The sequence below is a fragment of the Pinus tabuliformis genome, chromosome 3_1, assembly GCF_031772625.1.
Source record: "Pinus tabuliformis cultivar Carrire ecotype Pingquan chromosome 3_1, CPIR1, whole genome shotgun sequence".
NCBI classification, from domain to species: Eukaryota; Viridiplantae; Streptophyta; class Pinopsida; order Pinales; family Pinaceae; genus Pinus; species Pinus tabuliformis.
This window is the reverse complement of record NC_142301.1, coordinates 653,089,519-653,377,876: the sequence shown is the minus strand read 5'-3', so window position 1 is coordinate 653,377,876 and position 288,358 is coordinate 653,089,519.

Here is a 288,358-nt window from a genome sequence, read left to right as displayed (position 1 = left end):
GATTGGTTGCAGAATTATGTATGATGAAGGTTTAAGTTAAAAGATCAAAACATTTTCTTTCATCATTACATTACTTTGGAAAAGCATGGATGAGAAAGACACATTTACAAGGTTACATGATTAATTTCCTCATTCATTTTACCCCTTATTGTAACTAATTTCCCACAAGTGAAAGTTCCAAAAACCTTAAGTTAAAGGGGATCAGAGCATTTCTTTGAATTCTGGAGGGACCGGACTCTCGGCCCAATAACTTATAAGGTCAAAGGTGCTAAAAACCCCTCATCAAAATTCGCCCCTTCATCATTTATTCACTTCCTCTAAAAACCCCTTTTCCCTAAGTAAATTCACTATTTGCTAAGGAAAAGTGATTACCCCACAAAATCCCTCTAGCCTAAGTTATAATGTTTTAATATGAAAAACAAATCAATGTTAAACGCATTATACTTAGCGCACTTTTATTTTCATCTCATATGAACATCTGATTTTACTTCTGTATTAAATTCGAAAAATCACCCATTTACCGTATATTTTATTGTTAAAAACCCCATATATTAATAATCCCGTCCTCGAGGTTTGAAATATAAACCTTAATAATGAAATGATTAAAATAAGGGATGAATTAATTATTTGAGATTAATTAATAACCTAAAACTCCCACCAAATAACAGAGATTAATTAACCAATCTGTGGTTAATTAATAATCTATCCTCGCCCAATCACATCACCCCCGATATTATTAATTTCCCTAAATCCGCAATTAGTTCCCATCAGGCCCCTCCATTAACTCCCGATCAAATCCGCGCCCCGATCACCATACGATCTGACCCTTTCAGATCTAATGGTCGACGCTCATATCGGGCAACCTCCGATACCGAACTTTAACCGCCTGATGTGAGCGGTTTTACTATTTTCCCGCCGCTACGTGTCGCCTGATGAATGGCATCAAGAAAAACTCTCCAAATACCACCTAGCGCTCAAAAGATGTGCGATGAAAACCATTACCGCTTCTGCTTACCACCATCACTAAACGACAAAGTGTCCCATCCATTAACTAGCGCCATCTGTCCCTTTCACCATACCCACCAAACATTTTGAATTTGTGAATAAAAAAAAAATACTCATTATTTTTATTTTACCGAAACAAAAGAACCTTCTATTCTCCATGCACACAGAAGCATGTTCATGCTGTCACCCTGCGTTCAAACCATCAACTCCAAGAAGCCGTTGAACTCCCAGTCGCCACTGTAGACCAGCACGCCCCATCCAGACTACACACCAGTGCCATTCCGTTTCCCGTACCACCATAACTAGGTATTTACCCACTTCTACTGGAAAACCCTATGTTTATATCAAACCAGGACTAAATTTCTTTAGAAACTCAGTGTTTTTATCAGAATTTAAGCGGTCCAATACTCTGAAAACTCCCTAGAAAAACCTAGTTCTCCATAAGATCCCTGAATTTCCCTTCCGACATCCTTGAATACACAAGAACCAAGGATGGAAGCTCCCATCGCCCTAAATGTCATGCCACTTACTACTCCCCACAGAGATTTGGACCACTTTCCCTTGGCCGATAGAGATTTTCAAATAAAGGACCTTACTTTTGATGAAACCCCCTTGAAATTACATTGTAAGTACCGGGACAATTATCTGAACCATGTTGATAAAATAGGTCTTTGAGAATCAAACCTACCTAAGTATCAAATCCCCACTGTCCATATTTTCCCAGATATTATCCACCAATGCCATGCAAACTATGACCCTAATATGAGAGCTGTAATGTCCCCAGACCACAAAATCCTATTCACCATTACAGCCGAATCCATAAATGAGATGTTGCAGTTGTAGCCTGGTCATAACCTCGCTCCCCTTTCCATTTCTGATTTGCTTGAAAGAGATTCAAAGTTGTCTAGTTCCGAAATTACCCAAGTCCGCCAGACTTTCATTAAAGAAAAATATAGGGTAAAAGACCCCCCTCCTTACATGTCATGCTTCTTTACTAATCTGGGCAGGGATATCATCACCATGATTGCTTGCATTTTGGGTTTTACCACTAATGAGTATGTAGATGAGATAACCTTAGCCTACATGTCTATTTTTACCCCTGGTCAACCTCCTGCAGCCAAATTTGACTATGCTACATTCATTGCAGATAAGATGCATGACCAATTCATGAGATTAGAGAACGAGAGAGTATTTAAATATTCTTCAGTCTTGTATCATCTTTTTCTCTACTACCAAACTGATAAATTCGCTTTCTCTATCCAAAAGCTTGATACTAAAAGGAATCTTAGGTCTGTTATCTTTTGGACCTCAATTTTCCATTATTCTAGCTCTTCTCCTCATCCTTACACATATTTCATTGACTTATTTGTACATCCAGTAAATACTATGCTATCAGAAAATCCTCCTCCCAGGATTAGTGCAGACATTAAAAGAGTTCTTCAGTTATCCAAGCAGTACAAGGTTGGGGATTGGTACTTGTACTAGAACCATACCGAGATCAGAATTTATGGGTGTGAGTTGCATCCCTATAAACTGCCCAAATATCTCCCTATGCGATTATTTGCTTTGGAGTACTATGGGAAAATGATCAATTCTGATGAAATCCACTTTGTAAAGACTAAGAAGAAAGCTCAGCTAAGGATAAAGGATCACCTAGGCCCATTTATTTGCAACAACAGAAGAGCAGGGCAAGAGGCAGAGGAAATCCTTGAGAGATTGAGATTGAAAAAGAGCTTCATCTGGCCTTATGACCCTCATAGCTTCATCTGTGACAGAAGGCAAAAGCATAAGCTATCCCCCTACATCCACCATAGGATCCCAGAGATTGAGCAATATGCAAATCAGACTGAATGGGTGGAAGGAACTCTCATAGATCAGGATAGCACACAGGTAGAAGTTGACAATGTATGGGTAGATTTGGAGAAAAGAATTGATGAAAATTTCTTTGCACAGGTGCTAGGAGAGACTTCATCACCAAAACAGTGAGAAGAACCCAGCACTCAACCATCAAAGCATTAAGATACATCAGACCAAGCAGTTCATTCAGGACAACAAGAAGAATCAGAGCATCCTGAAATTTCAGAGGAGTTGGCTCCACCTCAGCAAATCATGAGCAACCCTCCAGTTTTACAAACTCCTCTCAATGAGGAAAGAAATCCTAAAAGGGACTGGGAAGAGGCTACTCATTATAGCAAGCCTACTAATCAAACCTTTGCTAAAAGGAAAAGATTGAATCCTTATGCAGAAGAAGAATTCATTAAGGAGACCACAGGCAACACAGTGGCAGAAAGGACAGAGAGCATGCAAACTATCCCAACAGGTGGGACCCCATCTACTTCACACATGCAAGTATTGGAAAGACAACAGAGCACAGAGGTGTCTTCCTTCAGGGCTTCCTCTGAACAGAGCCTGGATATCAAGGGTAAGTATAAAGAAATAAAAGCGAGGAATGAGAAATTGAAAGCACAAACTTATGCCCATTACCTCAAAATGGCCCCAACCAACCAGACCAGACTTATGTCAGCTTTTGACATAAAGGAAGGAAAAATGCAGATGAGTTTCCTAAAGCCCACTATACAGCAGCCAAAATCCATGGCAGATTACTTTAAAACTGATTTTGAAGTATTGGAAAAGGATATTCATCCTATTGACCAAATAGAACTACATAAGCAGACTGGTGAAATGGTTTATTCTACTTTAACTAGCAAAGCCATTGCAGCCCATCAACTACAAAATTCATTGCATAACACCTCTGCACAACTGCAATTAGAAAAAGCTTCCTCTCAAGCTAAGGACACCAGAATAAAAGCTTTAGAAGATCTGATAATAGAATTGGGACATGATCCCAAAGATGTGAAGGCAGCTGAACAGTTAATTAAAAATAAGAATGATGACATTGCTGCCTTGAAAAAGCAGCTTAAGATCCCTCCACTCCATCATCCTCAAACTACAGAAGTTATAGAAAGAAAAAAGGAGGAAGAACTTATGGACCTGGTCCTAAGACTAAATGACCAGCTAAAGGAAATTGAGGACGAATTGGAAAAATCAATACAGTCTAAGCAAAGTGAGTCGACCACTTCTCAGACTGTTATTCCCATAGTTTCTACAGTTGTGCCTTCCACTTTGGCAACTGCCTTGGCGCCAACACTTCCACTAGTCACAACACTGCTAATAACAGGAACCACTTTGACTACAAGTACACCAGCCAACACAGAGTCAACAACAAAAAAGACCGATGATATGATCAAAGCCATGGAACAAATGAGCATCCACGCAACTGAGTTGAAGAAACTTAAAGAACAAATTTCAAGCTTAGAAACCAATTATGAGCTTGCACAGATTCAAAAGAAAGAAGAAGAAAGGAAAAACAGAAGGATGGAAGAAAGAATCAAGTCCTGGTAAATGACTTAACATTTGAAAAACCTTTGAAAGATATAAAAGACATTTTATGGACCAATATCATTGATTCCATCAATGATATTTGGCCTTCCATCCAGATCATTTTTGAGCAAACTGAGCTAGTGAAAATAGTTGTAGAAGCCATACAGAAAACCAAAGAAGAATTGGGGGATAAACCTGAAGAGGCAACCCAATTAATCAAATTTTTGAATAGAAGAAACAGGCACCAGCTAGAGCAATTAGAAATTGAGGATAGAACTGTCACCATCCTGGAAATTAAGACAGTTCTTACTAAAAATAACTTGATGCTTAATTTGGAAAAAATATGTCAAAGTATTCACGAGGACATAGATGATTTTATGTTAAAATATGGCATTCTAAGAGACAAAGGCCTTCCAAGCCCACTGGTCATAAATGACAAGTTAATGATTCATGACGATTACATTGAGAAACTACACAAACAAGCCAGAAGTCAAACTAGCTCTTCTACAACAAAAGAACTACCTACAGGAAAGGTGCTTTATGATGGTTTATAAAATCTTTTTTATATTAAACATGAAGTGAAACACCTGCTCACGCACTAGCCCAATTTTTCTAAGTACACTGAAGCTGACAAAGTGTACAGGAAATTGATCAGAATGAAAATACCAAATGATGAATGGTGGACTAATATGACAGATATACTATAAGTTACTATAGTAAATCTGTAAAATATAAAATATTTACTAAGGTAAGGTCTGGTAACACAGGTAAAGAGTATCAGAACACAAGTAAAGAGTGTCAGCAGGTGAAAGTAAGAAGAAGATCCAGCACACAATTACAAAAGAAACTGCAAGAGGCAAATCCGAGTTCCAACATCCAGCTCGTTCATAAATAAAGGGACAACAACAATTTGTTTTCCATCTGTCTCTATCTTTATGTAAAAGATATTTTGTATTTCCTATAATAAATCTCATATGGTTATGAGATATTTTTGTATAAATACTTCAGAAATTGAAGTCATTAGGGTGGATTCGAAGACATTTCTGGTATACATTTCATATCAAGCTAGTGAGTTGTTGTAATCAAGTCTGGATTGGTTGCTGGATCATGAAATAAAGTTAAAGACATTTCACAGGATTCTTGTGCACAATGGAAACCAAATAAATATTATCTCTTCATGTTATTATTGTTTTGTCATCATGCTATAAATATTCACATGTTTTCTTTATAAAATCTGAATAGTAAACAAAGAAAAAATATTTCAGAATTAGCTTTAATCTCTCTGTTTTGACACGTTTACATTTTCATTGTTTTCTACTGAATTACCTCGGTTTAGGTAATCTTAGTTGCTCCCCTACTTCCGTAGTTTTTCCCTTAGGTCAAAAGTGAAGAATTCTTAATTTCCCTTTACCACTGACCTCCCTCTATTCCTCATCTTGATCCCAGTTTAAGGATTCTTCATTGCCCTTTTACCTTGACTAGTTTTACCTCATCCATTTCAACCCACATATTTGCTTTATGTTGTACTAGCTTGCCTTGTGAATTCTCCCTCTAGCAATTGATCTACTCCGGTTGAGCTACTCTTTGTTTGACTCCATAGCCCAATGGACTGAAGGCTTGCTCCACCCATCTGTTCCTAGAATTCCACCACCCAAGCAAAATCAAAACACCATTAAACTTTCATAACTAGTCTAATATCCCAACAAACAACGCTAAATCATAAAGAGAGAGCCCTCTCTGGACTTTGGTTGGCTAGAACCCGAGTCTAAAAGATTGGTTTGTAGTTACCTTGGATCCTTTCTTTCTTTTGGATAACTTCTAAGGAAAATCTGAGTGATAACGCACCTAATATCTGAGATTGTCACAGATTACACTGAAAACCTACGACAATTGAAAAATAAAATGTGTGAGGAGTGTAGTAGTGCTATCATCACGCTTATCCATTGTTTAACCTGCGATGATTTCGGTTTAGTCACACCGACCAGACAACGTACAGGTTCCTTAGCCTTGACACTCCGATACCATGATAAAAATGGCAATGTTTGTATTAATAAACTAAAACCAAAGAGAGTCTGAACCAGTATAGTCTGGCTGTGTAGAACGCTCTACATTGTTCATGCACATTACACATTAAATACATCGTAAGAAATAGAAACTAATTCTTATCCTGAGGTTACGTGAACCAACTCTACCTATTCTAGGATATTCTCCATTATCTTCAACAATTTTTGCATTAAATCCAAATTGAACCGTATTACATGATTGAAGATATATCTGAAAATCACCTCATTTAAGAACTCTTTAACTCCTTGTTGGGAGGACTGTGAGAGCACTTTGACAGCTATGTATTTTCCTTGGGTCAATTTACCCAAAAACACCGATCCAAATCCCCCTCGCTCGATCTCTTGATTAAAGGTCTGTGTGCCCGCTATCATCTCATCTAGAGTGAAGGCTTGGGTTTTCGTTGAACTTGGCACTATGACCATCGAATAATCTATAATCAATGAAGGGAAAATAGAGTTACTGAGAATCACAACACCACCAATCAATCAATCAATCTAAGCTAATATAAGCTAATTTCATTTACAGGGATGACTACCATTATGTATCGTATTATAATATATTTAATATTATTAGTATTTATTAACCTTGGTACAAGAAAGATCTTGGTTCCATTTCCTGCTCACTTCTTTTGTCAGCAACACCTTGTTCTTTTCTCCATAATTTGTTGTAATACACAACAATTGACTCTATCATTGCTGAAGCGATTATTAGAATACCGCCTACTGTCATTCCGAACAAAACATTGCCTTTTTTCTTATTTGTAGTATGCAGAATGTATTTCCCCTTATGCATAGGTAAGTAGGAGTTTCCACAGTAATTGCAGTAGACCAAAGATTATCCATGAACGTCCTCCAATAAGATTAATGAGAATCTGAGTTGGATTGATTATTGTCTTAATTTGTTGATGGCATTTCTTTTATAGAAAGTAGGAAAGAAAATTTGAAATATCAAATGATTTATGTCAAAACATGAGGAATATAAAATATGATATGGTTACCAAAATTTCAATGAACCATTAAGAAGTTGGATAGGAATTACACCACTAAAACTATTATTATTTATTGTGAAAATAAACACTGCGATATTTACTTCTTTGATCGTGTTTAATTCTGAATAAAATTGTGGAATTTTTTTTTGAATAAAATGTGCCAAAAATTCAATAGAATTAGAAGGAAAAGGGAGACGTACAACTCTTTTAGGTTTTTCAGATCGCATAAGCAGTAAGGAAGAGTACCGCTCAAGTTGTTGTTTCTTAGATATCTACATAATTAACAAAGTAATTTTGGTTTTATGAAAATGTATATGCTCACTAAAAACAGAAAAATTGAAAGTTGAATGTTGAAAAAACAAACAAACTGAAAATTGAAATGTTGAGAAGAAACTTACAATCTCTCCAACTTGGTTAAACTGGGGAAATTTGGCATATTCTCGGTAAAAGAATTACTATCCAGACAAGCTGTGAGTAGCTGCAAGTGGCATGGCCACATCAATGGGGCTTAGTGGCTGGAATCCCAAGCCCACCTGAAAAGGGCTATGGCTAGTCGAGCTGTGAAGAGCTCGATTGTAGTTGTGCTGAACATAGGGGAGGCTCTCGTCCCATATGCATGGATTCTTTGAGTTGTACATGCGTAGAATGTGTACAATCATCCTATTGAAAACCTCTGTCTGGCCATCAGTTTGAGGATGGAAGGCTGTGGACTTAGTGAGTTTGGTGTGTAGCATTGACCAGATACTGGACCAAAATGTACTAAGGAACTGACAGTCCTGATATGAGATGATAGAATGTGGGATCCCAAAGTGCACCCACACTCTGTTGTGATATTCTTCTTGCAGGCCGCCATAAATGCCATCTTTGAGAACCTATCGACGACCACAAAAACACAGTCATTTCCATGCTTAGTGGAAGGAAGGCCTGACATGTAATCCATGGAGATGGATTCCCAAGGTCAACTAGTGGTAGGCAGTGGGGCATAGAGGCCTTGTTTCTTGATGGTTGGTTTGGTAATGGCACAGGCAGTTCATGATCTGATGTACTTCCCAACATCCTATCGAAGATTTGGCCAATAGAAATACTTTTGCAGTACTACCATCGTTTTCTCGACCCCGAAATGCCCAACAACCCGACTGTAGTGTGCTTCCCAAATCATCTTGGCACGCTCGCTTGAAGGAATGCAAAGGTGACCCAGGTGGCATAACAGGGCATCCTCGAGGTGAAAATATGGAACATGCTGACCCTCCAAGAGTGTCTGGTATGTGTGGCCAAATTCTAGGTCGCTTTTGTAGAGAAGTGGCCAATCAGAAGTCTCATGCCCACAAGAGTTGAGCACAGTGGTTAATGCCATGATCGGTGGTCGACTGAGGCAATCTGCAACATTATTGGTGCTGCCCTTCTTATACTTGATATTCAAATGGAACTATTGCAGGTATGTGTTAGACTCAGTCTTGTCAGTCCTTTGTCAGAGTCAAATTCACCAAGGTTCATTTCTCGTCATTTGCAGTCATCAAATTCCATTTTGGTCAAAAGAGTCATTTTAATTCTTGAGTCCAGGGTTTTGTCTCCAGAAATGCGAAATAACGCTTGAAGGCCAAAGGGAGGTTCAATAAGTTTCTTATTTCAAGAGTTGCATCATCATTAATGCTCACAAATATTTCTTCTTCAAAACTCTGTTTTGAAGAAGAAATCGTCAATTTGTAATGTTTGTAATGAGTTGGTAATTTTATCATGGAATATTTCGCGTGTAGCCTCTCCTGATCATCATCCCTGCACGAATCTACCAAGAGGCTATCCTTCAATTTCATAAAATCGAAAAGGAAAACTTGCATAACAGAGTTTGTATTAAAATTGAAAAGTGTCGAAGTTCAGTTGGTGTGCACAAATCGAAAGTCAAATCCCTATCATAAGAGACATTTCTGTGTTCTAACATCTCATTTTCATGCCAAATAACATCAGAGAACTGAAGGGAAAACATGGAGAAAGAAAATTCAATGTTGGAGGTCGAAATTACGTTGAAACGGAGCTATGCAGCGCATAGGAAGAAGGCGCGACACACATGGGCCGCTCCTCCGCAGTGTAAAATTAACACTGGCCCGGCGCACTGGGAGTGTGCGCGTTGCACAGAGCCCCCCATCAAATTTTCTCCACCGCTTCACCAAATTTCAAATCAATTCGGTTTTATAGCGATCCAAGGTGATTTAATGAGGGGGAGTTCTGTGGAGACGAGTTGTTGACATGATGCATTGTATTGTAAATGCTGCAGTGCCGCCAAACTCAAGGAAAAATTTCGTTAGACAAAGGGCGCTTTCCAGTAGAACAATTGAATGCATAACCAATGTCGAAGCATTCTCCCTAGAAAGCTGCAAATCTTGTACATGTCACCAATAACTTTAGTCGTTATATGAGGAAATCCGCGAGTTCAAGGAGCAATCAGGTATGAATCACTATACTGGAGATCAATGGTAGCAGGGCAAATACAGGACACTTGGAAATATAGGCAAAGAAAGCACATCAATTCTCTTGCATGGACAAGGGGATAACAGAATGTCAAAATGCAAATTTATCAAGCTTCAATTGAGCTATTCCTCATGCTCAACTCGCAAAATGAATACTTAAACTTCCTGGTATCAGATAGATCTTGCATTGTTTCAGCTGTCAGAAAAATGTTGGAAGAGGACTCCTATGACAGCTCCTACAGATATTGCAAACAGTGCAGCAAATTCGCAGACATCTCCACGCCCTGTTATGACCAGTCAAGATCCTCCTTGTACACTCCGTTTGGTTCGCTGCCGCGCAGTTAGATGAGATTTTTTTGAGGACTGCCACTTTAATGATATGACTGCGGATTTTCAAATAAAATAAGTATTATTGCAACTGGGACATGTGTTGTTTTAGCTTGTGATTGAGATAAACTAGGCGTTTGCCATGGGCTGGTGTATTATGTTTAGAAAATTCCATTACCTACCCAAAACCAACTTTTCATTATTAGTATGATGTGGCGTTCTTGGGTGGGAGTGAATTTTGGTTTAAAGGCATCTATGAAGGACTCCATTTCAATCGCTAAATGGCCAGTTCTTAAAGGATGGTATTTTTAACAAGATCTATCCATTTGTTTTTGTATGGTGGCATATATTATCTTCAGAGGAAATCGGGTGCTTTGAATATGATGTTTGTATGCATTTTGTTTGTGACACCAAAATAGTCACTCGATATTCTCATTTTCATTAAAAGTTATTCAAATGGAAAAACAGAAAGCAGAACAGTCAAAGACTGAATGCCTACACATAGGATTGGATGGTCCATTTTGTTTTTTCAGTTGCAGTCCAGAAATACCAGTGCTTTGATGGACTGTGTTGGATATGGAAAATGTTGGTTGTGGAGGAAACTTCGAATCCTTGGTCTTGGAACAGCTTTGAAAATACTTTTCTCAAAGGATAAAGGTAGTGGAAGACTTGAGATGAATGAATGGCCCCAATGCAGAAAGTATGACAGAGTTACCTTTTGATTGCATATTGTGTGATATACCTTGCAGTGGAAGTGGAACCATTCGTAAGGCACCTGGTATCTGGAAAAAATGGAATGCTGAAGTTGGCAATGAGGTACATCACCTTCAAGTTCAAATTGCCATGTGAGGTGTTTCATTGCTGAAAGGGGAGCCCTATATACCGCTCTTGTTGTTATGTATGCTCTTACATCTGGCATAGCAGGCTACATTGTAGCTGGAAATGGAGGTTTTCTTTATTCAAGGCGGAATTTTAGTTTAAAGGCTATTTTTATTAAAAAGAAAATTAGTTTTATTCAAAAGGCCCAGGTAAAGGGAAAGCGAACAGTCACAGATTGAACGCCTACATTTAAAACAAAGACACTTGTCATAGCAGAGAATATGAAACGAGGTCATCTTTCCTACTCTTGATAGACAGGTAAAGAATGTGTCTCCAACCTACTCACTTGAGCATAAAGGGGAAAATGACCTTTTTGACGAAGTTTTTGAATTACTAAATTCAACTGTGAAATGCAAGGATAAAGGACCACTGAAGTTAGGTCAAGATTTGGTTTGTTGTACAGAGGCGATTCATACCTCTCTATTTCAACATATGTCAAAGAAGAGAAACAGGTTTTCCCATTGCTTAGACAACATTTTTCCTTCAGAGAGCAAGCTTCACTAGTGTGGAAATTCATGTGCACGATACCCGTGAATTTGATGGAGAAATTTCTTCCATGGCTTGTGTCATCACTTTCAGTTAATGAAATAAATGACACCATCAAGTGTATGCATAAAATAATACCAAAGGAGAAGCTGCTTCGAGAGGTTTTATTTACCTGGCTGATAGGGAAGAAACCACAAAATGATGTTGAAGATATTATCATACCCCAAATTAAACAGGTAGTGTGCTATTTAGAAGAATCATGATGTACAGAAGCAGGGGCAGCATCAACAAAGCAAAGTATTGAAGGTTCAATTTTTTTTTTTTTTTAATGTTGCCCTATGAAAATGTGTACAAGACTCTCACCTATTGAGTATGATCTTCTGAATAATGATGATTGTACTTTGTTGAATCCTCCTATCAGTAGGATAAAATACTGGATAAAGCTATCAAAACGGAGTTGAAAGAAATTGCTAAAGAGGCACATAAAATGCATCATTGTGGAGTTGTTTCAAATATTTCCTCATTCATTAATCATTTGTGATTCCTTGCAGAAGTTGGTATCTTCTGCAGTGCTGTGGAGGATAAAGTATTATTTCCAGCCATTGATCAGAAAATTAGAAAACGTGTCTCCTTATTTAATGAGGATGGAGTGGAGAAAACACAAACTGAGAATTTTCGAAGCCTCATAGAAAGAATACACATTCCTAGAGGAAACTTAAATACATCTGAAGTTTATTGTAAGTTTTATACACAGGTTGACCTGATAATAAGGATAATTCAACAGAATTTTCTTGGTGAGGAGATTGAGGTGATTCCTCTAGCATGTGAGCATTACGGTGTTGAAGAGCAACGCACTCTTTTCTATCAAAGCCTACGTATGATGCCATTGAAATTACTGGAATGTGTTCTACCATTGCTTGTTGCAATGCTAAGTGAACAAGAATCAAAGGAAATGCTTCAAGACATGCGCCTAGCAGCTCCTGTCGCTGACATGGATCTAGCTACACTTTTCTTTGAATCGGCTTGCAAAGGATTTATTAAAAATTACTTCAGAGATTTACAAAGGGAAGGCGATTATAGACTTGTTTCCATAGATATAGATGAAAGGCCCCTAAAATGACCTCACTCTTGCAAAATAGAACATGAAAGTTTTGCTTCTGACCAAAAAGTGCTCCAGTGAGCCCAATGATATGATGGAGTGGGTCTGGCAGTGTGTTCTTAAACAATAGCTTAAAGAAAGTCTTGGCATTAGTTCTAGGGTCTATGTCGGCTAATATTTTATTGGTAAAGGCCACACTATTGCCAAGCAGGGTTGATCTTTCCCTACTCTCTATCCTCATTAGCTATTGGTGAACAAGAGATGCTAGTGCAGGTTACAACATTTGTTTCTCTAATGTACGTGCGCATCTGCACATATTTTCCTCTTTTCAAGCTTGGAATGTTCACTTTATATTCCTTGACACCTGGCCCTTCATTTCATAACATCTGGCGAGCAAAGTTGTTAAATTTCTTCCCTGTAGTAACAAAAAGGGCGAAGGAAGGTGAAAAGTCAAAAAACTAAAAGCCTAAATATAAAACAAAGATATCTACAACAGAGGAATAGGATCCGATCTCTTATTTTTGACTTCAGATATGATCTGCAGCTATAGTTGTTGCCTTTTTATTGGTCATCAAAGAGTTTCAAGTGGAATAATGAGACGTTGTTCTATCTATAGAACAGATGGATGGTTCATTCCATATCCTTAGGATTTTAGTTTTAACAACTCCCCATTTGGATCGATTTGTTTTCTCATAGTGGAGCTTATTTATTGCATAAAGAATCATTTGTAAAGGGTTCTGAGTTTTGAGAAAAAGTGTGGGAAGAAAGAATCTAGCACTATCACTGTATAGTTTTGACAGAGAAATAATTAAATGGTGCAACTCTGATTTATAAGATTTCTTGCGGTATGAGTTTTGGCATGTGTTTTTTCTCTCTGTTTCATATGTATCCTGTGATGTTTTGCAGTTCATTCATGATCATTTCCAGCTGAATACTTTTAAGTGAGAAAGGTAGAATTCAGTCATTGCTCTGCCTTGAGGAAGTGCTTAGTCTTTATGTGTTTTCTTCTGCCTGGAAAGGATTCATACATTAATGCCCTTTTCAGTTTTCTTAAACAGTCTTTTCACCCCATTTAAATTCAATTCGATTTCTAAAACCTCATGCTTATCTCGCCTTATGAAATATCTTGTGCCTTTGGTTAAATCTCTGCTCATGTTGTCCTTGTCCCATACAACCCAGCAACTTAGTCATTAAATAAAATATTCCTTATTCAAATTCATTTACTAGCCTAAAATCAGTTACCATTTAAGTCATCTCAAACTTTATTGATCATTTTATCGAGATAGACCTGGATAGAGCCCTCTCTTGTCCTCGTAGGGCTAGCTACGAGGCTGAGCTTGGTTTGATGTTGCCTCGAGTTTTTGCCTTCTTCAGCCTGAGGCAGATTCGAGCGCTAACAGTATGTAGACCACTTCTGATGGTGATCATTCTGCAATTTCCCTTGGGTCTTTATGAACTGCAGGGGTCAGTGGTCTGTGTGGATGAGCGTTTCCTTCCCCAAAATGTAATGCTTCCATTGTCAGCAGGCCTACACAATGGAATACATCTCTTTATCATAAGTGGGATACTTCCAGACTGTGTCTAAAAGTGTTTCACTGTGATATGCCACTAGATGTCTGTGTTGAGTAAGGACTACACCAATAGCATAGTCAGAGGCATCTATCTCGACCTCAAATGGTTGTTGTAAATCTGGTAACTGAGCACTGGTGCCGTGCAGAGGCGATCTTTCAACTCTATGAATGCCTTTTGTTGAGATTCAGACCAAAAGAAATTTTCTTTCGCTCCTCCCTTGGTGACTTGACTCAAGGGCCAACTGATATGAGAAAAACCCAACATGAACCTGTGGTAGAAGTTTGCAAGACCTAGAAAGCTGTGGAGCTCTGTTAGAGTGGTTGGAGATGGCCAATCTCGAATGACTTGGATCTTGGTTGGATCCACATGCACCCCCTGTTAATATATCCCAGATACTGAACCTGGGTCAGGCCAAAAGTTCATTTCTCCAAATTGGCACATAGCTTGTGCTGCCGTAGTGTTTGGAGAACCTGTCGGATGTGGTGGAGGTGCCCTTACCAACTCTGGGTAAAGATCAGAATGTCATCCAAGTATACAACTACAAATGAGTTGGTGAATGGCCACAAGATGTCATCCATTAGCCTCATGAAGGTTGCAGGAGCATTCGTCAATCCGAAAGTCATAACCAACCATTCCAAAAGGCCCTCCTTGGCTTTGAAGGTAGTCTTCCACACATCAGAGGGTTCGATTGGTACCTGGTGATATCTTGACTTCAGATCGATCTTGCTGAAATATTTCGCCCCCTTTAGTTGGTGCAGAAGGTCATCAATCCGCGGGATCAGGTACCTATTTACGGACAGTGATCCTTTTCAGTGCCCGATAGTCAATACAGAGTCTCCAAGTCCCATCCTTCTTTTGTACCAACACGATCGGGCTCCCACAAGTTGATTAACTTGGATGGATGTAACCTTTCTGCAGGAGCTCCTGATTCTACCTCTTGATTTCATCATTCTCTAGAATGGAGCACTGATAAATTGGTCTGTTGGGTAGTGGCGCACCTGGGGTCAGATCGATGGAGTGCTTGACCTGACAGTTTAGAGGAACCCCTGCGGGGGAGGTGAAGATGTCCTCGTACTCCTCCATGACCTTGTACATCTATAGTTGTCGTGCGGAGGGGCCTTGTTTGGAGGTCGTGGCCACCATCTTCTTCTTTCTTTGAGGGCATGTCATCAGGAAATCAAATTTCTAGATTTTGGAAATGAGCTTACTACATTTTTTTGCAATAAACAAAGAGATAGCAGTAGGCGATGCTACCTGTGGTATCATGTACAACTTATTTCCCAATGTAATAATAACAGCATGAGGCCTTGATTCATACACATCATGTCGCTTCCACAAGTATGGTTTTCCTCATAATACATCACAAACTTCAAGGGGAGCAATGTCACACAATACCTCATTCGTGAAGGGCTTGATGTTGTATGGAAGGCGGTGCTTCTGGCTCACGCGAAGATCCCGTCCTTGGTGAAGCCACCCAATGGTGTATGGTTGTGGATGTGTTGTGGTCGGTAAGTCCAACCGCTTCACGACCTATGCCAAAATGAGGTTATTTTGGCTCCTGCTATCAACAATGAACTATAGCGAGGAGCCCTTTACCCACATCTAGGAGAAGAGACGCTCCTCCTCCTTTTGATCTTCGGGTTCATTTTTCGGGATCTTAGCGGTAGCAACAGTGGTGTTGGGATCCGCATCAATGATATGCTTCCCTTTTTCATTCCCCTTGTCAGGTTCTGACTTAGAGTTAGATCATGCATCTAATTCCGAAACCTTTAGCTCAGCCACCAATGACTGCTTAGCCCGACACTCACTTGTGTTGTGAGTGGAGCTCTTATGGAACTCACACCATTTTCCCATGTCCTTTTGCGGCTTCGCGGCGCTGTTCTTTGCTTGCAACTTTGGTGGGTTGTCTTGGGCTACCCCGCCTTGGCTTTGTCCTTTGTTCTGTGATTTAGGGGCACCTTTCCCTTGCTTCGGATTCGTAGATCCAAAGTCTCGCTTCTTTTGTTTAAACTCTTGCTCGACCTTGATGGCATATCGGTATGCTGTGCTGAGCGAGGAGATGTTTAGGAATTCTATTTCTTCCTGGATGTACTTGTGCAAGTGGCCACGATATTTGAGTATTAAATGCTACTCCGAGTCCTTGATACCCAACTTTGTGTGAAGGGTATGGAAAATATTAGTGAACTCCGGCACGTCTTGGTCACTTCCCTGCCATAGTGTGGTCCACTTCATGTATTCATCCTCATAGCTTCCGACAGGGTAGTACTGCTCCTTGATGGCATCCCAGAATGAATTGTAGGTGGGTGCAGTTGAAAATAGTGAGCCGGTACTTTCATCCTTCTACTCGCAGTAGGTTTCCCACCAGTCCTTGACGTGGGGGGCTGCTTTGAGAAGAGCGAAAATAATCTTTTCCCGACTCAAAAATTCATGCACAAAAAAATAACCGTCTAGTAGATTTAACGATTTATCTATGGCATCTGCGTCTATCTGACCCTCGAATATGGGGATTTCAAAATTAAATTGTACCTTAAAGGGCGTGGTGTTTCCGTAGTAGCTGCTGGAAGCTGATGCGTCGCTTCTGGGTAGCCGTTGAAGGATCTGGGCAAAGCTGTCCATCATCGCATTCCGTTGTTGCTCGAGGGCTTCTTTGAGCAAGATTTTGATAGGATCTCCTGCCCCCTCATCTTTCTTCTCATCCGCCATGCGAGGCCGTCGGGATTTGCGAGGCCGGTCTTGCAAAGGTTTGACCAGTTGAAGCCCTAACTCCATATATCCCAACCTCATTGGGGACATGCAAAGAAAAACAGAGAGAAAATAGACCGGTCTAATACCACTGATCTAGACTTAAATAGGAATGCAACAAATTACAGAGATAACCATAAACACAGATATGCAGTTAAAATAATACTTCATTTCATTAATGTAAAATACTGAAATATGCTTACAAACAGTAATGATAATAAACCAGCTAGGGTGATGGTAGCTTATCTCTGAGAAGAGATGTGGTGGCTACATGCCTCTGAACTGTGTTACAATGAGGCTTAAAGGCCTATTTATTGTTGAGAAACAATGGAAAACCCTTAACATTCCAAAACCTAACCCTAGAAGATGAAACATCAAACTATGGGCCCCGTTTGGGTAAATTGGTACGTCAACTTCACGGGGTCGTAACTTTGGCATACAATCTATGTTTGATGCGTACAATAGCTCGTTAGAAAGATCTATCCAAGCACTACCAGTTTTGGAAGGGCCTCAAAATGGCTCTGAAAGTTCAGGACCCGAAAAACTGCTAAAAATAGTAAGTTGTGCTACAATTAAGGAAACTGAAAATGCTGAGAGAAATAATGGTGGGGGTCTAGGTGGACTTGACAAGTGGCCACCAATATCCACCTGGATCAGGAGAGGAAAATGCACGCGGTTCGAGGCAGGAGCTTGGAGGTGGGGCAAAAGTTCATTTTGTCAAAACTTGACAAATTTTATATGGCTTCATCCCTTCTCGATGCCATGAACGCAATGACGCTATCCATTTCTCCATCTAAGTTCTTCATTTTTCAGCTATTTTCCAGAACGGAGGTATAAGACTCCTTTTTTGTAACCGATGATTGTATTCTTTTTTTTCATGCCATTTAATGAATGAAGGCCTCCCCATTTATCGAGCAGGGATCAGAGACGTAGTCCAAGTTGGACGAACTCCATTATCAAGTCTTGTTGTCTTCTTTCGTGCTTTATGTGTTTCTTCTTCTTCTCTCATGTGCACATTATATTTCTATGGTTAAGCTGCAATTTATACATGTGATTCTTTAATACATCTATAAGCAAAAGATTCTTGGATCACTATGCACCTTATAATGCCTGTAATATCACCATTGGAACCTCCGACTCCTACTGTAGGAAGACATATTACACACAGTATGAAGAAATCCATTCGACCTCCTTCCATAAACTTGGATTTTCAAGCCATTGATTTGGATCCAGAGGAAGAATAAATGGCAAAAGAATAGACGGGTGCCATTGAGGAAGATAAACTCCAGAAATTTGTTGAATTCACTGAAAAATTTATGTCCCAAATCAAGAATCCGGTAACTGAACCAGTCACTAACCCAGTTGTAGGGACAAATCAAAATTTTGAAAAGGAAAAGCCTCAGTTTGAAAGCCCCATGGACCAAGGATTTGAGTCCCAATTTGATCCCCCTGAGGTTGGAACGATGGACATTCATTCCAACAATCAACCAAGATCAAAAGGGCTTACTAATGATTACATATTGCAAAAGAAAAATAGGGTGATTAGGAGATTGAAGAAAAAGGTGCGAGAGCTTGTTGCCCGTGAAGAAATTGTAAAAGGAGAGAACCAAAATTGGGAGGAACTATACACCAAGATATATAATAAAAACGTCAGACTAGGTGTTAAGATGGAGAAATTGCAGAAGTTGGTCAAGGAGTGGACCAGGCGAGCCAGGTCCTATGCTACCCATAACAGGATTTTGAAAAGAGAAATTGAAGTGGTCAAAAGCACAACAAGAAATAACTTGAACATTTCGATTAATACAGCAGGGCTCTAGGCCACAACTCTGCATCTTTTGCAATTTTTGAAGTTTTGAAGTCCATCTTCCAGTTTGGCTTGCACGAGGACGTGCAAGAAGCTGAGCATGGGGGGATGTTGAGCCTCTGTTTTGTCTCGATCTTTTATGCTTTTTGTTAAACAACTTGTGTTTGCACCAGGTGTTTATAGCCATTACCATCCTTTTTATGCTAATATATAGTCACCCAGAGGTAATAAGTTGTGAATTCTTGAATTCTTCTTTATGTAATAATCTGAAGGTATTTTCATGTCAAAGAACCACTCATATCAAGTTTCCATGATGGCAGATATATAGATCTAGTTCTAGTCCACTTCCTGTTTTAGCAGCCCAGTTCCTGCACCAACAGTGGAAATCCCGTTCTCATTTCCACGATTTTCAGACTTCAAACTATCATGGAGGAAAATGGACATATGGGTTTTGATGGGTAGGTGATCAATACGCTCATGAATTCCTACGATGAAGTCCAGGCCTTCCAAACAACACGTGGAATTAAGGTCAAACATTCAGTCACACGACATTTAAACAACACTCCAACAATATCTACAATACTGTTTCTTTTTGCCTTTCTAGGGGAACTACAGATCAGTTATCGTATCTTTTATTTTTAGATGTTGAACTCTAAATTATACATTATACCATCATAAAATACGAATTGTTGGTGTACTAGCATGGTTATAAAACGTGAGGCCATACTCTGTACATGGGGGCAGAGAGACGAATATACGCATGGAGGGGGCACATCTGGATCGATAGCACAGGATGTATTGCGTTTGATAGAGGCAGGGTATTTTTATAATGTAGAAGATTAAGTTTTACCAATGCTCAGTGGGATGACCGAGGGGACCACTGGAGTCCAGATATGTAATATCGATTTTAGAATTAATACAATCCAGCATTAGTTTTATATATTAATATTTCCACTCAATTCTTGTTCCATATTTCCTCGCATGGTTTAAATGTCGGTTAGTCTTTTTAGTTTCTTATTTCTTGGCTTAGATTGATATAGCTTGATTTTATATATTGTGTGTTGGCATAGATTACCATTTGATTATGTGACAGTTTGTTTTGCATAGTATGACAGCATGCTTCTGGTCTAGACTGCAATTCAAGCATATTATTTAAATCCTTTCCATTATTTTGAATGTTATTTAAACTTGACTAATGATGTTATATTAAAAAGAGTGAGGCTGAGTATATACTTTCATTTGTATCTCAACTGGTTTGCAGAATTAAAACATTATTATCTTGATCTCAACTGTTGCATAATGGAAATTACCCTAAGATTCTAAAAAGGAAATTAGAGCATTCATGGCGCTGATTTCTTATCATTGATTATTATCTCAACGAAATAATGCAAGGATCAATAATCATGATTAATATTCCTTTCATCATAACTAACTTTGCATATATCATAGTATTTCTATGAGCTTGGAAGAAATAGATGGATCTATTTTATTTCTATGATATACTTTGTGTTGAAGCAGAACATCACCATCTTGATTCCTTTAAAAACATTCAACTATTTTTGTAAGTTAGTTAGAATTAATTGCTTATGATTTTTATCTCAATTCATCTTTGTAGTATAGCAATAGATCTTATGATTTCTAGCTTAGTTCATGCTCTTTCATCTTTGTAGAGTAGTAATAGATTTTAAGATGCTTTTCATTGGTCATGTATTGCATTTTTCTGGAACATGTTGTGAGTGTGAGTAGAATCTACATTCCTTGTCCCATGGACAACTGAGGAAGACTTACTGCAGGAGCCAACCCAACCTAGGAGGAGCCAAAAGTAGACTCCCAGTGTGTTTACTTTTCCTTGAAGAGTGTTGTTCCTTTACTTGATTGATGCCTTTTTATTTCTCGTAGGTTCTAGTGTTTTGATTTCACAAGTCATTGAGGTCGTATTCTAGCATTACTTGTGCTACACCTATGAGTCTTACGACCCCTGGTTGAAAAATTAAATGTCGGTATAAATGTTGGTGTCATCTTAGTTGTAAGGCAGCTCGAGGTAGAAGTGACGGTAAGATGTGAGTGAAGAGCCACACATCCAAGTTAGCTTGGGCCATTCCAAAGTCGAGTTACTCATATAAAACCTAGCATTTATACCACCCAAAAATGTCAGCCAACAGTTGAGGACTACTCCAATTATGTCATCTGTGGCCAATTATAGCAGGTCGTGCCACTTTTACTAAGGATCCTTCCGCGCCTGTATTGAGACAAGGTGGAAGTTAGCCTTGAATTCCATGTACTCCTACAACTTATCAAAATTTGTAGGCGACAACCATGGCTTGTAGTTGATGGCCATATGGATGCCCATCTCCATCAAGATCTAGAAGATCTTGCTGTCCTTGATCCTTTGAGGATCCTTCGTAGCCTATAGTGAAGCAAACTTTGTTGCCTCCAGTAGGTTTGGAACGACCGGAGGGAATTGGCTATCCTTGGGTAATTCCCACGTAATCAACACTATGGAGAACAATAGCCATGCATAGTGGAATGTATTACTATGATCCTGCACTTCATGGCAGTTCATGAGGAACTCACCACAGAGGTAGTGTGCCTAGTTAAATTAAACTCCCTCTACGAACTGGGCCGCCAAGGCTATCACTAGTGCCGACACTTCATCTGCATGACACTTCCTCATGACCTTCCCTGCAAATTTTGTGTCACCACTTTGACCGCGATGTTAGAGATACTTGTGATAGCGTAGCTGCGTGGCTTCTTTACTAACTTGAATTTTTCCTTCATCACCCTGGTGAGGGCATGCTCGCTAGCCTTTTTGCCAAATGCCATGGCTGGATTTTCTCCTAAATGTGGCAACTGCGTTATCCTATGAATCACCATGTCAGTGATGGGTATCGGCTCCTCCAGTGACAAACACCCATCATGCACCAAGAATAGTAGCTGCTTGATCACTATCATTATGGTGGGTGCATGGTTGTAATGGTGCACCCATAGCAGGTTTAGCAGGCTTGCCTTGTCCATGCCTTTCAACCACTTCCTTGGCTCCAAAGTAGTCACTCCAATGCTTTTGTGGAAAACACAGTGCATAAGTTGGTCTGTCGCTAAATGAGGGAAACGCTCCGTGTCAACTAAATCCCAGTCTTCCAATTTCAAAATGGGTACACACGCCAAGCGCGTTCCCTCATAGACAATTTGGTCAATATATTTGGGCAGCTTCATCTTTCCCCTGTGTAGAGGAATGTACTAAGACAGCTTAGAGATGGGGTTAGACCCCTCAATTTCAGCATCCTCCATTTCCACTGCAATATCTTCATCATCCATTGGGATTTCGTTGACATCTTCTTCCAGCTCTAGGTCGACCACCTTTCCCTATTCCTACGCGATGGGATTATCCTTCTGTGGGTGCTTTTTAGGTGATGCGCGCACTAGCTGTGGTGTCGTGACATTCTTGCCTTTCTTGTTCTTTGGACTCTCCTTGGTCGGGGTAGGCCTTAGTCTAGGCAACCTCGGTGATTTAGGGACTTCAGTTGGTACTTCCACAGGTGCAACCTCTGAGGTAGCTCCCTCTATTTCCATGGCTACCTCTGGAACAACTCCTTTGGCTGTCATTGGCTCCCCAACATTTACAGTCTCTTCGGGCATCAACATGATGCTATTCAACAACAACTGTGTCTCCTTGGGCAACTTCTCAAACGCTGAACTCGCTAACAAAGCCTCAAAGTATTCATGGTTCATACGCACCTTAGAGCTCAACAAATCAATTCTCAAAAAGCCAAGTGTTTTTCGCTGGGTGGCCATTTTTAATTTCTAGGCATTTTCAAATTCAAATTTGACCATTCCCCAAAAAATCGGCTCAATAATGCTACATTGGCGACAAATTTTCAAATATCTTGCCCATAAATTCTGACTTAAATGCCGCCCTCCCGCTCCATTTGGCCATTTTTTAACCGTCAAATCATGAACAATGACTTTAACGGTCACTTTTCGGCTGCCCTGTGTGGTTTCTCCCTTGGTAGTGTAGCTTTGTGCGTGTTGTTGTGGACTCTGTGACATCCCTTTGTTCCGCACAGTTCTCCCATCACGCAGCTCCCCAAACCGGGGAGTGTAGTTTATAGTCTTGCACATCCATTCAGCTTCCTAGAGTGCTAAGGTGGTGCTTCCCTCATATAGTCACCTAGCCAGATCACTAGTGTATGGCTTCAATCGGATTCCATTCACCTTCCCTGGGAAGGGTTCTCCATTCAGTTTTACCAATTGAATTGATCCACCATCAGTAATCTCCTTAATGACATAGGGCCCCAGCTAGTTCATCCTAAATTTCCTTGGAAATTTATCAAACTTGTTTTCATACAACAAAACCAGATCATTTACCTTGAAGGTGCGCAACTTGATGTGCCAATCGTGCCAGGCCCTTTCATGCTCCTTTAGAACTTTTTTATGAAATCCAGCTAGAAACTTGTCCTCCTTTAGTTCTGCTAGCTGCGCGAGCCTCTATTCCAAGGCTCCGTGATCTGCCATTCTTGTGAATGCTACTATGCACAAACTAGGTACAATGTATTCCATTGACATCACATCTTCTACGCCATACACAAGCCTGAAAGGCATTTGTCCAGCCAGCTTATTGCAAGTCGTTCTATAAGCCCATTACACTGCGGGTACGCATATCCCAATCATTTCGCTGAGCATTGCAAACCTTTGTTAGCGCACTCTCGGGGTAGCTTATTGAATGCTTCCATGATTCCATTAGCCTACAAATGATAAGGTGTATTTTTCTAATAATACACCTGAAATTCCTCCGTTAATGCACTGATTGTTTCATTAAGAAAGTGCATACCATGATCACTCATAAAAATCTTTGGACAGCCAAATCTTGTTAGCACATACTCAAAAATAAAATTTGCTATTGTCATGCCTATGCAGTCCTTCACAGGCTATGCCTCCACCCATATGGTCAAGTACTTAGTGATGGTGATGATGTACCACACACTCGTCTCCTTTCCTTGAGGTTGAATCAGTCACACAAAGTCTATTGCCCATTTCTCGAAAGGTTGTAATGTCACTTGTGGGTTCAAAGGCAGATCATCCCTCCATGATGGCCTACTAGTCTTTTGACATACATCACATGCCCTGCAATATGCTTTCAAATCCTTATGAAGGGTTGGCCACCACAACCCAATGCATAGAATCCTCTGCGATGTCGCTTTTCCTGCGTATTGTCCTCCCACGTCTCCCCCATGAGCGTCAGCAAGGATACTACTTCTTTCAAACTTTGGCACATAATGCCACAATATTTTGTCTGATCCCATTTTATACAATTGTCTTGCAATGACAGAAAAGTCTCCCACACGCACCACCAATTCCTTCTTCTGCTAACTTGTATATCCCTCTCGGGTAGTTCCCGTCATTAGGAAGTGTATGATATCTTCAAAGCGATTGTCTGTGAGACACACTGCAAAGAGATGTGCATCAGGCAGTCCTTCCTCTAAATTAGTAGGCTCCTCTCCAGTTTTGATGCACAACAAATAATATGGTCCTGCATTCAACCATCCAGGTTTCACAGTGACTTCAAAATCATACTCCTGGAACAACAAAAACCATCTACAGATCTTCCCCCCCAACATAGGATTATTGACCAGGTACTTAAATGCGGAATGATCTGTATGCATCTTAAAATGTCTACCCAACAAATAGTGCTAAACTTTTGGAGTGAATACACCATGGCTAGTCCTTCGCACTCTATGGTGGAATAGTTCCTCTCAGCCTTAGATAGCTTCCCGCTCGCAAATGCTATAAGATGGTCCAATTCTCCCTCACCAGCCTGTGTCAGTACTTCTCCCACTGCAATACATGACACATCTACATGTACATGAAACTCTTACTTCGAATCTGGGAAGAATACGATCGGCGTGGTGACCATTTTCTCCTTCAACACATCCAAGATCTTCTGACATTCATCACTCCAGCTGGACTTGACATCCTTCTTCAACAATTTTGCCATAGGTGCGGTGATCTGAGCATAGCTCTTGATGAACATCCTATAGTACCTGGTACGTCCCACCAGTGTTGCGCGCATCTATTTCACACTCCTTGGTGTCTCCAAGTTAATTATCACTGCAATCTTCATGGGGTCTACCATAAATCCCTTTCTGCATACCACGTGACCAAACAAGATCCCAAAAGGGACACGAAACAAGCATTTTTTCATATTGAGTGCAATATGGTATCTCCAAATTGTATCTAGCATCAAGCATAGACTTGCCACATGGCGCTTTACCAATCCAAACACTGTCCACTCGTCAAAGTATACCTCCTGAATTTATGAATGACGTCTTTGAATGTTGCAATGACTATGTGCGAAAAAATTGCAGGTGCATTCTTTAACCAAAAAGGCATTACAATATACTAAAAGCATCCCCATTCAGTTGTGAAGGTCATCCTACTTCTATCTTCACGCACGATTTTGATCTGATGGTACCCAGAGACCCGTCAGTGAAAGAGTAAGCTTCTTGACCACCTACATTATCTAATACCTCATCAGTAAAAGAGTTGGGAAAGGATCATGCACACAACCGTCATTCAACTTTCTGAGATCTACGCATATCCTTATTTCATCCTTTTGCTTCTTTTCCTATACTACCATTGGGCTTACCCAATCAAATTCTTCTACTCGTTTAATAATGCCTGCCGTGAGAATCTTATCTAACTCTAAACAGACCTTCTCCTTATACTTCGGATTGAAATGTTAAGGCCTTTGCTTAACTAGCTTCGCGTCGGGTTTTAACGTGATCTTCATAACGCCTACTTCCCCTATTATCCCTTTTAAGTCTGAAAAATTGTAGGGAACAAATACTAGTATTCGCAGAGCAATTCACCGACCTTATCTACTGTCGCGTCATCCCAATAGTCTCCAATCTTCACAAATTTTGGCTCAACCTCTGTGCCAATGCTTACCTGTCTATTTTTGAGTAGTGCGGTTATGTCTAGATTCTCTATCTGCGGTCCTTCAACCTTGCGATGACCCTCAGTTTCCAGAATATTAATCTTTCTGGGATCCTCTTCTTCTTCTTCAATGGTCATGTTATAGCATTCCAATGTGTGGCTCATCTGAGTAGTCCAATCAAGTTGAATCATGTCCAAAGGATCCTACGGTATCCTAAAGATCGCTACTTTAACCTCTTGTATCACTTTGTCAATACATCAAACCCATCTTCCAAGATGAACGTAATTATGAACCCCTGGCACAAAATATCCCATTCTTCAGTGCCACGACAGAGCTCTATCTCTAAGTACCAATTCATCGGTATGACATCCAGGGTATGACAGAACAGGTGCACCCATTCAGGCTAAGGGTCCACTCCGTAAGCTTTAGTCCATTTGGCCAAGTGACCACGTGGATCATCCCTCCCATCATACTTGTTTGTCATCCGTACTTTCAGCTATCCAAAATGTATTCTCATCATCCTCCTATATTCGTGCCAATCATCAAAACTACCTTTGTGCATAACCCCGCATCTCGTGGGCATAGCACACAACACCCAATCCAAAGCCTGGAAGCGATGCTTCTCTAGAACTTCCCTTTCAAATGCATCCAAAAACATATCCACGTTAGTCAAACCATCATAAGAGGGTAGATTTCTTACCTCCGATGACACATGGCATATTGACTTAGTCATAATATTATAGCTCAGTGTAGATACTTCATGTAACCGATTCTGCCAGTGCTCCAATTCTTCATCCGAGTCTAATGTGCGAGAACTTTCGTGATCCCATGCAATGCATCCATCCATTGTTGGATTCACCCAATCTTGATCTCGCGTTGTTATCTTATATAGATGGTCCAAATCATCATCGCTTTCGTAATTTCGGACCTATTCAGTATAGTGCAGTTCTTTTGTAGGATCCAGAGGTACTACTACACGAAACGATTTCTTCTCAAACATCATATTTCTCTTCTTGAGGTTAATCACCCCATTCATGTCAGTAGCCCAATCAATCCCAAGGAGCACAGGGTAGGGGTTGTTGTCATCAAAAATTTCTATTACTTGAAAATTAGCCAACGTGCTCACGCCTTCAATATCTATAGTACCCCATGCAATCGTCCCATGCGGATGATCTTCTGCTGATTTTCCATCCTTAACTGAATCAGAGACCACTGTAGTGCAGGTCTCCCCATTCGCTACCATGTTTTCTTCGGAAAAACGTTTGCGTCCAACCTTAGATCCATAATAATTTGATCCATTTCATATTCTCCTATCTGTACGATGAGTCTCATCTCACGTCCCATCCTTGCCTTATGCTTACCAATCTTTCTGACTATGAATGGTTTGCTAGGAGAATATTCTTTCCCAGTGCACCTATTTATTAGTTCGTGTAACCCCTTTACAACCTTGCTATAGTGAAGAAGCTTCATGCAGGTCTCTAAGAAGGTAGTAAGCATAGAAGGATCCATCTCGTTAGTGGGTCTATCCCAGCTTCCTGTGGTAGAGGCCTCAATGAATCTTTTCTTTGATTCCATAAATGTTTTGCGCGAACGCTCCAGATCAAATTCAACCTCCTTCTCTGGAGCTTTGTGGATCCACGTACTTCTATAAGGATATTTCCCCTTATCTTCACCTGTTGCAACTCTGCTTCACAGTACTATATCCAGTCCTCTTCACGAGGCTCAACCCTCATCATCTACAATTTCTGAGTCAGTTGCTGAGGCTACGCCCCCTTCTCCTGTACCCTTGCCAGCAACACAAGACAATCTGCAGTCTCATGATCGAACTGAGTACAATACTGGCATGACAAATGCGTCAGGTTACTGCACTCCTATGCATAGTGTCCTAGTCCTCCACAATTGTAACAAATCACATGTCCCCGACCTCGGCTAGGTCCTCCTCCACCTCGGCCTCATCCTCACCCTTGAAAGCCCATTCGCGCTACCCCAGTGCTCTAATCAGGAGGCCATGTTTCTGTTTGAACTCTATAGGCGTGTGTTTTGTCCATCATTAATTCATAACTACGGCAATTGCGCTCATCATGACCCACTGATTGACAGAAGTTGCATAACAGTTGTTGTGGGGTCTGTACAAACTTCTGTAGTAAGTGGAAATTGTCAGTCACATGTTTGCCTGCTACCTAACATATAGCACACCATAGCATAGGCTCCGCACTTGGCCCTACTTGAGCTTCTGGTGTTAGAGGCATTGGTCCTCCTTCTACAACATAATTCACAAAGATGGGGCAGTGGTCCTTGTCATGCCCCTAACTTTTGCATTTCAGGCACCATATCTCTTCACGCACCTCTAGTCGAACTATCTTATCATTCTTCAGACTCTGCTATTCTAAGCAAAGGTTTTGCAGCTGTGCATGAATCTACTAAACCCCCAGATTCAAATCATGCGTCGGTCTCTCATGCAGTCTCATTGCAATGTCCAAGGCTTCTGATTGGGTCATAATCTTCTATTGTGATAGCGCAACCCTTAGGTGAGGCAGGAGTGAAGCCACAAACCATTCGTGGTGCTACCCATCTATCAAATTCATATTAGCCTTGCAGATCTTACACTTTAGTCGTTGATCCACCTCCTAGGGTTTCTCACCTGGTTTCATCGAGATTTCTTTGAACCCCACAATTGATTGTGCTTTAGACTTAGGTCTACTGAATTCTTTATTTAGCGCAGTTTGGATCTCTGCCAACGTAGCTGTTGGGTTATCATTAGAGTACTTAATGTACCAGGTCAATGCGCATTCCTCCAAAGCACTAACCAACTTTTCCTTCTTCATGTGATCATCAGTGACACCCTGAGCTTCCCATAAAGCCTTCGCGAATAACCAAAATTGGTACGATTCGTCATTTCCGAAGCCCTTGAACAATGATAGTTTTACTGAATTCGCCATACTGAGCTACGGTGGGGGTGGCGGTGGTGTGGGCGAGGTTGTATGCGATGGAGGTGAAGATTGAGCTAGTGTGGGTGGTTGTTGTATTCGCGGGAATGCCTGCCTTATCAACTAAATAGTGCTTCGCAGAGAAGCGTGTGATACTCCCTCTTTGTCACTGAGATGAGGTCTAATCAACGAGCTATATTCAGGGCCCTTTCTCCCTTCGTTCCTGTAAGTTCTTCCACTTTGCGTAGCTCCAAACATCGAGGTAACTCCATAACCCATTTTTTGCACAATAGCATCTTAATCTAGGTATTTAAAGACTTCAAATACTTACCTCGCGGACCCTTGAAAAAGCACTGCTCTGCTTCGCTATAACTAGCTGAAGTATCGACCGCGAACTCAGTTACAAGTCCTCCTATGATACGATTGAGCCAATGATCAACAGAGTGAGTCATCTTATCTACAGAGGCTTATAATCTCTGCACTAAATCTGGGGTCTAGACAATTGGACTGTCAAGCCTCCACCTCCCTTGGTTGTCCGCTAACTTTGTAATCCACTCGTATAATTCAATTGGGAATGAACAAAAGAAAATTTTGTGTACCTCTATATACAAATATTTGTTCAACCAGTATTCTTTCATCAATCATGGATTCCTGTTCTCCTGCACCACGAATTCTTGGATTTTTCTATCCAACTAGTCTTTAATCTCTTTCTTAGTTGGATTCCAGTGATATGACATCATGCATGTCTCATGCATATCCCAATCCTGGAAACTGAACCATTTGTTGGCTTTATGGGCGCTGACCCAGGTTTAGCGTCACTCAACCAAAAAAATCCCTATACTACTAGCCCTTTCGACATCAGTCCGCGGAGCATGGACCGAAGTCTCACCCGAAGCAGTATGGGGGGATGCAGGAACCAAGTTTCTGCACCCTGATTTGGTTGTTATGTCGGTTTTATACCTTAAGCCATTACCTCGCATAGGTCGATAAGCCTTTAAGGGTTATCGATGTACTTTCTCTTCCGTCTTTCAGAACCTCCACGAAGGTATATGACCGTCCTTCCCACAACCCTAACTAGTGACTCAGGCACTTACTTGCCTCTATAACTATGTTACTGTATAAGTCCTCGAATTATCTTAAGTGTTCATAAGATTTAGCATGCAATTAATATTATCTTTGCGTAAACATATATTCTTACGTGCATTCATATAACAGACGGAAATAGACATATTCGTGCATCAAATTAGCATTATAACATAAACCTAGAACTTAACATAACATAATCGCATGCAATTAACATAGGTAAAATACACGGTAATTTCAGAATACTTATCTTTATTGATGATTCAAATTACCAATAAAAACTATATCTGCATTGCGCACACAACTACAGGGGTGCATGCCCTCAGCTGCGGACTTCTACTCTAAGCCTCTGCGCACTCAGCTCTGGACTTCTACTTTAGGCCTCTATGCACTCAGTTGTAGAGACTCTACCTACGCTAAGACTCTTGCTCTTAGCTTTTCACAGACTTATCAATTTCTTAGAACTGTCTTCCTTTTCTTCCCTTCTTCCTAAAAGACTCTTCTAATACTTCCTTTTATACAATCCCATGGCCCGCGGACCATGGGTGGATCTCTACAACCGACATGAATTTTTACAAAACAAGGGCAGACAACCCTTAATGACTCTTTACATATTTTCACTCTTCGACCACAAAATGTGGAGACTTTACATTCTTTATAAAAAAATTGTGCTTTCTGCCTCAAAACATAGGTTTTTAGCCCCAAAGCTACCTCTTAAGGGAACCCGTTCCCAACATATTGGCCAACTAATTGTTTCCTAAAATATAGGAATTTGTCCTCAAGAGTGAGAAAAATTAACTACTTAATGAGTTTATAACTACCTACCACCTGTTGGCAAGGTGGAGTCAACTATTAACCACCAAAATAGTGGTAGATGGGAATTGGATAAAAAAAATTTGTCTACTTGAATTTGTCTCATTCTAACAAGAGAGGAGACTGAAGAGAAGGAAGAAAAGGATACATAAAGAGATTTGTAGGCCTGGTATGCTCAAGGGGGTATTAGTTATTTTTTAGTGTCTAAGGTTGGGAGGAGTCAAATACTTGACTATTAATTTTCCAAAAAAGCTGTTTCAAGACAACTAACTTTTGTATCTATTTTCTTGTCAAGAAGAAAAGAAAATGATTATAATTTTAATTTAAAATGTAATGATGCATTTATTTATTTATTATAGTGTAAATTACATAGCGAACATGATTTGGCAAAAAGAAAAGGCGTTGTTATATTTTATTTGAAAGCTTATACAAGTAAATGAAAAAATGTAAGGAAGGAGTCTATGGTACAAAGTATTAAATAATATAATAAATTTTGATCATAATGCGAACCAGAAGAAGAATTTTTCAAATAGAAAGGAAATATGATTACAAATGTAAATGTGGGTATATATTTATATATGTTATGCTAGGTATAGATAACCAAAGAATTATTTATGGTGTTAAATAAATTATATATTGAACTAAGTTTGGTCATTTACATATATATATTTTAACATATACATGAATTTTTTCTACAAGTGTATATGTATTGGACCATGTTTGGTCATTTACAAAGTAAATCTCTCAGAATTAATAAGAGAAAGTTATATTAAGGAAACTTTATGCATATACAAATATTTATAAAATTACCATGAAGGGATTCCTACTTATATAAATCTCTTCCCCATAACATACATAGAACAATAAAGGCTTTAGTAATTTCTTTACTCCGAACGAGTGAAAATAAAGTCAAAATCTATGTAAAAACTCCCTTTGTATTCTAATTTTATTTAAGACAATACGGGACATAAAAAGAAGTGAGGGTCTTTATGTATAAAACATTATAGTATTAACTATTCAAAATAAATATACAAGGTTTTTGTTGGATTTTTGTAATACTTCTATAAGAAAACCAATTGTAGCAAGAGCTGTTTAAAAGATCATGAGAATTGTATTGAATATATACAAAGCAGAAACATAAAAAGAAAATTCCATCAGGGAAATGACAATTTAGTACAAAAGACGCTCATGGCCTGTTATAAAAATATTATTCCCGAAGGAACCATATTCCATGTAAGAAATTAAAGAATATATATAATACACATTTTCAAGAATAAAAAAATTGGAGTTTATTCTTCAAATAGAGAAATCACATCCATGTAGAAGAAGAGACTAAGAGTTGGGATCCTTGGACCAGGTAAATGAGATGGTTAAGTCAAAGCATAACCTCTTCTAACTTGAAAATATTTATAAGAATATGCCATGGTTAAATTTGTACATGTACTTGTAAAGAAAAGCACAAAGGGAATGAGTGAACAATGTTAAGAAGAGCATAAGAAACACAAAGAGGAGTTTAGAAATTGGGAGAATAAAAGTAGAAAGTGTAAGAGTAAAATACCTGAGGTTAAAATATAAAGGTTGAAGCATCTCCTCTACATGTACAATAGATATAAATGAATAGCCATTGTACTTAGAACGTAGAAATGTTCTCTTTTTTATATAATTAAACAATTAAAGTTTATATCGTGAAACTAAGAAATGAACAATTGTATACCCCAATACAGAGCTACACATGAGCGGAAACTTAATCCAACAGTTGATTTTGAAGAGGGAAAATGATAATTTTGATGTTAAAACCCATACAAAAATAAAGAAACCTATAAATTTTTGTATTCACATACAAGAAGTGGATCTTCTAGTCAGTAACAAGGGTCAGAGGGATACCACAAAATAGAAACTAAGAACCCAATTATTTAAAAAAAAATACCCATATTTAACAAGGAAGTTATAAATGAGAAAATTCACCAAGAAATTATTATACAAGAGATATAGAGGAAGGAGGGTTATTAAAATATTCTAAGAAAATAAATATTATTTTGTACAAAAATTCTGAAAGAGAAGTTGTATAGTAATTACAAGAAAAAGGGAGGCAAAGGCTACAAAACCCATCAGAGTTTCTACCCTTTCAAAACCCCTTTATATACTTTACCAACATAAACAAAAATTAGTCGTGTTAGTTATTTTATATTGTTAACCCCTTAGAAATGAAACTAGAAATTGAATTTAACATAATAAGGGTTTAGCTGAGAGATAACAATGTATGAGACGAAGGAAACCCTCTTATCGATGACCATTATCAACCTGTAAATAAACCTAGCAGAAAACCCTGTGATGAGCAAAAATATTATGGGTTAATTATAGGTATGCTATAGAAATAGCACTGAAAGAAAATGAACTATGTATTCCTTAAATTACATTCCAAGATGAGCATAAAGACTTCAACAAACCTTTATTAATGATTAGATTGGAAAGAAGAAAAAAATGTCAAAAACAATTTCAAATTTATCATTAAACAATGATGGGAAAATTTACCATTAAACACTCAAATATTGAAACAAATACTGTGGAGGTGGATTTTTGCAGATAAAGCCACTCTCAAAGCATCGTAGGGTAACAAATGAACCTGAACAATGTCAGAGTAGACTTTTACCTCCCAATAAAGCCCTAAAAATGATTACAACCATCGTTTAAATCAGAGAAGATATATACCATTGAAGAGGATGGTCAAAGTTATTAGACATGGAGTCCTCAGAGATTTACACGTTCAGGTTAGAGGTACCAATCATGGATAACCTGAAGGATTACACATATACTCCTATGGAATTCTCTACAAGGGTGGATAATACAATGATAAGTGTAAACCAACAAAATATCAACACCAATGATATATTGATCTACCACAATAAATAACACCACATTTGATAATCATAACATGTTGGCATTATGATGCATGTGTTTTCCTAGATGACAACTCACTTGTAAAAAAACAAGTATATGGATGAATCTATAGGTGTGTTCAGAGGTGACAAAATGATGGAACAAAATACCAGAATGATGGGTCAAAGGTTTACAGATCAGAATCAAAATTTCGATACAGGGAGATTATTGGCATTATGAATTAGGTGTTATCCTTTATGGAAACCTACATAATGAGTTGTCCTTGATGAAAACCTATTTGATGAAATGGAACCCTACTTGATGATCTGTCTCTTGATGAAATCTACTTGTTAAAGGTATAAACTGAATGCATGGCAGTTGTGTTTACAGATGTGACAAAATGCATAGTAGCTCAAAGGAATGATAAAGTTGGAAGATCAAGAACTATACACAGGTTCTGTTAAGCCAAGATGCATATGCACATGAGTCAGTGAAGAAATGTAGTGCATGGATTTTGTACGATGGTATTAGAAATACCAGGGTCCTTACCATAGTATTGGCCCATAGTAATGAGCGTGACAAAGAATATTGATCCCATCAAATAATACCAACGACATAACTATGGTTTTGAGCCATGGCATTTTAAAAGGCTAAAACTATATAAGGTGATGAAGAACAAAGTGTGTGGTGTGTGCAAGTGATGGAAATCTTATGAAGAGTTAGATCAAAAGAAAATATGCATGTTATGGGTTTTTGATTCTTTGCTTGATCTAAACTAAGTATGCACCTGAGAGTTTGATGATGGATAAGATCCAATATATCTTAAATAATTATGCACTAATGAATACAATGATGGATCAGGAACATGAGATGTTAAATGACTTTTCAATGGACTAACTAGATCTAAGTAGTGATGCATGTATTTACCTCTAAATATTATGATCTAAGTATTTCTGAAGTTCTGAAGAGATTAGAAATTTTATGTCAACATTTGCAGATCTATATATTGGTTGGTCTCGGGAAAAGCACGTATACACGTGGGTTCACCTCTTCAAAGTAGCATATAAAAATTAATGGCTTATGTTCATAAATCATTGATTAACCTAATCAGTGTTGTTGCTTCTCTGTTGTCCGTCAGTGAAGTCCTCATGTTGATCTATGTTAAGTGATAATGTCTGAAGTAGATCTAATAGAATGATGAAGTTCAATGCAGTTATGAATAGTGTTAAGATTACTTGCTAATTGTGATTGAAGATTAGGCTCAGTTCTGTGATTGGTTTAGAGTGTTGCAGTAGATCTGAGTATGACTCATATTCATTTTAGAATTGCTGTAGTCAAGTTTTCAGTTTTCTGTATTTTAAGATCTATACACGGGTTTATCTATAGAAAAGCGTGTATGCATGCGGGTTTCCTTAAATGATGTCTTGTATGAATTTTGGAATTTGAATGATCAATACTGTGGCTAATTCCATGTGTTGATGCAATATTCTAGGTTTAGTTTTGTGTACTGGTTAAAATGATACGACTATTCCAGTTGATTGGTTGAATTTTGATTAAGTGTCGGTTGATTGGGTCTTGAGTGAATAGTTGATTCAGTTGTATAAAAAATTGATGGTTGAGTGATTCAGCTGTGTCAGAGGTTTCAGTGATTGATTTATTCAGTTGTGTCAGAAGTTTTAGTGATTGGTTGATTCACAAATTGGTGATTGGGTTTAAGTTATGTTAGAGATTGATGATTGGGTTTCAGTGATAGATTGATTGATATGTGTCAGAGATCGATGACAATGTTACAGTGATGAGTTACAATTTTATTTTTTATATTGAGCTCAAGTGTTGATAATGGGTCCAGTCTGAAAATTAGATGAAATGTGGCCTACAACTTATGATGTGTTGAAGCAGGTGGATCCAGTGTGAAAATTTATGAAACATGGTCCATGGAGGATGTTGAGGATTGGAGCCTTCAGTGAGGAAATCGAAGCTTCCTGCCATTAGTAGTTGGTGATCAGATTAGGGGGTTGGAGCTCCCTTCCAATAGTTTCTCTCGAATGAGTGAAGTTTGTAGCCTTCTTCAGGTTGGTGTTTGTGTACTGGTACAAGTTTAGGCTAGTACAATAACCAGGGTGTTGAAGATCCCTTCCAATAGGAGATGGAGAACGAATGAAGGTTTTAGCCTTCTGCATGTGGGTTCCTATGTACCATTACAAGTCTGCACCAGTACAAGATTGTAGACATATTTTTCTTTATGTCAAAAGAAGACAGAGATGATAGCAGCAAGTGGTTTTTTCCCGAATTGGCTTACCACCTTAATCCTAGTGTTCATGTGTGTTTCTCATGTGTGATGGTCTATTTTGTTCTTACAGGACATGATTACTATTTATCTAATGTTTAATAAATTACTGATGCACTAGCTGAAGACAAAAACTTGATGAATTAACTGAAACATAAGTTTACTAGATGTACACTAGTTGTCTTAAGAATAGTCGTGTACACATGTCCTTTTAGTAAAGTCGCATATAGAAATCTGAATATGAAATGATAAATTTATTTATTTGAAAATACTAATTCATCCCCCCCTCTCATTATTTTTCCCAACAATTGGTATTAGAGAAGGTCCTTTGGTAGAAGCTTGATCGGTTGAAGGAGATCCATCGAGACAATGGGAAAGAAGAAAAAGAAGAAAGCACCTCAAAAGAAGAAGACATCTCAAAGAAAAAGTGACAGCATTAGATATGATTGGCTATTAGGTGGAAGAAAATATATAGATTCAAAATCAACTCAAAATTAAGATGAACGAGCAAAAGAATTATCAAGTACTAATTTTTGGTCTTGTGGTGATACTTTTCTCTATTCATGCAATATTGAAGATAAGGAATGTGAGAGTGAAACAACTTAATTTTCTCTTATGCATGAAAGTGAAAGAAATATAATAGAGGTAGAAGTTAAAAGGCTCATAGATAAAATTAGATATCAACAAGATCTATTTGATAAAAGGGAATGTACCTACAAAGAACATGTTACAAGCTTAAAAACTTAGTTGGAGGAAGGAAACAAAATAAGGAAGCAGTACAAGGAAAAGGAAGATAAATGTCAAAGGCTTCAGGATGAAGTAATGTCATTGAGAAATAAAGTAAATGAAAAGGATACAACAACCAAGGAACTCAAAGAAAGAACCAGTTACTGTGAAGGTCTTGAAGCTGAGGCCATCTCTCTAAAATAAGATATTGAAAAATCAAATAAGAAGAATGAAGAACTACTTCAAGAATTTGAAGAACGAGAAAATGAGATTCTCAAACTAAAACAACAAGTTGAAGAAGGATGAAAAGTTGAATATCATTAAGATGCAGTATCTATAAAAGGAAAAGCAATATCAAGTTGACATAAATATACTAAAAGGCAAATTAGAATAAAAGGATAAACTTTTACGATTTCAAGATGTTAGAGTCGATCTGGTCAACCCTCCGTCAGAGATCAAAACTCTTTATGCATTTCATTTTTAGGTGTCCCACTCCATTCACTCAGCTACATTCTGCTAGGGGCATGCCATGATCCGATGGAGAAAGTCATGCTAATCATTTCCCCTCATGTCTGGCTCCTGCTGGCTTATGTCTTTGTGTCAAATAATCAAAAAGTCCATAACATTCCAGGTCTGGTCCTTCAACGGACAAAGGTCATTTTTGGTCATTAGGTCTGGGAATTGGTCGGTTTGGTCTCGGAATATGCCCAGTAAAGCCATGCAAGCCAGAGTGATTCTCTTGCAAAGTAATTATCCGTAGCTCTCCATCATCTTATTGACAAAAAATCGATGGTTCTTCAAAACTCTGTTTTGAAGAAAAGTCCAACAGTGCTATTGGTGACAAAATTTTCAAAAAAGGGGTCGACAATCGATTTCTTCAGGTGTAGTCATGGTTTCCGTGGCCATAGTGCTATGTCGTACAGTCCCTACAAAGAGTGTGAAAAATTTCATCATTTGAGTCGAATAACAAAGGGAAAGTGAAAATCAGTGTGTTTTAAAGTCAGTGAAAAAAGTGCAAAACACAACATTAGAAAAATGGGTTTTCAAGGAAGCAAAAAATTAAACCCATCTCTTCCAAGGCTATCTATACATGTTTTCATCTAAATCAAGGGCATTGTGCTATTACAAGCCTTGGAGAGACGTTGCAAAGGTGTGAGTGTGAAATTGTGAGCGTTTGAGTGAGTTGGAGGTGGTTTTAGAAGGCGCGGCGCATATAACCAGGAGCGCGGCGCACACGTAGCCTGCCCACAGTTTAATTTTTCTAAGGGTGTGGTGCATACCTAGGGCACGACGCAATGGGCTTTGCGCGCGGCGCACACAGACAAGTACCAAAAACAGTGCCCAAACACTTCCAAATTTTGGTGAATGCTATCAAATCGAGAGGTAGGCCTTATGACATCACCCGTTCATCAAATTTTATCAATGATATGGTGTTTATAGAGATGTTTGAATGTCACCAAAATGCATAAAGGCAACCATAAGAAATCACCAAGAAAATGATGGCTAGGATTGTTAAATGTGTTGTTAGTGCTAAGGTTTCACTCCACTTAGCTTTTTCCCCTCACATATCATTTTCCCATCCTCCCTTTATCATTTTTCCTAAACCCCTGCCCTAAATTACTACCAAAACCTCTCCCCTATCCCTCCACTATTCGGTCAACACAAAACCCCAAACCCTACCCCATTAACACAATACCCAAACTCCTCCCAAGTCCCTAACAAATTTCTCCCTATAACCCCTATTCCCATTACTTCATTCCCTTCCTAATAGTCCCTGTTTAATTGTCCCCTTGGTGGCAGATTGTCAAAGCAAACTCCAGCTTCACTATAATCAAAGGGCAGCCTAAATTTAGTGTACAAACAACAGTTATGGCATTCGAGGTTTCATCAAAATATGAGGAGGAGACCCACAGTGATACAACTTCAGGAGAACAGGCCCCTAGGAGACATCACCGGAGTGGCAAACATGTTAGAGATGAGCCAAACACCCTCACCGAGTTGCAAGCATGCCCTCTTGCTATGTCATGTTTCCAGCACTTAGCATGTTTTGAATTTTTCCAGAGGGTGGCAAATGTCAGAGTTCATCATGAGTTGGCCCATCTTTTTGCACTTCACCTACATGGAGGATAGTCGATCTTGGCTGGGGTCACTTTCACATTGACACCCAAAACCATATCAGTGGCAATGGGCATACCGAACATTGGAGAGTAGTGGCATAAGAAAAAGAAGTTGGAGAGGCATCATTAGGAGCCTTACATTAAGGCCAGCTGTTTGAGCCAGCTCACGAGAGTTTTTCCATTCAGATTTTTGAGAGATGAGTATGCTCCACTCATGAAATTGCTCATGAAATACTTCAGTTGTGAGGGGAGGTTTTCTTGCCTTTATGCCTATCACATCAGGTTGCTCATGCACTTTACCAGGGTGAAGATGATGAACCTCCCATTTTTCATTTGCGGGAACATAGAGAGGATGAAAAATTTCATGCAGCACAAGACCCCTCGACATCAACTCAACATTGTTTATCACTTTGCTCTGATTCGGATTTTGGTGGACCATCAATTGGGATTGCAGGGTATTGCTTGGGAGGACTTCATCTCCCGTGACTTCTCCAGCACTCCATAGGTAGTATCAGAGGCAGAGCATGAGATAGGAGGCCCATCTCATCAGTATGAGCGACATGAGGCTGCTACTATGCCAGTATACATCACCTATCAGAGAGGCAATAGACCCTTATTTGCAGCAGCAAAGCGAGTGTTATCTCCACCCGAGGTGGAAGGGGCCTCGCTTCCGACATCAGCATCACAGGAGCAGGGAAAGGGTAAGGAGCCAGTGCAGGAGGAAGGGCCATCAGGTGAGTGAGAGATTGAATTCGTTCTCCTCCATGATGATGAGACAGATGCAGAACCAACAAGTGCAGAGCTTATAGAGATCATCCAAGAGCAGCAATCAATTATTGAGTCTTTATCCCTTGAATTGGAGAGGGCCACGTGGAACATGAAGTACCTGGAGCAGAGAAACAAACATCTTGAGGATCAGCATACGATTATGGAGCTGCAAAACATTTGTGAGCATCGCCAAGTTGCTCAAAGAAGAAGGGTTGAGCTCACATCTTTGGAGCAAGAAATCAATGAGGATCGGGAGGCCAACCTTGAGAGGGTCAACATGTATTTGGAGAGGCTACTGGACAAGGCTGACTAGGACCTTGCTCTACTAGGACACATGGATTTCCGTTACAGGGTCGAAACATGAGTGCACAGGCCCGAATAAGGAGTTTGAAAGCGAAATTGAGGGAAGCAACAAGAAAGGAAAAAAAGGCAAAAGAGCAAGATCGGCTTCGAATATCGGCTAAGGCTTCCTTGGCCCATCATAACACTCCATAGGGAACCTCCAACCCAAATTTCAATAAATTTGGGGAATTTTTGGTCACATGGTAATTTTTTGGGCAAAAAACAGGGATTTTCTCCCTGTGGCGCGACGCTAAAATTCTAGAGCTCCAAATGAGGAATGGTTTGCATTTTTGGATTCATAATGGAAAATCACGACTACTGGTGCCCGGACAAGAAATTTTGGCAAGATATGAGTCTCCAAAAGGTCAAAAAACACCAAAAAATGGCCTCTCTGCCCCTTTTTTGACACATAGGGAGCAGTCTTGGGAGAATGAAGATTTGGAGGGGAAAATGAGCACCAAATTCAAAAATTACAGTGGGGTTAGAAAGTAGACAGGATAGGCTTTCCAATAAGTCCACTTGGGCACATTTTGGACACCTGCAAGTGCCCAAAAACAGGCCCCAAAGTAGTGCGGTGCACAAAGAAAATAGCGCGGCGCACAGAGGAAAAATTGCCCAATTTGCTTCCGTTTTGTGAAATTTCAGTTCACGACTTCTCCAAGTGGGTCCGCTCATCTACACTTCGGTTTTTTGGCACCAAAGGTGGAATTTAAAGTGTTTTTCTCCAGATTGGCTTCTATCCAAGTGGTGAAGGAAGGCAAACAGTCACCCAAGCCAAATGTCATGTTTGTAGCGCTGCACCTGTAGCTGATGGTTGGCTCTCCATCTCTATTTTGAAATGATTTGAGTAACTCCCAAACCCTTGGGCATTCTATCTCTTCCTTACACATTCTATATATTGTATGCAAACTATTTGCAAAGGGTTGGTTGGCTTGTAACTTTTGGGAGACTGTGGGAAAGAAACTTTGTTTCTTCACTGTGTATTTTTGACAGAGAATTAATGAAAGGCAGCGGCTCTGTTTCATGAGATTCTTGTGGTTGTGAGTGTAGCAAATGTGTCTCTTATGTTTTCATATGTTTTTCGTTATGTTTCATAATTCAATTCATGTTCATTTCCAGTGAATTTTTCTGAGTGAGATTAGGTAGAATTCAATTTTATTTCTCTGCCTGTGGGAAAATTTCATGTGCAGTGTTATTCTTCTATTGAAAAGGATTCATGTCACTATGCCCTTTTCACTTTCTTCAATAATCTATTCATGCTGCGGTACATCAAATTAAATTGTTACATTTTCCGCCTACCTTGCCTCACAGAATAATCTGTGCCTTTGTATTAAATTCTCTGTTCTTTGCTGACCGTTGGTCCCATACCATCCGAGAAGCTTGGTCATTCATGAAAATTGTTTCCAAAACCCCTATTCACTTACTAGCCTAAGGTAAATATTTCATTGTAAGTCATCTCAGACCGTTTTCGATTATCTATTCACTGAGCGTGACTCGGAGAGAGCCCTCTCTTGTTCTGGTAGGGCTAGCTACCAGAGTAAGCGTGGTTTGTGGTTACCCTAATTTTTGCCTTCCTTCAACCTAAGGCAGATTTAGGTGCTAACATAGTGGCGACTCCGCTGGGGAAAAAAATGAAATCAAATCCCCTTGTTTCATAATAATTCTAAGCTTCTGGATGATGAGCTTAGGATTGTAAAGGCTGAGTAAGCTGGTTGTGTCCTATGACTTTTCTCAATATCACGCTGGCTTCGAGACGATATACCAGAGCCAATCCAGACCCAGATCCTCCTCATATTTACGAAAACCCTAATTTGATTCCAAGACTCATTCGTCAAGAAAGCACCATAACTCCCGTGTTCAAATCCCATTCATGTCCCGACATTTTTTAGTATCTTGAAGAGCTTGAGTTTGACAAACGGTTTGAGATATCATTGTTTGAGTCTAAATCCGAAAGGGCTGTTGATTATACTGTCCCCAATCCACAATTTCTTGTAGACCTCGAAACAGAAAGAGCTAATAGGTTAATTGACAATTATATTGCAACACAGCCCCAAACTCCAATTGCAAGCCCCTTACAAACTGTTTACACTCCTCCAACACCTCCAAGGCCAAATCCACCGAGAATGATGGCTGCCCATTTTGCACCCCTTGTTCTGCCTCAAGTTCTAGATGATATGCCAACGGATTATCAAAGTAAAATCCCATTTTTTGATGGCACTCCTAATAGCATTACTGCTTAGCAACATATAGAGAAAATGGCAGACTTCTATGAACGTCATGAGATCGATGCGGAGAACGTGGCAATGAGGCTCTTTGTACAGACATTTGCAGGTGATGTGAGGAAATGGTTCAGAGGTTTGTCGGAAGCAAGTATCACTTCCTTGGCTGAAATACAAAGATAATTTTTAAACCAGTGGGAAGTGAAAAAGAATCCCCTTGAAATTCTATTCGAATATGAACAAATCAAACGAAACGCTGGTGAGTCGGTCCAAGATTATTGTGTTAGATTTAATGCAGTCTATAACGAAATTCCAGATCATCTAAATCCACCTGTGGTACTAGCTATGATGAAGTTTCCAGATGGTTTTGATGTTAACATGGCCTACCAATTAAGAGAGAGAGAATCGGCCACAATGGAAGACATGCAGAAAATTGCGGTCAGCGTTGAAGCAAATCTGTTGTCCAAAAGAGCTAGAGCGAAAGCAGAAAAGAAAATCACTGTGAAAGAAGAGTCTTCTTCAATGGATCAACTAATAAAAAAGGTAGAGCAGATGCTTGAAAGGGTAAAACTCGACAAGCCTGAGCCACAAGTTTGGAATCCTAACTTCCGTGGCCAGCAGCAGCCACAATATAGAATAAGACAGAGAGATAAGCGACCCCAAGAGCAGACAGCACACCAGCCGGTACAAACACCTTTGCAGCAAAATTTTGTGCATGGACCAGAGTTGAATGAGGACGAGAATGTAATAGGTGAAGAAAACCACCTCTTTACTCCAGATGAGCTACCTGCTTACATTATCGAAGAAGAAGAATGTGCAGTGAATTTAGCTGCACACCAAGACACGGATTTCATTCTAGCTAGTGACACTGTTCTAGAAAAAGAATCAGAGGAGTATCAAAGGGGGTATATGAATGCTCTGTCCGCATAGTAGCAGCGATATTCACTTAGAAACAGATATGTGCCGGCCAAACCAATTCAGAAAAAGAAGGAGGTTGAGACAACAAAGAATGATTCATCAGCTACACAAAGAAAAGGAAAAGAGGCGGTTGGTCCGGAGAGCAGCAAATCAAAATCAGCAGAACAATCACAACAGAAAGCTACATCAAAAGAAAAAGAAAAGAAAGAGATCCCATTCAAAGAGGTAGAAAAGACTCCCACTTTTAGCTTAGAGAATGAGATTTCTAAGTTAAAGGTATCCATCCCCTTGACTGAAATAATGAAGAACAACAGTTATAGAGGATAGATTTCTAAAATGTTGAATTTGGACCCAATGTCCAACATGGTAAATGTAGAAGATGATCAACTTGAAATGATTTTTGGACTAGCATCGAATGGTGAATCTCCTGATAGCGATGTGCCACCCTTCTATATCAGTTTACGATTGCATGATTTTATGTTACACAATGCCATGTTCGATTCTGGAGCTTCTCACAATCTCATGCCCAAGGCTATCATGGGTAAGCTTGGTCTGGACATCACCCGGCAATAGCATGATCTCCATTCATTCGATTCCAACAGAGTAAGATGTATAGGACTCATCAAAGACTTGGTTGTGAGTTTGGATCAACTTCCCATGAAAAATGTTTTGATGGATGTGGTGGTAGCGGATATTCCTCCAAGGTTTGGCATGCTTCTTTCCAGGTCATGGGTAGCGAAATTGAAAGGGACACTACAACTGGATTTATCCTATGCAACAATCCCAGTGTTTGGACAAATGAGGAAATTATATCGGGAACAAAAAATGAAATATATGATCACCAGTAAGGAGAAACCTATAAATCATCCAATTAACTATGTACATACTGATTTAAAGTCTTTTTTTTTGTTTTCAGATAGTTTAAATGATATAGATAGTCGGATTGTAGAAGCAGATGATATTCCGGAAATAAAAGAAAATTTCAGAGAAATTTTGAAGAAAGAATGACAAGAAAAGCAGAAAAATGTTGGGCAATCAGCTGAAAGCAATGGATAGCAAGTAGACAAGGCACAACAAACAGATTTCCAGCACTTACAAGAGGAGGAAGAAGGCTTGTGGACCATGGATTTTGATGGATCAGTAGGAAATGATGGCGTTGGAATTTGAATTTGGGTACGCAATCCTTTCTCCGCCCCAAACAAAGTGCCTAGCAGCGTGAGGGTTTTCTCTTACAAGCTCGCCTTTGAGTGTTCAAACAATGAAGCTGAGTATGAAGCTTTGATTGCTGGCCTAAAGATTCTTAGAAAGTTGAATGCAAAAAGGATTTCGGTATATTGTGGCTCCAAATTGGTAATAAAGCAGGTCAGAGGTGAGTATCAAGCAAAACATCCTAGGATGCGGGCCTATCGTAATGCAGTTTTAGACATCTTAAAGTTATTTTCATAATACACCTTGACATGTGTGCCTTGTATATAAAATAGTATTACTGATGCTCTTCCCAATGCAGTAAGCAGTTTGAAGATCCCCATGAACTCCAGAAATAAATTTGAAATCCATGTCAAGCATCGTCCAACCATTCCAGACAATCAGCGATATTGGCAAGTGTTTCAAGATGATCAGGAGATTAAGGATTTTTTGCTAAACAAAGGCAAGTTCAAAGAAGCCTCAATTGATGTAGAAAATGATGATGGCAAAGGGAATGGTACAGATGAAGTGCAGATCAATGAAATGAATGTGTTGCAGCTGAAGAATAACATCATTCCTAAAGGCTTGATACCACTAGAAGAACTTTTTGGTCAGGATAATGTAGCCAGCAAGCCAACATTACAACCAATAGAGAAGGGTGTAGAAGAGGTCAACATCGAAACAACTGCCAATCCTAAGTTGGTAAAATTTTCTAAAGCATTACTGCCAAAGATCAAGGACAAATATATTAGTTTGATGGCTTCATTTGCAGATGTGTTTGCTTGGGATTATTCTGATTTAAAGACCTATGATACCAATATTATTCAGCACAAAATACCCATCAAGCTCAATCAAAAACCATTTAGACAGAAGCTGAGAAGGATAAATCCAAAGTTGCTGCCATCTATTGAAAAGGAGGTAAACAGGTTGTACAAGTCAGGTATCATTGTGCCCATCAGGTTTTTAGATTGGATCTCTAACTTAGTGCCCATATGAAAGAAGACCGGTGAGATCCAGTTGTGCATTGATTTTAGAAATCTAAATAAAGTCTCATTGAAGGACAACTATCCACTGCCCAAAATAGACCATATACTTCAGCGAGTAGTGGGGGCATCTCATATGTCATTGCTTGATGGTTATTCCGGATATAACCAAATTTCTGTCCATGAGGATGACCGAGACAGGACAACATTCACCACTCCATGGGGGACCTTTCATTATGCTAAAATGCCTTTCGGTTTAAAGAATGCAGGTGCCACATTTCAGCGTGTAATGGACTTGGCTTTTGCGAATGAGAAGGATGTGTTTTTGGTGGTGTACCTAGATGATTTGATGGTATTTTCCAAATCTGATGAAGAGCACATGCATCACCTAAAAACTGTCTTTCAAAAGTGCAGAAAATATGGTCTATCGCTAAATCCTAAGAAGAGCTTGTTCGCCATGGAGGAAGGCAAATTACTTGCACACATCATTTCAAAGGATGGCATCCGTATTGACCCAGCACGTGTGCAAGCAATTCAACAAATCGATTTGCCCCGGAATAAAAAAGAGATATAATCGTTCAATGGTAAGATGAATTTTCTACGTCGCTTTGTGCCTAATCTTGCTGAACACTTAAGAGAGATGACCAACATGCTCAAGAAGGACAGAAAAGTGAAATGGACAGAGGAGGCTGTAAAATCTTTCAACTTGGTCAAATTGGCCGTTTCTTCAGCTCCAGTTCTAGTCAGCCCGGACTACACTCAGGATTTCATATTGTTTTCTTTTGCTTCTGAACACACTATGGTAGCGGTATTATTGCAGAAGAGAGATGATCATGAAAGACCCATTGCATTCTTCAGCAGGGCTATAAGAGATGCAGCTTTAAAGTACAACATAATTGAGAAGCAAGCCCTGGCACTTGTGAAGCCATTGAATGATTTCCGGGTATATATCCTACATTCTCACATTCTGGCCTATGTGCCTAATGCTGATGTAAATGAAATTTTAGTGCAGGCCGATCCGGAAGGGAGAAGAGGCAAATGGATTGCGGCTTTGCTGGAATATGATGTGGAAATAAAGCCCACAAAGCTGGTCAAAGGACAAGGGTTGGCGAAGCTAATGGCTGAATCAAACTTGCATGCCTTGGATATAAATTTGATCACTGCCATGTCCAATGAGAATGAGGAAGGAATGTCAATTCAGGTATCTGAAATGTTTGCTTTGTCCCCATGGTATTCAGATATAATATGTGCTGAAAAATCTGTCACCGCCGTCCGGTATGACTAGAAACAAAGCGAGAACACTCAAGTTGAAGGCTGCCAAGTTTTGCATTCTAAATTCTGCACTGTATTGGAAAGATCCCAGTGGAATTTTGTTAAATTGTTTGGTGGAAGAGGAGGCAAAGAAAATTATGGAGGATTTCCACGGAGGAGAGTGTGGTGGTCACCTTTTTTGGAATTCAACAACGAACAAAATTTTGAGAGCATGATAATATTGGCCTACATTGTTTGCTGATGTGTATAAGATGGTCAAGCATTGTCATAAATGTCAAATTTTTGAAGGAAAACATAAATTACAACCTTTGCCACTTAAAGCTATTGAGGTGAGTGCTCCTTTCCAGCAATGGGGGTTGGATTTCATTGGGGAACTTCATCTCGCTTCTTCCAGATAGCATAGATGGATCCTTACAACGACAGATTATTTCACAAAATGGATTGAGGCAACTCCCACCAGACAAGCTACAGATACAGTAATCATTTCGTTTCTCGAAAATAACATCTTGTCTCGCTTTGGTTGTCAAAATAAGTTAATCACTGATAATGCAGCAACTTTCAAATCAAAGATGATGGTAGAATTTTGTCATAAGTATCACATCATTTTGGGTCATTCAACTGCCTATCATCCGCAAGGCAATGGATTGGCAGAATCTTCGAACAAATCATTGGTCAACAACATCAAGACTCTGCTAGAAATAAATAAAAAGAACTGGAATAAAAGGTTGGTCCATGCGCTTTGGGCAGATCGGATCAGTCAGAAAAAATCCATTGGTATGTCACCGTTTGAGCTTGTTTGTAGAGTTGGCACAGTATTTCCCACCTCTCTTGCTGCCCCGGTAGTCAAACTTCTTCAGGAGGCTGGCAATGAAGAAGATCCCATGTAGAGAAGGTTGAATCAAATGGTCCACTTGTAGCAAACAAGAGAAGAAGTTTTCAAGAACACATCCAAATTGCGGGAGAAAATAAAGAAAATCTATGATAGAAAAGCAAAGGCAGATAAATTTTAGTTGGATGATGTGGTGCTGAAGTGGGATGCAAGGAATGAAGATAAAGGTAAGCACGGAAAGTTCGAAAATCTTTGTAAAGGTCCTTTCAAAATTGCAACATATAGGGGTGAGAATGCCTTTCTTCTGAAGGAAATGAACAGGGAAGATTTTCTAGGAGGGCCGATCAATGGTCGGCTGCTCAAGCGGTACCACTGCTGATTTATTAACGCTGCTTCCACTGTCATTGTAAATACCATTTTTATTTCAGTTTGGTTTCAGTCTGTCAAGTTAGTTTTTGAGTTATTTCAATGTCAAGTTTGAGTCAATTTCTTGGTCATTTCAGTTTCATAAGTAAGTCAGAGTCATGTGTTGTTTATCGAAATGATGACTCCATAGGCTAATGGACAAAAGGCACTATCTAGCTCCTCCAGAGATCTGCTATTCTTGGCACCTCCAAGGAGCTACCATCCCCCATTGGAGCCAATGTTAGATTCGGTCTGGTCAGCCCTCCGTCAAAGATGAAAACTCTTTATGAATTTTATTTTTAGGTGTCCCGCTCCATTCACTCATCTGCATTTCGCTAGGGGCATGCCATGATCTGATGGAGAAAGTCATGCTAATCATTTCCCCTCATGTCTGGCTCCTGCTCGCTTATGTCTTTGTGTCAAATAATCAAAAAGTCCACAACAGTCCAGGTCTGGTCCTTCGACAGACAAAGGTCATTTTTTGTCATTAGGTCTAGGAATTGGTCAGTTTGGTCTCGAAATATGCCCAGTAAAGCCATGCAGGCCACAATGATGCTCTTGCAAAGTAATGATCTGCAGCTCTCCATCATCTTATTGACAAGAAATTGATGGTTCTTCAAAACTCTGTTTTGAAGAAAAGTCCAATAGTGCTATTGGTGACAAAATTTTCAAAAAAGGGGTCGGCAATCGATTTATTCAGGTGCATTCATGGTTTCCACGTCCATAGTTCTCTGTCGTACAGTCCCTGCAAAGAGTGCCGAAAATTTCATCATTTGAGCCGAAATTTCAAAGGGAAAGTGAAAATCAGCGTGTTTTAAAGTCAGTGAAAAAAGTGCAAAACACAACATTAGAAAAATGGGTTTTCAAGGAAGCAAAAATTAAACCCATCTCTTCCAAGGCTATATTTACATGTTTTCATCCAAATCAAGGGCATTGTGCTATTACAAGCCTTGGAGAGACGTTGCAAAGGTGTGAGTGTGAACTTGTGAGCGTTTGAGTGAGTTGGAGGTGGTTTTAGAAGGTGCGGCACATATACCCAGGAGCGCGGCGCACACAGAGGGCGAGACGCACACGCAACCTATCCACACTTTAATTTTTCTAGGGGCGTGGCGCACTGGACTTTGCGCGCGGTGCACATAGACAAGGACCAAAAACAGTGCCCAAACACTTCGAAATTTTGGTGAATGCTATCAAATCGAGAGGTAGGCCTTATGAAATCACCTGCTCATCAAATTTTATCATTGATATGGTGTTTATAGAGATGTTTGAATGTCACCAAAATGCATAAAGTCAACCATAAGAAATCACCAAGAAAATGATGGCCAGGCTTGTTAAATGTGTTGTTAGTGCCAAGGTTTCACTCCACTCAGCTTTTTCCCCTCACCTATCATTTTTCCCATCCTCCCTTTATCATTTTTCCTAAACCCCTACCCTAAATTACTACCAAAGCCTCTCCCCTATCCCTCCACTATTCGGTCAACACAATACCCAAACTCCTCCCAAGTCCCTAACAAATTTCTCCCTATAAACCCTATTCCCATTACATCATTCTCTTCCTAATACTCCCTGTTTAATTGTCCCCTTGGTGGCAGATTTTCAAGGAAAACTCCAACTTCACTATAATCAAAGGGTAGCCTAAATTCATTGTACAAACAGTAGTTATGGCATCCGAGGTTTCATCAGAATACGAGGAGGAGGCCCACAGTGATACAACTTTAGGAGAACAGGCCCCCAGGAGACATCACCAGAGTGGAAAACATGTTAGAGATGAGCCAAACACCCTCACCGAGTTGCAGGCATGCCCTCTTGCTATGTCATGTTTCCAGCACTTAGCATGTTTTGAATTTTTCCAGAGGCTAGCAAATGTCATAGTTCATCATGAGTTGGCGTGTCTTTTTGCACTTCACCTACATCGAGGACCATCTATCTTGGCTGGGGTCAGTTTCACATTGACACCTGAAACCATATTAGTGGCAACGGGCATACCGAACATTGGAGAGAAATGGCATAAGAAAAAGAAGATGTAGAGGCATCATTAGGAGCCTTACATTAAGGCCAGCTGTTTGAGCCAGCTCACGAGAGTTTTTCCATTCAGATTTTTGAGAGATGAGTATGCTCCGCTCATGAAATTGATCATGAAATACTTCAGTTGTGAGGGGAGGTTTTCTCGCCTTTATGCCTATCACATCAGGTTGCTCATGCACTTTACCAGGGTGCGGATGATGAACCTCCCATTTTTCATTTGCGGGAACATAGAGAGGATGAAAAATTTCATGCAGCACAAGACCCCTCAATAGCATCTCAACAGTGTTTATCACTTTGCTCTGATCCAGATTTTGGTGGACCATCAGTTGGGATTGCAGGGTATTGCTTGGGAGGACTTCATCTACCGTGACTTCTTGAGCGCTCCACAGGTAGTATCAGAGGCAGAGCATGAGATAGGAGGCCCATCTCATCAGTATGAGCGACATGAGACTACTACTATGCCAGTATACATCACCTATCAGAGAGGTAGTAGACCCTTATTTGCAGCAGCAAAGCGAGTGTTATCTCCACCCGGGGTGGAAGGGGCCTCACTTCTGACATTAGCATCATAGGAGCAGGGTAAGGGTAAGGAGCTAGTGCAGGAGGAAGGGCCATCAGGTGAGCGAGAGACTGAATTCTTTCTCCTCCATGATGATGAGATAGATGCAAAACCAAAAAATGCAGAGCTTACAGAGATCATCCGGGAGCAGAATCAATGATTGAGTCTTTATCCCTTGAATTCAAGAGGGCCAAGTGGAACATGAAGTACCTGGAGTAGAGAAACAAGTAGCTTGAGGATCAACAGACGATTATGGAGCTGAAAAACATTCGTGAGCATCGCCAAGCTGCTCAAAGAAGAAGGGTTGAGCTCACATCTTTGGAGCAAGAAATCAATGAGGATTGCGAGGCCAACCTTGAGAGGGTCAACATGCTTTTGGAGAGGCTTCTGGGCAACACAGACCAGGACCTTGCTCTACTGAGACACATGGCTTTCCGTTACAGGGTGCGAAACATGAGTGCACAGGCCCGAATAAGGAGTTTGAAAGCGAAATTGAGGAAATCAACAAGAAAGGAAAAAGAGGCAAAAGAGAAGGCTTGGCTTTGAATCTTGGTTGAGGCTTCCTTGGCCCATCATAACACTCCATAGGGAACCTCTAGCCCAAATTTCAAGAAATTTGGGGAATTTTTGGTCACATGGTAATTTTTTGGGCAAAAAACAGGGATTTTCTCCTAGTGGTGCGACGCTAAAATTCTAGAGCTCCAAATGAGGAATGGTTTGAAATTTTGGATTCATCATGGAAAATCACGACTGCTGGTGCCCAAAAAAGAAATTTTGGCAATATATGAGTCTCCAAAAGGTCAAAAAACACCCAAAAAGGGTCTCTCTTCCCCTTTTTTGACACACAGGAAGCAATCTTGGGAGAATGAAGATTTGGAGGGGCAAATGAGCACCAAATTAAAAAATTCCAGTGGGGTTAGAAAGTAGACAGGACAGGATTTCCAGCAAGCCCACTTGGGCACATTTTGGACACCTGCAAGTGCCCCAAAACAGGCCCCAAAGTAGTGTAGTGCACAAAGAAAATGGTGCGGCGCACAGAGGAAAAATTGCCCAATTTGCTTCCGTTTCGCGAAATTTCGGTTCGCGACTTCTCCAAGTGGGCCCACTCATCTACACTTCGGTTTTTTGGTACCAAAGGCATCATTTAAAGTGTTTTTTCTCCAGATTGGCTTCTATCCAAGTGGCGAAGGAAGGCAAACGGTCACCCAAGCCAAATGTCCTGTTTGTAGCGTTGCACCTGTAGCTGATGGTTGGCTCTCCATCTCCATTTTGCAATGATTCAAGTAACTCCCAAACCTTGGGTGTTCTATCTCTTCCTTACACATTCTATATATTGTATGCAAACTATTTGCAAAGGGTTGGTTGTCTTGTAACTTCTGGGAGACTGTGGGAAAGAAACTTTGTTTCTTCACTGTGTATTTTTGACAGAGAATTAATGAAAGGCAGCGGCTTTGTTTCATGAGATTCTTGTGGTTGTGAGTGTAGCAAATGTGTCTCTTATGTTTTCATATGTTTTTTGTTATGTTTCATAATTCAATTCATGTTCATTTCTAGTGAAATTTTCTGAGTGAGATTAGGTAGAATTCAATTTTATTTCTCTGCTTGTGGGAAAATTTCATGTGCAGTGTTATTCTTCTGTTGAAAAGGATTCATGTCACTATGCCCTTTTCACTTTCTTCAGCAATCTATTCATGTCGCGGTACCTCAAACAAAATTGTTACATTTTCCGCCTACCTTGCCTCATGGAATAATCTGTGCCTTCGTATTAAATTCTCTGTTCTTTGTTGACTGTTGGTCCCATACCATCTGAGAAGCTCGGTCATTCATGAAAATTGTTTCCTAAATCCCTATTCACTTACTAGCCTAAGGTAAATATTTCATTGTAAGTCATCTCAGACCGTTTTTGATTATATATTCACTGAGCGTGAATCGGAGACAACCCTCTCCTGTTCTGGTAGGGCTAGCTACCAGACTTAGCGTGGTTTGTGGTTACCCTAATTTTTGCCTTCCTTCAGCCTAAGGCAGATTTAGGTGCTAACACAAGATATACACATATTTTGGATAATATTCTTAATAGTCAAAGGTATTCTTGGTTTTCATGAAACTGTTAAAGGTGAATCTAGATCACAAACTGAGGCAAGGAATTATAATGCAAAATCTGAAATTCTCAATAAGGAGATAAGAAGTCAACCCATCAACAAGCAACGAAAGAAAGTATTCAAAGAAAATCATTCACTCCTAACTATAGAAGTGTGAATCAATTCTCCCCTCTGATAAATAATGTTGATTTTTCTATATGTCATCATTTTGGACATGTTGCAGCTAGGTGCAAAAGTAGAATGTTTCAAGATAATAATTGTCTCATATAAATATCATCATCTTCCAAGTACTTAATGGATATTTCTTTTCTTGCAATATGATTGGTCACAAATCCATTAATTTCTATAGAAGTAATATGAAACACATAAGTTGTTATGCTCGCAATAACTTTGGGCATGTAGCAAAAGAATGTAGGAACACGTTTATGGATCGTCATAGACAATATGGTAAGCAACCAAATAAGAACATTGATATCATAAAATCTGAAAAAGATGGATCCACCAAAAATCAAGAAAAGGAAGGCCAGATAATGTGTGGTCTTGCTCTCTGCTTATTCGAAGACGAAGATGAATGTTGTCATCACATGATTGGAGACAAGAGTAAAATGGAGTCTCTAATGAAGAACCATCATGGTAATGATATTCTTGGAACTGATACTTCAATGAAATCTCTAGGACCACGTACAGTCAGAATAGACTCAGGGGGAACTGAAAGTATCAAAATTCAATATTCTACTTTTCATACGCGAACCTTATGAAGATAAGTCACATATATACATAAGTTAGAAAACTACATAGCCACGTATATGTTGGCTAGATGAAGAAACAGTGGGACAGACTCAGAAAAAGGGTCTAATATGGTTCAGTTAATTATCAATTATCTTTTATGTTTTGATGGATGATGGTTACCGCCTGTTGATACTATTTAGAAGTGGTTTCTCCCTCATAAGTTGTTGATGATTTGATGTATAACTGGTTGATGACTCTTCCTGATAGATTCTACTGATCATATTTATGGATTATTCTTTTGATGATGCATATAGTACATATGTTATGTTGCTTACATGGTGATCTTCATAGGTTCAAGGAGAAGAACAAAGCTTGAGTACACAACTTCATTATTTTATAAGTGTCACTCATTTATTTTATGATGTTGTCATCATTATTTTGAATATGCATAAATTTTATATGGTGCATTTATGAATGAGGATTCCTACAGTTCTTGGCTCTCGCATGGTATATTTTTTTAGGATTGTTGCTCTTGATGGTATCAAGAAAGTTTGAAGAATGCTTGTGAGCTTAAGGTTTGTTTTTGACATTGATGAGATGCTAGATACATATTGCTATCTCTATGATGGATACATGGATGATTACTTAAAAAGCACATTGGTAAATGATGTTGGTATAAAATATCCTCTTATGAAGAAAATTGACCTAAAGAATGGTGTTATTGCAGGTTTCATGAAGACATAGCTATTTGAAGGCATGGCTATTTGGAGACATGGCTTACTTAGTCACATAATTATGATGACTTATTACTTTATGATGACAGGCTTGGTACTCACATATGTTCATTTTCATGGTTATGCTTATTAGATGTGGGATGTTAGAAAACTCCCTAGTGATGATACATGGTTGATATATTGAGGGTTGTTGTGGAAGGATCATGCATTTCTTGCTATAATGATGTTGTAGTCATGGATGACGACTATGGTGCTTTCACATGCATATGATATGATGTGAATGGTTTTGTGAAGATTTAGACATTACTTCTTGGAGATATGGCATATGCATATTTGATTCATAAAAGGCTATGTTTTGATTAAAATTGATTAAGGATTTTTCTACTAAAGAAAAAGAGAAAGTTGATATTGATAAATTCAAGAAGATGAGTTGATATCTATTTGTGGCATAATTAGTCACATGTTCATGATATTAAAGCAACATTGTCTTATCTTGCGATTTGATGATGGACATATACATGTTGTTGTTCTTAATGTTGCTGGCATATGCTTATGGTGCAGATCATATATGGTGTATGATAATTGTTGATAATTATCATGGTCTTGTTTAGGTCTTTGGTATTTGTTATAAATATCATGTATATCATTTCATGTAAAGGTCATGTAAAGACCTATGATGTAATAATTGTCATATTCATTCATATATGGACTTTTGAGATCATGTGAAAAAATGTAATCCCACTTAGTTGGGAGTATATTGATGGATCCACATGTTAGTTCAAAGGTGACAAAATTATGGAACATAATATCAGAATGATGGGTCAAAGGTTTACAGATTAGAATAAAAAATTTGATACAGGGATATTGTTGGCATTATGAATTAGGTGTTGTCCTTGATGAAAACCTATTTGATGGAATGGAATCCTACTTGATAAGTTTTCCTTGATGAAAATCTACTTGTTAAAGGTATAAACACAACGCATGGCAGTTGTGTTTATAGATGTGACAGAATGCATTACAGTTTAGAGGAATCAGTTCAAAGGAATGATAAAGTTAGAAGTTCAAGAACTATACGTGGGTATTGTTAAGACAAGTCATGTATGCACACTATTTTAGTGCAGAAAAGTAGCGTACGGTTTTTGTACCATGATATTCTAAATACTAGGGGTCCTTACAATGGTAATGGCCCATAGTAATGAGCGCGATAAAGAATATTGATCTCTTCAAGGAAAACCAACGACAGAACTATGGTTTTGACCCGTGGCATTGAAAAGGATAAAAATAATTAAGGTGATAAAGAACAAAGTATGTGGTGTGTGCAAGTGATGGAAATATTATGAAGAGTCATATCAAAAGTAAATATGCATGTTATGGGTTTTTTATGATTTTCTTGATCTAAACTAAGTATGCACTTGAGAGTTTGATGATGGATGAGATCCAAAAGATCTAAAATAATTATGTGCTAATGAATACAATGATGGATGAGGAACATACGACATAAAATGAATTTTCATTGTATGATCTGCTCATGGATTGACTAGATCTAAGTATTGACACATGTTTTTATCTTTGACTATTATGATCTGGATATTTCTGAAGTTATAAAGGGTTGGGAAATTTTAGGTCAAAATTTGTGATCTATACGCTGGTTGGTCTCGAAAAAAGTGCATATACATGCAGGTTCACCTCTTCAAAGTAGTGTATAAAAAGTAAGGGCTTATGTTCATAAATGATTGATTAACCTGATAAGTGCTACTACTTCTCTATTGTCTGCCAATGAAGTCCTCATGTTGATCTGGGTTAAGTGATAATGTCTGAAGTAACTATGATTGAATGATGAAGTTTAAGGTTGTTATGAATAATGTTAATATTACTTGATGATTGTGATTGAAGATCAGGTTCAGTTCTGTGATTAGTTCAGATTATTGCAGTAGATTTGAGTATGACTCAGTATTATTTTTAGAATTGTAGTAGTCAAGTTTTCAGTTTTCTGTATTTTAGGATTTGTACACGGGTTTCTATACAGAAAAGCATGTATGCACGTGCGTTTTGTGAAGTGAAGTAGCGTATGCGTTTTGGCATTTGAATGATCAGGACTACAATTTATTTTATCTGTTGATGCAGTATTATAGGTTCAGTTCTGTGTACTGGTTACAGTGATATGACTTTTCCAATTGATTGGTTAAATTTTGATTAAGTGTCAGTTGATTGGGTTTTGAGTGAATGATTGATTCAGTTGTATAAGAAATTTATGATTGAGTGATTCAATTGTGCTAGAGGTTTTAGTGAGTGATTTATTTAGTTGTGCCAGAAGTTTCAACATTTGGTTGATTCAGAAATTGATGATTAGGTTTTAGTTATGTCAGAGATTGATGATTTCGTTTTAGTGATAGATTGATTGAGATGTGTCAGAGATGGATGACAGTGTTAGAGTGATGAGTTACAACTTGATTTTTGATATTGATCTTAAGTGTTGATAATGGGTCCAGTTTGAAAATTAGATGAAATGTGGCCTACAAGTTATGATTGGTTGAAGCAGGTGGATCTAGTGTGAAAAATTATGAAACGTGGTCCATGGAGTATGTCAATTGTTGGAGCCTTTAGTGAGGAAGTTGAAGTTGATTGTCAGTAGTAGCTACTAATCATATCAGGGGGTTGGAGATCCCTTCCAGAATAATCTGGAGAATGAGTAAAGGTTGTAGCCTTTTGCATATTGATACCTACGTACTTTTACAAGTTTACGCCAATACAAGTGTTGGGTGCAAGAATTACACTTATGCAAACTCTGCAACACTTAAATTGTCAACCCAGGGCATATGTAAACTTAGAGATGAAGCACAAGAAATGCCAGAGATGGTATTGATATTTCTAATATAAATCCCTTCTTTCTTTAAAGGAAAGATTGTAGAATTAAACTAAAAAGAGAAAAAGGAAACTTGAACCATCAAAATAATCTAAGACTGGAGCAAGGAAGACTGCATTTACAAAAAAAGGAATTAGATAAAGGGGAAATCACTCCAGCTAACTATTGTTTAGCTATTGAGTGTGTGTTTTTCTTTAGCAGAGACACTTAGTAGTCTCATCAGATGGGCCCTTTAAACCTGCTACTTTAGAGATTTCCTTCTTGCACTAATCAATCCTACACTATTGCACTCTGCTTGCACTAGTGCAAGAACAAAGATTTATGCAGAGGGTATAAATGGTGTCTTTAGTAAAGGTGTTTTACTTCCTACAAGGGCTTGAACTTTTCCAAGTTCCAAGCACTCAGATCCCATGGAAAGAAACTAGTTCTTGCACCAGATCAAATCTTCTTGCACTTAGCATTTAATCCTTAAAATAAGTGCTTAGTTGTTGCAAGTGCTATTACACTGTTAAATCAAATTGCACACATAAAAAAATGAATGTTTCTGATTTTGATAGAGTGTAGAAATAAGGAAACAATCCATATACGTTTATCCTATCATAAAGTGTTTAATGAAAGCAAGAAAATTGCGAGAAGTAAATTAGAAAGACTTGCTACATCACACCAACATGCACTGGTGAAAGTTCATTTCTCCTGCTTTTTCTTCTTCTTCTTCTTCTATGGGTTCTTCTTCTTCTTCTTCTTCTTCTTCTTCTTCTTCTTCTTCTTCTTCTTCTGCTTCTGCTTCTTCTTCTGCTTCTTCTTTTTGTACTGGTGCAGGAGGAGATTCAATGTCTTGTGGGGACTATGGTTCTTTTCCTGCATCAGATACTTTATTCTTTTTCCGGGGCTTTTTAATGAAATTGGCCAACAGAGCATCATCTTCAACCTCTGCAAATTTTGTTGCGTCCGCAAGGACTGACAGGTTGTCATTTTCGGGGGTCTGTGCCTGTACTGGTGGTGTAGAAGGAGTCTCTTCAATAGGTGTGCTAGTTGTCTTCTTATTTGAAGATGGGGCCTTTTCTTCTGTTGATTTTTCCGATCGTTTCCTTTTTGCACTAGTGCAAGAAGGACTCCCTTTTTCATTCTTACTCGGGCCCTTGCTTGTGCTGGCGGGGTCCTCTGTCTCCTTTCCAGCAGCTGTCTCTTTATGTAGCTATTTTAACAGTGCCTCCCATGTCATGCCTTTAACTTCTAGCTGTTTCAGGACCAGAATCTTTATCAGGCCATGGTGATATAGCTTCATGTTGGCCTGGTCTGCCCGTCCGTCCCGCACACCTTTGGCCATTTTTTCCAAGCTCTTAAGAAGAAAATAGGGGAAATTCATCCTCCACTAGACATGCTGGCTGGCTTCAAAATGCTGCAACATCCTAAAATGATATAAAAAAGTGCGTGAGTACCTTCCCTCATAGGTTACAAACTTCTGTAGTATGAAGAGGAGGTCTTTCCACTATCCCAGTAGGGCATTGCGCAGAACTCCTTCCTTCCAATCTACCTCCATATTCTTGTTGACGATAGAATGCTGCCATCACTTGCTTTCTAGTTTATGATTTTTAAGCCATTGCTCACTAGCATTTTCCAAGCCTGTTGCCACTGCTATAAATTCTTCTGTGACTTTGAATTTCAAAGGCCCAATTTTTACTTGACCATTTTTTAAATTTTTGGCAAACTGTAAAGCCACCTCTTTATTTTTCCCGTCAAACTTTTGCAAAAACTGGAAAAATCCTGAGTCTCACAATAGTGCAAGACTATTGCGATACTCGACAGTCTGTTCTACCCTACTGAGAGAAAAGGGTTCGTTTTGAACAGGCGGCATTGCTGCTTAACGACTATGAACAGTTAAGAATTTTACATGCAACACTAGGGAAATTGGTTCTTATAAATAGGGATCGAACTGTCCACCATCCTTCCATCTTATCACCAGTTCATTTGCCGTAAATGCATGGCATCTTTGAGGTCAGGCCGGATTGGTACTTGTGGCAGCGTTTTAACGGCTAGGTGAGGTAATCATTATGAGTGAAGGACATCTAGGATTATGGTGGAAAGGGTGCACTTATGTCGAAGCAACGGTTAAACACTTCTACATTCCTTCATAATTCAAAAAAAAACTTAGCATTCATTAAAAATGATCATGATTCCTAACATAAAAACAACTTGTACTTCAAATAATTTTCTCCTAGTTAGTATGATAGCACAAGTACTCGTTGGCTAAGTGAAAGGACTTCATATAAATTTTCATGATGACCACTTTCCTATGACATATGGTATGAAAAGAGTAAATTGTACTATGTTTCTGACAGGGTGCATGCTTGCACTGGTCTGCTTGCACTGCTTAAATTATTCTATTTTGTTGGTATCATTCTACTTGCTTTATCATATAGGACAACATGCTTGCACTAGTGCAAGCATAATATCTAAAAATAGAGAATTTAAATAAAATATAGGTTGGACTTCCACATGACTTCCTCAACTTATACTGGAAATTTGCTTCGCCCTTTCTTGATGTTTCCAAGCATATCCTTTTGCTCTTTGTGCGTGAGATCCTGCGAAGAATTCATGAGGGAATAAAGAAGTGGGAAAAGGGAAATTTCAGAATGGGAAGGAATTATGTTACAGGGATTCCAAGAATAGTACCAAAAGTGGGATAGGGAAAAAAATTCAAGGGTATAGTTGGATTTTTTTGAAGCGGATAGGGTAAATTTAGAAGAATGTGGGAAGGTTAATCATTCTGGGATTGAAGAATAAATCTGAGGGAATATTACAGAAGTGGAATATGAGGAAAGGAAAAAAAATTATGGAATGTCTGCCTACACTGGTGTAAGAAAAAATAACTGCAACAAAAATTAAGTGTTACTTGAATAGAAATATCCATGCTAATTACCCCAATTGTATAAAGGTTGGTTCTACTGAACCTTCTTTTACTTAGTGGTCGCTAGAATATCTAAAGATCAGGCAACATTTTCTTTTTATTAGAAATTTTTGATCTTCCTGCCAGCAAGCTGGTTTTCAAGTTGATCCTTCTGCAATCATGTCAGCGAACTGATTTTCATAATTATAGGAAATTATAGGATATGTTTTTTTTTCTTTACTTTTTTATTTTTATATATTTTTTTATTTTTAAGAATAAGAAGAATTCATGTTTTAAAAAGGTTGGTATTACCATTCACCACTATCATCCTGAATTGTTGTTGGACTTGTTGTGTAAAATCTTTCCTGGTAAGTGGCTGAAACTACTTCTTTAACCTGTGTCCATTTACTAAGAATACTGAATTTTGTCCATCAATAGTTTTAACTTCTACTACTCCATTCTCAAATACTCGGATCACTTCATAAGGTCCCATCCAACGTGTATGGAATTTCACTTTAAAGATTTTAAATCTATAACCATAAAGAAGCACCCAATCACTTGGCTAGAATTGCTTCTTCTAAATAGACTTGTCATGCCACCTTTTATGTTGCTGCTGAATTAGTATGTTCTGCTAAAAAACATCCTACAAAATTCATCTAACTCATTTAATTGGAGAAGACGATGTTGTTGGGCCTCAGAGATAGCTAGTCCTAACTGAACTGTAGTCCTGAAAGTTTTGATCTGGAATTGAACTGGTAACAGAACTTGTTTGCCATATACCATCTCATATGGTGTATGTCCCTTGCTATTTCTCCAAGTGGTTCTGTATTCCCACAAAGCCTTTGGTAATCTTTCAGCCCAGTCTCTCTGATTCATATTTACTGTCTTTATAAGAATGGACTCGATCACTTTGTTTATGGATTCCACTTGGTCATTTGCTTGCGGGTGATAAATCATGAACTTCCTATGCCGAATCTTATATTGCTCCATCATACCCTGTACCAGATTAGAAATAAACTGTAGACCATTGTCAAAAAAAATTTCTCTAGGCATACCAAATCTAGTAAAGTTTTCAGTAAAAACAAAATCAACAACAACATTTTCTGTAGCAAAAGAAACAACTTTAGCTTCTATGCATTTCATAATAAAATCTGTACAAAGCAAGATATGCTTTTTACTTAATGATATTGGATTTATTGGCACAATAAAATCAATAGCCCATTTTTCAAATGGCTCAATCATAACTTGGGTGTATAAAGTCATTTCATTGGTTTGATTAGGTTGGCCCTATCGCTAACGACTATCACAATTCCTGACATACTATTTGGCATCCTTAAACAAGGAAGGCCAAAAGTAACCAGCACGCAATACTTTATATGAAATCTGCTTATCAGCGAAGTGGTCTCCACAAGGTTCATTATGAGCAGATTTCAAGATGTCAAACACTTCCTCCTCTCTTACACACCTACGGATAATCAGATCTGGACCAATGTAAAAGAGATCTCCTTGAATCCAGGAATATGTAGCACTTTTCTTAACAATACTCCTCTTTTCATGAGTGGACAAGTGGGGTGGTGTTTTCCTAGTAACTAAGCAATTAGAAATGTCAGCAAACCACGGGGAATCTGTTGACATAGAAAAGAGATGTTCATCCGGAAAATCATCATTAATAGGAGTCGCTTCACGAGGATTATCTAATCTAGAAAGGAAATCTGCTACAACATTAGATTTTGCTGGTTTATCAACAATAATAATATTAAATTTCTCCAACAATAGTAACCACCTAGTCACTCTACCGCTACTCAATGGCTTGTTCATCAAATATTTGATCGCAGAATGATCAATATGTACAAATACTTCATATGCTGTAATATAGTGTCTGAACTTATTAATTGCAAAAATTATAGCTAAAAACTCTTTCTCTGTAACTGTATAATTTAATTCAGCAGAAGACAAATTCTTACTAATATAATAAATAGCAGAGGATTGTTTATTTTCCTCTTGTCCTAAAGTTGCACCAATAGCCAAATCTGAAGCATCAGAGGAAATGTGAAAAGGCAGGGACAAGTTAGGAACTCTCAAAACTGGTGCATGTACTAATTTTTCCTTCAATGTTTCTAAAGACTGTTGGCAAGCTGTGGTCCAAGAAAATTCACTATCCTTAGCTAGAAGTCGGAAAAGAGGAGAAGCTATATTAGAAAATTTTTAAATGAATCTTGTATAGTAACCAGCATGCCCTAAAAAACCTCTTACTTCCCTTTGAGTTTTGGGTGTAGGAAGATGCAGAATGATTTTGATCTTTTCTGGATCAACCTGTATACCTTTACCAGAAATCAAATGGCCAAGTACCACTCTCGCTTTGCATATTAGTCTACATTTCTTATCACTCAAGGAAAGATGGGCTTCCCAACAACGAAGAAGTACCTTTTCCAGATTTTTGAGATCTTCCTGAAAAGAATCACCAAACACAGAAAGGTCATCCATATAAATTACTACAAATTCTAGATTAGCAAAAATGGTCAGGACTGCCCTTTGAAAGGTAGCTGGGGCATTACATAAACTAAAGGGGAGCACTCTATAAGAAAATGTACCCTATGGACATGTAAAAGTAGTTTTATCCTGATCTTCGAGTGCAATCTGTATCTGGTTATAACCGCTGAAGCCATCCAAAAAGGAAAAATATTTCTTTCCTACAAGGGTATTAAGCACCTGGTCAATGAAAGGGAGAGGGCAATAACCTTTGAGAGTGGCTTTGTTTAATTCTCGATAATCAATACAAATAAAACATATTCCATCTTTCTTACGTACTAGCACTAATGGAGAGACCCACTGACTGCTGGAAATAGGATATATAAAACCAACATCTAAGAGATTCTGTACTTCTTCCTTCACAATATCTCTTAGAGCTGGATTCATTCGTCTTTGGGGCTGTTGGACAGGTTGGGTTCCTTCCTGAATATAGATATGATGTGTACAAGTTTCATGAGAAATAACCTTCATATCTTCATAGCCCCATGCAAAGGCACTAAGATGGTTTTGCAACAAATTCATGTGTTTTTCTTGCTGAGATGAGTCCAAATCTGAACTAATATACAAGGATTTATTGGGGCTAATCTCAATAAGAGTAGTATTAGGCTTAGGAGTACTCAAGGGGGTGGTCAAATGCAGTGGTATAGAAGAATGAGAATCATGATTATCTTGAGAATCTAGGCTGAAAATCTGGCTCAATAGCTCAAACTTAGGCATGGTGTCTAGATTATTCAAGAAATCTTGAATCTCATCTTCTTGTGAAGACCCAGTACACTGATGGACAAGGGAAATGGGTTGAGTCTCCTCATCACTGCTTTGATCCAACCATAAAGTATCTCGAAGGTCCACAATGGATTTGGCAGGGGGGTATAAGGTAACTTTCTTCCTAGAATGTCCATGCGAAATATACATATCACCTGAGCGACATCCAATATATGCATCGATTGTAGCAAGCCATGGTTGACCCAATATCAAGGGATGTCCTCCTACTGCGTTCTTTGGCTGAAGTAGAATGAAATCAACAGGATATTCCCAAGAATCTAATGACATGATCGCATCGTCCAATACTCCTTCTGGCTTAATTTTAGATCTATCTGCTAATTCAAACATAGTGGGAGTGGGGCGGAGATGAGATAACTGAAGTTGATCCATGGTTTGCTTAGTCATAACATTAATGGCTACCCCCAGGTCTATAAGGACATTAGAGACAAGGACATTACCAATCTGAATTGAGACAACAGGGTTTCTGGGATCAATATATTTTTCCATAGACACACATTCCGTCATCAACTCTGCTACCTACCAACAAATTAAATGGTTTGGGGTTCTAATCTCTTCCTTTCGGGTTTCTTGAGATAGAATTCCTTAATAATCTTGGTACAAATAGGGATCTCTTTGATGGCTTGGAGTAGAGGTATCTTAATGAAAATATTCTGAAGCTCTGATGCCAAGCTAGTCTCAGAAATAAGCTCACTTCTTTCCATTACTAGTCTCTCTAGGAAGGGAGGCTGGCTAGAAGAAGATGGCAACGATTTAGAGGGTAAGGGTTGCTTAGCGATAGCTTTCAGAGAATGATTAAGAGTTTCCTTTTCTTCTTTCTCTTCAACAATCACTCTAGGTTGCTTTTGATTTTCTGATGTTATAGTCCTTCCCGATCTTAATTGAATATCATGAACCCCAACTGGAATAGACTGGTACTCGAATAAAGGTGGGTTTGTTACATAAATCATTTGCACTGCTTTAATATTGTTAGGATTGGGCATATGTTGAGCAAGCAACTGAGGAGGTTGAAAAGGTGGAGGTAATGGTGGAGTAGACTGACTCAGAAGTTGAGGCATTGAATAAGGTGTCTATGTAGATGGATATGACTACATGGGTGGCTGGTAGGAATATGCAGAATGAGTTGGCCCTCTCCAACCTTTTTGCCATGGTTGAGAAAGTTGCCCACGCTAATATTGGTTCCCATACTACCACTGCTGATTAGTGTTAGGATAAGAATATGCATGTGAATTATAACCAAAATAGTGTGGAGAAAACTCTGGAGCCATACCTGCACCTAGCTGAGGCCAATTTCTTTTTGCTCCTATAACATACAAGTATTCAGCTTCAGGTTTTCCCCTTGTACATATAGCTTTAAGTCCTGGTATAGAGGGACATTTTTCTGTGACATGGTCTTCTGCACAAATAGCACACTTATTAGTTTCTTTCAAATTAAGAGGACACTCTTTAGGAGGATGCTTGTCTCTACATCTCGGACAAAAATTACTTAATTACTCTTGTTCCTTCATGAGTTTTTGTTGAAATTTTAAAGAGTCCAACTGTTTGGTAACAATGCTCATTATATCAATTTTCATGTTTTCCATTTTGTTTTCTACTCCAATAATCATAGCATCAGTAGATTCGGTTTTTCTATTTCTATTTCGAGTTCCTCTACTAGATCTATATTTATTTCTTGAAAATTTCCTGCATAATTCACAAATTTATTCAAAATTTTGCTGAGAAATATCACCTTGTCCTAACAGATTTAAATTATTTCTAGCATTATCAGTAAGTCCTCTTAAGAACAAGGTTCTAATAGTACTGGAATCAAGCTTAGGTTTCGACCTTTGTAAAATATACAGAAATCTTTCTAGATAATCTTCAAGAGTTTCATTATCATCCTGTATGATTGTAAAAATCTCATCCTGCATGTCCCGAGTTCTACAATATTCTTGATATTTAGACAAAACACTATCTTCATCTCATCCCAAGAGGCTATAGTGTTTGGACCTCCTAACCCCATAAACCAGTGTAAAGATGAGTCCTTGAGAGTCATAGGAAATAATCTTAACTTCTAAGCGTCAGTTGAATAATCATAACTTCTACACAAAATATCAAACTCGAATAAAAAAGAGTTAGGATCTTCATGAACTTTACCATGAAAATGAGGGAGAGCTGATGGTGGAATATTCTTCATTTGCACCACAGTATCAGGGTCCATAATTGGAAACACAAAAGTGGAGTTTTCCCTACTTACCTGGCTTTCACCAATCCCTTCCACATGATCTTCATGGTCTGCCATTGTTTCCCATTTGCTTCCAACAGACTAAACCACACTTGAGTTGTTGTCACGAAAATCTAGGTGGACTGTTCCTGCATGATGAGTTTGAATTGGATTGGCCTTATTGCTCATAGAAGGAGACCCAATATGAGATTTTTTTTTAGAATTCTTTTGGCCCTTAGTGGGCTTTGAACCCTTACCTTTTCTAGGCATTCATTTCAAAAAAGAAAGAAAAATAACAAAAAACTTCTAATAAGAAATGTTGTCAGAAATCAATCAACACTAGTAAAATTCCTTCAAAGAAGCTTTTCCAAACAATACTGCAAAAATAGAGGAAAAATTACCTCTATTGTATAATCAGAAAATTCTTACCAAATCAAATCGCCACCTCGGAAACGGCAGCAAAATGTTGGGTGCAAAAATTACACTTATGTAAACTCCTCAACACTTAAATTGTCAACCCAGGGGATCCATAAACTTAGAGATGAAGCACAAGAAATGCCAGAGATGATATGAATATTTCTAATATAAATCCCTACTTTATTTAAAGGAAATATTGCATAATCAAACGAAAAAGAGAAAAAGGAAACTTTAACCATCAAAATAATTTAAGACTAGAGCAACGAAGAATGCATTTGCAAAAAAAGGAATTAGAAATAAAGGGGCAATCACTCTAGCTAACTATTGTTTAACTACTAAGTGTGTGTTTTTCTTTAGCAGAGACACTTAGTAGTCTCATCAGATGGGCCCTTTAAACCTGCTCCTTTAGAGATTTCATTCTTGCACTAATCTATCCTGCACTACCGCAGTATGCTTGCACTAGTGTAGGAACAAAGATTTATGTAGATGGTATAAATGGTATCTTTACTAAAGGCGTTTTACTTCCTGCAAGGACTTGAACTTTTCCAGGTTCAAAGCACTCAAATCCCATGGCAAAAAACTAGTTCTTGCACCAGATTAGAGCTTCTAAGTTCCACTTAGCATTTAATCCTTAAAATAAGTGCTTAGTTGCTGCAAGTACTATTACACTGTTAAATAAAATTGAACACATAAGAAAAATGAATGTTTCTGATTTTGACAGAGTGCAGAAATAAGGAAACAATCCATATACATTTATCCTGTCATAAAGTGTTTAATGAAAGCAAGAAAATTGTGGGAAGTAAACTAGAAAGGCTTGCTACATCACACCAACGTGCACTGGTGTAGGTTCATTTCTCCTACTTGGACCAGGCGGGGAAAACCAACCAAACAGAACTGCAGAAAAGGAATATCACACCAACATGCACTGGTGCAGGTTTATTTCTCCTGCTTGGACCAAGCAGGGAAAACCAATCTGAAATCAGGTGCAGGAAAAGGAAATTTAGCTACTTCACATAACAAATATGCTTTCACTTAGAGAGGAATGCATGTACTTGAAATTAAATCACACTTGACAACATAAACACAAATTATAAGAAACAGGAAATAGGGTAAACGTGTTGGGTTGGTTGACCTCTAGCCAACCAGTGTGTTTCCCTTTCAAATAGAAATGTTGCTCAGTACTTTAATCAATTCATTAGCTTCAAACACAGAAATGCAATTTATAAAACATGAGGCAGAGCTCTCTTTTTATTTATTCACTAAGGCAGATACATGCATGAATACATAGTCTAGCCCAGATTCGGGCGATAACAAAATACAACAACCTGTTACCACCTCTCTGGTTGTGTCTCTATTCTATACAAAATTTCTGTCCAAAAAAATATCTCGTCCTATTTACATTCTTCATTATATAGATCTTTGGCCAAAGGCCAAAATAGATTGTTTAACCAATTACATAACCAAATGAAAAATTTAGCTTTTGGCCTTCAAATTTAGATAGTTTAACAAAATTGGTCGTAGCCAAACTCCAGTTGTTCGTTCTTCATAAATTTGATCGCAACTGCCTTTAGATTGATCTTGCTGTCATCACTGAAGCTGCTCAAAATGAGGCAGTGATCAAGGAGGTTCGGATCTGCTGCAAGGATTTGCTATGTTGGCATTGGTGCAAGATCCGATCCTGCATTATGATCAACGGTCACGATAAGTACTTTGACTATCAAATAGACATTGTAGATATCGATAAGTTACAAAGAGTGATTATAAGCATGAAATCATGTAATAAATGATTAATTAGTGCTAAGTTAAGTTAAAAATATGAAAAATAAAGTGCATACGAAATATGTCACCGTTCTTGCACTGGTGCAAGATGAGGGTGTATAAGAGAGGTAGAACAATGATAAATGGTTATGATTTAGGAAAGGGAAAATGAAAAAAAGAGAGGAAATTAGGGGGCTAGCAACAAGAACCGGGGGGTTGGAGCTCCCTTCCAGTAGGAGGTGGAGAACAAACGAAGGTTATATCCTTCTACAGGTGGGTGCCTACATACTGTTATAAGTTTCCACCAATACAGCCTTGTAAAAATCTTTTTCTTTATATTAAAAGAAAACAGAGACGACAACAATAGGTGGATTTTTCCTGCATTCGGTGTCCACCTTAAATCCTGGTGCTCATGTGTGTTTCTTATGTGTGATGGTTTATTTTGTTCTTACAACACATGATTACCATTTATCTAATGTTTAATAAAGTACTGATGCACTGGCTGAAGACAAACACATGATGAATTAACTAAAACATAATTTTATTGGATGTACTCTAGTTGTATTAAGACATCCACGTATACATGCGGGTTCCTTTCAGTAAAGTCACGTATAGAAATATGAACATGAAATGAAAAAGTTATTGATTTGAAAATATTAATTCACCCCCGCCTCCCTCTCAGTGTTTTTCCGAACATAACAAGAATCACAATAATATAAGGACTTAGCCGAATAATCCATATGCAAAGTGAGAACATTATTCTGTATCAATGATAAAACCACATTGAATAATCATACCAAGCTTCACTATATTATGAGGATTCAGTGGAATAATACATATGCTAGGAGTTATGAGAATGGTTGTAAGCCATAGTACTATTATATATGTTTATATATTTGTATAATGAGAACCTTGGAAAGGTGAATAAATACATTTGTAGTTAGGGATTGGTGATATTTTCCAACAAATTTTAAGATTTAAAGTTAGTTACAATTTATACTGTTAAGTAGAAATTATCCTCTTAATACCTATATAAAGAAAGTCATAGTACCATGATGAGAAATATAAAGATGGCTAGGGGAACTATTATTATTATTATTAGTAGAAATGACTTTATTCTATTTAGTAAGAAAAAACAATACAAATTATATAAATGTAAATATAAAGAAAATAATGTTAAGGCTAATAAAATTAGGGAAATTAATGCATGACATAACTAGAATTCCCTTCTTCTCATTGGAAGTGAATATATACAAAAATAGAGAGGAAATATTGTCTTTTAGAGAACATTCTACAAAAAGGGGATGTAAATAAATTATAGGTTCCCTATGTATATTCAAAGTGAATACAGAAATTATATATATATACATATACGAATTCATAAATAAATAGGTGAATAAAAAAAATATCACTGTTAATGAGGTACATTACAATCCTTGGTCATCTCTGCCTTGTATTGTGCAGTACGCACTCCTACTAGGCAGTAAGGCCATTTATTAACCCATGTAATTGCAACCTATGTAATCCCTTGAGCCTCCCCTTCTGTCATTACAGATTATACAATCGTAATGCCTAAGACTTGCCTCCTTTCCCTTACAATTGTACATTGTCCACTTCCAATATGCCTACACATTGATAGACTACAATGAGGTGCAGATGGGTTGTAGACATATCGCCCACAGATGAGGTGTAGTCTTAACAGTTTTGGAGAATATATAGGGTCATATAGAGATGGATTTCACAATTATTCGCAAGGAAATGTGTAGCTCAAAGATTTCGCTCATGTTTATAGTGAGTGTTTGAATCGGAGGTCTCTTTGGTGGAAACAAATTACTAAATAGTTCCCTATACTTTCCGATATTGATCCAAAGAAAATAAATTTTTTGTTTCATAATTGAAGGTGTCAGGAGAATTAGCATGAAAAACTCAAAGGTAAGTCTTGAATTGTAGGAAATGGTTGGAATCAGAGCTGAGATTGAAAAAGTGGCAGACCTAACTTGCTGAGAATAGTAGAGATGTTTTATATTGAGGCTAGCTTTGATACCACTATTGAACTCACTAAACTTGAAATACATTTTCTTAAGTGTGGAATGCATTCATATTAACAATATATACATATAAATACATTTCATGGACCCTTGCTTTTCATCTTCCAAGAGGTCTTTTGGATTTTCCATCACTATTGATGGTCATTTGAGGCCTTTTGCCTTCCTCTCAAGTGAATAAGCCAAATGTACATAGCTGAAAAGGATTATGTTTCCAACATTCTAAAATAGATGTTGCAAGCCTTAAGTTGTTTATCTTCCTTATGTCATTTTGTGGTCATATTTATATTTGGTCTAATTATTTGAATAATTTTAGATACAAACATAACATTTCCATGTATAGTATGTTCATAAATGATTAGGTTTTGAAAAACTTTAATGAGAAAAAACTATTGTATAACAATGATCATCCACGAACTCATCGGAAAATCACAAGGTTACTAAATAGTTGTAGGTCCTCATTATTTAGTAAAAAATGTTCCTTTGAAGAACACTCTAAGAACAAAGAGTTTATTTGGAAAAGAAAGGCATTAGTATTCGTCCTTGTGCATACAATACGTAGTTTGTCTCCTAGTGACAAGTTGTTAATAAGCTATAACTTTCATAGATGACCAACTCCTCGTTAAAAATGCCTTTCATTTGGTCTACCTTTAGATACCCCCCTAGGGAATAATAATTATATGATTGAGTAATTGTATTTTGGATTTTCGATGGAACTAATGTAAATGTGTTACTTGAATCGATATTTGTTTTGTAAAGTGGTTGGTTGTGTGCTTATTATGATATTCTTTCTTGTGCAAATTTTCATTCTTACTATTTTTTCCTTTACTTTTTTTTATCATTTTATTTATTTTTTTATATAAAGGATACATAATAGGAGTTGTAAAATTAATGAGGACACAAGATTGACTAGTAGCCTATTATGTTAAACATTTACTATGAGTGATATTCTTTCTTGTGCAATCTATGATATTGGACCTTTTTTATTTTAATTTATTTATCATTTTATTATTTTTTATACACAAAGTGTCCATAGTAGTATTTGCAGAGTTAACAAAAAGAAATAATAATTATTGGTATGAAGAGAGTGAATACAAAGTACACGTATTTGATATTTATCACTATAATATTTTGTAAATGGTTTTAATTAATCGAATTAAGCATAATGCGCCTAGTTGGTATTTTGTATAAATTAAAAATTATTTCGTGAACACTTATGTTAGTAATATTAAAACTACAAGAATATCCAAAATAGTGATAGATTTAATATTATTGTTTTTAGTTCAAATTATTCGCATAATTCAAATGTATAAGATGCATCAAAATTTTAAATAAATTTGGAATTAATATAACAAGTGTCAAAACCAAACACATTGTTGTAGGTGATATTATTTTAGGTGGATATGAAGGGTTTAACATATCTCAATGTACATATAACATTCAAATAGAGCTAAATTATACCAAATTGAAACATATGATCCCTTCATAAATATGCAAGCTAAGTAATATAAATATAAACAACCATGATAACTAATAATAGCAGGAATACAACCCAAACACAAACACCTTATTTGGTCTCTTCTTCCATTACCATTAGCAATTGAAATTTTGTTTCCATCATGATTTGCATGTAAATAAAAATGCCATGAATTACTCAACACGTGAAAGTTATCTATTACCATGACATCACACATAACCTCATCATGATACTATACAATGTTAAAAGCTACCAAACATTGATTTCTCACAAATATGCCACACCATTTATTAAACCAATATTGTTAATGTTTGTATTTTATACCTAGATTTTCTTGTGAAAACTCCTTCAACTACAACAACTAGAACTTATCCTCCTAACTTTAACAATTAATTTGTCACTACTAATTATTAATGGAAAATAGTGAATAATTCACACTATAATTCTTCACCAATGAAATTACGATGCAAAAAAATAAAAATGGAACTAATAAATAGATGCACATGCAATTACAATGACATTGTTGTTTTGGACAATTGTCCCTGGAAAAACCCTGACGAGAAAGCTAGTGTAGCATATGCAGGTTTTATTGTTATGCAAAAAATATAGAGAATTAAAATTGGATTCCCAACTGGAAATCCTCCAAAATTTTATCTCCATTGGAAATATACTTGGAAAATTATTTTCCCTCACAACTACTCAATCTGGCCCTCTCGAGAAAAAATGCACTTCTCAGCAAATCCACACAACTAAGCTGGAAATACGCATTTCTTGCTGGAAAAAATATGTTCCACCTTTGGAACACCTCTAGATGAGTCATCCTACCTCTCTCTACCTCTAGAAATAATTTTCTCTACCTCCTAAGCCTAGACCTATGCTTCAACAACTGAATTAAACCTCCTTCCAACAACTCACACTAGCAAACTAGGAAACTTGCACTGTAGAATATGACATCCTTATTGGATAGTTAATCCTCCCTTTCCTTCTCCAAAAAACTGGAACAATTCCTCAGAATTTCTTTGAAAATTATCACTGTTGCAAACCCCTTCTACTCTCTCTCCCTTAGCTCGAACTCCACCCTCACTGAATACTGCAAATTGGGGAATTTGATCTGCCTTGCTCACAAACTCTAAACTGTGTCTTCTCCAAGCCTCTTCGATTTTCTCTTATAATCTCTTGTTGTAGCATCAACAACCAAGATTTCATCATGATCAATGGCTCAAATCATCTTAGACTCTATCAAGTTACTTTTTCATAAGTCTCTAGAAAAAAAATGATTTCCTCAAATAATACCCAATAATTAATCAATTTTCCTAAGTTAGACTTGGAAATTTTTTAATTATTGATAAATTAATTTAATTGAGGGTTTTCTAAGTGTTTTCTCTTGAAACCGTTTCTAGGTTTTGGAGATCTCATGTTCCTTAGCCTCTTTGATACCCTAGAGACTATAACACTTATTTGATGCTACCATATCGATAAATAACTAACACTCCCTCTTAGCGGGGAAGGTGTTCTCCACTATACCAATCTACTCATCTCTCCTTATGAACAAATTGTAGCTGGAATATCTCACATTGTTGATGCCTGACATCTATTATACCTTGTTTATTAACATCTCAAATTTATTTGACTCCCTGTCACTAGAAATCATTGTGAAGAAGTTAATCTGGAAAAAATTGTCCACCATGCCACCATGTATACTTTGATCTCACATTGTTGATGCCTCATTAGAGAAATTTTGATGTCTAAAATGGGTCTCTTAAGGAATATTATAAAATAATAGTGGAAATAATAAATAAGACTAAATTAAATCATCAAATTTTAGAGGGAAGAAAGAAAAAAAGCCTTTTTCAACTCGTATTTTCAACTTATCTCCATACAATTTTACTCAAATTTCAAGTGAGATCACTTGTTGGATTCATAATTTAATTCCTAATCCGAGGAGTACCCATGTTTCATACTTTCAATGGACCGTGCTACCTGAAAAATGAGAAATACATGAAATAATGTGCTTGTAATCACATTTTTCATGTATTTCTCATTTTTTATTGTAGAAGGGTCCATCGAAAGTATAAAAAATGAGTACCCCTCAGATGATGGATTAAATTCTACATCCAACGAGTGCTCCCACTAAAAATTTGAGTAAAACCATAGGGAGATAAGTTGAAATATGAGTTGAAAAAGTAGTTTTTTTCATTTTTTAATATTTTCTTTTTTACTCCAAAAATGTTGAATCATCCCCGATGGTTGACATCGTCATATTGAATCCTATTGTTTCTTATAAATTTGATTTTGGTTTTTGACCTCAAAATTTCTCTAATTTGTGTTGTTGCTACTACACTACTACTGCGTTGTTGTAACCACTACAATTGTGTGTATTGATCTACTTAGAACCCAAAGGTCAAGGTTCCATAGGAATAATCCCTCTGAAGATAGACTCCCTCCGAGTCTCAAATTCTCTCTGATCTACTACGTAACTGCAACTGGCTACACAAATGTCCCTTGAATCACTGAATGCAGCTAACTATGCATTTTCTACTCAATAGCTAGCTATGCCCAAATTGGATCGAAAGCTATGTCTTAGGCATATGACTGCAACTTACTCCACACTATCCCTCAAGATATTCCATCATCTTTTTGACACCTACTACTTGATACTTTATACTCCCTTAGTGAAGGTAATGATCCATGTGAAGTATATACAACAATAGGATTTTATCTAGACATCCTGATACTCTTCCATAGACCTTGCCCATTCTAGTCATCTAAAGCATCATGCTCCTCCTCGATCTGGAGGTATTACAATTATCAATGTGAAATCCTACAATTTGGATGTCAACTAATAGATATTTATTAAATTTTTTGGTTGTTGCGCTTTCTTGTACTTCTTCCTCTTTCGACATTAATTGACGTAGTGACCAAACTCACCACATCTGAAGCACTTGACCTTTGAAAGGTCCTTCTTATTCTTCTCTCCCTTTGAGTATTTTTCTCTATTGGGACCCTTCTCCACCTTTCCCTTTCATACAAGGGCTACGTTCTCTTATTCCTTCTCCACCTTCAATCCCTTACCACTGCTGATTATAGTACCATATGGTAGACTGAGCCTTGGCTCCTCCTACGTAAAGTCACTCGATAGGAGCTCCCAATTTGGTAGCTTATATCGTTTAGATATCACCTAAACAAAGGTTCACCACTCCTTGGTTCATTATCCATTGGTTTCTCTCCAATGATTGTAGGTTCATCTTGGACACTGTCATCCTTTTGCATCTTTTTTGTCCTCAACTTCTCCTTGAGAATGATTTCTTGATTCTTAGATAGAACATGGCATAAATTCATGACAACATCCCACATGTCCTTTGTTGTTGTATTTTTTGTAATATGTGGGAGGATATGGTCCCAAACACCACCTAAGACCATTCTCTTAGCTTTGAACATCTCCTTCTTAAAGGTTTCCAACTCTCGTGAATTTTTTTGGCTTAGCCATGACATTTATCACAAATTCCTTCAAGTCATGCTCATCCAAGAGAAATTTCGTTCTGGCTTTCCAAATTCAAAAATTTGAGGCTTCATCAAGTCTGTCATGATATTTGAGTCCTATTGTGGCCATCTCTATGAAAGTTAAATAAGCTAGAGAACTATATGCTATAAATCACCATCTTCTTCTGGAAACCTACCCTAGCCTTCCTTCTGTACTCACACTCCTACAAGAAATATGTAGATTTTCTCCCGCACTTGCCTACAGTGTCCTTCCCAAAACTCGTACTGCCTATTACTCCTCCTCTCGGTAACTAACTCTACCTTCCATATGTCCTTCTTTGGTACTATCACATGCACTGTTAAGCTTGAAATTCACAGTAGCTAGAATGGAAATTATATTATGACCTTATGTTACTCGAAATTATGTCCTCCTTTCCTCTTCTGGAAAACTAGAATCTCTTTGAGAAAGAAGCTAGAAATTCCCTCTTTGTGTGTTTTTTCTCTTATTGTCCTGTGTTGATTTTTTCTTGTAAAAATCTTGTTGCAAAACCATTGTGCTAGATCTTCTCTACGAACTTACTGGTCTACTCACTCGAAACCCTATCCGATAAAACTACTACCTCTTACTATTGCTCCTCAGGAAAATTGACTTTTCCTCGACCCTAGATTTAGAAAATTATTTTCTTCCTCCAAAAATTTGCACTGCTTGGATGGCCTACGTAGATATGAAACTGTGTGCTTCAGGTCTCCCTCTAAAACTGCATAATTTCTCTTCCTTTCAAAAAGAGCCCCTGATCCAATCTTCTCCATTTTGATACAATGTGAAAATTCCTTGAACTGCAGCAACTTTAAATTATTATCCTAACTTTAACTATTTATTTGTCACTATTAATTAGTAATGGAAAATAGCAAATAATTCACACTACAATTCTTCAATAATAAAATTACGATGTGGGAATCTAAAAATGGAACTGAGAAATAGATGTACACACAATAAAATTGACACCATTGTTTTCGAAAATTGTCCCCTAAAAAATATGGAAGGGAAAATTGGTGCAACAAATGACGATTTTATTATTATGCAGCAAATATAGATAATTGCAACTAGATTGCCAACTCGAAATCCTCCAGCAATTTATCTCCACTAGAAATATATTGGGAAAGTCATTTTCCCTCACAACTTCTTGATTTGGCCCTCTCTAGAAAACTTGCACTTCCTAGCTAATTCACATATATGGACTGGAAATACGCACTTCTTGTTGGTTAAAAATCCTTCTACCCGAAAAACAACTCTAGATGAGTTGCCTATAGAAAATAATTGAAATATTGTAACTACTAATGAGATCAAACTAATTGTTGGGTATGACCCAACTTGGTCCAACTTTTTTCAAATAACCTGTATGTGAAGGAGCGGAGCTCGTGGAGTCCGTGAAGTTTTATTCATCGCACAATGTCTAGGGACTTTGGGGTGGGTCAAAGCCCCTGATTTTGTAATAGGTATCAGGGTTTTAGCTCATTGTTTTTGTCGAACCCATAGTATGTGGACCATGGTTTTGTAGCATTGAAATATATATAAGGAGATGTAATGCTTTTTAAAAACAAAGAGTCATAGATGAATTGATCATACTTTCTATTTGTATTCTATATTTTGGGCCTTTAAGGGAAGGCTCTACAGCTTAGTGTGCAGAGATCTTGGAAGAGTCTGCAGCTGAGTGTGTAGAGCACCTACAGCTGGTGCGCAGGTCAAAGAAGTTGTATGTACTCAAAGATCCATATTAATAAAAATAAGAAGTTTTGGCAAAGTCTTGTGTGTCATTATTCTTAATCTATGTTCCTATCTATTGATACACATGCTTCTTACTTATTTATGTGAAAGAATATATGTTATCTTGTTCCCTAATATGTTTATGTAATAAGTGAAAATCTATGAAGTAAATCATTTGTGCGAAGTATTTTATGTATGCGAAGTTGTAGATCAGTATAAAATATAATAAAACACAGGTCGACAACAAAATATCCCTCTAGTTGTATAACCCTTGTTCTGCAACCTCCCATAACCACTTCGGGTGAGACTACGATATCCTTGCAAGTCATTTCTAAAAGGGCCAATGGTTGAGGGTTTTGTTGGTGTGCAATACACTTTGAACCTGGGTCCATGCCCCTTAAGCCAGTAAATGGGTCCATTGCCGACACATGGATCTGTTTGAGAGATATTTTTTGACATCCATCGAAAAAGGAAATCCAGGAGTGGGTTGAATTAAAAGAGTGATAATTTGCAGTTCAAGAAAACTGAAATTTGCGATTGTTGATTGAAGCATGGTTGTAGAAGCATCTTTATACATAACATCAAGAGATATTTTTCATGACATTTGGTAATGAACTTATGAATGGGTATCAATGTTGACTGAGCATAATAGCTATTTCAAAAATGACGAGCCTACTACGTGGAGCCCTGAATTGATACAACAACTCAAGAATACTAACAACATCATCTCAAGAGTGGCTGATTTTTGGATTAACATTATTCTAGGAGGATTTATTACTAAATTTGCAATAGACAAGACTATATCTTATAGTGAATCTGAGAAAATATTTATCAAGGGTCCGCGAGGTAAGTATCTGAATTCTTTAAAGTTGTGGATTAAATTTTCTTTTGTGTGAAAAGGGCATACTACGAATGCAGTCAGATTAATGTTTGGACAAAGGGGGAATAAGTCTGAACCAGGACTAGGATCTATGGGAAGTGGAAAGTGGTATAGAGTAGATCGTGAACCAAAGAATTTTAATGAAGCTAAATATAGTCCCTTGTTAGGTGAGTCTGAGAGTGAAGAATAAGGGAGTAACCCCAAAACCCCACGCTATTCCCCCTCTCAAGGTGCATCCAAGTTAAAAGTTGAGAAAGATAAGGGAATATTTAGTATTACACATCCATCCACTCTGCTTACCTACCATCCCCCTACCCCTCCCCATCCCCCTAACACACCAAGAATAAAAATGGGTGATTAAATTAATGTGCCCATCTTCAGAGGCCTGAGATCAGAGGATCCTGACCAATTCTAGTTTGTAGCTGATGTAGTTTGGAAAGCAAGACAGATCACTGATGAAGATGTCAAGAAGAAACAACTCATCATGGTGCTATGAGAAAGAGAGCTAACATGGTACATTAAGTATTCTATGACTTATCAAGGTGCTTCATTGGATGATATTAAGAAAGAACTTGTATCAGAATTCAAGAAGTCGAAATCAGAATCACAGTGCATTATGGAGCTCAAGGAAATCAAATAGATAGCTACTAAGTCTATGTATGAGTTGGATCAATCATTCAAGGGTTTAATGTGAAAAGTAATCTTTAACATACCACTAGAACAATATAAGTAATGGTTTATAGATTCTATGCTACCACATATCAAGTTACCCTTGATGAAATAGAAGATCACGACTCAAGACAAAGCATTGGAGATTTCCATGGAGCTGGAAGCCTCCCCAATCAAAGATACTCATGTAGGAGTACAACAAATTCACAGTCAGATAGAAAATTTAACCTTGGAATTGCAAGATCTCAAGAAAGGTAAAGAAAACAGATTAGAAGTGTTGTGTATGAAATGCAAAGTAGAAGGTAATTATAAGGATCAATACTATATTTTCAAAGATTACTTGGCAAGAGGAGCACATAATCCAGTCACCCGATGATCAAGTTTGTGGTGCAAGATTCGTAGAACAAGAGGCCAACATTGCTTTGAAGATTTATATTTATTAGAAAAGTACGTTTAGACCCAAAACCAACTATTTTCCAACTTTTATAAGTCATTTGGCCATTATGAGAGAAATTTTCAAAGTTATGACTTGATGATGGAGCACACTATTGATGCTTATATAATGCAAGTTGAGGGACATACATGGGAGGAGCCAGGACAACATGTTGGTTGAGGAGTCTTCCAAGGGTGTGGATGAGGAGTTGGTTGGGGAGACGTCTATATCATCTGTTATAATTGTGGAAAGGAAGGACACTTCGTAAGAGACTGTCTGAACCCTACGATAATCTGAAGCTACAACAAATATTTTGATAATGTGATAGAATAATGTCCCATCCTTATCATGAAGATGCAGGAGAAAAGAAACCACGAGCCTACAACAAATATTGAAATGATGATCATTGAGCCAAGGGAGGATGAACCGCACATAAACATCATAACTAGGAGTGGAGCTACAATGGGAGATGATAAGGGTAAGAAGAAGGTAGACAATACATGGGTAAGAAAGACCACAAAAAAGGTCCCTGGGTTGAATATGCAAAAAGAAAAATAAACTTTCATGGGAGCTAAGAGAAGCTTCATGGATATTGGGGCTTCAATATCTAGTGTGCAATCAAATTTAATCCCAAAGAAGGAGTGTGACAAAGTGTCTACTCCAACACAAGAATTAAATCCAAGTAATTTGAAGTTATTTTTATAGACTTGCATGACTCTATTGAGGAATCATAAGGTTCTTGAAGGACTCTAGGAGTTTATATACTCTTGTGCTGATAAAGAAGTATTGCAAAACAATCTGTGCACAGTAAAGAATTTACATCGACGCAACAAAAGAATGAGGAATGTAATGAGATTAACTATGTAGATCGGGGAATATGATATGGATCAGGTAATCTTGGAACTAGGATATGATGCCAACGTGTTTGGAGTCAATGGGAATACCAAAGTTGCAATGGTTGCCAATACAGTTGAGGATGGCTAACCAACAAAATATCAGCCCTATGGGAAGGTTATGTTATGAAACCAACTCAAGAAAAGATAGAAAAGATAGATCAACGCCTTACAATTCAGCCTCTTCGAGGGGGAAACCTCCTTTACATTACATAAATGAACAATTCTTGGATGATACAAACGACAAAACCTCCTTTCTATATATAGGAGTCTAAGGAGTCACAATATAATCCAGCCGACCTAACAATAATAATATAAAGCCACAAAAATAACAATAGAGAGATTCTATGGGGCACAGAAATAACAATATGGGGCTAATAGGGGCACAACAATATAAATAAGGGGTTTAACTACAATAGTAATGGGGTAATCACTAGTATGATAGGGACCCAACATGCCCCTCTCCTTCAAAAAAGTGTTGTCCTCAAAGCTTGAGTAGTTCTGGATACTTCTGCATAAAATTCTCATCCTCCCATGTGGAATCTTTAGCGGATAAGTTCTTCCACTTGATAAGATACTCTGAAATTGATCGATTTCGTAGCTGTCGAGTTCTTGTTTCTATGACTGCTTCCGGTTCCAATATAATTTTTCCTTCCTCGTCAAGTTCTGGCAATATTGTTTGAACTGGGAGCTTGTCGCCTATAACCTTCTTTAAACATGAAACATGGAAAACTGGGTGCAATCGTGAAGCTGCAGGAAGCTCCAATTTGTATGCCATAGTACCAATCTTTTGCAACACCTTGTATGGACCATAATACTTTGGTGATAATTTATTATCCTTCTTAGCTTGCTTTAGGGACATTTGCTTATATGGTTGTAGCCGTAGGAATACCCAATCACCTACATCAAAACTTCTTTCACTGCGATGTTGATCTGCCTGTTGTTTCATTCTATTTTGTGCCAACACGAGGTTATCCTTTAAGAGTTGGAGGACTTGTTGTTGATGTTCGATGTGATGTTCCACTACCTGAACCTTAGAATTTTCTCTTAAATATGATGTGATGGATGGTGGTTGGTACCCATAAAGTGCCATAAATGGGGTCATTTTTGTTGCTGTATGGAAGGAAGTGTTATACCACCATTCAGCCAGAGGCAACCATTTGACCCATTGTGTCTGTTTATCAGATACAAAGCAACGAAGATATCCTTCCAAACATTTGTTTACTATCTCAGTTTGCCCATCAGATTGAGGATGATAAGATGAGCTATGAGCTAACTGAGTACCAAGACAAGAAAATAATTCTGTCCAAAAGTTTCCAGTGAAAATGGGATCTCTGTCACTTACAATAATCTTTGGGTTTCCATGTAGCTTTTGAACTGTTTCCATAAATGCAGTAGAAACTGTACTGGCTTTAAATGGATGTGATAATGCACAAAAGTGTGCATACTTGGTAAGTCTGTCAACTACCACCATGATGACACTCTTTCCCTCAGACTTGGGTAAACCTGTGATAAAATCCATTGAAACCTCCTCCCAACGTTGGCTTGGAATGGATAAAGGTTGTAATAGACCCAATGTCTTAATTGTTTCAACTTTATTTTGTTGGCAAACCAAACATTCCGCCACAAACTTTTGAATATCTGATTTAAGGCCATCCCAAAAAAAATCCTTCTTAACCCTGTGGTAAGTTTTTAAAAATCCTGAGTGCCCTCCTAAGGGAGAAGTGTGCAATTCCATAAGAATCTTTTGTTTTAGCTGGGAATTCTTACAGAGGTATAAGCGATCTTTGTACCATAATGAATCATTTTTCCAGCTAAATGTATCAGAAGTACTGGAATCTTGTTGTAGCTTTCGAATAAGTGCCCACACTTCTTCGTCATTTTTCCATTCCTCCTTTGCTTCGTTTATCCAATCTGGTTGGATAATAGAAATGGCACACAACAATGCTTCCATATCCTCATCCTTTCTTGAGAGTGCATCTGCCACCACATTTTGCTTCCATTTTTTGTAGATGATTTCAAAGTCATAACCCAACATCTTTGTGACCCACTTTTGTTGCTCTTCAGAGGATAATCTTTGTTCTAAAAAGTATTTAAGGCTATCATGATCCGTTTTTACCTTGAAGTGTCTTCCCATTAGGTAGGTTCGCCATTTCTTAAGTGCATGGAGTATTGCCAACATTTCCTTCTCATAAATAGCTTTGCTTAAAAACTTTCCCTTGATTGGACGACTTTCAAAAGCAATGGGTCTTTCATCTTGCATTAGAACAGCACCAATTCCATTTCCTGAAGCATCACATTCCACAATAAAGGTTTTTGTGAAGTCCGGTGTAGCTAAGACCGGTGCTTGGCACATTGCCTCTTTAAGATGTTTAAAGGCCTTTGTTGCTTCCGGAGTCCATGAAAATGAATCTTTCTTCAATAATGTGTTAGAGGTGCTGCTATTCTCCCATAATTCTTAACGAACTTGCGATAATACCCTGTCAACCCAAGAAATCCTCGCAGATGCTTTATGGATGTGGGGATTTTCCATTCCTTAATGGCTTTAATTTTGCTAGGGTCTACCTTAACTCCTTCATGAGATACAATATGACCCAAATATTCCACCTCCTGGACTCCAAAGAAACATTTGGATCTTTTTGCATATAATTGTTTCTCCTCCAATAGTTGTAGCACCCTGTCAACATGTTCAACATGATCCTTCCAAGACTTGCTGTAGATTAGTATATCATCAAAAAATACTAACACAAATTTTCTAAGGAATGGTTTGAAAATTGAATTCATCAAACCTTGAAATGTTGAAGGTGCATTGGTAAGGCCAAAAGGCATGACCAAAAATTCATAATGACCCTCATGAGTTCTAAATGCCGTTTTTGGAATGTCTTCAATCTTCATTCTGATTTGATGATATCCCGAGTGAAGATCCAACTTGGTGAAGTAAATTGATCCATGCAATTCATCCAGTAATTCATCAATGACAGGAATGGGGAACTTATCTTTAATAGTGAGCTTGTTGAGCTCCCTATAATCTGGACACATGTGCCATGATCCATCCTTCTTGTGCACCAATACTACTGGAGCTGAGAAAGAACTTTGACTCAGTTGAATTATACCAGCCTCTAGCATTTCTACAACCATACGTTCAATTTCACTTTTTTGGACATAGGGATATCTGTACGGCCTGATGTTTGGAGGAACACTTCCTGGAATCAGATGAATAGCATGATCATGATCACGCATAGGTGGGAGACCTTTCGGAGTCTCAAATACCTTGGAATGATTTTCCAAGACTTTTTGGAGATCTGGAGAAATAGATGATTCCAATGTGGAAACATCTAGCGAACATAATTGTGCAATTACACCTATTTGCTCCTTTTTTAGAAGCTTTGTCATGCCATTAGAGTTGATTATCTTTCCTGGTTTCCCTGCAATACCCCTTAATTCAACTTCCTTTCCTTCCACATAAAATTTCATGAAAAGTTCTTGAAAATTAAAAGCTATTGTACCCAAGGATTGTAGCCATTGGACTCCTAGTACAACATCAGCACCTCCCATTGGAATGGAAAGCATTGGGCTAATCAATACATATTCTCCCATGGATAGCTTGATATTATGGCACTTTCCAGAACAATTTATTGTTCCTCCATTTGCAATCATCACTTGACACTCTGGTGCTAGATATAGGAAGCAATTCAATTCTTTTGCTACCCTACAATGAATAAAATTGTGGGTGCTTCCTGAATCAATCAACACTATTACCTTTTTCTTCTTGATTTGTCCTTCTATCTTGATGGTTTGAGGAGTGGTAATTCCTGCCAATGCATTACAAGATATGGTTGGATTTATTTGTTCTTCATCTAGGCTTTGTTCCTGGAATATATCCTCTTCTTTTGACCTTTCTTGCTCCCTTTCTTCTTCCTCTTCACAATCTATGTAGAATAATTTCTTCTCAGCACACTTATGACCTTTTGTGTATTTGCTATCACAATTGTAACAAAGCCCTTTTGCTCTTTTTTCTTCCAATTTTTGTGGTGTCAACCTTGTAGGTTGTGGAAGACTATGGGCAACAACACTTCCGTCTTTATAGTTGTGAATGGTATGCTTCCTAGTTGCCATAATTTTGCTTTCCATTTTTCTTGCTAATCTGAATGCCTTCTCTAATGAATCAGGTTCCCAAAGGCGCAAATCGTGTTGGATATTATCCTTTAAAGACCATATGAACACATCAATCCTATGTTCCTCTGGAATATCTTTTACCCTTATGTTCAATTTTTGGAACTCCTCAATGTGCTCCATTATTGAACCCTTTTGTTTGAGACTTATCAATTGGCTAAAAAAAAGTGTTGCTTTTTGTATCCTCATAATGTGCTATCAATTCTTCCGTAAAAATTGCCCAAGTGATAAATTGTTTACGAGAACAAAGCCATTGATACCATACAAACTGATTTGGTTCCAAATATAAAGTTTCCATACGTACCTTTTGTGTGTTTTGCACATTATTGAGATCGAAGAATTGCTCCATCTGTAATATCCATGTGGCAGGATCCTTGCCATCAAACTTCCTCATATCGATTTTTGGAACATGGTGAGTCTTCGATCCAACATTAGAGTCTATGGAATATGATTAACATTTCTTTTGTTCTCATCATGAGTTTCCTTTAGTACTCTTTCACCCTTAGTGACCATTTCTGTTATGAAACCAGCTCAAGAAAAGATAGAAAAGATAGATCAATGCGTTAAAATTCAGCCTCTTCGAGGGGGAAACCTCGTTTACATTACATAAATGAACAATTCTTCGATGATACAAATGAAAAGACCTCCTTTCTATATATAGGAGTCTAAGGGGTCATAACATAATCAGAGTCGACATAACAATAATAATGTAAGGGCACAATAATAACAATAGTGGGCTTCTATGGGGCACAATATAATAAGTGGGTTATACTAATAACAATAAGGGGTTACACTAGTAGTATAGGGGCCTAACATGCCCCTCTCCTTCAAAAAGCGTTGTCCTCAACGCTTGAGTAGTTCTTGATGCTTCTGTATAAAATTCTTGTCCTCCCATGTGGAATATTCAGCGGGTAAGTTCTTCCACTTGATGAGATACTCTGAAATTGATCGATTTCGTAGCTGTCGGGTTCTTGTTTCTGTGACTGCTCCAGGTTCCAATATGATTTTTCCTTCCTCTTTAATTTCTGGCAATATTGTTTGAATTGGGATCTTTTGCAACTTTTGAATAAGTGGCCATACTTCTTCGTCCTTCTTCCAGTCATCCCTTGCTTCATTTATCCAATCTGGTTGGATAATATAAATAGCACAAAACAATGCTTCCACATCCTCATCCTTGAAGAGTCTTCCCATTCGGTAAGGTCACCATTTTTTAAGTGCCTGTTGTTTCATTTGATTTTGCACCGAAGTGGTGTTATCCTTTAAAAGTTGGAGAACTTGTTGTTGATGCTCGATGTGATCTTTCACTTCTTGAACATTTTTCTTCTTTATATGTCCTTCTATCTTGATAGTTTGAGGAGTGGTAATTTCGAACAATGAATTACAAGATATGGTTGGATTCATTTCTTCTTTCTCGATGTGATCTTTCACTTCTTGCACCTTTTTCTTCTTGATATGTCTTTCTATCTTGAGAGTTTGAGGAGTGGTAATTCTTGCCAATGCTTTACAAGATATGGTATGATTCATTTCTTCTTTCTCTGGGGTGGGGTCCTGGCATATATCTTCTTCTTTTGTTGTTTCTTGATCATTTTATTCCTCCTCTTCATATTCTATGTAAAATAATTTCTTCTCAGCACACTTATGACCTTTAGTGCATTTTCTATCACAATTGTAACAAAGCCCTTTTTCTCTTTTTTCTTCCAATTGTTGTGGTGTAACCCTTGTAGGTTGTGGAAGGCTAGGAGAAACAACACTTCCATCTGTATAGTTGTGAGGGTTACACTTCCTGGTTTCCATAATTTTGCTTTCCACTATGTCAAAAAGCCCTTTTACTCTTTCCAATTGTTGTGGTGTTGCTCTAAAGAAGGTGTTGCTCTTTGTATCCTCATAATGTGCTATCATTTCCTCCGTGAAAATTGACCATGTAACAAGTTGTTTACGAGAACAAAGCCCTTTGTACCATAAAAATTGATCTGGTTCTAAATATGAAGATGCAATACATACCTTTTGTAACAGTTGTACATCATGTATATCAAAATATTGCTCCATCTGAAGTATCCAATTTACCGGATCCTTGCCATCAAACTTCCTCATATTGCTTTTTCTTGATTTTAGGAGCTCTACCTTGAAACGACTGTAACTCTGTACTTTTGGATCTTTAAGTTCTGAAATTGTGACCTGTATTAGCCCTCTGTGTCCTCTTTCCAATGCCACCAGTCTAATCCAAATTGGATTCTCCAAGAAAGAGTTATGCACAATCTCCCAAGATGACCTGATTATAGACTAGTTCAGTAGAGCGAACTTGTATGACATGCCACGAGTCACTGTTTCAACCTTTGGATCTAAAAAATGCATAAACGAAACTAAAGTCCGTTCTCTTTTTGTACCTTCTTACGAAATTTCAATCCGATTCCCAGAGAGAGTTATGACGATTTTCCCAGGGTCACCTGTTTTGAGTGTAATTCAGGAGTCTGCAAAAGACCAACTTCCTGAGATCATATCTCCGAAACTATCGCGCGAAAAGCTCTGAAATTCAGACCCAAGGTTCAGCACGTTTTCTTCTCAAATGGGTTTTTTTGCGACTTTTGAAACGTCACAGAAAAAAAGTTATAGCGAAAATTCCACAATGACCTGTTTGGAGCAGCGAAACCCTAGAATCCAAAGCTCTGATACCAAATGTTATGAAACCAGCTCAAGAAAAGATAGAAAAGATATATCAACGCCTTAGAATTCAGCCTCTTCGAGGGGGCAACCTCCTTTACATTACATAAATGAACAATTCTTCGATGATACAAATGAAAAGACCTCCTTTCTATATATAGGAGTCTAAGGGGTCATAACATAATCAGAGCCGACATAACAATAATAATGTAAGGGCACAATAATAACAATAGTGGGCTTCTATGGGGCACAATAGTAACAATATGGGCACTACATGGGTACATCAGTATAATAAGTGGGTTATACTAATAACCATAAGGGGTTACACTAGTAGTATAGGGGCCTAACAATTTCTTGTAGCAACTTCTTCATATTTATCTTCAATTCTTCCATCTTATCATCCATGCCATCAATTTTAGCATCCATGCCATTCACCTTAGCTTCCATGCCATCCATCTTAGCTTCTACGCCTTTCTTTAAACAATCCATGTTAGCTTCTACACCTTTCTTTAAACCATCCATCTTAGCTTCTACATCTTTCTTTAAACCCTCCATATTAGATTCTGTTCCTTTTTGTGCAAGGGACAGTTGTTGCACTTGGTCTTGTAATTTTGATATATCATGTTGCATTTCTTCCTCTTCTTCATGAGTCATGCTAGAGCTTTCAGGTTCCTTACTAGGTGTTTTCATTTTCTTTCCTCGGGGCACCAGTTACCGATAATAATGCTATACTATTCCCTTTGAATTCCTTCAAAATAAATTTTCAAACCAAGCTTAAGCAAAAATTTAAAAAAATCTACACACCTTTTTTCACTTTGCAGGAGCTTGATATTGCCTCTGATGTATCTCTGTACTTTCCAATCATCTAGTTCTGCAATTGTGACCTGTAGTATCTCTCTTTGTCCTCTTTCCAATGCCACCAGTCTGATCCAAATTGGATTCTCCAAGAAAGAGTTATGCACAATCTCCCAAGATGACCTGATTATAGACATTTCCAGAAGAGTGAACTTGTATGAAGTGCCACCTGTACAATTTTCGACCTTTAGTTCTGAAAAAGATATACAAGAAACTGCAGTCCGTCCTCTTTCTGTAGCTTCTTACGAAATTTCAATCTGATCCCCATAGAGAAAGTTATGACAATTTTCCCTAGGTCACTTGTTTTGAATGTAATTCAGGAGTCTGCAAAAATACCAATTTCCTCAGAGCATATCTCCACAAATATCACGCGAAAAGATCTAAATTTCTGACCCAAGGTTCAGCACGATTTCTTCTCAAATGGGTTTTTTTTGCGACTTCTGAAACATCACAGAAAAAACGTTATAGCAAAAATTCCGCGATGACCTGTTTGGAGCAGCGAAACCCTAGAATCCAAAGCTCTGATACCAAATGTTATGAAACCAGCTCAAGAAAAGATAGAAAAGATAGATCAACGCCTTAGAATTCAGCCTCTTCGAGGGGGCAACCTCCTTTACATTACATAAATGAACAATTCTTGGATGATACAAATGACAAAACCTCCTTTCTATATATAGGAGCAGGGAAAATTTTAAGAACCCCCCCTAAATTTATAAATATAATAAATGGGCGAATCTCCATGGATATAGGAAAAATGGAAGGCGATTTTATCAATAATATAATATGTATATATAATTTTTTGGCGAATCTCTCACAAGGCAAGGCGAATATTTTACTCAATTATAAAATATTGTAAGATCTTGGCGAGTCTTTCACTAAATAATAAAACTTTGTAAAGTCCTAGTGAATCTTAATATAGGCTACATGCTGGTTTAATTCCCCATTTAAATAGGCTACGTTCCAGGTGAATACCATGGGTCAATACCATGTGCCATTTTGGTGAATACCATGGGTCAATACCATGTGCCATTTTTATTTTTATTAATTCTAATATTAGGGTTAATAATGGTTTTTTACATGGCATTAATAACAATCTAGTCCATGGTATTTGTCCCATAGTATTTTGGCCATAGGTTTCACCTAAATATAACCCATTTTTTTAGTGTTCCTAAATATAAGGTGACTTATGGAGTAAATGTAAAAAATGTTTTATTTGTTTACCATACCTCTCGTTTATTTATATTTTTATTAATTTACCATACCTCTTTTACAAATATGGTATTTGGCCCATAGGATTGACTTAAATAAAACCTCTTTCTTGAGCCTTCATAAATAGAACGAGGGTTATGGACTAAATATAAAGAGAGGTTTTATTTATTTACGATACGTCTTTTTTTTTATATTTTTATTTATTTACCATACCTTTTGAGTAAGTATAAAAAGAAATTTTATTTATTTACCATACGTCCACTTTACTTATATTTTTATTTGTTTACACCCTTACATGTATATAAGGTGACTTATGGAGTAAATATAAAAAATGTTTTATTTATTTACTATACCTCTCATTTATTTATATTTTTATTAATTTACCATACCTCTTTTATAAATATGGTATTTGGCCCATAGGATTCACTTAAATAAAACCTATTCTTGAAAATGGGCGAATGGATTCACTTAAATAAAACCTATTCTTGAAAATGGGCGAATAGAAGGTTGTAAGTCCTAATTTCAAGGGCTAAATTTACCTTTTTTACCCTCTCCCTTAAAATAAGGTGGGCTATTTGAGGTGATTTGTAAAAATGTACTATGATACAAAATATTCACCCACTAAAAATTTAAAACCCCTTAATTTCGCCAAAAGGCGAACATTCGCCCCTAAAATTATCCTTTTATAGGAGTCTAAGGAGTCACAATATAATCCAGCCGACCTAACAATAATAATATAAAGCCACAAAAATAACAATAGAGGGATTCTATGGGGCACAGAAATAACAATATGGGGGTAATAGGGGCACAACAATATAAATAAGGGGTATAACTACAATAGTAATGGGGTAATCACTAGTATGATAGGGACCCAACAAGTTACCTGACGTCATAGTAGAGGTTGAAGGAGTCTGAACTGTTGTAGACTTCGAAGTGATTGAAATTGTAGATGATAGAAACCCTTATCCTGCACTGCTTCAATTGGATTGGGATTTTGATAATTTGGTAATAAAAAATTTGAAGAAGAGACAAATGGTGTTTAAAAGAGATGAGATGAGGCTCATCGTCCCTCTAGACCCCTCAAACAGAGTGTGCTATATAGAGTGTGTCCTAGATGAGTACTATGACCCAGATGTCGACAAAATTTATTCGATAACAACTAAGGAGGAGGATTGGGTTAATCCTACTGCAGATGGAAAATTGGGCTGGGATGAGGATAGTTATTGTACTTCATATTCTGAGGAAGAACTAGAAAATTGGTAGAACATGTTATATGAAGTCTCTACCACAAAATCACTTCAATGCATAACTTTTGAGGTATGTAATATACCTTATTATGATCAGATAGGGGAAGTAAGCATGTTTATTGAAGAATATGGAAGAGAAATATGAGAAGAACAGAGGTTGCAAGCTTTGGATGTAACCTTGAGGTTTACACCTACTAGATGGTGGGGAACTCATAAAAGAAATATCGCAAATTGGCAGTAGTGTCAAAGATTAATGTGGATCAGGTTTGGCTCAATTGATACAGAAATTGAAGTAAAGTATGATGGTAAGGTTGATCCCCGTGAGGATATTCATCACTGCACTTCAGTTTTGAAAGAAATTCTAGAACAAGAGTGGGTACATGGATTTACCCACACACTAGAAACAATTCCTATGAATTAGTATCTTGAAAGAGAAATGCGATGTGGAACTACAAACTAGGCAGATTTGGTTGAAAGGTTTGTACTCACATTCAATTTTGATGATGATTGTCCATGTATAGATTCGACTCTTCAGGAAATCAGAGTAAATATTTTTTAGAATGAAGGTCCATTAACATGGCAGCATGATTGGACTGCACAATTACAAAATCCATTGGAATGTTATAATATCATTTCTGAAGAAGAAGAAGATTCACACAATATTGATAATCCAGAATTGGAAGGACATCACAATGTTGTTGGACTAGAACCAAAAATACTATATATAACATAACCAGTAGAAAGAAAAAATCAATATTGGGATAGAGGAAAATCTAAATTTCGTGATGATTGGAGACTATTGGGACGTAGATATAGTTAGTAAAATCACAAAGTTGCTACATGAATACCAGGAGTTATTCCCTACAAAGCTTTCATAAATGAAGGGCATATTAGCGGACCTAGGATTTATGACTATCCCTCTGAAACCTAATGTGAAGCCGATGAAGAAAAAACCCTATAGGTTGAACCTAAAATACAAGGAAAAAGTGAAGGAATAACTAGACAAAATTCTAGCAGCAGGGATAATTGAACCTGTCGAAGAGTCTGAATGGGTAAGTCCTATGACAATTCAGGAAAAGAAGACTAAAGGAGAGATCATATTTTTTTTTGAATTGAGGAAACTAAATGATGCATGTGTGCATGACCCTTTACCTACACCATTTATAGACGAAGTATTGGACAATGTAGGAGGTCACTAGGCCTATTATTTCACAGATGGATTTTCGAGTTACCATCAGATCATGATCGTGCTAGAAGATAGACATAAGAAAACTTTTGTAACAGAGTGGGGCTCATTTGAGTACAAAATGATGACTTTTGGCTTGAAGAATGTACCTGTCATATTTTCTATAGTTGTAGTCACATCATTTAAGGAGTACATACACAAATTCCTGGAAGTTTTCTTTGATGATTGGAAAATCTTTGGGCTATTAAAGAAGCATATTGTAAGCTTAAGGCTTATGATGGATACATGTAGGCAACAACATATTTCACTTAACTTGAATAAGTGTATATTTTGTGTGCCTTGTGGCATAATCTTGGTTCATGTTGTGTACAAACAAGGGTTTCTCATGGATCCTGCAAAGATATCCATCATTGTGAACTTTCCAGCTCCGAAAACAGTGAGCCAATTGCACACAGCACTTGGACACACTAGCTATTACAAAATTTTTATAAAAGGGTATGTGCAGATAGCTGCGGCAATGGAGAAGTTATTGAAAAAAGATGTCACTTTTAAATGGAACGAAGAATGTCAGAAGAGGCTAGATATATTGAAGGAGAAGATGGTAATTGTGCCAATATTAGTTTCCCCGGATTGGGATAAGGAATTTCATGTACATGTTGATTCATCTTACATAGCGCTGGGTATAGTGCTAGCACAACCAAGGGAAGGCGAAGTTGATCACCTGATAGCTTTTGCAAGCAAAAAACTGTCCAAGGTAGAAATGAACTATACCACAATAGAATGATAAGGGTTCGTTATGGTTTATGCATTACAGATGTTCAGGCACTACTTGTTGGGACCACATTTTAAGATGTTCGTTGTTCACTCCGTGCTGGAATATTTGGTGAATAAGCCTATTTTAGGAGGAAAAATATGTCGATGGTTTTTTTTGTTCTAGGAGTATGACTTTGAAGTTATAGTCAAGCTAGGAAGATTGAATGTCGGGCCTGATCATCTGTCGAAATTGGAGATAGGAGAAGAACCGACCAGTATCAAGGACAACCTGCCTGACACATAGTTGTTCGCAATCAGGGTTGTGGATGATCACTTCACGGATATTATTTAGTTTTTAGCCACAAGAATGGTGCTCGTGAAGTACAGTATACAACAAAAGAAGGATTTGGTGATAAAAGCTATTGATTTCATGTTGATTGTAGGGAACTTATACAAAATGCGACCGGACAAAATACTACGAAGATAAATCCCTGAACATGAAAGACAAATTATTCTAGTAGAAGCCTTTGGAGGAGTCGTAGGTGGACATTATGTAGGAAAGGCCACTGCACATAAATTCCTGAGGGTTGGGTTATGTTGGTCCAGAGTACATAAGGACGCAAAAGAATTTTTTTGAGCGTGTGATATATGTCAAGGAACAGGAAGGCCATCTAGAAGAGACGAAATTCCATTAAATCCACAAGTTACATTACAAGCATTTGACAACCGTGTTATTGACTTTGTTGGACCTATTAACCCACTAGGAAAGAAGACCAGTGAAAGATACATAATCACTACAATTCATTATTTGATGAGATGGGTCGAAGCACAACTAGTGAAGGATTATAGCACAAATACCATTGTGAAGTTCATTTTTTAATGCATTCCTTCCATATTTGGGTGTCCAAGGATATTGATGAGTGACCAAGGGTCATAATTCTTGAATAATACCATTAAAGCATTAACTAAGGAATTTCAAGTACACCATCAGAAAAGTACCCCATATCACCCTTAAGAGAATGGCACAGTCGAAGCTTTCAACAAAATTTTGGAGAATGCACTCATAAAGGTGTGCAATGTGAACAGGAATGAATAGGATCTAATAATTCTATTGGTGTTGTGAGCATATAGGACAAAATGTAAGAAATTGACAAGAAAGACACCTTTTAGGTTGGTATATGGACAAGAAGCAAACATGCCTATTGAATACATTATGCCCAATTTAAGAATTGCAGCCTTCACATACATAGAAGATTTCAATATAATGGGGGAGAGGATGGTGCAATCACTTTCTTTGGAAGAGGATAGGTTTATAGTAGTTCTTCATCAGCAAGTCCAAAAAGAAAGGGAGAAATCATGACATGATAGGCACGTCAAGCAAAAAATTATTCTGGGAAGGAGATATTGTACTTTTATATCATAGAAAATCATGAAGTTCCCAAAAAAAATTACAACACATTGGCTAGGACCATATATCATCAAACATGTCTATGATGGTGGTACAGTTCAGCTCATGAAGTTAAAATTTTAGTTCATTCCAGGCCAAGTGAATGGTAGGAGATTGAAGGTATATAGGGATGACTCTCTCCCTGGAGCTTTGCACTGGAAGATGAAAGGAGAAGATTCTTAGTGCCACCTACAATTGAAAGTGTTTAGTGGACTATAAACTACTCTACATAAGGGGAGTTCGCTAAAACAAGATTAATGCAAAACATTCAAAGGTATCTTGAATTCCAAAAGAACTGCGCTAAAGAAGTATTACTTCGTGATATTCAAAAGTATGTCAAAGTTCGAAAGAACTACCACGGAGGGTAAATTATTGTGTTATTTTCAAATATAATTGGAAAAATATGACCGTTGGAATGAAAAAGATACCGTTAAAAGAAATTTTTGTTAAAAGGAACGGGAGAAACACATTTATGAAGCACAATTAACCGAATCTAGCACCATACCTCCATTAAATGAGTAAAATCTAAGCATATCATGAAGTTCAAAATTCAAATTTGTTATAAAGGGCATGTCCCGTGCCACACTTTACACTTTGTTGTTTGGAGAATTCAGAATCTGCAACTAGGTGTAAGAGAAGTGAGCTTATGTACGTCCGAGAGAAGCTTTGAGGAAATTTCTAGATAATTTGCAAAGAAAGGGTAAGAAGGAGTCATGGAAGCCCAGGCTGGTCAAACCAGAGTAGCGAATGTACCCATGTCCCCAAGGCTAGCGAGGTCTCCACAAAAACAAGTAGTTACAGGAGAATAACCGTAGAAAAGACCTGAAAAGAGGCTAACTGAAGGAGTAGAGCTCAGAACTTTCCCAAGGAAGAGACAACAACAACAACAGCTGGACAAGTCATTGGAGATACTTGTAGCACAATTTTAGACATGAAGGCCTGCGAAGGGGAGTCACCAACAGAGAAGGTCGTGAATATTTCCCTCGCAATAAGAGACTCAAAGAATAAGCTCACAGAGATGAAGTTTGAGTATGAAGTCAATATTATTGAGCTACAAATGAGGTTGTAGCTAGTAACACAATTGGTAGTACGTGATTAAAGGAAAATGGATTTAAAATATTCACTAAAAGGCATCATTGACATAGTGGCAGACTATACCAAACTACTAGATGAAACCATAAAAATTTGAACCTCACTGTAGGAGGATCCAAATATTCAGAGAATTGAAGAGGAGCTACAGGCAAAGCAAAAGTAGTGGAAAGTGATCCTTGCAACTGTGAAGACCCTGCTAATCTCGTAGAGGATTGCCAACATCAATTAAGGGAAGAATCTCCATAAACAGATTGAAGATCTTTGAAGGAAAGTGCAGATTTTGAAATAGAGGACTCAGTCGTGGTAGGATAAGGCCTTCTAGATTTTGCAAGAAGTAGATGAAAAGCTCAAGGAGCTACGACATAGGGAGAAAGAAGTATTGTAGAATATTTTTGAACCAACCACAAAGGCATTACTTGAAGAAGGTAGCTGAGAGGAAAAGAAGGTAGAATAAATAGTCCAACAATATAATGTCATCTACAATGGAATCGTAGCAAAGATCAAGGGCACCACAGCTGAGTGACTCGAGATGACTCACATGTGAGTGTTGGGGGCTTGTTGGGTGCAACCCAACTTGGTCCAGTTTTGGTCAAAGACTCCACATGTCAAGGAGCGGAGCGTGTAGAGTTCACAAAGTTCTATTCATCGCACAATGTCTAGGGGATTTGGGGTGGGTCAAAGACCCTCATTTTGTAATGGGTATCGGGGTTTTATCTCATTGTTTTTATTGAACCCATAGTATGTGGACCATGGTTTTGTAGCAACGAAATATATATAAGGAGATGTAATTCTATGTCAAAAGAGAGAGTCTTAGATGAATTGATCGTACTTTCTATCTATAGTCTATATTTTGGGCCTTGAAGGGAACGCTCAACAGTTGTGTGTGGAGGCCTTGAAAGATTCTACAACTGAGTGGGCAGACCACCTATAGCTGGGTGTGCAGGTCGAAGAATTTTTATGTACTAAAAGATTCATCTTAATAAAATAAGAATTTTTGGTGAAGTCATATGTGTCTCTATTCCTAATCTGTGTTCCTATGTACTAATACACGTGATTCTTACTTATTTTTGTGAAGGAATATATGTTATCTTGTTCTCTGATATGTTTATGTAGTAAGTGAAAATCTATGATGTAAAGCATCTGCACGAAGTATTTTATGTATACGGAGTTGTAGATTGGTATAAAATATAAGAAAAAATATGAGTGCCATAGCGAAGTATTCCTCTCGCTGTAGAAACTTGTTTCTGCAACCTCCCATAATAGCTTTGGGAGAGATTGCGATATACTTGCAGGTCATTACCGAAAGGGCCACTAGTTGAGGCTTTTTTTGGTGTGCAATACACTTTGAACCTGGGTCCAAGCCCCTTAATCCAACACTAATATGTAAAAGACACAATATTTCTGTAGCATAATTATGTGCAAAGAAAACAATGATTGAAAACACAATCACAAGTAGAACCCAATAATTTATCTTCGGAACTGAACTGGGAAAACCCTCTATTGCTTATATTAAATCAACTAAGAAGTCTGATCTATTACATAGAATTTGATTCAAGCTTGAATATCCCAATAATACTAAGCAACTCTCTACAATACTTTCCCAACACTTAGGAAACTAAAGCCTGCTAGTAGCTTGTTTTTCCTAGTGCAATTTTGCCCCTAAAAACTAGGAATTTCTCCTATTTGCTTATGTAATTCCAAAGATAAATTTCTCTTCTCGATCCCCAATCATCTACAAGAAAACATGTGTACAATGAATAAATATATTTTTGCCTTCCTTTAATCTAAATAGGAAATTCCAATTGCATGACCTACTAGGGCTAAATTTAGTAGTTGAACTAATTAACAGAGAGACAGTTAAGTTAACAAAATTCAAACTACTCAACTAAACTCATGAACTCAAGTTTCTCTCTATTCTAGAACTAGATATCAGTTAACCAAAAAACACTAGAGTTTAACTCCACTATATATCTAAATTTTAGCTATCAATTAGTACACAATATTGAAATCTATCTAACTCGAATTAACTAACAATAAAATAGTAACAGGCCACATCACACATGTTCACTCAAATCTAACTCAAATATATATGAGACTAAATTCGAATTATAATGTTTGACTAGGGCACAATTCAAATAATCCATTCCTTGCTACCATTTCAGCACTCCCTCTTAGCATGGAAGGGCTTCCTGGAAGAACCTCATTAACGTAGATCTGTCTTTAGCTCTACCAAGTTCTCTATCGTTGCAGTTGTTCCCTTTGAACTAGAATGAGTCATGTACCCTGTGTATCTTGTTGTCTGATTATTGGAGATAGGGGACTCAAATTTATTTTGAGATCCCTTAACCAAATCCTTTACCCACTTAGCTTGAGCTCCCCCCATATTATAAGTCTTTGATTGAGTGTTTTCCTCCACTCACTCTAGGTTATGCTCCTTATCATCATCATGATGCTTAGCCCAACTTCCTACTATCTTAGAATCAAACTAAGATACTGGATGAGGCTCCATCTTGAGAGCTCTATCCTACTCTCTCTCAACAACCACATCTCTACTCTGAGAACTCTCTAACTTTATTCTAAAGGATACACATGCATCAACCTCAAATTTGTAGAGGTTCTTGATCTTGAAACCAATTTGCTTGACTTGCCAATAAGCAAAATAATTACGGTAAGCCTTCCCTTTGTTGAATACTACATCATACCATTTCTCTTCAAGGAAAATGACTGATACAAGGTTTTTCTTCAATCATGGGACATGCATCACATTATTGAGGTGGAGAAAGGAATCAGACTCCCTCTTAAATGTCATTGTACCAACTCATTTGGTCATGTATTTGCTATCATCTCCAAACTCGATATGGAATTTCATATATTTCTCCTCCAAACTTTTGAAGAGATCCTCGTTCCTTATCATGTGGAATGAATCCCCTAAATCAATGTACCACACATTACCTCGTACTGAGCTTTTCATGCAAGCTACCAGGGAGAATTCCAATTTGAATTGAGAATATAATGTTTCTCCTACTATTGCTACTAAAACATGCTTTTGGATTTCTTGTTTTGATATTTTGTAGCATAATGTCCAAACTCATGACAATGAAAGCACTTGATCTTGTTAATATCCTTCTTTTCCTTGCTTCGTTCTAACTAGACATAGTTTTTCCTTCGGCCTTCTCACCCTTGGATTTCTTCAATTTGTTGGCTAAATTTTTTTTATCCTCATGTTAAGTCCTAGATGAGACTCCATCTCTTGTATTCCCCCATATATCTTCCTACACAATATCCGACCACAGTCCCTCCCATCAAAGAGATTATCTCTATCATTGAATGCATCCTAGAAACTATGCCAAGATTTTTTTAGCCCAAGAAGAGCAAGCCGCACAAGCTCTGCTAGTGGAAATATATCTCCAACACCTCCAAGTTCATCCCTCACTTGAGCTAACCTTGATATATATGTAAAAATGGGCTCATCCTTTCCCATTCGAGTGTTCCTCAATTTTTTCTTCAAAACACTTTTTCTTGCATCACTACTTATTTTAAAGAGATTAATAAGGACCTTCCACATCTGGAATGGAGTTTCCTTTTGATGCAAATTTTTAACAATATGGTCTCTGACTCCTTCTAGGATCATCCTCCTAGTTTTTCTAGTGTCCTTTTTCCATTGAGCCAATGGTTGTGCATTTGAAGCAACAGGTTTAGGAATATCAGTCTTAATGTGTTCTAAAACACTATTATCATATAACACAACCTCCATTTTGTCCTTCCATGCAAAAAAATTTGAAATCCCTTCCAGGGTAAGATTTGTCCTCAAACCATAGACTGATATGATTCTTGCACTTATATAATTTCCACACCAACTGATCTTCTCTCCAATGCGCATTAAATTTGATCAAGGAACTTGGTATCTATCCTGTTTTCTACTCCAATATCACGTAGAAAATCCTTGAAATATTGCAACTGTTAATAAGAGAAAACTGATAAGAAAAAGACACAATATATCTCTACCAAAATTTTGTGTAAAGAAAACAACAAATAGAAACACAATCACACATAGAACACAATAATTTATCTCAGGAGCCCATCTGGGAAAAATCCCTCTTGTTTGTATTAAATTAGTTGAGTAGTCTAATCTATTACATAGAATCTTCTTCGAGCCTTAAGCTCCATGCAATACTAATCAACTCTCTACAATACTTTCCCAACACTTAGGCAAATAGCGCCTACTAGGAACTCATATTTCCTATCACAATTTTGTCCCTAAAATTTAGGAAGTTCTCCTATTTGTTTGTGTAATTCCCAAGAGAAATTTCTCTACTTTATCCTCAAGCCTCTACACAAAAATCTGTGTACAATGACTAAATAGATATGTTCCTTCATTCAATCTCAATAGGAAATTCCAATTGCATGACCTACTAAGGCTAAATTTAGTAGTTGCAACTAGTTAACTAAGAGTCAATTGAGTTAAAAAAAAAGTCAAACAACTCAACTAAACTCAAGAAATCAAATATATCTCTATTCTAAAACTATAGATTAGTTAACTAATAGAAACTAGAGTTTAAATACACTAGACAACTAAATTTTAGTTGTCAACTCTACACAACTTACTGAAAGCCATCTAACTTGAATTAACTAACAACAATATAGTGATAGTATATATCACACATGTTAATTTATAGTGAACTCAAATATCTGAGACTAAATTTGAATTAGATTCTTTGACTAAGGCACAAGTCAAATAAATCATTCCTCGCTACAATTTCAACATCTTCTTACCTCTCTCTACCTCTGGAAAGAATGTTATCTACCTTCCAAGACTAGATTTGGGCTCCATCAACTGAATCAAACCTCCTTATGAAAAATCACAAAAGCAAACTGGGCAACTCACGCTGTAGAATGTAGCCTCTATGCCGGATAACTTTTCCTCCATTTCCTTCTCCAAAAAAATGGAAAACTTCTTGAGAATCTCTCTAGAAATTCTCATTGTTGCAAACCCCCACTACTCTATCTTCCTTGGCTCAAAGTACTCCCTCACTGAATACTGCGAACTAGGGAATTTGATCTTCTTGCTCATAAAATGTAACTTGTATCTTCTCCAAGCCCCTTCAATTTCCTCTTATAATATCTCACGAGAGAATCAACGACAAAGATATAATCATGGTCAATGGCTCAAATCATCTTAGACTCCATCAAGTTACTGTTCCAGAAGTCTCTAGAAACAAATCGTTTTCCTCAATTAATATTGATTAATTAATCAATTTTCCTAAGTTAGATGTAGGAAATTTTTAATTATTGATTAGTTAATTTTATTTAGGGGTTTCTAAGTGTTTTCTCTCGAAACCTTTTCTGGGTTTTGGAGATCCCATATTCCTTGGCCTATATGACATGTTAGATACTAGAACACTTTTTTGATGCTACCATATCCATAAAAAACATAACAATTATTTATCATATCAACTCTTCTTTCTCCATAATTTTTAAAACTACCATGTTTTCTATGCTACTAAGACTATGAAAAAAATTATTATCTACCTTTGGATTTACATGTACTTTAAAACATAGTTTTAGTGAGCCACTTCTTCTCCATAGAGGAGTGTTATTATGGTTAAGTTTATCATGTGATCCCTCAACTTCATATTTTGTCCATGTTTTAGTGCCACTACTAGGATAATTTATCCTTTATTGGTTTTTCTACTTATACCAATTGTGTCAATTATTCTCTATGATATGTTACTTCCTTTTATATATTCATAAAGTTTTAGGATTGTTTTCATGATTTAATATGTAAAATGTTATCATTATATAAAATTGGAGGATAATTTTTTTCTTATATTTAACTATTATACAATTTAATTTTATAAATATTAATAAAAGTTCAGTAAAAATATTCAAATTAAAATTATGAAATATCATTTAATAGAAACAAATTATTTAAAAAATAATAAAATAATGCAACAATTGATTGGATAATTTAATCAAATTTGTAAACATGTTTAATTAACATATGGTATCCTGTTGCGAAACAAATAATCCACCTTAAAGAAAAGTTAAAAAGTATATAGCATCAATGGTTATAACTTTTTTCAATAAAAATCCAAATCAAATGATTTCATAAAACTAAAGTTAAACATTATATGAAAACTCTAAATTTAAGTCACTGATACATGTCAAGTTTATTATTAAAAAATCATAGTTTTATAATCTTAGTGTACTCATAACACATTATGTAAATCTAGCATAACAACATCAACAATATATGAAAATATGTAATATACATGAGTGGTATAGATATTAATATATATGTGAAAAAAACATCTCATTAAAATCAATGGTGTATCTGATTAGCCGTCACTGCAATTGTTGTAATCAATCAATGAATCATGCGTACAATTTGGGTTCAACCCTTATACAAATTTTTTTATTTATTCCATATAAATATATATCCACATCTAGGGTGGTGGAATCTTAAGATGCCCATATAGGAAACTGAGTCCAGCTCCCTCTATTGATGAGGTCTGATGACCTCTCATCACTACCTTAATTAACATTGCACATGTGAAATATACATCTAATGAAAATTAATGCTACATTCGATTAGCCGTCACTACGACCATGCAAAAAAATTAATGAATAATATACAAAATTTGGTTGCAACCTATATAAAGTAATGTGGGCATATCCCATATATAATGTATCCACATATAGAGTGGTGGAAACTTGAGATCCCCTTTAGGAAAATGGGTCTAGCTCTATCCTCTATTAGTGGTGCTCACTAACCTCTCATCACCACCCTTTTTGATACTACAAACTACAAAAGTGGCCACCATTTGAAAGCCAACACTATTGCAATCCTCCACATCTCATCTTATAAAGTGCTTGTCACCCCCAATTCAGGCACTCCCACCAATTTTTCATCAAACCACTAACACAAAGCCCTCATTGAATTTGAAGTTCTATAATATCTTGTCTCACCTTTTCCAAGACTTCTTCTATAAATCTCACCACAAAAGACCCCACCGCTCGGTCACCCAATAAGCTCTACACAAACCTTATGTTAACCTAAAAATTCCTCATTAAGCCCTATTGAGTTATTACATTTATATTGTTATATTTTTATGTTGAATGGAATATTTCATTATACCCTTTCATTATAATTGTAAACATTATCTCCCTCTTTCTCTCTCTCACACGCACACCAAGGAGATCTAGTTCTAGGGCATTTAATCTAGTCTTATACATTGTATTCATTGTAAAAGGAGGATTCCCCTGAATTGTTATATTATTATTGATTTTTATCATTGCTAAGGTTCATAGTTCATAACAATTGGTATTAAAGCTATGATCCTAGTGTTTTGTTGTTTCAAATGAGTTATCATGGAATTTTCACTATATTTTTTTTCTAGGAATCTTTAGATCCTGAAATTTTGTATTTATTTAGGAGATATATATAAGTACATCAAACCAAAGTTTGAGAATTTTTAGACTAAAATTTATGAGACACACACTATGGAATTTAAGGTTTTTGAATCATCTTAAAATCAGGCTCAGATGAGTGAGCTTGGAATTTTGGCTATAATATATTTTCGAGGAAGATTCAGGATGTGAGATTTTCTACTAATTGATTAGTGATATATATATATATATATATATATATATATATATATATATATATATATATATATATATATATATATATACATATACATATACATATACATATACATATACATATACATATACATATACATATACATATACATATACATATACATATACATATACACACATATATACACACACACACACACACACACACACAGATATATATATATATATATATATATAATTTAAATTCTAGACTTTAGTTCATTCTAATATTGGAAATACACCCTATGGAAGTTAGCGTTTGTGAATAATCCTGAAATCAATTTCAGGTGAGACATTTTGAAATTTACTAGAATTATTTTTCTAGGAAATTGATGACTATAAAATTTGTAACAAACTAATGAGAGATATCCATTCATATCAAATAAAAGTTTTAGACTCTATTTGACTATAGTCTTGGAGATATTCCCTATGGAAAGTTAGGATTTGTGAATAGTATTGAAATAAGTTTCAAAGTGATCTTGGGATTTTTGTTGTAACTTTGTCTTATAGAAGTTTCATAGTATGAACTTTAATGGATTTGAGGAGATATACCAAGGTACTTCAGGTAAAAATTTTATAATCATATTTGAAAAATGGGCACATGGACCTCTATACAAGTTTGTGGTTGGAAAGAGGTAAAACTTAGTAAGCCTTCGGAAATTTACTATAATTTTCACTTCACACAACAAATTTTGGTCAAACCTATGGAATTGTAAAGAAGAGATGTCAAAGTCATACAAGGGATTAAATTTAAGATTATAAAGTGCCTAAATATATATATAAACATAAAGGTTGTCCATCCAAATAGTCTACAAATTAATGTTCTGAAAGGTACATAACTTATAACTAACATAACTTTTAATTAGAATATCATTTTTTATTGATTCCAATTTTGTGATAAAGAGAAAAAAATATGATTATAAGTATTTACTCATGTGGATCCAAACGGTTACTCAAAAGTTACTTCACCACTTCAATCCCCAGAAATTTCATCCATGACTCATGAAGAAATATAATATATATCCAATTTGAAAAGAAAATTATCATAGATGGAACAAAAGATGAAGGAAACAAGGAAGAAATGAAAAATGTTAAGGAAGATATACAAAAATTAATGAATGAAAATATGGAAAAAACAATACAAAAATCCATGATTAAAAAAAGGAGGAAATTAAAAAGTTAGAGACAACAATTGGAGTATTTTATCAAATATGAAGAGTATTTTATCATAATTGGAGATCATAATTATTGATCACATAACTATAATCATGACTTTTAGATCAATATCCACCTAAGTTAGGGTTTCAAAAGAGCACCAAGGAACTAGCTTATTATATAGATCGATATGTGGAATTTTGATGGTAAAGATCCTATAACATGGATATTCTAGATTGAGCAATATTTTGAATACACCAAATGACTGTAGAGTTCCATAACTATTTTGTTTTGACACCATTTCTCCTCCATTTTCCTCTTTTCATCATCACTGTCAACTCAATAAAAGCAGTAAAACCATTGATTTTGATAAGGTAAAAAATCTCATATATCTTATTTTTCATATTGGTTAATGTGCCTTATTATTATGTTAAATATTCCATTAGCTACATAATTAACATGATTCTATAGCTATTTTACAAATTTGTAGCTATCTCCATGGTATGTGGGGTTCTGGTGCATCAACGAAGCAAGGAAGCACATGGACGGTTGAGGATCGATCCCCTCGTGTATCTCCTTATATTCTCTTGAGAAAACTCACTGAACGAATCACACAATGGCATGGTCAAAGGCAGAGGTCAAACACGCAACAATCGATGTTTGAATGCATCACGTTTCTCTGATTTGCATTCCAAATAGCAAATCGTCTAGATAACATTTTGACTATTTAAGTTTGGAATTTGAATAAGGATTGATTAAAATAAGCATATAAGTCTCAAATTTTTGAGCTATCCTCTATAAAGGAAGATAGGAAGTAATAGTTAATCTCTGAATAAATTGTGTGAAAAAAACCTTTTGTTCTCATATTTAATTAAAGTTACATTTATGTTATTTGATGTGTATTTGAGCATGATTTACACCTAATGTATGCGGAGAGCCCCTGCAGATAGTCGAGGTCAATTTTATTTCATTATATCTCTTTCTGTTATCACATTCTCATTTTGTTCTAGCGTAGTTTCCTTAATTCACTATTTTATCATTTCGTTATAACTCAGTGAAATATCATTATTTCGTTTTCATTTCAGTTTCTTTTCAGTTGTTTAATGGTTTAGTTTCTTTAACGTTTTTTCACTTAATTATAGTCAGCTAAATAAATATTGTTTTCATGCTTTTAGAATCAAAACTTTTATATACTTTGCAGACAAATTTTAAAGGATCGTTTTCTCGCTCTTAGAATCATTTGAACCTCAATACCCTGTTTTATTGCAGCAAGGTGTTTAGGTTGGGTTCATAATTTTAGAATGGTTAACACGATGTTTTTGAAAAGATTGATTTATAGATCTCTTTCATTCCAACATAATTTACTGAAAACTAGTCATATGAACGATACTTAATATAGATATGACCTGGTAGATTAGTCTAACAATAGCTCCACTTCCAGCCATTAATTTGTAGAAATCTAACTCTAGTCTAATGCTTACACATAGGAACCTAGATAACAACGAAAATCCCAATTAAAAATATGAACATCATCTTAAAAATTAAAAAAATGGCTTCTAACATATATAGTGCACTTTCACTTCATAAGTTTACCAACTCTAGGTGATAATTTATGCTTGCAATTTAAGAACAATAAATTGACCAAAAATTTTGGCTCTGTTGTCGTGGAAGTGTAAATAGAAGTTTTAAAAAAATCAAATAAAAACATGATATGCATAGGGAAATAGACTCTAGAGGTAGGTTTATAGGGCGAGGAAGAAGTGTAATCCCCACATCATCACTCACTCCACCACGACCACGTAGTGCCACAAAACCCATACAAACACGAATTTCATCCATAGCAGGACAATATAGACCTCCTGAATTCTTGAGATCTGAAGTGCAACATAAAGATTCACCAACTTCATCAAGAGAAGTTGTAATCAAAGTAGATCTTATATCCCCAACAACAGGAATAATGTTCCTATCTTCAATTGGAGAACAACATCTAGCTTAAGAGTTAGAAGTTCCTATTGAAGCAGAGGAAGAAGAAACCTACTTCAAACCATTGATTGAGGAACCAGAAGAACTAAAAGAAAAGCTAGATAATCATGTTGTAGAATTGGATATTTATTCTGAGGAATCCATCCTGGCTGAAGAGGGAGAAGGAGAAGTACACAATGTCAATGGTGAACAACATAGGATTGGAGGGGGAGGAGGAGGAAATAGGGGAGGTGGAAGAGGTGGTGGTTAAGGTAGAGGAGGAGGAGATCCAGAACCTTTTGGATTCCCTATCCTTGATGAGGATACAACATTAATAATGAAAAACATATTGCCTCTATCCTCCCTAATTTTCATGGAATAAGAAGTGAAGACCCAGAGACATTTCTCTTTGAATTTGAATTATTATGTAGATCAGATGATTATCTCCATGATGCTCAAAAACTAAAATTTTTCCATGCCACGTTAAAGAATTCAACAGTAAAATGGTTTATGAGTTTAGGAACGAATTCTATAAGAACATGGGCACAAATGAAAGAAGCATTCTTGGAGAAATACAAGGATTATTTTATGCATCATAGAATTAAAGATGCAGTCTTTAAAATTGTACAAAAGAAAGATGAAAATCTTGAAGATTCTGTCGAAAGATTTGTTTATAATATAAAAAGGGAAAAAAATAATAATCTGGATGAGGAAACTTGAAATCTCTCTTACTAAAATCCATTAAAGATGAGTGGATTGATCTTCTAAATCTAATGGGAAAAGGTGATATTTCTCAGTTACCATTTGCATATATTTGTGATCTATGTGTACATATTTCAAGGGGTAAAGAAAGAATCAGGAAAAGTCCAAGGGATGCTCCTTTATCAAGAGTAAATAAATCTGCATTCGGGACAATAAGTAGGGAAGAATTAGGTAGTTTGCTTGATAATTTTAAGACAAATATTTTAGGCAGTCTTAGTGATAAAATTTACACCCTTAAAATACAGAACACGAAAAAATATGAAATGTTGCATTATCCATATTTTTCCCTAGATGTATAAAGAAACATGCTCTGAGAGAATGTCCTTTAAATTTAAAAAGCACAAAAACCTATGTTATATGTGCAGAAAATCACGATACAAAAGAATGTCCCTCTATACTAGGTCTTAGGCCATGGTCAGTGAAGAAGGAATACCAAATCAAGTAGACCCTCTTTACTTTATCACCAAAATACCATGGAAAAATCCCAAAACAAATCAAACTCAAGGCTTTAATCCTCAACAATTTTCACAATCTTCACAAAATAATTAGAATACACCTATGCCATGGAAACCTTGGGCTCAACCAAAATCTTCGAATCAAGGATGGAAAAATCCTTATGGAACATATTCTCAATATCAACAATATTCACCACTTTATCCAAAATTTTCCACCACAATACTTCCCTCAACCCAACTAGTTACCTCAAACTCAAGCTCAAAATGAAAATCCACAACTTTCTTTTCCATTTCCAAAAAGACCAAATCAATTACCCATTCAACCAATATCAAATCCAAACAATAAAACTTCACAACCTATTTACAACTTAGAAGGATATAATCCTCAAATTTATATGATAACTCGATTAGATCTTAATAATGTTCGATCAAGATCTGGTAGAGTATTAAACAGGAAGAAACCATCTATTGTTATTCAGGAAACAGAAAATAATTCCCAAAAATATAGTAATGACTTTAAAGGAGAGATCTCCCTTCCTCAGAAAGAGAATATTCAAACAGAAAGAAATCCTATACATTCCGATAATACTCCTATTATAGAACAACCTCCAGTATTTGTCTCAAGACCACCTTTTCCATAAATATTGAAAATCGATAAAGGAGTAGAGAAACAAATCATATTTCTTGATTATGATATGTTAGATGAATTGAAAAATGTCTGTATAAAAATTCCTTTATTGCAAGCAATAAAAGAAATATCGATTTTTTGCAAAAAAAATTAAGGAATTGAGTAGTCAAGGATCAGGAAGAAAAAGAAAAGAAATAAAAAGAGTTAAACTAGTCAAGAGAATTGCAAATAGCATGATGGGAAAGACAAAAATTCAAAAATATTTAGATCCAGGAAGCCCCATTGTGAAAAAACACATCAATGGGTTTAACCCCTAGTAATATTTCCTAAACAAAATTGAAAATGGAGAGTATGCATTAATTACAGGGAATCGAATAAAGCTACTATATATCATTTTCCACTTCTTTTCATAGATCAAGTTTTAGATACATTAGCACGAAAAAAATATTTCTCATTATTGCATGGTTTTAGTGGGTATAATCAAATTCAGGTAGCACTTGAAGATCAAGACAAAACCAAATTCACCGTTCCATGAGGGATTTATGCTTACCGAGTACTTCCTTTTGAATTATGAAATGCCCGAGCAACATTCCAAATAGTAGTACTAGGATTTTTCTCTGATCTTATTCATGATTGTGTGGAAGTGTATATGGATGATTTCACAATTTATGGAAATTCTTTTGAAGAATCACTTGAAAATTTAGAAAAGGTTCTGATAAGATGCAAAGAAGTAAATCTTTCATTAAGTCATGAGAAATGTTTTATGATGTTTAATGAGGGAATTGTTTTAGGTCACCATATTTCAAGAAATGGAAATAAGGTAGACTCATCTAAGGTATAAATTATTTTCAAATAATTAGTTCCAACTTGTCAACAAGATGTTAAGAATTTTCTTGGTTTTACTGGATATTATAGAAGATTCATAGAAAACTTCACGAAGATTTCTTCTCCACTCTTCAAATTACTTACCAAAGACTAAGAATTCAGTTGGAACTCTAATTGTCAAAAGGCCTTTGAAACTTTGAAAAAGAAGATCTCTGAAGCACCTACCTTAAAAGGACCTAATTAGAAAATGCCTTTTCATATATCAATTGATGCTTCAGACACAACTCTAGGAGTTATGTTGGGACAAAAAGACCTCACTCCTTATGTCATTTATTATACCAGTGAAAATTTAACTCCCGCAGAGCTAAATTATATTGTAACTGAAACGGAGTTTTTAGTTGTTATTCATGCCATTAATAAATTCATACATTACATCACTAGATATGAAACTTTCATTCATACAGACCATTATGCCATTAGATATTTAATGAAAAAACTAGTTACTAATGGTAAAGTAACAATATGGCTATTACTATCACAATAATTTAATATCACCATTCTGGACAGACCTAGAAAACAAAACACAATTGTTGACTTTTTATCTAGAAATCAAAATGATAAGAATGATACATGTGTAGAGGATAAATGGCCTAATGAGTTTCCTTTTGAAGTATCTACTAAATCACCTTGGTTTTCAAATATTTCTAATTATTTGGTTACAGGGAAGTTTCCACAATATTTGTTTCCTAAATAAAAAAGAAGAATAATCCAAACAAGACCATCTTATTCATGGATAAACAGAGAATTATAAAAGATAGGACCAGATCTCATCATCTGAAGGTGTGTAAGAGAAGATGAAATACCTGTGATACTTAAAGCATGCCATGATGAACCATGTGGAGGTCACTTTTCTGACAAACTAACTACTTGTAAAGTCCTTCTCTTAGTATATTATTGGCGTTTCCTTCTTAAGGATGCCAAGGAATATGTTAAGAGGTGTTATAGCTGTGAAAGAATGGGGAAATTATTCCTTGAAATGAAATGCTACCACAACCTCAAGTATTCATTGAACCTTTTGAAAAATGGGCTTAGAATTTTGTTGGACCAATTAATCCATCTTCAAAACAAACAAACAAACAAATTGTATACACTGATTATGTTACTAAATGGGTAGAAGTTAAATAACTTTCTTTTGCTACTGAAAATTTTGTAGTTTCATTTCTTTTTGAGGATATTTTTATTCATTTTGGTGTCCCAAGAAAAATTGTGACAGATCAAGGAAAGAAATTTGTATCAAAATTGATGTAAAAGATGGTGGAAGAATATAAAATTAAGCATCATAAATCTTCTCCATACCATCCACAAGAAAATGGAGAAGTAGAGTCTAACAACAAAGTGATTGAAGAAATCCTCACCAAGACAGTTCACTTTCACAAAAGGGATTGGGCAGAAAAGCTTCCATAAACTTTATGGGCCTACCATACCACGTGAAGAAGCACTATAGGACATACTCCCTATGAACTTGTTTATTGGAAGAAAGTCTTATTTCCAATTGAGTTCTAGATTCAGACCTATAAGACATCAGTCAAGTTGGTACTTGACTTATCAGAAGCGCAAAAGTGAAGAATGGGAAAACTCAATGAGCTTGATGAGATAAGGCAAGATGCTATCTAGAAGACTAGTTTAGTCCAGCAACAAATATCCAGATGGCATGATAAATACATCAAAGAAAGAAAATTCAGCCAAGAGATTGGGCATTAATTTTTTTATTCAACATTCAAAAACTTCCAAAGAAAGTTACAAATTCACTAGTTTGGGCCTTATGAGATTCAAAAAGTTTTTGATAATGGAGTAGTCATAATTAAGACTATTGATGAAGAAAATTTTCCTCTCTTAGTGAATGGACATTGACTTAGGATATATCATAAGGCAGTGAGAAAGGAGGAATTTGTCAAGATTTTCCAAAACAACTCTCAAGAAGAATTCTTCTTCTTCTCCATCTTAAAAACTTTCTTTTCATATAAAATATCTAAAAAGAAATGTATAAACATGAAAACCAACAATTATTGACATGTTTATATAGAAAACTCAAGGTGAAAACCAAGAATTCTTTCATCTTAAATTTTCTTTGTATCCCATTTTCTAGAATTTGATTTTTCTTGCATCCCTTTCTTTTAAAAATAAATGGCTACAGAATTGTTGATTTTCTGCAGCTCTGACAAATTTATGCAGCCAATTTGGTAGAAACTTCTGATGATACAATTGAAGGAATGATTGGCTCCCTCCACTACAAATTACCTAAAGGCAACATAAAAAGGGAAATAAAATCTTAGCAAGCAAACAATTCAAAGATATGAAACTCTTGAGTTTAATAATAAGGATCAAAAGATTAAATATATGAATTATATAGACATGGTACTACCGAAAATTAAAATCATTATTTCTAAGATTTGATAGTGTCATGTCAAATCGAGTATGATTTGCCATTCACTCCCTGTCATCATAACTCATATCCCGACTCACATCCCGATTCATTGATTTGATCGCTTAAAGAATAAACATGAATTCTCTTAACGTTTAGATTTTTCCACATTCCCTTATCCTCTCACTACCTATGCTCTCATTATTCCATCACTCACACTCTCAGCCTTTCCACTCTAAAAACCCTATCAATCCATCCTACCTTGTCAAACAAAATAGTTTTTGAAACAAAGCTTCTCAGCCATGGGAGTGTTAGTCAGAACAAAGCCAACAAGGAAGAAATTTTTGGAGGGGTATCCAAAGACAAAAGAATTGTTGTAGAGGGCGCAGTGGCTAGAATTTATAGACAAATTTGATGGCTTCCATAAAGAAGTGACCAATTCCTTCACGAGGGATTTTAATGTTGTCGAAGTAGAGATAGGAGACATCAAATTCACAGTGACAAAGTCATTTGTAGCTGAAGCCACTGGACTACCGCGGATTGGAGAAAAATGGTTCAAAAATAGAGGTACCGAAAGAGAAAATTAGAAGGTTTTCCTAAAGAAACCAATCATGGACACCACCATTTTCAAGAAGTGCATCCCAACCATGGAATTAAAAAGTAAGTGGAGGAATTTACTTTTAATAATCCAATTAAGATGCTTGGCACATTGCCTCTTTAAGATGTTTAAAGGCCTTTGTTGCTTCCGAAGTCCATGAAAATGAATCTTTCTTCAATAATGTTGTTAGAGGTGCTGCTATTCTCCCATAATTCTTAACGAACTTGCGATAATACCCTGTCAACCCAAGAAATCCTCGCAGATGCTTTATGGATGTGGGGATTTTCCATTCCTTAATGGCTTTAATTTTGCTAGGGTCTACCTTAAATCCTTCATGAGATACAATATGACCCAAATATTCCACCTCCTGGACTCCAAAGAAACATTTGGATCTTTTTGCATATAATTGTTTCTCCTCCAATAGTTGTAGCACCTTGTCAACATGATCAACATGATCCTTCCAAGATTTGTTGTAGATTAGTATATCATCAAAAAATACCAACACAAATTTTCTAAGGAATAGTTTGAAAATTGAATTCATCAAACCTTGAAATGTTGAAGGTGCATTGGTAAGGCCAAAAGGCATGACCAAAAATTCATAATGACCCTCATGAGTTCTAAATGTCGTTTTCGGAATGTCTTCAATCTTCATTCTGATTTGATGATATCCCGAACGAAGATCCAGCTTGGTGAAGTAAATTGATCCATGCAATTCATCCAGTAATTCATCAATGACAGGAATGGGAAACTTATCTTTAATAGTGAGCTTGTTGAGCTCCCTATAATCTGGACACATGCGCCATGATCCATCCTTGTTGTGCACCAATACTACTGGAGCTGAGAAAGAACTTTGACTTGGTTGAATTATACCAGCCTCTAGCATTTCTGCAACCATACGTTCAATTTCACTTTTTTGGACATATGGATATCTGTACGGCTTGATGTTTGGAGGAACACTTCCTAGAATCAGATGAATAGCATGATCATGATCACGCATAGGAGGGAGAACTTTGGGAGTCTCAAATACCTTGGAATGATTGTCCAGGACTTTTTGGAGATCTGGAGAAATAGATGATTCCAATGTGGAAACATCTAGCGAACATAATTGTGCAATTACACCTCTTTGCTCCTTTTTTAGAAGCTTTGTCATGCCATTAGATCTGATTATCTTTCCTGGTTTCCCTGCAATACCCCTTAATTCAACTTCCTTCCCTTCCACAGAAAATTTCATGAAAAGTTCTTGAAAATTAAAAGCTATTGTACCCAAGGATTGTAGCCATTGGACTCCTAGTACAACATCAGCACCTCCCATTGGAATGGAAAGCATTGGGCTAGTCAATACATATTCTCCCATGGATAGCTTGATATTATGGCACTTTCCAGAAAAATTTATTGTTCCTCCATTTGAAATCATCACTTGACACTCTGGTGCTGGATATAGGAAGCAATTCAATTCTTTTGCTACCCTACAATGAATAAAATTGTGGGTGCTTCCTGAATCAATCAACACTATTACCTTTTTCTTCTTGATTTGTCCTTCTATCTTGATGGTTTGAGGAGTGGTAATTCCCACCAATGCATTACAAGATATGGTTGGATTTATTTGTTCTTCATCTAGGCTTTGTTCCTGGAATATATTCTCTTCCTTTGACCTTTCTTGCTCCTTTTCTTCTTCTTCTTCACAATCTATGTAGAATAATTTCTTCTCAGCACACTTATGACCTTTTGTGTATTTGCTATCACAATTGTAACAAAGCCCTTTTGCTCTTTTTTCTTCCAATTGTTGTGGTGTCAACCTTGTAGGTTGTGGAAGACTATGGGCAACAACACTTCTGTCTTTATAGTTGTGAATGGTATGCTTCCTAGTTGCCATAATTTTGCTTTCCATTTTTCTTGCTAACTTGAATGCCTTCTCTAATGAATCAGGTTCCCAAAGGCGCACATCATGTTGGATATTATCCTTTAAAGACCCTATGAACACATCAATCCTATGCTCCTCTGGAATATCTTTTACCCTTATGTTCAATTTTTGGAACTCCTGAATGTGCTCCATTATTGAACCCTTTTGTTTGAGACTTATCAATTGGCTAAAAAAAGTGTTTCTTTTTGTATCCTCATAATGTGCTATCAATTCTTCCGTAAAAATTGCCCAAGTGATAAATTTTTTACGAGATCAAAGCCATTGATACCATACAAACTGATTTGGTTCCAAATATAAAGTTGCCATACGTACCTTTTGTGTGTTTTGCACATTATTGAGATCGAAGAATTGCTCCATCTGTAATATCCATGTGGCCGGATCCTTGCCATCAAACTTCCAAATATCGATTTTTGGAATGTGGTGATTTTTCGATCCAACATTAGCGTCTATGGAATCATGATTAACATTTATTTTGTTCTCATCATGAGTTTCCTTTACTACCTTTTCACCATTAGTAAGTATTTCTTGTAGAAAATTAGTGAAATCTGTCTTCAAATCTGCCATGCCTGTCTTCAAATTTGTGTTCAAATCTATCTTCAAATTGTCCATCTTAGCTTCCATGCCATTCATCTTAGCTTCCACGCCATTTATCTTAGCATCTGTTAACTTTTGTGAGCGTGACATTTGTTGCACTTGTTCTTGTAATTTTGATATATCATGTAGCATTTCTTCCTCTTCTTCATGAGTCATGCTAGAGCTTTCAGGTTCCTTACTAGATGTTTGCATTTTCTTTCCTCGGGGCATCAGTTATCGATAATAATGCTCTACTATGCGCTTTGAATTCCTTCAAAATAAATTTTCAAACCAAGCTTAAGCAAAAATTTAAAAAAATCTACCCACCTTTTTTCACTTTGTAGGAGCTCGATATTGCCTTTGATGTATCTTTGTACTTTCCAGTCATCTAGTTCTAAACTTGTGACCTGTAGTAGCTCTCTGTGTCCTCTTTCCAATTCCACAAGTCTGACCCAAATTTATTCTCCAAGGAAGAGTTATGCGAAATCTCCCACAGTGACTTGATTATAGACTAGTTCAGTAGAGCTAAATTGTACGACGTGCCACGAGTCACTGTTTCAACCTTTGGATCTAAAAAACACCCACACAAAACTACAGTCCGTCCTATTTTTGTACCTTTTTACGAAATTTCAATCCGATCCTCAGAGAGAAAGTTATGACGATTTTCCCCAGGTCCCCTCTTTTGAATGTAATTCAGGAGTCTGCAAAAAGACCAACTTCCTCAGATCATATCTCCGACAATATCGCGCGACAAGCTCTGAAATTCGGACCCAAGGTTCAGCGTCAATTCTTCTCAAATGGGTTTTTTTTGCGAATTCTGAAACGTCACAGAAAAAAACGTTATAGCGAAAATGCCACGATGACCTGTTTGGAGCAGCGAAACCCTAGAATCCAAAGCTCTGATACCAAATGTTATGAAACCAACTCAAGAAAAGATAGAAAAGATAGATCAACGCCTTAGAATTCAGCCTCTTCGAGGGGGAAACCTCCTTTACATTACATAAATGAACAATTATTGGATGATACAAATGACAAAACCTTCTTTCTATATATAGGAGTCTAAGGAGTCACAATATAATCCAGCCGACCTAACAATAATAATATAAAGCCACAAAAATAAAAATAGAGGGATTCTATGGGGCACAGAAATAATAATATGGGGGTAATATGGGCACAACAATATAAATAAGGGGTATAACTACAATAGTAATGGGGTAATCACTAGTATTATAGGGACCCAACAAATTACCCTAAAAAATCATAGAGCATATTGATGAAGAAACAAAAGAAAACTCAGATGTAGAAGAATATTCAGGAATTTCTCTGAGGACATCTCCAAGAGTTTCATCACCAAATTTCACCACTTCTCCTCAGAGTCTAGGTCGAAGAGGTTTATGATTATATCAAATCCCTGGAGAAAAGTGATGCAACAAGAACATCAATTCCAATTCGAGAGGAAGAAGAAGTCCAGTTTAATGAACCACAAAAGCCTCCAATAATCAATGTATTAAAACAGGAAATTTTTGAACTGAAGACATTAAACAAGTACATTAAAAATGAAAATCAAGCCTTGAAAGCACAAAATGAAATCCAAATATCTAACTGTGACAAATTCCTTTTACATTGAAGTTTGTGGTTTAAAAAGAATAGTAAACTAAAGAAGAAAAATAATGCTTTATAGAGACAGGTTATAAACTTGAAATACAAATAACAATGTAAACTTTGAAATGGGAACTGATACTATTACCTGTTTTGTAGAGATAGCAAAAAAGTTACCCGATTTTGAAAAGGGGTGATGCAGAACACACATGTTTTTTTTAAAAGCATAGTTTTTGGCACTATAATTTTTTTTATGTACATTTCTTTTTAGCATGGTAGTGATGTTGATGTTGATTTAAAAAAGTGGTAATTCTACACTATGCCCTTTCGTTAAGAGAATTTTTTTTTCTACTTTTAATTTTATAATGTATGAAATGTAAATAATTATTTTGTAAATTTAATAATTTTGGAAGTGGTCTTCTTCTTCATATTTTCTTGTTTTTATTTTTATTTTTATTTTTTTTAGTGATGTTTTTATTGTTTTGCATATTTAAACAAGAAAGTTCATATTTTGCATTTTCGATATTCTACATACTTATATGTGCCGTTAATTAAATTTTCAATCCACATGACATAATTGTCTCTAAAAAACATATATAAAAAAGACAATAATAAAAAATAAAAAATGTTAAAAAGATTATCTCATAAACCATTAAAGAATTTGGAAAAGAAAAACAAAATTAATATATATATATATATATATATATAAGTAAAAATAGAGAAATTAAAAAAAAAAACATTAGCAAAAATTAGGGAAAAAAATAGCGGAAAAAAAATTAAAAAGCTAATAAAATTGATATTAAAAAAAAAACCCAAAAAATTTGAAAATTATGAAAAAAAAAAACCAAAAAAAAATAAAATTTCAATTTTTTTTTAAAACAAAAAATATTATTAGTATTTTTTCAAAACAATATTTTTTTTTTATTTAAAAAAAATCATTAATTTTTTTTTTTTAAATAATTTCATATTTTAATTTAAAATTTCAAAATTTTAAAAAATCATTTAAAAAAAAAAATTAAAATTTTAAAATGTTTTTTATTTGTAATTTAAAATTTTAAAAAATGATTTTAATTTTAAATGTTTTTTATTGGTTGTTTTTTATTAAAAAAAAACAAAAATAAAAATTGAATGGTTGTCACTCCCCCCCACCCGTGGTGGCGCGGACGTGGGCCGACGCAGGCCCTCCAAGAATCGTCCCACCACCCCCCAACCGCCCGTGGTGGCGCTGCCGCAGGCGGAGGGGTCTAAGTGCAGGCCCTCCGCCCACGGATGCGCCACCATGGGTGGCGGGGGAGCAGCAGCCATTCATATATATATATATTTTTAATAAAAAAAAAACCAATAAAAAACATTAAAAAAAAATTAAAATCATTTTTTAAAATTTTTAAATTTTAAATTACAAATAAAAAACATTTTTAAATTTTTATTTTTTTTTTAAATGATTTTTTTAAATTTTAAAGTTTCAAATTAAAATATGAAATTCTTTTTAAAAAAAAATAATTTTTTTTAGTGAATTTTTTTTTTAAATAAAAAAAAAATTGTTTAAAAAAATAGTAATAATAATTTTTGTTTAATAAAAAAAATTGTTTAAAAAACAAATTTAAATTTTAAAATTTGTTTGGTTTTTTTAAAATATTTTCATATATATATATATATATATATATATATTATATATATATATATATTATATATATATATATATATATATATATATATATATATATATATATATATATATATATATATATATCTATATATATATATATATATATATATATATTTAATTTGAGTTTATTTTTTTTTCTATTTAATATTAATTTTATTAGTTTTTTAATTATTTTTTTCATTAATTTTCTTTTTCTTTTTTAAACTATTTTGTTTTTAATTTTTTTTCTCCTAGTTTTTTCTAATTTTTTTTTTTTTAATTTCTCTATTTTTACTTATTTAATTTTATATACATATTTTTTTAAATTTTTTTTTTTTTTTTCTAAATTCTTTATGGTTAATGAGATAATTTTTTTTTTAAATTTTTTTTATTTTTTATTTTTGTCTTTTTATATATATTTTTATAATTGTTTTTTTAAGTAATCAACATTTTAATCTTAATTTTAGTGGTTTTTAATTTTTTTTTGTTAATTTTTTTTTTTTTTTTTTTTAAATCTAGTTTGTTTTCTATTTTTATTTTTAATTTTTTCTTAATTTTTCTATTTTTACCTGCTTAATTTCTTTTTTTTTTAAGTGTTTTTTTTTTCTTGTTCATATTTTTGTTTTTTTTTCTTTTGCCAATTTTTTTTGTGGTCTACAAGATATTTTTTTTTTAAATATTTTTTTACTATTTATTTATTTACAATGTTTAATTTTGTTTAGTTTTTAAATTCTTATCATTAATTTTGTTTTTTTTGACATTATTATTATTATTATTATGATTTTTTATCGTTTTTTTTAAATGTTTTGATTTAGTATATATTTTAATTTATGTTTTGTTATTTTTTAAATTTTTTTTTGTTTTGTGTTTTTTCATTGTTTTAATTATTTTTATTTTTATTTTATTTTATGTTTTCATTATTTTTTTTAAATTTTAATGTTTTTCGAAGTCATGATAAAATATTTTATGCTATTATTTTGAAAAGTTGAAATTTTACTTTTGAAAAAAAAATTGTTTTCCCAGCGTTAACACTTTTCGTTTTGAGGGTGTTTTCTAGACAATTTTTGCGCAAAAATTTGGTTTTCACCGCCATTTTTAAAACATGTTGAAAATTTACCCAAGAAAAAAACAGGTGTTATTCCAGTATCAACACTTTTCGTTTTTAGCACTGTTTTTGATGTTTTTTCGAGTTTTTTGGCCAGAGTTCCCGGGTTGAGTTTATAGTTCCCGTTTCAAAGTTTACATTGTTAAATTCCTCCTGAGAAAACCAAGGACATTAATGACTCGTAAGAAAGTGAAAAGGATGAAGTTAGATGTACTGGCAGAAGTGTCCAAGAAAATGCAGTAGTGAAACAAAGATATAAATTTTGTGTTTTCTATGATGACATACAAAATCTTTAGTGTGGGGGAATGTAGAGTTCCATAATTGTTTTGTTTCGACACCCTTTTCCCTCCATTTTCCTCTTTTCATCATCGCTATCAAATCAATAAAAGAAGTAAAACCATAGATTTTGATATGGTAAAAACTCTCATATGTCTAATTTTACATATTCATTAATGTGCCTTATTATTATGTTAAAGATTTCATTATCTACATAATTATATGATTCTATAGTTGTTTTAAAAATCTGCAGCTATCCATGGTTTGTGAGGTTCAGGTGCTCTAACGAATAAAGGAAGCACATGGGCAGTTGAGGATTGATCACCTCATGGATATCCTCCTATTTTCTCAAGCCAATTCACTGAAGGAATCACATAGCGACACGGTCAAAGGCACGGGTCAAACATGTATCAACAGAAGTCTAAATGCATCACATTTCTTCGATTTTCTTTCCAAATAGAAAATCGTCAAGATAACGCTTTTACTGTTTAAGTTTTGAATGAATAAGGATTGATTAAAAGACCTGTAGTTGTAGAAGTCTCAAACTGTTGAGCACACGTTTTATATATAAATATGTATCCTCTATAAAGGATGACAGGAAGTAATAGTTAATCTCTTAAGAAATTCTGTGAAACAAAACTTTTGTTCTCATATTTAATTAAAGTTGAATTTATGTTATTCAATGTTTATTTGAGTGTGATTTACACCAACTATATGCGGAGGGCCCCTGCAGATAATCGAGGTCAATTTTATTTCATTTTATCACTTTATGTTATCGCATTGTCATTGTGTTCTAGCTCAGTTACATTAATTCACTATTTTATCATTTTGTTATAACTCAGTTAAATCTCATTATTTCGTTTGCATTTGAATTTCTTTGCAGTCGTTTAATGGTTTAGTTTATTTAACGTTTTTTCACTTAATTACAGTCAGCTAAATAAAGGTTGTTTTCAGGCTTTTATAATCAGAACTTGTATATAATTTTGCATACATCTTTCAATGGATCGTTTTCTTGCTCTTATAATCATTTGAATCTCAATACTCTATTTTATTGCAGCAAGGTGTTTAGGTTAGGTTCATAATTTTAGAATGGTTAACATAAGATGTTTAGAAAAGACTAATTCATAGATCTCTTTTGTTCCAAGATAATTTACTAAAAAATAGTCATAGGAATGATACTTAATATAGATATGACCTGGTAGATTAGTCTAACAATAGCTTCACTTCCACTCATTAATTTGTAGAAATCTAACTCTAATTTAATGCTTACAAACAGGAACCCAGATAACAACGAAAATCCCCAAAACAAATATAACCATCATCTTAAAAATTAAAGAAAAAAATCTTCTAGCATATATAGTGCACTTGCACTTCATACGTTTACCAACTCTGGTCAATAATTTATCCTTGCAATTTAAGAACATTAAATTGACCAAACAATGACAACCTTACAAAAGGTAAATATGGCATCCATATAATTAGAACAATATCAATTTGTAAGGTATCAATGGATTTGTGAAAAGAAAAAATATAATATTGTATCTTATTATATTTTTATGGTGAAATTGATAGCACATTATGGGGACAGTAAGCGAAATGCATTCTTTAGTCAAATGGTAAATATTTGGCAAAAAATATAATTACAAAGAACATTCAAACTTTCCAAAAGTTGATAATTTTTTATACCTATTTATGGAAAATTTAAAGGAAAGTATCCCATATGAGGTGCATCTTTTTGAACCTAAATTCCAAGCGCATGCTTTCAGTCTAGTAATGAAAGATGAAATTAAAAATATGGCTACTAGAAAATTGGTCACTAAAGCTACAAAGAATACCACGCTCTTTGTTCTAAACCAATAAGGTTGGCATATCAACAAATGGATGAAAGAAGAGAAAAAGTAATATGTTTCAATTGTGATAGAAAATATAGTATGGGGCATAAATGTGGCAAGGACAAATTATTCGACACAAAATGTGAAGAAGAAGGAGATCAAGAATTGGAATTGTCACATGATCTAGAGCTAGAAGAGACTACTCCAACAGTACCTTGTCATGCATTGGGCATCATCAATACTCCAAAAATCCTCGAAATATAAGGATATATAAAAAAAAGTTAAATGTTAATTGATTTAGGTAGTACTCATACCTTTATCAATTAAAAATTGGAAAACAATTTCAGTTTCTTTCTATATCCAACGCCAAAATCTTAAGTAATGATTGTAGACATGTCAAGTAGGTGTAGCTCAAGTGGTAGGGAGGAGTCTCTATTATCCTCCCCACCCAGGTTACAGTCTGACCAATATTGACATGCTCACTCCTTGGGATCCATTTCTACATGAAATATAACCAACTCACCTAGACATGGGCGGGTTTTCCATGGATGTTGCTAATATTGATCTTTGGTATACTGAACCACAAAAGAGAAGAGAAAAAGTAATGATTGTAGATGCAGGTACCATAAAATGTTTAGGGAAGTGCCATATTATTAATCTTTATATGGGGGAGTATTTATTTGATTGTCCCATGATTTCAATTCAAATGAGTAGTGTTTATATTGTTTTAGGGATTTAATTGTTATAATCATTGGGAAAAAACCCTTAATTTTCAAGATATTTCAAGAAATTTTCCTTAGAATGCAAGAAAATTGATTTTAGAGGTATCCAAGGGAAACCCTCTCAAGGGATAAGATCTAATAGCATGAAAAAATTACTAGAAAAGGGACACCATGGTGTAATTTCACAATGATGTTCATTATATGTTCAAACATCTATATCCTCTACTCATGTGGATCTCCAAAACATTATCAACAATTATTTCAAGGTATTTAGAGAGATACTTGGGGGTATTCACTTGCTCGCTATCATGGCCATGTTATTCATTTGTAACCTAGAAGTGTACCACCTAATAATAGGCCTTATAAGTATCAATAATCACAAACAAGGTAGATTGAGCGTATGGTTTAAGAAATGTTAGAGGTTGACATTATTCAACCTATATATAGTGCCTTCTCTTCACGAGTGGTGATGGTTATAAGAAAGGATGGTTCATGGAATATGTTTCCGGATTAATTAAAACTCAATAAAATAACAATCATAGTTAAGTTTCCTCTTCCTACCATTAATGAATTATTAGAAAAATTTAATTGAACAATTTGCTTTACTAAGGTGGATCTTTATTATGGATTTCATTCAATAAAAATGAGGAAAAAATACATTCACAAGACACCCTTTAGAACACATGAATTTCAATATGAGCTTTTGGCTATGACATTTGGACTCACTAATGCACCTTCTACATTTCAATGCTTGGTGAATTATATCTTCAAACCCTTCATTAGAAAATTTGTATTGGTAATGCAAGGCTTTTCAAGTTTTCCTTTTGGGTTCAAGAAGTGGAATACTTGGGATATATTGTATCTCATAAGGGTATAAAAATGGACTCTAACAAAATTAAAGCTATGATGGAATGGTCAAGCCCAAAAAATGTAAAGGAAGTCATAGAATTTTTAGGATTGACAGGATATTACCACAATCTTTTCAAGAATTATGGTCAAATAACATCTCTAATAATATTATTGAATAAGGAATAATTTTATTGGGCTAAAGAAGAAACCATATATTTTAAGAATCTTAAAGAAATTATTTGTGCAAATATTGTCTCGACCACAATTGACTTCACAAAACCCTTCATTGTGGAATGTGATGTCTCGGGCCATGGAATTCGTGTAGTGTTGATGCAAGTAGAATATCTCTTACATTTGAAAGTAGCCAAGTTAATGTAAATATCCTACTAAGGCTCATCTATGAAAAATAAATATTGAAAATACTACATGTAATTGAGAAATGGTTACCATACCTAATAAGAAGACACTTCAAAGTAAAAACAGATCATGATAGTTTGAAGTACTTAGAAAAAATATTATATTTATAAGAACAACAAAAATAGATTACTAAGATGACAGGTTATGACTTTGAAATTATCTACAATAAGGGAAAACAAAATATTGTGGAAAATTCACTCTAAAGGAAAGAGGAAGACATGGAAGGCTTACTATGTGCTATTTCCAAAATATGAATGGGTGGAATAAGCAAGGATAAAATGGAAGAAAGACGATAAGGTATGCACAATAATTCAAAATCTACAAGAAAACCTCAACGCAATAGAAAAATTCATGTGGAATAATTATTTGTTGTGGTATCAAATCACTTATACTTATATTAAAATTCTCAACAAAAAGTTCCTTTTATAATTACATACTTCTCTAGTAGGAGAACATTCAAAGTTCTTGAAAACATACCATAGGATCGAGAAATATTTTTGGGGGGAAGGTTTAAAAACATATATGAAAAAAATTATGGTTGAATGTATGGTATGCCAACAATATAAGGGATAGACAATCAGGACTCCAAGGATTCTATAACCATAATCCATACCAAGAAAACATTAAGAAGAAGTTTCAATGTATTTTATTACAATTTTACCCAAATCAGAAGGAACGAAATTTGTTATGGTAGTGGTAGATTAACTAAGAAAGTATGCCCATTTTTTCTCTCTTTCTCATCCTTTCGAAGCAATTATGGAGGAAAAATAATTCATGGAGTTAGTCCAAAATCTCTATGGAATCTTGAATATTATTATAAGTGAGAGAGATCCAATTTTTATTGGAAATTTTTGGAATGATTTTTTTTTTTTTTGGGTAATATATTGGCTCACATCTCATCTTACCATCCTAAATCCAATGGGAAAACTAATATTGTGAATAAATTTTTAGGAGGATATTTTTGTTTCTTCACATGTGATAAACAAACGCAATGGTTTATGTTGGTTTCCCTTGTCAAAATGGTGGTACAACACATACTTCCAAACTTCATCAAAATGTCCCTAGTTATGGAAATTTATATATAGCACCCTCCATATATCACATTATCCTTGAAAAGGACTATAAGTGGTCAAGAAATGGAGGATCACATAGAGAACCAACAAGAGGTTCTCAAACTATTAAAGGACAACTTGGTTATGCACAAAATAGGATGAAACAAAAATAAAATCAACATAGTAGTGAAATGGAATTTGAAGTGGAGTATTGGGTATTCATGAGACTGTAACCATACAAATAGATTCCCCTCAAACAATAAAATAAGGACAATAAATTACTTCTAAGGAATTATGTCCACTGCAAGGTGTTGGAGAGAATAGGAAATATGGCTTATAAATTGGATTTTCCTCTATCTTCACGAGTACATCAATTATAAGTCTGTGTTTCTTTCTTAAATAAGGTTATAGGTCATAATATGTTTGTCCAAACTATTCTACTAGAGATTAATGAAGAAGGAACTAGAACTAGAAGCAATCCTAGAAACAAGGATTAAGCGACTTAGAAATCAAGCAATTGTTGAGTACCTCATAAAATGGAAGAAACTATTAGTGGAAGAGGAAACATGGGAAGATAATTTATTCATGCGTAAACACGCACTATTAGTCAAGTGTTTAGGAAAACACTTTTAAAATGGAGGGGGAAGTTAGCCCCTAGACAAGGGCCCATGCTAACCCAAAAACCCTTAGTAAGTCTCATATACTAAATTATTATGCTTTTATTATTAAATTTTTATTCCATACATAAACTTTCATTGTACCTTTCACTAGAATTTTAACCCTTATCTCCTACACATATATACCAAGGAGATATAGATTTAGGGCATCAAATTTTGTCTTACACATTTTTTTTATTTAAAAGGAGGTTTCCCACTTGAAGTAGACTATAATTATTGATTTCTTATCATTTTTTAGGTGCATGGTTCATGCCATCATGAGAAAGTGTGAACTTCTCCAACAAATCCATCTTAGCTGTCATGATTGTGACATTATCAAAGGCCTCAACAATATCACAAACACACTCCCAACCAACTCCTGACCCGTGGGCCTAATATATGCATGTCACCGTAATATGCACTTTAGTCACACACTATTATATAGTACACAATTCAACTCAATTTAAATAGAATTTAGATGAATCATCAAGTGTACTCAATTTCTTTCTAGGAGGAGGACCATATTAGGATCTCCATGGAAATCCATCCTAACATATGGAAAATGGAGAATAACTACTATAATTCTCTTCCAGTGCTCCAAATAAGTCATGAATAAAAGTGGTAGACATGCTATCTAGCTCAATTACCTCAACCCATTTATGCATCCTCAGTTCTCATCAACCCCCAAAAATAGACATCTAGGAAATGTTGTAAGGAGGAAACTTTCTCATAAAAGATAAAAAACTAAAAATATCCAAATGCAAAGTCCTCTCCATCTCAAACAATGCTTGGAGTCAATTGTATTGTGTGACCTCTCTCATCAAAGATACCCAAGAAAATAACCAAACACAAAGAACCCACTCAGCAATATGCATATGATCCCTTGTGATCTAATGACCTATCATTAATCCATAAATCCATGCTATGATGGTATCCATTGCTTAGGTTAGCAGGTCGCAAATGGTTGGAACATATATAGAGCCATCCTCTCAACCCTTTGAACCTATATAGTACTAGCTAACTAATTGATCTATTGATATTCTTGTTTCTAATCTCAAATGAGGGTTTAGAGGATGGCTCCCCTTGAATTGGGATCCCTATTAATAAATAAATATCAATGAAAGTGCTCAAGGACACTAACTCCCCTTGTAAGAAACGTTTGTCGTCAAGTGGCCTCCACAACCGCAAAATCTTGGTTCATAATCCCTAATTTAGGTGAAATGCAAGGAACTAAAAGTATTTTAGCAACTCAAAACTTATCATCTTATGATACATAATAGGATTTGCATCCATATTAATGTGAAAAAATTCATAATCTCACTCTCACCGACTAATAGGAAAACTACTCATCTGTATATTGAAAAATTTGCAAATACAACAAATAAGGTCCAATCATATATATATATATATATATATATATATATATATATATATATATATATATATATATATATATATATATATATATATATATATATATATATATATATATATATATATATATATTCACTACAAATATGGTATGCTTTAATATAAATCCCCTTGGTGATATGGGTATCAGGAAATGCATTGATATTCACATTGGTACCTCATTTAAAACAAGACACACTATGAATGTAAAATCATCATATGCATTTTATAATGCACTGCTTTCACGGTTTCTGCTTAGGAATTAGTACTTACATACTAATTATGTGCATTGGTTAAAATGTATCTCCTTAGGGAGTGGTACTTCAATAATAATTGATCACACCAACACATACCGATATCGATTTGTCTTTTAAAATGCTAATTCTTGGTATGTTCTATGCTAAAGAAATTTATTAATTTCTTTTCCATATTAGTAATCACATCAGCATAAAGTAAGCTGCAGATAGAACATAAATGTAAATTGCAAAAGACAAGCCAAGACAAGAGGACACAAGATGTGGCGCGAGCCAGGGACAAACCCCACAATGTGTGGGGAAACCCTTGATCAATTCTTCTTTTATGTTCTTCAAAGTCCAACAGAGAAAGAGAGAGAGATAGATAGTACATTTACAACAAAAGTCAACACTTTGACTTATCTAGATCTAGCATAGATCATTTCGTATAACGATGAGATCAGTTGAAGACATTCTGCTTCAGCTGATTCTCCAAGGTGATGGCTTCACCTATTGTAGTGCTGCATCAAGGTCCACTTGCTGCACCACTGCATATGACACCATGCTACACCAATCATGATTATCATCATGTTGCCCATGTCCATGATCTTATCATGTTGCTCTTCATGTTCATGATCTTATAATGATGCCCATACTAATATGCATCATCGTCATGCTGTTGTCCTATGCAGCCATGATCTCTTACATCATTATGTTTTCCAAAGCTCATATCATCATGCTGCCTTTACTATCCTTCTGAATATCAGCATTAGCTGCTTGCTATGGCTTACAACCTAGCAAAGCAACTAGGGTATAGATCTTATTCGACAACTTCTTAAACTGGTTCTTTTTGTGTTAACAGGTCTCCTCCTATAACAGTGTATAGGGTTTCCCCATGAACCAATGTATCATGTTGTTACCATGACAGCGTATAGACCCTTTGTCATTGAGTTGTTGCATATGAAAATTTATATGTTTCCACCTGTGAGTATATATATCCATTCTGTCAACCACATACAATTGTTGTGTATGACAATTTATATGCATTCTGGACCAGCGTATATATTACTGCCCAACATCTAGCGTTTATGTCACAGCCCAATGACCAGTGTTTACATTCATCATAAATATGACTACGTTCATAATGACTATGACCCGTATATCTCTGCGTTCCATTCATCATAAATATAATTTCATCCATAATGAATATGACCCGTATCTCTGCGTTCCATTCATTATAAATATAATTGCATCCTTAATAAATATGACCCATATATCGACATGCTATCCACGTAGGTTTTCTTTGCTGCGTATCACTGTCTACATATGACTGTAGCTAGGTTTATCCATGCAGCTTCATATACCTGCTCCCAAGTTCTGTTCCTCAATCCTTCCAGTATATACCTGTAGCGAGTATAATCACTGTGGCGCAAACTGTGTTGAGATTGTGCAGTCTTGATAAGTTTCAGAACATTGATTGAGTATTTGGGTGTATTCGATCTATAGGAGGCATGGTGACTCCATCGACTTCTATTGATGACGGTGTTGGTACAGATCCGCTCCATACCTTTTGTAAAGTCTTACTGCTTTATTGGATCCCATTGATCTTGCTATTGACTTGTGTCGAGCTTCTATTTCAAATGGCGATGCGGCATGTATCAATTTGCGTGAGGAAAATACAAACTTGCCTGTATCCCAATGTGTTTGTGGGTGGATTTCGTTTCTGTATAAAGTAGAAAAACCTGATATATGTAATAGAGCTTGAGATTTTATAGCACTGAGTGATTGCGTTTGGAGTTTTCTATTGCATCCATGGTAGACCGAATGAAGAGCCTTTCCTTGCTGCGTATAGGCTTCTCCTCCATAGTTGTGATGAGATTTAGAACAAGCATATCAGACTTTTGGACAGCATAGATCATCCTTATATGCCTGTGTATTTATGACTGGATTCCCCATCATCATACATTGGTAGGGCATCCTCTTTGCGCCAGCATGTGTTTCTCTTGGTGTCTCACTCCTTCTCCAAAAACCCAAGACATGGAGAGGAGGAGATCACTCAGGAGTTGTGTTCTCAAATGACATCAATTCCTCATCTATTTATACCACAAACGTATAGTTTGAATAGACATGACGTTTGGGCTTCTAGAGCCTACATACGAGCTGGTCGGCTTGATAACAATTACATAAACAAAATAAATTCATATCTCCATAAATACTTATCGGAATTGGATGATCTTTGGATCAATCCTACACCTCTTGATGAGAGGGATCCAATAAAAATATGAGCTACCATAAATAAGCCAACCCAGATTGATTTTGGCCCTAGTTGTGAATTTAACACTCCCTCTCAACTAGGGAGAACTCCATTCGTTGACCCATAAGTCCAATTGTACAATCTCTGCCATCAGTCCCCTGAACTACTCTACCCAGCTCTACTGGCTCTCCTTTGTTCTGCTAGCTCTGCTATATTTTGCTCAGCTCTGCTGGCTCTACTATGCTCTACTCAACTCTGCTCAGCTTTGCTGGCTCTGTTAGCTCTGCTCTGCTCTACTCAACTCTGTTGGCTCTGCTCTGCTCTGCTTAGCTCTGCTAGCTCTGCTCTACTCTTCTCAGCTCTACTGGCTCTACTATACACTACTCAGCTCTACTAGACTATGAAGAAGAAGAATTGATTGAGAATGTCTCATCCCATTCTCCACTAACCCGAAGTTAGTCTCAATAGACCCAAAGTCAGCATCATAGTGTGTAACACTCTCACTAGTCCCAGACCAGTCCTACACTGACACGAAGTCAGTCTCATAGTATGTACCACTGGTCCCAAACCAGTCTCAACTGACCCGAAGTCAGCGTCATAGTATGGTACAACTCTCACTGGTCCTAGACTAGTCCTACACTGACATGAAGTCAGTCTCAAAGTATGTACCACTGGTCCCAGACCAGTCTCAACCAACCTGAAGTTAGCATCATAGTATGGTACAACTCTCACTGCTCCTAGACCAGTGCTACACTGACATGAAGTCAGTCTCCGAAAATGTACCACTGGTCCTAGACCAGTCTCAACCAACCCGAAGTCAGCGTCATAGTATGGTACAACTCCTACCACTGGTCCCAGACCAGTATCATTGATCCCAGATCAATGGAGGCCATCCTAGTGTAGGTAGTATGGTATATACAATGATGCATCCATCGGTACTACTATGGTCCCTAACATCATTTCCCTGCTCATTGATCAGATAAGAGGTACTTCCCATGAGTCCCAGACTGCATGGGTAGGATGCCTCGACAGGAGAACTAATCAATCCTATCCTCACAGGAGAACACACCAATCCTGCTAAAAACACCATGGAGAACACATCAATCTAGGCCTCACAAGAGAACACATCAATCCTACTACAATCACCATGGAGAACACATCAATCCAGGCCTCACAAGAGAACACATCAATCCTGCTACAATTGCCATGGAGAACACATCAATCCAAGCCTCACAGGAGAACTAATCATCCTACTACACAGGAGAGCAAATCATCTTATTCCACAAGAGAGTGAATCATCTTGTCCCACAAGAGAGCGAATCATCTTGTTCCAGTGCGCACCACTAGGGGAGGGTGAGTCACCCTCTTGTCGTATGTTGCTCCAGTGAGAACCGCAAGCCCCCCAGAGCTCCTAGAGCTCAATGTATGCAACATGTAGGACCCTTTTACAGAGGTCTCTCAATGACTCCAAGTCATTCGGAAAAATCATATATTTGATCTTTCCCTGGGGCTCTGACCTGTACATCATCTTAGTGCGATGGAGCCTCCTTAGTCATGGACTTACCATATCCCAGATAAGGCAGTATTTGACGTCTATCTGCTGGAGCAATCATTGAATACGAGATTCCTCAATAATCGAATCCCACCTCTGGTTGTCACTGAGAATCACAATGGTTTTCATCATGTGTACTCACTGAAGAGTTTCCACAGCTAGGCAACTTCATAAGAGGTCATACTCATAGTTATGTATCCGGTCTCGATGGTACTTAGAAAAACTGATTTCCGCTTCTTGCTCATCCATGCTATTGAAGCAGAATCCAAAGAGAGCTATCACTGAGAAGTGCTCTCGTGATTATCCACAATGCTTGCCCAGTCAGCATTCAAATAATCATGCAGTTTTCATATTTCCGATAGTGTATCTCAATCCATGAGAGATTGTGCCCCGAAGATATCTCAGAGGATTCTTGGCACCAAACTAGTGAGGCTCAACCAAATATGAGCTCACCATGCTAACTACAAAACATATGTCTGGACAGAAGTTCACCAAGAACATCAACATGATTGAGTTTATGAAACTCAGAGGCATTTCCCAAATCTGGTCCAACATCACTACCATATAGCTTCTGAAAGTTAATATCCTTGAGGTAGTCATAGGCTTGTAGTTTATCATTCCCCATACGGAATCCAAGTCCCTCTATCTCCTACAAATGAGAGGGTCTACACTTGTCAAACATAGGTGCTGGTATGAGAGGTCTATCATCCATAACCTTTGAGTAATGGTTTGGATCGATTTCACTCCTAGTGAATCTCAGCTTCATCAGACAGTTGTTGATCCTCTCATACTATGCCCGGGGTGATTTGCTTCAAGCCATAGAGGGCTTTCTTCCACCTGTCTACATGAGATTCCTGTTCATGAATCTCAAAACTCCATGTGTTGTTTCAAACTTGTGGACCTGCTACTTGAGGGGAATGGTCCCCTTGTAAGATTTTCCTTTGGTACATCTCAAACATGTAGTTTCATGCTCTTTTTGAATTCAGGCTTCCCTGTCACCATCTGACTCATAGACCTTTGGTGTTATGTGTCAATGGACATGGTCCTACTCGTGGACTTCCTGTAACTTAATACAACCCTGAACTCAAAAGCATCTTTAGAAAATTCTATTTTCAAACACGTACCTTTCCATTGACGAATGCCACCATAGAACCTTTGACTTCCATTCCTTTTTCGGGATAGGTGGCATCGGCTCCAAGTGTAATCCCATGATTGTTTCCATCTCTACCAAATTAGAGAGTGCACCCTTTTATCCGATGAAGTGCCTTGAATCACTACAATCAATATGCCAGATTCTCAAAGAATCTGAAGGAGAGGGCCAATACAAGATAACACTTCTTTATTAGAAACAATATTTGATTCTTCTTACCTAGGGTTCCTTGCTTCCTTGAAGAGTCCGTTGTGTCTTTGATGACCTGCATCTTTGTCATTCAGACACTCCTTCGTATAAGGGCCAAACTCATAACCAAGACATCTACCTTTCCATCCACCCTTACATCTGAACTTCCCAATGAAGTGATCTTTAGGTATGCCATCATAAACTTCCGTTGCGTCATTCTGATAACATTATCTGCTTCAACTTCACTCTAGGTGAATTATGAGGAACCCATTGATCCTTTTATCTTGTTCCAACTGTCTTCAGTGATTGCTCTTTCACACTTGCTTGGGCATTGTCTTCACCTCAGCTCTGATACCATGTTAATTTTTGGTACGTTCTATGCTAGAGCAACTTATTAATTTCTTTTCCATATTAGCAATCACATCAACATAAAGTGAACTGCAGATAGAACATAAATGTAAATCATAGAAGACAAGCCAAGACAAGAGGACACAAGATGTGGCGTGAGCCAGGGACAAACCCCACAATGTGTGGGGAAAACCTTGATCAATTCTTCTTTTATGTTCTTCAAAGTCCAACAGAGAAAGAGAGAGAGCGAGATAGTACATTTACAACAAAAGTCAACACTTTGACTTATCTAGATCTAGCATAGATCATTTCGTATAACGATGAGATCAGTTGAAGACATTCTTCTTCAACTAATTCTCCAAGGTGACAACTTCACCTATCGCAGTGCTGCATCTAGGTCCACTTGCTGCACCAATCATGATTATCATCATGCTACCCATGTCCATGATCTTACCATGTTGTTCTTCATGTTCATGATCTTATAATGCTGCCCATACTAATATGCATCATCATCATGCTGCTATCCTATGAAATCCATGATCTCTTACATCATTCTACTGTCCAATGCTCATATCATCATGCTGCCTTTACTGTCCTTCTGAATATTAGCCTTAGCTGCTTGCTATGGCTTGCAGCCTAGCAAAGCAATTAGAGTATAGGTCTTATTCAGCAGACTTCTTAAATCGGTTCTTTTTACGTTAACAGGTCTCCTCCTATAACAGCGTATAGGGTTTCTCCATGCATCAATGTATCATTTTGTTACCATGACAGCGTATAGACCCTTTGTCATGGAGTTTCTGCATATGACAGTTTATATGTTTCCACCTATGAGTATATATATCCATTCTTTCAACCACATACATTTGTTGCGTATGACAATTTATATCCATTATGGACCAGTGTATATATTACTGCCCAACATCCAGTGTTTATGTTACAACCAATGACCAGCGTTTACATTCATCATAAATATGACTACGTTCATAATGACTATGACCCGTATATCTCTGTGTTCCATTCATCATAAATACAATTGCGTCCATAATGAATATGACCCGTATCTCTGCGTTCCATTCATTATAAATATAATTGCATCCATAATAAATATGACTCGTATATCGACAGGTTGTCCACGTATGTTTTCTTCACTCTGTATCACTGTCCGCATATGACTATAGCTAGGTTTATCCATGCAACTTCATATACCTGCTCCGAAGTTTTGTTCCTCATTCCTTCCAGTATATACCTGTAGCGAGTATAATCATTGTGGTGCAAACTGTGTTGAGATTGTGCAGTCTTGATAAGTTTCAGAACATTGATTGAGTATTAGGGTGTATTCGATCTGTAAGAGGCATGGTGACTCCATCGAATTCTATTGATGATGGTGTTGGTACAGATCCGCTCCGTATCTTTTGTAAAGTCTTTCCTGCTTTACCGGATCCCATTGATCTTGCTCTTGACTTGTGTCGAGCTTCTATTTCAAATGGCAATGCGACATGTATCAGTTTGCATGAGGAAAATACAAAATTGCCTATATCCCGATGTGTTTTTGGGTGGACGTCGTTTCTATATAAAGTAGCAAAACCTGATATATGCAATAGAGCTTGAGATTTTATAGCATTGAGTGATTGCGTTTGGAGTTTTATATTGCATCCATGGTAGACCGAATGAAGAGCCTTTCCTTGTTGCGTATAGGCTTCTCCTCCATAGTTGTGATTATATTTAGAGCAAGCGTATCAGACTTTTGGACAGTGTAGGTCATCCTTACATGCCTGTGTATTTATGACTGCGTTCTCCATCATCATACGTTGGTAGTGCATCGTCTTTGCGCCAGTGTGTGTTTCTCTTGGTGTCTCACTCCTCCAAAAACCCAAGACGTGGAGAGGAGGAGATCACTCAAGAGTTGTGTTCTCAAATGACATCAATTCCTCATCTATTTATACCAAAAACGTATAGTTTGAATAGACATGATGTTTGGGCTTCTAAAGCCTACATAAGAGATGGTCGGCTTGATAATAATTACATAAACAAAATAAATTCGTATCTCCATAAATACTTATCGGAATTGGATGATATTTGGATCAATCCTACACCTCTCAATGAGAGGGATCCAATAAAAATATCAGCTGCCATAAATAAGCCAACCCACATGGAGTTTGGCCCTAGTTACCAATTTAACAAAAACTGAATGTGGAATATTTTCTTTCTACATCATTGTAGTGCATTTTTTTTTTATAACATATTGTTAACATGGTGTTTGTCAAGATTCACCACTATTAATGCATCCCATTAATTCAAATCAATAGAGAGGGTTTGTTGTGAGTCACGCCCATGAATTGTACAATGTAAAATTTAAGAAAAAAATTAAAAAATGACAAAGTTTAAGGCCAATCACAAATTTTAATATGGTGAAATTAAAAATAAAGATGTCAAAAACAATTTACATGGACCGTTCCCACTCAAGGATGTTTGGTTTTCCTCAAAGATAAAAAATAAAATGTGCACTATTTTCCAAAATTTGAAATGAATTGAATCAATTGGTAAAGCTATTGAACTAATAAAGCAACATTATCGAGTATTGAAAATGAGGTAATCATACAACGAGATATAGAACCAATGTTTGTGTGAGAGGTTGGAAGCACAAAAAGGAATGTGATAATGAAATTCAAGTTGATAATTTTATTTTTATTTTACCATTTGTGGTGTTCTCGACAAAGAAACGCACTAAGTGTAATAGCCCCTAGTTGATTTTCCATATAAATAAAATAAGACCAAGGTCATGGGACATGTATTCCAAGTTGAATGGTGGGAAAATGTTATAGTGGGAATCACTTGTGGTTTATTAATGAGTATATAAATTCACAAAGTCAATTGCAAATAAAAAGAGGAAATAAATGGGAATTTAATATAAGAGATAAAGAAAAATCAAACAAAAGGAAGGTGAAGAGACATAAATATGCATGCAAGGGAAATTAGAGAGAAAATGAGGAAAACGAAAGAAAAATGAGACATGTGTGATAAAAGGCATAAGAGAATAAATTCATAGCTTTTGGCTAAAATTTCGATTAGTTTCAACAAAGGAGAGAGGACAAGCAAGGGAGAAAGCAGGCAAGGAAATTAAGGGTGCACAAGAGGAAGTTTGGACAACAGAAAGTAATGACATAAGTTAGTTATGGATTGCAGGTAACAATGTGCATGTGAGATTTAGCACGTTAGGATTCAAATGGTTTGTTTTCATTGGCATGAGATTTTGCTAATTTGACAGTGGTTTCAGCCTTTCCATTCCATTTCCTAGATAGCCATGATGTAGTGGATTATCTATCTGTATTTTTTATTACTTCTCAGGTTCCTTAGTGGTTGTTGGTTGTGATGGAAACTATGGAGCCTTGGAACAACTTGGGCTCCCTAGAGGATGTGTTTTGAGATGGTATTTCTCTAGGGCCCTCTAACAACATGGGTTCCCTAGAGGTTGTGGGTTGATATAGTAATCCCTAGAGCGCTGGAAAGCTTGGAAATAGACCAATTTGGTTTGGTATTAGTGATTTATGGACCATTTAAGTGAAATCACTATGGTTTAGGGTTGAGGTGGCTTGGCCTCTAGAAGCCCTGGTTGGTTCTATTTTGGTTTAACCCATATGATCCCACATTCATGGTTGGAATATGGCATGGGGGTGATTGGTTGAAAGAGAGATTTGGTTCGGTCCAATCTATGGTTGGGTGGTATGAAGAAGTACCTAACTTGGTTGTATTTTGGATATGTTAATATAAGTTATTTTATTATTTTGATTGATGAGCACTTATATAGGTTATTATGTTGATCTTATGGCTAGTCTGTCATGGATTTTCTTTTGGTTATATGTTGGTTATATGCATGATTATATGATGTGCTCTTGCTGTTGAAATTTTTTATGATTGATAAGTTATTGAATCACTCATGAATTTATTGGCTAAAAAGTGTTGTTGTAGCTACCTTGAGAGGGAATTGAACCTTCTTGATAATTCTCTCATGAAGTTCAGAAGTTTATGATCATATATGCATTCATGACATGTAGCTTATTTGTTTACTATCTATATGAAGAAATTTTTATCATGTATCAGGAATGTCTTGGATAGGGTCTAGCTCTATTATTGATCTTTTAGTCGTGTTATCATCTCTTACCTAATTCTAGAAAGTTATGAGAAATTATGGGAAGTGCCTTGTAGGCCAACCCTAAAATAGTGGCATATATATCATTACTGCATGCACAAAACTGGAATATTTTGATCATAATTGCATGCATGAAGGCTTGTTGGTGTGGTTGGAGCATTAAAATTGTATGGAAAACATGTCAAGGGTGCGATTGGAGCCTTCCAACCACATGCACATCGTGTCAATGGTGCGATTGGGATCTTATGCTTAAGAAAAGAAAGTTCCAACTCAATGATTGATCAACAGGGGTGATTGTCAGACACCTGGGTGATCTCATGTCCCTGAGGGATGGTAGTATGTTTCTCAATAGTAGGACCCACTTACATAACTAGAAATTGGAGGTCGGATCATGTCATAGTAGCATTCAACTCATGTTTACCCTAGAGAGCTTGTAAAAGTGGGTAAATATTAGAAGAGGTGTTACACTAGGGTGCTTGAGTCATGAGAGCACAATGGTTCTCTATGTTTACTTTTTTAACCACGAAACAATATTTTATAAGACCTGGGTGGAAATGCATTATAGATATGCACCAACATGGTAGGAATTTCTAAATCACACTACCCATCAAATTTGACTAGTTAATCTTCTCCACTACCCATTTTTCAAACATCTAAGAAAAGAGGTTAACAATTTGCTACAAAATTTCACCATATTTGAAGAGTAAATCACCCATGTGATGGAAAATTTTCTCGTCAAATCACATCCTTTTGCATCGATGCTTAGTGTATTCTCATATGCACTGCTAAAGTGTTTTAGTTTCATTAATTAAATGTTTTTGTTGAATATCAATTTTCTAACTTGATCTGATGTATCCTTAACATGTGCGGCGATACTTCTATATTCATGTAGAGTGTTGATGTGCATTTTTTATCTTAAATATAAAAAATTATATTTATTATTATATAATAATACGGTTATCGATGGTTTTTACTATATTAATACCAATGTGTTATATATTGAGGTGCACCAAGTTATCACAACGAGTGAGGTGGAATGAAGGAAAAGCCTCCACAAAAACCTTCAATCATCTACCTCTGTTAGTAACCTCCACTACAAATGGAGAAATGATAATTTTTTCATGAAGGTTCTCTAAAAGTCTTTGTAATAAGGTGTTCTCCTTTGCAAGAAATATTTTAGTGGGGAAAGAGAATAGTCATTAAAGTGAAAAAATAAGGCATACTTAGTTCAAAAAAGAGTGTATGTAACTACCTAATAATGTTGCATGCTTAATGAATATTTAGAAATATCATTAAGAACTCGATTTCTCCCTCCATTTATGCTTATGTAGCATGAGGTAACAATAAAAATCATGAGAACATATTTGTGTTTAATGTGGTGTAGTATTGATGCTATTTTTTGTTACATCTAATTTGTTTTACTATTTACCACTCCAAAAGTCTTATCCAAAAGTCTTATCGACCATCTATAAGTACCTTATTAACAATTTTCCACTCTTGTTAATCACTTAGCTTTTGTATTACAAGGGCAATGGAAATCATCAATGTATGGCAACCATTATAATGTTTATTTTATATATAAAAACATTATATGGTTGTAATACATTAATTTTTGCCATCTACTAGTTTATTAACAAGAGTATATATCTATATATATATATATATATATATATATATATATATATATATATATATATATATATATATATATATAGATATAGATATATATATATATATATATATATGGAGGTATAGATCACTATTCAATAAATACAACTCAACTTAATTTTGGTTTACGAGAATATTTTATAATTTTATATTCTACATTGCAACTACACTGTAAGCCTTAAATATGGAATCAAATAGGGTTGACACGGAAGTGGGGCTTGACAATGAAGTGGCCTTGTGATCTCTAGATACATTTAATTTTTCCTATTTAATTTCATTTTCCTATAATTTCTTGCCAAATTATTAGCAATAGAAAATCCTTCAAGTAGAGGAAGTAAATCATTTGTATTGATTACAAATTTTGATCCCTTCAAGACAATTGAACCCATGATCTCTCCCATTTCATGGGAGAGATGTTCCATATAGCTCATGAAATTTTGAGCTAACCTTTATGACTAAATAACTAGGAATTATATTAAATATTTTTAAAATTTCACACCAAAGTTAAATGTTGTTTGTGAAAAAAAACGCAAAATATACTATGTAATTTTATTATTCTAATAATTTAGAGAATTTTCCTTCCATGAATGTTGATAAAAATTTTCAAACTCCATAGTCATATCAACATTAATACTAGCCTAGATCCATATTAGCCCTGGATCTATCAAGAAATGAGAGCGATCAAATATCTCAAGGTGCAAACCACATGTTTGAGTGCAAAACTTGAGGAAAGGTTTGCACCTCGAGAGATTTGATCCCTCTTGATGCTTGATAGATCAATGGTTAAGATGGATCTAGGCTATGTTTAGTCTTGTGCAGTTACATTAAATTTGTTGAACATCTAATTATTTCATTCATTCTAAATATGCTAAATATGTATAATATTAATTTGGTCATTTTAATTTTAAATTTTCTTAGTTACCCGGGTTTGATGAGAAGATAGAGATTATTAATAACTTGAATGATGAAATAAAAATTATGAATGTAAAGTAACAATGTAATAGTGTTGAATGATAAAAAAATGTGAATAATGTAACAATGTTGAATGATAAAAAATGTGAATAATAAGAATCTAGTCAGTTACAAATAGTCTTCGTTGTGATCAATCTCAAATTATTTTCTTCCACAATTTTTACTGTCACACCTACTAGTCTTACAATCTTTTCATATTAATTATATGAAAAGGGTAGTTGAATTTGAAACCATTCAAATATTTAACTCATGTTATTGTAGTAAATGTCATAACTTGTTTATCTTGCTCTCAAACAGGCCTGGAAATTGACGTCCTACAAGATGTATTTTAAGTTTCAGCACGTATTTTACGGTTGGTGAAAAATTTTGCACATCAAATCTGACGTCTAAAATATATTGGGGTCCCATCATTCTGTCATTTAACTAAAAATCAAAACCGTAAAAATCTATTGTACCGGAATTTACTAATCCCCAAAATTATTTATTATAAGTGAGGTTGAGTTTACAAAAATTTGATCATGAATCTAATCATGGGTGATCCAATCGGATTTCTCTGTATCTACGGAGTCCAGACTATAGGCCAATGATAGGGCTATGGCTAGCGTGCTATATTCTTTCAAGATTTGGTTGTTGAGAATTAATGGAACATTATGGGCATTGGTCAATGGGGACTACAGGGCTATGACCGCACAGCTAGGCAGAGTGCTATATTCTTTCAAGATATGGTTGTTAATGACATAATTTAATGACCTATTTACTAGCATTGGATTTCATTCTCTTGCGAAACAACTTTAGAATTTACTAGTTACCACTTTTTCCATCTAACCATATGTGGTTTGATGAATTATGTGTTTAATGGTCTTACATTTTCCTCTGTGATTGCTCTTTCTTGCTAATTGGTTAAAGCAATAACATCCTTGTAATCTTTTAATTTACGCTACTGCACTGTTGAATTTGTTTTTACCGTACTGCAGTGTTGAGTGTTGAATTTGTTAGCCTCTGAATATGGCATGCTTAAAAAGTGCTAGATTGGTGGTCTCAACCTAGTGGTATCAACGTATGAGGTATGTACTCTTTATTTAATTATGTCGTTAGTTTATTGTAAAACCTAAAAAATACTTACAAGTTATGTAAAATTTGATATGGTATACAACTTTGGGGAAATTTTGAATTAAATTAAGGCGTGATTGCTTTCGATTTTGTTTTTATCCTACTGCAGTGTTGAATTTGTTAGCCTTTGAATATGGCATGTTTTCTCATTAAAAACTACTAGACTGGTGGTATCAGCCTATGAGGTATGTACTCTTTATTTACTTGTGTCATTAGTTTATTGTAAAACTTGAAAAATACTTACAAGTTGTGTAAAATTTGATATGGTATACAACCCCTTAGGAAATTTTTAAATTAAGGCATGGTTGCTTTTGAATTCATTTTTACCCTAAGTAAATTAAGGCGTGGTTGCTTTTGAATTTGTTTTTACCCTACTGCAGTGTTGAATTTGTTAGCCTCTGAATATAACATGCTTTCTCGTTCAAAACTGTTAGATTGATGGTATCAGCCTATGAGGTATGTACTCTCTATTTATTGTAAAACCTGAAAGATACTTACAAGTTATGCCAAATTTGATATGGTATATAGTCCCTGAGGAAATTTTGAAGTAAATTAAGGTGTGGTTGCTTTATTTACTTATGTAGTTAGTTATTGTAAAAATTGAAAAGTACTTACAAGTTATATGTAAATTTTGATATGGTATACATCCCTTCACGAAATTTTGAAGTAAATTAAGGCGTGATTTCTCCAACCAGCTTAGGGAGCCCCTAAAGAAATTTTGAAGTAAATTAAGGTGTGATTTCATCCAACCATCTTGGGGAGCAGCACAAACTCAGGTTGGTAGCCTGATAAACCCTCAAATTCAAGAAAAAAAAGTGTTTATTTTATTTTTTGTATTCTAATCTATTATGTGTTTTATGGTTTTATGTTATTCGATAATTTTTGGAAGTTGAGGATTTTGAGTTTTCAAAATTGCAGTGGATAAATCATAAGAGGTTTAATGTTATTTGGTAGTTTTCTGGAATGGGAAGTTGAAGATTTTGAATTTTCAAAATTGGAATAGATAAAAGGTTTTTAAGGTATTAGATTTATTTATGAATCAAAATTTCAAAAACATTTTCTTTGATTTCTCTCCAATTTTTTGCATGATGTTCTCGCAATTGTTTTAAGAAGATTTTAAGGTTGGCAACCTTGTTAAATAAGGATCTTCATAACTAAGGAGCCTGCCCAAGACTTAGTAATATATCCAAATTCATGGTATCATTAAATTTCTTTATTTTGTTTGTTGACTTCTATAATGCTAGATTTGTTTGAGTATGGTAGTGAGGTGCACAACAATAAATTACTTCTACTAAAATCTGCATGATTGATTGAAAACTAATTGTTGTGTTGTATTTCCATTTTTATTTAGTTAAAAAAATGAAAACCAGATATTTGTTTTCTATTTTTAGTGAGACATCTTATTTTTTGGATCTGGAAATTGTAATAAAACTAAATTCAAGTCTATTAGTGAGGGGAGATTGAAAAATTTCATATATAATATAGGTATAGACTAGAATATGTTAAAAATAATGTTTCTGAGTTGACAAATGCATATACTTATAGACCAGAATATGTTAAAAATAATGTTTCTGGGTTGACAAAAGTTTGAACATTTTGTCCTCTGTACATTGTCGCAGATGTGTTGTTAATGGTAAAACTACATAAAATATTATAGAAGAATGAAGAATGTGCGTGATTACGTAAAATATTATAGAAGAATGAAAAAATGTGTGTGATTTGAATTTTCAGAGCCTTTTCAGAAGAATGAAAAAGGCCTGTGATTAGAATTTTCGAGCCTTTTTAGAAGAATGAAAAAGGTTAGTGATTTTATTTCCCTTCCTTGTTTCTGAGTTTATGAGGAAAATCACTTCAATCTGGTTTGTACACGCATGAGAAGAGTTTATGAATTGAACCATTTATGAATTGAACTCTAGCCTTGATCTGTGTAAAAAAAAAAACCTAAATTAATGTTCTAGCATCATTTCGGATAATCCAATTGTCAACCCAAAGATAAATTTATGAGAACGATTTGTAATTGTTCAATTCTCTTTTTTTTTTTCCCCTAGGAAAAAGTCGTAATTTTATTCATATTGATAAAATTACATTTTGTAGATGCTTGAAGCATATGCATATGGCTGTTCCTGTGATGACAGGCAGCAAACAGAAATAAAACACAAAAGGACAAAAACTGTTCCTGTAAATACAGGAATACAACAGAAATGATAAAGTTGTGTCTACAGGCCTATATTTTCCTTCCTTTTTTCTTTTCTACTTTGCGCCAGACTCCCGCATTGGGAGTGGGGGCAATTAAGGCAAGCTGGTTTTCCCCTGTATACACTGATTGTTCTTTGTCCGAGTCAGATCCTTCGAGGCTGTGTGCTCTTTTGGCTCCGCTTATTTCCAGCTGTAGATCTTGCTGCCGTTCCAAGTTGTTTGGCTCCAATTTGGGTTCTTCGTTGTTTTCCTCCATCGCTTTGTCCTGTCTTCCTTGTAAATCTGTGGGTTCCGTGTTCAGTGCTTCCTCCTCCAGTGGTTCAGTGTGCTGCCAACCTTTTGGTTTCTTCTGTTGCTTCTTGTTTCCTTTAGGCTCCTTACTGGACAGAGGACATGCATATTGTAGGTGCCCTGTCTGCAGGCAGCTGCGGCATCTGAATGCCGTGTTCTCGTAATCAAGTTGTTGTGTCCACAGTGAATTGTTAAAGTTTAATGTGATGTGATCTGGAAGCCCTTGACTTAGATCCACCTCGACACATATTCTGGCATATGTGAAGATTCCCCGGTTGGCTCTGTCCTCATCTATTTTAAGATGTTTTCCTAAGGAATTCCCAATGGCTGTTAATGCTTTCCGATGCCAGAAATGCAGCGGGAGGTTATGAAGCCTTACCCAAACTGGCATTGTCGATACGACCATTTTATTAGCATCAAAGTCCGAGAACCAGGGGGTGATAAAGAGACCAGCATTGCCCCAAAACCAAGGCCCTTGGTTGATGATACTGTCTCGTTCCAGTTCTGTGTTGAATCTGACTATGAAGAAACCCTTAGGGCATAGATATATTTCACATTTGGGTGTCCATGAAGAAAAAACCCATTGATGCAGTGCATCAGCTTTGGGCCAGTAACCATTAAATCTGCATATAACAGCATTGTGCATTAAATCCGTGTACAGATCTGTTACCTCAGGCAGTGATACAGTGAGCATGGGTGATTCTGGCCTCTGTTCCACGATATAGGGCCCTGGAAGCTCTGCTGTGGGTGCTGGTCTGTGTTGCATTGGATCTTTTCCTTTGACTGCATCACGGAAAGAACCTGTATTTTTTGAGGTAGTTCCCTTGCATCCTCCTCGAAGTCTCAAGTTGAGGATGATGGTTGAATCATTAGCAACTCCATAATGCTGGAGGGTGTGTAGATCCTGCATGCAATGTCCTGAAAATAAAAGATTTTGGTATGATATCGGAATGCCCAGTTTATTCTGGATCTGTTTTTTTAATTCCAGAACATCCATCCCTTCCTTGGATTGAACACAGTAGTGTTTTCCGTCTACCGATCTGATGAATATTTGTTTCAGATCTGTCGGATCTGCCTTAACCAAGCTCTGATTTGTCTGTTTGTTGTCCGGATCTGGTGGGTCGATGGCGGATCTGGGGTTTGCATACCCGCCTTCCGCGTTAATGGGCTTTCTTTCTGTTTCTGGATACATCCGTGGTGGTTCCAGTGGCAGCCATGATGGATCTGGGTCACCCGCGCTCATTACCGTCCGGATCGTTGTCTCCTTTCCCTTATGCTCGGTTAATAGCTCAATATCGGGTTGATTCTGTATATTTGTGTGCGGATCTGGTCGTTGTTGTTCTGCAGCCTCCATTCCATGCCTTGTTGTGTGGAAAGCCAACTACGGACTGCGTGAGAACCCCTGGGTCAGGTAAAGGGGGCTTGTCCGTGGCCTGGAGAATGATGGATCTGCCTCCGAGGATCGATCCGCCGTAGATGGAAGCCAGATCCGTGGCGGTGTGACCGATTCTGTAGATCTGAACCTCGATTTCGGGTAGGTATTCCTTGCGCTCACTGCTCCTTCGGCGATATGCACTGAGTCGGCGGCGTTGAAGGTTACGTTAGCTCTGACTATCCAGATCTCATCGAGCCGCAGGGCCGAAGCCAGTATCCGGACGGACATAACCGCTTTCGGCCAAAACAATTCTCCTTCGTGCAGCGAATCAATCAGTTGCTGCCTGGGTTCTTTGGTCTGCCATTTGGACGCGGCCTTCAGTCTTTCTTCGCGATCTGTAAGGGCTGGAAGCAGGCCCTTCGAGCCCAGGTAGCCTGAGTTTCTGGTGCGACCTTGTAACGCCATTCGAAACCCTCGTATCGCCGCAGAGCTCTCCGACCGAAAGTCCCATTGTTCAATTCTCTTGCTTTAATGGTAAAAATTTATAGTTGAATGGTTAACTAAAAGTCCACACTGCTTGCATTTGTTTTCAAGTTTTTTGTCGCTTGAAGATTTTCCAGATTGGGGATCACCTTTTGATATTTTAGCCATTTGGTTTTGTTAGAGATGGATATATCTATGTGAAGTTTGAAAGTTTGCAATTATAAGCACAACTTTGGTAATTTGGTTTAACGAATGATGTATTAAGCATGAATAAATGCTAGTAGCTGTTACTTTTAGTAAATTACCATAATTTCACTATATTTTCAACATCATACAGTGTAAGATGACTAGTATTATACTCACATTGGAGGCTTGGATGACCATGCTCACACTGTGGATGTTGTACACTACTCACTAGCATCTATGTAAAAACTATATGATTCTACTTTGAATCTTTATGAACAAACATATAATTATTTCTTGATTATTACATAGAAGAGTTAAATGCAGGAAGATACAATGCTACTAGTTTAGTTTATTAGTATGAAAGGTGGTTTATTGGCATAAAACGTAAAGTTAAGGGCATGTAAAATGTAAAAACGTCATGACATTTTCATTTGACGGGTAGAGAGAATTTGAAATTCCAGGCCTGCTCTCAAATATTAATAGTTGCTTTCTCCAAAGTCAATCATTGTGACTTATGGAGTGCTAAACTCCAATAATTTTCAATAATATTTGTTTTATATTACCTTGTTTTCATGCAAAATGATTAAAAATGTTGAATGATGGAAAATGGGAATAATAAGAATGCAATCAATCACAAATAATTTATATTTTCAAAAAGAAAATATTTTAGGTAAGTTAACATTTTATTTAAGATGAAAATTTAAGGGTTTTATTTATTGTTGAATTACTATAATACAAAAATCAATGCACGTCATCAAGAATTATTTTGTGCTTACACTGAAATCAATGCACATTATTAATCTAATTACTTTGAAATTAATGTACATCATACATCTAGTTGCATGAAATTGGAAATCGACATGTTCATTCAAATCAATGTATTTAGTGCAAGAAATATAATAGGATTAGAAGTCAACAAGTACAATGAAATCAATGCATCTAGTGCAAGCAATCAAATATGATTAAAATTAAGCATATACGTTGAAATCAATGCATCTAATGCTAACCATCAAATAAGATTAGAAATCGACAACTATATTGAAATCAATGCATCTAGTGCAACCAATCGAATAAGATTAGGAATCAATAACTACACTAAAATCAATGCATATATTCTAGTAACCAAAAATTCATGGCTTTCTAGATACAACTTCTTTTACCTTTTATAAAATTCTTACTTCCTCTTCCTCAATGGTTAGTAAAGTTCAATAATATATAATACTATATAATATCCATATTTGTCTCTATGCATGTATTTATTCTTCATTCTCTCTCTCCCCTCCTATCTCTATCTATATCCCTCCCTCTCTCATTCTCTCTCTCAAATCCTCTCTCTCCCTTTTTGTCCCACCTCCCTCTGTCTCTCACCCATCATCATTCTCTCACTTTCTCTCTCCACCCTCCAACCTTATCACTATCTTCCTCCCTCTCTCCTTCTCTGCCACCCTCCTACTCTCCTCTCCTCCTCAATCTCTTTCCATCACTCCCTTGTCAATCCCTCTGTCTCTTCAACTTTCTCTCTCTATTCCTGTCATCTTCTGTTGGGATGGGGTCCCCTGGGTCAGTTTTGGGGTTAAAAACCCAAGTTTTGATGTAAATCTTGTAAAAATATGTAAAGTCTTCGCAATTTGTGGATGCGGAGTGTGTAGGTGGTTAAGAGTCAAAAAGGGGTTTTTAACCCTTGTTTATGTAAAGTTAAGTCAATTTGGAGATCCACCCATGGTCCGCAGACCATGGGATTGTATGTAAAAATGTATAAATAGGTGTGTCTTAGAAAGTCTAAGGAAATACATCTATGGAATCGAAAAGATGAAGTCTTAGAGAAATAGCGTGGAGAAGAAAGTCTTAGAGGCAGAAAAGGCTCTGCAGTTGAGTGCACAACGACCTAGAATAGTGTCTGGAGCTGAGTGCCTAGGGAAGTTTTGAGTCTATAACCTTATATTGAAGATCAATAAAGAAGGTCGTTGAAGAAATCCCTGAGTTTTACCTGTTTACTTCTATTATTTATGTTTGCGATATATGTTGTGATAAAATGATGTCTTTATGAAATAATGATGTATTGATGCGTGAATCGATTGGATAAGCCTTATTAACTGAACGTAATACATATTAAGTATTTACGTGAAGATCATAATATATTATGTTAATTTTATTAAGCGCTTGCGTAGACCTGTGTGGATTCCGATTTGAGGCTAATGTATGGTGCGCACAAATAGATAATTCGTCTAATGAGGGTCCACAAAAGCCAGTCGTAGACCTACGCAGAGGTCTAGAGACCGAGTGAAGGAATTTACAGCACCGAGCCCTAAAGGCTTGTAGATCTGCGCGAAGGCAAATCTAGGGCATAAAGGGACATCACACTGATATTTGGATGTGGAAACCTGGTTCCATCATCCCCCCATAACGCTTCGGGTGAGACTTCAATCTGAGCTATGTGGGCTGATGCTGAGAGGGCTAGTAGTCTAGGGTTTCGTTTGGCACAATTAATGTTGAACCTGGCTCAGGACCCCCTAAGCCAACAAATGATTTCGTTGTTGGGACTAACATCTTCCTAAGGAAATGTGTGATGTCACATCACTGGAATCCAACTAAAAAGAAATCGAGCAGTGGTTGGATAGGAAGATTCACGAATTTGTGACAAAGGAAAATAGGAATCTGTGTCTGTATAAAGAACTGCGGTTGGAAAGATATTTGTACACTGAAATACAAGAAATTTTCTTCTGTACCTTCCTGATCAAGCTTTACGAGTGGATAGCTAAGTTGGAAGAGGGCCAAGGAAGGTCGAAGCTTGATGGTCCAATAGTGTGGACTCTAGAGCTAGTGCGAAGATTGGAAGCTTCTGAAGATAAGATTGTGTGTGTTGTGGGTCACTGGATTGATCACGTCATAGGAGGATTCGTGACAAAATCCGTCGTTGATACCTCAGTTAGCTACAACAAAGCAGAGCGACACCTTTTCAAGGGACCACGAGGTAAGTACATAAGATCTATGAATACCTGGATTAAGATGCTCTTGAGTGAAAAAAGAGTTATGTCATTTCCTTGATGTTTGGAACTACACGAAGTGGAGATCTCTTCAGAGATAGAGAGAAAACAGGTCCTGAATATACCCTATTGATACGACCTCCTTCAAGTGACAATGAAGTAGTGGTACAGGCTTCACCATGAAGTAATGTCCAGCTGATAAGCCAGGGTTTTCCGTAGATACCTCAGCCATCCACTCCACCTCCACCTCTGCCTCTACCGCATACATCTTCGCCCACATCTCTGCCACCACCACCATCATTCAATATGTCGAATACAATTAAGTTGTCGGTTTTCAAAGGAATAGGGAGTGAGGATGCAGATCAATTTTGGTTTGTTGCAAATGTTGTGTGGACAACGCAACACATTAAAGATGATAGTATAAAGAAGGCGCAGTTGGTTACCACTATGCAGGGTCACGCGCTGACGTGGTACATTAAGTACTGCACCGATAACCCTTTGGCATTGTTAGCAGACACTAACGTCACTTTGAACAAAGAATTCAGTAAGCCTAAGTCTAACTTGAAGTCAATAATTGGATTCAAGGAAATCACAATGAGGGTTGGTAAGATGCCATGGGAGTTAGATCAAAAGCTGAAATGTGTAATCCATGAAGCTAATATGTAGCTCACAGATGGTCAACACCATGAATGGTTTATAGCCTCTCTCTTGCCTCACTTGAGGATTGCTTTGTCACAACAAAAGATAAGAACCCAAGCGAAAGCCATGGAAATCGCGATGATTGCATGAGACACCTATTCAGGATGCGACTTAGGGAATTCAACAAATTCACTCACAATTGCAGAACCCCTGCTTGGAATTGCAATGCTTGAAAAAAGAGAAGAAGGCTAGACCAGAGGTGAATGAAGAAGTATGGTGCCTCAAATGTAATAGTTAGGGGTATGATAAATACCAATTCCTTGTCTTCGCTAGTTATATCGTAGGAGGAGGATTGATTCCCCTAAGGTAGGAATCTCTAGCAAAACTGAGTGTGGGGAAAGCACTGTGGTGCACCATTTGTCAGATGGCTAGAAAACATGTTACAGATAATTTTCATCTGCTACAAAAGTTCATTCAGACACCACAACAATTGTTCTGCAATTTCTGCAAATCAGTAGGCCACGATGAGCACAACTATCGCAACTACGAGCTGATGATGGAGATAATGCCTATGTACCAGATGCAAGCGAAAACTCTCCCTCAAGACCAGGGAGCAGGGGGAGCATGCAGAGGATATCAGGGAGGAGGACAAGGCCGAGGAGGAGGAGGTCCTGGTAGAGGCCACGGTTAGGTTATTTGTTATAACTATGGGACACCAAGATACTATGCACAGGAATGTCAGAATCTGACGCATCCATCATGCCAATACTACTGCTAGTTTGACCACTCCATAGAGGAATGCCCTATGTTGATAGCCAAGATGTAGGAAAAGAAGGCACGACCTTAGCAACCTACGCAGAACTTATAGATGATGAGGGATGAACCCCGTGAAGAAGATCCGAATGTGAATATCGTGCTAAGAAGTGGTATAAAGACTGGAGATGACAAGGGAAAATAGCTTGAAAAGGATAAATGGGTCTGTAAGGCCCCAGAAAAGGAGGTGGGTTTTTATTTGGAGTGCGCAAAGGAAACGTTTATGGAAGCCAAGAAAAGCTTCACTGAGGCATCTACATCAAGAAGTCAGAACAAAGTATCAAAGACTAGCTCACCTATAGAGGTTAATCCCTCTGTACTTACCATGTTCTTGGAAACCTGCATAAAGCTTCTGCACAATAGCAAGGCTGTGAAAGGCCTGCAAGATTTGATAAACAAGTGTGCTAGCAAGGATAATGGACTAGATGGACACTGTGTGGTTAGGAAAATTGGCAAACATAAGGCAAGAATAGGGCGCAAGATGAAGCTCACCGCACAGATAGGAGATTATGAGATGGACCAGGTCATTCTGGATCTAGGATCTGACGCGAACATTTTACCTAAACAAACATGGGAAAGAATGGGGAGACATGCATTGCAGTGGTCTCCGATCCAACTTAGAATGGAAAACAAGCAGAAGGTCATCCCTATGGGGCAGTTGCATGGAGTAATAGTGGATATCGAGGGTGCAAGGGCACTGGCCAATTTTGAAGCGATAGAAATCGTTGATGGCAGTAACTGATACCCCGCACTCCTCGGAATTGATTGGGCCATTGACATGAATGGGGTGATCAACTTGAAGAAGCGGACCATGTCATTTGAAAGGAAATCACTTCGGGTTGTAGTACTATTGGACCTTGCAAAAGGACCGCCCTATACTGAACCAATCCACGACTACATAGAAACTGGTGATGACCTAAATCAAATCTACAAAATCACCACATGAGATCAAGACTAGATTAATCCAACAGTTGATGGACGGATTGCGTGGGAACAGGAAATCTCCTGTACCTTAGATTCAGATGAAGAGTTGGAGCAATGGCAGAATAGGCTACATGAAGTATCTACGCTGCACTGCAACATGATGACTAAATCGTTGCATTGTGTATCATCGAAGGTAATAAAGTTACCATATTAAGATGGTTTAACTAACGTAGATAAGTTTTTGGATGTCGTTGAAAGAGAAGTCCTTGAGGATCATCACTTCCAAGCACTAGATTTCACATTGCGTGCTACACTCGCACAACGGTGGGGTATGCACAAAGATAGCTTTGATGAATGGCGTGAGTATCGAAGAATGATGAGGTTACGATTTGGTTGTCCTAAGGTTCGGCTAACTGAGAAATATGATGGGAAAAATGACACGTGTGATCATTTAGCGAAGTGGTCTAAATCTTATGGAACAAATCCACAACCAAAGTGGGTGCACTTATTATATCATACTTTAGAAACCATTCCTATGAGCTGATATTTAGAAATAGAGCACTGCCATGGCACTGTAGAGTGGGACATACTAAGGGCGGGATTCTTAATGACCTTCCATTTCTATAATGGGTTTCATTGCATTGATGAAGCTCTACAGGTGGTTAAGGTAGCGATCTTTAGAATTCCACGGGATCCTTTAGAGTTGGTTCACCATATTGGAGCACCCAGCTGCACCATGTGCTGGAATTCTATAATGTGGCCTATGAGGGGGAGGATGAAGATCCAATAAATATAAATATTCCGGAGGCAGAAGGACATCGTGAAGTCGAAGGTCCGCATATAGAAAACCCAGACATCACCGTGCCATTAAAAACCAAGAAATTAAACATTAAAACTGAAGCAGAGCTAAAGTTTGTTAAGATTGGGGACTATTGGGATGATGCCACAGTGGACGAGTCGCCATTAGATCCTCAAATATCCTTACTGTCATTTAAAAAATGGGCAATCAATTTCGTTGGGCCAATTCATCCCCCAGGAAAGAATACTGGTGCGCACTATATCATCATCGCAATGGAGTATCTAACTAGATGGGCAGAGACACATCCTATGAAGGATTGTACAGGAGCTACAAGAACCAAATTCTTTTTCAAGTATGTGTCAACTAGATTTGGTTTCCAAAAAATATTGATGAGTGATCGGGGTACATACTTCCTCAATGAAACAATCAGTGTGTTGAGTGATGAGTTCCAAGTTTATCATGAGAAGAGCACGTTGTATCATCCTCAGGATAATGGAATAGTTGAATCCTTTAATAAGATCTTGGAGAACGCAGTAATGAATATTTTCAACGCACAACGAAATGATTGGGATGTGCATGTACCTGTAGTGTTGTGGGCATACCCGACTACTTGCAAAAAGTTGACCGGACAGACACCATTTCGACTGGTCTATGGCATAGAAGTTGTGATGCCTATGGAATACATTGTGCCTAGTCTATGCATAACATCATTCATGGGGATGGAATATCATGAAGCCTTTGAAGAATAGCTCGCGCAGCTCATGGACCTTGAAGAAGATAGATTCTTGGCTGGATTCCATCAAGAAGTACAGAAGGCACGTGAAAAGGCCTGGCATGATCGACATATCAATTTGCGCTCGTTCAAGGTAAATTATTTGGTGTTATTGTATGATAGCAAGTTCAATAAGTTTCTAGGGAAATGTCAGATGTACTGGCTTAGGCCATATGTTATCAAATAGATTATAGATGGAGGCACAGTTTAGCTCACAAAGATGAATGGAGAACCTTTTTCGAGAAGGGTGAATGGCAACGATTGAAGCCATAAAAAACAGACCTGAATCAATGACTATATGAAGGTAGAATAGTCTTAGTGCCCCAGGAAGTTGTAAGGGAGCATGAGAGTATAAACTACACTACCAAGGTTGAAGGACTACGCAGCAGATTGGCTACATAGAAACTGGTTACAGTATAAGATGCGGCGCGAAAGTAGCTACGCCATGGGGAGAGGTATCGTGCAACACAACAGGAAAATGATCGTTGACGTCACTAGTCATGATTTTACAGCTAGAAAATGGGTACGAAGAGTGGGGTGGCAGCATTTAAGGCTAAAATATTGGAAGATCTACCGACAATATAGCATTGATGATCACATTTTGGAGGGAATGGTTAGAATTGAATCCAAAACCCTTGATAAATTACATGTGTTGATTCAAACATGAACATTTTTCACACATGGAACTCCCTCTGAAATTCATTGTCTCTTGATGAGCTGAGCCTATTGGAAAGAGTTATATGTCTACACACTCATGTCTATTAAGGCTCATGAACTATTTATGGAGAAGATGATTATGGACGTAGTAGTATCTAATGCCTTGAGGCCTAAAATATCTAATGATGAAGCCACGCCTGCAATGCTCATGACGCTAAAGTCACCAAGGATGACTCAATTCATGGCTGGAGAAAAGCTGAAGCACTCGGTACAGACACGCGCTTCCCCGAGGGGTCACACAGCGACTCCAACCCAGAAAAAAGACAAACAGTCAGCAAAAGGCAAAGAAAAAATTGTTGACATGGACACAAAAGACAACCAGGGGTCTGAAGACATCAGTGCTAAAGGAGCGGAACCCATCACAAAGCTTCCTCAGTATGTCGCTCAAGGGAAGGTTAAGTCCAAGATTTCAAAAAGACTCAGATTCCAACAAATTCCTCATTTCCACACCCCTGCTACCCAAGAAGGTGTCATTTGAAGGTGCGTGGCTCGCACGCATCCTGCTACTAAAGACGGAGGATTGGGACCTAATGGATCTCACTAAATTCCCACACTTATGAACGAATAAGTTCACGAAGCGTGTAGTCTATGAAGACACGAGTGTGACAACACTAAAGATAAAGAAATCGTCCCACGACGTTGAGCAATCTGGGTTGCTTAACCTTCTTTGGGTGCCACACTACCACTGCACCCCAATTAACACAACGTGTATACGCCAACTGCTCACGATGGTACATGATGGGTGTTTATGGATAGGAGGGCCTATCCCCATCACTAATATGTTGATTCACAGGCTTATGTACTTGCAACACGATGGGTTCAATATGGCCAAGGCATTTGGAAAATAAATAGGGGAAAAGGAATAGGCTGAGCACATGAAAAGCACTTATAAGCTGGTGAAGAAGGCACGAGGATACTCCATCCTGTCCATACCTGACCTTGCAGTTTGGTTCACTACGCAAACATTGGCAAGCAAGCACGGACGAAGTTCCAACGCATATCATTTCTCTAGTAGCCAATGTGTGGAAGATGTCCTATTCAATTGGTCCAGACATCTCTGCCAAGAGTTCCTTGTGATTTTCCATGAAGTATAGGATGAGACCAAGTTGTTCCATTACGCTTGCCTGTTGTTATCTATTGTTATGGTTGCATGGGACTTGCCGAAGGATAACTAGTTTCCTCCATTGGGAAAAGGGTTGCCGGAGGTAGCACAGTTCGCCTCCCTATGGGCTGCGAACAACCTTGCACATGTCATGAAGACAAAAAATTTATGGGTCTTGATGGAAGCAAGTCTCTGCATGGTCGTCCACCAGTGCACAAGGTTGTCCCCAACCTTATACATGCATATCTCCGCCTATCCCACATTTAAAGCTGAATTTTGTAGAGTTTATATCCAGGCCCAGAGGGATCCCGCACACAAATGGTATGATGTACCCTATTTGGTATCGGATTCCGATGTGGAGGAAGTAGTGTCACGCTGGCCAGCCAAATGGCATGCCCCTTCTGATTTGGTTGTCAGGCCAAGCACCATTGCAGACAGTGTGACCGTGAGGAAATGAAAGGACGTAACCAAGAAGGCCGCACAGAACTTGGCTGCACAAAAAGAGAAAGACGCTGCAGAAAAAGCGTGGGTCAAGGAGGAACATGCTGCCAAGGAAAAGGTCGAGCACGAGTAGCACAAGGCCCACAAAGGCGGCAAGTCACCTCCAATAGCAATAGCGATGGAAACGAGCCAAGGCGATGAGATAGGGTAGCGCACCCCTCCGAGCAGAAAAAGTGAGATTTGGAATAGTAAGGAGGCTCTAGGAAGAAGCAAAAGGCGCATAAAATGCAGGTTGACCCTCCAATGAACATAAAGCGACCTAGACATAATAGGTGATAAAGTCAGAGACATCACCACAGAGATACTGCAAAATTGGAGTAGCAGTACATACAAACTTTCGCGGGAGTCCAGAAGCACCTTTGCGAGTTGTGCCTTCAGGCAACTAAGATCCAGGTAGAGGCCAGTAAAATGAGTGGCGCAGCAAGCAGCTCAGCACAAGAACAAACTACCAGTAAGGAGTTAGTTCTCTCGCCAACAATGGATTTGTGAGTTGTTCCCTTACCTACAGGGTCAATCTATGCTGAAACTGAGGAACAATGTGCTCAACTAGATAGCATATCAAAAATGGGCCTAAAACTTTGATGTAATCAAACTAGAGACACTAAATGAATTACTACATGTAATTGTAGGAGAGCTTCACCTTTGGGATCAATGCGCCATTAGTGGTGTTAGCGAAATCTAAGTGAATAACTAGCAATTGTTTGTTGAGAAGACTGAGGCTTTGGAAGAAAAGGCGGTGCTTCAGTGACACAACTCACGATTGGAGTCCGCGGTCGTGGAGGCATGTTGAACCATACCTGTGCTCCATATTCCGGAGGATGCACAACCAGAGATAAAGGTTAGAAAATTGGTTGCTCGTGCGCACGAGGCATAGGCTGAGGTTAGTCGAGTTCAATTTGAACTCAACATGAAGATAACTAAGTTGCAATTGGAGGTGCAGCCATCGAATCTAATGTAGGTCCAGGAGCAGCGCGGAGCCGTGATCAAGGAAGGACTGGCTACTCTGAATGTCACCATTGCAGAGTGTACATCATTATTCGAGCAGGCAATGGAACTGGTAACTACCCTACAAGAAGACCCAAACCGGCAGAAGCTAAACACAGAAGCTAGGGAGTTGTAGACGAAGTACGAGTAAGTCAGCACAATGGCGTGTTCTATTGCTCCAACATAGTGCCTAGCCAAGTTGCAGGAAGGGAAGAAATTCCTCGCACAGGTTGAGGAAGCACAAAAGAAGGTGGCCTTGCTTAAGGCCAAATTGGAACCCTGGTTAGACGAAGCCTACCAGGTCGCAAACAACATTCAGGAAAAGCTGACAGGCTTGTAGCAAGCACAATAAAATATCAATCTAGACGTGGAAGGACCAACTATAGGACAACTCGTCTAGGAGGCTAAGCAGGTAACTACGCAGAGTGTTGTCGAGGTTGCAGTAGTACAATTGGAGCTGGGTGATCTTTGCAGCAGGATTGGCATGCAAGCTGAGTGACTCGAGAGAGAGTCACGACCTTCGTGTTGCGGGCCTATTGGGATGGGGTTCCTTTGGTCAGTTTTGGGGTTAAAAACTTAAGTCTTGATGTAAATCTTGTAAAAAGATATAAAGTTCCCATGATTTATGGATGTGAAGCGCGTAGGTGGTTAGGAGTCAAAAAGGGGTTTTTAACCGTCATTTATGTAATTTAAGTCAATTTGGAAATCCACCTATGGTCCACAAACCATGGGATTGTATGTAAAAGTGTAGAAATAGGTGTTTCTTAGAATGTCTAAGGAAAGACATCTATGGGGACGAAAACATGAAGTCTTAGAGAAACAATGCAGACAAAAAAGTCTCAGAGGATGAAAAGGCTCTGCAGTTGAGTGCGTAGAGGCCTAGAATAGTGTTCACAGCTAAGTGCATAGACCCCTGCAGTTGAGTGCACAGGGTGGTCTCAAGTCTGTAACCTTATATTGAAGATCAATAAAGAAGATCGTTGAAGAAATTCCTAAGTTTTACCTGTTTACTTCTGTTATTTATGTTTGCGATATATGTTGTAATAAAATGATGTCTTTATGAAATAATGATGTATTGATGCTCGAATCTATTGGATAAGCCTTATTAACTGAACGTAATACATGTTAAGTATTTACGCGAAGATCATAATATATTCTATTACATTTATTAAGCACTTGGGTAGACCTGTGTGGATTCTGACCGAGGCTAATTTATGGTGTGCGTAAATAGGTAATTCGTTTGTTGAGGGTCCGCAAAAGCCAGTTGTAGACTTATGCGGAGGTCTAGAGGCCGGGTGGAGGAAGTTATAGCACCGAACCCTAAGGACTTGTAGATCTACGCGAAGGAAGATCTAGGGACTAAAGGGACATCACACTGATCTCTGAATGCAGAAACTTGGTTCCAACATCTCCCCATACTACTTCGGGTGAGACTTTAGTGTGCACTACACAGGTTGATGCCGAAAGAGCCAGTAGTGTAAGGTTTTGCTTGGAACAATTAACGTTAAACTTGGATCAAGACCCCCTAAGCCAACATCTTCATTCTGTCTCTCTCCACTTCTAACTATTTGCATTTTCTTTAAATACAAGATTCTAAAATATTAATTTACATGAATAAACATATCTTTAACATATCTCTAGTATGTAATCCAATAAATACGTACATATAAATTTTAATATTCTAATATTATATTTAAATGAATTAAATACAAAATCTTGTAATCTTCATAAAGTTGAGCCTTATTTCATTTATTCATTTTCATTTCAAAATTTATTAAATTGTAAACTTAAAAAAATTATATAAAATTATATAAGAATATCTCTAATAATATTCATATATAACTTTAATTGTTATCATTCTCCTTAAATACAAAAATTCTGGAATATTAAAAAGTCTAATGACATTTTCTATTAAATTTAGATATGAATACCTATAATTCTAATATTTTTGTTATTCTTATTTTTAAATATAGAAATATGAAATAATCTATTTTTAATTAATTTATATATATATATATATATATATATATATATATATATAATTCTAACTTTGAGTCTACCTTCTGTCATATCCAATGAATCCATACATATGAATTCTATTATTTTAATATTGCATTTAAATGGATTTAATAAAAATTTTGGAATATGCATGAAGTTGAGCCTCATTTCTTTTATTGAGATCAATTGAGATCAAAATTGTCACTAAAGATGCTAGTAGAATACTAAGAATTGATTCATCATGTCTGATTTGCCACCAACTTTTGTCTAAAAGTTATGATGATTTCTTACTCAATTAGAAAAAAAACCACTTAGAACTTTAAATCTAGGTAGTTAAAGATTTCATCGAAGTTTGGAAGTTGATACGCTCATGACAGCCTCATGAAAGAAGTTGACCTAAATCCTAATCATGATTGGATGCATATAAGTTCCCTTTTTTAACTTTTTAATTCTTTTCCTAAATCCCAATGAGGATTAGATGAATATAAGTTTCCTCTTTTTTAACTTTTTAATTCTCGTAATAAAAAGGCTGCTGATTTTTAAGATCTACGAAGTTACAAACCCTATATATGTATATTACTTCATCTAAAGAAAGCATGAAATAAATGTGAAATAACTTCATCTAAAGAACGCATGAAATAAATGTGAAATAAATGTCGAGTGATGTAAGTTAATTTTTCATCATTGTTTACTATACATTGGTCTTCGAAAAATGTTGATTTTCTATTTTAAAAAAATATTGTTGAAATAGGGAGTGTTTTTCACTGTAGTTTTCTTTGAAATTGTTACGCAGGCAATAAAACTCTCGAAAATCAGTAAATAGAGCCTTTCTTGAATAGATTTAAAATATGAAGTCTGAGAACAAAGTTGGCTTCCATAGATTGGAGATCAAATTTTAAAATTATTGGATTTGATAATAAACTAAGAGATAAGAGATCTGCTAGTTGAGTAGAGTTTCATTAGAAAATCCATTGTGAAGGCCATTTGTAAGTATGTCCATCCTCAACTTGGAAATGACGCGGTGAATAGAAAACATAAATTTTAACATAGTCGAATACTTTTATTAATTCAAAAACCTAGTGTGAAGGCAATCTGTAAGTATGTCCATCCTCAACTTGGAAATGATGTGGTAAATAGAAAACATAGATTTTAACACAGCAGAATGTTTTTATTAATTTAGGCCTAAGCTATTTGTAAGTATGTCCATCCTCAAGTTGGAAATAACACGGTAAATAGAAGACATAGATTTTAACACAGCGGAATACTTTTATTAATTCAAGCCTAAGCCTACTCACACTTTCTCACTGCAAATACACCACAATGTGTCCCATTATATAGCTATGGGATCACTAGACTCAATGGACATAACAATATGGGAGATACACACTCTAACTCAATTACAACTCAGTTACATTGGAAAACAATTAGTTCTAGAACAACCCCTCGTAACTCACATAGATTTAGATCATTTCCTGACAACTAAAATAACAACTCAATAAACTTATGAGATTTCTAGACTCTTCCATTTCTACATTATTCTAAGATCCCCTTAATGGATAAATGGATTTGCTACAATACATAACAAGGCATGTTGGTCTAAGTCTCATTAGCCTTATAAATATGACTCAAATATTTCATTTTGATTTTCTTTTTTGTTAAATGATAATAATACTTCTCCCTTAATGTATTCCTCTTTAATTGCATGATATGATTGTGCAGTAGTACTTCTTCAGATTCTTGTGGTTTGAATTTTTCTTCAATGCTTTCAAATGCATAAGTAGTCAATTGTGTTTTATCATTACATTCTTCAATATATGCATATATATAGGTTGTGGTTTGTTATTACCTTCATTTATACCTTGTTTGGTGGATTGTTGCCACAATAGCCTATAATAATGCTTATTTTTTTCAAAACTCCACTGCATCAAAATCCCATTGAATTCTTTAGATATATCAACTGTTGTTTGAATTTCCATGTCACCTGCATCATTCATGGACTCTTCATTGTGTTCTTCACCATGCCAAATTCTTCTTTCAAACCTACATAAATATGTTCAAAAGATTTCTCAAGCCATCCTTCAATTAGCTTTATCTTTTCATCATAATCAAGCTTATTACATTTCCTAGTCATGTTCTTCCGCTTCTGATATTGTAATAAAGTTCTCATCAACCACTTGATCATCAAAAACAAACAAAAATTTATAAATCAACTTCTTTTCTGATAACCTGCAAGTTATTTTCATAAAAAAATATCCATTATCAAATATTATTGCAAATTTCTCTTTCTTCAATTCATCAGTTGTTGCTGAGTCATCCACAACTTTTTATGTGCAATCTCTGCACCTAGATGTAGATTTGTTACAAAATATTCACCTTCATATTAATGAGTTTTCTCATTGTACTTTGTTTCAAGAATGTATCAAAATATGTTTTCATTGTTTACTTCACCATATTCATGCAAAATACTATACAAGATGTTATCATCGAGCATTGACACAATGAGAAGCAATGTTACTATATTTCTACTCTTATCTTGGGGATTTATAGAAGTTTCTTGAACAAATTCCCATAAATCCACTGAACCAATAAGTCCTAACATTAATCATTGATCTAGTCTAGTTCTACATTCTAATTCTCAAATATGGATTCTTCCACGGGAAACATTCTATATTTTTCTGTAGTTTTTTCTCTTTGTTTCGCTTCTTTATCCTTAAATATTTTAGTTCTATTAACACTCCTTAATTCTCCTTGATTTGAACCATCACTGAAATGCATGCTCCTTTTTATTTTTACAATTTATTTCCCCACAATCAACTACCAATTCTCCTTGATTTGAACCATCACTGAAATGCATGCTCCTTTTTATTTTTACAATTTATTTCCCCACAATCAACTACCAATTTATAGACAACTCAAAAATCAATTTTTTCCTTTACATAACATGCTCTTGCAAATCTACACTTTTACACCACACTTACAATTATTTCGTTAGACTGCTCTTTCTTTTCTTTTAGTTAAAAAACACTAAATATCCAAACCCCTTTTTCTGGAAAAAAGATATATCTGATAACAAATACTTTTTACCATATATTTTTGCGGCATCATTAAAAAAAGCTTGTACCAAAAAACTCTATCATTTTAAGAAGTCTCGATACATGAAATCATTTTTTCTTAAATACCTTTTAAAAACGATATAATAATATTGTTGTATTCTAATTTAATTGAAATATTCCAGAGAGGATCAAGAAAATAACAAGGCTTTTAAAGCAAGACCTTGTGTTTGGAAAACTCCACGTAACCTTCCAAACAAAATAGTGATGTCATCACACGTTTCAAGTCTCGACTTTAATAGTTGTTCCGCGGTCAGAGCTCTCTCAACCGCGTTTGGATAACTTAGCATATCAACTTCTTTCTATTGCTCTCAGCGCTCTCATTTGATCTACTCCCAAAACTTTGACAACAACCACGGAAATAAAAAATAAAACAAGGACCAATTATCACAAAGAACCAACCAACACAACAACAGATCCACACGACTCTATCACTCAACATGGCAACATGCCTTCAACACTCCTTTGCATCGTATCCCAAGTAGAAACAAATACTACAACATCTAGGCCCGACAGTTTCACAGTGAGGTAAGTCTCCACATTCTAAACTTAGGTGTCCAAGAAATTCAACTCTCCTCAAAGTGGAGCCTTAGCTTAGCAAAATGTACCGGGCAATCAAAAAAGAATTATCACACAGATATCATATGAACAGAAAAACCACACCTTTAGTTTACCCTCACCAGCCACCAAGGCAGAACCGCGTCAATTGGTAATTTCTTTGATAGTCTACATAGGTAATTTCACCGACGGCTTCAAGACCCAATGGTTTTATGCCCAACAATATTAGATGGGTGGTTGATACACCAATTCCAACCACTCCAGCCACATTCGAACGAACAACTCTAATACCAAAATAGAAAACATAAAGTTTAACCCATCAGGTTATTTCTATTAATTTGGTTCTAACCATGTTCATACTTACTCATTGTAAAATATTACAATGTGTCCCATTATATAACTATGGAATCACTAGACTTTATGGACATAACAATATGGAAGATACACACTACTCAACTACAACTCAGTTACATTGGAAAACAATTACTTTTAGAACAACGCCTCAGTGACTCACAAAGATCTAGATCATTTCTTGACAACTAAGAAAACAACTCAACAAACCTATCACATTTCCAGAATCATTCATTTTTACATTACTATAACATCCCCTTTAATGGATAAATGGATTTTCTACAATACATAATAATGCATGTTGGTCTAAGTCTCATCTAGGTTTACAAATATGACTCAAATATTTCATTTTTACTTACTTTGATGTTAAATGATAATAACACTTCTTCCTAAATTTTTTCCTCTTTCACTACATGACATGATTGGGTTGAGGAAGTACTTCATCAGATTCTTGTGGCTTTAATTTGTCCTCAATGCTTTCAAATTCATAAGTATCATATTGTGTTTTATCATTACATTCTTCAATATCGGCATAAGTGGGCGGTTGTGCTTTGTCATTACCTTCATTTATACCTTGGTCGGTGGATTTTTGCCACATTAGACTATAATAATGCCTAATTTCTTCAAATCTCCACTGCATCAAAATACCATGAACTTGTTGAGATATATCAATTGTTGTTTCAATGTCCATGTCACAATTGTTGTTTCAGTGTCCATGCCACTTGCATCATTCATGGGCTCTTTATTCTGTTTAGTTTCAATGTTCTTCACCATGCCAGATTCTTCTTTCAAACCTACATAAATATGTTCAAAAGGTTTTTCAAACCATACTTCAATTAGCTTTATCTTTGCATCATAATCAAGCTTGACATCTTCAAACTTGGTTGTTCCTTCATCATGTTCTTCTGCTTCTGCTATTATAATAAATTTCTCATCAACCACTTGATCATCAAAAGAAAACAAAAATTTATCAATCATATTCTTTTATGTGATAACCTGCAATTTATTTTCATAACACAAATATACTTTATCAAATTTTATTGCAAATTCCTCTTTCTTCGATTCATCAGTTGTTTTTAAGTCATCCACAATGTTTTCCTCTATAATCTCTACACCTAGTTGTACATTTGTTGCTAAAGATTCACCTTCATCTTGATCAGATTCCCCATTTTACTTTGTTTCAAGAATGTCCCAAAATATTTTTGCATTGTTCACTTCACCATATTCATGAAAAATACTAGACAATATGTTATCATCCAATGCTAATATAATTAGAGGCAATGTTACTGCATCTCTACTCTTATCTTGGGGATTTATAGAAGTTTCTTGAACAATTTCTCATAAATCAAATGTCCAAAACTAAATTTTTTTATTCAGAAAGATGGAAAAACTAATATTAATCATTTCAATATTTCACTCGTTTCTTCAAGTTCTTCATTGATTTGGTCTAGTTATACATTCCCATCCTCAAATATAGGTTTTTCCACTAGAAACATTCCATATTTTTCTATAGATTATGCTCTTTGATTCTTTATCCTCAGTTCTTTTAGCTCTCTCTCGAACTCCTTAATTCTCCTTAGTACTTTTAGCTCTCTCTCGAACTGCTTAATTCTGCTTAATTCTCCTTTCCTGACCCATAGATGATATGCATGCTCTTGTATTTTATTTTACAATTTATTTGGCCACAATCAACTAACAATTCATCGACAACTCACCAATCAGTTCTTTCCTCCACATAAAATGTTTTTTTTTTACAATTGTTTTACTCACAACCAGTGACCAATTCATAAAAAACTCGATCAATTATTTCCTCACATAACATGCTCTTGCAAATCTACACTTACATTACTGTCATTGAACTACTATTTCTTTTTTTTCAATTAAAAAACACCAAATATCCAAACTTTTTTTGAAAAAATATATTTTTATGGCATAATAAAAAAGCTTGTACCAAAATACTCCTTATCTTTTCAAGAAGTTGCCATATATAGAATCTTCCTTTTAAAAATATCTTTTAAAAACAATATAATAATATTCCTGTTTTCTAATTTAATTGAAATATTCCAAGGAGGATCAAGTAAATAATAGAGTTTTAAAGCAAGACCTTGTGTTTGAAAGACTCCACATAACCTTCCAAAAATAAAGAGTGGCCTCATCACACGTTTCAAGCTTCCACTTTAACATTTTTTCAGAGCTCTCTCAATTGTGCTGGGGCAGCTAGGCATATCAACTTCTTTCTATTGCTCTCAGCGGTGCCGTTTGATTTGCTCCAAGAACTTTGACGGCAACCAGGGAAATAAAAAATAAAACAAGGACCAATTATCACAAAGAACCACCCAACACAACAACAGATCCACACGACTCTATCACTCAGCACGACAACACGCCTTCAACACTCCTCCACATTCTAAACTTCTGTGTCCAAGACATTCAACTCTCTTCAAAGTGGAGCCTTAGCTTAGCAAAATGTACCAGGCTATCAAAAACTTTATCACGCAGATCTCATATGAACAGAAAAACCACACCTTTGGTTTGCCCTCACCATCCACCAAGGCAGAACTGCGTCAATAGGTAATTTCACCGACGGCTTCAAGACCCGGCGGTTTTACGCCAAACAATATTAAATGGGCGGTTTATGCACCACTCGAACCACTCCAGCCACATTAAAACAGACAACTATGATATCAAAATAGAAAACACAGAGTTTAATAATACTTTTATTAATTCAGGCCTAACCTGCGTCACTTGCTCAATGCAAATACATCATAATGTGTCTCATTTTATAATTATGGGATTGCTAGACTCAGACACTACAATTTGGTTACTTTGGAAAACAGTTACTTTTTGAACGCGGTCCCCTGACTCACATCGATCTAAATCATTTTTGGACAACTAAAAATATAAGTCAACAAATGTATCACATTTTTATTTTTGGACAACTAAGAATATAAGTCTAAGAAACTTACCACATTTCCAGACTTTTCTATTTCTACATTATTCTAACCATCCAGTTAAAATAAATAAATAAATAAAAAAGTAAAAAATCGAAATAGATCCATATGTGAATAGCAACTTCGTTTATATTTATATATAGAAAATTAAAAAAAAAATTGTTAAAAGAAAATATTTTAATGTTGTATATAATAAAATATCTCATGTAGAATATGAATAAAATATTTTAGTTTGATTTAATATTAACTTGTACTTAAAAATATATAGCACTCAATAATACAAGCTAAAGACTGAAAACTTACACATTTTTTTTCACTTTAAAATAAGTTTGCACCTAAAGAAATTTGATTCCTCTAGCTTATGTTAGATCTTTGTTTAAGATGGATCTATGCTAGTTTTTTTTTTCATTTTAAAATAAGTTTGCACTTAAAGAAATTTAATCTTTTTCGGCTCATGTTAGATTTGTGTTTAAGATGAATCTACGTTGATTTATATAAACACTGTGAACATTCATAATTGTGTTTCTTACCCTTTTCATAATAAATATAACTTGGCTCCAAATTGAAAAAAAAATTATAGCTGATTGGAAAAGAATAATATCTTGATTTATTTTCTTATATTCTCAATTTTGGTTTTCAAGTCAGCCAAATTCAAAACTTCCATGATATTATTGTCTTAATTTAAATTCTACTCATGAATAGTGCATACAAGGGAATAGCATTTTGGATAGGACAAAAGGATGACGATATGCAAGCCATGGTGAACAATGTTTTGCAACATTATCGCAATAAGAATTCAAATGATGGGCAACAATAATAATAACAAGAGAGGCGGCGAGGCAGTAAGTCCCTGCATTGAGAACCGAACTAGATGCTAATTCTGTCAAACTGAATTGGGAACCGAACTAGATGTTGATTTTGTGAAACTGAATTGGGAACCGAACTAGATGCTGAGAAAGTTCCACTCCTGCATGCTAGCTTTCTTCTGACTCAGTGTATATTAGATATCTTAGATACTGCAAAACCTAGCTGGCCTTGCCACAGTTGCTTCCTGAGCAGATTTAAGTGCCTGCATTGAGTAGGTTCAGCCTCAGAATGCACCTCCATTGAGTAGGTTCAGCCTGAGAGTGCAAATAATACAAGTCACGAAAAAAATATATTCTGTCAAACTGAATTGGGAACACTTTTTTCAGAGAAAGTGAAGGTTGACCGAACTAGATGCTGAGAAGGTGCCACTCCTGCATGCTAGCTTTTGACTCAGTGTATAGTATATATCTTATATCTTGGTTTATTGACTAAGGAGGCAGAGCATGTTTTGTGGGACCTATTGGACAGAGGAGGGTGATATGCAACAAAGCTTGTAGAGCCACAATCAACAAGAAAGTCATCAAAAAGAAAAATCCAATGCACAGTTTTGATACCAGACTTCAAAATACCACTGCCAAGCAGAGAACGCCTTTATGGTTATCCCCAATCGATTGAAGGTTGACTGAACGGGATAATGTTTAAACAATTTTCTCAGGCATATAAATTTTCTTTGTATTTCCTCAATGAGGAAGTATTGTCTCCAAGTGTTCTTATCGTTTGAGGATCCAAGGAGATTCCTATAAATCGTAATATGAAGTCATAGTTAGAATATGATCATATATAAATCAGATATTGAAACAGAGCATGTCATTTGAAACAGAGAGTTATTGTTTGTAATCATCTGAAGATTTAGAGTTGCAGAACAAATTAATTGTGAAACAGAGAATGTGCTTGACTTTGTAGACTTTGTAAAATTTGTATTACCATTGTCACTTATAACAGGATATAGAACAGGAAGTGATTGTGTGTACCTTTGGGACTACAAAAGTCTACTGAGCTGAGCTGTCAGTTAACATCCAATGCACAATTTTGATACCAGAGTTCAAAATACAACTTCCAAGATAAAAAAGAATTTTTCAGACATAGGAAACATGATGACGACTAAGTGTTCAATGCAATATTATGTTTAGTGATGCAATGCAATTACAAGTCACAGAATCATAATAGCAAGTTGAACAATGAAAATGGATATAGAACAGGAAGTGATTGTGTGTACCTTTGGGACTGCAAATGTCTACTGAGCTGCTCAGACTGCTTATGTCAGTTAACATCCAATGCACAGTTTTGATACCAGAGTTCAAAATACCACTGCTAAGATAAAAAAGAACTTGCTGTACGTTAGGATCAGTCATTGTAAATGTATATCAATCCACTGACCAGTCAAAGACAACTTAAAATTAATAAGTGAAATCAAGAAATTAGATACTTGTATGAGTTTCCTTGTTATTATGTGTGACAACTTTAGTGCACCTAGGTTTGTTATTATGATATTAAGTATGGCCAGGTTCTGCAATCCAAATGCCCAATACTGCATAATCAAACTAATGATCAAGAAAATCAGTCCACTGTACCACTGTAGCTAACTAAGTGCTAGGTCTTGGAGTTTTTTTGCTGCCATTGCCTTCTTGGACTCTAAAGACTTAATAAAATAGAGTTGTACTTTTCTTAGTCAAGTGGGACTATATATTTCACTGAGCGAAGGGCGGGCAAGATAGTGATGTGAGAGCCGTAGGACTGGTTCTGAAATTGGCATACAACCATCAGCAAGTTGATTGCACCCTGATAGAAATTGTTGCATCTTAATTTTAGAACTAGACAAAAAATTATCTCAACTTACACCAAGAGTAGATTTAAATTTAATTTTGCCACAACTAGAGTTTTGAATTAATTTCTGGTCTTTCACTGCATCCTCTTTAATACAATACAACCACACTAGCACTTTCTATAAAATTCATTTCATAACAAGGAATATAATTTCCCAATCAAATAATGATGAACAGTAAAAGGGAAAACACCAGTATAACAAAGCCAGTGATAAAGGCTTTTTTTGATTCGTCAATAAAAGAAAATCACTACACGAATGCCAAAAATCATGTACAAACCTCACGAATTTCTAATGTAGGCATGTGTGGAAGGAAATCATTCCCCACAAAAAGCACATAAAGACAAAATCATCCACAAGCCGATCAAAGTCCACCTTAAATGGAGGATTTGGTATCTTCATGTCACACTCCAAGTACTCTCGCAAGGTCCAGATGTTGAGAAATTGCTCAATTATTAGCATAATGGCATATGGCAGTAGACTTACTGTAATGAAATCCCTATCCTATGGGTGAAAGAATGTCTACTGTTCAAAATATATAGTAAATATACCAATTTCTAAGTTTCAATCTTTCTAGGAAACCTGATAGGGTTTTTTAGGAACAGGACTATGTTCATTGCCCTCCTCATCCAATTCTCCTAGATTTCCTTCACAATTAGCTGCCAAATGACCAACCTAACCACAAAGGTAGCATTTTTCTTGCTGACCAGGGAAAGTGATGTCCTGTATCATCACCACAGATATATACTCAGAGGTAGAGCTATCTCTTACATAGTAATCCCAAAATATCTGGAAACAAAATAATAGTGTTTATGTTGCAAAGAAGTCAACAACCTCTATTAAAATTGAGAAGTGGATTTCTGAGTTGCCAATGCCAGCATAATTAAATCTGCACCCTGGAGTTGCAAAAGCAACCTTTAAAATCATACAAATTATACACAAAAGTAAATGTATGTTATCAAATAAAATCATCATTATCTAAATGAAGAGATACCATAAGTATTAGTAAAATATCAAGCAATTAACCTAAAATACCACATGTCAGCTTCAAGCAATGCCATTCTTTTTAGAAATTAGAGCACTTACTAATCGATACAAGTAGTGACGCGTATTTGGATTGAAACCAGGGAGGTTTCTTTAGAGACGTATACAGGACATGACTTTGTGTTCCCCCTCACCAGGAACATTTGTATCAGACAATATAACCTTCAAGATTGAATTAAAAATAGAAGTTCAGCACACATCAGAGGTGAAATGTAGAAACGAATTGCAATTATATGAATTAGTCATGAAGGGCAAACAAGATTACAAGAAATCAGCAATTCCTGCCTTGGGAAATGAAAGATAATGCAAACATTTATTTTCTGCCATCCCAAGTCATTGTTTAATCTTAAATGTACATAGTACTACATAGCTATAGATAGTGTGGCCATAAATTTTGTCCTAGGGGTAACCAAATTTGAGTCATGGACTTCTGATTTCTCTTTTAAGGCCATAACTTTACCTTCTGCCTCAAACTCTTTCCTCAGTCTTTCTTCTTCTCTACTCTAAAAATTGCACAATGTAAATCAGAAACACTGAATTTCTACTTGAATCTTATTTAAAACAACTTCCTTTGAAGGGGTATGTAGTAGTTCTTCAATAGCAGACAAACTTATTGCTTTAGCTACATCTTTTGCAGCACAAAAACGTTGTGCAACACCATCTACAGTTATAGAAAGTCAGTGCTCAGTAAAAGTTTACCAAAAGATATGAACATTAAATATTTAATGTCAAATATTAAAGGTGGGTTACTTAAGGTAACTAACTCAATTACCAATTTCCATGTACAAAAGCTTCCTTGGCCTCACTATTAAAAATAAGCGGTCTATGTAGTCAAACATGTTCTTAAAAACTTCATCATATGTTGATGGAGCAGGCTACCAGTAACACGGACAAGATATAAGTGTTTTTTCAGATATAAGAGAGCTTTGATCTTGAATTGAAACACTTTTAAAAAGGTAACGTGGCTATCTAAGCTATGAAAAGGGCTACTGGTTCATATACCCTTGCTTCTCCTGCCTTTTTCTCGAATCAATTAATTAACTACTAAGTCATTCAACCAAATGATGATTATATGCCTGTGATTTCTTGTTTACCTATCCCTTATGGTTTCAGCTACAGAAATAAAAACGAAAACTAGGGAACTTGGAGAGAGTTAAAACCATACCTCTTGGCTTGTTTTGGATCAATAAGTGATAGGTCTTGGAGTTTTTTTTGCTACCATTGCCTTCTTGGAGTCATTGTTTTATTTGTACAAAATTTTGGGTATCAGGCATAAAAGTGTCCAAATGAGAAGTCAGCCCCCAACCATGCATCTGCTAGATCAATTGGTCTAGTTGTGAAAAAATAGGTTTGAGAGTTTGGTCTTTGAAGGTATCGTCCTCCCACAGAAAAACAGAGTGTAGTCGAAGATGGGGAAATACAGAAGATGTTCAATATTCCCATCAGCTTCATATTTACAAATCACAAAAGTCCCCAGAGACAGAAGTAATCACTAAAATTCCCAAGGAGAAAACTATCGCTCAAGTAAAGCACCAAAAGCAGTAATCATATATATATTGTCATGGCATATGGATGACCCTAAAGTTACTTGTTGGTATATATATATATATATATATATATATATAGCTTTTGGAGTATTTGTGGACTTAAACTTGCGTGTGTAGTGGTATAAATTTGGTGAAACAAGGTACAGTCAAAATGTACAATGAAGCAACAAAGGCTATACGGTGAGGTTTTTCCACATCAGACTAGCTTCCTTTTTTTATGCCATATAGTTGAAGCTCTGTACATGTAGGTATGGTTCATAGGGACTCAACAATCCAAGTACAGCCAGCTGCCTAAGCAGAGACTGCACGCTAAAAAAAATCTGTGGTCTATAGAATTTTCCCACCATGTGGACTACCTCCATGTTCATCATTTTTCAAGTCCAGAACTGGAGACGCGACTTCCTGCAAAACCCTAACCAAAAGGGATGTCAATGGCCAGGAGTAAAGGAAAATCATTCTCTGCTAGTTATATGCAATGAAAAAGTTCAATTTACTCAAAAGGCTTCCCATGGCAAGGATTAGGGATAGCTAATAGGATGAAGGGGGTTTGGTATGCAAGCTTTCTAATAAAGGAATCTGAAATTTATCCCTTAAGACCTAATCCAAAAGAAAAAGCCTTTGATCTCTGAAGTATTACTAAGCAGAGAGCAGTTATTGAGACTTTAGATTGAGCTATAAGAACCACCAATAGTTGACCCTTAGAAATCTGAAATCTATCCCTTAAGACCTAATCCAAAAGAAAAAGCCTTTGATCTCTGAAGTATTACTAAGCAGAGAGTAGTTATTGAGACTTTAGATTGAGCTATAAGAACCACCAATAGTTGACCCGCCATTAGTTGTTCCCGAACCACTATAAGTACCATCGGTTGTTTCATAACCCAAGTTGACCTGGAACCAATTGATTCAGGAGCTTTCCCCTTTTCTTGGTCATTTATCGTGGAAGATAGAAAGTGGATCTGGACTGGATAGGGAGGCCAGGATATATACCCTTTTTTGTGAAGACTGGCGCAAGGAATGGCATTAGCTATGATGGGTGGATCAGAGCATATGGACGGCTAAGCATTGAGATTCGAGTGTTTTTTTGCATCAGTAATTTGCAGCATCAAGATCAAGTGGGATTGAGTGAATATGCCAAACATATAAGAAAATAAAAATAGAAAACGAATTTATTTCATCCCTTAGCAGCAACTTTGTCCTCCAAATGAGCTTTTTGCCTCTCTTGAGAGCGTTAAGAAAAATTTAAATTTACCTGTTCTAATTCATTCGCATTATCAAAAGTCAGGAATTGCAAGCTCAACATCGGTGCTCTTGTTTCAAGAATGTCCCAAAATATTTTTGCATTGTTCACTTCACCATATTCATGCAAAATACTAGACAATATGTTATCATCTAGTGCTAATATAATTAGAGGCAATGTTACTGCATCTCTACTCTTATCTTGGGATTTATAGAAGTTTCTTGAACAACTTCTCATAAATCAAATGTCCAAAACTTAAATTTTTTATTGAGAAAGATGGAAAAACTAATATTAACCATTTCAATATTTCACTCGTTTCTTCAAGTTCTTCATTGATTTGGTCTAGTTATACATTCCCATCCTCAAATATAAGTTTTTCCACTAGAAACATTCCATATTTTTCTATAGATTATGATCTTTGATTCTTTATCCTCAGTGCTTTTAGCTCTCTCTCGAACTCCTTAATTCTCCTTAGTTCTTTTAGATCTCTCTCGAACTCCTTCATTCTCCTTAGTTCTTTTAGATCTCTCTCGAACTGCTTAATTCTCCTTTCCTGACCCATAGATGATATGCATGCTCTTCTATTTTATTTTACAATTTCTTTCGCCACAATCAGCTAACAATTCTCCTTTCCTGACCCATAGATGATATGCATGCTCTTCTATTTTATTTTACAATTTCTTTGGCCACAATCAACTAACAATTCATCGACAACTTACAAATCACTTCTTTCTTCCACATAAAATATTTTTTTTTTTACAATTATTTTGCTCACAATCAACGACCAATTCATAAACAACTCAGCGATCAATTATTTCCTCACATAACATGCTCTTGCAAATCTACACTTACATTACTTACACTTACATTACTTTCATTGAACTACTATTTCATTTCTTTTAATTAAAAAACACCAAATGTCCAAACTTTTTTTGAAAAAATATATTTTTATGGCATAATAAAAAAGCTTGTACCAAAATACTCCTTATCTTTTTAAGAAGTTGCCATATATAGAATCTTCCTTTTAAAAATATCTTTTAAAAACAATATAATAATATTCCTGTTTTCTAAATTAATTGAAATATTCCAAGGAGGATCAAGAAAATAATAGAGTTTTAAAGCAAGACCTTGTGTTTGAAAGACTCCACGTAACCTTCCAAAAATAAAGAGTGGCCTCATCACACGTTCCAAGCCTCCACTTTAACATTTTTTCAGAGCTCTCTCAATTGTGCTTGGGCAGCTAGGCATATCAACTTCTTTCTATTGCTCTCAGCGCTGCCGTTTGATTTGCTCCAAGAACTTTGACGGCAACCAGGGAAATAAAAAATAAAACAAGGACCAATTATCACAAAGAACCACCCAACACAACAACAGATCCACACGACTCTATCACTCAGCACGACAACACGCCTTCAACACTCCTCCACATTCTAAACTTCTGTGTCCAAGACATTCAACTCTCTTCAAAGTGGAGCCTTAGCTTAGCAAAATGTACCAGGCTATCAAAAACTTTATCACGCAGATCTCATATGAACAGAAAAACCACACCTTTGGTTTGCCCTCACCATCCACCAAGGCAGAACTGCGTCAATAGGTAATTTCACCGACGGCTTCAACACCCGGCAGTTTTACGCCAAACAATATTAGATGGGCGGTTTATGCACCACTCGAACCACTCTAGCCACATTAAAACAGACAACCATGATATCGAAATGGAAAACACAGAGTTTAATAATACTTTTATTAATTCAGGCCTAGCCTGTGTCACTTGCTCAATGCAAATACATCATAATTTGCCTCATTTTATAATTATGGGATTGCTAGACTCAGACACTACAATTTAGTTACTTTGGAAAGCAGTTACTTTTTGAACGTGGTCCCCTGACTCACATCCATCTAAATCATTCTTGGACAACTAAAAATATAACTCAACAAACCTATCACATTTTTATTTTTGGACAACTAAGAATATAAGGCAACAAACCTATCACATTTCCAGACTTTTCTATTTCTACATTATTCTAACCATCCTGTTAAAAAAAAAGAAAAAAAAGAAGAAGAAGTAAAAAATAGAAATAGATCCATATGTGAATATCAACTTCGTTTATATTTATATATAGAAAATTAAAAAAATGTCAAATTTTTTTTTTTAATGTTGTATATAATAAAATATCCCATGTAGAATATGAAGAAAATATTTTAGTTTGATTTAATATTAACTTGTACTTGAAAATATATAACACGCAATAATACAATTTAAATACTGAAAAATCACACATTTTTTTTTCACTTTAAAATAAGTTTGCACCTAAAGAAATTTGCTTCCTCTAGCTTATGTTAGATCTTTGTTTAAGATGGATCTATGCTGGTTTTTTTTTCATTTTAAAATAAGTTTTCACTTAAAGAAATTTAATCTTTCTTTGCTCATGTTAGATTTGTGTTTAAGATGAATCTACGTTGATTTATATTAACACTGTGAACATTCATAATTGTGCTTCTTACCCTTTTCATAATAAATATAATTTGGCTCCAAATTGAAAAAAAATTATAGCTGATTGGAAAAAAATAATATCTTGATTTTTTTCTTATATTCTCAATTTTGGTTTTCAAGTCAGCCAAATTCAAAACTTCCATGATATTATTGTCTTAATTTAAATTCTACTCATGAAAAGTCCATACAAGGGAATAGCATTTTGGATAGGACAAAATGATGACGATATGCAAGCCATGGTGAACAAAATTTTGCAACAATATCGCAATAAGAATTCAAATGATGGGCAACAATAATAATAACAAGGGAGGCTGCGAGGCAGCAAGTCCCTGCATTGAGAACCGAACTAGATGCTGATTCTGTCAAATTGAATTGAGAACCGAACAAGATGTTGATTCTGTGAAACTGAATTGGGAACCAAACTAGATGCTGAGAAAGTGCCACTCCTGCTTGCTAGCTTTCTTTTGACTCAGTGTATATTATATATCTTAGATACTGCAAAACCTAGTCGACCTTGCCACAGTTGCTTCCTGAGCAGAATTAAGTTCCTGCATTGAGTAGGTTCAGCCTCAGAATGCACTTGAGAATGCACCTGCATTGAGTAGGTTCAGCCTGAGAATGCAAATAATACAAGTCACAAAAAAAAAATATTCTGTCAAACTGAATTGGGAACACTTTTTCAGAGAAAGTCCTACATGCTAGCTTTTGACTCAGTGTATATTAGATATCTTAGATCTTGGACCTATTGACTAAGGAGGTAGAGCATGTTTTTTGGGACCTATTGGACAGAGGAGGGTGATATGCAACGAAGCTTGTAGAGCCACAATCAACAAGAAAGTCATCAAAAGGCAAAAGCCAATGCACAGTTTTGATACCAGACTTCAAAATACCACTGCCAAGCAGAGAACGCTTTTATGGTTATTCCCAATCAATTGAAGGTTGACTGAATGGGATAATGTTTAAACAATTTTCTCAGGCATATAAATTTTCTTTGTATTTCCTCAACGAGGAAGTATTGTCTCCAATTGTTCTTATCGTTTGAGGATCCAAGGAGATTCCTATAAATCGTAATATGAAGTCATAGAATATGATCATATATAAATCAGATATTGAAACAGAGCATGTCATTTGAAACAGAGAGTTATTTCTTGTAATCATTTGAAGATTTAGAGTTGCAGAACAAATTAATTGTGAAACAGAGAATGTGTTTGACTTTGTAGACTTTGTAAAATTTGTATTACCATTGTCACTTATAACAGGATATAGAACAAGAAGTGATTTTGTGTACCTTTGGGACTACAAAAGTCTACTGAGTTGAGCTGTCAGTTAACATCCAATGCACAATTTTGATACCAGAGTTCAAAATACAACTTCCAAGATAAAAAAGAATTTCTCAGACATCGGAAACATGATGACGACTAAGTGTTCAATGCAATATTATGTTTAGTGATGCAATGCAATTACAAGTCACAGAATCATAATAGCAAGTTAAACAATGAAAATGGATATAGAACAGGAAGTGATTGTGTGTACCTTTGGGACTGCAAATGTCTAATGAGCTCCTCAGACTGCTTATGTCAGTTAACATCCAATGCACAGTTTTGATACCAAAGTTCAAAATACCAATGCTAAGATAAAAAAGAACCTGTTGTACGTTAGGATCAGTCATTGTAAATGTATATCAATCCACTGACCAGTCAAAGACAACTTAAAATTAATTAGTGAAATCAAGAAATTAAATACTTGTATGAGTTTCCTTGTTATTATGTGTGACAACTTTAGTGCACCTAGGTTTGTTATTATGATATTAAGTATGGCCAGGTTATGCAATCCAAATGCCCAATACTGCATAATCAAACTAATGATCAAGAAAATCAGTCCATTGTACCACTGTAGCTATTTAAGTGCTAGGTCTTGGAATTTTTTTGCTGCCATTGCCTTCTTCGACTCTAAAGACTTAATAAAATAGAGCTGTACTTTTCTTAGTCAAGTGGGACTATATATTTCACTGAGCGAAGGGTGGGCAAGATAGTGATGTGAGAGCCGTAGGACTGGTTCTAAAATTGGCATAAAACCATCAGCAAGTTGATTGCACCGTGATAGAAATTGTTGCATCTTAATTTTAGAGCTAGACAAAAAATTATCTCAACTTACACCAAGAGTAGATTTAAATTTAATTTTGCCACAACTAGAGTTTTGAATTAATTTCTAGTCTTTCATTGCATCCTCTTTAATACAATACAGCCACACTAGGACTTTCTATAAAATTCATTTCATAACGAGGAAAAGGGAAAACACCAGTATAACAAAGCCAGTGGTAAAGGATTTTTTATGATTTGTCAATAAAAGAAAAGCACTACAAGAATGCTAGAAATCATGTACAAACCTCACGAATTTCTAATGTATGCATGTGCGAAAGGAAATCATTCCCCACAAAAAAGCACATAAAGACAAAATCATCCACAATCCGATCAAAGTCCACCTTAATTGGAGGATTTGGTATCTTCATGTCACACTCCAAGTACTCTCGCAAGGTCCAGATGTTGAGAAACTGCTCAATTAATAGCATAATGGCATATGGCAGTAGACTTACTGTAATGAAATCCCTATCCTATGGGTGAAAGAATGTCCACTGTTCAAAATATAAAGTAAATATAGCAATTTCTAAGTTTCAATCTTTCTAGGAAACCTGATAGGGTTTTTTAGGAACAGGACTCTATTCATTGCCCTCCTCATCCAATTCTCCTAGATTTCCTTCACAATTAGCTGCCAAATGACCAACCTGACCACAAAGGTAGGGAAAGTGATGACCTGTATCATCACCACAGGTATATACTCAGAGGTAGAGCTATCTCTTACATAGTAATCCCAGAATATCCGGAAACAAAATATCAGTGTTTATGTTGCAAAGAAGTCAACAACCTCTCTTAAAATTGAGAAGTGGATTTCATGAGTTGCTAATGCCAGCATAATTAAATCTGCATCCTGGAGTTGCAAAAGAAGCCTTTAAAATCATACAAATTATACAAAAAAGTAAATGTATGTTATCAAATAAAGTCATCATTAGCTAAATGAAGAGATACCATAAGTCTTAGTAAAATATCAAGCAATTAACCTAAAATACCACATGTCAGCTTCAAGCAACGGCATTCTTTTTAGAAATCAGAGCACTTACTAATCCATACAAGCAGTGACGCGTATTTGGATTGAAGCCAGGGAGGTTTCTTTGGAGACGTATATATGACATGAATTTGTGTTCCCCCTCACCAGGAACATTTGCATCAGACAATATAACCTTCAAGATTGAATTAAAAATAGTAGTTCAACACACATCAGAGGTGAAATGTAGAAACGAATTGAAATAATATGAATTAGTCATGAAAGGCAAACAACATTACAAGACATCAGCGATTCCTGCCTTGGGAAATGAAGGATAATGTAAACCTTTATTTTCTGCCATCCCAGGTCATTGTTTAATCTTAAATGTACATAGTACTACATAGCTATAGACAGTGTGGCCATAAATTTTGTCCTAGGGGTAACGACGTTTGAGTCATGGACTTCTGATTTCTCTTTTAAGGCCATAACTTTACCTTTTGCCTCAAACTCTTTCCTCAGTGTTTCTTCTTCTGTACTCTAAAAAATGCACAATGTAAATCAGAACCACTGAATTTCTACTTGAATCTTATTTAAAACAACTTCCTTTGAAGGGGTATGTAGTAGTTCTTCAATAGCGGACAAACTTATTGCTTTAGCTACATCTTTTGCGGCACAAAAACGTTGTGCAACACCATCTACAGTTACAGAAAGTCAGTGCTCAGTAAAAGTTTACCAAAAGATGTGAACATTAAATATTTAATGTCAAAAATTAAAGGTGGGTTACTTAAGGTAACTAACTCAATTACCAATTGCCATGTACAAAAGCTTCCTTGGCCTCACTATTAAAAATAAGCGGTCTATGTAGTTAAACATGTTCTTAAAAACTTCATCATATGTTGATGGAGTAGGCTACCAGTAACACGGACAAGACATAAGTGTTTTTCAGATATGAGAGAGCTTTGATCTTGCATTGAAACACTTTTAAAAAGGTAATGTGGCTATCTAAGCTATGAAAAGGGCTACTGGTTCATATACCCTTGCTTCTCTTGCCTTTTTCTCGAATCAATTAATTAACTACTAAGTCATTCAACCAAATGATGATTATATGCCTGTGATTTCTTGTTTATCTATCCCTTATGGTTTCATCTACAGAAATCAAAATGAAAACTAGGGAACTTGGAGAGAGTTAAAACCATACCTCTTGGCTTCTTTTGGATCAATAAGTGATAGGTCTCGGAGTTTTTTTTGCTACCATTGCCTTCTTGGAGTCATTGTTTTATTTGTAAAAAAAATTGGGTATCAGGCATAAAAGTGTCCAAATGAGAAGTCAGCCCACAACCATGCATCTGGTGGATCAATTGGTCTAGTAGTGAAAAAATAGGTTTGAGAGTTTGGTCTTTGAAGGTATCGTCTTCGCATAGAAAAACAGAGTGTAGTTGAGGATGGGGAAATACATAAGATGTTCAATATTCCCATCAGCTTCATATTTACAAATCACAAAAGTCCCCAGAGACAGAAGTAATCACTAAAATTCCCAAGGATAAAACTATCGCTCGAGTAAAGCACCAAAAGCAGTAATCATATATATATTGTCATGGCATATGGATGACCCTAAAGTTACTTGTTGGTATATATATATATATATATATATATATATATATATATATATATATATATATATATATATATATATATATATATATATATATATATATATATATATAGATATATATATAGCTTTTGGAGTATTTGTGGACTTAAACTTGCGTGTGTAGTGGTATAATTTTGGTGAAACAAGGTACAGTCAAAATGTACAATGAAGCAACAAAGGCGATATGGTGAGGTTTTTCCACATCAAACTAGCTTCCTTTTTTTTTGCCATATAGTTGAAGCTCTGTACATGTAGGTATGGTTCATAGGGACTCAAAAATCCAAGTACAGCCAGCTTCCTAAGCAGAGACTGCACGCTAAAAAAAAAACTGTGGTCTATAGAATTTTCCCACCATGTGGACTACCTCCATGTTCATCATTTTTCAAGTCCAGAACTAGAGACGCGACTTCCTGCAAAACCCTAACCAAAAGGGATGCCAGTGGCCATGAGTAAAGGAAAATCATTCTCTGCTAGTTATATGCAATGAACAAGTTCAATTTACTCAAAAGGCTTCCCATGGCAAGGATTAGGGATAGCTAATAGGATGAAGGGGGTTTGGTATCCAAGCTTTCTAATAAAGGAATCTGAAATCTATCCCTTAAGACCTAATCCAAAAGAAAAAGCCTTTGATCTCTGAAGTATTACTAAGCAGAGAGCAGTTATTGAGACTTTAGATTGAGCTATAAGCACCACCAACAGTTGACCCGCCATTAGTTGTTCCCGAACCATTATAAGTACCATGGACTGTTTCAAAACCCAAGTTGACCTGGAACCAATTGATTCAGGAGCTTTCCCCTTTGCTTGGTCATTTATCGTGGAAGATAGAAAGTGGATCTGGACTGGATAGGGAGGCCAGGATATATACCCTTTTTTGTGAAGACTGGCGCAAGGAATGGCATTAGCTATGATGGGTGGATTGGAGCATATGGATGGCTAAGCATTGAGATTCGAGTGTTTTGTTGCATCAGTAGTTTGCGACATCAAGATCAAGTGGGATTGAGTGAATATGCCAAATATATAAGGAAATAAAAACAGAAAATGAATTTATTTCATCCCCTGCAGCAACTTTGTCCTCCAAATGAGCTTTTTGTCTCTCTTGAGAGCCTTAAGAAAAATTTAGATTTACCTGTTCTAATTCATTTGCATTATCAAAAGTCAGGAATTGCAAGCTCAACATCAGTGCTCTCCGGAGCGTGTTTTTGCCCAGATAACACATCGTCCCCACACTTCTCAGACACAGCCAAAGCCTCTGCACCGTCTGCTCCCTGATGTTTCTTCTGCCTTTCCTCGCATTGCTGCGCAAAGACATAAGATTAGATGAGAAAGGATCAAAAGCAATCCTAGAGACTGGCTTTCCTAGAGAGATAGAGAGGTTGGCCCGTTCAATAGAACTGGGTCACCAGAATATCAATTTCTTCTGACACGGGATTGTAACTACTGATGGGTAAGGAACTGCTATTAGCAGTTCGTAGAGAACTAATTTTTGATAACTGGCCTTCTTTCTCAAGAAAATTGCCCTTCAGAAGAAAACTATACTCTTCCAGACTTGCACTTCTACTTTCTATCAGATGTTCAAGCTCATCTAGAAAGGACTCGTCCATGCTCATATTCACGTTCTTGTCACCTTTGAAATGATGTAGGACATCAACATGAGAACGAGATGTTCAAAGGAATACTAAGCAATGTTTAAGTTCCTGTAATCGGGAAGCAAAAGATTGATTTTGCCTGATTGAAGCTTGAAGGGTCACAAGGCCAAAGCCTCTGCACTGTCTCCTCCCTCATCTTTCTTCTGCCTTTCCTCGCATTGCTGCGCAAAGACATAAGATTAGATGACAAAGGATCAAAAGCAATCCTAGAGACTGGCTTTCCTAGAGAGATAGAGAGGTTGGCCCGCAGCTAAAATGACACTATCTATTATGCATAACATAGAACCACAAAAATTTATTAATGCAGCCCATTTAAGATATATTCCAGTAATGTGTACAACTCAGAAATAATACCCAATATATATATATATATATATATATATATATATATATATATATATATATATATATATATATATATATATATATATCTATATATATATATATCTATATATATATATATATATATATATATATATATATATATATATATATATATATATATATATATATATATATATATATATTTTCTCTCTAACTTCTGCAATTATAAAATGATAGATTTATAACACAGATAATAGAAATGCAACCTGGAACATTTCAAGCTCTGTTCAGAAATAATCAACTCTTAATGACAGCCTCTTTGCAATCATACAATGCAGAGAAATCATGGGTATTCCTGGAAAATATAAATGCACAACCACATATTATATTAATCATTTTTCGTGAAAGTAACTAAGTTTTGATAACTGACCTTCCTTCTCAAGAAAATCGCCCTTCAGAAGAAAACTAGACTCTTCCAGACTTGCACTTCTACTTTCTATTAAATGGTCAAGCACATCCACAAAGGACTCGTCCATGCTCATATTCCTGTTCTTGTCCCCTTTGAAATGATGTAGGACATCAACATGAGAACGCTGTGAACTGCAATTTTTAAAAAATGCAAGAGCAAGCTATTTGTAAAAGTCTGCAGCAACACAAATAGTGAAGTTATATCTGCAACTTCTAAAAAGCTGGAAGGCTAAAGGACAAAATTTTAGTTATATAGACTATTAGATTACATAAATGTTGTTGCAACCTTTTAGCTTAACTTCTCCTGAGGCCAGAACTCAGCATTTTTTACTTTGCAAACGCTTTCCAAAATCCAATGGGTGATATGTCACCCATCACTGTGACCTCCTTTTTCTCCAGATCTATAGCAAATGCTGTCACACTTGACACAGTTGGACACCGGGGTTTGTGTATTCCGTCACAAAAATTGGTTACATATAAGATGTTGGGGTATCTATTGACAGATAACATACAATATTAAGCAAGCAGGCTGAAAAAGTGTCACCTTCCATTTTTGATATGTGTTTACTGACATTTCTAGCACAGCCAACGTAGTGCAATGAGACTCTCAACACCACCACCTGCACAACATAAAAGAAGATAATATATCCAAAAATCATAAAGATCATATATGCAATGATTGCATACTCTGACTTAACAAAAGTGTGTGTATGATATATTCTATGATTTCACAGAAGTGATAAGCAGACCTATGAAAACATATGACTAATACCAAAGTGGACATAAATGAACATTGAAACCACATGATTCTCACCTCTCAGTTTTTCCTTAATGTTATGACCTGTTCTTCAGTTTTAGTGGGTTGGAAATTCCTAACTCTCAGCAGGTCAAAAGTTTGAACCTCTACAACTGCACTTGTAGACTGCCCCTGTAGAAGCTGTGTGTGCTTCGAGATCTGAGAGTCTGGTCTTTGAAGGTATCATCTTCCCACAAAAAAACAGAGTGTAGTCGAAGATGGGGAAATACAGAAGATGCTCCATATGCCCATCAGCTTCATATTTACAAATCACAAAAGTCCCCAGAGACAGAAGTAATCACAAAAATTCCCAAGTGTTATAGACATTTTTGTGCCTCGCGTCAAGGAGCAGGAAATGTCGATAATTACAGGGATCCTCAGTCCCTAAACATGTTGTTCTTACCCCTAAAAGAACAAGGTCATCAATCAACAGCACTTCCAATCAGTTCTCCACCTGAAAACACTTCAGAACAGGCTTATTTTGGATCATGTCAGCTGCTTAACTGAGCTTCTGCGCTGTATTGCAACTGTCCCACTCTGTACCTGCGCTGGAAGTCAAAAACAATGAAGGCTACCTGCGCTGGGCGAGATTGGCCAAGTGGCACAGTCCTCCTGCAAGGTGTCAATTGCCCAGGAAGCTTCCAAACTGACACTTGGTTCATCAGATTCGCCTTGTGATGAGTAAGAGGTACTTGATCACCATGTGTAACCAAGGATCTCCAAGTGGACTCAAGAACTGAAGATTAACTGAAGAGGGAGAGGACACTAGTCAGCTCTATGCCAGCCTCAAGCTGACTCATCCTCTCTTCTTCTCTCCTATATATAGAGCTCTTCTATGAGGTCTAAGGAGGCTGGAATTTTGTATAAGCAAGGAGGTGCTGTTGGTATACTGCCAGGATTATTGGGTGATTGTTTTACTAGAGGTGAAGAAGAGAGTTCTTGCTGCCGAGGAGGTGGTGCTGGATTGGGGCCAACATCATTGGTTGTAACTTCCTCTGGAACCCTGTTACTTTCTATCAATAAAGTTTGCATGTTCTTCTATATACTTGTTTTACATAGATGCTTTTGTGTTTACATGTATATTTGATGCAACCTAATCTATGCTTCAATTATGATTGCTTGTATCTCGTAGTTTGCTCCCTTTTGTTGTGCAGATTCTGTGTGTAGCTGGATTGGCTTGGAGAGTAAAGAGCTGGGAACGGGATACAAAGCGAGAAGGACAAGGATCGACTAAGCGCAAGACACCAGGTTGGTTGATCCTCTTTCTATTCTCTCTGTGCTTTCATAAAGATGAACATGAAAACTTTGTCATTCAGTTGTTGCTAAAGTCTGTCACCTTTAGAAAGGGTTAGTGTCATCCGCATCGGATACTTTTCCCCACAACAAACTGGCGACTATGAAAAAACAAGGGACGGTAAGAGTGTGCGTCGACTATAGGGATGTAAACAAAGCTTGTCCAAAGGACAACTACCCTACACCCTTCATCGACCAGATAATTGATGAATGCGCCGGATGTGAAATCTTTTCATTTATGGATGGATTTTCCGGGTATAATCAAATAAATATCCGCCCACAGGACCAGTCTAAGACTGCATTCATCTGTCCGTGGGGCACATTCGCTTATCGAAAATTACCCTTTGGTTTAAAGAACGCAGGGGCGACGTTTCAGAGGGCAATGAATTATGCCTTCCATGACATCAAGAACATCGTTCAACCTTACCTCGACGATCTTCCGGCTCATTCGCGGAAGCGGACTGATCATCCGCAGCATTTGAGAGCAATATTTCTACGTTGCCGACATTACAAGATAAGACTCAATCCACATAAGTGTGTGTTTTGCGTCGGCTCTGGTCGCTTACTTGGATTTGTGGTTTCTAAGGACGGGATTCGTCTCGACCCCTGTAAGGTTCAGGCAATCATTAATTTTCCTCCACCTTCAAATTTGCTTCAGATTCAGAAACTCCAAGGGAAAGCAAACTTTCTGAGGAGGTTCATTCCTAATTACGCAGAACTTGCAAAGGGTTATACTCGTCTTTTGAAAAAGGATGTACCTTTTGTCTGGGACCAGGTTGCGCAAGCTTCCTTTGACGCTCTAAAAGATTGTCTAGTAAGAGCATCATTAATGTACGCCCCGGACTATCAAAGAGATTTTAACCTGTATCTTGCTGCAGCAGATACGACCATTGCGATGGTCTTAGTGCAAGAAGTCGATGGAATAGAACATCCTATTTATTATTTAAGTAAAAACTTAAATGACACGGAAAGTAAATATTCCTATGTTGAAAAACTAGCGCTTGCTGCTGTTCAAGCGATTCAAAGGTTTCGACATTATGTCCTCTTTAGGAAAACTACCGTTTTGTCAGATTGCAATCCCATGACATATATACTGTCGCGACAGTTGCTTGGGGGCAAATATTCAAAATGGATAGCCATCCTTCAAGAGTTTGATTTAGATTTTGTAAAATCCAAATCGAAGAAAGCCCTAGTTTTCGCGGAATTATTATGCGATCTCCCATCGTCGTCCAACGATGATACATCAGAAGAGTCAATCGTGGATGAAAATTTGTTTCTGATATCAGTAAGTGATGAGTGGTATGGAGACATCATTGTTTATCTCCAAACCCAAAAATTTAGGCCTAATACCTCACACTCGGAACGAAAACGTATACGATACCAATCAAAAGACTACATGATCGTCGGTGATACACTTTACCGTCGTGGCATCGATACAGTTCTGAGGAGGTGCCTTACCCATGAGGAGGCCGAAAAAGCCCTGAATGATTGTCATTCAGGCGCGTGCGGGGGGCATCAATCTGGATATGCAACAGCACAAAGAATCTTACGAGCAGGATACTTCTGGCCAACTATGTTTAAAGATTGCATAATAGCTGTCAGAAGTTGCCATGCATGTCAGATCTTTGATAGCAAAACCAGAAGACCACCCGCACCCTTACAGCCGATAGTTGCTGTTGGGCCCTTCGCCAAGTGGGGCATCGATTTCATGCAATGTAACCCCACCTCGACCGGGGGGCATGGGTATATTATAGTCGCTGTTGACTATTTTACCAAATGGGCCGAGGCGATGCCTACATTAGATAACACTGGTGAAACAGCTGCCCTTTTCTTTTTCAATCATGTAGTCGCCAGGTTCGGCGTTCCGCAAGCTATAGTGACGGATCATGGATCGCATTTTCGCAATCACATGATGATCGAATTAGCTGCCAAACTAGGGCTATCTCACGACAGCTCTACTCCGTATTATCCACAAGCCAACGAACAAGTTGAGGCAATCAACAAGGTCCTGAAGCGTATGTTGCAAAGGATGATCGGGGTTCATAAAAGAAGATGGCATCTAATCCTGTACTCAGCACTATGGGCTTACCGAACCTCGGTAAAAAACGCCACTGGGTTCACACCATTCCAATTGGTGTATGGCCTGGAGGCAGTTTTACCGATCCAGTGCGAAATTTCGTCACTTAAACTCGCAATTGACCTCCTCCCCGGAACCTCAGAAGAAGAGGCTCGTTTCCTGGAATTGATCCAGTTGGATGAAAACCGTCGTGACGCCGCTTTGGCGAACGAGGCTCATAAGAAACGAGTCAAAGCACAGTTCGATAAGAATGTCAAACCGCGCAACTTCTCTGAGGGTGACTTGGTTTTGCTTTACGACCAAGAATCCGATAAATTAGGAGCAGGAAAATTTCAGTCCTTATGGATGGGTCCTTATATTGTTAAAAGGGTGTTAGCAAAAGGAGCCTACGAGTTAATGGATTATGACGGAATACCACTGGCGCAACCCCGTAACGGGTTGTACCTCAAGCGTTACTATGCCTAAATAGTAACCTGAGTGCTTTTGTTGTATTTTGTTTTCGCTAAAATGTTTGTTTCGGTAGTAATCCACCCTTCTCGTTTGTTGCAGATGTCGAATTATTCTGAAACATATGTGGGATATGCCGACGGAGCGAGTCGTAGTACGCGGGAATTTGTCCTCCGCTGCCTGGGCCATCTTTGATCCAAGCGGCGAGTTAGTGAGTTTCAGAGGTGTGTGTATTGGACGGTCGACAAACAATATCGCTGAGTATAGTGCGTTGATCGAACTCCTCTCTGATACCATTGCTCATGGTATACGCCGACTAATTGTCAGGCTAGACTCACAACTTGTGATACTAAAGCTCACTGGTATATACTCAGTCCGCAATCCAGCTATTTATCGTATGTTTCTAAGAGTTAAGATTTTGGAAAGAGAGTTTGATTCAATTCAATACCAACATATTTCCAGAAACTTGAACACATTAACAGATTCATTGGCAAACTATGTATTAGATAGACATTTACAACATATATAAAAAGAGATGCATCGGTGCTATGTAAGTGGATCACAAATAAACTGAAATAAACTCCGAAAATCAAAATATATAAAGCTGTTTATAGTTTGTACATAATGTGCTGTAATCAAAACAAAATTGGTCATACGACCTAGAACTCAAAAGGATGCTAGGGGGCACCCTAGCCTAATGGTGCTCATGAAAGTACGTCACGGTCTGTGCGATCATGCGCAAGAGACGAGTCCATCGTCTAGGCACGCCGATGGTGTGTCGCTGCAACTGTAAAGGTAACTCGTCAATCTGTACATCCGGAAGGCCACGAGTAAGGCTCTCAACCTGCTCCTGCACAGCTGCAAGTATCTCAGTATCACCAAGGTCGCGAATAACAACTCTCCTAGCAGGCTCTGCTGCTGGGGCAGCAATTGGCGACCGTGGACGAGCTACTGGACGAACAGGACCAACATCTACATGCACCCAAGAGTTTGATCAGTTTTGAACAGTAAACATCATGAATGAAAACAATAAACAGTGATATGGTCAGAGATTTTACCAATAGCACCCCATTGCTCGCCATCCGGAAGCACCAAGTCCGGATCACCTCGGTAGTCCATACCCACGTATGGATACTCAGAAAATGCCATCTCCTGACGCTCGAACCACCTAAAGAAGGACTCAGTGAATGTAATATGAGGTTGACCAGCATGCCGGGACATATGGTCAACCCACCTCTGCATGCGTGGCTCGGTCGGAGAAGGCACATCAAGCAAGATGTACTGAGGTTGCATCAATGGGATTTTCTCCAAGACAAAGGCAGTGAGAATAGAACCAAATCCGAAGTTCTTCAGCCCCCCGTCCTTTACCTTGGTCAATTGACTTTTCATCTGAACAAGTACTGCATCACACCAGTTAAACAATTTCGGTTGAAGACACTCCAAGGCATGCTGCATATAAGATCTGTTGGCAACATGCAAAGCTGCGCTACCGGCCATCCTACCAATAGTAAACAGAATGGACCTGAGAGACCTGTCAGTGATGTCACGGATATTGATCTTGCCGTCTTTGCTCGGCTGTGAACCTTCCCGGCAATGCTGACGGATATAGTCTCTGGTGGAAGTAGTCCCTCGAGCCGTACCTGACAAAGAAATGGGAGCACCCCGCCTTGACAAACCAGTCAAGAAGTACATGTCCTCTATGGTCAAGGGGAAGGACTTCCCCCTAATCTGAAATACTTGGTTAACAGGATCCCAAGCATCTAGCATATACTGCAGTAAAGAAATCTGTGCTCTCATGCTAGAGATACGGAAGAACTTCAGCAGGCCACAGTTCCAAAGCGCGTTCACCGTGACTGGGTCATGGAGTGCAACCATGTCCTCTGCTTCATGTTCTCGTTCTCGCCATGTAAGGGACATTTTTTCCAAAGTTCCCTACAATCAAACAAGAGAATGAGTAAGTTCCTGAATTTGATGAAAATCTGGCGAAAAAACATCAAAAAACTCATGCAAACTCAGTCTTTTTAGGCCCAGCGCAGGCAGAGATTGTTCCCCCTGCTCTGTAATTCAGTTTGCCTCAAAGCTGACTGGAATACAGCGCAAGTTTCGAAAGGGGAACCTGCGCTGATGCCAGGGCGCCCTAATGGAACCCCTGGGGCCCAGAAACACTGAAAAACAGGCATGAAACTGAAAAAGGAAACCATGAAAGTGAAGGGCTAAAGTTTAGCTCCTACCTGGTCCAAACGGCGCCGAAAATCGTCCACAGAATCTCCCGGAATCAGCTGGTGAAAATCAAGGAAGAAGAGGCACCTCCAGAGCTCCAACAAGCAAAATGCAAATGAAATGGTAAATGAGAGGTAAAAACCCCTTTTTATGACTTTTTACACCGTTTAAAGTTAAATATTAGGGTTATATTCTCGTTTTCATGCAATTATTATCCATTTCTAACAAAATTTGTTGCAGCAATTGATAATGAAGTACTACATTTGAAAAGAGAAAAGCTAATGAAAGTAAAAAATTAAATTTGACCATGAAACGAGCAGTTTTACCACGGAATTTATACTCGTTAAAAAAAAATAAAAAGTGTGAGCAGAGTTTTTCCGCCAAAGTTCAAGCTCATTAAAAAATGAACCTATCTAGGTAAATAACCATTGCGATCGTAAATTTATAAGCCTTAAAAACCTTGGTCGTGTTTTCATCCGTCACCTCCATTTCATTTGGCCGATCGTTCACCCCCATATGTGTGTTTACCTATTTTGAGGAACAACTGCGAAGAGTGATTTCACCTAGCCCTCCTTGTGACACTACCGTGATTGGAAATTCCAATTTGTACCTGGAATCAGTTGCTATCCTTGTTTATCACTCGTTCCTCAAAAGACGAGTCTTCTTTGAGCTCTTTTCACTGACTCGTAAAATATGAAAAGTTTGCCGAGTTTTTGGCCTTCTAGCTCGTTAAACGACCGAAAGCTATCCCTCCTCTAGATTTTAATCTTTTTGGACTTGAGGGATTATTACACAAAAAGATCGAGCGCTTGTCTTGTTCGGCTCGTAAAAATACCGAATAGCCATCCCTTCTGTATTGTTTTATACTTTTTCGGACTTAAGGGATTAGATGACGAAAAAGGAATTATGGAGTTGACTTTCTGTACCTTTTTAGACTCTCTAAAAATGAAAAGGACCGAGTTTTCCTTGTCGTTAGACTCGTTAAAATGATTAAATAGCGACAAACTTGTCTTTAGACGAGAACGAGTTTCCCTATCGCTAGGCTCGTTAAATCTTAGCGATGGGCTTGCCCGAAGGGCAGGTTATAGAACAAGCATATGTTATCCTCCTCAAGCTTGACAAAAATAAAGAGGTACTGGTCAGAAATGACTGGGGAAAAATTGGGAGAACATCAAAGTTTAGAGGTAGCAAGTCGCTCTTGAACATGACACTTTTCCTCCGTATCACATCGGGTTGGGTTGTCTCATTCACCGGTTTCATCACCATGGTCCTCGCCACACCATCCATTCGGGGTAATGCTACCGATCCATCGCATCAGTGTCATTATATGTTCAAGAGGGGTCATTCAGAAAGTGTCAACCGTGTCCCATCCACTACCATACATTATCCTTCATCCATTTCACGATCGCCACCTTGAATCATATGTCACAGTTTGTTTCCACCTCCACTAAATCATTAGCTCCGTTCCGTGTCATTGATGTGGGATTCATTAAGGCCCTCCTTTGACGGATCGCTTCTTGTCGACATCAGCTCATTATCCAAGAAGTCGATCTAGGAACACCCCCATCAGTACTTTGAAGCTTGCATGCCTCAATGGCAAGTTTCTCACTTCCGGCGACAGGTATACATCAATGACCTTCGACCAGAAGATTTTGCGTGGCGTTCGACGCCAAGTCCTTTATTCACGCCACGTGAATTGTACTGCCGTACCTTGAGGGTCATCGTCCTTATTGGTGATTCCTCTCGCGCTTGTTAACGGTTTTCATTATTGACCGGTAATCAAGCGATGTCTTTCCATGTTCGACTTCAGCGTAATTCTCACATGGATCGACTTGTACTTAGAGTGAAGATCGAACGAGTTTGAAGACCCCGGATCTAGTTTCATCCATCCGGGCTGCGATATATATTCAGGAAATATAAAAGCATTTACCATGTACATCATTGCAGCAGATGATCATCCTCCTCAAAGGATGATAATTTTAGCGGAAGATTATCAGTCTGTCTTCAGACGATCGTCTGTCATATGTACCAAAATGTATTTATAGAAAGCTGAGCATGGGAATACCCGCCTCAGCTAGATCATGAGAATAATGATGAATGAAAGATAATGTATTGTATTGTATTGTATTACAGGGCACTCTCCTCAGCACTGGAACGAACTTCGGACCCTCTAGCTAAAGCATTTCACCCGATTAACGGCCTCATACTTTAGGGGGCAACTGTTATAGACATTTTTGTGCCTCGCGTCAAGGAGCAGGAAATGTCGATAATTACAGGGATCCTCAGTCCCTAAACATGTTGTTCTTACCCCTAAAAGAACAAGGTCATCAATCAACAGCACTTCCAATCAGTTCTCCACCTGAAAACACTTCAGAACAGGCTTATTTTGGATCATGTCAGCTGCTTAACTGAGCTTCTGCGCTGTATTGCAACTGTCCCACTCTGTACCTGCGCTGGAAGTCAAAAACAATGAAGGCTACCTGTGCTGGGCGAGATTGGCCAAGTGGCACAGTCCTCCTGCAAGGTGTCAATTGCCCAGGAAGCTTCCAAACTGACACTTGGTTCATCAGATTCGCCTTGTGATGAGTAAGAGGTACTTGATCACCATGTGTAACCAAGGATCTCCAAGTGGACTCAAGAACTGAAGATTAACTGAAGAGGGAGAGGACACTAGTCAGCTCTATGCCAGCCTCAAGCTGACTCATCCTCTCTTCTTCTCTCCTATATATAGAGCTCTTCTATGAGGTCTAAGGAGGCTGGAATTTTGTATAAGCAAGGAGGTGCTGTTGGTATACTGCCAGGATTATTGGGTGATTGTTTTACTAGAGGTGAAGAAGAGAGTTCTTGCTGCCGAGGAGGTGCTGCTGGATTGGAGCCAACATCATTGGTTGTAACTTCCTCTGGAACCCTGTTACTTTCTATCAATAAAGTTTGCATGTTCTTCTATATACTTGTTTTACATAGATGCTTTTGTGTTTACATGTATATTTGATGCAACCTAATCCATGCTTCAATTATGATTGCTTGTATCTCGTAGTTTGCTCCCTTTTGTTGTGCAGATTCTGTGTGTAGCTGGATCGGCTTGGAGAGTAAAGAGCTGGGAACGGGATACAAAGCGAGAAGGACAAGGATCGACTAAGCGCAAGACACCAGGTTGGTTGATCCTCTTTCTATTCTCTCTGTGCTTTCATAAAGATGAACATGAAAACTTTGTCATTCAGTTGTTGCTAAAGTCTGTCACCTTTAGAAAGGGTTAGTGTCATCCGCATCGGATATTTTTCCCCACAACATCAAGGATAAAACTATCGCTCGAGTAAAGCACCTAAAGAAGTAATCATATATATATATATATATATATATATATATATATATATATATATATATATATATATATATATATATATATATATATATATATATATATCTATATATCTATATATATATATATATATATTGTCATGGCATATTTAGTTTACCATTCCACTTGTCGCGGGCCCCATTTTACTTATCACCACGCACAATGCCATATGTGTGACCCCCCTGCATGTATGACATGTCTCTTTACGGCCTATTATCCTATCCTTCAACGAACCAACCTGATATGTTGTGATAATATTCTCTGTAACCTTTAAAACCCTTCCTCGTTCAATACCCAATCTCATCTGAAGCAAAGCAATGGCCTGGAAGGAACATGTAAAGGCTTATAAAGGTCGTGTTTCCGATTTGCACATATGTTGGTGCTGCAAAGGGTAATTGCGAATGAAGGTTTCAATTTGGCGTTGCACATCGAACTAGGAAAAATGACGCTATGAGTTTCGTAAGGTTTTTCAAGTTCCAAAATGACCACAATAAGTAGAGGACTGGATGGGGCTTAAAACCATTTATAGCCAGATGAAAGAGCCCAGATAGCAGTAGATCCTCTCGGTTTCACAGTTCTAATTTCCAGTAATAGGGCATTATCCTTGGGTTCATGACCTCGTTTGGAATGACGACGTGATGGCTATAGAGTTCTAACTGGGGGTTTTTCATGAATTCTAGATCACCAGGCTCGATCCACCTCAGGCAGTAAACTTTTTCGAAGAGGTGAGGCTAGCTTCCACCGCCTTGCTTTTGTATCCATAGCTAGTAACCATTCCAGTTTTATCTCACCTTGTTCATTGTAGGTTCATTGTATCTCACCGCAGAAACACAACCAACTCTGTCCATTGTATCTCATCTTTGAGAGGGTTTCTTTACCACTCTTACTGCTGAGCAATGACAACCCATATCAGAAGCACATCAGCCCATATCAGAAGCACGTTAGAAGCACATAATAAGAATGAAGACGAGGAATATCAGAAGCACATAATAAGAATGAAGAAGAGGAAAGGGCAACAGTAAGGACAACCCATATCAGAAGCACATCAGAAGCACATAATAAGAATGAAGAATAGGTGACTGTAGTATGCTACAGAAGCCACAAAGGAAGGTAATTATCTTTAACCTTACATTTGAATTCGGTATCCATCGTTGTTGCACAACAATTCAGTATCCATAGCTGTTGCAGAGCTGAATCTCCATCTCGATAAGTATCTGCATCTGGATGTGTTGCTGCTTAAACAAGGTAAACTGCTGATTCAACCCAGGCTGCTAGCTTTCGAACGGGTGAGGATGCTGGATCAAGTTTCAGCCAGTTGCCAAATCTAGATGCAGATCAAATTAGACCCGTTCCAGATCCCGTTGGCTCCAGGTTCTATTTACGACACATCTTCAATTTACTGGTATGACAGTCTGGTGTGAGTTCAAGATATTCGGCATAAGTCGGCTTTGCTTTTTCTCTTATCGATGTGACCCTTGTCTTCCATTCGGGTTAGCTAGTGTCATTTCCCTTAGGGTGGCTATCCCTGGAGCATTGATGGCCTTCATCCTGAACAGATTAATAGGATGTTAGGCATGATGATCGCAGCCTCAAATGCCTATATTCATGAGAAGAATGAAGCTGAAACTGCATATCGGCTTATCACTCAAGGATTTGTCGGTACACTGAAAAACTGGTGGGATCATCTACCAAAGGAAGCCAAGGCAGAGATTGAAGCTTAAGGATTGATCTATCCCCTGGTCAACCTGCTCGAGACTTAGAAGGACAACAAATCCTGAATCCAGTCGCGGTAGTGAGATTGTGGCCACACACATCTTCATGCAGGCCTCCTCTCCTCTCGCCATCTTGCCACGCTCATCTTCATGCAAGCCACACAGACCACTTGTCTGTGTAAAATAAGACAATTTTACATCCGAAGCATTAAGCAATAGGCAAGCATGAACATCCCAAATCCCGAGCATTAATGCTAGCATTAAGCTGATCTATAGCTGATGTACCAATGATAAGAAAAACATAAATATATATTACCTAAGTTTTTGCCTCCCCACCTCGGGAAGAGGCCAAATAAGATAGTGAATGATTATGTATCTGAAAACTTTCATTATAATCCACGAATTGATGGTAACAAGCAGCTCACAAACAGCTCAATTAATACTAACATCGTGTGTTTCGATTACTATAGTCCCTGGCCATTGCCAAATGGCAAGGACTAATAAAAAGAGTATCACACCAAGAATGTGATATATTACCTCTGTACAACGCAATGGACTAGAGGAAGGGATGAATTTTACAGCCGATATATGAATATTAGAATTATAGGTATTTTTATATAAATTCTATTAAATTTCTCTATATTATATATAGTCTATACTTAAAATATTACATTACATATTTTATTAAAATTGTTATTACTAGTAGTAATAATATCGTTGATATTAAAAAATGTTGATTTATAACAATTTTAACATTACCTGTAAAGTTTATATATCTCTCTTATATTCAGTTCCAGATCGTTCCTTAGGACAAACATTTCAATTTCATTCAATTATTTATGAACAATGATTTCATCATCCATGGTCCATGAATTTAAAGGGAAATAATGTTATAGTAGTTAGGAAAGAAGTCCTTAATGAGGGAATGATGAATAATTTGTTAATTATATGCATTAACACATTTTACAAATAATTTATTTCTGAGTCATTTTTTGATTTGACAACATCGATTCCATGCTACAATATGGTGTTTTTATGTTTCCTCGGGATGATTTTTTCTAGGATGAGTTTTGGAGAGCAAGTTCTTCTTTATTCCTTGCCCCTTCAACCTTTGGCTTTGAAAGCGGTGAGTCAGTGGCCTTAGATGTGGTGGGGAGTAGATTAGGGAATGGGTAAGATCAATTAGAGAGTTGCAATGTCATAGAATTAGGCACTCGGAGCACTTTCATCACAATTGCTAGATTTAGGAGATCTTGCATATAGAGATTTTATTAAAGGTGGCAGCTTGCATAATGACCAATGAGAAATTTAGGAAAAAGTTGTATTTTAAAATTATTTGTGAAGGAAAATAAAATCTTTCCTTGCTTTTGAATATTTTTTTTTAATAACTTGTTAACTTTTATTAATAAGGAAAATAAAATGAAAAATAAAACCACATGCACCATAATTATTATAGAAAAATATAAATGAAAACAAAGAATCAAAATTTTAGAAAATGACAAAAGAATTTTTGAAAATTTCAATAATGTAAAATAATTAGTAAAATAAGAGATCCACATGTGTAATAAATTTACAAAAATATACATATCTATCTCTCTAAATTTAAATCTAAATCTTTAAATTATATCCAAATAGTACATATAATTATAATAGTTTAGAAAACATTATTTCAGATTAAAAAAATTAATATTTATCAATATAAACCTAAATCCTTATAATTTAAGTCGAAAACACACTTAGTAAATATAAAACATGAAAACGCAAAGGAATGTAAAAAGAATTTTGCTGTTATTCCGGACTTCAGACAAACTCATATAACGACATTAAAAGAATAAAACAAGTGTACACAATTAAATCTAGCCCAACCCATATCAGATCATTCCATGATAAGTCATTTCAGATCTTATCAGATCTCATGATCATGATCTAGCATTGTATACAAGATGCACAAAATATTTCAGATCAAATCACTAAAATAACCCTGCGACAACTGATATCCTAGCTCACAGCTAAGATCAAATCACTAAAATAACCCTGCAACAACTGATATCCTAGCTCACAGCTAGAGTGTAATATCCACTGTGCAAGCCGCTTAGTGCCATCGCAACGTTCGCCATTAGCCTGAGTACGGGCCACAATCTGTTATCCAAAACCTGCAAAGACTCCACAACTTGTTGACATTTACCGAAAACAGAGATGGCATGAAGAATTTTGGTGAGGAGTATGGAAATAAAAGCGTTGCACAGTCCAGCGACTAAACCAGGATGAACATCATCAAACATGGTGTTTCTTACATAAAATAGAATGCAATTAATGGTGGTTACTAACACTCAATCTCTCTCTCTCTATCGCCAGAATCATTGCAGAACCATGTTTACCTTTTTTTTTACTCAGAAAAAAACCAACCATCTTTTATTAAATATCAAGAGGGAGTTACATTTTCGTGGATCTGTATTTCCCATTAGTCCATTGTTCATCATTTTATGTCCATATGCTGTGAGAACCGTGTTCACCTTATGCAGTGAGATTGCCACTGTTCACTATTTCTTTTATAACCTTTTAGGATCAATATGGAATAATGCAAAGACAATTTATCAATAAATTGAAATCAAATCATATATTAAAAATATATATAGTATAAATAAATGTAATGCAGATTAGTCTTTTAGTCTTTTAGTATAAATAAATGTAATGTAATGTATATTTTTTTACCATGTTATAAATTTACATGTAATTCTAAAAATTAATAAAAACCATATCAAATTTGTAAAACACTCACAGGGATGTATAATGGTTTGGCAACGTATTCCAAATTGTGAGGATATATCACGTTTCCACTACCCTTTTATACTGCCACATATGAACGTAAAAATGTTGGAAGTAATTGATCTCCGGCGGTTAGAAATGAATGTGACGAATTTCGCTTTCCTTATGCTGCGAGTCCCCTTGTAACGCCTTGCGGTTGTGCATGGGCACGCGCTCCCTCTCCTCGTGAGAAATCGACTAAGTAAAAGTGCGAGCGTCCAACATTGTAGGTGCGCGCAAGTGTGGGGAAGACTTGCGGTTATATATGGTGGGTGGACAGCGTGCGTGCCGACCATGGGCGCACCCACACATTGGGCGAGCCGACGTTGAGGGCGAGCGTTAGGTGGTCGTTTGTGTTACGATTTTGGAGGTCGGCCCAACGTTGGAGCAGCGACCTATCATGCATATAAATGGAGTGAACTGCGAGCTCATTTGGACATCGAACTCACATCGATCTCTCATCGCATTCTCATCGCACAAGGTGTGTGCGCACAAGAGATTGTGCAGTTTACCGCAGCTCGAGTGGAGATGAGCCCGCTGAGCCGGGCGAGGGTCGTGTAGAGTTGTAGTGGTGCGCACGGGCGCCCACGCCGCTTAAACATAGTTTTGGGTTGAGGCTTGGGCATGGGTCGTGCACGGGTGCGCCTGCTCGCCCAATTCCAAGTTCGTGTATGCGCATTGTATTATTGTATTTTTGGTGTTGTATTGTGGCAGACCGACGTGCGCTCTTGCACGGGTGGGCGCCCTCTTATTTTATTAACGCCGGTGTTGCGCGGTTCCCGGCCATTGTAAACTCTCATTATATAATAAAAGATCTCTTCTTATATTATTGTCGAGTTATTATTATCCTTATATTATTGATGGTTTCCGCACATTAATAATATGAATTCATGTTTATTATGAATTGTTGAAGGCATAGTTCGCAAAGTTAATTAACGGTGAACAAGTTATTAACTTAGGCGGTGCCGCACACGCTCAATTAAACGAAAAAAGAATTGGGGGCGTGACAGGTGGTATCAGAGTAGCTGATTCAGGGTTGAAGAAGCTTGATGAATAGGGAAAAGTTATGGAGAAATCGTGGATGAACAGTCTGGGTTTCGTGGACTTGATGGTTCATGGCAAGACCATTCAAGCTCTAGTGGGCACGGAGGCCACTCATAACTTCATGACGCCACGGTTGGAAAAATAGGTTGGACTAATGATCTTCCCATCGAATATGGAAGTCAAGGCAGTGAACTCTAGAGCTAAAGTGGCGGGTTTGGTACACGAAGTACCTGTGCAGATAAAAGACTGGAAGGGTCAGTTGGTCTTCACGGTGATGGAGATGAATGACTTTGATGTTATACTCGGACAGGATTTCTTGAAGGGAAACAAGGCTATTGTTGTCCCCTTCTATGATGAGGTGGTGCTGGTTGGACAGTCACAAACTTGGACTTTTCCCACTCATAGGCAAAGAAGGGAAGTCAAAGTGTAGCATGTTTCGGCACTACGTTTGGAGAAGGCTATGAAGGAGTCAGATATGGAGACATATGCGGTGATGTTCAAGGATGTCGAAGGTGATGGAGTGGGGACGCCTATTCCAGCTGAGATATCTAATGTGCTGACCAAGTATGCAGATTTGATGCCTGATAAGCTTCCGAAGAAACTTCCACCAAGGCGTGCAGTGGACCATAGCATTGAGCTTGAGCCAGGAAAGCAACCCCCGGCTAAAGCACCTTATCGATTGTCAGGACCTGAGTTGGAGGAGTTGAAACGACAGTTAAAGGAGTTAACTGAGGCAGGTTTTATTAGACCTTCAAGGTCCCCTTATGGAGCTCCGGTATTATTCCAGCGGAAGAAGGATTCGAATGAGTTACGAATGTGCTGTGATTACCGTGCATTGAGCAAGCAGACGGTAAGGAATAGGCATCCTTTGCCATTGGCTGCTGATTGCTTTGACAAGCTTGCGAAAGCTCGAGTGTTTTCCATGCTGGACTTGAGGCATGGGTATTATCAGGTGCGGATAGCTGAAGGAGAAGAGAAGAAGATCGCGATAGTAACAAGGTATGGTAGCGTTGAGTTCCTTGTTATGCCATTCGGGTTGTGTAATGCTCCTGCTACGTTTTTCACTTTGATGAACGATGTTCTACGACCATACTTGGAATGATTTGTAGTAGTATACTTGGACGATATAGTGGTGTTCAGTGACAACATGGAGGATCATAAGAAGCACTTGGCGATGGTGTTCAAGGCACTGAGGGCAAATCAGTTGTTCTTGAAGAAGTCTAAGTGTGTGTTCGCTCAGACCGAGATTCCGTTCCTTGGGCATATTGTTGGTCAAGGGTACATACGGATGGAGCCGAGCAAGGTGAAGGTGATCGAGGACTGGGTTGAACTGAAGAATGTCCATTAGATGAGGGTGTTTTTGGGCATGACCAACTACCAACGAAAGTTTGTAGAGGGGTACTCCAAGGTGACATTGGCTCTGATAGACTTATTGAAGAAAGACAAGAGGTGGGGTTGGACGAACAAATGTCAAGAGGCATTTGATGACTTGAAGAAGAGGATGGTTACAACACCGATACTGAAGTTTCCTGACTTCGAGAGACCGTTTGAGGTACACACTGATGCTTCAGATTTTGCCATAGGAGGAGTTCTTATGCAGGATGGGCATCCGATGGCATATGAGAGTCGAAAGTTGCAGGATAGAGAATAGAGGTATCCGGTCCATGAGAAGGAGATGACTGCCATCATCCATTGTTTTCATGTGTGGAGGCATTACCTGATTGGGAAGCCGTTTGTTGTCAAGACTGACAACGTTGCAGCAAGTTATTTTGCATCACAACCGAAGCTTTCTGTGAAGCAAGCTCGTTGGCAGGGCTTCTTGGTAGAATTCGACATGACTATTGAGTATAGACCGGGAAGGCACAACGCGGTAGCAGATGCCCTTAGCAGGAAGGGACAACTTGCAGCATTGGAGGGTGAAGACCGGACAGCAAGGAGTAGGAGTCGAGTTCAGATGTCAGAAGAGATGCAGAATAAGATTAATGAAAGTGTTGAAACTAATACTTTGGCGCAGAATATAGTGAAGCAGATAAAGGAGGGGAAGACACGAAAGTTCTTTCTACGAGACAGGTTCTTGTTCTTTGGAAACCGACTCTATGTTCCAAAGTCATCTGGGCTCAGGAGGCACCTTTTGAAGGAGTGCCACGATTCTCCGTGGGCTGGCCACCCAGGGCAGCGTCGTTCTTTGGCATTGTTGGAGAGAGGATTCTTTTGGGAGAAGATGCGGGAGGATGTAGAGGAGTATGTACATACGTGCATCATTTGTCAACAGGACAAATCGGATACTCAGAGGCAAGGAGGACTGTTGCAACCTTTACCGATTCCTGAGAGGCCATGGATGAGTGTCTCGATGGACTTCATCACTCAGTTACCACAGGTTCAGGGGTATAATGGGATTATGGTCGTGGTTGATCGTTTTTCCAAGTATGCTGTCTTTGTTCTGACAAAGATATCTTGTGGAGCCTAGCAGACTGCTGAATTGTTCTTTAAGAACATAGTGAAGTATTGGGGGATGCCATTGAGCATTGTGTCAGGTAGAGATCTGCGTTTTATAGGGAGATTTTGGACCACATTGTTCAAGCTAGTCGGGACAGAGTTGTTGATGAGTTCGAGTTACCATCTGCAGACAGATGGGTAGACCGAGAGAATCAACGCATTGCTGGAGGACTACTTGCGACATTATGTGATGGCTGATCAGAAGAATTGGCCTGAACTCTTGGATATTTCTTAGTTTAGCTACAATATTCAAAATAGTTCCGCGACAGGGTATAGTCCATTTGAGTTGGTGAATGGGCAGATGCCGGTTGCACCGCATACCGTAGTGACGGGAGGCTTCTTGAGAAGTCCTCATGCGAAGAAGTTCATGAAGGCTTGGGAGGAGACCTTGGAGTTAGCACGGTTGCGCTTGCACGATGCTGCAAGGAGGATGAAAAAGTATGCTGATCGTGGGAGACGGGAGGCACACTTCAGTGTGGGAGATATGGTGTTTCTCAGGATTACCGGGGAGCAGTTTCAGCCAGCCAAGGGGATGACAAGCAAACTGAAATGGAAGTATGAGGGACCATTCCGAGTGAAGAAGAGAGTGGGGGAAGTTGCTTACGAGCTGGAGCTTCCACGCCATATGCGCATGAAGCACCAAGTTTTTCATGTGAGTCAATTGAAGAGATGTAGACTTGATTCAGACCATTCGGAGAGAGTTGAATCGACGAGAGGACCAGCCAGGATTGTGGACAGACCAAGACTAGAGTTGGAAAAGATCTTGAGTCTTAGAACTACAGGAGTTGGTTGCCACATGTGAAGGGAATTTCTTTGCAGATGGAAGGATGCACCGGAGGAAGACAGCTGGGAAACGGAGGATTCACTTTGGAGATGGAAGAACAAGATCGAGAAGTACAACAGGAAGTTGAGAAGAAGAGTAGGAATGTCGAGGGCGACAATGATTTCCAATGGGGGAGGATGTAACGCCTTGTGGTTGTGCACAGGTGCGCGCTCCCTCTCCTCGTGAGAAATAGACTAAGTAAAAGTGTGAGCGTCCAACATTGTAGGTGCGCGCAAGTGTGGGGAAGACTTGCGGTTATATATGGTGGGTGGACAGCGTGCGTGCCGACCATGGGCACACCCACACATTGGGCGAGCCGATGTTGAGGGCGAGCGTTAGGTGGGCGTTTGTGTTAGTATTTTGGAGGTCGGCCCAATGTTGGAGCAGCGACCTATCATGCATATAAATGGAGTGAACTGCGAGCTCATTTGGACATCGAACTCACATCGATCTCTCATCGCATTCTCATCGCACAAGGTGTGTGTGCACAAGAGATTGTGCACGTTTACCACAGCTCGAGTGGAGATGAGCCCGCCGAGCCTAGCAAGGGTCATGTAGAGTTGTAGTGGTGCGCACGGGCGCCCATGCCGCTTACACTTAGTTTTGGGTTGAGGCTTGGGCACGGGCCGTGCACGGGTGCGCTCGCTCGCCCAACGCCAAGTTCGTTTATGCGCATTGTATTATTGTATTTTCGGTGGTGTATTGTGGCAGACCGCTGTGCGCTCTTGCACGGGCGGGCGCCCTCTTATTTTATTAACGCCGGTGGAGCACGACTCCCAGCCATTGTAAACTCTCATTATATAATAAAATATCTCTTCTTTTTCATTATTTTCGAGTTATTATTATCCTTATATTGTTGATGGTTTCAGCACATTAATAATATGAATTCATGTTTATTATGAATTGTTGAAGGCGTAGTTCGCAAAGTTAATTAACGGTGAACAAGTTATTAACTTAGGCAGTGCCGCACCTGCTCAATTAAATGAAAAAAGAATTGGGGGCGTGACACCCCTTCTTTCGAAAGCTTCGATGGATTCGTGCTCAAATGAATGACGACTTCACTTTTCAGAAGGTAGACACTCTATTGTGGCACTCTTCTAGTAGGGATGTCGATAGTGTGATTTGATGAAAGCGGTTAAATTTTGCTTAAAAATTATCAAAATTGGTACATAAAATGTTAATCAGATCAATATTATATTGATTTTTAAATATTGAAGAAATAATTTAATATTTTATTTTTCTTTTGGGTTTAGAAACCCTTGTTTTTTTATTTCGGTAAGTGATGGAATTTTATGGGCAAATTATTCTTCGTAACGTGATTTGATGCAGATGGTTGACATTTTTCTTAAAAATTATCAAAATTGATACATAAAATGTTAATTAGATCAACATCATATTGATTTTTAAATATTGAATAAATAATTTATTATATTTTTTTGGTTTAGAAACCTTTTATAATTCAATATGTAGTTTTCATAAATAAACCTAAACATTGAAATTCCACTTAAAATGAGAGGTGAGAGGGTTATAGTGTCAAAATTAAAAAATTTAACTAAAAAATGTATAATTAAAAATAATTGGTTCTTAAATATAAAAATATGAAATATGTTTAACATATAAATAATAGTTATAAATTACTAGCAATTGTCTCTAAAGGTGCAAAGGTACATAAATGGAATAAAATATTTGGGAAGATTATCTCGCCACGAACATAGCCAATTGTTGAATACATGCATATAAGGTCTCTCAAACTCTCTAATGGAAGGACCACAACCCGAGCCCACTACTCAAAACCTATGCATGAGCAGAAAAGTGTCGACACACCTTGCCTCAGGTGTGTCACACCTAGTTATCTATACTTTCTTCATCACATGGTAATTCCTACCTCGAATTTTTGTATTGTTTTGGAGTTTACTCATGCTTTATTAAGAAGACCTTTGACTTGGCCTCGAAATGGATTTTTTCCATCTCCCTTCCTTGAATATTTTCCTCTACCTTTAACAAAAACTCAACAAGTGCTGAGAACAACCATCAACATAGTACTCCACATTTTAACAGTCAAATATATCATTTTTTAAGTGACAATACTCGAAAGACATAAAATTGAAGCTCAATCCTAGAAAAATGCATGACCTCTTTTTGCTTCTTAACTCATTTATTACATCTAAAAATGAAACCAAAAGAAGAAGAAGCACTATGGTATTTCTTTAGAACCTATGGCAATGGAAGTCCTAGGAATAATTAAGGATCTCAAGTGCATTTCTTTTGAAAATTATGAGTACAAAACAAAATTACAGTATTGATCATGTAACACCAATGAACTACTTGTTAAACTAAATTGGTCTATTATTTCATGCTCCTGTAAATTAATCACATGCTAATCAATAGATACGATGAGGTAACTGAACAAATATCTTCATACACCTCCTTCATTTTGTCTTACTTGAGAGGTTTCTCATTCTTTATATTGGATCTACAATAGATGATTAAAAATTTTTCCTCATGCTTGGAAGAATTCAACTTTAAAGAATAACTACATTTTTTAAGCCAAGATAAATATCACTGCTAACAGTTAATAGATTAATGATTGACTTACTTCATGATATTAGAGGGTGAAAACTTTGTATCTGATCATATTGAGGCATATTTTGTGACCACCTGCTCAAGTGATGTAGATTTGGTAGCAATTAGCAAGTTTTTAGGGTAAGAAAAAGTTTAGATGTCTTAGAAACTATTGGGGGTGCTTTTAGGATTTAGCGAAACTATGGATATCCAAGATTTTGTCAATAAGGAAAAAATGAGTCTACATTGAAAATCATGAGTGATTTATGGATTGATTAATGGATTTAGGAAAATTTATTTTGTTTGTATATGCTATTATAAATATTGTAAGCCTAAGGGGAAAACTAATGGCCAATTGAATGTGAAACCAAGCCATAGAGAGTGAATAGAAAGAATGAATACCTTTGAGATTATGTATGTACAAAGCTAGTTTTATGAATGAGAGTTCATGCATAACTGTGAATCCAAGAATTCTATGTGAAGTGTGATATGATTGTTTGATTTCAAAGAAAGCATGGAAACATGTTTTTTGATTGACATATAAATCCAATCCAATAAACTTTGGATCATTGAATTAGCACAAAATTGTGGATTATTAGTTTTGTGACTACTAAAAAAGATATCATTCTTTGTTATTCTTAAGATTGCAAGTTTGTGGAAGTGAACATAGCAAGAAAATTCAAATTTTCCTACATCAAACTGGTATCAGAGTAGGAGATGTGAAGACAACAGAAGAATTGTGTGCAATAGTATGGAGAAAGAATTAGAATGAGATTAAGAGAGTGGTAGGTAAATTAATTTTGGGTTTTTTACAATTTGAGGATATTGATGATAGGTAGCAAAAAATGATATGAGAAGTGTGGAAAAGGAACTCTAACAACTAGCGTAGCTGTGATGTATGGATAAGACTGACTGTCAAAACTTGAAGAGCAAGGAGTGGTCAAAAGGGGTTCTAGAGGAGGGAACTAGGAGTGCCAAAAGACCAATCACAAGTGGGAAGCTCAGTGAGGCGTGTGTAACATGAAGGAGACATGTTAATGTAAAGGTTATTTGTAGTTCATAGTGGGTAGTAGATAGCTCACAGAGGAAGAGGAGAAGATAAATATGACTATGGGAAGTCATTTGAATAATTAAGAGGGAATCCACCGAGATGCCAAAGAATTTGGCGTAAGGAAAATGAGCGATGAAGAATACGAGTAGGAACTTGTTGAGATAAAAGCATGGTCGAATGTTCTTACAGAGTTGCTACAACAAAATGAGGATAACCAGAGGTATGGGTTGAATTTGACGAAAAGGGTTAACTGGCTTGTTGAAAGTTATGAACCAAGAAGAAGATACAAAATCTGAGATATAGGTTGAAGGAAGAACTCAAAGATACCGAGTGTGAGGAAGCAGTTCACAGAGGTGAACCTAAGAAAAGAAAAATCCTTGAAGAGGATGGTGACAAGGTTGATAGAGATTTGATGTTTGAGACATCAAATAAGGTTACAAAGCCTTACATTTTTTCTGATGATTCATTTATGGTTGCAGGTGTTATTGTAAAGGATGGACAATCTTTTGAAATTGTCATGAAGATAGAGGAAGATAGAGGAGAACCAAATTCAAATTTTGTTCTCAGCACAGAGGAGGAGCAATACTTGAATGGGATTCTCATAAGGAATATTGAGAGAATGGCATAGACAACTTTCAGTATTCACACTGATTGAGTGCATGTAGGTGTGGCAAAAGTGATTATTAGTTTTTAAAATCATGCAAGTGGAACAAAAACCGAGGGTGAACAACTTGAAAGAGTTTTTTTCAATGAGGATGCAATAAAGTCAAAGGAGGAAGTGTTTGTTGGTAGAATGGAGACATAGGTTGATTAATGGATTGAAGTGAGACAGAGAGTTCAAAGAGAGACTTGAAAAGTGTGGAATGAGGCTAAAAATATGCTTGGATGTTGTATATTTTGTTTGGAAATTTTTCACTTGAAATACTAACCAACAACATGGTGAAAAAAATTGGTTTGCCGCAAGGAAGGAAAAAGTTTAATTATAGTGGAATTCAAGATGCAACAACAATAGCACAACAACATGACAAAGTCGATGATAAAAAAAATAACTATCTATGGGATCTAGGAGGACGTTAGCAACCACAACTCATGGTAAGGAGACCATATTTTTTTTCCTACCTTGGGAGTTTGATGCAGGAGCATTAGAGCTTCCAAGTCATCAAGTTTTTTGGAGATTCAACATGGAAAATGAATTTTATTTCTCTAGTGTTAAATATTTTAATTTCTTTATTTCTTAAAGAACTATAGATAGAGATAAGATTTCTAGGAAGAAATCTTCCTTTTAAGGCATAAAAGTTTTAGGAAATAAATCATGAGAGGTTGTAGGAGAAAAACAAAATTGGTAGCAATTAGCAAGTTGTTAGGATAAGAGAATGTTTAGAAATATTAGAACCTATTGGGGGTGATTTTAGGATCATTAGAAAATCAATGGATAGGCAAGATTTTGTCAATAAGTAAGAAATGAGTCTAACATGAAAAGAACGAGTGATTTGTGGATTGATTTATGGATCTAGGGAAATTTATTTTGTTTCTACATGTTATTATAAATATTGTTAAGCTAAGGGGAAAACTAATGGCCAAATGAATCGGGCCTTAGAGATAGAATAGAGAGAAACAATGCCTCGGAGCAGATGTATGTACAAATCTATTTTAATGAATGAGAGTTCATGCATGATTGTGAATCTAATAATTCTATGTTAAGTGTGATCTAATTATTTGATTTCGAAGAAATCATGGAAACATGTTTTGTGATTGACATATAAATCCAATCCAATAATCTTTTGATCACTGAATTAGCACAAACATGTGGATTATTAGTTATGTGACTGCTAAAAAAGATATCCTTCTTTGTTATTCTTCAGATTGAAGGTTTGTGCAAGTGAATGTAGCAGCAAAAATAAAATGTTCCTGCATCATCAAGTAAGGAGTATTAAAAACCAACTTTTTGTTGACATCAAAAAATAGTGAATAGTTAATCCCTAAGGGCACACTTTTAAATTTTCATAACTCAAATAGTGAAGATCATCTAGGCCATAGTTCCCTATAAGGGTCCACACTACACTTAAATATCTATAAAAAATCTGGAGCTCAAGGGAGCTAATATATCTGAGAACCTTACTTGTTGCTTTCTTGTAGTTGAGGAGCATGTGGCACTAGTTGTGCTTATGCGTCTAGTTTCATTATCATTAGATGTTTGAACTCCAGTGGAAGATCTCTTATTAATTGCAAGGTTAAAGGGTTTTGAAACATTACAATTTGACTGAGCAGTCACAAGGTTAGCTGATAAAGGATGTGAACCATTTGAAGTAGGAGATGTAACGAGTGTGCCCTCAATCTGGGAAACTTGATTGTGATTATTCTTCTAGTTTCAAAACATATCCATGCTATTTTTTTATGCAAATTTTGAGCCTCCCCTTGATGAAGTAATTGAGTTCTAAGGAAGTCTAGGATTTTGAACTTGAGAAGATGCACGTGGACCTTTTAAATGTGTTTTTGTGGCAAATTTTTGTGATTTTAACTATGTTAAGTCAGCATTTCCCTCAATACAAGCACAATGAGTTGACAGTGTAATTTCACCCTGATTGAATACTATAAAATAATTGCAATATGCATACATATTATTCCTTAAGAATTGATGAGTGAATTTACATATCTTAGCATTTGTTACATTCTTCTGATATGGAACTTTTTCTGATTGGTCCTCTCTTTTAGTGGCTACACCAGGATTTTGTTCACAATATGGATTTAAACTATCTTTCCCTTCACCAGTTCTAACCTTTCCAGCATCAGTTTTTCTTGGTGATGTCTCAATTGACTCATTTTGATCTGCTACAATTGTAAGTTCCTAGAACTCATCCTTCTTTCTAATTCCTTTACCATTATTTCCATCTTCCACCTCACTTAAGTTTCCAACGCCCCCACTTTGTCAAGATAAATGAGAGTGAAAATCAGTAGATATGATAGCATTTTCATGGAGTTCCTTCTCTCCACCCATTGCAGTCTGAAAAGAATATCCTAGCCCTTGCAATTTCAATGTTGATCCATTCTATCCACCTCTTAAATGTTAAATCCACAATACAATAGAATTTTATGGAGGGCTGCATCAGATATGAATAGGAATAATTACACCAAGAAAAATATCATTGGATAAAATGAAATTGAACTGCATCATAGGGTGTGCATTTTCATAGGAAAAGAAATAGATTAAAAAAAAAAAAAAAAAATCTATCATTTGAAAAATACTAAGTCCTTGAGATATCCTTCAAGGAGAGTAAGCTTCTCATGCATCTTAGAAGGAAAGAACTAAGAACTTCTCTATTACACAGTTTCAGTCTTACACATTAGGTATTGATCGAAGATTGGGGTAGAATTTCCTTATCAAATTTGACATGATGAACTAGAAAGGGAATATTTGTTAAGTACGTTAACATAGAACAACTATTAAAACTAAGATCAATAGCCTCAAACTGAATGAAATGATTCTTGGAACAAATTCTTCTTGGAAGAAAATTTGCAGTGAATTAACAACTTGATTTTGTATGATTAGAGGATGAAATATCTCATATACAACTCATGCCCACAACGATGCCCCTTTTTTGTACACTTTCATGGTCTACACCTTTTCTCGGGCTTCCTTGTCTTCGGCGTGGTGAGAATAACTAGTGGAACTTCAATTCAGAAGACTTTGCAACTTTAAATAAGCTTGAATTTGCACACATAGTTCATTTCAGAGTTTGAAGAGGAAACTATATTATAAATACTTTACAATATCTCAAAATGAATCTAAACTAGTATTTATACGATGTAATATACATTACTGTAAATCAATGCCTTTTTTTTCAAAATTACTAACCTCCTAATTTCACATTAAAAAAAATGACATAAGGACTGGAAATTATATAGCCTAGACATAAAACAAAATTATGCAGAAAATATATAACATGCATAAATAAAATTCCAATGACCAGTTATAAAGAACTGATCATAGATGACAATTCCGATACATACCAACAATATTATTCATATTTTCATTACAAAATGATTTACTGCAATTCATTCCTTTGTTGAACAAATCAGTACCGAAAACCCTTTTTGAAATGAGAGCATACGATGCTACAACTATCTTCCAACACATAATATAATAAATTGCACTAACAAAGTGATGACTTAGAACAAAATGGATCCCATCATGAAGAAAATTGAAGAGAATATAAAGCCCAGTAGGAAAGAAGCTTCATGTGTGCATCAACAATTCAAACAATTATGCTTAATATGATTTTTTGTGCTCTTTCTAAGCTCTCATTCACTTGTTATTTCACAGATGTATTTAAGAATTTTGAGAGAGAGTGTGATCAAGGTGGCTCTAGAAATGCTCAGAATTCAAAAGTTCCTTTGGAAGAGCTCAAAAATAAAATTCACTATATTAAAGTGAAACTAGATTCATATTGAACATCTCGTCACAATATTTCCAACGACACAAATGACACCTCAATCCGAGTTCGTATGGGAAAGTTATGGGCAGTCAACGTTTTGGTGAAAGTAGGCCCATTGACAACCACTAACAAGGAAACAATTTGGCACTTATCGGAGAAATATTTTGAGAGTGGGAATGGCTAAATTTGTCACCTCGTTAATTTTTCTGATAACCCGAAAAGTTCGCTCAGATTTTTTTTACGAATATGTTTTTATATATAAAAAATTAAAGAATAAATTAAAAAATGGGGAGGTAGGTCACCACCCTCCCCAATGGTTAGTACATATATGCATTGTTACAAAAGTCCATACGACCAAGCCATTTCAACGGCTATATGTATATAATAAAATGGGACTGGTGGGGATCGAACCCACCCGACCAATCCGGCCAGCCAGCCCAACGAGCAACATCACACATAGTCCAATGACTATATCCAAACAATTAAACAACCCAAAATTGGGGTGGTGGGTATTGAACCTAGCCCACCCCCTAACCAAATGCGTTATTTCAAATGCCCCCAACCGTAAAGCCAAACCTATGGACATTGAAAAATTCATCGTCGAGTTTATATAACAGCCCTTGATTTCCATGTGACGGGATGGAAGACCGAGGCTGAGGGGAACCTCACCAACCAGCAAAACCAGGTCGAAGGTGTCCACCTTGGGCACAATTTTCGAGCCAAAAGTATTTTGCAGAAAGATTCTTAGGCAATATTCTTTGACACTGTGAGGAATCTTTAGATTCCTTTGGAGGGCACCTTTTGAAGATAACAGAAGTATGTCAACTTTATAATCATTTTTCGTAGTTTTCGAAAAGGAATATGATTGTGTAATAAGTTTCCTCATCTGAGCAGTAGATCTTCAGTCAACTTACAGAGAGGAATCTTTGTGGAATCATGAGGAATCTAAAAGATTCCCTAAGGTCAAAATTTTCACAGTGACAAAATCATGCCAACTTTATACTCAAACGAACCTATAATATCGCCAAAATTCTGATGGAGTAATCGATTTTTGGATTTGAGAAACATATCTTCATTCAAATTGCAAAAAGGAAACTTTGTGAATAATGAGGAATCTAAAAGATTCCTTGACGGCCGAATTTTTACATTTTTAGAACCAGACTGACTTTATACTTATTTTACACATTTGTCACAAGGAGCGTAGTGGTGAAGTCATATTTTTCATCTGAGCAGCAGAACTCCAGTCAACCAATGAGAAGGAATCTTTGGGGAATCTTTGAGGTTTCTGAGGGTCCATATTTCAGCAGTGTCAGAAAGGGATCGATTTTATAGTCATTTGACATGATTGCGCACTAGGAATTCAATGATGTAGTCCATTTCTTCAGAAGAGGTGTGCATTTCCAAGCCATCCCCAGAAATGGAGGTATAAGGTGCCTTTCATACATGCATGTACTTTGATTTTTGCTAAAGATTAATGAAAGCGCCCTCCCCTCTTTGAGCAGAACCCAGAGATGTAGCCCATACTAGGTGAACTCCGTTATCAATCTGTTGTGTATTGATTCTCATGATTTCCTTTCATTTCCAATTATGTTATGTTGTATGAATTTTATGATTACATGCTCTTTTTAATTTTATTCTGAATGCATCAACGAAGTAAGAATATCTGGATCAAGTTTGGTATCAGAGCGGGTCTTCTGGTGATGTGAATTGTATGTGCATGATAACTAGGGTGAAGATGCAAAGAGGTTAAGGAAAACTTAAGCCCCTTGATCTAGAAGTAGGACATGTTGAACGAATAAGGAAAATGGAAGATGAAAAGGCTTCGTTGGATGAAGAAAGAAACTATTGCAAGGCTTTCTATGCCATGGCAAAAAAATTGGACAAATTGTTTGGAGAATATGAGATGATAATGAAGCAAGAGAAGAAAGAATTGGATGATCATGCCTCGGTAAATCATGAAGGTCGAGGAGAAGAGCCCCCTCCCTCTCCATCCTCTAGTGAAAGTTATTCTTCTTCCTCTTCTCTTCATTCTAATAGGAATCATAGGAATGCATCTAAAAATCCATTTTTTATGTGGGATGTTGTTATAGACATTTTTGTGCCTCGCAACATGGAGCATGAAATGTCAATAATTACAGGGATCCTCAGTCCCTAAACATGTTTTTCTTACCCCTAAAAGAACAAGGTCATCAAACAACAGCACTTCCAATCAGTTCTCCACCTGAAAACACTTCAAAACATGCTTATTTTGGATCATGTCAGCTGCTCCACTGAGCTTCTGCGCTGGAATGCAACTGTCCCTCCTTGTACCTGTGCTAGAAGTCAAATTTAATGAAGGCTACCTGCGCTGGGCGAGATTGGCCAAGTGGCACAGTCATCCTGCAAGGTGTCAACTGCCCAGGAAGCTTCCAAACTGACACTTGGTTAATGAGATTCGCCCTGTGATGAGTAAGAGGTACTTGATCACCATGTGTAAGCAAGGATCTCCAAGTGGACTCAAGAACTGAAGATTAACTGAAGAGGGAGAGGACACAAGGCAGCTTCATGTCAGTCTCAAGCTGACTCATCCTCTCTTCTTCTCTCCTATATATAGAGCTCTTCTATGAGGTCTAAGGAGGCTGGAATTTTGTGTTAAGCAAGGAGGTGCTGTTGGTTTACAGTTAGAGCTATTGGGTGATTGTTTTACTAGAGGTGAAGAGGAGAGTTCTTGCTGCTGGGGAGGTGCTGTTGGATTGGAGCCATCAATGGTTGTAACCTTCTCAGAACCCTGTTACTTCTATCAATAAAGTTTTGCATGTTCTCCTATATACTTGTATTGCATTGATGTATTGTATTTACTTGTATATTTGATTCACTCTAATCCATGCATCAGTTATGAGTACATGTATCTTGTAGTTTCCTCTCTTGTTTTGTGCAGGATCTGTGTGTAGCTGGACCGGCAAAGAGAGCAAGGAGCTGGGAACAAGAGACAAAGAGAGAGGATAAGGATCAACTAAGCGAAAGACACCAGGTTGGTTAATCTTTTCTTCCTTCTCTCTGTACTTTCATAAAGGAAAATATCAAAGCTTTACTTTCAGTTGTTGCTAAAGACTGTCACCTTTAGAGTAGGGATAGGGTCATCCGAGTCGGATACTTTTCCCCACAACAAACTGGCGACTCCGCTGGGGAGCCTAGTATCTTGTTGGTGTTTGTAGTATTTTGCTATTCATTTCTTGAAGAAAAGAGTACCAAATCGAAAAGCTTTTGACTATATCAAAAGCGAAGTAGAGGGACTGTTACTCTTGCTCATTTGCTGAGCAAATTCAAGATTTGAAGAGCTAATCTACAAAAGACTCTTTACTCTTTGTGATAGATCTTCATCCTCTTGATCATCCCTTAGCCTGTACTTGACCTATAGCTTTTTATTTCAGCAAAAACAGTGCATTTTTGAGCTTTTTATGACCCGGAAATCCTTGTAAACGCAACTCTCGTGTCCCAGAGCAGGCTGTCCACAGGCAGTCTGCATTACAGCGCAGGTACTCCCTTCGGGAACTGCGCTGGAAGTCAATTTGACAGACCAGAGCCTGCGCTGGACCTGTTAGCCAGTGTCTTCCAGAGGTTTTCCACTGTGTCTTAGCCCTGTTTTCACTGATTTTTGCTGATTGCTTGCTGGTCATTGTACTTGCTGTAAACCATCCACATTTGGGGTAATGCTACCGATCCATCGCATCAGTGTCGTTATATGTTCAAGAGAGGTCATTCTGAAAGTGTCAACCGTGTCCCATCCACTGCCATACATTATCCTTCATCCATTCATGATCGCCACCCTGAATCATATGTCACAGTTTGTTTTCACCTCCACTAAAATCATTAGCTCCGTTCCGTGTCATTGATGTGGGATTCATTAAGGCCCTCCTTTGACGGATCGCTTCTTGTCGACTTCAGCTCATTATCCAAGAAGTTGATCTAGGAACACCCCCATCAGTACTTTGAAGCTTGCATGCCTCAATGGCAAGTTTCTCACTTTCGGCGACAGGTATACATCAATGACCTTCGTCTAGAAGATTTTGCGTGGCGTTCGACGCCAAGTCCTTTATTCACGCCACGTGAATTGTACTGCAGTACCTTGAGGGTCATCGTCATTATTAGTGATTCCTCTCGCGCTTGTTAACGGTTTTCATTATTGACCGGTAATCAAGCGATGTCTTTCCATGTTCGACTTCAGCGCAATTCTCACATGGATCGACTTGTACTTAGAGTGAAGATCGAACGAGTTTGAAGACCCCGGATCTAGTTTCATCCATCCGGGCTGCGATATATATTCAGGAAATATAAAAGCATTTGCCATGTACATCATTGCAGCAGATGATCATCCTATTCAAAGGATGATAATTTCAGCAGAAAATTATCAGTCTACTTTCAGACGATCGTCTGTCATATGTACCAAAATGTATTTATAAAAGCTGAGCATGGGAATGCCCGCCTCAGCTAGATCATGAAAATAGAATGAAAAATAATATAATGTATTGTATCGTATTACAGGGCGCCTCCTCAGCACTGGAATGAACTTCGGACCCTCTAGATAAAGCATTTCACCCGATAAACGGCCTCATACTTTAGGGGGCAACTGTTATAGACATTTTTGTGCCTCGCAACATGGAGCATGAAATGTCAATAATTACAGGGATCCTCAGTCCCTAAACATGTTGTTCTTACCCCTAAAAGAACAAGGTCATCAAACAACAGCACTTCCAATCAGTTCTCCACCTGAAAACACTTCAAAACAGGCTTATTTTGGATCATGTCAGCTGCTCCACTGAGCTTCTGCGCTGGAATGCAACTGTCCCTCCTTGTACCTGCGCTGGAAGTCAAATTTAATGAAGGCTACCTGTGCTGGGCGAGATTGGCCAAGTGGCACAGTCATCCTGCAAGGTGTCAACTGCCCAGGAAGCTTCCAAACTGACACTTGGTTAATGAGATTCGCCCTGTGATGAGTAAGACATACTTGATCACCATGTGTAAGCAAGGATCTCCAAGTGGACTCAAGAACTGAAGATTAACTGAAGAGGGAGAGGACATAAGGCAGCTTCATGTCAGTCTCAAGCTGACTCATCCTCTCTTCTTCTCTCCTATATATAGAGCTCTTCTATGAGGTCTAAGGAGGCTGGAATTTTGTGTTAAGCAAGGAGGTGCTGTTGGTTTACAGTTAGAGCTATTGGGTGATTGTTTTACTAGAGGTGAAGAGGAGAGTTCTTACTGCTGGGGAGGTGCTGCTGGATTGGAGCCATCAATGGTTGTAACCTTCTCAGAACCCTGTTACTTCTATCAATAAAGTTTTGCATGTTCTCCTATATACTTGTATTGCATTGATGTATTGTATTTACTTGTATATTTGATTCACTCTAATCCATGCATCAGTTATGAGTACATGTATCTTGTAGTTTCCTCTCTTGTTTTGTGCAGGATCTGTGTGTAGCTGGACCGGCAAAGAGAGCAAGGAGCTGGGAACAAGAGACAAAGAGAGAGGATAAGGATCGACTAAGCGAAAGACACCAGGTTGGTTAATCTTTTCTTCCTTCTCTCTGTACTTTCATAAAGGAAAATATCAAAGCTTTACTTTCAGTTGTTGCTAAAGACTGTCACCTTTAGAGTAGGGATAGGGTCATCCGAGTCGGATACTTTTCCCCACAACAGATGTCAAGTTTGATTTGCATGTGTTTAGTGTGGAATCTAATGTAGAAAAGCTAGATAACTGGATCAGACAGGTTGAAGCGTATTGTCACATATAAAAAATCAATGAGGATGAATCGAAGATCCAACTAGCATCCCTTCAACTGAGTGGCACTGCTCTCATCCGGTGGGAAGGAAAACTGCAAAAAGGTGGTAAGAGTAGTTGTAAACATCTTTCATTTTGGTCTGAGTTTGTTTCTACTTTATGAGGACATATTTACCCCTTGGGATACAGACATAAATCCATGATGGAATGGAAACATTTGAAACAAAGTAAAGGTCAAAATGTTCAAAATTTCACAGAGGAGTTTTGGAAACAAGCATTAGCATTGAATGTTCCACTAGACACATTTGAGACGTTGGTGAAATATATTCACTCTTTGCATAGTTATTTGTGTTATTCATTGTTATTATTTGAACCTAAGAATCTTGATGAAGCTAATGTGAATGTTTTACATCTTGAAAGAAGGGGGAAGCACAAGAAAGAAGATCGCCCAAAGAGGACAACAACAACTAAGAGAAAGGAAGCAAAGCCCTCTTGTACTCATTGTGAGAAAGAAGGGCATGATGAAGAAAATTTCTGGAAATTGCATCTGGAATTGAGGTGAAAGAGAAAATAAAGAAAAGGGAGGCAAAATAAATCTGAAATTTTGCAACAAGACCAAGAATATCAATCTGAGGATGATGAAAAGATCACAACTGCAATATTTGTAGGTGTTGGACCAATTGAACTAGGATCGGAATTAAGTGATGAAATGAAGATTGCAGCTCTTGGGATTGTAGAAGATGGACCTATTAACTTGGGTTCCGATTTGGGCTATGCGATAAATATTTAAACAAATGTTGTGGCAAAAATTAAGATGAAACCAAATGCTACATGGCTCCAATAACTTGAAGGGATCAACCAAAGCATTCAGGTGGAGAACGCTGAACTAAAGAGACTCCTACAAGAAGTAGAGAAGGAGAAACATAGGTTGCAACATCATTTATAAGCCAGGGATGAGGCCTTGGAAATGTTGCAATATCAGTTATAAGCAAAGGAGGAGGCCTCGGAAAATTTGCAGCATAACAAGCTTGAGGTAAAAAATCATTTTTCAATTTCATGTTCTTTTTATGATGACAATTTCACTACTTTTGAGAAACATACTACAGGAATTGGATCAAAATTGTTGAAGAAGATGAGGTATCAAGGGAAAGACATCAACATTAATGGCTAGGGCATTGTGATTCCCATCAAAGTGGATGGATTTCCTCGTTATGAAAGACCTGGGAATGTCAGAAAAGAGATTAGAGAATAATCCAAGATAACTAGCGACCAACCAACGACGGATGATGGGAGCACCTCATCACATTCCAGTGATAGTGAGGATTCCATGGGCACTTATCAGGGGTGCACCAAGAATAAGCATTCCTAGATGATCTGAAATGTTTGGAAGAGAGAGAACCATTGTAGTTAAAAGCAATGAGGATGGACACCGGGGAGCCACATGTCAGATAATCCATGCCTAGAAAGAACTTTTGGAGAAACTAGTGGGTGAAGATGTTCAACAAGAAAATCTGGCACAGGGAGATTTCAACCCATTCAGTTTGTTGAGTAAGAGATGGTTTTACTAAATATAGTAACTTGTCATTGCTACAACTTCTAAATCATGCGTTGCAATATAATTATAAAAGTGATGATGTGTTTTCCATCGCTTATTAAAGAAACAATTATGTTTTGGCCTTTTTGTTGATAAATGAGGTATTGGTGTCTATTATGATGTACACTTGAGAAAAGAGTATAGCTTATAAACTATTGGCAAGTATGGGGATGCTTGGGTTATTTTTGGTCATGTAATTGAACATGTAGTTTGAGAAGATTGTACTACAGGTTTGTAGAGGATGTAGGTGTCGGTTCATCACTTATGGCTTCGAAGAACAAGGGTGAAGGAGAAGGAAGTGTGGCCTGTCAGGGCACATATTTTACAGATGGTGTAACATAATAGATGTAGATTATGTTCATGTTTTTGGAGGACCAAAATATCTTCAGTGGGGAGGAATGATCGAGGTGGTTCTAGAAATGCTCAGCATTTAGAAGTGGCTTTGGAAAATATCAAAAATAAAAGTTTTTTTTAGTGAAAGGAAACTAGGGTGATATCAAAGATTGCATTGTAATATTTCTAATTGTGCAAACAACATCTCAATCTAAGTTTGCATGTGAAATTTATGGCTAGTCAAAGTTTTGGAAAAATTAGGCTCATTGGAAACCACTAATGAGGCAACAATTTGGCACTTATCAGGGACGGATTCTAGCAGCTGGAATGGGTGAATTCGTTACCTCGTTAATTTTTCCAATGACCCCAAAATTTCGATCAGATTTATTTTTACCAATATGTTTTAATATATAAAAATAAATAAAGAAAATGGGGTGGTGGGTCGCCACCCTCCCCATAGGTTGGTATATATATGCATTTTTATAAAAGGTCATACTACCAAGTCGTTTCAAGGACCATATGTATATAATAAAGTGGGGTTGGTAGGGATCAAACCCGCCCGACCAATTCAGTCAGCTTGACCCACGGGTAGCCCCACACATACTCTAATGAATATATCAAGACAATCAAACAACCCAAAATTACGGAAGTGGGTTTTGAACCCAGCCTGCCCCAGAATCAAACGCCTTACTTCAAATGTTGCCAACCTTAAAGCCAGCCCTATGGGCTTTGAAAAATCCATCGTCGAGTTTATATAAGAACCCTTTATTTCCATGTAATTGGATGAAAAACCGAGGAAGAGGGGTATCAAGACAGGAAGCGGAACTAGGACTAAAGGGTCCACCTTAGGCACAAATTTAATGACGATAATATTATACAAAAATATTTTCAAGGAGTATTCTTTGGCGATGTGAGGAATCTTTAGATTCGTTTGGCAGGAAATTTTTGAAGGTAACAGAAGTATGACAACTTTATACTCATTTTTCTCAGTTTTCCCCAAGGAATATGATGCTGTAATTAGTTTCCTCATATGAGAAGAAAATCTCCAGTCAACTTGTAGAGGAATCTTTGTGGAATCACGAGGAATCTAAAAAATTCCCTTGGGGCCAAATTTTCACAGTGACAAAATCATCCCAACTTTAAACTCAAACGAACAATAATTTTTCCAGGAGTCTGATGGCATAATCAATTTTCAAATATGAGTAGTAGATCTTTAGTCAACTGGCAGAGAGGAAGTTTTGTGGAATCATGAAGAATCTAAAAGATTCCCTAAGGGACAAATTTTTAAAGTTTCAAAACCAGACAAATTTTATACTCATTTTACTTAGTTTTTTCAAGGAGCCCAATGTTGAAGCCATATTCGTCATCTGAGAAGAAGAACTCTAGTCAACCAACAAGGAGGAATATTTGAGATTCCCAAGGGTCCATATTTTGGCAGTGTGAGAAAGGGGTCGAGTTTACAGTCATTTGACATGATTTCACGCCAGGAATTCAATGGTGCAATCCATTTCCTTAGCAGAGGTGTGAATTTTCAAGCCGTCCCCAAGAATGGAGATATAAGGTGCCTTTTGTACATGCATCTACTTTAATATTTGGTGAATATTAATGAAAGAAGCCTCCCCACTTTGAGAAGAACTTGGAGACATAGCCCATACTAGGTGAACTCTGTTATTAATCTATTATGCTTTCATTCTCATGATTTCCTATCATTTTCGATTATGTTATGTGTATGCATTTTATGATTACATGCTCTTTTGTATGTGATTCTAAATGCATCAATGAAGTAAAAATATCTGGATAAGAGAGGAAGGTATACTGCATTTATCAATATCAATGGTATGCAAAGAAACAACTTTGAAAGGCCAATAAGGCTATATGTATAGAGGCTAAAAACATTTTGGCATATGGGAGAATCTACATTAAGATGTTCTAAGTGAAATTAGGATCAAGTGATGCCTTCAATACAACTTTTTATCATAAATTCTATGCATTCGAACTTTTTCCAGCTGACAATGGACTATATGCTCTTACAAGATTCAGTATATTTAATTCAGAAATTCAACCCAAACAACTTTAGAGTGTCCACACAAGAAAAGTTTTTAACGTGAACCACACCTAATATGACGACACCCATGTGGTAAAAAATTATTAGGTGGAGGACGAATAAAATCGAATGATGTGATTGGCTAAATAAACTTGACCAAACCCATCACACTAACACCTTTGATGTAAATATATACCTGACCATATAAATTAAAATAATGATTCATATTCAGAACCATTATATGAATAAATTTATATTTAAATTTTACTAATAAATATAAAAATCAATATCTCTCTCTCTCTCTCTCTCTCTCTCTCTATATATATATATATATATATATATATATATATAGAGAGAGAGAGAGAGAGAGAGAGAGAGAGAGAGAGAGAGAGAGGGAGATATCTCTCTCTCTCTCTCTCTCTCTCTCTCTCTCTCTATATATATATATATATATATATATATATATATATATATATATATATATATATATATATATATATATATAGATAGATATAATCAAATTTTTCCTAAAATTACAAATAAGAACATTTCTATATAGTCATAGTCCACATGGAAGGTTTGTTGGGCATATTTTCTAGTCAAATTTGTTAAAAATATGGTAAGAATTTGTTAGAATGACAAGTTTGGATTGTGAACTTTGCACAAACCGAGTGTCCAAGGGTTAAACAACAAAAAACATAGTTTGACCAAAAAATTGTTTCATTGTATTACAGCCAAAGACTCCAAAACTTATAATAGTTAGACAACAACTTTCTATATATAAAGATGTGAAATTGATATAAATATAAACAATATTATTAATAACTAGCATAGATACATCTTAACTCTAGAGCTACCAAGGGCTAAGGGAAATTTCATCTCTAGAGGTGTAAACATCTCCTTAGTTTTTTCACTCAAAAATATACTTGCATCTTGAGAGATTTTATTACACTCAAAGCTTGATAAATCCAAAATTAAGATGAACCTATGGTAATTAATAAATATACTAATATATATGTTTAATCATGGATTTTTATTTTGAGTAATTAATTAAGTGAAAGTGGACAACTAATTCCAACCCTAAAATATTTTATTTTTTGTCCACATCATGGGCCATATGTTATAATTATAACTCATAATTATCTGAGGTGTGATGTTTTCTAAGTAAAAGAGTTTGTTCCTAGTGCTTAGGAGGTTGTTAGATGTAGCTAGGTTAACAAATATTCTCCAGCCAACTAGATTTGTATATTGGTGTGTGTTTGAAAAAATTTCTTAGCCAAGTTGATTGTGTTACCGAGATAGTTTCTTTATCTTCATATTACAGTCATGTATTTATTTTCATCATTATTTAATGAATAGTAATGTGCTTATGAAATATTAATTTGACACCAGAGATGGTCTTGGAATATTCCCTCACTGAGGGCCATAATAGAAATAATTATTGAGGGTTTGGAGGGAGTGAAGGAGGGTTTGAAGCATTGGAGGTCTGATGGGCACTAAATAGGGTTTGAAGTGTTGGAGATCTAATGGAAAATAACTAGGGTTCGAAGCATTGAAGGTCTTCCAACATGAAATTGGTAACTCTGGTGCAATGTTGAGGGGTGTTTATGTCTCTATGTGGTGGATTTTCTCCCAGGTAGGTGGATATTGGGAGCTCTCAGTTTCTATGCATGGTTTTAAGGTTTTGTTCTCTGGTTTTTTTCTATTAATGATGGTTGTGGCACTGTCGAGTATTAGGCTGGAAATTCTAGCAGTGATTAACAAGAACCTAACCCTCAAAATTACAGAGATAGGCTTCATGATCTCTGTCTAAAATTGCACAAAATTCACATCGATGAAACTCTGGAGTGCACCTGGGATATAGGTGACGTGCTACTAAAGGGCATCTCTGATCTCAAGGATCTTGTGCTTTCAATTAAGAAGCTAAAGTCAAGGAATATCCTTGTCAAATATAGGGCTCCAGTGGACGAGATAATCTCCATGCTCTCTAACTACATGGAGCAAGTCGATTGTTTCATCGATGGGAGAAAAGAGTGGTACAAGAAAATGGAGTGAAGGGAATGATAGGTGTAGGAATTTACAGGGCAAGTTCTTCAGGTAGAACACCAAAGGACACCACTCAAAAACAGATCAGAGATCAATACACCAGTATTCTTGATGTCGTTAAAACCCTCAAAGAGGGAAAAAATCCATGGTCTGAGCCAATGCGGTCACTTCGGGAAATTTATTAATGTAAAAGAAAGAAAATTTACACAAGCTTCTCTCATGAACGGTTACCCTACAAATGACCCTCCATGCTATTTAAATAGAGGTCATGGACCAACCGGGTGTTAAGCCATGGATCAAGTCTCGGTAATACTGAGGAGAGAATGAACCATCGGATCATTTCATGTCTAGAACATACTGTGATCGTCGGATTGTAAGTTACTAAAGTACATAGTAAAGAAACACACTTTGCCTAACTCTATACTAGACCAAGTTATACTTAACTATTTCCTATGTGTCAGAATATCCTAGCATCCCCCTTAAGAACAACTTGAGATAGGGTTGAAGGATGTAAAAATATGACAAAATAGGAGAAGGAAGGAGGAATTAGTGCCTGTTCCCCCTTAGTGACAACTTCCTAAACTCCAACCATAAATCGGAGTTTAGTAAACTTTGCCTCTATGAGAGCCTTTGTAAAGATGTCGAAAACTTGATAATTGGTTGAACAACGTTGCAATTCAAGAACATGGTCATGAATGAGCTTTTTGATGAAGTGCATGTGTAGTTCAATGTGTTTGTTTCATTGATGTTGGACCGTATCTTTACATAGTTGAATGGCACTTTGATTATCACACCAAAGTGTAGTCAGATGTTGTTATTGAAGCCACGATCTAACTACACGATCTGACGAAGCCACGAGGCTTCCTTACTAGCATCTATGATGCCATGATACTTTGCTTCTGCTAAAGAAATAGAAATGACACTTTGTTTCTTACAATCCCATGTAATAGGTCCAGAACAAAGAGTGAATACATAACCTGCAGTAAACTTCCGATCATCACGGTCACCAGCCCAATTGGAATCAATGAAGCCAACCAATAGAGGTGATGCTTCTGCACTGTAACGAATCCCAAACTGAACTGTACCTCGAACATAACGAAGTATTATTTTACCTTCTTTCCACTGACTTTCATGTGGGTTTTGCATAAACTGAGAAATAAGGCCAACAACAAAGGAAAGGTTAGGACGGGTATGGGTTAGATACAAAAGTTTTCCTTCAAGCTGACAGTATAAGGTAGCATCAACTTCAGGGGAAGTACAAGTGACTGAAAGTTTGGTTCCAGACTGAAAGGGAGAAGGGGCTAGCTTACAGTGTTCCATTTGAAAGTGGCATAGAAGATCATAGGCATACTTAGACTCAGAAAGGGAAATACCTTCCTTGGATTGCAAGACTTGAAGACCAAGAAAATAATGCAAGTGTCCTAAGTCTGTCATTTCAAACTACTTTTTAATACTAGACTTCACATGGTTTATAAGGTTTGTATCACTACCAATAAGGATAAGATCATAAACATAAACGTCAAGAATGATAGGATACTTACCCACTTTCTTGGTGTAGACAGTATTGTTAGAATGACACCTAGAAAAGCTAGTACCTAATAGAAAGCTATCCATTTTTTCATACCAAGCACGAGGGGATTTCTTGAGACCATAAAGGGATTTCTTATGCCGACATAAAAGGCTGGAGAATGTTTGTATAAAGCCAAGAGGTCATTCCATATAGATTTCTTCACGCAAGTCCCCATGCAAGAAGGAAGATTTAACATCCATTTGATTGACTTCCCATTTGAAAGAGGAAGCAAGGGAAACAATAAGGCAGATAGAGTTCATTTTGGCAACAGGGGAGGATGTTCCAGTATAGTCAATAACTTCAACTTGTGAGAAACACTTAGCAACAAAACGAGCTTTATGTTAATAAACTTTTCCATCTGGTCCAAATTTGTTTCTGTAAACCCACTTGCATCTAACAAGTTTTCATCCCTTTGGAAGAGGAACAAGATCCCATGTATCATTTTCCAATAATGAACGATATTCTTCATTCATAGTTACGTCCCAATTGATGGCCTAAAGCTTCTGTAAATGTGTCATGATCATAATTTGCTGAAGCTTGAGCCAATAAAGAAGAGTCTCTATCGAACTAAGAACGTGTACATAAGTTGATCTGTAGGATCACCTGCAAGAGCACCTACTGCATCCGAAGTAGCACAGACCCATTGTGGAAGCTGAGGAGATGAAGGAATATCCTAAGAAGGTGGGGGAGGATATTCATTCTCGCTGTCATCAATTGAAAAAGAAATATTTTCAGAAGTAGAAGGGACAGATAAAGGTGGCACATCCACCAAACTAGGCTCGTAGGCCGATATATTTTCAGCAAATGTTACATATCTTCTAATGATAAATTTTTTTGACCTAGCTGGAAGAAGTCTATATCCTTTGGCATCTTTAGAATATCCAACAAAAATACATTTTTCTTTCTTAGGTTCTAAGGCTTTATGTTTCTCATCGGGAATATGGGCCCATGCTTCACTTCCAAAAATGCGAAATTGACTTACATCTGGTTTAATTGAGCTACATGCTTCTTCTGGAGTGATTTGTTTAAACCTTAGTAGGAGTGCGATTTACTATGTAATTTGCATAGTTAATTGCTTCTACCCAAAAATTAAGACTAAGCCCTTTATATTGAAGCATATAATTTTCCATTTCCTTTAAGGTGCGATTCTTCCTTTCAACTACACCATTTTGCTGTGGAGTATATGGAACAATATGTTGTAATTGAATTCCATGCTCAGTGAAAAAGTTGATGAATTTGTTGTTAACATATTATCTGCCATTATCATATCATAGCTTAAGAATTTGATGTCCTTATTAATTCTAAACAAAGGCCTTAAAGGCCAAGAACATCTTAAAAACTTCACTATTGAGTTTTAAGAAGTATACCCAAGTGCGTCTAGAGAAATCATCAATGAAAGTTAAGCAATACTTGTAGCGAGAGAATGAGACAACTAAAAGTGGACCACATAAATCACTATGTGCAAGCTGTAAAGGGGTTGAGGCATGCCAAGAGGCATGTTTTTCAAAACTATCCCGATGATGTATTCCGAGTACACATCCAAACAAACACCATCTCCGCAAGATACAGTAGGAAGAACTCTCACCATATTTTCTTTACATAGATTTTTAAGGGAGCGATAGTTTAAGTGACCAAATAACTCATGCCAAAGTTTGATCACTTCATCATTATGAGCAACAGATACTGAGGGAAGAGTTTATGACCCAAAGTTTTTAAACTTATACAACTTTGTAGAATCATTAGCAATGCCAGTAGCTAAAATTTGTATAGGATCTCTTCGGTCCATAATTACAACATCATAAGGTGAAAATTCAACGATTTTACCGTCACCTAAATGAGTTATCTGATATACAGATAGAAGGTTACAGGATAAGGTAGGAACACATAATACATTATTAAATTGACCATTGTCTAGATGAATAGTTCGAGTCCCTACAACACTAAGAGATCTATCATCACCAACATATATATTTTTGGTGTTACAACCATTTAAAGAAGAAAACATGGCTTTGTTTTTGGCCATGTGATAAGAAGCTCCGAAATCAATGAGCCACTCATGAGAATGAGAAGAAGAAGATACATTTAGTGCATAACTAGACCGAGATGCTTGACAGCCACATGCAGAAAGTGTTATTCTTGAATATGAAGTTTAAGTTGAAGAGTGCTCCAAATGGATGGTATGCTTCTTCATTGCTACTTCCAAGGCTTCCACCTTCTTAAAGCATTTGGATTCTAAGAGGTCATCTCGATTACAAAAGTTGCAATGTCTATCATCCTTCTTACCTTTGTTTTTATTTTCCTTATAATTTTGTTGAATTGATTTTTCATTTTGAGACTGAAAGTGCTTAGGACCTTTGGTTGGTTTAGGAACATTGTTCTTAGGATGTTGCTTCTTAGGATTCTTTAAATTTGGTTGTTGCTGGGTAGCTAAGGCTTTCCTAGAAGAGTTTTCATTATTAAGAAGACCAAGATGTAAGAGATTTTATTGTTCTCTTATTAAAGAACCACAAAAGGCATCAAAAGAGGGGGACTTGTAGGCTTGTTCTTGAGAAATAAAGGCTTCTCTAGTAGAATGGAAGGTGGAAATAAACACAGAGTAAGTTGGTCCTAACTTAGTAAGAATGGAATAGATAAGGCTATTATTTTCTTTCTTAAACTTAACACCTTCCAAGAGAAGTCTAAGTGTCTTGAACTTGGACAAAAAATCTTCAATGGAAGAAAAATTATTGGGGTCCAATGTAAGAAACTCATTTTCGACTTGATGAGCTCTAATTTCATTTTTAATTCCAAAAACTTTATTGAGTTGTTTCATTACTTCATCAAGGGTATCAAGTTCTGCGATATGGAATATAAGGTCTGGAGAAATGGACATCCCTATCAACCCATGTGATTGATCTTGATTATTTTCTCATTTGACTACCTTATCCTCATATTTAGTTTTAGATTCTTGGCCTAAGGCTATTCTATAAAGACCTTTACTTTTAAGTAAATCCCCTATGTAGGACACCCATTCGAAGTAGTTGGTACTGTCAAGAATAAATTAGCATGGAATTTCCATTTTCAGAAACTGAAGCTGTAGATGCTGAAACTAAGCGTTCCAATGGAAAGATCTCGAAAAATTAGGCTGATTAAAAAAAACGGATCTGAAAATGGCTTCTGGATGAAGAAGTTATGAATTTTTGAAGAAAAGTTGTTGAAGATGCTGACGAAGTATGTGAATGTGAGGAAGTGAATGATAATGTAATATTTTTTTTTTTAAATCTCCCCCCCTTTCCAAACTTAATCTAATTAGCTCACTTTTAAAAAAAAAATATGTGACCCACTTTTATAAATAAATGAAAGTCACCTTTAAAATGGTACTTTATGAGCTACCCACTAAATTATAACTTAAATAAAAGATAAAGAGACTTTAGAATTATAAGTGACTCACTTTTTATAATGGGTGTGAACACTTTTACATAAAGTAACTTTAAAACATAACTTACATGTGCATTTTGAACCCAAGGCCTCTATTCTCATAAAGTAACTTTGGACCAACTGAGCTAGTTTAAGAAGTTAGTAATTTTTGGAAACGAGGAAGAGTTATTTTTTTTAAGTCACTGGAGCTTTGAAGTGCGTGCTTACTTGAGATAGACCTATTTTCCTTCAAAACAAAAAAAAACCATTCAATCCAAAATGGACATGCAAAAAAACCAAACCTTACACCTTGAAGTTATATTTGCCGAAAACTAAATATTTTCCTCAATGTTTTTGATTTTCTGAGATCACACTAATTCTATTTCTGATTTTCCCAAATCGCACAGAGTCACAGGGCAAAGAGAATATGCAGAAATGAAAGGTATGGATCCAGTAATAAAAAATAGAGAGATAAATAAATCGAAACAGACAGAGAGATAAATAACTAAAACTGCAAATAAACGTTGTATACCTCTAGATCTTAAAAATGACATAGCCAGGGCTACCAGAAACCTTTTAGCGTGAAATGAAAGGGGTTCCTCACTGGACCAAATGCTCCTAACACAATAGAGTAGACCTCTCAGCCTGAAAGAAGTCAAAATCAATACATCTAGGAAATGACAGCCAAATGCAGTTGTACCGGCTTCGAATTGGGATCAATAGTGGATGTGGCCCTCAAATAGCTCTGATACCATGTAGGAATTTATAGATAGAAAACCGAAGGACACCGCTCACAAAAAGATCACAGATCATTACACCGGTATTCTTGATGTCGTTAAAACCCTCAAAGAGGGAAATAGTCCATGGACTAAGCCAACGTGACCACTTCAGGAAATTTAAAAGAAAGAAAATTTAAATAAGCTTCTCTCATGAATGGTCACCCTACAAGTGATCCTCCATGCTCTTTAAACAGAGATCATGCACCAATCGAGTGTTAAGCCACAAATCAAGTGTTGGTCATACTGAGGAGAGAATGAACCTTCAGATCACTTCATGTCTAGAACATATAGTGACTTTCGGATTGTAAGCTACAAAGTACATAGTAAAGAAACACACTTTACCTAACTCTGCACTAGACCACGTTATACTTAACTATTTCCTATGTGTCGGAATATCCTAACAACATGTGGCTGACGAGAAGGAGAAGAAGAGTTATTATAGGACATCTAAATCCAACACAAAAGAAGAAGGGGAGGTGATTGGAACCCTAGCCAACCCTTCCCCTATTTTGTGACTTCCGTCGCATAGTTGTTATGGTGCCACATTTCACTTGTGTCAGAGATGGTGCTAGTTCGAGGGTTGGTATCCATGGATTTATATGTGTCTATGCATGTGATGAGGCCTATCAGAGCATCTTCAGGAACTTACTTGTCAGTAAGAGTATGTTCTGGCATTATTTTCTTACTGGTTAGAGCTTCTTCTGGAGTTTCCACGGTGTCTTAGCAATTTGGTGAGTCCTGTCAGAGCATATCGAGGCTTTACTTTCCAATCAGAGTATCTTTCATAGCTACTTGGGTGTCTTTAGGGTTTCAACCTTCAAATGGTTACAAATCATTTGGGTATATGTGTGGGCCTTGCACCTTTTTTTCTTCTTTTATATTTTTGTTGGGGTTTGTTGATCTACATTGTAATGATTGGCTTCCAGTTGTTTGGGCTAAAAATGATGCTACTTATACGGTTATTTGATGGGACTATGTGCCCTGTTATCTAGTTTATTTTCACAACTTATGTAAACAATTTTCATTTTAATGAAAAATGTTGGCTTTTTCTCTCTAAAAAAAACCATGTGACACCCACTCTTTTCTATTGGGGGTCACTTTTTATCTCTCCACTTTATTTATTTTCATAAAGTTTGTGGGTCTAGTAGTGATTAACAAAAACCTAGCCCTCAACATTACAAATAAATGCTTCATGATCTCTGTCTATAATTGCACATAAAGTCACACTAATGAAACGTTGGAGCACACTTGAGACATAGGTGACATCGCACTCAATGAGTTCATTGATCTTAAGGATTTCGTGATTTTGATTAAGAAGAAGAAGTCAGGGGAATATCCTTGTCAAATTTAGGAATCCAGTGCACCACACTATCTCCTTGCTCTCCAGCTACATGGAGTTGGGTGATTATTTCATTGATGGGAGAAAACAGTGGTACAAGAACATGTATTGAAGGGCACGATAGGTGGCAAAGAAGAAGGAGAAGAACAGTTATGTTGCAACATCTAAAGAAAACACAGAAGAAGAAGAAGGGGGGAAACTCGAACCCTAGCCAACCTTACCCCTCATTCGTGACTTCCCTTGTGTGGATGTTGTTCCACCGCACCTTTTTGTTGTCATAGATGGTGTTGGTTCAAGGGTTGGTTGCGGTGGATTTTTATGCACATGTTCATGTGATAAGACCCGTCATAGCATCTCCACATACTCACTTCTCGATTAGAGTATCTTCCAACATTATATTATTGTTGGTTAGAGATTCTACCGGATCTGCTAGGGTGGCTTAGGGTTTTTGTGAGGCATGTCAGAGCATCTCTAGGCTTTACTTGCTAGTCTAGATATTTCCAACATTGTTTTTTTGTTGCATAGAGTATCTTCTAGACCTACTTGGGTGTCTTTAGGGTTTTGGCACCGAAATGTCTATGACCCATTTGGGTCTATGGATGGGCCTTGTGATTTTTCTTCTTCTTTTATATTTTTGTTAAGGTTTGTTGACCCACATTCTAATGATTGTTCACGCATTGTTTGGACTAAAATTGATTCTCCCTACACAGTTTTATTGCGGGCCTTTGTGCCCTATTATCTAGTTTATTTTCACAAATTATGTAATTACTTTTCATTTTAACGAAAAATGTTGGTTTTTCTCTTCGAAAAAAATAAAATAAAATAAAATAAATTAGAGATAATTGTTAATTGTATTTTTTTGACATATGTTTTGTGGTACTGTGTTGGCTTTTCCATAATGTGTGAATTGTTTGTTTGTGAGACCTATAAAGATGAGAGAAATTGTTGTGAGTATTCTCTATTTGAGAATTTGTTAATATATGAAGAAGTGAATGTAAGTGTCCAAAAAAATCGTTGAATGGAGATTGAGGACATCGAGTGCTAAGGAGAGAATCCCTTATTGAGGTTGCATTGCATAGAGAGAAGATTTGTAAAGGAAGGAAAAAAAAACAACCCCTCTACTCATATTGGTTTCATGCTCTCTTGGTTGGTTTCATGTTATATCATTGAAAGAGTCCATGAATCAACTTGATATCTCTCACATTTTTAACGATTCCTTGCATGGCATAATTGAAAAATGAAGAGAGTATTCTCTATGAGGAAAGAGAGACCTTCGTGGATGACAAATCCATGCATAGATTTCTACCTTTTCAATTGGCGGCCAACTCTCCTTGTCATTACAATTTTCCAACTCCCATAGATTTCCTTCACTGCTAATATCCTTCCACAACTACTCAATCCTTTGCCTTACCGCATACGTATGATTTATCCACCACCGATCCATTATTGTTGCCCTCCTCAGAAATCATTCAGCCCTCGTGGGAAAGTAGCAGAGGCAAAGGCAGAAGCAACGTTGGAAGACAAGAATTTAAGTAGATCCATATCCATGAGTTACAATAGAATTTCTCATGCATATGAAGAGGATACAACACACCCTTTCATTAAATTTATTTAAATGACCCATGTACCATGGACTTACCACAAGCAGTTTGGAAACTCATATTACCCAACTTTTATTTTTTTCTTCTTTTGAAACAACATGATTACAAAATATTTGCATTTGCATAGGCAAAGGAGATGAAATTTAGCAACTTCAATCATTTCCTCATTTATGTATACAAGAGATACCTTGCATAGTCACTTGTATAGTATGGATAGAAATCCTAATGTGAATAAATTTGAGTGGCATGGAAGGAAAAAATTGGAAGTTCTCGCTTTGCGTTGTTAACCTATTTCCTTACATCTGAAAAAAATGAGCTCTTAACAATGTTAAAAATGAACTCTTAAACGATAGCTACTAACTCTCCAAACTCACATAACTAGAATTATTATAGAACCATGTTCACCTTATGCGATGCTTTCCATTATTCACTATTGCTTTTTAGAGCAATGAAATCATATATTAAAATTATAAATAAATGTATTTATTTTAATTAATAATTAATTATAAAAAATATTTGAATAAAAACAAAATAAGGCATTGAAATTTATGTTTCTTTTGTGTTTATTTAATGATATCAATATTTGTTTTCATTTTATATTTACTAATTAAAAAAAATATTATTATTTTTAATTTATAAAGATATGTTTATTTTTTTAAATGATATCTATTTTATTTATTTTTAATTATATATATATATATATATATATATATATATATATATATATATATATATATATATATATATATATATATTCTCAATCTTCAATAGTCAGTGGTTAGAGAATCGCGACATAATTCATTGTTTCAAATGCTGTAGCGAGACTCGGTCTTTCGTGCCAATATGAAATGGATTTCACTAATAGAGGGTTCTTGGTAAATTTTTATATGAAAATAAATTTAAGTTTTTTTAATATTACATAGTTTTTTTTTTCTTTTCAGTAGAAAAAAAAGCTACTTCTTCATATTAATAAAAAAATTAGTACAAAAATCATATATCTCTTCCACCTTCTTATGAAATTTCTTACATCAACATTTGCCTTGTTATAAGACTTCTCCAAAAACAAAAAAATGTCAAAATGTCTTAGTGCTTCAACGTAATTCTATCATAGTTTTTAGATGTCCCATATTTCTCCCTTTTTCTTCTATGAGTAGTTTCTACTACCTTGATTGACCAAGTGGCACTATTCCTTTTGTAGAAAACTAAACTTTATTGTTGCTTTCATCATCTCTTTCTTTGACAACAAATCAGCTATCCAATTTTGTTCTCTGTAAATTGAAGTTAACAAATTTGAAAGATACTTGCGACGACCCAAATTGGCACTATTCATAAGTAAAAAAGTAAACTTTATTGTTGCTTTCATCATCATTTTCTTTGACAACAAATCAGCTATCCTGGATTTTTGGAGGGTCAAGGAGGAGGAGCGCTGCCGAAAGAAACCAACGAGGTGGCTACATTCCTGCGTCTTGCCGGAACTCAACCTATGACTATTAACAAGAGGAGTGCTGGAAGGTAAGCCAATGCATGCCTTGCTTTCTCTATTTAGCACCACGTTTACCCTCTATTCCCCTGTAGACAACCCTGTCTTTTAGTCTGAACGGTCTAGCATGTCTGATTATTCAACGTGCTTCTTCCCCGTGCCACCTGCCGACAACTGTGTCTGAAGCCATACATGCAAAACCATCTTGTGACACGCTCATTCCATCTTTCGTTGGCCCTCTGTCTCTGAAGCTATTATAAAACCAGTCTTTGATAGCGGGGAAAAGGTTTGGCTCATCCCTCTCTCTCCCCAACGCATTCAGGCGCAGGGTTGGGTTATCCTCAAAAGTTGGCATTTCTCAGCTACCTACATGCATTTCATTATCGGCGTTATATGCTCCGGCTCAAATTTATATGGTTTCAGTTTGTTGGCGGATTTTAGGTGCTCTTCTCTCGGCAGGCACTCGGTAAAAGGTCAGGTTTCCTATTTTACAGTTCGAACATACTCTTTTCAGTTTATGGTTTGCAGTGTTTACCCTTGAAATTATAGAGATTCTCAATTATTGTGAGTATTTTAGTTTGGAATAGTTGTGCACTGATGTTTTAAAAAGTCTGAATTCTGGTATAACCATAATCATCCTTGCGTGAAGTTCTATCCGAGTATCCTTCAAGCTCTCATGTTAGAGTCAGTATTTTTCAGTGTTTTTTGGGTAGTCATTCATAAATTAAAGAATTACGTAGTGATTTATAAACCATGCTCAGACTTCTGATTTAAATAGGAGCCTGGTGGTGTATTTTTGAAATATATCAAAGACTTGTATAGCATGCCCGAATACATCATCTTGTTAACAATCTATAGGGAGTTGAATTTACTCAGTACGATTAGGATGGTTATTTGATAGAGACTATTCTGCCTAGCTCTCTAGTCTAACAATATCGATGACCCTCTCACACTCTAAAGGATCAAGATCTACCATGGGCTATAGTTTGTAGGTTTTTTACCAAGAAAGTTGGTTCCCTGGTTTTTCTGGGTCGGGAAATCCAATTCACGGGACCAGAAAATTTCTTTTTCCAAGCCCAGCATCTAAAAGATTGTAGAGCAAGGAGGTTCAAATCTCATAGGTTTTTGGGATGATAGTACTATAGGTGATGTGTCCTGTACTTGTGGGAATATAGAATTTAGACCAGTCCCTCATCCGTCATTCGCCTCAATAGGCGACGTCATCCAACTTTATTATCTCAGGACAACAAGCTATATATGATCCCGAGCTTCTCTTGAAAAGTGAAATCCTCCTTCTTGAGATGTCCTTATGCCAGCTCACATGTCAGGAAAGTCTTAAATTCCCTCTTTTGGCCTTATCCCTTCTGGGTTATATATTTAGAGAACAGTCAGATTTCTATTTATTACTGAAGTTAAGTCCCGATTTGGGAAATCTAGTCATGACACAAATGTACTTTAGCAAAGTCAGGGGGAGGAATTTGACATCGTATGGAGGGTGAGTCAGACACATCAGCCATGGAGGCCATGATACATGCTGCAATACAGGTCGAAGCGGGATGGCGGGACGCCACATTATTAGGAGGTTGGAAATCTACTCTAGATGATGTGGTTGTCCAACAAACACTTCCAGCTATTGACAGGGATAGTGAAGGGCCACAATGAGCTCAAAATTTTTGGGAGGTCAACAAAAAAATTGATTTTCAACAGAAGGAAAAGGTTATGTGTGAACATGCAAACTGCTACAATAAGAATGAGAATCCTGTTAAAACCACCCCCCCTCTAGCTGCAATAAATTTGGATAGTACCCACCTGACCGAGCACATAGAAAGCTTACAGGAACTTGCTCTGGTGGGAAGATGGCACTTTCTAGAGATGGATGATGCCAGGATGAGACAATGGCTTGAGGTACAGTGGAAACCACTGATTGGATATATTCCCATCGTTCTAATCTTATGAAAGGGTGGTATTGCTTTCATTTTTTAAGCGCCAGTGATCTAGACACCATTCAGAAACGCCCATGGGTTCATAGAAGGAGTTTCCTTGCCCTTTACAAGTGGTACATTGGGTACAACCCACTGAAGAACACCCCTTCAAATAACTTAATATGGGTCAAACTCCCTGGCCTTCCCCTGGAGTTGTGGTCTAAGGAAACTCTAACTGAGATAGGAAACGCCATAGGAAGATGTGTCTACGTTGACCCAAGATGTCTTGGGGAAAAAGACAAACGAATAGCATGGATACTTATAGAAAAGGCTTACAGGGGAGGGTTTCCTGACCACATAGAGATAGCTTGGAGAGATTTAAAAATAAATCAGAGACTGGATTTTTGGGGAATCCCCTTCAGGTGTTCAGCATGTCACAGGACAGGACACCTAATCAAAAACTGCCCTCGGCGCCCTGCTCTAAAAATCAGATTGCTTCATGAAAAAATCCAGTCTGACTCCAGCAATTATAAGATGAATCCCCAGTTTTCTGAAAAGGAGAATCTATCTCCTACAATTAGTTTAACTCCCTCGAAACATGATACTGTGCAAGAATTTACAAATTTGGAAAAATATATTAGTCAATCTCCTCATTATTTTTCTCAGGATATTTCTCATAGTCATGGCACTATGCCTAAAATCTCAACAAGGATAGGATCCATTTCTGATAAAAAGACCGAAACTATCCTTTGTTCGCCCCCCACCCCCCCACAAAACCAAATGTTGAAAAAGAAGTACCTCCTCCTCCACCGATCCTCCAGCCTTTCAAGGATTTTACTATGGGTTCTCAAACCATCTTTATTTCATCATCCTCGCCATCGCCCAAAAAGGGAACTATCACATCTACGAAAGGCAAAGAGCCTATGGTATCAACCACCCCACTAAACTCCCCCATCTCATCTCCAATAAATTTGTTTGACAGCGACTTAGACTATCTTCTAAGAAAGAAATCACTTGAGCTGGAACCCTTAACCTTTCATAAACCAAGAAAACTTTCACCTCCTCTAATAAGCCCAGACTCTGTAAGAAATATAACAGTGAGAAGAAAAAACAATAGAGGCAATAGACATTTTAGAGGAAGGGCTGATGGCACGGATAGTGGAGTAAGAAATTTGTCCCTTGTTGATGTTCCCATCATTGATATGTCAGAGATTCAGCCTCTTAGAGCAAGCGTGGCTGAAGAAACCCCTCAATGACTTTCATCATATCTATGAACATAAGAGGTCTGGGAGCAGACCAAAAAAATTTAGCGCTAAAGAATCTGCTCTACTCAGCTCAACCAAAAATTATTTTAATTCAAGAAACCATGCACAACAATCATGTTTCCATCTCCTATTTTAGGAAAATGTTTCCCACCCGGCACCTAGTTGCTTCGGAAGCCAAGGGTCTTTCGGGGGTCTGGCGATTTTATGGGACCCTGTCTGGATTAGAGAAAAAGCTTATAAATGTTTTGTGGGCATTCTCATCTCGGCCTCTATCAGAGGAAAAGACTGTCCCATTAATATCTTGAATATCTACGCCCCTTATAAGAACAAGATCCCGTTCTGGGAAAAATTATTTGCATCAGAAATTTTTGATATTGAATCATTGATGATTGGAGGCAATCTAAATGTAACTATAAATTTGGAGGAATGATGGGGGAAATCAGGAAAAGAGGCTCGCTCGTAGACTGTATTAGATATGAACTTTTGCACAGGAATCTTGTAGACATAAATCCTTCCAAAATGATGCCTACATGGGACAATGGAAGAATAGAAGAGGCGTATATTGCGAAAAGAATTGGTCAATTCATTTTACATGTCAGCATTATTGATAGAATGGGCATGCCTTACTCGTCCATTGGAAATGTATTCATATCTAACCATAGGCCGATATATCTCAGCTGGAGGGAAAAGGGTTTTAGGAAAGGGTACCCTTTCAAATTTAACAAATCATGGTTAGAAGATCCAGTCTTTAATGAAGTCATAACAACAACCTAGAAGGATTTATCAACAAAAGACATGATACCCCCATTTCTCAACTTTAGAGACAAACTGTCCTCTATGAGGAAGGTTGTTAAAGAATGGCAGTGTAAGAAAAGACATCTGGACAGATTGGCCCTTTGGGAAACACAGATGGAATTGGATAGTATCTTCGTAGTTTTGGCTGCCAATACACTTCCACTTAATATGAGATGTCGCATAAAAGAGCTTGAAAGGAAAAACAAAATACTGAAGCAGGAAGAAGCCTCATGGAGACTTAAGAGCAGGGAAATTTGGCTCAAGGAAGGTGACAAGAACACAATTTTTTTCCACAAATATGCAAATTCCAGGCGTGAGAGAAATTCCATATGGAAAATAAGTGATGGTCAGGGGGCTTCCTATTCTCTCAATAAGACATCTCAAAGGAAGCCTTGAGATACTTTGAAAACCATTATAAAAGAATGGATGTTTGCAAGTTTCAGGATATCTTATGGGGCATTGATTTGTTCCCACAAATGTTTGATGATGAAAAAAATGAATTCTTGTTCTAGCCCATATCAAAGGAAGAACTTCTAGTAGTTATGAAGTCTTTCAAGAAGGATAAATGCCCCGGCTCGGATGGCTAGTCAATAGAATTCTTTATCCACTTCTTTGATATCATCAAACAAGATCAGCTGAGGATGGTCGAAGTAGTGAGAATCTCAGGCAACATTCATCAGGTAACATCCTCCACTCAGATAGCACTTATCCAAAAAAAAATGGAGGTTGAATCCTTTAAAGATTTTAGGCTGATTTCCCTCCAATATAACTTTCAAAATCATTACAAAAATTATTGTTGAAAGGATCAAAGGTACCTTAGCTAGATTTTTAACAAAGGATCAGCATGCATTTTTAAATGGAAGGAATATTTTCGATGTCATCACCAATATGCAAGAAAGCCTGTTCACTATCCTCTCAAAAAAATCCGGAGCTGCCATATTGAAAATTGATCTACAAAAATCATATGATTGCTTAGATTGGGGGTCATTAGATGCTTATTAGCAAAGATCGGCCTGAAATCTAATATAATAAGTTGGATCATGGCATGTGTGGAGAAAGTAAACTATGTTGTCATCATAAATGGGATTCCGTCTCCTTTTTTTCTGGCAGAAAGAGGGCTGCGTCAAGGCTGCCCCCTTTCTCCTCTTTTGTTTATCCTGGCATTGAATTCATTAAGCCTTCATATTAATAGAGCAGTTAGTGAAAACAGGTGCCAACCTATAAAGATTTGCAGGAACAACTACATCTCACACAAGTTATTTGTAGATGATGTGCTCATATTTGCAATGCTATGCAGAGTCACTTGGAAATGTCTTCATGACATTCTAAAAAGATTCCAAAATTCTACTGGTCTTCAAATAAACAAATCAAAATCCATCCTATTCCATAATGATATCAACATGGAAACAATCGAATGGATTTCTGTGCTTTTTGGGATAGAGATGCGGTCCATCAAGGACGGATTAAAATATCTGGGATTTCAGTTAAAAGCCAAGGGTTACTCTAAAGTGGATTGGCAATCGATAATAGATAGGTACTATAAAAAGATATCTGCTTGGGAATATAAGTGCCTATCTTTGGTAGGAAGAATTGTTCTAACACAAGCAGTATTAATGCAACTTGCTATATACTTGGCACACTTATTCTTTCTCCTTGCAAGTATCATCCAGAAAATAAACAAGATAATTGAAAACTTTATATGGGGCGGCAAATCAGGATAGAGAAAATATCATCTTACTAGAATGGAAAAGATCTTTGTGTCGAAGAATTCATGTGGATGGGGATTATTGGACTTGAGGACTTTTGGGAAATAGCTCTTGTGCAAATCACTGTGGAGAGGGATATATGGAGAAGGCCCTTGGAGCATCACAATGAAAAAGAAATATATGGGCATCAAAGACATAGAACACTGGTACAGATTAGGGAGGATTAGAGCCACGTATGGGTCAGCTATTTGGCTCAGCTTTCGCAAGATTGAGCAATATTTTCTAAGGAATTTGATATGGAGCTTACAATCCGGTAGTAGGATTCTCATTGGAATAGACCCCATCATGTGCAGTCGAGAGAAGATAACCATTTCTGATAGACTTCTAAACTTCTTCCATAGGAAAGGTTTTTTCACTTGGGATAAACTCATAGCAGTATGGCAGGGTCCTTTCCCTCTTTGGAAAGAGGATGACAGTCTAGGGATGTTAAAGTCTTTGGCAAGGCAATGGAACACTATCAGGGATGGCTTGAGAAGCTGTGGACTTCATCATTCTATGCCAGAACATGCTCTCATCTGGAAAGTGCCAAAAGCAAGTGTTCAGGTTTGCGTAAAAGACATTTACACAAATTTGATTGGCTTAAAGGCTACGCACTCTAGCCCAATTTTTCCATCAGCCTTTTGGAAAATAGGATGCCCTCCCAAATTAATATATTTCTCATGGTTGGTCTTCCATAATAAAAACCTGTCTTGGGAAAATTTGAAAAAAAGAAACTGGCATGGGCCGCGCTTGTGCTTAATGTGTGCATCTGCTCAGAAAACCAACTATCACATGTTCTTCGAATGCCAAACAACTCTGCAATTATGGCATGATTTTAAAATTTTAATCAGTTTCCCTCTTGTGTCTCATTCTTCAATGCATGAAGCTTTTGAATGGTGGAGTGGGCAGAAAGATACATGGAGATGAATAATTATCATAGTCCTCTGGTGTGCATGGAAGTGGAGAAGCAGCATAATTTTCAAAGCAAGGAAAGAGCCTTTTAAGGAAACTCTACAAAATATTGTATCCATCTATAATTCCTTGCCAACAAAGGAACACAAACGGAAAAATGCCAACATAAATGAGCAAGTAGATAATCACTCAAGGGTCCCAAGAGCATTTTTTGATGATGCCGCTCAGCAAAAATCTTGTGGCTGCAGGGTACATATCATAATGGATGAGAACCTTCAATATCTCATTTCATGGAATGGCGGAAAGGGCTCAAACTGCATGGTTGAGACGATGGCTCTAGTGGGTCTTCTTGCTTTTTGCTTTTTTTTTGATATTCAGTCTGTTACAATCCTTGGGGACTCCAAAATCTTGGTTGATCATGTTAAAGGAAAATGCAACATCAGAAACCCAGATCTTGTAGGTTGGATGGAAATAATCATGTATTTTTGGGGAATTGTGAAAGGACACTCCATTCAACACATTTATAGATCTCAGAACCAACAAGCAGATATTTTGTCAAAGGGAGTTCTTCTATCAGAAACAGGTACCTGGAACATGAAGGTAATATTTGAGGAGAAATCCTTCTTCACCCAGGATTTCTCCATCCGTGGCTTTTAACTCCCTTTTTGATACTCCCCAGGTATGATCTATTATTTTATCCTTTTGTTTTATCTCCTCGAATATGTATGGTATATGAATGACCGAACTATCTCTAAAATCAAGTTTATAATTCAGAAAATATCATGTGTTGTATAAAAAGTCTTGTATATGTTAGCTGTGTGTCAGCTCAAATCGCTTCCTCTCTGGATGGAAATCTTATATAGTTTTGTTTTTTTATGTTTCAGAGTACTCCAGCTTTTAAAAATATATATGATGTACTATCTGTTATCTTTATATTGTCTCAATATAATACAATCGTGCTTTTTCATTCTGAAAAAAAACAAATCAGCTATCCAATTTTGTTCTCTAATTGAAGTTAACAAATTTGAAAGGTACTTGCGAGGACTTGAATTTGGCACATATAATTTTTTAGAATAAGAAGACTAAAACATGTATTGTTCTACACCCAATCTATGATACTTTTGCATCTCCAAAAATATGAATATTGTGTATCCGCAACTATTTGACGACTATGAGTACACCCAATAATACAATGAGTTATGCTTTACTACTTGTTCTTTGTCCTCCTTCCCACCAAAAATGGAAATAATTTCTCTGATTGATGACTATAATAGCTCCACATTCACACCTCCATATGAGCGTGAACATGTTCCAAGTATTTGATCCCCACCTATTGGAAATGAATGTGATGACTTCCATTTTTAAAAAGATTCTCCATGCTACCAATCCCCTTCTTTTTGAAATCTTCGGTGTACCCATGGGCACGTGCTCAAATGATGCTTTGAAAAATGCAAATACTGTGTGGGGGAAACTCTTCCAGTAGGAATGTCTATATGCTCATTTGGTCGCAGGGATCTGGTGGGAATTGCATCGAGATGCTAGGTACAATAATTAAAGCCAATAATAGCTCGGGTGGGTGTTACATTGTTCAAAGCAAAGCGAGTCATGAGACAAAATTTAACTGACTTTGTTTTTTGTATATTTTTTACCTGGGTTGATTCAATTTCTCTTTACATTTTTTTTTGGGTTCGGATAAGGTATTGAATGGAGAATGGACAACCATCAACAATTTCTTAAAGCAATTAATATCATTTTTTGTTTTTTTAATCGGAAAAGCACTGAATTTATAATTTTGGAATTCCAACCTTCCAATAAGACCCATTGCTACAATTTCAGTGTGCTCGAGGGCTTCCAATGGATTTGACTAGGTTGCGAAAATGTTTGAGCATTCTTGAGTTTGACGTTTTGTATAAAAAATTGGTTTCATTGAAATGAAATGAAATTTGAAGATCCATGCAATTAGATATAATTTATGTGATCATTATTTTTGTTGTTTCTTGTTTTTTGCAAATCAGTTATTTTATTATTTAAATTAATGATGAGATGACTTAACTTTCTAACAGTTCCCTCTAAAAAATAATGCCAAAGAATCGATGTTAACATAGTGTTTTAACTGTCTCTAACTAAAAGATAATGCCAAAGAACTGATGTTAATATAGTGTGGTAAAAGCATCATATTTCAAAATGAATTTTTTTTTTTATTTTTTATTTTTTTTTTTCTGATTCTACTACACCAGAAGTTCAAAAAGTACACACCCATTCTTCCCAAGCATCTTTAGGTCTTTTGACTTTTTTTGCACTGTAGTTGATGTGAGTTAATTCTTAATTGAACAATAAAAACTAGTGTTGCGGGGGAGCGCCCTCCCTCGATCCTGCTCCCAATCCACGCTCCAGGCAGGAGCAACTCGGGAGAGGGTCGGGAGCGTTGTCCCTAAAAAATGTTTCGCTCCCTCCCTTTTCGGGAGCGTTTTCGGGAGTGTTTTGCCTTCTTTGCAATTTTTTTTTTGTAGTAATTTTCCAAATGCAATTTGTTTTCAGAGAAGAAAATAAGTTTTGAGTGGGGTAGCTTAACGATCAAGCCTATGGTCCTAGTATTGATATGCAATTCATGGTAATGTTAAATTCTTAAAGTAAAAGTAACATCCTCCTTAATCTTCATTTTCATCCTTTTACTTAAATTTTTAACATTACAATGAAATGACTTAGGATTTTTGAGAGTGGTTCCAACCTCATTGGATTTCATATGGAGAGAGTAGAATTTTAGATTTCATTCAAAAACCAGTAGACTTATCAGTTTTTTAGGATTTCAGGATTGGGGGATTGCAATGTTTCCATTGAATTTTGTCATGTATTAGGGTATGGAACTCGTATTTAATCAAGAGCACCAATCCCTTTATGTACCTTGTTGTTAGTGATATTGGTTGTCGAACTCCTCTATCATGACCCTCCTAAAAATGTACGCATCACTCAAACAAAATCTTGACTTGACATGCTATTCTTTTTCTATCTTATGTTAATGCTTAGAGAGTGATATTAATGAGAAATATCCCTATACAGATACAGAGGTAATGAGAAATATACCTATGGATATTAATTCTTAGAGGGTGATATTAGTGACAAAGATCCTGATTTTCCAACAAGACTAAAAAATTAGACATTTCTCGTGGTGGAAAGAGGCCCAAGCATAGAATTCAGATTGAGTGGGCTTATAGGATTGAGACGGAGCTTTGGAGATGACTGCTAGGGTTTTGCACCATGCTCAGATGGTGCAGACTGATCTGCGCAAACAATCATCAAGGACCTGACCCTGCGCCCAGGAATCTCTCAACTGCGTTGTAAGAGGTCGCAGGGCAAATGGGCGACCCCCAGGGGGGGGCTTCGGTAACCTCCCCCAAAGCACATAAATCGCAGCACCAAAACGAGAGAACAATTCTCTTTGGATCGATCAACGAGAATGTCATCAATCAAGAAATCCCGTGCCAGAATGAGCGCAAGGGAAAAGAAAACCTGGAAACTAAGGTGGATGAAGAAACTGGGCGGAATAACCAACCAGACGGAACCCCAAGGGTCTCCTCGACCACCTGCAAACCAATAGCAACAAATCGACCCAGAATCGAACTGCCGGGGGAAAAAATAGAAGCAAGAATCCAATATATGATGGATCATGTGCTCATTGGAAAATTCATAGGGTTTTGGCCGATGGAAAAAGCCCTGCACAGTTGGATCGCAGCGAAATGGAAGCCTAAGGGTGATGTGACTCTGCAGCTAGGCCCAAAAGGATTCTTCACAACGATATTCCTTTTCCTGGAAGACAAATACAGAATCCTAGTTGAGGGACCCTACTTCATCAACTCAGCTGGCCTATACTTACAGGACTGGGCTCCCAGATTCAACCTGGATCAGGAGGATCTCACATGGGCTCCAGTCTGGATAAGACTATACTCACTGCCAGATGAGTACTGGGATGAGCATATTCTAAGAAACATTGGAAATGGTTTGGGGGGATACATAAATGTTGCTGAAGAAACGAAACTGCGAAGATATACATCTTACGCTCGCATCTGCGTCTTCATGCGCCTGGACAAAGCTCTGCCAGAATCGGTAAGTCTCTCTCACCGTGACTATGAATGGATCCAACCTTTAGACTATGAACATGTCCCGTTTCACTGCCGTAAATGCCATGCCATAGGGCATCTTTTTAGAGATTTCCCCCTAAATGTTCAAGCTAAATCCCCCTCCCCCTCCGACTCTCAGACCCATGATGGCTTCACCAAAGCCCCTACCTGCAAGCGAGCTCATAAAAAACCATCAACAGGGAAGAAACCCAAGCAGAATAGCGCCTCTGACCATGCAGTCAGAAACAACTTTGAAATCCTGGCTCACTCCACGGACGCGCATACCACATCCTCTCCTCCCAACTCTGATCTCCCCTCCTCCTCCACCCAGCAACCTCCCTCAGCCCCTTCAGCCGATCCCCATCCTACCAAAGATGCCCCAGACCACCTTACGAAAAGCAAGGAAAAGCAGCGGGAAAAAGACAACGAAATGGAGGTTGATGGATCCTCAGGCCCCTTACAGTGTCCAGACATACCCACGGAAGAAGACAACCAGGTGCAACGAATGGAGGAAGAACCGGAAAGTATAGATCTAAATGGATTAGACATACTCGAACTAGAAGCAGCATGCAAGAAGAAAGTGTATGAAAGCATCCCAGAGCTACAGCTCAACAAACTGGAAATGGTCATCTCCAGAGCCTACCATCAAAGTCAGCTCGGCATCCAGCCAGGAAGTCAATGGGATTTAAGCCAAACTCCAAAAGACTCCAAAAAAAGGGGAAGAAGAACTGACCTCCAAAGAACAATAGCGGTCGGGAAGATCCTGGTAGACTCAGGTAGGTATGCTAAGCTTACGAAGTACTACAAGCCCTCTACCAATAGTGACTCATGAAGCTCATTTCATGGAACCTAAGGGGGCTCAACAGCCCAGGAAAACTCCGAATGCTAAAAAATATGGTGAAAATGGAAAAGCCGCAAATATGCTTTCTCCAAGAGACAAAATGTAACAGCACAACTCTAGAAATGATCCTCTCTAAAGCCTGGCCAGGATGCCAATCAGTTGCTGTAGATGCATCATCTGGGGGGCTAGCTATTGCGTGGAACTCTCAAGCACTCACTCTTTCGGACTTTCATGCTTCACACAGTCTAATTCAGGCTGCTTTCCACATAGTTGGCACAAATATTCATGGGAATCTCTCGAATGTATACTTCCCTCAGGAAGCCAGGGAAAAAATTGCTCTCCTCCATACCCTAGAAGCTCTTAACTCCAATAGAAGGCACCCGCTCTGGATTGCTGGAGGGGATTTTAACATGATAACAAAATTAGAGGAAAAGATTGGTGGCAGAAACAGGTTGGAACAGGAAAACACCCACTTTAAAGACTTTATTCAGAACGCATCCCTGATAGACTTGCAGTTTTGCAATGGCACTTTTACGTGGAGCAATCGCAGAGCAGGCAAACATCAAATAGCCTCCAAGCTGGACCGCTTTCTAATCTCAGACAATTCGGTCCACCTAGGGGGAGACTTCTCGGCGGCCATTCTTCCACACTCTGGATCTGATCACTGGCCGGTTGCCCTTCAATGGCAACGTCCAGGCAACAACATAAGAAGACCTTTTCGCTTTGAGGAGTTTTGGTTCACCCATCCCTCACTCAAAGACTTCGTCCACTCTACGTGGACATCCTTCAGCCCTCCAGAAGGATCCAAGATGTTCCAGTTTCAACAGAAACTCAAACATCTAAAGCTTAGCCTCAAGCGATGGAATAGAGAGACCTTCGGAAACATCTTCAAGGCGCAACATGATCTTCAAATAGCCCTGGAGGATCTGCAGAGAGAAATAAGTACAGGAGGCCACACAGAGAGAACCCTTGAACAGGAGCAGCGCATCCACAATCAGCTTGAGGAAAGAAGAAAGCAGGAGGAAATATACTGGAAGCAAAAATCCAGAATCAGATGGTTGAAAGAGGGAGAAAGAAACACCAAATTCTTCCATAGAACCACTGTGCAACGCAGAATGGGCAACAATATCCCTTACATTCAAAAATCAGGAGGAGAAAGGGTGGAACAACACGAGGAAATTGAGAAGGAATTCCTCAATCACTTTAAGCAAGTCCATCAAGAGCCTGAAATCAACAGACATCCTGCAATTGAAAGAATCATTCACAATGTACCAAAATTAATCACAACGGAGCACAATGAACTCCTCCTCAGCCCAATTCAAACTCAGGAAGTGGACACAGCAATGGCTCAGCTTAAAGAAGGAAAAGCTCCTGGCCCGGATGGTTTTACCACTACTTTCTTTCACAAGTTCTGGGAACTAATAAAGTTGGAAGTTTGGGAAGTGGTTGAGGAGTCGCGAGTTTTTCACTGGCTGCTTCCCTCGCTCAACTCCACCTTCATAGCCCTAATCCCAAAAGAGGAGGACTCGATCAAACCGGACAAATTCAGGCCAATTGCACTCTGCAATGTAATATACAAAGTCATCTCTAAAGTCATTGCAAACAGGCTAAAGCCTCTCTTGCCAATGCTCATCTCTCCGGAACAGTCAGGATATGTGGAAGGAAGACAGATTTTGGACGGCATCATCCTCACGCATGAGATCACACACACTCTCAAGCATTCAAGGCAGGCAGGTATGCTCCTAAAACTTGATCTTTCCAAGGCTTTTGATAAACTCAGCCAGGATTATATACAACAAATGCTAACTGCTTTCGGATTCAGCCCCACTTGGATTCGATGGATTATGAGTCTAATCTCCTCCACCAGCTTCTCCATTCTAGTGAATGGGATCCCCTCTCGCCCCTTCTCCCCCTCCCGTGGTATCAGGCAAGGTGACCCTCTTTCCCCCTTCCTCTTTGTATTAATGGCTGAGGGCCTGGGACGTCACATTAAAAACGCCCTCCACTCACACCAGCTTAAAGGTATCTCCATCCATCAACTGCCTGCCATTTCCCATCAGCAATTTGTTGATGACACTATGCTCTTTGGTTACCCCTCTGTTCAAGAAGCCTCCAGATTTAAAGCAGTGCTTAATGATTTTACCGAAGCTTCTGGAACTAGCATCAACTGCTCCAAATCGCAGATCTTCTTCTTTAATACCCCCCCGGTCGTCAAGTCTGCCATAGTCCGCATTCTGGGGTTCCCCATAGCCACCCTTCCCTCTAAGTATCTCGGAGCTCCCCTCACTGACTCTGCCATCAAACATTCCTCTTGGCGCAATCTTATTGAAAAGCTTGAATCCCGTCTCAACCAATGGACACACAGAGCTTTGAATTTAGTCAGCCGCGCAGTGCTCATAAAAGCCGTTCTTCAAGCAATGCTGCTGTACCTTTTCTCCATCCTGGCGGCGCCAAAGTGGGTCCTAAAAAGACTAAGGAATATTCAGAGAGGTTTCCTTTGGGGAAGCAATGCAACTAACCGCAAATGGGCTCTGGTAAAATGGAGCACAGTATGCAAACCGAAGGAAAAAGGAGGAATTGGTCTAAGAGATCCGGAGCACAGCAATGCCATCATGGGAGCCAAAATATGGTGGCAATGGCTTACCAATCCAGGTAAGCCATGGGTCACATTATGGACGGCAAAGTATGCCAATCATCGACCCCAGGAAGAGCTCATTAGATTAAAGCCCAGCGATAAAGGATCGCTAATTTGGAATGCAGCCAAAGAACACTATCAAATGATCCAGCAGCATAGTTTTTGGGAGGTAAGAAACGGTTATACTACTAGATTTTGGACAGACGCCTGGAATCAAATGCCTACTCTCAGCAATGTTCTGAACCTGCCCCCGAACATCATTGAGGAGGAGACACAGCAAGTTAAAATCAGGCAATACTGGACCCAGGAAACTGAGAAGGGCTTCAGGATCTGGAAACCGGATAACCAAATCCTCACAAATGAAAATCACCAAATTTCCATAGCGTTGGAAATGGAACTCAGCAAAAGGAAAATCAGGTATGACGAAAGTGGAGATATCCTAAGGTGGGGATATCAACCAAAAGGAGCTTTCACCACGTCCGAGGCATACAAAATCATCTGCAATGACTCTGCTCCCCAGGATCCAATCTGGAGCAAAATATGGAACTCTGGCTCCTGGCCCAAAATCTGTCACTTTCTCTGGTTGGTAGGGCATCAGAGAATCCTAACTTGGGACAAGCTCAGAAGAAGAAACTTTCATGGCCCATCCATCTGTTTCAACTGCAACGCCCATGAGGAAACTCTCCAACATCTGCTGGACTCTTGCCCCCTAGCCAATCAGCTATGGGAAAAGGCAAGCTTTCGATGTCAAAGAAGATGCAGACTTGAAAATGAAATCACGAATTCCATGCGTCAGTGGCAACAAGACCCGTACAAGAGCGAAATCCTCAATCATCTATGGAGATTGGTTCCCGGGCTAGTTCTATGGAGCATATGGAAGGAGCGAAATAAGCGCATTTTTAAAAATCAGCGCTCTTCGCTGGACAATATTTGGAACATGCTGTGCAGAAATCTTCAAGAGACTCTGATGCTAAGACCCTGGAAGGAGGAGGACTGGCCTACACTAGCCAACGAGAAAACTATCATGGATAACTGGCAAATACACTGCACCGAAAGCTCACACCAGCAGGACCACTCTGAAACCAGCACTGAAAATCAGGTCGCATGGAAGCCCCCACCAAAGCACACATTCAAACTCAACTTTGATGGTGCCTCAAAAGGGAATCCCGGTCTAGCAGGCTTTGGAGGAATAATAAGGAATCATGAAGGTGCTCCCCTGATACTATATTTCGGAAACATCGGATGGGACACCAACAACTCAGCTGAATTAGAAGGTTTATGGCAGGGACTACAACTTGCTGGGGGACTCAACTTCCACCCTCTGGAAGTGGAAGGAGATTCTCAAATCCTCATCAACATGGCCAAAAAAATCCTAAATGGATCTCAGGCTAGGAAAATAGCCACCAGCTGGAGGCTTGAAGCAAGACTGGAAGCCATAGAACGTGAGCTTCACAGCAATAGAGCTATCACCTTCACTCACACAAGACGGGAGGGCAACAGGGTTGCGGACTTCATGGCCAATGTGGGGGTGGTGAATAATCACTCTCTAATCACAGGACAGCTGAACACTATATTAACTCATGATGAAGCTCAAGAATGTTCTCGACTGGTCCAAAAAGATGCAACTCCCCCGGATGCGGGTGATATATGAGATGGGACAGGCGTGGGTGGCTGGCCACATGCCGAGCTTTGGCCATCACGTGGCACCCGCAGTAAACACCAGGAAAGGACGCAGATGGTTTAAGGTAAAGAGGCATGGGACAGTAATTGCCTGGAGAGGTAATTCGGCTCAAATGATGGCAACAGCTATGGTGGATGTGATCCTGAGCAGGGTAGGTGAGGATGATAGGGATAAAACAGGGTATGAACAAGGAATGTTGGTGGTTATGCAGACGACTGGCCTCTCTGTCTTCGTCGGGATATCTTCTCCGTCTGACGGGCTCATCACTCATTCGACTCTGGTAGCAGAGAGTCTGGTTTATCCCGCGGTTTGTTGGAATTCTTTTCCCTCAATGGTGAGACCTCGACAGCGTATGCTTAGCCGTCGAGGCACTTCCAGAGGGGGAGTCTCTCGCAGGCATGACGGGGACAATGTTGTCCATTGCTGCCACTGCAATATTGCTCGCTCTACTGGAGCTAACCCCCTCCACTCCAGTCAATTCTTGGATGCAGGAGATTCAAGCTCGACTACCTTGCCAGTCTTCAGCTCTGCCATCTTCAATTTCACCAGCTCCACAAATAATCCACGGATCAGCGCGCATGTCTCTATCCTATTCATCGAAAATGCCCAGGAAGATGATGACTCCCTGGATGAACAAAGGTAGCAGATGAATGTCAACCCGGGGCAAGTAGCGCAGGCTCCTGAAGCTGATAAGGAGTAGGAGGTAAATGGACCGGCTTCAGACCCGGAAAATGATAAGCAAACTCAGAACGTTCAAAGGATGGAAATTGGGGAAGGGGTAGCGACATTTCCCACCGATGCTGAAAGAGAAGCCTGTGGCTGGTGCCGGGTTGAGGAAGAGCAAATGGACGAATGAAGACGCCCACACACAAGGTTCTTTTGGCTTTTTTCCTGGTCTACTGGTCTTATTTTTTGTTTGTCTTTGGTTCAGTTTTAACCACAAAGCTTATGGTCTCTTTCACTTTCTGTTTTGTCATCTCTGTATCGGAATTTTTGTTAATGGATCGGGTAAGGACAGTCTCCCGTGCGAGGGATGCAATGGCTGGTGCCCCTGCGTGGGCTTTCTCCTTTGGTCAGTCTCGGTTTTTAGTCTGGTTCCCCTGCGTGGGCTTGCTCCTGTGGTCAGTTTCGGTTTTAGTCTGGTGCCCCTGTGTGGGCTTGCTCTTGCTTCTATGCTTGGTGCATCATCGGCTCTCGGGTGTCATACCCAGAGCCTGATTCTCACTAGTTTCACCATGATGTATTTTCGACCTCTGTACATAATTTAATAGATTAGTTTTTTACCGAGAAAAAAAAAAAGAGGCCCAAGTATAAGAAATAGATGACAGATTTACTTCTCTTGTCTAGTTTCTAGTAGCTTTTATAACTACTGACTCTTTCATATTTATTATGATTTTTTTTAACAATATATGACAATTTAAGTTTGAAGTTGGAAATTATAACTCATTAGTAATAAATTATGAATATGATGCTTCATGAAAGTTGAAAATTGTTTCATTTCATTTCATTTTATAACATTTCATTTCATGTTAGATATTATTTGTTGTAATGGTTATACTTAGCTTACAAATACAACTTTGGTGATCAATGGTGATAAATGTTATATATTGAATTTTGAAAGCTTGAAACTTTAAGATTGATGAATCATGATACTCAATATGTTGTATGTTACTATATTAAAACTTCTGGACGTGGTTGATGAAGATTATAACTTCTAGATGATTGTTGTTATATGGTTAAATCTATGTTTTGTTATGTTTTTTATATCTAATTCGTTATTCTACATGTTTTTGTTGACACATATATATCAAAATATAAAAGATATTATATATATATATATATATATATATATATATATATATATATAACGCTTCAGGATTCGCTCCCAAATCGAGAGCTTCTGAAAATGTCGCTCCCGCTCTCTACTTTCGCTCCTGCTCCTAAGTAATGCTCATAAAAACTAAAATAACAATTAGTGCTTATTTCGATTAACAAAAAATTCACAACTACAAAAATTATCAAAATTTTCACATAAAATTTTATATAGATAAAAATTATCAAATTTGACTTTTAAATATTGAAATACCTCTATCATATATTTTAATAATAATTTTATACCAATATATATATGTTTATGCATCGATTGCTACTTTTAGTATGTGAACGTGAGAGTGTAATTCCAACCCTAAAATATTCCATGGGCTATCGACACGTCTATGATGTGATTTGATTTGGATTTTGCACGAGATATAGTTGTATCCACCATTACCAAATCCTTGTCGATTACTTATCTTATTGTAAACAGATCGGGGCCGGTGGTCCAGTCCTCGAAAGATCTTACTGTAGTCAATGTATTGTAGATCTTATTACAAGCTACACGTCTATGATGTGATTTGATTTGGATATTTCGCGAGATATATCTGTATCCACCATCACCAAATCCTTGTCGATTACTTATCTTATTGTAAACAGCTCGGGAGCTTCCACCCAATCCTCGAAACAAGTATGAATCCATGATATATAATAGTATTAGCGACGTGATGATTTAACTATAGTGTGTGTCGTCTTCTAAAGTCCCATATTCCCAGGCAATGTCAATGTATTGTGGATCTTAGTACAATGTTCAATATATTGTGGATCTTAGTACAATGTAGGATGGAGATTCGATGTGTAGATCAACATTGGTGACTTACACGCAGAAGATGAACACCTCCATCATGAACAAGAATCCATGGAGATATCTATGGGACATGCTAAGATTAATGTATTTGTTCATTTTTTAAGTGTGTTTTGTTTGTTCGGTTATGGTTATTGTTATTGTTATTGTTATTGTTATTGTTATTGTTATTGTTATTATTATTATTATTATTATTATTATTATTATTATTATTATTATTATTATTATTATTATGTCAGTGTGGTAGCACTGAATAATAGTGATGTTTTTTTATTAATTTGCATCCTACACCAATTTTTTTTTTTTTTTTAAATTCAGTTTTTACGTATTTTCAATTTAAATTTTGGTAGCAGTGAATTATAGTGATGTTTTTTTATTAATTTGTACCCTACATCAATTTATTTATTTATTATTATTATTATTATTATTTTTAATTCAGTTTTTACATAGTTTCAATTTAAATTTTGGATTTTCGTAGTGGTGATGTCCAGGGCTTAGGACTTAGGACCTGATGCATGGCATCGACAATGTACCCAACATGGGTATGGTTCAGTTGGAACTCCCCTCCTAGAAGAATAAGTGTAAGTTGAATATTGAACTGAAAGAGGACATAAGCGGACTGGGTAATGCTTAGTAATGTTGGGGAAGCCATTGGAAGTATTAATCCCAACCACTACCTTGAACACACTAACAAACACCATGCTTGCCCAGTAAACTACTGCAGGGTTGACATTTTTCTTGCAGGTGAAAGGACTAAAGTGTGAGCAGAAGTACATCGCTAACTATTCCACAACATAGCAGAGAGTTTAAGGCACTTCATGAATTTTGGTAAATAAGTATGGGCAATCATTCACTCCGCAACTGTTACCCATACTCCACAACACCTGCAAGTTCCGAAAACCATTTATTATGTAAAATTCCCCATGTTGTGCATTAATGTTTTCTCTATCATGAATTAATGATTAAAAGTTGCATGTTTGGTTAAATATGAACGTAAAAGTCATTTGCAAGTTGCAGGAAGTAGAGAGGAGTGGAGTGTGTAAGTCTGAGAGGTAATGAGGAGAAAATCATGCAAGAAATATTGGTGGGCAAGTCAAAACAAGTTCTACGGACTTTTTCAGATAGTTCCCGTGAAGCGTGAAGCAAGTTGTTTTTTGTGTTTTACTTGGAGCAGCAACCTCCAATTTTTCATGCGAACGTATTTACATATTCTTTATATTATAATCCAATGTTTGGTTTGTTGCGATGTGGCCTTAAGTCTTCATGAGTTTACTCTATTTTTCTATGACTTAAATTTATGTTTTAATTAACCCTCTGTGTAGTTACGATGTTCTTGCCGCAACTGATTTATGAGCCAGACACCTCTCCTCTTCCCCTGTAAAATTTTATAACATGGTATCAGAGCAAGTTAAACTCTGTTAGTGTAAAAACAAGTGTTTTTACTAGCAGTTAAAATTATTTTGAGGGCAAACTGCTTTTTAGCATATTTACCAACAGGTAGAAATTTTTTTTCTCGCTCAGAAATCGAAACATCAAGCACAATCTTGACTAATCCTCAAATACCTCATTTTAATGGAAAAAATTACGATTATTGGGCTATTACGATGAAGACCTTGTTTTCTTCTCAAGACATTTGGGATTTGGTGGAGAATGGTTTTCAAGAACCAGCAGATGCAGCAGCATACAATGCCTTGTCTCAAGTAAAAAGGGATTTGTTGAGGGACAACAGGAAGAATGATGCAAAATCCCTCTTCTACAATTTTCAAGAAGTTCATGAAAGTATTTTCCCAATGGTTGCAACAACAACGAAGTCCAAACGAGCATGGGACACCCTCCAAACAACCTACCAAGGGACGGGGAAAGTCAAGACAACAAAACTGCAAATGGTGAGAAGAGACTTTGAGACACTCTGTATGAAAGAATCTGAGAATGTAGACTTGTTTTGTACACATGTAATTCAGATGGTTACTCAAATCAGGTCTCATGGTGAGACACTTAAGGAAAGGAGAATAGTTGAGAAGGTTTTGAGAAGTCTGCCAGCAAGGTTTGATTCCATTTTTGTGGCCATAGAAGAGACAAAAGATCTCTCACTATTTTCATTGGATGAGCTTCATGCATCACTGATTTCTCATGAACATAGACTGAATAGAGTAACAAACTCCTCATTGGAGCATGCCTTCGAGACACAAATTTCATTTGGTCAAGGTCGAGGCAGAGGATGATCATATTCTAGAGGAAGAGGAAGAAGCAACCCTTCAAGCTCAAATGGAAGGGGCAGCAATAAAAATTCAAGTCAAGGCCCAAGCTAAAATCAAGCACAAGTTCAGAGGTATGATAAATCTCATGTCCAATGTAATTACTGTAAGAAGTGTGGTCATAATGAAAATGAATGTAGAAAGAAGCAATATATCATTAATAACAAACCAAGTGTAAATTTCACAAAAGAAAATCAGAACCATGATAGCATGTTTTTAGCTTGTAATGTAGCACAAGAAAAACAATGTGATATATGGTATCTAGATTCATAATGGCAGAAGTGTCCTCAGACACGTAATTTTATTAATAAGAAAAACAATTACATCTGGAATTTTGCAAGAGTTTACACCCGAACAACCAAACACTCTTGGAATGAGCTATTGATAAGCTCAATGTCCTCACTACCTCTAATTATGGATCACTTATGAAATAACAAGTTTCCACTTACAATAAAAGCTATTCAAACAACTTACTAACAATTCTCCTAAATTAGAGCCTAAAATACGACACATTTGTAGAGTCATATCTTTTACAACAATATACTAATTCTAAATGTCTCCATTAAATAATTAAATATTCTAGATTAATAATTATCAATTTAATATCTTAAATTAATAATTATTTTATTCTAACTTAATAACCTATGATAATATTTATTTTTGGATCATCTAAAATTCCTACCAAGTTCATCTCTGAACTTAGTAAATTTTATTCTACCAAGAGGTTTCATGAAAAGGTCAGAGATCTGATCTTCTGAAGGACAATAAATTGGCTTGAGGACATCTTTGGCAATGAGAGATATGATATGATGATACTTGGTGTCCACATGCTTTTTCTTTGAATGAAAAACTGGGTTCTTGGTAAGCTTGATGGCTGACTCGCTATCAATGAATAATGACGTAGCTTCTCCCTGAGAAATGACCAAGTCCTACAAAATTCTGGGCAACCAAACAATTTCACATGCTGCTTCCGATGCTGAAATGTACTCTACTTTTGCTGAAGAAGTGGCCACTGTATCTTGTTTCTTACAACTCCAAGACACTGCTGCTGACCTCAGGTTCATTAAATAACCTGATGTTTTTGCTTGATCATCAATACTTCTAGCAAAGTCGGAATCTGAAAATCCACCAAGTACAAAGTTTTTAGTCTTTATGTAAACAAGACCAAAATATTTTGTTCCTTGGATATATCGAAGAAATCTTTTGGCTGCATTCCAGTGGCTATCTCGTGGTTCTTGTATAAAACATGAAAGAATATTGACTGCATAAGACAAATAAGGGCGAGTGTTTGTCAAATAAATCAAGCTTCCACTCAACTGTTTGTAAATAGTGTTGTCCACCTTCCCCCCCTTCAAATTTTGAAAGTTTTAAGTTTTGCTCCATGGCGGTAAGAACGGGCTTGCAACCTTGCATTCCAAATCACTGAAGAACTTCTGTTGCATACTTACTCTGAGAAATGAAAATATGATGTGGACGTTGGAAGACTTCAACTCCAAGATAGTAGTGAAGTAATCCCAAATCTGTCATCTTAAAACCTGCATGTAACTCTGTTTTCACCTGTGCAATATGATCATCATTGTTTCTAGTAATGATCAAATCATCTACAGACATAACAAGAATCACTAGATATTTACCCTATTGTCACACATACAAAGTATCATCAGCTTTACTTCGTTGAAAGTCAACTTTCCTAACGTATTCATCCATTTTTGCATACCAAGCTCGGGGATTTTGTTTTAACCCATATAAAGCCTTGATAAATTTGCAAACTTTATGTTCTTGCCCTTCAATTTCAAAACCTGGTGGTTGTGTCATATACACTTCTTCCTGTAAATCCCCATTGAGAAAAGAACTTTTCACATCCATTTGATGAACTTTCCATCCTTTCTGAGCGGCCAATGCAATTGCTAATCAGATGGTGTTCCATTTAGCTGCAGGAGCAAACGTTTCCTCATAATCAATGCCTTCCTACTGCGCGAAACCTTTAGCAACAAGTCTTCCTTTATACTTTTCAGGTTCTCCCTTTTGGTTGTACTTAATTCTATAAACCCATTTGCATCGTATGGGTTTAACATTTTGAGGACAATCAACAAGTTTCCAAGTGTTGTTATCAATTACTGCTTGATATTCTTCAACCATAGCATATTTCCATTCTTTATGTTTTACTGCTTCTTTGTATGTGGAAGGTTCAGTAAAATCATTTGCTATCAATGCAAAATTTCCTTCACTTCTATGTGACTTCCTTGTTCCTGTTTTATTCTTCTCATCAGGCCTTACATCTTTCAAAAGTTGAACTACCCATTTTGGTAGTTGTTGTTCACTTGTTTGAGATTTTGAAAAGTCACCATCATTGTAAAGAGGATTAATATAAACTGACGTTCGTTATTCAGTTGAAGATTCTAGAGGTGGAGAATCATTGTCTGAAGAACTGCTGCTGCTTGGAGATGCGGATGAACTACTAGAAGATCTAGATGGTGTTGTTGAAGTAGATGGACTGGATGAATCATCTTCAGATGAAGGAAAATCAAGTTCATTCCAATTTGGTGAATTTGGTTGACTTTGCATATTTCCTTTTATTTGACTGCCTTTAATTTCTAACTTTTGATGAAGACTTTCGATTTCTTTAGCACTCTTACTCTGTTTCATAAAAAATTACATCCTTGCTCACAATAAATTTTCCATTGGTCAAAAGATGACACCCTTTCTTCTCATGAAAATACCCAATCATTATGCATTTCAAACTTCTTGAGTCAAGCTTAGTTCTTTTTTCTTTCGGAACTAAGCCATAGCACACTGATCCAAAAACTCTAAGATGTTTAACTCGAGGTTTAAAACCAAACCAAGCTTCATAAGGTGTGATTTTGTCTAAAGAAGCAGTTGGAGATCTATTTCTTAAGTAGACAATTGTATGAATTACTTCTGCCCAATATGTTGAACTTAACTTTTTGAAAGTTAACATAGATCTCACCATTCCTAACAAGGTGCGATTCACTCTTTCTACTACTCCATTTTGCTATGAAGTGTAAACATTTGTAAGATGTCTTCTTATGCCATTATCATTGCAATAAGTTTTTAATTCATTTGAAGTTAATTCTCCCCCATTATCTGTCCTCAGAGTGCCTATCTTTTCTTTGACTTCATTTTCAGCAAGTTGGTGAAAAATTTTAAAATTTTCAAATGCTTCTGACTTGTGCTTCAAGAAATAAACCCAAGTAATTCTACTGAAATCATCAATGAATAGTAAGAAATATTTGCAACCACCAAATGAAGTTTGTAGTGGTCCACAAACATCACTATGAACTAGTTGTAGCAGCCTGTTTACATGCCATGAACTTGTTGGAAAAAATCTCAACTTTGTTTTCCATAAATGAAAGCTTCACATTTTTCATTTTCCTTTTTGAAAGTTGGAAGTCCCTTAACCATCCCTTGTTTTTGTAATTGAGAAAGACTATCAAAGTTTAAATGTCCATATCTTACATGCCATAATCTTATAGGTGAAAATCTTGTAGTCACTGCCCCTGCAAAGTCAGAATGCCTTGGAATAACTGTCCCTTTCATCCTTAACATTTTTCCATATTAATAAACTGTCATCATAGTTTGCAAGCTTTGTTTGACTGAATTAATCTTAACTAAGCCATCTTCCATAATTACCTTATGTCCTACTTGTCGAATCGTGACTAAAGATAACAAATTTTTCTTAAAGGTTGGTACATACCATACATTTGAAATCACTTTTTCTCCAATGGCAGCGAGAAAAACTTTAACTACACCTTTTCCCTAAGGAGTATGTTTTGTATCATCTACAAGAAAGATGGAATTAAGTTGGCATTCTTGAAAATTCCAAAAAAAATCACATCGACAAGTCATGTGCTAAGTTTCCCCTGAATCCAAGATCCAAGCATCTTTATAATAACCTTTAAGATGGGACGAAAGTTGTAATGTCAGCAAAGAAGTAAATACATATTCGGAACTAACATCATCTTGATCATTTGAAAATGTGCTGAGTGCTGATGAAACTTGGGGATTTTGCCAATAGAAGATCGATAATCTTCAGTATAATGTCCAACTTTGTTACACCTTCGACACACAATTTGACTTAAGTCTCTTCCTCTTCCTGGAGATTGTCCTTTGCCTCTGCTTTGACTTCTACTTTGAGCTTGTCCTATACCTTGATTATTATTTCCTCGTCCTTGAAAGTAGCCTCTTCCTTAACTGTTTCCTCTGCCTTGAAAATTACTCCTCCCTGAACTGTTTCCACTACTAAAGTTGTTTCCTCTGCTTTGGCTTTGACCTCGACTTTTTACATTATGTGCTGCTTGATTCTGATTGAAATTCCCTCTGCCTCTATTTCTAGAACTGTCAGTTGATGATTTACTAGTGCTGGCCTCTGTGAAGAAAACATCTTCACCAACTTTCTTTTTCTTTCCAAAGGTTTTATAATGTTGGGTCAACCTTTCGCAGAGCTCATCAAACTTTAGATTCTCTAATTTCCCAGTTAATTGTAGAGTCTCCAAAAAATGTGTGTAGGAAGAAGGAAGTCCAACAATTAAAATTGTGACCATAAAACTATCATCTACTGCTTGAAAATCAGCATTAATGATTTCCTACTTAATATTCTTAAGTCTGAAGATATATTCAAGAACATCTCCTCCTTCAGTCAATTTTTGTTGCAACAATTTTAATTGTAGATCAACTTTCTTTGATACAGGCTGAGTATCAAAGAATTCTTTAAAAGTTCTCAAAGTAGACCATGCATCTGTAGCATTTTCTATATGGACATACATTTCATCATTAACAGAAGATTTAATGAGAGCTAACGCTTTGGCATTCTTAACTTCCCATTTTTCTAGTGCAGCTATATCTGTGGGTTTATTTGGATTAATATCACCATCACATATATCATGCCACCGTTCATTATAAATGAGAGTGCTTTTGATGAGGCATTGCCATGTTTTGTAAGATTTTGTGCCTTCAAGTTTGTCGGAATTAGAAAACAAATTAATCAACTTTGACATTGTAGTGTTGAAGCTTCACACCAAGAATCAAGCTCAAAAAAAATATCAATATGGGCAACACAACATGCAACACACTACACAAAAAGAAAAAAATGATCTATCGGGGCTTGGCCTTGACCCTCGTATAGTCGTTGAAACAGGAGAAAAATGACTGAGATTTGCACTTGGCTCTAGTCAATTTCTCAAATTTTCACAAGGTAACTGTTATGAAACCAGCTCAAGAAAAGATAGAAAAAATATATCAACGCCTTAGAATTCAGCCTCTTCGAGGGGGCAACCTCCTTTACATTACATAAATGAACAATTCTTGGATGATTCAAATGACAAAACCTCCTTTCTATATATAGGAGTCTAAGGAGTCACAATATAATCCAGCCAACCTAACAATAATAATATAAAGCCAAAATAATAACAATAGAGGGATTCTATGGGACACAGAAATAACAACATGGGGGTAATAGGGGCACAACAATATAAATAAGGGGTATAGCTACAATAGTAATGGGGTAATCACTAGTATTATAGGGACCCAACATGCCCCTCTCCTTTAAAAAAGTGTTGTCCTCAACGCTTGAGTAGTTCTGGATACTTCTATATAAAATTCTCATCCTCCCACGTGGAATCTTCAGTGGATAAGTTCTTCCACTTGATAAGATACTCTGAAATTGATCGATTTCGTAGCTGTCGAGTTCTTGTTTCTGTGACTGCTTCCGGTTCCAATATAATTTCTCCTTCCTCATCAAGTTCTGGCAATATTGATTGAACTGGGAGCTTGTTGCCTATAACCTTCTTTAAACGTGAAACATGGAAAACTTGGTGCAATCGAGAAGCTGCAGGAAGCTCCAATTTGTATGCCATAGTACTAATCTTTTGTAACACCTTGTATGGACCATAATTCTTTGGTGATAATTTATTATCCTTCTTAGCTTGCTTTAGGGACATTTCCTTATATGGTTGTAGCCATAGGAATACCCAATCACCTACATCAAAACTTCTTTCACTGCGATGTTGATCTGCCTGTTGTTTCATTCTATTTTGTGCCAACACGAGGTTATCCTTTAAGAGTTGGAGGACTTGTTGTTGATGTTCGATGTGATGTTCCACTGCCTGAACCTTAGAATTTTCTCTTAAATATGATGTGATGGATGGTGGTTGATACCCATAAAGTGCCATAAATGGGGTCATTTTTGTTGCTGTATGGAAGGAAGTGTTATACTACCATTCAGCCAGAGGCAACCATTTGAACCATTGTGTTTGTTTATCAGAAACAAGGAAACGAAGATATCCTTCCAAACATTTGTTTACTATCTCATTTTGCCCATCAGATTGAGGATGATAAGATGAGCTATGAGCTAACTGAGTACCAAGACAAGAAAATAATTTTGTCCAAAAAATTCCAGTGAAAATGGGATCTCTGTCACTTACAATAATCTTTGGGTTTCCATGTAGCTTTTGAATTGTTTCCATAAATGCAGTAGAAACTATACTAGCTTTAAATGGATGTGATAATGCACAAAAGTGTGCATACTTGGTAAGTCTGTCAACTACCACCATGATTACACTCTTTCCCTCAGACTTGGGTAAACCTGTGATAAAATCCATTGAAACCTCCTCCCAATGTTGGCTTGGAATGGATAAAGGTTGTAATAGACCCGGTGTCTTAATTGTTTCAACTTTATTTTGTTGGCAAACCAAACATTCCACCACAAACTTTTGAATATCTGATTTAAGGCCATCCCAAAAAAATTCCTTCTTAACCCTATGGTAAGTTTTTAAAAATCCTGAGTGCCCTCCTAAGGGAGAAGTGTGCAATTCCATAAGAATATTTTGTTTTAGCTTTAATTCTTACAGCAGTATAAGAAATCTTTGTACCATAACGAATCATTTTACCAACTAAATGTATCAGACATACTGGAATCTTGTTGTAGCTTTCGAGTAAGTGCCCACACTTCTTCACCATTCTTCCATTCCTCCCTTGCTTCATTTATCCAATCTGGTTGGATAATAGAAATGGCGCACAACAATGCTTCCACATCCTCATCCTTTCTTGAGAGTGCATCTGCCACCACATTTTGCTTCCCTTTTTTGTAGATGATTTCAAAGTCATAACCAAACATCTTTGTGACCCACTTTTGTTTCTCTTCAGAGGATAATCTTTGTTCTAAAAAGTATTTAAGGCTATCATGATCCGTTTTTACCTTGAAGTGTCTTCCCATTAGGTAGGGTCGCCATTTCTTAAGTGCATGGAGTATTGCCAACATTTCCTTCTCATAAATAGCTTTGCTTAAAAACTTTCCCTTGATTGGATGACTTTCAAAAGCAATGGGTCTTTCATCTTGCATTAGAACAGCACCAATTCCATTTCCTGAAGCATCACATTCCACAATAAAGGTTTTTGTGAAGTCCGGTGTAGCTAAGACCGATGCTTGGCACATTGCCTCTTTAAGATGTTCAAAGGCCTTTGTTGCTTCCGGAGTCCATGAAAATGCATCTTTCTTCAATAATGTTGTTAGAGGTGCTGCTATTCTCCCATAATTCTTAACAAATTTGTGATAATACCCTGTCAACCCAAGAAATCCTTGCAGATGCTTTATGGATGTGGGGATTTTCCATTCCTTAATGGCTTTTATTTTGCTAGGGTCTACCTTAACTCCTTCATGAGATACAATATGACCCAAATATTCCACCTCCTGGACTCCAAAGAAACATTTGGATCTTTTTGCATATAATTGTTTCTCCTCCAATAGTTGTAGCACCTTGTCAACATGTTCAACATGATCCTTCCAAGACTTGTTGTAGATTAGTATATCATCAAAAAATACTAACACAAATTTTCTAAGGAATGGTTTGAAAATTGAATTCATCAAACCTTGAAATGTTGAAGGTGCATTGGTAAGGCCAAAAGGCATGACCAAAAATTCATAATGACCCTCATGAGTTCTAAATGTCGTTTTCAGAATGTCTTCAATCTTCATTCTGATTTGATGATATCCCAAACGAAGATCCAACTTGGTGAAGTAAATTGATCCATGCAATTCATCCAGTAATTCATCAATGACAGGAATGGGGAACTTATCTTTAATAGTGAGCTTGTTGAGCTCCCTATAATCTGGACACATGTGCCATGATCCATCCTTCTTGTGCACCAATACTACTGGAGCAGAGAAAGAACTTTGACTTGGTTGAATTATACCAGCCTCTAGCATTTCTGCAACCATACGTTCAATTTCACTTTTTTGGACATAGGGATATCTGTACGGCCTGATGTTTGGAGGAACACTTCCTGGAATCAGATGAATAGCATGATCATGATCATGCATAGGTGGGAGACCTTTGGGAGTCTCAAATACCTTGGAATGATTGTCCAAGACTTTTTGGAGATCTGGAGAAATAGATGATTCCAATGTGGAAACATCTAGCGAACATAATTGTGCAATTACACCTCTTTGCTCCTTTTTTAGAAGCTTTGTCATACCATTAGAGCTGATTATCTTTCCTGGTTTCCTTACAATACCCCTTAATTCAACTTCCTTTCCTTCCATAGAAAATTTGATGAAAAGTTCTTGAAAATTAAAAGCTATTGTACCCAAGGATTGTAGCCATTGGACTCCTAGTACAACATCAGCACCTCCCATTGGAATGGAAAGCATTGGGCTAGTCAATACATATTCTCCCATGGATAGCTTGATATTATGGCACTTTCTAGAGCAATTTATTGTTCCTCCATTTGCAATCATCACTTGACACTCTGGTGCTGGATATAGGAAGCAATTCAATTCTTTTGCTACCCTACAATGAATAAAATTGTGGGTGCTTCCTGAATCAATCAACACTATTACCTTTTTCTTCTTGATTTGTCCTTCTATCTTGATGGTTTGAGGAGTGGTAATTCCTGCCAATGCATTACAAGATATGGTCGGATTTATTTTTTCTTCATCTAGGCTTTGTTCCTGGAGTATATCTTCTTCTTTTGACCTTTCTTGCTCCTTTTCTTCTTCCTCTTCACAATCTATGTAGAATAATTTCTTCTCAGCACACTTATGACCTTTAGTGTATTTGCTATCACAATTGTAACAAAGCCCTTTTGATCCTTTTTCTTCCAATTGTTGTGGTGTCAACCTTATATGTTTTGGAAGACTAGGGGAAACAACACTTCCGTCTTTATAGTTGTGAGTGGTATGCTTCCCGGTTGCCATAATTTTGCTTTCCATTTTTCTTGCTAACCTAAATGCCTTCTCTAATGAATCAGGTTCCCAAAGACGAACATCATGTTGGATATTATCCTTTAAAGACCCTATGAACACATCAATCCTATGCTCCTCTGGAATATATTTTACCCTTATGTTCAATTTTTGGAACTCCTCAATGTGCTCCATTACTGAACCCTTTTGTTTGAGACTTATCAATTGGCTAAAAAAAGTGTTGCTTTTTGTATCTTCATAATGTGCTATCAATTCTTCCGTAAAAATTGCCCAAGTGATAATTTTTTTACGAGAGAAAAGCCATTGATACCATACAAACTGATTTGGTTCCAAATATACAGTTGCCATACGTACCTTTTGTGTGTTTTGCACATTATTGAGATCGAAGAACTGCTCCATCTGTAATATCCATGTGGCTGGATCCTTGCCATCAAACTTCCTCATATCGATTTTTGGAATATGGTGGGTCTTCGATCCAACATTAGAGTCTATGGAATCATGATTAACATTACTTTTGTTCACATCATGAGTTTCCTTTACAACCTTTTCACCATTAGTAAGTATTTCTTGTAGAAAATTTGTCAAATCTATCTTCAAATCTGCCATGTCTCTCTTCAAATCTGTCATCGAATCATCCATCTTAGATTCCATGCCCTTTATCTTAGATTCCACAGCATTTATCTTAGATTACACGCCATTTATCTTAGCTTCTGTTAGCTTTTGTGAGCGTGAAATTTGTTGCACTTGTTCTTGTAATTTTTATATCTCATGTAGCATTTCTTCCTCTTCTTCATGAATCATGCTAGATATTTCAGGTTCCTTACTAGGTGTTTGCAATTTTTTTTCCTCGGGGCATCAGTTACCGATAATAATGCTTTACTATGCCCTTTAAATTCTGTTAAACCAAGCTTACACAAAAATTTAAAAAAAACCTACACACCTTTTTTCACTTTATAGAAGACTGATATTGAATCTGATGTATCTCTGTAATTTCAGATCATCCATTTCTAAAATTGAGGTCTGTAGTAGCCTTCTGCATCCTCTTTCCAATGCCACAAGTCTGCCCCAAATTGGATTCTCCAAGGAAGAATTATGTGAAATCTCCCACAGTGACTTGCTTCTAGACTAGTTCAGTAGAGCGAACTTGTACGATGTGCCATGAGTCACTGTTTCAACCTTTGGATATGACACATGCACACAAGAAACTATAGTCCGTCCTATTTCAGTAACTTCTTACGAAATTTCAATCCGATCCCCAGAGAGAACGTTATGGCGATTTTCCCTGGTCACCTGTTTTGAATGTAATTCAGGAGTCTGCAAAAAGACCAAATTCCTCAGATAATATCTCCGCAAATATCGTGCAAAAAGCTCTGAAATTCGGACCCAAGGTTCAGCACGATTTCTTATCAAATGGGTTTTTTTTTCGACTTCTGAAACATCACAGAAAAAAGTTATAGTGAAAATTCCACGATGACCTGTTTGGAGCAGCGAAACCCTAGAATCCAAAGCTCTGATACCAAATATTATGAAACTAGCTCAAGAAAAGATAGAAAAATATATCAACGCCTTAGAATTCACCCTCTTCGAGGGGGAAACCTCCTTTACATTACATAAATGAACAATTCTTGGATGATTCAAATGAAAAAACCTCCATTCTATATATAGGAGTCTAAGGAGTCACAATATAATCCAGCCGACCTAACAATAATAATATAAAGCCACAAAAATAACAATAGAGGGATTCTATGGGGCACAGAAATAACAACATGGGGGTAATAGGGGCACAACAATATAAATAAGGGGTATAACTACAATAGTAATGGGGTAATCACTAGTATTATAGGGACCCAACAGTAACTTTCAAAATTTTACTTTTACAATGCTCTTGCAAATCCTGATTAAAAAAATTACCCACCCTCAAAGTAAAATTACTTTTAGTTACAATGCCACACTTATCTCTCCAAATAAAAAATTACAAATAAAATCTCCCTATTACTCCAAAATTTTACTCGCAATAAATTCCCAAAATACAAAAACTCACCATATCTCTTCAAAATAAATATTCCTTATCTCTCCAATAAAAATTTACAAAATTAAAAAAATATACCCTATCGCTCCAGCAAAGGCTTCTTCACTTCTTATTCAACTTTAAACTTCCCAAAAAAAAAACTTTAAGAAGTTGGAATTTTTTTTACTTGCTTTCCTCCACATTGGGTGCTAGCTTGCTCAAGCTGGCTTCTTATTGGCTCGCGCTAGCTGGATTCTACTGGCTCTTGCCGGCTGGGGAAATTTAAATTAAAATTGTGGAAGGATTCTTCTTGTAGTATTCGCTCACTTCATATTTCTTCCGGAAAGGAAGGCAACAGACATGCCAAAATCTGATTCTTTTGCATAATATTCTTCAAATTTCAGCGAGGATCAGGAAAATGCAAATGAGAAAACCTTACCAATGAAAATCACCTTCGATAATGGCGCTTATTCTTCTCCAAATATAGGGGAGGTGGAAACCCCAAGCCGTCCTACGAAAATTTCACACATCAAGGTCCCAAGGCCGAAAACTCCTACAGCTCTGGCGTTCCCCACAGTCAGAGTGAGGCGTGTAATCAGGAGCGAGGAAGATATCCGGATTAATGTAGAATCAACCTTTCTCATTAACAAAGTTGCGGAGAAGTTCTTGGAAAATTTTGTTGTGGATTCATTCGAACATATTATGGAGGAGACGTATGAGTTTCTTGCAGACTTTATGCCGGAGAAAGTTAAAGAAACATATTTCTACACAGTAGGAGATGGTAGAAGCCCGCATGCCATTGAGTTACAACCATTGGGTTATAGGGATTAGTGCGCCCATCTGCACATTCCCTACAATGTTTATCTGCTGGCCCAACAACCCTTCGGCCGACCAAGGAGAATTTCCCCATTATTTTGCTGCTGGGAAGCCAAGGTCTCCGTTCATCATTATCTAATTTGCCGCGTGTACTCCTTATTCACAACCATATTTGTAATGGATATATGTTTTTGTTTTCGTAGGTAATGATTGTATTCCAGAAATTTTCTTTGTAAACAGAGCAAAGGCAACAATCCCTCAGGCGATTTATATGTTTTAAATGACCAATCCCATACTGATCTACGATGTTGTGGATGAAAATGACGACTGGAAGCTCACAATCGTGGAGCTCTGTGTCTTCTTAAACAAGCTCGGATTAAACATGTCTGATGAAGATGTAGAATCTGTTGTTGGCCCACTATCTACCAGCGAGGATGTGCTTATCATGGCCAAACATCATGTTGAAGCGGAGCAGATAACAAAAGTTCAAGATACAGAGGCAATTTTTTTTTTTTTTTTTTATAATAATAAAAAATGATTTTAGGATTTAAAAATCTAAAATCAATAATAAAATTTCTTTTCCTTTTAAACAAAAAAACTAGACAATTTCCATACCAATCATTTGCTGGTCAATTCAATGGAGTTTTCCAAGAACTTGTAGAACTTATCCTCCTCACATCAGCAGCAGCATTACTGGAGCTCCGATACCACAATAATGGCAGAAGTGTCTTGAGACACGTAATTTTATTAAAAAGAAAAATAAATACATCTGGAATTTTGCAAGAGTTTACACCCGAACAACCAAACACTCTTGCAATCAGCTATTTATAATATGATTGTCCTAACTACAACTAATTATGGATCACTTATGAAATAACAAGTGTCCTCTTACAATAAAAGCTATTCAAGAAACTTACTAACAATTCTCCTAAATTAGAGCCTAAGATATGACACATCTGTAGAGTCATATCTTTTACAGCAATATACTAATTTTAAATGTCTCCATTAAATAATTAAAGATTCTAGATTAATAATTATTCATTTAATATCTTAAATTAATAATTATTTTACTCTAACTTAATAACCTATGATAATATTTATTTTTGGAACATCTAACAATTCACATGTAGCAACCAGATGTCAAGGAACATAAAAATGTTTTCCAATCTAGATGAAAGTGTGAAATATGAAGTGACATTAGGGACTAATAGAAAAGTATCTGCCATGGAAAAAGGAAGAGTTAATATCCAAACAAAGAAGGGGGAGAAGGATTACATCTCAAATGTTTACATTGTCCCTAGTTTGAAGCATAACTTTATAAGCATTGGACAACTCATGCAAAAGGGATACAATGTGTTTTTTAAAAATGATGAGTGCACAATTTTGGATAGGCCTCCAAGTAGAAAATTGGTTGCAACGGTTCAAATGACAAACAATAGAATGTTTCCCCTAAAGATAAGATCATATTTGAAAGAGGAAGGTGCACAAGAACAACTATCAACAAACTCACAACGGGATGGAAGAAAAGATGTAGATGTTACACAAGTGAACTATCAAGCAGAGGTCAAAGATGAAAAATATTGGTTATGGCATTTGAGATTTGGACATCTCAACTTTGGAGGTTTGAATTTGATGCATAGAAAGGGCATGATGAAGGGACTACCCCTCATAGAAAAACGGGATAGCTTATGTGAAGGATGCATCTTGGGAAAACAACATAGAGAGACATTTCCAATAGGAAAGTCAATAAGGCAAAGGCCCCTTTGGAGATTGTCCATTCAGATTTATGTGGACCAATGCAGACACCATCAATTGGTAGTAGCCATTATTTATTGACCTTCATAGATGACTACATAAGGAAGACATGGGTCTATCTCCTAAAACATAAAAATGAAGTGTTTGAGTGCTTTCGCCAATACAAGGCTCTTGTTGAGAAGCAAAGTGGACACTAGATCAAAGTTGTTAGGACTGATAGAGGTGGCAAATGCATCTCAAATGACTTCCTCCGATTTTTTGAGGAGCATGGAATTCACAAGAAGTTTACAACAAGGTATACACCTTAGCAAAATGGTTTCGTTGAAAGGAAGAATAAGACCATTATGTAAATGGAAATGAGTATGTTGAAGGCAAAGAATTTTCCAAATGATTATTGACTGAATTTGTTGCTTGTGCGGCATATATCTTGAATAGATGTCCAACCAAAAGTGTCCATAATGTAGTTCCTGAAGAGGCATGGAGTGGAAGAAAGCATAGTGTCACTCACATGAGAGTCTTTAGTTGTGTGGCATATGCATATGTCCTAGATGAGTTGAGGAATAAGTTGGACAATAAGGGAGAGAAACGTATATTTGTTGGATACAGTGATGAACCCAAGGCATACAATATGTACAATCCATCAAACAAGAAGGTCATAATCAATAGAGATGTGCAGTTCATAGAAGAGGAAGCATGGGATGGAAGTTTAGAGAAGATCGTCAATGTGAAATCATGTAAACCACATGAGGACAAACAGGAATTTACATCCGCAAGAAATTCCTCAACAGTGACTCCCTCTACTCCTATTCAAGCGCAACAAAGCAGGAAGCAAGCAACACCATTAACAAATAATAGGACAGTGTCGCACAGTCAAGCAATATCTTCTACAAGCATGCCGCAAAGCACAACACCAAGTGACATGTCAAGACCATCTTCAGCAAGCACAAGAAGACCAAAATGCAGAAATTTAAATGGAATCTATGAGCAAGATGAAGTTGATAGTAGCGCTGGTCTAAATTCCTTATTTGCATTGTTTTATCATGTAGATGACCCAATCCATTTTGAAGATGCAGTCAAATAAGAAAAATGGGTTGTGACAATGGAGGTAGAAATAGAAGCAATAGAAAAGAATGACATATGAGATTTAGTGAACCTTCTACGAGGAAAAGAATTCACTGGAGTGAAGAGGGTATATAAGACCAAGAGAAATGTCAATGGTAAGATTGAAAGGAATAAAGTGAGGCTAGTTCTCAAAGGATACAAGCAGCGGCATGGAATAGATTATGCAAAGACGTTTGAGATAGTCACGAGGATGGAGACAGTGTGTACAATTGTGGCGATTTCTGTGCAATATAAATGGAAAGTGTATCAAATGGACATAAAATCAACACTCTTGAATGGAGTGCTAAAAGAGGAAGTTTATGTTGCACAACCACTTGGTTATGAGGTTTAAGGAAAAGAAGACAAGGTGTACGTGTTGAGGAAAGATTTTTATGGGCTGAAGCAAGCACTACATGTATGGTATAGTAGGGTAGATGCTTACTTGTTGGACAATGGCTACGACAAATGTGATAGTGAGTTGACTCTCTACATCAAAGAAAGTGATGGTAAGATTCTTATTGTTATCTTATATGTAGATGATTTGATTTTAATAGGAAGTGATGATTTCCTCATTGCTGATTTCAAAAAAGTCATGAAGAGTGAATTTGAAATGACTTACTTGGGGGGGTTAAGGTATTTTTTGGGCATAGAAGTGAAGCAAACAGAAAATGGAGTTTTTATCTCTCACGCAAAGTATGTAGCAGACATTTTGGAAAGGTTTAATATGCAGAACAACAAGCCCGCACCAACTCCAACTGTCATGGGGTTGAAGTTGAGTAAAGAATATTGCAGCAGCAATGTCAATCTCACATTATACAAAAGTTTGATACGCAACTTGATGTATTTGACCGCCACTAGATTGGATATAATGTATGTGTTCAGTTTGGTGTCGAGGTTCATGGAGACATCTAAGGAAACACATTAGAAAGCAGCGAAAAGGATTCTAAGGTATGTCAATAGGACAAAACATTATGGTATTTTGTACACCGCAACAGTTGATTTCAAGCTAGTTGGTTACACTAATAGTGATTGGGTAGGAAGTGTTGATGACAAAAAGAGCATGCCAAGATATGTTTTTCATTGGGGTTCTTGAGCCATTTCATGGGCCTCCAAGAAGCAACCAATAGCATCGCTATCAACAACAGAAGTTGAATATGTCACCCCAACAGTAGCAACATGTCAAGCAGTTTGGATGAGAAGGATGTTGAGGGATCTCTGCCACAACCAAGTGGGAATGACAACTATTCTTTGTGACAACACTTCCGCAATTGCATTCTCAAAGCATTTTGTTTTTCACAAGAGGACCAAGCACATTGATGCGAAATATCATTTTATTAGAGAGTTGATTAACAATGATGAAATTGTGTTGCAGCATTGCAAGTTAGAGGAACAATTTGTTGATATTTTCACGAAGCCATTGGCACGTGACATTTTTGTTTATCTCAGAGACTGCTTTGGAATCGTTAATAGCGGCAGTTGTGATTCATGGGGAGTGTTTGAAATATTAATCCCAACCACCGCCTTAAGCACACTGTCAAACACCATGCTTTACGAGTCAACAACTGCATGGTTGCAATTTTTCTTGTAGGCGAAACAACTAAAGTCTGCTAAAGTCTGAGCAGAAGTACATTGTTGACCATTCCTCAACACAGTGGAGAGTTTAAGGCACTTAATGAATTTTGGTAAATACATATGGGCAAGTATTCACTTTGTGACTGTTACCCACACTCCATAACACTTGCAAGTTCAGAAACCCATTTATTATGTAAAATCGCCCATGCTATGTATTAATGTTTTCTCTCATGAATTAATGAGTAAAAGTTGTATGTTTGGTTAAATATGAATGTAAAATCCATTTGCAAGTTTGGGCAAGTACAAAGGAGTCGAGTTGTAAGTCTGAGAGGTAGTGAGGAGAAAATCATGGAGGAAATATTGGTGGGCTACTGAAAACAATTTTTAAGGAGTTTTAGAGACAATTACTCCACAACCCCAGTGAAGCTTAAATCGCAATAAGTTTTTTTGTGTTTTACTTAGAGCAACACCCTCCAATTTTTCATGCGAATATATTTACATATGCTTTATATTATAATACAAAGTTTTGTCTGTTTCCATGTGGCCTTAAGTATTCATGAGTAAATTTACCACAACCATTTTGATTTTACTCTATTTTGCTGTGCGTTAAATTTCTAGCCTCTGCGTAGTTGCGATGTTCTTACGGCAATTGCAGTTTTGCAATTTCTAAGCCTATAAAGTTTTCTAACAGAAAGTGGGATGTGGGAATGTGGAAATGGGTGGGTTGGGATTTAATATTATTTACTGAAAGCGTATTGAATGTGGAAATGGGTGGGTTGGGATTTAGTATTGTTTACTAAAAGCATATTGAGCCATTTCTGAGACTCGATACTGGGTAGGTGTTGCTAATTTATAATTATGGTATTAAGGATTTTATAACCCTAGGGATTAAGGAGAGAACAACTATCGTAATGGATGTTTCATGTTACCATAATAGGAAAAATATTTGAAGCATCAGCGATGCCATAGCTGTAAAATCGCAAGAAATCTTTGGCTGTGATTATACATCCTTATATTGGTATCACACTTTTGAGTTAAATAATGTGATTTTTTTCCTTAGTGATGTTGACAAAACTAGACTCTGTGCTTATAGTATAAGTTCTTGTTTCCTAATTCGTGCCTCTTTTATTTAATATTTTTCAATTTTATATTAAAAACTTATTATACATGTTTCATCTTTTTTTTTTTTTATATTTTAATGTTATTAGATTACTAAAAAAATATATTATAATTAACTAAAGGTCAAGTTTTACTATCTCTACATTAATTACAAAATTTACGAATTAATTTTAAAAAATATTAACATTCACTTATTATACAAATATAAATAAAATTATGAATTAATTTTAAAAAATTCTAACATTCATTTATTATAAAAATATTTATTTATAATTTTGATATTTTTAAAATAATAGTTCTATTAATTAGAAAAAATTCAAAACTTTTAATATTGAATTTATAAAAAAAAAAAAAAAAAAAAAAATTTCTTATAAAACTATTTATCTATAATTTTAATATTTTTAAAATAATAATTTTAATAGTTTTACTAGATTTATATTAACTAGGAAATCTATGAATTGATTTTAAAAAATTTTAACATTAAATTTATAAAAATAATAATTTAAATATCATTTGCCGACGCGTTTCGAACCAACTAGTGTGGTTCATCGTCAGGACAAGTTGAAGAAACAGATCTAGTTAAATTTGCCAAGAATAGTTAGTTTTATTTGTGAATCCTATACAATCTTACTGTCTTAGAGATTTATGCATTAAATTCATTTTTACAAATTTTAAGGAAAAAAATTTGTGATCTCACCAAAATGTATTTGATCCCATTCTTATAAAGAAAACTAAAACATAATAATTAATTATAACAAAATTTAGTAATTAAAATAATATATACACTTGTGTTAAGTGGTGACAACATCATTGTGCTAAAAAAAGCATTGACATTGCTAGCACTTGACTCTTGTTCTATTTTAATCATCCTCGTATTTATTTTACTGAAAATTAGTACATAAATCTCTTTTTCTAATTACATATCAATGTTATTATTAAGAATTAAAGATATTTGCATATTTTCGTCATTTATTTTTTAATAATAATTTTTTTTCTCTAAAGCTATATTTAAACCTTGTCTAAAATTTCACATTTATATATTATAAATTACCTCGTTTGAAATTTCATATCTATATATATTATAAATTCACTATACCACCTATTAGTAAGTCCATATTAAAACTAATAAAGTAAATTTGAAACAGAACATTGAAACATGCTCGTGCAGCAATACATAGAAGTGTGTTGCAGCCCTGGAAAAACCCGTTTATTAACATTTTAGCCCATGAACGTAAATCGGTGGAATAGGTTCTCCAAGCCGAGAAGGCTTACGCTATCATGTTTCAGCCCAGGCCAACCTAAATTAAATGATTAGCCAATAGGCAAATAAGCAATCACGGGTATCCAAGTTTGCATCTCAATGTTATTCATTTACTGCTTATCGTAGATAAAGGGCCGTTGCTACTTAATTCATAAAAAATCGACATGAATAATCGTTGTTATTTATTGGCTGTTTTAACGAAATAAACTAATAAAAAGCGAATTATTAAATTATTTATAATGTTGATATTAAATTATTGATATAGTGCTAATAAATATTAATGATGTTATTGCTAATTCGGGTTGTCTTGGATGATTGGAGGAAGGAATGGAATCATTTTTATTGAAGTTCAATTTGTGCGAATGAGGTAATAGATATTGAAATTATTAATTTAATTACCAATAATTATTACGTAAATGGTAGGGATTTAACCTCCATGGAACATTTTAGAATATTTATATTAGTATACACAAATCATCTGACATATGTCTTTTTTACTCACACTCTCTCACCTCCCATGGATCCCACCAAGGATGTGAGCTGGAGATGACCCAACTTTCAAGGTACCATTATGGAAATGGGATCAATTTTTTCAATTTTTTCCCCTCTTCCAAAATTCAAAGCAACTGCTTGCATCTGTCTCGTCAAGTCCTTTCCAGTGAAATAATTTTTCATCATTCGGGTTCTGGAACCAAAAATTATGGTCGATTAAACTTTGGGCTATTAGGTCTGGTCACACCATCCTGACCTGCCACGTGACACCCATGTGACACTCATGTGGCTACCAAAGACATAGTCATATCATCACCACATCGCAGCTTCGCCCCCTGCTATCAACTGGTTTATGACTTCCCATTACTTACGAGACCCAATGCATATATTGTTGCATTATAATGCCACGATGTCTGTTACATAGGTATTAGGCATGCAATGCCACCTCACCCCGGAAATAAAATCTCGAGGGTTTTTCCTTGAGTTTCTCTTCGAAAAATTCTGGGGTGCCTCACGCTGAACCTGTCGAGGTTACATGACAATCTCAACATTCTATCATATACTCAACATAAAGGATAGGCCTTCCCCGTTGCTTATGCATAAGGTTATTCACATCACACAACTCCTCACCCCACTGAACAAGCCCCATGAGCGCCATGTCACCCCGAGACTAAAATCTTGGGACTTTCTACCATGCCCTCCTTCTAAAATACCTAGGGTACATGGTCTGGGGTGACATCAATAGTCCCAAAAATGTCATGGTGACATCATCCTTTGTCTCACCCTACTAACAACAAGTGCCACATAATTATTTGTTCCACTTAAGGCTCTAGGCCCCTTGCAAATTGCATAATTTTCATCATATGGTAAATGTGGCGTTTTCCATAGTCTTTCACCAAGCATTGACATCGGCCCCACTACCACATCATTCATGGATTTCAAATCCCTTGAGTTCTAGCTTGGGCTCCCTTCGAAGCCATTGGGATGCCAAACCCTCAGATTCCATCCAACAATGAGAAAATGTTTACAACACCAAAAACCTAGATCGAGTCGAGAGGTCACTCGACCCCATAATGCCACCTCGTACTGGGTATTGAATCCCAAGACTTTCCCCCCTCGTGCTCTATTTGAAATTCGCAGGGAGAAACCTCTTGGGTCATCAACAATTATACAATGCTCAACCCTTAACCACTGAGATTTCTCCTACTTAAGCACTTAGTGATGGTGCTTTATCATAGGGTTTAACAGGGTTTAAGCCATTTCATCTAGGGTTTCCTCCCTCCCTCACACATATGGATATGTATAGATATAGTTGTGCAACTCCTTTTGGGTTATCCCTCCTTATCTTTCCAAGACTTAGCCATGGCCATTAAACCTATATATATATATATATATATATATATATATATAATATATATATATATATATATATATATATATATATATATACTACGCTATCTCTTCTAATATTTGTAATAAAATAAGGCGAACTCAGCATGTAATAGGAAATTAAGACACATAGCTATCCCTCTTGAGCTTTTGAGTGAATATTAGCCTATCGTTGCCATATATAAACACACACACACACACATACACATATACACACACATGTTTGTGTATTTACAAATGTATCTCGCTTGAGCTTATAACTTAGAATTTAAGGCATAATAACTAAATCCTTTCAGTCAGGTGATCATTTAATTAACAAAGATGTTCCCATATTCCATATTCATACTTTTTAGGTCGCCATTCCTCATATATTGCACAAAATGTAATAATATTCATTTACACCTGAATTAACACTCCTCAATATTAACATGAGCAATAAACCCACATATTAAACATATGCACGATATTCAAAATGTGGAGGCTTAAATAAACACTTATCTCATGAAGTGCGATTTGGAAATTGAGATTGAGAAATCAACTCTCCACCCAACCTTAGACAAGATACAACCACATTTACTTGTAGTTGTTGATGAGTCCCATCAATAGGTACATTTTGAATATTAATATGCCACCCTCCGGCCTTAAAACTACCGTTCTCTTGCATTAATTCACATTTTCGTTATATTATTCTCAGTAAGAAGAGTAAAAGGTGTTTTTCATAGTATGTGGCCTAATGTGGTTTAATTGCAAGAAAATGAAGCATTTTTTAGTCTATTACTATGAAGGGGCTTAATGGAGACAACTATGAGAGAATCTAGGGGGTTTTTCCACCTCCTTAACTCCCTAAACTCGACTTGGGATCACCATATCCTCTCTCACAAGTTTGCTTTCATTAGCATCAGAGTGACTCCTAGTCCAAGTAAAGGTCAAGAAGGACAATATCCACCATTTCCAAGTTGAAGGAGCGAACCATTCCTACTTTCAAGGGAGCTTCTTGAGCTTCCATTTTGTATAAATAAACTAGAATAAGATCTCATTAGGATTCAAAGTTTTATTTTCAGATAGGTGTAGCTATTAAGATCCAAGCTTGACATTGTTATTTTCAACTTTTATGTGATGTATTAGACCCGCAATTTTTGATAATGATGAGTTAAATTTTAATTTTCATATGGGTTAGTTTCATAGGGATGAGACCCTTAGGCTTGGGCCAAACCCAAAGGCTTTGGTCCCTCTTCTTGTACTTATGTTTGTTCTTGATTCTAATAATTTCATCTTTTCTTACATTTTAGTACAAATTAACCTATAAAATATTGTGGTTCCAGCCTCTACATCACCTCTCTTGCTGGAGAATGAGTCGAAGGATTCACAACCAAAATCAAAAGAGATTGTGTTTATGATTACTTGGAAACAAAATAGTGTTAGTTGTCATGTTTTTCATTTTCTTTCTATAGTTTAGAAGTTATTTTAGTGATTAGATTAGTGGTATTGCATGAGTTAGATGTCATTGATGGGCCTACATGCCCTATTATTAGGTTTTTTTCACAAGTTATGTAAACAATTTTCATTTTAATGAAAAATGTTTGTTTTTTATGTCTAAAAAAAACCATGTGACTGCAACTCTTTTCTATTGGGGGTAAATTTTTCTCTCTCCACATTATTTTATTTTATCGAGCTAGTGGGTATAGTAGTGATCAACCAAAACCTAGCCTTCAACATTAGAAATAAAGGCTTCATGATCTTCATCTACCATTGCACATAAAGTCGCATTGAGAAGATGTTGAGTGCACCCGAGACATAGGTGATGTGCCACTAAATGGGTTCATTGATCTCAAGGATTTCGTGGTTTTTATTCATAAGAATAAGTTGAGGGAATATCCTTATCAAACCTAAGAATCTCGTTCACCACACAATATCCTTGCTCTTCGGCTACATGGAGTTTCATTGATGGGAAAAAAAGAGAGGTACAAGGATGTAATATATTTGACCTGCAATATATGAAATAATGCCAATATACCAAATAACTGTAAACAAACATAAAATATAGAAATGTTTCTTTATTAATATTTAACCCTTGAGATAGGACAACACCATACAATCACTCCTTAAGGAAGGAAAACACTCCATAAGCGATATGCTTTTTCATACAATATTCCTTGACATCTCTCAATGGGGAGTTTCTAGCCTCTATATATAATTCATACATACAATACCATGGGTCATTACCATGGTTCTCTCAATAACATATATCTAATACCATGGGCTTACCTTATAGCTATGGCCCATCTCATTATTACATTATTCCCTTGGGTACCTCTCTCTGTACCCCATACTATCCCCATAGGTACACTACATTCCACCCCCATTAAACATGTTTCATCCTCGAAACATAAGAAGAACAGAAATAATAAGATCTACTCAAAAGCGTAGTCCACTAGTACCATGCACGTGCATCTAGCCATCTAAGAGAAAGGTGAACCTTCGATCTAGCTGGTGCCTCACTCGCTTGAGATGGAAGTTGACCCTAACGACTCTTCTGTGTTGATGTGTTGTGGGTGGTTCATCACCCCTCTCTATCTATCATGTGGGGGTTGTTGTCCTTGTTTCTAATTCGTTTCCACCTTATTGGTTGTTTTCTTGTTGGGTGATGTGGGTGGTTATATGCTGAAGTTTTAACCAATGGAGTGTCTTTCTTTAATTCACCACCTAATTGAGCCTAATTGGTATCTGGTACATGTTGTGGCGCCTATTGTTGTTTCTTATCTTCCAAGAACTCTTCAACCATAGATTCCTCATCTGATGTGTCAGACCCTGGAACATCTTCTACTTTAGCCTCCTTGGACTCTACCTATTTATTGATGGAAATATCCTGTAATGTAATTTTCTTATTTCTATACCAAAGCTTCAGGAATTTCTTTTGCACATTAATATTGATAGTACCAACAGATTCCATCCAAGGGTATCCCAAAACAACATCCACGTTGGCTTATGGGGGGCTAACCTAGGTTCAATGTTAGTTAGCCAAACAAAACCCTACACTACTAGCCCTTTCGGCATCAGCTGGCGAAGCGCACACCGAAGTCTCACCCAAAGCAGTATGGGGGGATGATGGAACCAAATTTCCACACCCTTGAGATGGATGTGATGTTATTTTATTCCAACTATACCTTCCTGCACGCAAGTTGCTTATCCCTCTATTCTACCCTTCAGTGTCTTCGCAATCTGTTATAATCGACTTTCGCGCAGCCCTAACCAGCGGCTGGTTTACTTTCACACTGTTAGGGCAGGGAACTGTGATATTTGCCAAACTATGCTAAGTATATTACTTATATTATTAATAGATCTTAGTTAGCTTTTTTGCAAACAAATGTTCTTACTTGCGCTCACTTAACCAATAAATGTATACACATTCGTGCATAATATAAACATCAGAAGTGAAATTCATACCCAATATAACAGATGCGTGAATGGGAAATAAAGACGCAGAAATGATAGAATATTTCTCTTTATTGATAATTCCAGATGATTACAGACTCGACTCGCCCTGCACACTCAGCTGCAGGGGTCCGCGCACTCAGCTTCGGACTTCTAGGCCTCTCCTCACTTAGCTGCAGAGCCTCTACTTATGCTACGACCTAAACTTAGACTTCTACTCCAAAGATATGACTTAGTTCTTCGTCATTGATTAGTTGATGCCTTAACTACTTAGAGATTTGCTCTATTTATACAATCCCATGGTCCATGGACCATGGGTAGATCTTTTACAACTGACATTACATTATCAAAATAAGGGCGGACAACCCTATGACTCTTTAACAACTACGCGCTCCGCGACCACAAAATGTGTAGTCTTTACATTATGATTACAAAATTGGACCAAAATATGGGATTTAAGCCCCAAAACGGCTCTTGGGGGATCCCGTGCCCAACAGGCCCCCAACACAAACAATGTGACTTTCCCTCGAGTCACTCTATAGGTGCACAGATCTTAGCACAAAGACCTCCCATATCCGTTTAGATTGTTGCAGCTTCGGCAACGCACTAAGTGGTTTCTTGTTGAACTTTCTCCATGTGCTGTTCGGTGAATACTACTGCTGAAATGTTGCCCTGAATCCTCTGTTGAGTTGCCTGCAGTTGCGTGAGATTTCCTTCAATGGAGGCTGTAATTGTGTAAGCCTCATCAATCCATGGTTGTAGGTGCGCTTTTAAGACTGCTTCCTTATGCCGAGTGGCATCCACCTGTTCCTTGAGCACCTTTGCCTCCTCCATCCTTGTAAGCCTCTATGTAAGGGAAACCGTCTGTGTGGTCCCTTTCACTTTGTCATACTTCTGTTGAATCTCACGTGCCTCTGTCTCTAGGCACTTTACATTTGGGTCCTCCTGCAGGGTGGTTAGGACCTCGAATTACTGTTCAAACAATTGCATGTAGTCTGCCATTGCGCTATCAATCGTCATTGTTTCTATTGTAACAACAGTGGTTCGTTGTTCCTTTATTTTCGGCAGAGTTGAAGACTAAGCCTTCAACTGCAGTTCTGCGATCTGTAGGTTTAGCTCTAGCTGAGCCCTGGCCATATCTACTCTAGCATCACGCACCCCTGTGGCCAATTTGCAGACGCATGCCTCCACCGGTTCTTCTACCTGAATTTCCAACTCTGGGACCATTCGGCAGGCTTCCTCTACAACCTACATTATCTACCTATTCTGCTCCATTGCCTTGTTGCTCTACAAGCCCAACTGCTCAATGTTGATGCGCTGCTCACTCATCACCTGCAGTGCGAAACTCTCCCTGGCTCGAAGTTCTGCGGTGACTCCATATTATAAGAGATAGAGCGTCTCCCGAGGGAGCATGACCATATTTAATCCAACCCCTTTCAAATTGCTGACTGTGGCCCTGTCGGCCTCCTTTTCTATGATAAGTTCCCCATCTGGTAACACTATCATGTTGGTCACCCTTGTGTGCAACATTTCCTTGACAGCTGAAGTGCCGATCGCGAGGCTGGTGGAAAATATGCTAGCCTGTGGAGTGCGTCCTACAACTCTGTCCTGAGAGCCCCCAAAGCCAGCCACTGCTATTCTTCAAATTATTGGAGGGCCTCCGTGGTGACATCCCTCACCGTTTCACCGATGTCATGCGAATCCTCCTCAATGAGGGTGATTGGGTCAAAAGACATTTTGGATGCCTTGGTTTTCTTCTGTGGCACTATCTGCTCTTGTGGCCGCAGACGCTTGAGCTGGGTGGACGTCACTTGCGGGTCTATGCCACCTTGTTCTGTGTCTATCTCTGGTTCGAGTGAAGGTGACTTCTGTCCTTCGCACTCTTCTCTTGTTTTCTGTTGTTTCGCCAACTTCACGGTGTTGCGTGTTGCCTGAGACTTAGCCTTTGCTTCCTCTTTCTTACACTTCTCTGCCAGCTGCACCATTCGAAGCTTTGTCTCTTCCTTCTTGTGCTACGTAGTGGACTTGTCCATTTCCACCACTGAGCCAACTGGAGTGCGCCACTCCGGCGGCAAAGACTCAGGGACTGTGGATATCACATCGTTGGTTGCTAGGTATGGTAAATCATGCCACATCTTCGTAGGGTCCTTCCGCGCCCTAATGAAGACATGGTGGAAATCTGCTTTGAACTTTGCAAAGCTCTGTAAACTATTGTATATTGTGGGCGACAACTGCGGCTTGTGATTGATCCCCATATGGATATTCATCTCCATTAATATCCAAAATATCTTGCTCTCCTTTATCCTTTGCATGTCCCTGGTCGCCCACAGTGAAGCATACTTTGCTGCCTCTGGAAGGGTCTGGCGTGACCAAAGGGAATTGGCTGTCTTCGGACAGCTCCCATGCCACTAGTACTATCGACAATAGGAGCCATGCATAACGAAATGTTTTTCCCTGCTCCTATGCCTCGCGATAGTTCACAAGGAACTCACCGCATAGATAGTTCGCCTAGTTGAACTGGACTCCTTCTGCACATTGGGCCGCTAGTGCAACTACGAGCGTGGGCACCTCATCTGCGTGGCACTTCTGCATCACCTTCCTTGCTATTATTTGTGTCACGACCTTGACATCAGGGTTGTTGATGTTAGAGATGGCATATCCTTGCTTTTTCTTCTCCAACTTGAAACTCTTCTTCATTTCTTTCACGAGGGCCAACTCGCCACCTTTTCCTTCAAAAATATTGGTTGGATCCTCCCCGGAGTAAGGCAGTCGTGTAATTCAGTGAATCAGATGGTCTGTGATGGGAATGGGCTCCTCCAGCCACAAGCACCCATCATGCACCGGGCAAAGCAGCTGCCTGATGACAAAGATGGTCACTGTTGTGCGGTGGTAATGTGGCACCCATAGCAGGTTAAGAAACCCAACTTTCTCTACACCTGTGAGCCATGTGCACAGCTCCAATTGAATTATTCCAGTCGTCTAGTCAATCCTCTAGCACATTAGCTTCGTGGTCTGCGAGGTCCCAATCTTCAAATTTCAATAGGGAAACCCACCCCAAGTGCAGTCCCTCAAACACAATATCATCTGGGAGCAACGAAGTTTGCAGAGAGCTCTTTCTCTCCTCTATATCCTTCGGCACCTTGGCTTTACCCTTGCGTGGAGGCACATATTTAGGCAGCCTAGTGATAGGGTCTGCACCCTGGGTTTCAACGTCCATCTCTACATCATCCTCCTCCACCAAGATTTCTTCAGACTCCTGCTCATCGGCCTCTAGATTAATGGCCTTCCCCTTTTCTTGCAATGTGAGCTTGGTCCTCAGTGGATTTATGGGCAAGATGCACACCGGGATCATGGCTTACTTATCCTTCTTGAGTCTCAGTGTTCGCGGTGATTTAGGGACCTTAATAATTATTTTGGTCGTCTCTAGGGATTCCACTTCCGCAATTTCTTGCGCGGCTTCTATCAGTGTCGACATTCCAGTTAGAAGGTCCTACGTCTCCTTTGGCAATGTTTCAAACACTTAACTTGCTCTCAAAGCCTCAAAGTTTGAAAGGTCCATACACACTTGATAGCGCAACAGCTTAGTTCTCAAAATTCCAAGTGTTTTTTGCTGGACAACCACTTGTAATTTATAGGGCCTTTTGAATTTGAATTCGACCATTCCCCCCACGTTTGGTCCATTAATGCTAGATTGGCAATAGATTTTCAAGAATCTATCCCATAAGGTTCGCCTTAAATGCCTGCCACCCACTCCATTTGGCCTCAAACCAACCATCAGATCGTGAATAGTGATTGTAATGGTCACTTTCTGACAAACTTGCATGCGAGCGCAACTGTCTTCGCGCTGTCGCAGACCCTGTGACACTTCGCTGCTTTACGCAGTCCTAAAATTGTGTAGCTCTTGGTTCGTGTAGTTTATAGTCTCGTGCCTCCTTTGAACTTCCTGTAGCACTAATAATGTGCTTCGGTCGGCTAGTCAGATGGCCGAGCCACCTCTGTATGGCTTCAAATGACTTCCATTCACTTTTCCTCGGAAGGGATCTCCATTTAACTTAACCAACTGTACCGTGCAACCGTCCGTAATCTCCTTAATAACATATGGCCCCAGCCAATGCATTTTGAGTTTCCCTGGAAATTTATCAAACTTACTGTCATATAATAGCACCAAGTCATTCACCTTAAAGGTGCGCAACTTAATATTTTGGTCATGCCATGCCTTTTCGTGCTGCTTTTGGACTTGCTAGTGAAATCCATCCAAAAATATTTCTTCGTCGAGCCCATCCAACTGCGCAAGCCTCTCTTCTAGGGCTCCATGATCTATCATATCTGTGAGCGCTGCTATGTGCAAACTAGGCATGATATACTCCATAGGAATTATGAATTCAACCCTGTAGACTAGCCTAAAGGGTATCTATCATGTTAACTTCTTACACGTCATCTGATAAGACCATAATACTACAGGTATGCGCAGGTCCCAATCAATTTGCTGAGAATTGCATACCTTGGTCAGTGCAGTCTCCAGTACTTTGTTGAATGCTTCGACTGTCCCGTTAGCCTATGGGTGATAAGGTGTTCTCTTTTGATGGTACACCTGAACTCCTATGTTAGTGTGCTGATCGTCTGATTCAAAAAGTGTGTACCACGATCACTCATTAACATCTTCGCACAGCTAAATCACGTCAGTACATGCTCAAATAGAAATTTCGTGGTAGTCACTCCCATGAAATCCTTCACTTGCTACGCTTCTGCCCAACGAGTCAAGTACTCTGTCACAGTGATAATATATCTCGCACATCTATTTCCTTGGGGTTGAATCGGTCCTACAAAATCTATTGCCCACTTCTCGAAGGGTTGCAACGTCATTTTTGGATTCAAAGGCATTTCATCCCTCCGTAATGAACTACCTGTTCTCTGACATACGTTGCATGCTGTTATAGACATTTTTGTGCCTTACAGCATGAAGCATGAAATGTCAATAATCTGAGGGATCCAAAGTCCCTAAACATGTTGTTCCTACCCCTAGAGGAACAAGGTCAGCAAACCACAGCACTGAAAATCAGTTCTCCACCTGAAAACACTCAAAAACAAGCTATTTCTGGATCATGTCAGCTGCTCCACTGAGCATCTGCGCTGAATGTCAACTGCTCCACTCTGTACCTGCGCTGAATGTCAAAAGCAATGAAGGCTACTTGCGCTGGGCGAGATTGGGCAAGTGGCACAGTCATTCTGCAAGGTGTCAAATGCCCAGAAAGCTTCCAAAATGACACTTGGATAAGGGAATTCGCCTTGTGATGAGTAAGAGGATCTAGATCTCCAAGTGGAAGCAAGAAACTCCAAGTGGACTCAAGAACTGAAGTATAACTGAAGTGGGAGAGGACACTAGTCAGCTTCATGCCAGCCTCAAGCTGACTCATCCTTTCTCCAAAACTCCTATATATAGAGCTCTCTCATGAGGTCTAGGGAGGCTGGAATCTTGTGAATGTAAGGAAGTGTTGTTGGTTTGTGCATAGAACTATTGGGTGATTTGCTTGAAGGAGGTGAAGAGGAGATTTCTTTCTGCTGGGAGGTGTTGCTGGATTGGGCCTATTATGGTTGTAACACTCTCAGAACTTTACTTCTTCCATTAATAAAGTATTTGAGGTTCTTCTATATGCATGTGTCTCTGTGGCGTATTGATACTTGTATATTTGACTTATTCTAATCCTTGAGTCAATTATGGATGTATGCTTCTTGTAGTTTCCCTTTCTTGTGCTTTTGCAGGATCTTTATGTAGCTGGGCCAGTGAAAGAGCAAGGAGCTGGGAGCAAGCAGCAAAGAGGGAAGATTGGATCAACCATTAGCGGAAGATAACAGTTAGTGGATTTCCTTCTCCTCTCTCTTACATCTCATAAAGAAGTAATCTTGAATAGCTTTGCATTCGGTTGTTGCTGAGGTACTATCACCCTTAGAGTGGGATAGGGTCATTCTGTATTGGATACTTCTCCCAACAACAAATTGGCGACTCCGCTGGGGATCGTATCTTGTTGGTTGTTTGTGTTTTTGCTATTCATTTCATAAACAAAGGGAGTACCGAATCGAACTGTGTTTGAATCCTTCAAATACAAAGTAGAGGGCAGCTACTCTAGCTCAGTTTCTGGGCAAGTTTATGATTTGAAGAGTTGATCCACAAGGACTCTAATAAGCTCTTAGTGATAGCTTTTCATCCTCCTTGTTATCCCTTAGTTTGTCCTTGACTGATAGCTTCTGATTTGAGCAAAAACTGTGAATTTTTTAGCAATCTGTGACCCAGAAACCAAGAGAAACGAAAGTTTCATTCTTCAGTGCAGGCTGTACAAAGGCTGTCTCCATTTCAACGCAGTTCGCGAAGGGGCTACCTGTGCTGAAGGTCAAACAGACAGTGTCCCACCTGCGCTGGACCAGTCTTGCTTTGTGCTACTGGGGTTTCCTGCTGTTTCTTGCCCTGTTTTCACTCTTGTTTTGCTGCCTGTTACCAGTCAATGTGCCTATCTGGAACCAACTAGGCAGACCCCGGTTACCAGCCAGTATACCATTCAGAATCATAGTCCAAATCTACAGAATGGTAATGGATGGAACTATCATTGATGAAGGGGCATCTGTGAGTATCCTTTCCTCTATTGCTTGGAAAGCACTAGGTTCCCCGACGCTTTTGCCTGAGATGAGAAATCTCTCGGGTTTTGATAAAGGAACCAGTCGACCGTTAGGGATCCTCCCCAATGTGCCTGTTACATTGAAAGGGAAGACCGTTCAAATGAACGTGATGGTTGTTCAAGGACCCTTGGATTATAACTTACTCCTTGGACGAGACTATATATATTGCATGGGAGCTATAGTCTCCTCACTCTTTAGAGTAATGTGTTTTCCACACGAAGGAAGAATGGTCAAGCTCGTAGACCAACTTTCATTTCCGGGATCACGCATCGCAAATAGTCATATACCAACCCTCAATGGTCTATTCACCCAAGAAATGTCTCCACCCCCAGTCCTCCTTCCCGATGAGTGCAAGTGATTCGGAAAGATGGGACTGGAACCCAGGTGGCATGCATCCTGGTCTGCTTTGGGCAGAGAAAACCTTAGGTATAGAGTAGATTTCCGCGGAAGAATATGACTAGTCCGTACCCCATCCATCTAGGAAGAGGGGTTGTTCTGGAATAAGATTCTTTTGTCAAAGTTATGTGAGTGAAATAATCTGTTTTTCACCCACCTTTGTCTACTTCGGTAGACATTGCCGAAGAAGTGTTCAGTTTGAAAGATTAACAGGACAATCTTTGGGTAACCTGAAAGAGGTAGGCCTCTCCCGGTAAAACAAATGTTTTGTCTGCAAATTGAGGGGTAACCTTGAAATCGTACTGTATACCTGGGGCCATGCAACCTTTTGGAGTGTAAGCAAGGGCGGCTATTTATTTTTTAAATTTTTAGGTCCTCCCTTTAAACCTGTAGGTCTAGCCCTTTAAACTCGTAGGATTAGTCGCAGCCGAACTTGCATAAAGAAAGGATGTGGGGCAAAAATCTAAAAGTTGCCGTTATTTACAGGAGACATTCTTATCTTACGACTCGTATAATCGAGTAGTTTTACCGCGGAATTTATGCTCGTTAAAAAATAGAAAAGAGAGATCCGAGCAGTTTTAACGCGGAATTCATGCTCGTTAAAAAATAAACATAAGCATTGAGCAGTGTTTTGGCGCATTCAAGCTCATTAAAAAATGAACCCATCTCCGTAAATAACCACTGTGATCGTAAATTTATTAGCCATAAAAGCCTTGGTCGTGTTTACACCCGCCACCTCCATTTCATTTGGCCAATTGTTCACCTCCATATGATTGTTTACCCATTTTGAGGAACAGCTGCGAAGAGTGATTTCACTTAGCCATCCTTGTGACACTGCCGTGATTGGAAAATTCCAACCTGTACCTGGAATCTGCTGCTATCCCTGTTTATCACTCGTTCCTCAAAAGACGAGTCTTCTTTGAGCTCTTTTCATCTGACTCGTAAAAAATGAAAAGTTTTCCGAGTTTTGGCCTTCCAGCTCGTTAAAAGGACCGGAAGAGCTATCCCTCCTCTAGATTTTAATCTTTTTGGACCTGAGGGATTATTACACAAAAAGGTCGAGCGCTTGTTTTATTCGGCTCGTTAAAATTATCGAAAACTCATCCCTTCTGTATTGTTTTATACTTTTTCGGACTTAAGGGATTAGATGACGAAAAAGGAATTTTGGAGTTAACTTTCTGTACCTTTTCAGACTCTCTAAAAATGAAAAGGACCGAGTTTTCTTTGTCGTTAGACTCGTTAAAATGATTAAATAGCGTTAAACTTGTCTTTAGACGAGAACGAGTTTCCCTATCGCTAAGCTCGTTAAAACATAGCGATGGGCTTGCCTGAAGGGCAGGTTATAGAACAAGCATATGTTATCTTCCTCAAGCTTGACAAAAATAAAGAGGTACTGGTCAGAAATGACTGGGGAAAAATTGGGAGAACCTCAAAGCTTTAATGGTAGCAAGTCGCTCTTGAACATGACACTTTGTCCTCCGTATCACATCGGGTTGGGTTGTTTCATTCACCAGTCTCATCACCATGGTCCTCGCCAAACCATCCACATTTGGGGTAATGCTACCAATCCATCACATCAGTGTCGTTATATGTTCAAGAGATGTTGTTCAGAAAGAGTCAACCATATCCCATCCACTGCCACACATTATCCTTCATCCACCCATGATCGCCACCCTGAGTCATATTTCACAGATTGTTTTCACCTCCACTAAAATCATTAGCTCCGTTCCGTGTCACTGATGTGGGATTCATTAAGGCCCTCCTTTGACGGAACGCTTCTTGTCGACTTCAGCTCATTATCCAAGAAGTTGATCTAGGAACAAACCCCCCAGTACTTTGAAGCTTGCATGCCTCAATGGCAAGTTTCTCACTTCCGGCGACAGGTATACATTAATGACCTTCGACCAGAAGATTTTGCGTGGTATTCGACGCCAAGTCCTTTATTCACACCACGTGAATTGTACTGCAGTACCTTGAGGGTCATTGTCATTATTGGTGATTCCTCTCGCGCTTGTTAACGGTTTACATTATTGACCGGTAATCAAGCGATGTCTTTCCATGTTCGACTTCAGCGCAATTCTCACATGGATCGACTTGTACTTAGAGTGAAGATCGAACGAGTTTTGAAGGCCACGGATCTAGTTTCATCCATCCGGGCTGCGATATATATTCAGGATATAAAGACATTTGATATGTACATCATTGCAACAGATGATCATCCTATTCAAAGGATGATAATTTCAGCAGAGAATTATCAGTCTACCATCAGACGATCGTCTGTTCTATGTACCAAAATGAATTTATAAAGCTGAGCATGGGAATGCCCGCCTCAGCTAGATCATGAAAGCAGAATGAAAAATAATGTATTGTATTGTATTTTATTACAGGGCACCTCTCAGCGATTGAATGAACTTCGGATCCTCCTGACAAAGCATTTCACCCGATAAACGACCTCATACTTTAGGGGGCAACTGTTATAGACATTTTTGTGCCTTATAGCATGAAGCATGAAATGTCAATAATTTGAGGGATCCAAAGTCCCTAAACATGTTGTTCCTACCCCTAGAGGAACAAGGTCAGCAAACCACAGCACTGAAAATCAGTTCTCCACCTGAAAACACTCAAAAACAAGCTATTTCTGGATCATGTCAGCTGCTCCACTGAGAATCTGTGCTGAATGTCAACTGCTCCACTCTGTACCTGCGCTGAATGTCAAAAGCAATGAAGGCTACCTGCACTGGGCGAGATTGGCCAAGTGGCACAGTCATTCTGCAAGGTGTCAAATGCCCAGGAAGCTTCCAAAATGACACTTGGATCAGGGAATTCGCCTTGTGATGAGTAAGAGGATCTAGATCTCCAAGTGGAAGCAAGAAACTCCAAGTGGACTCAAGAACTGAAGTATAATTGAAGTGGGAGAGGACACTAGTCAGCTTCATGCCAGCCTCAAGCTGACTCATCCTTTCTCCAAAACTCCTATATATAGAGCTCTCTCATGAGGTCTAGGGAGGCTGGAATCTTGTGAATGTAAGGAAGTGTTGTTGGTTTGTGCATAGAACTATTGGGTGATTTGCTTGAAGGAGGTGAAGAGGAGATTTCTTTCTGCTGGGAGGTGTTGCTGGATTGGGCCTATTATGGTTGTAACACTCTCAGAACTTTACTTCTTCCATTAATAAAGTATTTGAGGTTCTTCTATATGCATGTGTCTCTGTGGCGTATTGATACTTGTATATTTGATTTATTCTAATCCTTGAATCAATTATGGATGTATGCTTCTTGTAGTTTCCCTTTCTTGTGCTTTTGCAGGATCTTTGTGTAGCTGGGCCAGTGAAAGAGCAAGGAGCTGGGAGCAAGCAGCAAAGAGGGAAGATTGGATCAACCATTAGCGGAAGATAACGGTTAGTGGATTTCCTTCTCCTCTCTCTTACATCTCATAAAGAAGTAATCTTGAATAGCTTTGCATTCGGTTGTTGCTGAGGTACTATCACCCTTAGAGTGGGATAGGGTCATTCCGTATTGGATACTTTTCCCAACAACACATGCCTTGCAATATGCTTTTGAATACTAATGAAGGGTTGGCCACCATAACCCTGCGTGTAGAATCCTCTGCGCAGTTGCTCTCCCTGCATAATGTCCTCTCGCGGCACCCCCATGAGCATCTATGAGGATGCTGCTTCATTCGAACTCAGGTACATACCTTCGTAGTATCTCATTATTCCCCAACTTGTATAGATTCCCAGCAATGACAGAGAAATTTGTCGCACGCACCACTAATTCCTTCTTTTGCTGGACAAGGTATCCTTCTGGTGCAGTTCTTGTTGTTAGGAAATGTATTATGTCCTCGAAATGTCCATCTGTGATGTGCACAACAAAATTTGCGCATTAGGTAATCCTTCCTTCAATGAGTGGGTTCCTCCCCTGTCTCAATGCGTGACAGGTGGTCAGGTCCCGCGCTCAACCGTCGAGTCATCAGAAAAGCTTCAAAATTATATTCCTGGAACAATAATAGCCATCTACAGATGCGCCCCCCAACACATGCTTATTGACCAAGCACTTCAGTGCGGAGTGCAATTGCACCTGCTTAGGTTGTGGCTTTTCTTCATAAACCTGCATCCACTTGGCCAGATGCGTGCGCGCGGATCATTTTGCCCATCGTACTTGTCTGTCAGTCACATCTTAGGCTTCCAAAATCGTATTCACATCATTTTCCTACATTCGTTCCAATCATTGAAACTCCCCTTGTGTGTACCCCACCATCTTACGAGTGTAGCGCACAGTACCCAGTTCAAGGCTTGGAATAATTATTTTTCTGGCACTTCCATTTCAAATGCATCCAAAAAGAAATTTTCCTCATTTAGACCATCATAAATAAGCAGATTTCTTACCTTTGACGATATGCAGCATAGTGACTGGGTCATCATGTTGCAATTCAGCGTAGTTACTTCGTGTAACTAATTCTACCAGCGTTTTATCTCTTCGTTGGAATTTGAAGTGCAGGAGCTCTCACACTCCCATGTAATCTCCCCATCTGTGGTGGGATTCACCCAGTCTTGGTCTCACGCTATTATCTTATAGATGTAGTCCAGATCATCGTTGCTCTCATAGTTGCAGACCGGCCCCGTATAGTGAGATCCTTCAGCAAGATCGAGGGGTATTATTACGCGTAGTGACTTCTTCTCAAAAATTACTTTTGCTTCTTCAAATTGATTACCCTGTTCATATCAGTAGCCCAGTCAATTACCATGAGCGCGGGGTAGGGATTTCTATCATCAATAATCTCTATGACTCCAAAATCCGTCAGTGCGCTTGCTCCCTCAATATCCACAGTTACTCCCTGCAGCCACCCCATGGGTATGATTTTCTGCTGGTTCACCATCCTTAACTGAATAGGAGACCATTGTAATGTAGGTCTCCCCATTTCCTCCCATGTTTTTTTTAGTAGAACATTCGCATTAGATCCTAAATCCAGGATGACTTGATCCATTTCATATTCTTCGATCTGCGAGGTTAGTCTCATTTCATGTCCCGTCCTTGTTTTATGCTTTCTGATCTTGCGGAATACGTGCGGTTCACCTGTCATGGTCCCAGCACATTTTTTGACAAGTTCTTGTAACCCTTTCACAGCCTTACTATCGTGCAGTAACTTCATTCAGGTTTCCAGGAAATTTGTGAGCATGGATGGGTCCATCTTCGACTCAGGCTTATCTTTGCTTCCTGAAGTGGAGGCCTTAATGAATCTCTCCTTAGCTTCCATGAAGGTTTCCCGAGCATGCTCCAAATCAAACTCAACTTCTTTCACCGGGGCTTTGCGAACCCATGTGGTGTCTTCCAGTTGTTTTCCTTTTTCATCTCCTGTCACGATTCCACTTCAGAGCACTATGTTTACATTCGGATCTTCCTCGCGCAGCTCAGACCTCATTATCTGCAGGTTCTGAGTCGAGGGAGGCGGTAGCGCTCCTTTCTCATGTATCCTAACTATCAGTGTACTTTAATATTCTATTTTGTGATCAAACAATGTGCAATATTACACGACGGGCGCATTGGATTAGTGTAATCGTGGGCATAGTGTTTTGGCCCTCCGAAATTGTAGAAATCAACTATCCAAAACCTCTACCAGGTCCTCCTCTGCATTAGCCTCATCCGTGCCCCTAGAATCCTATCCGTGCCATACCTGCATTCTAGTTAAGGGACCGCATTTCGGCCTGAACCCTATAGGCGGGCATTCTATCCATCATCAATTCATTGCTTCTGCAAGTATGCTCGTCATGTCCCACTAACCTACAAAAGCTGCAAAACAATTGTTGCGGAGTTTGCGTATACTTCTGTAACGAGTGGCAGTTATCTGTGGCATGTTTTCTTGCTATTTAATAGATAACGCACCATAATGCAGGTGTTGCGCTAGGTCTTGCTTGAGCTTCTCGCCTTAAAGGCATCGGTCCTCCTCTTGCAAGGTAATTTGTAAAGACTGGGCAGTGGTCGTTGTCATGGCCCTGATTTTTGCATTTCACACGCCATACTTCCTCGCGTACCTTTGGTCGAATTGTCCTATCCTACTTCAAGATTTGCATCAAAAGGCACAGATTCTTCAGCTACGCGTGGATCTGTTGAACTCCTAGATTAGGATCCTGCATCGGAGTCTCATGGAAATCTCCAAGGCCTAAAGTTGAGTTGTTATCTTCTGCTGCGATAGCATAGTCCTTAAATGTGGTAGTAACGAAGCTACAAACCACTCATGATGTTGTTCATTCATCAAATTCATGTTGGCTTCGTGGATCATACATTTTAGCCTCTGATCTAGTTCCCAAGGTGTCTCACCTGGTAGCATCATGATGTCTTTGAATCCCGCAATCGTCTGCGCTTTAGATTTAGGCCTGCTAAATTCCCTATTTAGCATTGCTTGGATTTCTGCAACTCTCGTATTCGAGTTATCATTGGAGTACTTAATATACCATGTCAGTGCGCAATCCTGCAGAGCACTAATGAGTGTCTCTTTCTTTATATGGTCATCTGTAACACCTTGTGCTTCCCATACAGCCCTTACAACAAACCAGAATTGGTCCAGATCCTCATTTCCCAAACCTTTAAACACAAGCAACTTCACTGTGTTTGCCATACTAAATCGCTGTGGTGGTGGAGGTGGTATGGGTGAAGTTGGAGGTGATGGTGGTGAAGATGGAGGTGATGTGGGCAGAGGTGGTATTCTCGGAAATCCCTCTCTTATCAAATGAATAGCACTTCATGGAGAGACCTTCGTGATCCCTTCTTTGTCTCCTTGCGGAGGTGATATCAAGGGGCTACGCTTTGGACCCTTATTTCCTTTGTTTCTATAAATTATTCCACTTCACGTAGACCCGAACATCAAGGTAGCTGCATAACTCGTTTTTTGCACAACAACATTTTAATCCAAGTATTCAAAGATTTTACGTACTTACCTCGTGGTCCTTTGAGAAAGCATTGCTCTACCTCGCTATAGCTGACTGAGGTTTCGACCACGAACTCAGTAACAAATCCTCCTATAATCTGATTGAGCCAATGATCGATGGCACGCACGATATTATCCTCCGATGCTTCCAACCTTCACACTAGCTCTAGGGTCCAGACAATAGGACCATCAATTTTCCACCTTCCTTGGCTATCTGCTAGCTTTGAGATCCACTCGTATAGCTTAGTAGGGAAGGACGCAAAAAATATTTCGTGGATCTTCGTATGCAGGTAGTTGTCTAGCCACTATTCTTTTGACAATCGTGGGTTTGTGTTCTCTTGCACCGCGGACTCGTGAATTCTTCTGTCCAGCCAGCCTTCGATTTATTTCTTAGTTGGATTCTAGTGATATGACATCACACATCTCTCATGCAGATTATGGTCCTGACAACGGAACCATTTGTTGGCTTATGGGGGCCTGACCTAGGTTTAACGTTAGTTAGCCAAACAAACCCCTACACTACTAGCCCTTTTGGCATCAGCGCGCACAGTGCGAACTGAAGTCTCACCTAAAGCAGTATGGGGGGATGCTCGAACTAAGTTTCTGCACCCTTGAGATGGATGTGATGTCGATTCATTCCAACTATACCTGCCTTCATGCAGTATGCTTATCCCTTTTTTCTACCCTTCAGTATCTTTTCAAACTATTACAATTGGCTTTTGCGTAGCCCTAACCAGGGGTTGATCAGCTTTTGCACTACTAGGGCAGCGAACTGTGATATTTCGAAAACTACGCTAAGCATCTTACTTATCTTATTAACAAATCTTAGTTAGCTTTGCGTAAACAGATGTTCTTAATTGCGTTCACTTAACCAATACAATTATACACATTCATGATCATATAAACATCAGAAGTGAAATTCATACCCAATATAACAGATGCATGAACAGGAAATAAAGACGCAGAAATGATATAATATTTCTATTTATTGATAATTCCAGATGATTATAGACTCGACTCACCCTACGCACTCAGCCGTAGGGGTCCGCGCACTCAGTTGTGGACTTCTAAGCCTCTCCGCACTTAGCTGCAGAGCCTCTACCTATGCTACGACCCAAACTTAGACTTCTACTCCAAAGATATGACTCAATTCTTCGTCATTGATTAGTTGCTGCCTTAACTACTTAGAGCTTCACTCTATTCATACAATCCCATGGTCCACAGACTATCGGTAGATATTTTACAACCAAAATTACATTATCAAAGTAAGGGGGGGAAACCCTATGACTCTTTAATAACTACGCGCTCGACGACCACAAAATGTGGAGTCTTTACATTAGGATTACAAAATTGGAAACCCTTCAGGTAGGGAAACACCATACATTATGATTAATATGAAACCCTTCAGGTAGGGCAACACCATACAATCAGTCCTTAATGAAGGAGAGCACTCCACAAGCCATATGCTTGTTCATACAATATTCCTTGACATCTCTCAATGGGTTATCTCTAGCCTCTATATATTATTCATACATACAATACCATTGGTCGTTACCATTGTTCTCTCAATACCATATATCTAATACCATGGGCTTACCTTATAACTATGGCCCATCCCATTATTACATTATTCCCTTGGGTACCTCCCTCTGTACCGCATACAATCCCCCCTAGGTATACTAAAAAGGACATGTAGCAAATGGCACAACAAGTTGCCAAGAATAAGGAGAAGAAGAGTTATGTTGCAGCACTTGAAGCAGACACAGAAGAGGAAGAAAGGGGGCAGTTGTAACCCTAGTTGACCTAGCCCCTAGTTTATGACATCCTTTTTGTGGTTGTTGCGGCACGAGACCTTGCTAGTGTCATAGATGGTGTTGGTTCAAGGGTTGGTGGCAGTGGATTGTTATGCTTACTTGTCGATCAGAGTATCTTCAAGCATTATTCTACTATTGGTTAAAGCTTCTTCCATAGCTTCTAGGGTGGCTTTGTGATTCAATGTGGCATGTTAGAGGATCTCTAAGCTTTACTTACCATTATGAATATTTCCAACATTATTTTCTTGCCAGTTAGAGTAACTTCTAGAGATACTTTGGTGTCTTTAGGGTTTTCGCTCGGAAATGTCTATGACCCATTTGGGTCTATGGATGTGCCTTGCTCCTTTTCTTCTACTTTTATATTTTTGTTGGGGTTTCTTGACCCACATTGTAATTCTTGGTCTCCCATTATTTGGACCTAAACTGATTCTCCCTACGAGAGTTTTTTAGTGGGCCTTTATGCCTTGTTATCTAGTTTATTTTCACAAATTATGTAAATAATTTTCATTTTAATAAAAAATGTTGGTTTTTTCTCTCTGAAAAAAAAAGGAAAAAAGTAGAGATAATTGTTAAGTATATTTTGTTGCTATATTTTTTGTAGTACTATGTTGGTTTTTCCATAATGTGTGACTTGTTTATCCATTAGACTTGTAAAGAGGAGAGCAATTGTTGTGAGTTTTCTTTATTTGAGAAGTTTTAATATATGAAAAAGTGAACGTAAGTGTCCAAAAAAAATGGTTGAATGGTGATTGAGGATTTAGAGTGCAAAGGAGAGAATACCTTAGTGAGGTCACATTGCATAGAGAGAAGATTTGTCAAGGAATAAAAAGGAACGAACATGTCTAATAATATTGGTTTGATTGAGGATTTAGAGTGCGAAGGAGAGAATACCTTAGTGAGGTCACATTGCATAGAGAGAAGATTTGTCAAGAAATAAAAAGGAACCAACACGTCTAATCATATTGGTTTCATGCTCTCTTGGTTGGCATTGAAAGAGGCCATGAATTAACATGATATCTCTCACAGGGTTGACGATTCCTTGCATGGCATAATGGAAAAAATGAAGAGAGTATTCTCCATGTGGAAAGCGAGACCTACATG